Consider the following 243,793-nt stretch of genomic DNA (forward strand, 5'->3'; position numbering starts at 1 on the left):
ACATCAGCGCATCGCATCTGCACTAAAATCGAGGTGCTCAGTTGACACAGGATTTGCCACTTTGCACAATCGAGGCAGTGTCGCATTGTCACTAAAGTTTATCATTTGCATTTATTTTTAAGTCTTGCCAGTGTTCAAACCGCACTCGCGCGCACGGTCTGGACACACACACACACACACACACACACACACACACACACACACACAGGCCATCTCACAAAAAGCTTGCGAGTACAAAGTGCGCTGAAATGGTCAGATACACACATATGTATGTACTAAATGACCGTCTTGACGAGTATGCACGTAAACCCCGTCGTGACTCGCGAGTGAACATTTGTGCAACTGCATGTAACCGTAACCGTGTTCACTCTTAAAGTGACAGCTGTCGAATAAACTGCTGCTGTCTCTGAGTTTCTCTTTGTCTTGTGTTGAACCTTTATGACACCCACTGCTCTTGAATGACTAACTTTTGCAACCTTAAGTGTAAGGATGAATCTAATTTAATTTATTCAGGGAAGACCAATATTAATTTACATTTGATTTCTTATTAAATGTCTTTAGTATTTCTTACCTCAATACTAATGTTAGACCTACCTGAAAAATTGTTTTTAAAAACAAAAATGCACTGCATGATCAAATATTTAGGTGAGAATTATATACATTTATTATATACATTTATTTGGGAAAGATGGCCTACAATAGTCTTAAGTTATCTCATTTTCTAAAATAAACACTTGGTGGTTCTTCAAGATCTTGACTCAGTTAATTTAGAGTTAGTTTCATTTCTACAAATGGTGCAAACTCTGCAAGATTATAGATAAAAGATTGCCATTCTGTGATCGGCAGTGATCGGCAATCGGCAGATCATGATCTTGGTGATCGGTAATCGGTGATCGGCCCCAAAAATGCTGATCGGAGCATCTCTAGTTATGTTACATTTTTATGTTAATCAATTTGACAGCACTAGAAAATACATAAAACACAAAGCTATCAAAATATAGAATATGTACAGGTTGCATATCCTGTCAAAAGTCTTACATAATATAAGTAAAAAAACAAACAAAAAGATTGCCTTTTTTTATCCAGATGTCTCATCTGTGTTTAAGAGATGGGCTAGACGCTTTAGAAGGATCTCAGTGTCATCTACATTCAGCTCAGAAAAGCAAAGAATCAAGGATATGCATCAGTTTCCTCAGCCAATGGGCAAGAAAGATTTCAAACGAAAACATTCCTATATAACCACAATTATGATACATTCATAAACTTGCCATTTTAATTCAAAACATTGTACCTCCATAAATGTGAGTATTCAAGTTTAGAAATGTACAGTTATGATTGACGATTTTCACTCTGTGAAAACTTTTTATTAGGTTAACACACTTTATCATACAACAAAATATGTAGACAGTAATGAGCACCTTGTGACCAACACTGACTTGTTAGTATTACTAGTAATGGTGGAGAACTATCCACCGGTGTAATAAAAAAAAGAAGAAGAATGTACTGAAGCTAATTTTAAGCCAGAAAAGGTCTCTCGGCAGTTTGGAAGAAACTGGTTGTGCCCACGATATGAAGTCAAGACCAAAGCATGAGACAGTGGGACGGTCTGTGAATTGCACAGAGCCTGGGAAATAGCACCTACTCACTAGAAACGAGTACCAGTACTTGTACTGTGTGTAAATTTAACCAAGAACGGAATGACCCCTGAAGCGGTCGCCATATAGATATGATTAAACTGTAATGGTGAACTATTGTACAGACTTAAACACAGAAACAACATGAGAATCAGTGCTCCAAATTAAATCTAAAGTCAACCATCTTACCCTGTTTTCACATTTCCAAGCTTGTTCCACCCATTTAAATACAGCGTTGTTTATACAGATAGCACACACACTTCTTGAGGCTCTTAAGTGAAGTTATAATCGTTGTCTTAACCTCTGATGAACATTCATCAACTTTTCCCTTCAAATTTTGTTTGCTTATTATTTACATACTGTAAGTGATGCAAATGTTGAAGGATGGATATAAAGAAAGAAGACTAATAAATAATTAAAAAATAAAGTGCAAAGTCAACAAATGTATTCAACACAACTCCGAAGCCACAACATAGCACTGTTGCAATGAAAAAACAAATGAGTGCATTTAATCATGTAAACATAAACAAAGCAGCAAAATGGAACATTACCAAAGAAAACGTTGACAAAATGTTGCTCAACGTGTGAAAAAGCAACCACCTGTAGGGGGCAGTCTGTCTCTTTGCACCCGAATTTCACGATCTGAAGACATGCACGGCTCGAACCACGTACTGTCGGCAGATGGGACACTCGTTCATACGTTTCCCGCATTTGCTGCACGTGACCATGTGGCCGCACTCCAGCAGCACGCAGTCAATGGGGGAGTCCATGCAGATCTTACACATGTTCTCCTCCTGGCCGCTGGGCTCAGCAGGATCAGCTGGAAGAACGGTGAGAGATTTGACGTGTAAAAATAGTATTATCGCACACATGTTTGATATAGCATTTTAGGGCTATAATTGCCATGGTATCCATAAAACATACCTGCTTCTGTTTTTGTATTTGACACTGAAAGTAAAAAAAAGGTGCAAGGATGTCAATTTCAGTAAATTTGACGAACAACAATAAATAGACTACGTCTCACAAAGTCTGCATTTATTTGATCAATGACTCTTTTAAATCTTATAATAATAATAATTCATAATTATATAATAATTTGTTACATTTATAGAGCACTTTTCTAGGCACTCAAAGCACTTTACATAGAAGGGGAGATCTCCTCAACCACCACCAATGTGAAGCATCCACCTGGATGATGCGATGGCAGCCATATTGCGCCAGAACCACACACCAGTTGATTGGTGGAGAGGAGACAGAGTGATGAAGCCAATCGTATATATATATATGGGGATGATTAGGAGGCCATGATGGACAGGGGCCAATGGGCGAAATTGGCCAGGATGCCGGGGTTACACCCCTACTCTTTATCAAAGGACATCCAGGGATTTTTAATGACCACAGAGAGTCAGGACCTCGGTTTAACGTCTCACCCGAAGGACGGTGCTTGTTACAGTATAGTGTCCCCATCACTATACTAGGGTGTTAGGACCCACACAGGGTGAGCGCCCCCTGCTGGCCTCACTAACACCTCTACCAGCAGCAACCTAGTTTTCCCAGTTGTTCTCCCATCCAGGTACTGACCTGGCTCAGCCCTGCTTAGCTTCAGTGGGAAACCAGTCTAGGGCTACAGGGTGATATGGCTGCTTAAATTTTTAATTTAAGATGTAATTTATTCCTGTGATGGCAAAGCTGAATTTTCAGCATTATTACTCCAGTCTTCAGTGTCACATGATCCTTCAGAAATCATTCTAATATGCGGATTTGATCTCAAGAAACATTTCTTATTATTATCAATGTTGAAAACAGTTGGGCTGCTTAATATTTTTGTGGAAAGTATGATAAATATTTTCAGGATTCTTTAATGAATACAAAGTTCAAAAGAACAGCATGAAATCTTTTGTAACATTATACATGTCACTTTTGATCAATTTAATACATCCTTGCTGAATAAAAGTAATATCTTTAAAAAAAAAAAATCTTACTGACCCCAAACATCTGTATGGCAGTGTATATTATAAACTACAATGTTTTTCATTTAGTATAAATTTATTCCAATCTAAGTTATCGATTTAAATACAGAATATTTCTACTTGAATGTAAAAAAACTAAAAAATGTGGCTACATTAGGCTACACCTCCGCCATTATAGTTTCAGGGCGTTCATGCAGACAGACGTACCCAGGTTGTGAAGGTCTTTCTGATCATTAAAGAGGAGGGTGACCTTCTCCATGAGTTCCCATTTCTCACAGCAGCCCTGATAGTTCACAAAGTTGCGTGCCAGAATCTCTTTCAGCTGCCGCACGCTGAGGCCTTCGATGTCCTCCACCCTGCTCAGGTCAGACAGGGAAGCTCTTCTGCTGTGCACCAGCGTCTCCTCGCTGTCTGTGGACTAAGAACACATTCACACAGCAACAGAACACTGTGGTCAGCCCTGTATTTGAGTTACATTCACACACAGTTCCGTTATTTGCGGGAGTGACAACCACATTCTATAACTGAACTCACAACCACATTTTCAGAAAACACGTGCTGTGTGAACAGAATCAAACTGGAGAACTAGTCGTGCCATACAGTGCACTAGATCTGCTCTGCACAAACGCGTGTCTACTGTGTGTTGCGAGTTTTTTCATGTATAATTTCAGTAACTTACAGTGACAAAGATATGAGATGTGTCTGTGTGTTATCTGAAGGTTTTAGATCTAGTCACTGTTCTGCTCCTGTCAATTTTGTGTTTTTCACACGATTTAACGGTTTTCACCTCCAGCTCGTAATACATTGTGTTTCCTTCCGGAGCATCAATGAATGTTAGCACCTTTTTTAATAGTTGTGTTTGAGTCCCTAAATTGTCCTCATGGTGAAAAAAGTGGATCTCAAAATCATAGTCACTGCTAGAAAGGGTTCAAATATGGAAATGCAGGAAAACTGAAGAATTTTTGGGACCTGGAGGATTTTTCTGAAGAACATTGGGCAGTTGAACTGCTCAGGACAAAACATGGACTCATGAACAACCATCACAAAACAAAAACAAAAATGCTCTTATTTTGTTAAAATAATTAACTTTTTGCAGATTCCTCAAGGGTTATGTAAACGTTTGACCACCACTGCATTAAAGCTGCTGGTGATTAATGAAGACTTGACGGATGAACTCAATTGGACTGTTGTGAAAAGACGTTTTATGGACATTGCCATATTTGATATTACTTTGGTCACTGGTAAGAGAGTACTGGTAAGGTTTGACTCTTGTAGCACATTCACAATGCAGACAGTATTCGAGACGGTAGCTACTGTAAGTTTCTGTTTGAAAGGGACATTTCGAGACTCACACTTGTAAGTAAATGCGGTTGTCAATCCCAAAGATAAAACATGATTACATTGTGATGAGACGCTAATACATTCAGAAATACAGTGATGACATAACGGAAACTAGTTGTTTCATATACCTCTTCCTCATCATCTTCATCGTCTTCCTCACCCTCTTCTCCATCTCCTTCTTCTTCTTCTTCTTCCTCCTCCTCCTCCCCCTCTTCATCATCATCCTCTTCCTCCTCTGTGAGGGGTTCAGACTCTGCAAGTGGAAGGGAAGGCAGAGGAGGCGCAGGCGGCTGTGAACGGGATTCGGCGCTGCCGCTGGATCTGGGAGTCTGTTGAGCCAGCACCAGCTCCACCAGCTCCTCCTTCTCTCGGCACATCTGCGTGGGGGTTTGATGCAGGTGGAGATAGTCACGGAGGTCCTTCACCTTCAGCCTCATCAACTCTGCCCGCTCAAAGAAGGTGCAGTGGAGCCGCTGACAGGTGTGGCACATCCGCGGCTGGAGATCCATCTGCACCGAGCAGCGGCTGCAAAAGTTGTTTTTGCAGTCCACGCAGACATGCTAAGAAATGCAAAAATAACATATGTTATATATAATTCGATTTAAGCATTTTTGCTGATTTCAATCCATTGTTCTCAAATATTATCTGCGAGAACAATGGATTAAAATCAGCAAAAATGCTCAAATTTAATTAGAAATGATTTGCCCTTTTTTGTTTTCACAGCAGAATTTGAGAGATTTGAGTAGACCTAACCTGATTTACCGTTCTTGCGGCGTCATGGCCTCCGCAGGCCTTGCACAAGTGTTCGGGTGGTGCTGGAAGGGGGCTGGGGCCCGAGTTTGTGTAGGCCTGGTGCCATGAGCTGCTGTTTTCTTCCACGGTGGCGGTGATGTCCACACAGAGCAAGCTATAACATAAGGTCTGCACAACCCATCCTGCCCATACAACACAGGTATTACATAGAAAAACATAGACAAAAATAATCATACTTATTCTAAGAAGGGATTATTTATTCTGTGAGTCAATATGTTTGTATTTGCTATTCTTTAATATTTACCAATAGAAAAAAAATCTCTATTTGGCTCTATGATGAAGGACTAGGGGAAGTGACCCTATCAAACTCAAACACTTAAGTTTTATATGTTTAAAGAAACACTTCAATATCGATTAGCCAACTAATAAAAGAACTGCAGATTAATACTGGACAAATATAAATTACAGTTATAGTATCTAAAATATTTAATTATCCAAGAACCAAGTCAATGTAAAATCTTCTTCGTATTATGGTCACTCTAACCCATTCTTATATCTTATCTTAAGAAAGTCTGCAGTCTCTCTTTTACCTGCTGAGCATTTTAACACGGTTATCAATTCTTCACTATTACAAGTTTTTAATAATATTTTTAAATAGCGTTTATTTTTTTAAATATAAATATTATTCTATACATATACATTTTTGTATATCTTAATTTTGTTATGGGCTTTTGTCATTTTAATTTACTTTTTAAATATTTTTATTTATCATTAATTAATTTTTTATTTAAGTTTTAATAGTAGGCTACTTTAACTTTCGTGTCGGTTTTTAGATTACGTTTTTTAAAAGTAAAAATGTTCCTTCTAACATTTATATATTTTTTCTTTATTTCTTCTTTTTTTATAAAACAAGTGATATGTTCCACATTGACTTATTAAAAGCATTTAACATTATCAAGTATAAAAAAAATAAAAAGGACAGTTCACTTTGGCCCTGCTCGTTATCCAAGGAATAAGTCATGGTTAAGTGCAATATTACTGCGATTTTCTCTATTGAGCATTATTGTAATGAAACAAGACATTTGCAGGTATGCAATAACCTAGGGAGCTGCCTACCAAGACAACTTTGCTAGAATGGGCGCTTATGATGCCCCAAAATGCTGTCTTGGTAGGCAGCTCACTGGGTTTGGAGATACAGCCATAGACTGCATCTTGCAGAATATAATTAAGGTAACTGAATGCATTTGAAATCTTACCCAAAATATCCGGTGCAAAGTCCTATTACATACATAAAATATGTGTTTAATCAGGAACGCATAAACGATTAAATACTATATGAATGAATACGCTTTGTAGAGAAATATAGGTGAAATCGCTCTGCAGTTCTCTCGACTAACGCAAAGAAGCATGACGTCAGACGTGTAATCACGCGAGAAAAGCCGGCGCCTGCCTGAGTGAGGGGTTCTTCCAGTGTTGCCAGGTCCGCTTAATTTGATTATTATGCACTTTTTAAGAAGGCTTTATTAAACCTCTTCAAATAACAAACAGCATTATCGTTGTTAAACACACGACAGTAAATCCAAGCAGCATACAGTGTAAAAGAAAGTACATAAATATATAATAATATAACAAATAAAACAATTACTTATAATAAATTAAGCTTAATTAGGTTACTTGCTCAAAAAACTGAGCAATATTTTTCATGAACAACAATCTCAACTACAAGCACAATCTCGATTATGGAACCTTCTTCTATGTCTCTGTGTAATTGTCAGACCAGGGTGTTTATTTTACTAGCGATACCTGGCAACACAGTTGTTTTTTTCTTCTGCTTCTGCAACTGGGCTGATACTACAATTTATATATATATATACATATATATAATATAGCAAGACAAAGTATGTGAACCACTTGTAGAAAATGTGAATAATTTTAACAAAATAAGAGAGATCATACAAAATGCGTTATTTTTTATTCAGGCCTATTACTTTCCTGATATTTTACATACATTTTTTTATAGTCCACAAGACAAAAAAGTAGGTGAATTTATTAAAATGACCCCGTTGAACAGGATTCTTAATACTGTGTTGTTACCTGGATGATCCATGTTTTTGTGTTTTGTGATGGTTGTTCTTGAGTCCCTTGTTTGTTCAAACATTCACTGATGCTCCAGAAGGAAACAATGCATTAAAAGCCGGGGAGTGAAAACGTTTGAACAGGATGAAGATGGCCCTTTGGAATCAACAGAAGATACTTTTTGTTTACCGGAAGACAAATTAAGTACAATTTACCTTGAAAAATAATTTTCATTGCTTTCTGGAGCACCAGTGAATGCTTGAACCGTTTTTAATAGTTGTGTTTGAGAGTCCCTCAATTGTCTTCAGTGTGAAAAGTTGGATCTCAAAATCATACAGTCACTGCTGAAAAGGGTTCAAATATGAAAAGGCTGAAGAACTGAATACATTTTGGGGCCTGGAGAATTTTTCTTAAGAACATTGGGCAGTTTAACTGCTCAGGACAAGCAAAGGGGATGAAAATCCATCACAAAACTAAAAACAGCTGTGGATCATCCAGGGAATGACACACAGTAAGAATCAATGGATCACAAACAGCTATTTTTTTTTTTATATGTAAACCTTTTTTATGTAAAATATCTTATTCAGGACAGTACTAAATAAAAAATAACATGCATTTTTTTTTATGATCTCTCTTATTTTGTTAAAATTATTCACATTTTCACAGATTCTGCAAGGGGTTCACAAACTTTTATCCCTCTCTCATAATTTATACACGCACACACACACACACACACACACACACACACACACACACACACACACACACACACACACACACACACACACACACACACACACACACACACACACACACACACACACACACACACACACACACACACACACACACACATATATATATAGTAATATATATAGTAATATATATATATATATATATATATATATATATATATATATATATATATATATATATATATATATATATATATATATATATATTACTATGTCTATAATATTAAATGAGTAATAAATCATACAGAGAACACTAATCCTAAATATAGCTATCAGCAAATCTCATCAAGGCCAATGCAACCTACTTGCATTTACACACACGTAACTTCATAATGCACCATGGATCAAAGGATTTATGAATAATCTGAAGCAGCTATAGAACATATATACTGTAGTGTACACTGTCAAACAGCTCACTGGAAAATAAAATGCTCCTTTCTGCACCAGAAGAGTGCGCTGTTTACCAAACTTTCAGTAGCATATCATATACACTCACCTACAGGATTATTAGGAACACCATACTAATACTGTGTTTGACCCCCTTTCACCTTCAGAACTGCCTTAATTCTACGTGGCATTGATTCAACAAGGTGCTGAAAGCATTCTTTAGAAATGTTGGCCCATATTGATAGGATAGCATCTTGCAGTTGATGGAAATTTGTGGGATGCACATCCAGGGAACGAAGCTCCCGTTCCACCACATCCCAAAGATGCTCTATTGGGTTGAGATCTGGTGACTTTGGGGGCCATTTTAGTACAGTGAACTCATTGTCATGTTCAAAAAAACAATTTGAAATGATTCGAGCTTTGTGACATGGTGCATTATCCTGCTGGAAGTAGCCATCAGAGGATGGGTACATGGTGGTCATAAAGGGATGGACATGGTCAGAAACAATGCTCAGGTAGGCCGTGGCATTTAAACGATGCCCAATTGGCACTAAGGGGCCTAAAGTGTGCCAAGAAAACATCCCCCACACCATTACACCACCACCACCAGCCTGCACAGTGGTAACAAGGCATGATGGATCCATGTTCTCATTCTGTTTACGCCAAATTCTGACGTAACCATCTGAATGTCTCAACAGAATCGAGACTCATCAGACCAGGCAACATTTTTCTTCAACTGTCCAATTTTGGTGAGCTTGTGCAAATTGTAGCCTCTTTTTCCTATTTGTAGTGGAGATGAGTGGTACCTGGTGGGGTCTTCTGCTGTTGTAGCCCATCCGCCTCAAGGTTGTGCGTGTTGTGGCTTCACAAATGCTTTGCTGCATACCTCGGTTGTAACGAGTGGTTATTTCAGTCAAAGTTGCTCTTCTATCAGCTTGAATCAGTCGGCCCATTCTCCTCTGACCTCTAGCATCAACAAGGCATTTTTGCCCACAGGACTGCTGCATACTAGATGTTTTTCCCTTTTCACACCATTCTTTGTAAACCCTAGAAATGGTTGTGCGTGAAAATCCCAGTAACTGAGCAGATTGTGAAATACTCAGACCGACCCGTCTGGCACCAACAACCATGCCACGCTCAAAATTGCTTAAATCAACTTTCTTTCCCATTCTGACATTCAGTTTGGAGTTCAGGAGATTGTCTTGACCAGGACCACACCCCTAAATGCATTGAAGCAACTGCCATGTGATTGGTTGATTAGATAATTGCATTAATGAGAAATTGAACAGGTGTTCCTAATAACCCTTTAGGTGAGTGTAGTTTCCAGAGATCCAGAGCTGTTCACTGCACAAACAACCACTAGACTAATCCAGAGAGGTCAGTGGATCAGAGGTGAAGCCCTCAGTCATGGCTCTTCAGCAGAGCTGCTGGTTCGTTAATCAGGTTACCTCCAAATCCTATCTGAGGCGGCTGTTGGGTGTAACAAGTGGATTGTGTCCGACACATAGCCCATATAAGACTATGAAGTTTAAAGGGATAGTCCTCCCAAAAATGAAAATTACCCCATGATTTACTCACCCTCAAGTCATCCTAGGTGTATCTTCTTTCAGGTGAATACATTCTGAGTTATATTAAAAAATGTCCTGGCTAATCCAAGCATTATAATGGCAGAGAATGGCACATTGATTCGCTTCAGAGGGCCTTTAGTAACCCCCTGGAGCCGTGTGGATTACTCTTATAATGCAATTTTGGGCTTCAAATTGCCAGGAAATGTTTTAAATATATCTCTGATTGTATTCGGCTGAAAGGAGAAAGTCATATACACCTATATGGCTTGAGGGTGAGTAAATCATGGGGTAATTTTCATTTTTAAGTGAACTATCCCTTTAAGGGGAGTAAGTAACAACCTTAAAAATTCTAAATGGAAGCCATTTGTGGACAGGCGAAACCATTGTACTTTTGATCTGAAACCGGCAATATTAATACCAATATCTGTATCTCAAATAAATAGCAAAATTAATTAATTAGCTTCATGTTCCATTGACTGGTATAGCAGTTGCTTATATTGACGATGAATTTATTTGTGAACATAAGACGAAAAACAGGGTAATTATGTAGAGAATGTGAGACATTCTGCTGGTCATGTGATCTCGGCTTGATATGGCAGCTCCTATGAGGTGACCCCCTCCATGTAGAAAAAAAAAGTGGGGGCTTTTATTAGCCTGCTGATATATGGAGCCTTCATCTCATGGGAGTGTACATGATTTTGTAAACCATTGTTTTGTTTTTTTATGTATACAAAAACTTTTTGAAATGAGAAAAAAAAAACTGAGAACATCTTTTTTGTTTTCAATTTATATTCAACAATGAAACAACAGCAGCAGCAACAACAACAAAAACTATTTATCTATAATAAATGTCAAATTTAACTTGTCACTCCACATAATGCATGCTCTCTCTGTTACCCCTTACACAACCACCACTATCTATTTTAATAAATTATGAATTAATTTTAAAATGAAGACAACATACTGGATTTAAGAAGTGAGTTTTATTAATCACAAACATACTGTTCAAGAATTCACACAGGATTTGTACCAGTCCCAAACCAATGGAACATTACATGAATTCAGTGAATGAAATATGTTTCATTTAAAATTCCAGCTGTCTCCAAAACAACCACAAACTCCACAGAAACTAAAAAAAACCATCTGAACTCAGCCTCCAAAAAATCTTACTCAAAAGTTTCAAACAAAATTGTAAAAAAAGAAAGAGATCTGAGAGCAGAATACTGGAATTGGAGAAAATGCTCTTTTGGCAGTCAGTATTTGGTACAGCTCTCCCTGCTTTTTTTCCCCAAACCCACAAAATACCTTATTTTCTGTTCCCCTCACAGTACTCCATATGTAGGGATATAGGACTGAATTGGGCTGTGACTCAAAATGTACCTCGCTTTCTAACTTTCTATATAAAATCAATTATATATTGTGTGTCTAGTGAAACTATAAAACTCAGATTCCATCTGCTGAAATAACACTAGTGCTCTGTCCTCCTGAAACATTATTTCAATCTACATTTAGGCACTAATACATAATAGAATATCTACGTCAATGAAAAAAATAAATCGAAAAAAGAATTCCCCAAAATCAATTCACAACAACAGATCTATTTACAATTGTTTCTATAATATTAGATATGTGACCAAAACAGTGGGTGAGCGCAGAGCCGCAGAACTTTATCATTCCTCTCAAACACCTGTTCTTTTATAAATATTGACCTGGTTTAAGAGTGATGAATTAGAAGTATATTAGAAAAAATTTTCTGCATATTCAAATTATCTGCTACAGCATTTAGTGATTGAAAACTGCATTATTGTCATGGTCTACACAGGAAGGCACTTAAGAGGAATGATTTATGATTCTTTTCAGAAGTTAGCTGAAGATTTCTGAGCATGTGGCAAGATAAAAAACAACAACTTTATTTTACAGTGTCATTGTTACATTTGTTTATGTATTTACTTTAGCAATAGTTATAAATTATGCATAAACACATGCAAATAACCCTTAACCAAACTGAACCCTAATCCTAACACTATAGTAAGTACATGTAATTACAATGTAACAAAGACACCTTAAAATGAAGTGCAACCGCGTTCAGTATCAGCTGATTGTACTCTTTAACATAATTTAGATCACAAATATGTGTGAATACTGAATAGTCCAAATATATCTATACTCATTGCTACAGAAGAAAAGGGAAATTTACAAGGTTCCAGGCTTTTTTTAAGGCAGATCCCCTCTCTACCATAACCAATTAGTTTTTTTTTTTTCATGGAAAGAGTGTCATATTTGCCTCATTCAACGTTTGGTTAAACCAAAAACTTATGCACAGTGTAGCTCACAGTGGATCTATATACAACCAGTTAGTCAACATACAAACCCTGTTATGTTAAAAAGTAACATGGAGAGCATTTCTCACTCAAATAAGAAAAAGAAGAGACATAGTGTATGTGTGTGTGTGTGTGAGAGAGAGAGAGAGAGAGAGAGAGAGAGAGAGAGAAAATAATTGTAAAAAAAATAATAAAGCCTAGACTGTATATTCACTATATACAAAATAAACAGCTAGCATAGAAGGACACTTAAAATCAAGAATACGCAGCACTGGTCTTTCAAAATGTTCTCCAGCATTTTTGCTGGTGTTAATCCAAAGATACTCACTGTCTAAGACTATCTACAAACATGAACATGGAACGTCCTTTCACTATTAACATGAAATCCCAGCAGTATAGTAATAAGACCTTTGATTGAAGCCGATGTCGCTGGATATGCCGTTGAAAGGATTTGAAACAAAACAAAACATCCACACGCCAAGTGGTCTGGTACATTATTTGCATGTCCAATGACTAAAACCAAGGATGTGAAGTGGGTGGGAATGGTTTCTCTCACCACCCAAATTTTTCAAAAAAAACAAACTACTTCTAAGTTAGTATTTTACAAATATTTAAAAAAGTAAAACAATTTTTTCTATAGGCATTTTAAAATATATTCCATCAAAAATAGTCTGACAAATTTAGCTAGTACAAAACAAAAGTTTTTTTTTTTTTTTTTAAATGACAGAAGAGTTCGAGGAAAACGTTTTCTTGCTGTATATCGGGTTCTGCCAAAATCTTACAACAGGCAACATTTTTGTCAGCTGTAAAAAAAGGGGCTGTAAAAATTGAATTAAAGAAACAAGATACATCTAGTGTCTTTAAACAGTGATCAGACAGGATTATTTGTCACCTTTGGCAAATACAAATTGTGTCGTTGCAGACGTGCCAAACAGCAAGGCACGTGCCATGGCGGCTCCGACATCTGTGTCCACATATGGGGATTTGTGTCTGCGAGGTACAATAGTGCCAATAACTTGAAATGTAATTCTGAATCTCTTCCATCACCCGTCTTCCTCCTCTCAGATGACAAATGAGGATTTGTGTCGGAAATCCCCCTGAAAGAGAGAAGATTGAGCAAAGGAGGTTAAAATGAGTCCATGTCTTAAACTGTTAGGATTCCACAAAATGTCTTAAGCTCTCGAAAGCCTTGATAAAAAATAAAATCTCTTTATTTCCACCTACCTCATCCTCTGTTCTGACATAGTCCACTCCATCTCCTTTTGCTGGAGCTTTGTAACTGAAAAAACAAACAAAACATATTAAGCAGTCAGTCACCAATATATCATTAGCATTAAAACTACATTTGGTAACACTTTATGTTACAGTGTCCTTGTTACACATGTTACTTTCTATAGTAATAACAGTCAATTATGCATAATTACATGCAACTAACCCTCAACCAAGTACATGTAGTGATTCAATATTACTCAATGCTTAAACATAATTACACACCTTAAAATAAAGTGTAACCCAACATTTATTACATGCATCTGAATAAACTACATGTGATGTTAAGGGTGAGCAGGGAACATTCGGGAGCTCCTATGGTGACAAAATGGAAAAAAGCTTTGAAACGGTGAGTCAAAACTGCTCTGGGACAGAGTGTGACTCAGACGGACGTCGCTGTCAAAGTCGTGTGCTTACTTGTTTCCCGTCTGCTTCTGGCTGGTGAAGTAGCCTCGTTTATAGGCACAGAAGATGCCCACTGTTATACACAAAAGGACTGTCACCACAACCACTACTCCCAGGATGATTCCAGCAATGTTGATATCATCTAGAAAAAAAAGGCAGAGTATGAGATCATGTATTTGAGGGGTGTCCTCTTACATGTGAAAAGGCGAATCTAAATACGTACAAACTTCCATCAACTGCGGTCCACATTCAGAGAAGCCAGCCTCATTCTTGGCTCTGCAGTAGTACTCTCCCGCATCCTCCTTCCTGACCGCACTGAATTTCTGAAGACCATAAATTACAGTTATTTATGTTGACAAAACATTTCGCATAATGACCTACAGTGCTTAGGGTCAGTAAGATATTTTGGTAACATTTTACAATAAGGTTCATTAGTTAACATGAACTAATAATGAACTGCACTTATAAAGCATGTATTTATCTTTGTTAATGTTAATTTCAACATTTACTAATGCATAATTAAAATGGTAACATTAGTTAATGCACTGTGAACTAACATGAACAAACCATGAACAGCTGTATTTTTATTAACTAACGTTAACAAAGATGAACAAACATTTGCTCATGGTTAGTTCATGTTAGTTAGTACATTAACTAATGTTAACAAAATGAAACCTTATTGTAAAGTGTTACCGATATTTTTTTTCTAAAGAAATGTATTTTTTTATTCTGTAAGGACACACTGAATTGATCAAAAGATAACTTTATATTCAAAGAATCCTGAAAAAATATCGGTTTCCACAAGAAATATTAAACAGCACAGCTGTTTCAACATTGATAATAATAAGAAATATTTCCTGAGCACCAAATCTGATTTCTGAAGGATCATGTGACACTGAAGGCTGGTGAAAATTCAGCTTAGCCATCACAGAAATTACAATTCAAATATATTCAAATAGAAAATAGTTACAGTATTTTAAGTATTTAACATTTCACAATATTACTGTTTTTATATATCTATTATATATATTTTTATATGTTTTTTTTTTGTATTTTTGATAAAATAAATACAGGCTTGGTGAGCATAAGAGACTTCTTAAAAACATTTAAAAAATAGTATCGACCCTAAACTTTTGAACAGTGAATAACCTGTTAACCTGTCAACAAAATACTGAAGGGTTAACAAAGTTAAAGCATTGTAGCAATAAACACGTTTTTATTTAAAAAACACTGTTGAAAAAAATATCCTTAAAAATAAAGATATTAACAAATACCTGTTTAATATACTAAATGGTTTGAATATTTGGTTTAATTTTCAATCATCAATTAAAATGTTACTTTCGTTACCTAATATTAGATGCAAAAACTAAAATGAAAAAATATGACAATTACTACATTCATCTTCTCATCAAAAGACAAAAAAATAAATAGATCTGTGTGAAACCTGGAAGCATCTTTTTGATTGTGGTGTGAAGCAAGACAGAGGTGTCAAACGAGGTTCTGGCAGATCTTAAAGGACCCAGTCAGGCCTTCAGACATTATCTCCTTAGGGGGGAAAGGCTGTACTGCAGTGCAGGCCAAACTTTAAAAAGTGGTGTGAAGGTTGACGAGGGCACTGCGTACAAATGGTGGAGAATGGCACTCTGGAATGTGCAAATGAGGGCAGCAGATTCCCTTCATGGCTGAGCCCATCGCACATCAACTGGCTCCCCAAAAATATCCCTACGCCTACCCCATTGCCTCTTTTTCCGAACTCACCAGAGTGCCCATCTCTCCGTTGAGAGTGTAAGTGGAGTTTAAGAACTTTGGGCTGCTCTTGGGGTCCTCTGGGATTTCCTCCTTGTTACGGAACCACTGGTACTGGGACTTCGGGTAGCCCTCATCCTCCACACAATGCAGTTCTGCTGGTTTGCCCACCGGGACAGACTTGGGTACGGAGCATCTGGGCATGACGGGCTTCACTGCATGGCACACAAGAGAATCATTTTAGCGTAATTGCACAGACAATAGCATCCTCACAGACATGCACCATAGTGACTCTGACTGCAAGCATCCTGGCTAACTGAACATGCTGCTCTTTCCCCTTTTAGATCCCTGATTAAACTCAGATGCAGTTTCAGAGGTTTCCTCATATAGCACTGGACACGCCCTGTAGGGTTAGAGCAGCAAGCATCCTCAAATGTGCGCCAAGGGTGGGTGCGTTGGCTCGCCGCTCCGTCTCATGTTACATCGGAGCAGTTGGGAAGTACTTAAAATGCTACGTCTACAATAGATTCAAAATTCCTCTCAAAAGTATCTGCACAAAGTGTCCATTTCAGCACGAGGCATAATACTGTGGGGCTGTCAAACGACTATAATCAATAGATGGAGAATTATTTGTGTGGAACCACTCACCTCTTACAACGAGTGATATCAAAATCTCATCGAAGGATTTTTGGTCATTGGGGGCGGTGACTTCACAGCGGTAATTAGCAGTGTCAGATCTTGTTGCGTTGAGAATGACTAAGGTCGCAGGTTCTCGAATTTTCGCTCTCTTTTCCAGGTCACCTGGAGAAAATGAAAACGAGAGAAGGCACACAGTTGGAATAGGTGGACTGAAAGCTGATCCTGTGATGTAATATATACTCCAAGCCAAAATGCTTACTAAATACTGATGGAATGTGAGGAAATATGTTTCAACCCAATAACATTGGTTGATGTATTTTGTACTTTATAACTTTATAAAAGTTTTAATATGATAACATTTACAGTAACAGTTAAACATTTGGTACAATAGCTAACTTGAACTGTAAAAGCATTTATTTTTCTATTAAATTTAACTAATACATAATATATAATAATATAACTACTCTGTTATTCATTGTTTATTGATGTTTGTTCATAACATTTGACCTGATTTATTTAATTTGAAGTGGTAAAATGTAATATATGTAGAAATTACCTTATTTTAATAAATGCTGCATATTTCATTGTTTGTTCAATTAAGCTGTTTAGTTAACTGTTACTATAAAATGTTCAATAGTATTTTATTATCCAATTAATTTCCAAATTGTTACCATATGTTTTACAACATTAATCTGGGTTAATGTTAATGTATAAATAATGTATTGTTCATTCATATTTTTTTATAGTACTGGTAATTTATATATCATTGAAATGTTAAAAACTGTAATGGCATACACTTACGTTCAAAAGTTTGGGGGGACATTTAGATTTTTCTTTTTGGAAAGAAAGTAATGCATTTATTCTGCAAGCACAGATTGAATTGATCAAAAGTGACAGTAAAGATCTTAAATAAGACTTCACAGTATCACAGTTTCCACAAATATAATAAGCAGCACAACTGTTTTCAACATTGATAATAATATAAATAGTAATTCATAATAAATATTATTTTTTCTTGAGCACCAAATCAGCATATTAGAATGATTTCTGAAGGATCATGTGACACTGAAGACTGAAGTAATGATGCTGACAATTCAGCTTTGCCATCACAGGAATAAATTACATTTTAAAATGTGTTAAAATTTAAAATTGTCACAATATTGCTTTTTTACGGTTTTATTTTGATCATATAAATGTACCAGAGACTTCTTTCAGAAAAAAAAAAAAAAAAACGTACCGACCCCCAAACTTTTGAATGGTAGTATATGTAGAATTGACAAATTATTTGTTTACTGTTATTTCATGTTATCTGTTAGCTGAATGCTGGCAACAGTGTTCAAAAGAGTGTTGTATAGTTTACCTGCTATTTCTTTTTCAAAATAAACATAACTGGGCTCTCCATTCTTGATCTTCTTCCATTCTATTCTGGGATTAGAAGTGGTGATCGACTCTATCATGCAGGACAGCTCGATTGCTGCATGGGAAGACAAAACGAAAGAGCTTGTGAGCAGTTCAAATGGCACGTTTAATGTGAGAATCAGCGGCTAAAGACTGCTGGAGAGAAAATGACTCTGCCTTACATTCAAACTCATTGACCCATGGTTTAGCATTCGTCGTCTTGAGGATGACTGCCAAGGTGCTGATGTAGCCTGCAACGAGAAGACGGAGACAAACATCAGTTTTATGTTGAATTAACAACTTGAACATCGCCCACTGACATTTCAGGTCGTTAAGGCCTGAACTACATGTGGTATTGGTACCACTGAACTCTTCTTAAGATTCATGAAACTCAATTAACAGTCGAGCCCAGCGGCCAACCCCTCCAGCCTGACAGCACACATTCTTCGCATCTCTGTGAGGCATCTATGTGAGCTGTGAACAGATATGTTACCAGCCATTTTTAGTTTCACTCTCACAACAAACATCACTGATGTAAAAGCGTCCCACCACAGATAATTGTGTAGGCTGACAAGCAGTCTCCGTTCTGTGTTATGAATAACAGCTGACTGCTTTAAAGTGAAGGCCAAAGGGGCTCACTAAGTTCACGTTGTCGCTAATAAACATGCTAAATCAAAAAGGTCAACTTTGAAGTTCATACTATTTTTAGAAGTTTGTGTCTCATCGTTTTTGTCCAACATCAAGAAAATGTATATATACGAATCTAGTTATGTTCACAGAGGAAGATTCAATTTGCATAGAACGTGACCTATAAACCCTGACACTTTCTCTACTACTTTAAAAGGTTACAGGTTAACGCCCTATGAAAAGCTGGTTGGTTAAAAGCATTGGGTTCACCATGGATAAGCAATTGAACATTTTTTTCTGAAAGAGCATATATTCAGGGCACTGAAATTTTAATGGCCATCTGATTGCTAGGGATAATTTTTATGAATCTTTGATGATTGTATTTTGGGCCAAGGCTCTAGAGAATTCATCCATCTAACACAGAACAAGGCTAGTAATACAACAGACGTGGCAGCAAATCTGAGAGAGAGAAACCACAGCAGCGTGTTGCGGTAAAAAGCGAGAGGGACAGTATAACAAAGATTGTTACTGTCAGAAATATTGGTGTTAACAACCTCTTTTTGTTCCTGGATACCATTATTAATTTATACAACATAACTGTTGTGAATATGCATTTTTGTTAACTCTTTGCCATGCTAACAACCAGAGTAAATAGAACGATGTAATTTTTAACAAATCTAAAACATACATCTCTGTAATGATTCTCAGTTCATTTCGAATCGGACACAAGTGAAAAACGACTCACAGTTCAGTAATGGCTTTGGATGATTCACTGAGTGAGCAAGTTGAATCTTTCAAAAGAATCATTTCACAAGAGTGATTCGCAAAGCTAGACATCCCTACTGACATTGTGCAGAACATACTCATGCACACTCTAGTAGAATCCAGTGTCACTTTAATATTACATACTATAGTAGTATTCATATTTTAAATTATTTTATTTTTTATAATTTTCTTTTATACTTTTCATTTTAATAGTAGTCATTTTTACTAGGTGCTTTTGTCCTATTTATTATTTAATCTCTATTTAGCTCCAGTTTATTTTATTTCAGATTCAGTTTTGATTATATCATATACTTCATCTTCATTTTATTTATTGAAGTTAGTAGCCAAGGGAACCTTTATAATTTTCATAGTTTTTCATTCAATATTTATATTAATATATTATTTCATATTTATATATTAATGAAAATGATTTGTATTAGTTTCAGTTAACAATAACAACACTGTTAGGATCTGGTGAAACAGCACATACACACACACAAAGTGTGCAAATGGCAACAAGATTTTTGAATAGTGGACATATTTTTTGTCGCATTGTATACAGAAAAGAGCTGAAATACTGCTATACATAGACGTCAAATGTTAAAATATTACAAAAATGTCTTCACAATTTAATTTCATAGATCAATTAAGCATGATAGAATTAGTAAATAATTATTTTTAATGCAGAAGAAGAGGTGCCGATCAATGCAATGACTATGACATAGTGGGAAAGGATGCAGGATGTGCCCAAAAAAAACCCCCACACATACCACACACACAAACACATCCACAGGTTTACATCCTCTTTTACAATCACATTCAGCCAGATGGAGGACACAAAGGCCATTGTCCACTCCGTGACTAGACGGCCATTTTTCTCTCTGGCACATCCTGTCCTCTCATGTCATCAAATAGGTGCCTGGTGCTCTGCAGCACTAAAACCGTAGCTTGTGTCAGTAATGTTTGCCTCCGCACACCTCACCCGATGATGTAGGGTCTGTCCTGCCGGGTGAAGTCTCTGTGGTCTGATGCCATTTGAGGGATAATTGAGCCCTCAAACAAGGCAGGTGCTCTATGACCTACATATCCTGACCTCTCTCTTCCTGTTAGGAGAGCACAGCTGGATGAGATGTGACAATCCTAGCCGAGCTTTAATCTTCTACTTCTTCCTTTAGAGGCATAACTGTTGGTTCTCTTCAGTAATCTTAATGTAATGCCTGCAAAATCCTGGGCATTACAAAACTGAATAATATAATAGAGAAACAGAAACAGAGAGAGAGAGAGCTTTACTGACGTAGCCAAATTTCCATACATAACGCATCTGTGTGCTGTTAAACTCAAATCAACAGCATTTGTGGCGTAATGTTGATTATAACCATAGTTTTTTTTTTTAAAGGTTCTGATTTACAGTGAGGCACAGAGGAAGTGAACGGGTCCGATCAGTAAACACCAATAGGAAACAAGACATAAACAATATGTGTGTTAACATTATTTTAGTGTGAAAACTATTATTTTCTGTTTGAAGTTATATTCAGTTTTTAAACTTTGTTTAAACACTTCACAGTGACCATGTAACAACTTAACCCCTAAAACCCTAAAAAGATGATTTACAGAACACGTTTTAACAGACAAAATTAACATACACTACCGTTCAAAGGTTTAGGGGCGGAACTATTTTTTAAATGCTTTGGAAAGAAGTCTCTTATGCTCACCAACACTACATTTATTTGATTAAAATACAGTAAAAACAGCTAAATATTATTACAATAAAAAAATACAAACAAACAAACACACACACACATATATATATATATATACATATATACATATATATATATATATATATACATACATATATATATATATATATATATATATACACATATATATATATATATATATATATATATATATATATATATATATATATATATATATATATATATATATATATATATATATATATATATACATACATATATATATATATATATATATATATATATATACATACATATACATATACATATATATATATATATATACACACATATACATATACATATACATATATATATATATATATATATATATATATATATATATATATATATATATATATATATGTGTGTGTGTGTGTGTGTATGTGTGTGTGTGTGTTTGTTTGTATTTTTTTATTGTAATAATATTTTGCTGTTTTTACTGTATTTTAATCAAATAAATGTAGTGTTGGTGAGCATATATATATTCTAAAATATGATTTATTCCTGTGATGGTAAAGCTGAATTTTCAGCATCTTCAGTGTCTCACGTGATCCTTCAGAAATCCTTCTAATATGCTGATTTGAAACTTTTCTTATTATTAATGTTGAGAACAGTTGTGCTGCTTAATATTTTTGTGGAAACTGATAAAAAAAAAAAAATCATTGACGATTCACCTTTGAGGATGATTGTTTGATGAACAAATTTTTGTTTGTTTGTAATATTATAAATGTCTTCACTGTCACTTTTGATCAATTTAACACATTGCTGCTGAATAAAAGTATTACATTACTTCAGGAAAAAATATCTTACTGACCCAAACTTTTGAACGATATAAGTACTTTTATAAAATCACCCCCATTCACTTCTATTACAAGTATCTTTAAGAAAATAAGGGACAAGTCCCAAATTACTGTTTGAGGTAATCAACATTACGCTGTTTACTGAGATTAACTTGTATTGAACCCGGAATAGTTCTTTAAAACTGCAGGGATGGACCACCTTGGAATTGAACACAGAAAAGTGCACGACGGTGAGGTCGCCCTATTCGAGGAGGCCATTTTCTAATCCTGGCTTCAACACCTAACTCAGCATGACGGCTTATGGAGAAACATTACACCACAGAGAAATGAGTTATACAGCCAGAATCATGGGGCTGTTTGGACAGCCTCCACAGCGCAACGTTTAAAACCCACCACACCCTGCATCGTGATCTGCGACCAGTGCGCAGAAAAGCTGAAACATATTCTGCTCCGATGCAGCCTGTCAGAGAGCATTCAACACATTCGGTTCACTCAGCAATGCATGAAGTGGATAATATTCCTTGTTATTTTTAAACTGCAGCATTGATTCATTTCGCTAGGGGGGAGGAGGCTGGGAGGTTGTTCACTGGCTGAGAAAGAGATGCCCACAGAGCCATTCATTACACATCCCGGGTCTACTTCACTGGGATTTGATTGGATGTGTCCCATAGCTCCCTATAAGCTGATCGTATCCAACTGGAATAGATTCTGAAGCTCAGAGTGATATCACATAGACAGTCACACTCGGGCTCTGCCCCCGCAGCTTTAAAACGATCTGCATGTTTGTAGCCCTGAACAATTCATGATGTGCAAGAGGTCACAAATCCTCCTCCACTGATACATGGAGAACTGTACAGCAATATTCCCAGTGTGACTTCGCTGAGGAGTGTATTTCTTACACTACGCCCTTCGAGGCTGTACGAACACTTGTGTAGATTCACGAGAGCAAATGTTTTCTTGGTATAAATTCAAGTGTTGAATTTCTCAACCATTTAGAAATAACAAAGGAGACCACGTGTTTTAAATTAACATTTTGTCTCGTGGGCATTTTAGAATCTGTTCTTGTTCGATGCTGATGGGAGGAATGCAAGCTCTCTCGTGAAATATAGTGGGCTACCAACCGCCTAAATCTAAGGGAGCATCTTAACCTCATAGTGAGAGATGTGGAGCACTTTAATTAGGCAATAACTGGATTTTTACACAAATGTTGAGTTATTATCATCATCATTAACATTTCTCTCGCTTCATCTGCGATTTTGTTGTTCGCTGAGCCTGTTGCAGTGCATTATGGAATGGCATTTTCTATAAATGGAGACAAATGATGCCCAAATCAAGGTATCAAAATAGCACAATTAAGTAAGTAATTAAGCAAATGTGAATTAAAGCAGTCAGAACACAACTGCCACATCAGGGGAACTAAAATAATAATAATAATAATAATAATAATATCCAGCTAAAAATTACACATTTTGGACATTTTATTTTAAATTTCATCCAGATTTTTAAATGCAAACTCCCATAATATTAACCACTTGCTGTCAAAATGACATATTTCAGCTTTCAAAAGGTGCATTTAGCTCATTCGTTTTTGCTCAATATACAGCTCATAAACAGAGTTATGGATTAATAAATTGATCTCAAATAAATAAATGAATAAAAACAAAATAAAAGTTTGTTTAAACAAAGATGCAAGTCAAAGAACACCAGCCACTTCACTCCAGCCAAAAATAACAATGCCTATACTAATGGATGTATTCCAACATACTATATAGCATAAAAAGCAATAAAAAAAATCCCATGGGAAAATCCCATGTAAAAATGCATTTCTGTTGAGATGAGGCCAGTTCTTGTGAGGCCAGTCGCCTCTGTACTTGCCATGGCTGTGTTAAACCCCCCTCTACAAATAATCTCTGCATAGGACATCCCACCTGCTCCAGGGAAAAGTAGCTTAGCTGACCTCTCAGAACTCATGAAAACAACGGCATCAACAAAAGTGTGGAGGTTTAAGCTTTGAGTCAGTAATGGAGGTGTTTTTACAGCTGTGGACAGCTCTTACTCACTTGACGCTGCCCAAATGGATGACCTCAACGGACTACAGTTTTATCTCCTTTACACATATTTACACATTTAGGTCTGTCAGTTTTATGTGCATCAGTGTTAGAAGTCAGAAAGTTTCAGCAAAGACTCTTCTGCACAGAAGAAAAAAGAAGAAAAAAATGCTAATTTTTAGCGGTCTGAAGTTGAATATTCATTCGCGTACAGTCTAAAAAGTCCCAAGTGGCTGGAGAAATGACAGTAATGACCTTTTGTTGTGCCCTCAGACTCATCTGTTTCATCCAATCTCAAGTGAAGACGTGTAATAATGAAAGCTGAGAGGAAGCTACCTCAGGGAGCTAGACAGTCATTACATCAGCTGTATATTTTGTTCAATTACATGTAACCCTCATGTTGGATATATCTGTATGCTCTGATTCTTATTCAGCTGAGGAAAATGATTCAGTTATGTAACATATTCCCAAAGTCCCATTACTCTAAATGTTGTGAACTGCTAGATGAGTATGAATTTCTATCATGGAAGAAATGGGTTTCTTTCTTGTTCCACCAAGACTAAAAATAGTAGCATTCAGCAAAGGCAATCTCCACAAGATAAGGCAATCTCCACAACGAAAATACCTCTGATATTCCTTCAGCTGCTGAGCAAATGTCACTAGGCGTCACTTCAAAGTGCAAGTGTAGAACAAGCAGGCATTCCTCCTGAAGTGCACCTCTGACTAAAACACACCACTGACTTGCTATGGTCTACAGGAGGAGGAATGATCATCGTCTTTGTGAAGATGTGCTTTTAAAATATACAGCTAAGACGCATTCCTGTGTTAGAAACAAGCTGACAAGCAAAGGGAAGAAACAGAATGCAAGGAATTGAGACACCTTTTAAAAAGTTTGACTATTTATAATAACTTGACACATCGTCTTGAAAACGCGCCACCGCGGGACGCTCAGAAAACAGCAAGTGATAGACGGCATGCAACGGCTAAAGATGTCTGTCTACTGTATATCCTACATGTAATGTAGCCCAAAAATAATCTATCTATCTATCTATCTATCTATCTATCTATCTATCTATCTATCTATCTATCTATCTATCTATCTATCTATCTATCTATCTATCTATCTATCTATCTATCTATCTATCTATCTATCTATCTATCTATCTATCTATCTATCTATCTATCTATCTATCTATCTATAATAATAATTATTAAATTACACATTAAAATGATCCAAATGAAAGAATTTAAAGGTTTCTTTTAAGAAATAAACAATTTTCATTTTAGAAATTAAAGATGGATAGTATCCTGTAGCATTTTATTTATTTCCATAAGGTAAATCCAGGTAGACCAGATGCACTGGGATTCATTTGCATTATTCTATATTCAGTGTTCTGTGACAGTTCACTTTTAGCCAGAGGCTCTGCTCTCTTACTTGCATTTGTAATTTTTGCATTCACATGTGGACGCTACAGGCTCTCTTAAAGGCATTTGAGGGCTAGACTCCAGCCGAGCCTCTGATCTAGCCAGGTCAAAGACTAAGCTTGAGTCGAGCTAGCGAGAGAGGGGCAGCGGTGTCACAGAATGCCTGAGTACATGTCACTTTGCGTCAGCATTAGCTACTGCAGGAGGCCCCTTTTCCTTTTGTCCTCCAGCCGACTGGAGTTCACGGGACCGGTGGGCTCAGCGAGTATGCGTATCTCCCATTCCACATCTCTGTCCTGTATCCCTTTACGCCCCTTCCGCATAGAGACAGCTTTCAAACGAGGTGATATTTTGACAGTCAGCTCTGATTTAGTGATGGAATATGAACATAACTGATTAACTGAATACTGTATTTTGGCATCAAAAAGCAGTACAGGGAAATTCATTTTACAGATATCATGTTAGAAGTACTTTTCACCCCATATTTCAGTCACATGAAATAACTGGGCTTGATTAGATCGCCTTCTTTTTTTCCAATAAAAATAGACCTCTTGTTTAGTGTCACACATCACATGGTCGAAGTCCACATGAACGCCAATCGAAACCTTTGTTTTGTGACACAGTTTCAGGCAGTGGGAGTGAATGAATACTAAATTAAGCAGGACAGGGTCTGATGGCTACTGTGGCAAAACAAAAGCATTCCAGATAGCAACAGTACAAAGGCGGATCACTTTTTAGTCCCCCGATTTTAAGAAATTAATACAAATATTTGATAAAATATACATTTTAACCCTCAAGTTCTTCCTCAAGTGCTGTACATGTATAAAGTATTAATAATAAAATAAAATAATAAAATTGTATGGACTGCCATCTGTCTATTATATTTCCCTGCCTATGGTTCAAGGTTTGGAGAATGGATGGATGTAAAAAATTAAATAAAATATATATAGTGTACACCAGTCTAAACATTATCATGTAAACATTAATTGCATTTTTAAATATTTTATATATGTGATCTTTGAGATCCCAAACATAAGCAATTATTGCAACATATTTTTTTTATTTATTTATATCAACTTATTTTGTTTATAAAAAGTTTGCATACACTAAAAAAAAATCAGGTCTCCAATTGAACATTTTCTAGTGACCGATCACATCTACATTTTTTAGTTGGCCAAATTGAATTTCTGTGAATAAAATTGCATCAATTCACAGAAATTCAATTTGGCCAACTGAAAAATGTAGATGTGATCGGTCACTAGAAAATGTTCAATTGGAGACCTGATTTTTTTTTTTACAGTGTATGAAAAGCCTTGATATAATGTCAGTTCTACGACCCCTGCATAGAACATGAGATATAGGCTCAACATCATTGAACCGCTCCCAATGCAGGTTAGTGATTCTTCAGAGGGCAGTTGTACGTAGCAAGGCCATGAGTTATTTTCCACAGGGGTGAGAACAGAGGTTACTGTTGGAGAAGCCTTTGCTATTTATAGCAGCTGTCAACAGCAGGCAGAGACTGCGCGACATACTAATTGGTTGCATTTGCAGGTAAGTCAGAGCTGTGCATCTCCTCCTGTCCCATTTGTGGGCAGCTGGGAGCACTGACCACCCCCCCCCCCCCAGATAAGATTTACTGGAGGCTTAATTTTCAAGCTTGTGGCTGTGAGATGCCATTTCAACAACTGCTTCCCACTGAAACTGATAATCAGAGATCTGAAATGCATTTGCATACATGCACGTAATATTTAGGCTACGCTTATCTCCTCCGTCAGCGATAAAAGGAGCCAATTTAGATTACCAAATTGTTTTCAGCTCATCGGAGGATCACGTATTCGCCGTGAGGCGGCTCCAACCCAAAATCTGTAAATCGTGTCGCACTCAGTTCCAGAATTAGCCGCTCACTGCTTTCAGCACAGATGGCGTCATCGCTGCTCACTGCAAATGCCTCACATTCTAGTATAAGCACACTGACCTCTTCCATAATCCTAATTAGGGCTGTAATTTCTGCCAGAGCCTTCTTCAAGAGCAGTGGCAGTACAAGCGTGCACTTTGAAACACAAAAGAGAAACCTTCTCTTCTTGTGACATTAAACAACATGAGATGGTGACGTGTCTGGATTTCTGATGACGTCTCAACGATGATGGATTAGAGCATGAAATGCACACAAGCGTCATTGCAGCAGTGCTCCAGCCCGCGTGTTTCTCTAAATAATGGCCTGTGACAAATACATAGGAGAATTGGGCTAAATCCCTGAGCAGGCTTAATAAAATTGAGAGTGATCTGAAGTGTAAAGGACATTAACTCACATATTCCTGACTTAAAAGGTCCCAGTGCTGGAAACAGCATGTATTGTGTTGCGCGTGAACTGTGTAGCAAAGCAGTGAGGTACTGACAGCTGAATAATACCACCCCACAGTCGCTGGAGACTTGTTGATTTAGCAGGGATATGCTCATAATCCTTTTCACTTCCTGTTCAAAAGAAATGCCCCAGAATGCAGCGGGCCAGGTGAAAAGAGCACCCTGGGGGGGAGGCTTTTTGAGAGGGAATGTGTTGCGTTTTACAACTTCTCTGTAAAATGACACGTAATAAACATTTAGTGGAAAAAGTTTTTTTTTGTCTTCTTCTGTACATCCTGGTATTGAAAAAGTTTTTGGGAATGTGACATGCTTACGTACTTTTAACACACAAAATTATATCATACATACATCTAATCTAAATGTATCAAATAAAATAAAAGCAACACAATGGAGCAAAGTCTATATTGGAGAGAACCAAGCTTTCACTGAGCAGTGACTAAACCATCAGCAGGAAGCCCATAAACTGCATAATAGACCCGGTCGCAGCATTCATTCCTCTCTTCAAGATACAATCAGTGCTAAAACAGCAAGCCAAGCAAAAACCCCTGAACTCTCATTGTCTATTGTGCAGCGCTGGCCCCCCATAGCATCTCTCATTAATTGTCTTTTGTTTGCACTTTTGTACAAAAGCCATGTTGTGTAGCGCTACTCGCAGTTCTGAACAGTTGGACCTAAAGTTGTTGCTACTCTTTGGAATAGGGTTACAAACTTTACCTCTGCCTCATGCATGTGTTATAAAATAGGTTGCTTTTAAAAATCAAATCAATATGACGCTAGTAATTGGTGGATTGATTTCTTGTCATCAAATACTGTATTTACAATATAGAGAATTCTGGAAAAGTAAAAGTAAAATGAGGATCTTTAGCTATCTTATAAAATGTATGTAAAGTTCATATCATTTGTTAAAGGCACAATATGTAAAGATTTTTGGATTAAAATAACCACTAGAACAATGTTATATATTTTGTTGACTTGTGTACTTACATTATCCCAAATATTTCCAAGAATGTTTCATCCAGAGAAATAAGTCAATTTTAACCAGGACATGGACCGTGTCCGCACGTCGACTATCAATGACATCATACCCGCGTTATCCTTGATTTCCGTTTTGTTTTGTAGAAACCATGGAAACACCAAAGACGCTTTAATAGATTATGCGTTTTATTAGACAGGTGAGCAACCGTTTGGATACACTTATCGACAGAAACAAATCATTATTATATAGCTCAACACAGTTAGTCTTACTGTTTAAATCTCGTTTTCCTGATTTACCGCGAATACCATGTTTTACCATGCCTAATTTCGATCTAACTTACAGCAGTGTGAGTGTCTCGTAGTAGCCGCCGAGTGAACGCACAGAGTAGCATTATAATATAAATTTCAAAACACTCAAATGTATGTAATATGATAAAACAGCGCTGCGTTACCCCACACACGCATGACCGGAAGAAGTGGAAGTGGTTGTCTGCGGCATAATAAAAGCTCCGCAAAATCAAGGCATCATCAAGCTATGCCTTTGTTTTGAATAAGCGACCTCTAGCGGCGGAAAATATAGTAGTATTTTAATTTTTTTTATATTATTTTAATTTTATCTTTAAATCAAATTTGAATACAATTTGAAAATAAAAAAATTGTTATATGGTGTTATATAAGTAGTAGTACAATTTGCAAAAAGTACATGGCCAGTTATCTCTTTTCATTTGCAAATGTGCAAATACAGGCCACATTCACTTGTGGCTCTATAGCAACACCATAAAACATGCATTCCCTCTCCAGCACCTTCGCTTTCTCACGTACCAGTGATGTAGCACAGACAGTTTTAACTCAGCACCACAAACCCAATCAATCCATGAACACAGTTCTGCAAATACTATATATAGCTGGTTATGCAAGCCTTTCGTTTGGGAAAGGGCCAAACCCATAAACCTTCAGGTTTTCAGTAACACTAAAAAGCAGCAAAAACGAATTAATTGACCTTCATAACTGCATACTAAACTACGTAACAGCAGACACGAGTACTCAGGTCATCTTGTGACAGTCTTCCGGGCTTTTGTATCTCAAAAGTGCCTCTAATGTAAACAAGAGAGGGTCTACTCTTGGGATGATTTATACTGTGTTTAACAGACTAGCCTGTTTGAGAAAGGCTTTTGGACCTGTTTTGAGGAACCGTAATGCACTGCTAACTTTGATGTCAAATGAATGTGCTTCTTCATGCCAGATCCACAGAGGTAATGCAGGCCAGCCATGCACAAGGGTCACTGATAATGTGTGACGGTCTGAGACAACAGACAACAGGCGAGTCAGTGTTTGGACAGACACTGCAGGTGAGAGGTTAACCAGGAAAAGCTACTTTAAGGGCCGGATCAACTTTCTACTACTGTTGCAACTTTCCCTGTTTGCTGATTCCAAGAGATAGTTCAGCCAAAAATGTATCAAATGTTGTTTCAAACCTGTACGGCTATATACAGCAAATATAATAAGAAGAATGTGTTATTTTTATCAATGTTGAAAACAGTTGTGCTACTTAATAATATTAACATTGATACAGTTCCTTCAGGATTCTTGAATGAATAGAAAGTTCAAAAGAACAGCATTTATTTGAAATATTTTGTAACATTATAAATGTGTTAACTGACACTTTTGATCAATTTAATGCACCCTTGCTGAATAATTACAAAAATGCGTATAATGATATATATAAGGCCAAGATGTCAAGAATTTTAAGAATAACCTCACAATTCAGCTTATTTCTCACATAAAACACATAAAGGATTCAGAAGACTTATAAGTAACGTGAGATGTGTCATATGCACTACTTTTATGATACGTTTATGGTGTTTTTGTGGTCTTTTGATGTGTTCAATCTCGAATCCATTCATTGAACTGCGTGAAAAAATTAGCAGAAAAATCATATAAGAAACATATTCATATATAATCGAAATATTCAAATAAATTCCATTATAAAACAGTGAGAATTTCCCTGCCTGCACTGAGAATCTTTATGCATAAACATCTTCAATTTCATTTGCTAGACTGATCATTCCACAGAGACTCAGCAGTGTGTCAACACCACCACAAATTAAAACAGTGAGATTTTTTTGCATAAATCTACAAAGTATTATGCTTCGCCTAAAAAAAGGCTGAGGAATTTAAAGAGAGCAAGTTAGGCTGAAACAACAAATGTTCACAAAGGCATGCTTCAGGCTCAAATAGTTCGCATACGCCGTCTAAGTGGCCAGAGAGGGAATGTTGCAGTGAAACAGGTGGGGTGAGAGTGGGGGGTTCATGGCTCGGGACGCACACCATCTGAGCACCACGCAAACAGTGACCTCCCCAAAGGAACCACTTTATCACCTGCTCAGGAAGATCCCCTTCTTGTTTGGGAAACGCTTTGCTCCTGCTCACTCGGCGAAAATGTGGAGCATTCGATGCCCATCCGCTGCCCGGTCATGTAAAACAAATGTGGACATTCCAGTGGACCGTGGGAGGATGCAAAAGACTGACATCTTGATGCAAGTACAGGAAAGCACATGATATCATGTGGCTGTAGCAGCGAAGCGAGGGTGTGTACTTATATTCAACAGTCAGATTCTGCTGCTCTTTTCCCCATTTGCAGATTTGCCAGAAGCGTTAACACTTGCAAAAACAAAAAGCAGCATATTTCAAATCATAAAATGCTCTTGGTTAGCCGCAGAGGCAACATTAAAACTTGGACAGAACTCTCACAATCCTTCATGATTTACCAACAGTGACATTTCAACTGCTTTGGCGCGTCTTCAAGGCCCAGGAAGCCGCACTGATTAAGGTTGAAGGTTACAGACACATCTGATGTTCATGCTCGGTTTAAAAAAAACTGAATAAGGAATCATGCTCACAAGTGGAGCTTGAGCCAGAATTCTTCCAATAAAGAAAACCAGTTTGATCTCCATTCTTTTATGATTCTTTTATAAATGATCTGATTTACTGAAAAGTGGGGCTGGCCATTGATACACATTTCCTGATTCGATTTCCGATTCATTTGGGAATATATTTCAGTTACAACGTCCATTTAAAATGTAATGGTAATGTGAGTTAAAGGGATAGTTCACCCAAAAATGAAAATTAGCCCATAATTTACTCACCCTCAAGTCATCCTAGGTGTATTTGACATTTTTCTTTCAGACGAATAAAATCGGAGTTATATTACAAAAGTCCAGGCTAATCCAAGCATTAGAATTTATTTGAAGTCCATAAAAAGTGCATCTGCCCATCAAATAACGTGCTCCACGCAGCTCTGGGGTGTTAATAAAGGCCTTATGAAGCGAATCGACCCGTTTGTGTAAGAAAAATATTAATATTTAAAACTTTATCAAGTAAACTTACGGCCCACCGCAACAGAGCAACTATGAATCCAATTCTAATGCTTGGATTAGCCTGGACTTTTGTAATATAACTCCGATTTTATTCGTCTGAAAGAAGAATATCATATACACCTAGGATGACTTGAGGGTGAGTAAATTATGGGCTAATTTTCATTTTTGGGTGAACTATCCCTTTAATGGTAACTTGACATTAATCCACTCTGTCGGATTCAGTGAGTTCATTCAGTGAATGATTTGTCAGACGGATTCAAACTTCTAAGTTTGTGAGTTTTTAAATAATTCATTCAAATTACCTGCTCAAAAGAGTCGTGTTTGTGAATCAAACTACACTGGTTGTGCTGCATGTTTTTGATTCACTGAACCAGTTCGTATCATTAGTTCGTAGGGGTGTGATTTGATCTTGTGCCGCGAAATCTTGTGAGATTTGTCTGTTTGCACTTTGAATATTGAGAGAGTACTTTGATTATGGTTGCACTTATTGTTTGCAGTTAATAAGACTAAGAAAAAAAACTGTTATTTATTTGATTTCTATGTTCAATTTGTGGAAAGGAGTTCAATTCGTAGGTCGCACACAGCCTCCGTCAGTTCTGTTAGCTCATAATTCATGTATAGTAAGGTCTGAAGAGACTCGTGTGAAATCGTACAGGAGAGAAGCCAGTCAGTTGTGTTTGTGGTAAAACATTTTACAGTGCTTGAGTATTGTTGTGGCCAATTCATACTCAGAAAGTAGAAATTAAAGACATTCATTACAAGATGATTAGATACATTTCGAAATGCAACTGCAGACTATTTTTCCAGTCATGTATTTTGTCACTGAGGATTTCTTATAAATACTGTGCGAAAATCTTGTCTCGTTCTCGTGAACGGAATCTTGTGTCTTGTCTCGTCTTGTCTCACCCCTATTAGTTTGTGAATCGGACTATACCAGCCATGCTGGTGTTATTGCGTGTTATTATTTAGATATTTCAAGGAGCATGTCGTTTTTATCTCATCATATTTGATTTGGAGAGTGCAAACTGAGGTAAAATATGACTTTTTTGTTGTAGCGCTGCAGATTCAGCAAAAAAAAAAGTGAAGCAGGAAACATTGGTATAGAATAAAAGATTGATTTAAAGACTCAAAGTGTGAATTGAACTTCTTATCAAAATCATCATCAAATGCTAGTGCATTTAAGCTAATCCACAAATCTGGAGCAGAGAAAACTACACAAACACAACTCCACCTTCACTGTTAGGATTTATACGCGCTGCATACATTTTGCAACGGTTGATCCAGATGTGCGTGCCTGCCAATTCCTAATGTCCTGACTGACTGCATGATGCTTATCTGCTTTAAGCCTTTGCTGCCCAGAGAGAATACAATGTAAACTCACTAATGAGGGTAGTTTTTACAAGGGGAATAGTATTTCCTCAACCGCTGAAAATATCTCTCACTCTGTCAACTCTATTGCCGTCATTTTGGAATCTCCAATTTGGATAGCAGTGGATGTAATTAACCCCACCCATGATAAGTGTAACATATGTGATTTCTACTTATGATAGACAACTGCACTGCACTTTCCTGAAATGTGGCCAGCTCAAACATCCAGCATTAAGAGGAAACTGATATGAGAGTAAGTGCTTCACCCTACTATTTCGACCTCAGATTTGGAGTCTCCATCACACTGATGGTCTTCGACTAGTGCAAATATTCTCCCCCAACCATAGGATGTTGCCCACAGACATATGAGAAGTGATCTTGAGTGGTGCTGATAAGAAATAAAGCTGCATGGTTGCCCACTTCTGCATGAATGACTCTGTAGCAGAGAATTTATTTCACTGTACGTCTGCGGCGGTTTCATCCTCTCAAAAAGTGAAAATTCCACAAATGTGCACAGAACCATAAGATCACTTTGATTGTGCAGTGGAGAATAGGAAGAAAAAGAGTCTTCCAACTTTTTGGGAAAACTTTCACGTCGGAGAAGTGCAATGGCTATATGGGGCCCGTACTTTCAAGGGACCAAGCTAAAAGGCATTATTTGTGTGTCTCCTTGGGCCTTATTTTTGCCATAAATTATTTGTCTACTTTCTTTCTCTACTGTTTTATGTTTTTAATATTTCAAGAACCTACACATCAGTGTTCTCTTTGTTCTTCAATACACAGAACAACAAAGGGATGCAGTAATTGAAGGTACCACACAACACGTCCTCAGACAATGGTGGCTTCCAGCCTATTTCAGCGCAGTGTTCTGAATTTAAACACAATAAACTTGACTAATCCACAATTAGTGCATTGCATCATAGATCATTTCATTATATGTTAATTATACTATTATGTTATTTAAATGTTTAAATTAAAACATTTTAGGGAACTCCTTTATAAAATAAAATATTTTTTTAACTGAAACTGTGGTAAACAAGAGGAGAAAATGCAAAACAAATGAAAGAATAAAAAAAGAGTGTGTCCCTTGAGTTCAAAGGCAAATGGTTGAAACTAACATCAGTATAATTGTACACCAGAAATATTCAGTCCTCAAAAGAGACAATTTATGCAAATGCCAATCCAATTCAATACTTTTAGAAGGCAGAAATGATCAAGGGCATTAGGAAAAAATTGCTACAGCCAATCATTACGGTTTATGAGAGCATTCCCCAGGCCATGAACACTCTCAGAGCTTTGACAATGAACAGAACAATAACAACAGACAGACTATTATTGGAGTGCAATAATGCTAGCAAATACACTTCATACTTTTCAGTGTATATCGAATACTAAATCGATGTACAAACAAAATTATAATCCAGAGCCAAAAGGATCTTGCCAGACCACTGCTATTTTGAAATGGAACATCAAATACTTGACAAGTATGATCAAAACGAAATCTGCGGATACTAGGATAATAGTACTAGGATAAGGACTAGGATACTCGTTTATATTCTGGATATAAACACTGATGTCAATGGGAGCGATCAAAATAGAGCAAATCATGTTTTGAAAGTAACTTGACGCTTCAAATAAAGTATCATTACCTCATACACCAGTAGGTGGCGACACGTGGCTGTATAAAAAGGGATTTGTCATTGAATTGTTCATTCAAGAGATTGATTCAAAAACTCTGACTCACCCAGTGATAAAACATGTGAATTCTTTACGAGGGAGTCATTAATTCAAGATTCGTTCAGAAACGTTGATTCATCCAGAAATGAAACATGTGAAGTCTTTATGAACGAGTCATTGAATCTCTCATTCAAGAGATTCATTCAAAAACGCCAATTCATCCAGTAATTAAACAAGTCATTGAATCACTCATTCAAGCAGATTGAAAAAAATATATTCAAATTCATTATTTTAAATAGACTGCAGCAATTAACATTTTGTCAGAACCTCTAGTAAATGTTATTTTGTTTAGTTGTCTATGCAGAATCATGGGATAATCGTGCAGCTCTATTTTAAATCAAATCTTTACATTCCCTCTGCATTAGTCTTTGCACTCTGTTTTGCTGTGATGTTCTGGAAAACATCAATAACGGTGGCATCTTTTCCCCTCCGGTTAGTTACAGTAAGATCTTTTAATTACATCCAGCGTTCTGGCATTGTTTTCGTATCTCTGCACATTATTAGGACGTCTTAAGTCTCAGCAAATCTTCTTAAAGGCTACTGACTGATTAGTTTCCTGCAGGAAGCGTCTCATGCACCCTATCTTAGCGACTCCTTTTAAGGCCATCTTGGTAAGCGCTGATATGCAGCCGTGATGTAAACACATAGCCTGTATTGTCTGCTATTGGGCAAATCTCTGAGATAATGCGTTCGCCTTGGGACACCCCTAACAAATTGCTGTGTATAACCGTCATAAATCAGAAAAAAAAGTGATTCACTTTTTGCCATAATACTTATGCTAGAACAGTGGTTTTCAACTGGTTTGGCCATGGGACCCAAATTTTCCCATGGTCATTATGCCAATTTTTTTACAATTATTTAGGAATTTGACCTAATTCCAATATATGTATCACATACAAATCATTTTTAAGAACACAGAATACTAACATGAACTGTTAATAAAAGGAAACTGCTGCTGATGAATAGAAAGAGTGGACGCTACAAGCACAGTATAACGTCTGACAGGACAGGAAAGTTCGCATTTCTGAGGTGAGAAACATTTTATTTCGTAACAAGTTACGAAAAGAACATTAAAATAATGACACTGATATAGCCTGAAAACATCTGACCGCAGACACTGAATCAGGACAACAAGTTTATTTAAACTCTGGCTAGTCTGACAGAAGAGTCAACAGCTTTCATGCACGTTTTTCAAAATAAAAGTCTTGCATCAGAAAAACATTGGACTATGTTTGTTGTTGTTTGACTGCACACTCCGCGACCCACTCAAAGGCCCTGTCCCAAATGGCACCCTAAACCCTCACGGTCTTCCTCTGAGTCCGCACTTTCACGACGTAATGCCGCTTTGACTGCTGGGAAGAAGTCCGCTGCGTAGCTCGCACCAGTGCGGGCTCGGCAGAAGTGCGCATCGAGGGCGCATATCGACCTCAAAGGGGGCGCTCTCGAGCACCCTTCTGAGACCTAAAATGACAAATGGGACACCCTGCGGTCTACGCGCACGCAGCGGCCATTGTAAGTCCACAAGACCGAAAGTGCACATGAAGTGTGCCATTTGGGACAGGGCCATAATGGTCTTGCGACCCACCAGTTGAGAAACACTGCACGTTTTTTCAAAATAAAAGTCTTGTATCACAAAAATATGGGACTATGTTTGTTGTTGTTTGACTGCACACTCCGCGACCCAGTCAAAATGGTCTTGCGACCCACCAGTTGAGAAACACTGCACGTTTTTTTCAAAATAAAAGTCTTGCATCAGAAAAACATTGGACTATGTTTGTTGTTGTTTGACTGCACTGCGACCCACCAGTTGAGAAACACTGCTATAGAACCGTAGACGAAAGTGAATTGCAAAGTTTTCCATTAAATATCACTCAACACAAAATATATTTTGAAGAATGTTTCAAGCATTTTTTTCTCTCCATACAATGAAAGTCAATGGGGTCCAAAACAACAATCCATTGGACCCCATTAACATTCACTATATGGAGAAAAAAAAAACTTTTTTGTTCTTTACAGAAGATAGAAAATCACACAGGTTAGGAACAAATGTGAGTGAGTGATGACAATTTGTGAGTGATTTATCCCTTTAATTTACTCATTTGGAAACTTTGAAATCCTTAAGCCTTCTGGCCTATAAATTGACGCCATGACTGAACTGCATTATTGTCAGCAAAATGTTTAATGCTTAACATCCGTATATATACCTTGCCTCTTTCTGATTCTGGTTTGTGCAGGGATTCAAGATGGCTGCCGAGTACAGGGGTGGTTTGTTAGGCTCCACACCTGCCCCTTGTTTAACCTTTTTCTACAGTCATTTTTTATCTTTCTTCATATTTTTCAACAATTGCTCATCAACATTAAAGAAATCGTCAGCCAAAGATGGATTGTAAACGTTGGAAAGGGGGATCAGGAGTTTTGTTGCATATGGCTGCTTTGTCTGTGGTTTCTGATGAGTCCATGTGGCTTTGGTGTCAGTGCAACTGGAAACGAAACACAGAGTAGATCTGTTGGACCCATGCCCATGGTTGACAAACCAAAAGTGAACTTTTTCAGCCAAGGATACCACATTATTTACTCTACCTGCTGGCAAAACAATCATCATCATGATAAAGAACGTCGTCAGCATGTCAAGAGAAGCAAATGGTATGGTCCAAAGGTTCTACTGATTCTTCTCTTGCTCAGCGGTGACATACAGATGAATCCAGGACCATCAACAAACCAACATATAATGGAGCCAGTAAGTGGATTGAGTGAGTGTAATCCAGGCTGGAGTGTGAACTGTGGTGCAGAGATCAGTGGACCATCAGGGTGTAAGCTGGAAACTGTTGGGTGTTTGGCCAAACTCCCGCTGGAGAATGTGCCCATGCTTGAAACATCAGAGCTTTCTTCCGAGAACTTTGGTGAGTCTAAACCATCTCTTATCTGTGAACAATATAATGTGTTGTCTGGAGCAAAGCAAACAAACAAACAACAGGTACTTTATGAAAACCCAAAGACAAAAGGAGCCATTAACCATGCTGCACAGAAACAGTTTAAAATATTTCAGACTGTAAACCATGCCAGAGTGATTTTGGATTCAAGACTCAAACAAAAAGGTATTTTAGGGGGGCACCTGAATATCCGAAGTATATTATCAAAGAGGGATCAAGTTGAGCATCTGCTTATGAACTCAAACCTGGACTTTTTAGCATTGAGTGAAACTTGGTTGTCTACCAATACACCAACATGCATGATTGATGTCCCTGGATATATTTGTTACAGAAAGGATAGACCATCACAAAGAGGAGGGGGAGTTATGATTTATATTAAGGATATTTTCAAATGTGCTGAAGTGAAACTAGATATTGCTGGATTAGAATGTTTGCCGTTAAATGTCATAATGTCCCCAAAAATGAATTTCAATGTTGTGATTTTTTTATAATCCACCTTCACATGATTCTTCTTTTTATTATAAATTAGAGGAAGTGTTGAAGTTTTTAAATTGTCGTACTGAAACTATTTTCTTTGGAGATTTTAACATAAACTGGGCTGACAAACGTAGTAAGAAAAAATTGAAAGCAATTACAGCCAAACATAATTTTACCCAGGTAATAAAAGGCCCAACAAGGATAACAAAAACAAGTAAAACTCTTATTGATCTTGCATTTACAAATAAACCTGAACAGGTAATAAAAATATATAATCTGCTGACAGGTTTGTCCGATCATAACATGATCCTAGTTGTTAGGAAACTGACAAAGAAACGTTTGCAGAGTAATTTTCGTCAAACTTCTAAACCTGGAGCAGTAGGCATCCCCAAGAGTAAGATGATCAAATTTGAAAATGATATAAAAAATATTAATTGGAATGATGCATTACAAATTAGTGACCTGGACAGAAACTGTGAAAATGTGATGAGAACCATTGAAAAAATTATTCAAAAGTATACACAACCGTTAAAATGTAGACAAAATAGTGCATCCTTACTATGGCTAAATTCAGACATCCATCAATTAATGAGAAAGAGGGATTTTGCTTTGAAAAAGTCATTGCTTACAAAAACACAGACAGATATTCAAAGCTTTAAATCTTTAAGAAATAAAGTAGTTAGTGAAATGAGAGAGGCAAAAACGGCCTATTTTGAGCAATTAATTGCAGAATCAGGGGGAAATAGCTCATCTCTGTGGAAGTGCATTAACAAACTTTCTAAACGAGAAGGGATGTATAGAAAACCATTGTTGGAGTTGAATATAAATGGAAGGCTGAGCACTGATAGCACCGAAATTGCTAATGAATTTAATAGATATTTTGTCCAGTCTGTGGAAGAACTTGCTATATGTTTTGAACCAGTACAATTGCCTCAATGTGCAGTAAAAGACACACCCTCATCCTTTCATATCTCTGAGGTTGATGAAGATAAGATACTCCAAATAATTAATCAATTGAATAACTCAAGAGCTAAAGACATATTTGGAATGGATACAGAATTTGTCAAAAAAATATAGTGCTTGTTTGCTAAAGCCCTTGGTAAACTTGATAAATTCATCTATTAGAGAAAGTAAATTCCCCTCAGATTGGAAAACTTCAATTATAACCCCAATTTTCAAGGCAGGGTCGGTTGATGAGGTTCAGAATTATAGACCAATTTCTATACTCCCTGCAATTTCAAAAATTCTAGAAAAGTTGGTAGCTGAACAACTTATCAACTATCTAGAAAAAAAATGGTCTACTTCACTCTAATCAGTTTGGTTTTAGGCCTAAGTACTCAACAGAAATGGCAAACTGCTATCTTACAGAGTTTATTAAGGGAGCTCTAGATAACGGTAATGTGGTAGGCGCAGTATTTTTAGACCTTAAAAAGGCATTTGATACTGTGAATCATGAAATACTCCTGCATAAATTAAATATGTTTAATTTTTCTCAGCAGGCAATCAATTGGTTCAGATCATATTTAGAATCTCGAGATCAGTGTGTTAAGATAAATAATTCAAGATCATCTTTACAAAACAATGAGACGGGTCTCCCTCAAGGGTCAATCTTAGGTCCACTGTTGTTTTCCTTGTATGTCAATGATTTACCAAATTGTTGTACAGAAACGAAATGTCAGTTATATGCAGATGACACAGTGATTTATGTATCAGCAAAGACTCCACGCTTGGCTGCAGATATATTAACACATGAAATGACTGGTGTGTCACAGTGGCTGAAAAACAACAGTTTGACCTTGAATTGTTCAAAAACTTGTCTCAATGTGTTTTTCAATTAGAAGGAAGGAAATGAATGGTTTTATAATTCATATCAATCAAAAGGCAATAGAGACAGTTAATGATTTTAAATATTTAGGTGTTATTTTAGATTCTCAAATTAAAATTTGATCTGCATGTAAAAAGGTTGTGTAGGACCATCAGAACAAACTTGAATTGTTTTTATTTGATTAGGCCGTATATACCCCTAAAGGCAGCTAAGTTATACATGCATGCAATGATCTTCTCACATTTATCTTATTGTGTGACTGTCTGGAGTCAGGTTTCTCAGACGACTATCAAACCGGTTACATCTCTATATAAACAAACGCTAAAAATCTTGGACAAGAAACCAGTTCGATGGCATCATTGTAATATTTTACAAAAGTATAATCTGCTTAGCTTTGAAAATGTTATAAGTTTGTCTCTTATTAAAATGGTTTTTAAATGTATAAACAATCTTGCTCCAGATATCATATGCCAATTAGTAACAAAACAACATAGTAAGGGGATGACCACAAGAGGTGCATCCAATCGGAATTGCAAAGTACCAAAGAGGAAAACTAAACTAAATTTGCACAATCCACATTTTCGGTTCAAGGTACACTGCTTTGGAACAGCCTGCCAGCTGAACTAAAAATGCAAACTGAGTTAAACATCTTTCAAACAAATATAAAAAAGTGGTTCAAACAAAAGCAGGTTTGTGAACATTGATGGTTATACACAGTCTTTTATTTTATCATTGTTTTTTATACATACATTTTTTGTTGCTTGTGCGATTTGTTTTATTGTTGTTAAAAAAGCCTAACCAGGGACTGGGGCTGCAAATTAGCCTTTGGCTAGAAGCCTATTTGTGGAGCATCGGCTGCTTGAAATTGTAGCAATGTCTTTTCTGCATTGTCCCTGTCAAATAAACTAATAAATAAATAAATATAAAACAATCAGTCAAAACAAACCTATTTGCCTATTAAATATACTGTACATACATAGGCTTACACACTTCAGGGCCACTGGGCAGGACGATCTTGACAAATGTCTGGCATAATGACAAAAATCCCAGGCACTTGTTCGTGGCACGCTCACAAACCCACAGCAGTCTTAAGTTTTGAGGCCCCTGGAGAAATCAAACATCCGTTTCAAATAATAGGCAAGCCATTAAACTCGTATTTAATAGTATTTCAGGTAACTTGTTTTTTGTCAATTGGAGAACTACGACTATGGTAATCTGATTCGAATGAAGATAAAAAATAAAGAAGCTCGGATTGAATCGTGTTTCGTGAATCAGATGGCATCTTGAAATAGATCCATTACATCTATGGTTGATAAAAGGATCAAGCTCAGCTTTAAGGGTTGCTGGTTTTATTTTCAAATTCTTCCCTGTTAACTTAGCAAGTAAGTGAGAGAAGCGTTATGAGGTGGCCTTAACGCCGGCCCGCCAGATGGTCTGGAAGCAATCTGTCAGTGCAATCTGACCAGTCGGCTAAACGCACACAACAAATCTGGTGCTAATGGTGGATTTTAACCCAGAGAGGAGTCACACTCTAAATAAGATTCTCATTAAGGTTGCTCCGTTTCTGTTGCCTTAACTTACTGCTAATCATTCTTTGATAGGCAACAGCACATACGATAAAGCTCAGAGGCAGTGAAGGCACTGTTTTAAGCGAGGTATTTTGCAGCTCCTGCTCTAAAATATATAGGTTTAAAGGCACTACAAATTGAAATTTTAAAAAATTGATATGAAATAGACTAGGGTAATACATTTTCTCTTTTCTGGTGAACAGCCGTGCAAACCCAATGGGAAAAGTGGGCCGTCGAGCAGGTGATAAATTGTCTCTATGATTGATTGTTTGGGGGTTTGACTAGAGTCATAAAAATGACAAAGCATAATTCGATGGAGAGATAATAAATCCAAGTTTGTTGATGGAGCTTATCGTGTATCAGAGTTTCTTGTACAGCCACACATCATCTCCCACAGTCACAACGCTAACCTCAAAAAATGAGCTTCTGCTTGTGTGAAAAGCCTTCTCGGTATTTGGAAATGTGAAAATCTGTCACGCTCATCATCTTATTCCCTCAAAACCTCTGCTGGAACAGTCAAGAAATGCATTTACGGGTCTTTTTTTATCACCATGCCGGAGTCATCTGCTCTTCATAGCAGTCTCTTTAGAACTTGATATCTGTTGTGAGGGATTCAAATCATCATCGCCAAGGTGAATCATGGGAGTTCTATCTGTCAACATTTGTACTCGTGATAGGGAACATCAAATACTAGGTGTGCAAATGGCAGATGTTTCAACTCAGTGAATATGTCTCTCTGTTTAAAGGAGATGAAGCCATTAAATCCATTTGTTTCCTGTCCTTACACATCATTAGAGGACATTTAAAACTGTAAGATGCAGGGCAATGAAATGAAAAAGAGACAAGTCTAGAGACACGTTTTTTAAAAGTTGAACTTCTTTTAACTTGAGCGCTGCATTTTTAGAACATTATGTCATGCGATAGGCATAGCAAAAGACGTGAGCACAACGGTCAAAGACATCTGCATATTTACAAAACATGGAAAAAGCAGAGTAATGAAAAACGCATTCTGTGTGAAGCGCACCTAATATGTAAAATCGACAGAACATGTCGTAATTAGAATTTCAATACCATCTTAGTTCTGTTCATACTATTACTGTTGTATGTATTTCTGAGCTTATAAACAGGACACACTGGCATGGCTTGTTTCCATAGAGAGAAGCATTTGATTCCAGCGGCTGTCAGATGATCTGCTGCATTTCTATTTTTAGCAATAATAATTACCTTTGTGATTACATTATAAATCAAGGTTCAATTTTAATTTCGCTCCAAACAATTCTATTTGAAAATGAAAACTGAACGGGAAAGAAACATTATATCAGTCTCTGATATTGGCTAATAAGCAATTATTGCATTAAGCCGACAGTATCCAACTGATTCACTCAGCTATTCACCTACTCTTAAAGGGATAGTTCACCCAAAAATGAAAATTTGATGTTTATCTGCTTACCCCCAAGATATAGGTGACTATGTTTCTTTAGTAGAACACAAATAAAGATTTTTTTAACTCCAACCTTTGCATTCTGTTAGTCGTATATTGCATGTGAATGGTACACTCTAAAAAATGCTGGCTTAAAAACAACTCAAATTGGGTTGAAAATGGACTAACCCAGCAATTGGGATGTTTTAACCCAGTGAATGGGTCATTTTAACCCAGCGGTTGGGTTAAATATTTGCTTAAAAACAATTGCTGGGTTAGTCAATTTTCAACCCAGCATTTTTTAGAGTGTAGCAAAATCTATGAGAGTAAAAAAACCACAAAAAAAAGAAGACACGAATCGGTTTGAACGAGAACGACTGACAGACTGCAACGGTTGGAGTTAAAAATCATAATTTGTGTTCTACTGAAGAAACAAAGTCACCTATATCTTGGATTAAAGCTAAGCAGATAACATCAAATTTTCATTTTTTGGTGAACTATCCATTTAACAAGCAGCTGGCAAAGACAAAGTTGAGGAAGAAATTTGCACAGGCATAATCTTTTCCTTCGAAAGCATGTGGCGAGATAGAGATCAGTGACAGGAAATCATCTAGTCTTCTGTATTCAAAAATGATCAAAGAAGAATTGTATCTTGAGTAAGGAAGTGGTTAAAACGATGATAAATAAAACACTAATTATGTATTATGACAATTACATGAACATTGTTTTACAAATACTAGTGGATAATTTACTCAAATTATTTTCTTCCTTCTTTGGAAAAGAACATTTGGAAATTGTTTGGTTGTTTTGGTTTTTTGTCCATGCAATGTTGAAACATTCTTCAAAATATCTTCTTTTGTGCTCTATAGAAGAAAGAAAGTCATACAGGTTTTGAACGGCAAGAAATAAAAATAAAAAGTGGGGCCTGTCCTAATCCTGCTCCTTTGCTTGGGCTCCAGGATATCCATCCCTGCAGTCAGGAACTATTTTGATCAATCTTACACATGGAAGTCTTATTGACATTTAGGGAATGCGCATGCTTGCCATTCCTGAACTGTGAATCTGTTAGTTCTAGGCTTTCCCTTCCACATCTGTCACTGCTTACCAAAAAAAATACAAAGTAATAAAACCAGGATAAGCATGGAAAAAAACACTTTTCATGTTTCTTTCAGAGACTTCAGAGGGATTTCCATTTTCATGAGAAAACTCTCAGATTTCCTCCTAACACGTCTACTTAAATGGCTCGAAAATGCTAAATGTTTCTTACGGACACTTTTATTCGGTCTTCACCTCTGCGTCCCGTTATTACGCATATAAAGTGAATGAATTCTCAAGGCTTCTGTTTGTGGGAGAGCATTCCACATTTGTTCTCAATGCTGAGTATATGCAGTGGGCCGAGTGGGACATATTTCAGCTCCGTGTCAGGGGGGGTCCTCCATTCACTCGCACCCACAGCCGCTCAGCTGTTTCTTCACGTTACTCCGGGTTACTCCAGGCTGGTCGACCGGACATGTGCCGTTCGCCTGTTGCTCAAAGACTCAGCACGTTTCATCACGCAGCCTGCCTGTCATGGTACCCATGCGGATTACGCTGGGACCCCCCGAATGGAATTTTTCCCATCACTATACAGTTATGATAAATATACAAGATACGGTTTACAACATACTTTTCTCATGTGGTACCTTCCAGCTAAAACGAACCTAAGCACGTGCGGAAGGGCAACGTGTCTTTGTCTGCAACAGCCCTGGGTAAAGCACAGAGCGAACGGCTATCTTTTCCGTGCATATTTCTCTCTGTCGCTTACTGAACACATCAAAAATGTCAGCCTGTAACTGATGGACATGCCTAGAAGCTCCAGCATGCTTTTCATGAACCCCCAGAAAGCCATTTGCTGGGAAGCAGCGGGTGGAAGAGAAAGCACACTCAGCCTTCTAGGGACAAGCTATCTCTTTCACTGTTTTTCACTGTTTAAGCTGTATTCAAATCACATCTTTTTATCAGCAATTTTCATAAGCAAAATAACGGTGAACATTATCTCAGAATATCGTTCCACGAAACACGTTTCTTCAAAATGCAAAGCATTCGGTGTGGACTAAAATGGAAGGCTGCCACTCGTCCAAGTATTCATCTAAAATATGGGGTGTGATCTCAACCTTTGTACTATTCCTGAATCTATTTTATCCTATCCAGTAAAGCATAACTTGGCATCAAAAGTGCTGGCAAAAGACACCGGAGAGTTTCCACTGTACAAATGCACACCACGGCTTTCACAAACCAAAGAGAAACTGTTTTTGGTGTACATTTTCATCTTACAAGTGTAACTTTACTTTTAATAGAAATGTCAATATACTGATTAATACATTCTAGGAAACTCATACATTTAAGCTTAAAATATCACTTCACATTAGTAATGTTTTTAAATAAGTAAATATTGAAAATATATTTACAAGTAATATAAGGCCAGCCACCTTTTTAATTTATAGCCAGTAAAATATATATTTAAGTTTGCAAAATCTATTTGCAAACAGGTTTTAAATGCAGTTTTCCTATTTAAAAAACAAACAAAACAAAATGAATACATTTAATTTGACAAATGAGGGGATAAAAAGTCACAAGTTAAGAGAAATTGAGAAAGAGGTGGCACATTTTAGAGTATGTACAACAAAATACAGATTAACCAGCAGTATTTAGTGTTGTAGTCTGTAATTAAGCCAATCAGCACACTTGAATAATCACAGGAGATGGGCAGTTTCTACAAGAGCCTACGTGACTCCCTACAACTTATTACAGTTAACCTGTAAAAGGGTCATCAAATGTTCATTATTTTTAATCAAACAAAAGCTATACAGGGATAGATAAAAAAAAAAACATAACCTAAATAATTGAAAGAGTTTAGCTCATAAGGACTTCAACAAACTGCCAATATAATTTATAATAGCGAAGCTACTGGTTATTTCCAGTCCACAGAAACCAAACTTCATCTTCTGACTGAATAATTTAATTAAGCTATTGGTCTAGACTAGACGTAGCCAATTTAATTCAATTAAAAACGACTGCTCAAACGATCCAGGACAAAAACATGCCACTTTTTTAATGCTTTCCTTGAGCCCAAAACATAAGCATTGTGAATAGTGAATGTATTATGCTGTAAATGTTGATATCACAGCCTGTGCTAATGCTGGTGCCCGCGCCGCGCGCTACCTGATCCGCTCTCGTGAACACTTTAGGCAGAAAACCGTTATCTCGCAATAAACATGCCCCGTGTAGTATACACAGAAATAGTTTCCGACAGTTAAAACACACCAAAACTAACAAACACACGACCGCTTTAAACAAGCAAAATGAAAATCCAACAACAACACTAACCACTAAGTCCAAAATGTGTTTGCTTGTGCCATTTCAAAAACTTTTAAAGCGTGAACAAAGAACTGAGCCGAATGATCCAGCGGAGCAAACACGAACAAAAACAACTTTTTATGCGCGTTTTATGGCATAGTCTGAGTTTCAAAAACAAATATAATATTCCCGTGAACAACCGATGTGACCCGTAGAATAAGGGAACAATAAAGGCGCGCGGATTTATTTATGGTTAGTTGGACAAACACGCAGAGCGGGATGCGAGTGAGTCTCCAGCCCGCGATGACAAACAGTCCAGCGCGAGACAACTCAAATCTGAAGCTCGTGTCACCAAACACGGAACATCCACCTCAAAATGTTACTTTTATCTCAGTTTGGATTCAACATCCACATCTAACATCTCATCTAAAAGAGCTAACGGGTTAGCTCAATAGTTTAGTTGGCTTAAACAGACAAGCACTTTTGTGAAACGGGACGCTCGTTGAAACACATTTCAAGAACTTCCATAAATGATTCACCACAGTTTGTATCACTTTTGCTTCTTCTACAAAGAACGTATAAAAGTGTGGTGATGTGTACTCACATTGCATGGAAAGGAGAAGCAGAACGCAAGCCAGTGGTGTTAACGCCATCTTGGAGTCGGTGAAATGTTCGGTTTGGCTGTACATGCGCAAAGTAAAGGGCTTTAGGAGAGGATGGAGAGAGCTCGCGCTCACCGACCGAAGTGAGAGAGCAGCACGTCGAGCTATTGTGTGGAGTTTCCATGACTACAAACAGCATCATCGTCATGAATATTCAGTTATGTTTTAGGATTTTTTCCACCCATGCCACGCCAATTGCTTCAGTTCCAATAAAAACTGCATAATATTTACAATTTATCTAAGGATGGATGGATTATCGAAGTTTTTACGAACTTTGACATTTTATATCACACTATTTTGGTATTTCCATTGAACAAACAAAGACTTGGTTCATTTTAAATCATTATGTTTCAATAATCACTGTGCTTTATTTTGATGTGTTGACTGGCACATGTAAGTGACTGTAAAGTTTTGAATGTTCACTCCCAAAGTGTATGTATAGCCTATATGAGGGATTATAATTGGAGATACACTTGGCATTTCGAAAAGTTTCCTTCAAAAAAAAAAAAAAAAAAAAAAAAAAAACAGTACACTAACAGAAATTCTTTCCAGCATTCTTATTGAAAAACATGAAATTTGAATAATTCAGTGTTTGCCAAACACAACTTCCTTTATTCTTTATTACATTGTTTGTCAACTCAAAAAAAAAAGCTGTTGAAAGAACTTAATTAAATTAAAGGGAGCTAGTTCTCCCAAAAATGAAAATTCTGTCATCATTTAGTCACTCTTAAGTTATTCCAAACCTGTATAAATGTCTTTCTTCTGCTGAACGCAAAGGAAGATATTTAGAAGAATGTTTGTAACCAAGCAGATCTCGGCAGCCATTGACTGCATCGTGGGGGAAAAAATATGGTAGTCAATGGCTGCCGAGATCTGCTTGGTTACGAACATTCTTCCAAATATCTTCCTTTGCGTTCAGAAGAAGAAATAAATTCATACAGGTTTGGAATAACATGAGGGTGAGTAAATGATGACAGAATTTTCATTTTTGGGTGAACTATCCCTTTTAGGAAAATTTTTCCATGAAATTGGATTACATTTACAAACAAAATCTAATTGGTTTGAAATTATTTGTTGTAATCTTGTTGTATGAACTTTTATTTATTCAGTCAAGACTACTAAAAAAGTTGTCATTCCTACTATAGATAAAGTAGGATTAAGAGGGTTTGGTAGAACTGATGACCATGACTGTGGGAACTGAGTCAAACTAATTTATTTTATTTATTTCCATTATATATATTGTATTCTATATTGTATTTTATCTATAGTATTGGATTAATTAGAGAATGTGTTAGAGGGAATCAAGCATAGTAGTGGACTTTGAAAAGCACAGATAAACTTAAAGTGAATTTCAGGATTTCAATCTGCTGAAATGCCACAGCATTAGAGGTAATACTGTTTTCACACTCAGTTTATGTGAATTTGTCTGATGGCAAGGTTAGAGTGTGTGTGGGACCGTTTCAGCACAAAGACCATTCCAGTGTCTGACAACGGGAGATAAGCGCAAATCCCGAAGGCTTAGGGCACATTATGTTTTTCCAATTCCAGACATTATCGACAACAAGGACGTTCAAAGCAAGAGTCTCTCGCTTCGCCAACCACTCGCAGCACTTGAGCATGGACTAGGAGAAGTCTGTAATCAGTGCTCTGATTGTCTGCATGTCGTTCAGTATGAAACACACAGTGAGTGATTACAGTAGGGCTAAAGCATATCAAGTCAGTGTATTTATATCTTGATGTTCTATCTTTTATATGGAGGGTTCATCAGTCAAGGCCACTCGCATCCAATGTCTCTCTTGTTCGACAAGAAATATAAATAAATAATACAAATCAATAAATGAAAATACAGGCTGAAAAAGGACATGGACTAAGCATCCTGAATATATATTGTATTAAATATATATTGTTTCCACACATTCTCTATACTACTCCTTTTTGCATCTCAGAAACTGGATAAAACCTATATATAGAAAAAGCAAAAATTATACAATTATAATCAAATTATATCAGTATAGTCCAAAGTCAAATCACAGCACCCAATAGAGCTCTGTTAGGTACTGTGATGTTCAGCTATAATGTTTTAATTCAAAATGACAAACTATCTTAACCTTTAGACAATAGCGATGTAAAATAGCTTTTTAATAGTCTTTTAATAGTACTTTTTAATAGAGGGATAGTTCACCCAAAAATGAAAATTAGCCCATGATTTACTCACCCTAAAGTCATCCGAGGTGTATATGACATTCTTCTTTCAGACGAATAAAATCTGAGATATACAAAAAATGTTCTGGCTAATCCAAGCATTATAATGGCAGTAATAGTTGCTCGGTTTTTGAAGTCCATAAAAAATGCATCTGTCTGTCAAATAACGTGCTCCATGCGGCTCCGGGGTGTTAAATAAAGGCCTTCTGAAGCGAATCGATGCGTTTGTGTAAGATGGCTCTATGGCTCTGCATCAGCCGTCTCCGAGCCATCACTTCCGGTGAATAAGGTCAAAATACATGCAAAATGCCGGCGCGATCATAGATATACATAGATTCCTCAGTGCCTGCGCGGATCGGTCGAATGAGGCATCTACGTATATACATATCTTTGATCGCGCCAGTATTTTGACCTTATCTTATTTGACCTTAAGTTATGGCACAGGGGAATGCCAGATGACATTCGTCTGATAAGAGGTAAAAAAAAACAAATACTGTTCTGTTTCTCGCAGAAACCGATGGTTTCGTGTCTTAAGACATCAATGTGTCGCATGGTTTAATAAGGATTCATATGTCTGTGTTTTTACTCTCATTGCTCTCATACTCTAAAATATCCCCATTGACATGCATTATACGACTATCACACTGCAACGGTTGGAGTTAAAAATCTTCATTTGTGTTCTACTGAAGTAACAAAGACACCTACATCTTGGATGCCCTGGGGGTAAGCAGATAAACATAAACATGTTTGGTTTTTGATTTCATAAATAGTTTTTGGGTGAACTATCCCTTTAAAACTCCAATTAGCGATGTCAATGGAAATGGAAATAAAAATGTTTTCCATTTGTTTCAGTTTCACCTTTTGCACATAGGCCTTTAATGTGATTTGTTTTCGCACCACAAACAGAGAAAATGAACAGTGAAAGCTGTCTGTTGAGAGAAGAGAGCCAGATGGTGCTGTGTAAGGTGGACAGTGTGGTGAGCTCAGGGAAAATGATTTCCCCTTCGGCTTTTTTTGTGGCTTGTGAGCATTCAGGCAGACATCCCGGCATCTCCACATGCACACTCACAGCAACGCCTGGCCGCTGAACACAGGAGAGCAGTTTTGTGTGTGAAGTACATGATATTCTGGGAGGCAGGGATTTGATCTGTCAAAGGAATTTTGGAATTTTGCATGGACATTTCTGTAGAACTTCATGTGAATGCTACATCGGAAACTAAGCTTGAGTTGCTTAAGGGCCTTACACATGGTTTACTCGAAAACCGCAGGCACCTGACAGACTCCTTAGTCATGACTCATGTCTGATAAACAGGCCGATTAACTGAAAACTAAAGTATAAATTAAATACATCACCATACATTCTACATCAGAATAAACACAATCAAAATAATGCTTTATGTCACATATGCATGAGCAAGACTTGGCTCACACTGCACACCTATTGCCTTCATTTCAGTTACTGTATATAATAACACTAGACATTGTAAATACCAAGGCATTTGCAAACATGCCTGTGTAGTTACTCCTTTTCCTCTTGTACCAGTCATGCGGAATTCCTTTGACTTCCTGAGTTAACACATTTCCCGTCGTGCACTTAAATTAAACAATATTCCCAACTTCCCTATTGGCGTCGATCTGTGCTTTTCCTCATGTATACCATAACAACACATTTCCTCCTATTATGCTATAAGGAAGGATGTGTTCATAAACATCACAAAATATGAATGTGTTCTCTGTCCTTTACATTTTTAGATTACCATACAATTGTTGTTGTTAATAATGATGACTATTAGTATTATTATCAATAAATAATAATAATACATAAATGAATAATTTCTTGTGGCAAAGGCTTGCGACTGAAAAGGCAATTTCATGATGACACCTATATTATCATTGTTGTTGTTATTAATTATTTATTTTGATTTCTTGTGACAAAGTAAAAAAAGAGGATTTATTATTATTTTATTTCTTGTGACAAAGGTATGGAACCAAAAAGTTTGTGCGGTAACACTTTACAATACGGGTGCACTAATAATGCATTAAAGGTGCACTATGTAAAATTTTTGCAGTAAAATATCCAAAAACCAATAGGCCAGAGTTATATATTTTGTTCAGTTGAGTACTTACAATATCCCAATGTTTCCAACCATTTGTAAATCGTGAGAAAATTGCTAGGGGAGGAAGTCGCCTGTCAATTGGGTCATATTTGCGTTACCCTCGGTTTCCTCTGTTTTTTTTTTATTTTGCAGAAACGCTTTACTTATACTACAGTGTGCAACAAGTGTCATAGCAGCCGCCGAGCGAACGCACATAACATCATTATCAACACACTCAGATGTATCTAATGTGATAAATAGAGCTGCGTTACCTCATACTCATGACTGAGTATGAGGTAAAAAAGCCGAAGTGGCGCCAGTGACTGTGGGATAATAAAAATCCCGCCGGCGACTATGCCATAATAAAAGTCCCGCTGCTCGCGAGGCGTGTGTTCCGCTCTTCTTATTAACAATCGCTCCAGCGGCCTTGCTCAGCTCCACAACACACGCTGTGAGGTGAAGACCACATGTCCCAAGATTCTGCACTCAAACGTGGCGTCATCAAACTACACCTTTGTTTTGAATAGGCGACCTCTAGAGGACAGAAAAGTTACATAGTGCACCTTTAATTCATGCTTAACTAATGCACATACAATCATGAGTTAATGAAGTGAAGTGAAGTGACGTGTGGCCAAGTATGGTGACCCATACTTGGAATTTGTGCTCTGCATTTAACCCATCCAAGTGCACACACACAGTAGTGAAAACACACATAAAGTGAACACACAACCGGAGCAGTGGGCAGCCATATTGCTGCGGCGCCCGGGGAGCAGTTGGGGGTTCGGTGCCTTGCTCAAGGGTCTCACCTCAGTCGTGGTATTGAGGGTGGAGGAGGGCGCTGGTTATTCACTCCCCGCAGTTAATGTATGACTCGTGAAGAACTAAATCATTTATTATTGATTACTGCATCAGCAACAAATGAAGATTAATAGATTAAGTAAATTGTTATTAGCTAAATGTTTCATAATGTATTAATTCCTTACATAACATAAAGTATTATTTATAGTGTAAATGAATGTGTTAATTACCACAATGGGTCGAAGCCATGCATTTCAACTTCAAGTTGTCTGCTTTAATTAATCATTAGCTAATGATTTGCAAAGGTATCATTATGATATGACTTTACTTGTTGAGGCACATGACTATTAACAAATTCAAAGTTAATTCAAAACCCATAACCACAATGACATATTACTTAACAATTAGTTAATAGCATGTGCCTCAACAAGTAAAGTCATAATGAACCTTTGCAAGTTTTCATCATTAGCTAATGAATGATTAAAGCAGACAACTGGAAGTTGAAGTACATAACTTTGACCATTGTGGAAATTAACATATGAATTTACATTATTAGTTAACATGATATGTTATTAGGGAATTAATACATGATGACACATTTAATTAAACGCAATTCATATATTACTTAATCTATTAATCATATATATAGAATGTTCATTAGTTGCTGATGCAGTCATCATTAATAAATGGCTTAGTTCTTCATGAGTCTTACATTAGTTAAGCGTTATTTAATGCATTGCACCTGTATTGTAAAATGTTTGTTCTATTATAATCTTCTATTATGTTTTTGCCTGATTACAAAGCAATTTAATTTCAATTATAGAGAAAACACCTGCAGTTTATTTGAGGAATGGTGAAAAACAGTTCAGTTCAGGATTGTGTTGTTGTTGTTCTACTCGTTTGATGAGTCACACTGTGAGATGACACATTAAGTCAAGCTGCCAAAAAAACATTTCAGCCAAAAGTGATGAAAACTGATCCAGTCCTCATGCAGCTTAAATGGCCCATGGTTAAAGGCTTCAGTTTTTAAAGAACATTATAAAATCCTCTTGAAAATGTGCATTTCAACTCAAGTGGGCTGCATCCTGCAACACTGACAAACAAGTTCCTTTTGTTGGGGAGGAAATGTATTTTAGAGGATCAACAATCTCATAATATCAACCCACATACACTGATATTTAGTGCACATTAGATCCTTACACTAATTTGGGTGGAAATTTTGTTACCTGAACCAAATTAAAATATACCAGGTTTCTAAACAAGTGGTTCTTAACCTCTTTACTACAAAGCCCACCTTTTGCCAAGACAATATTCAAAGGCTCTCCTGTCTAAGCTTCTTTAGTAATATAATAAGCAAACTAAAAAATATATTATGTCAGTTTAATGTTGAAAATGTAAATAATACAAATACTTATTGGGGCCCCTCAAGAAGTTTGCTGAGGCCCCCTAGTGGGCTCCTGGTTGAGAACCACTTTTCTAAAGTAGTTTATAATCAAATCAACAGCAGGTCAGAGGTAAAGTCTTGCACTCCAAAAAAAAAGTCTCAATGTACTATGAAAGAAATTTCCATAATAATGTTTTATAGTATTGAAAAGTAGGTTTAGGGTATAGGAGTGTGATTAGTTGCTCCAAAATATAAAAGTATAAATATTTATAAAATCATTTCTACTTTTACAGATGCAAAGAATTAACCCTTAAATGCATTGCTGTTTTGCCAATCATTCTTACATATTCGGGTCTTTAGCGACCCGGATCTGTATCTAACATGGATGAATATTTACCTGCCGCGATAATATAAAACTCTCCTGATATAAGTACAGAAGAATAAAATAAGGCATATTTTGTAACCTTTTGGAGCTTGTAAGGGTTCAGTTTGAGCAGATGTTTTATACCATCATCACTGTCCTCGTCAGAGCTCATTTCCCAGTACATTCAGCATCCGGCTCATATTCGCAATATCAAAAATATTCTCAAAACTATCATTTTCAGCATCTTCAAAATCAATATTTTGAGAGCTTTGCAAATATATGTACAATCTTACACACCTTGGGTCGTTAGCGACCCTATACAATTTTTGCAAAAAATTTAAGGAAAACAGGGCTTCTTTTATAATTTTTTTCTTGTTATATTGTTTATAATGAATTGATTGAGGAATACTAAGAAGGCTGATGTCTAACTTTAAAAAATGAATGATAGTAGTGAATGACGTCCCGGGTCACTAAAGTTTAAGGGTTAAATGTGTCTTGATCTGATGCAATACTGAAAGCAATGGAGTACCCTGAACATCGAAAATTACTCTAAAGGGGCGTTAAAAAGTGACATAGAGGGGTCCCGACCAAGCGTCAATATGAGTTGGGAGTGAGAACGTGTTGGTTTCACTTGTATTTTGAATCATGCATTGCATTGTGTTGTGATTTAAGTTTGAAGGAACTGTCCGTAAATTTAACGGAAAAAGTACTGGTCATTTTCTGCCAGAACATTATTCGTTTTTCTACAGATCTTTTTTTTTTCTTACAGTGTGCGGTTTGTTACATACACAGGATGCGAACACTAATGGACATAATTTCTATAATTGTTCAGTAGGTGCTCTTGTAAGCTGTCCTATGGGAACTGCTTGAAACAGGAAGTCTGCTTATTAGGTTAGTAACTCCCTGCCCTACAGATGTTTAGCTTCAAATTGTATGGAATTGAACCCTTTTCACAAATGAAGTTCAGCTTTAACCTACAACAATGAGAAGTACTTCCATCAGAGAAGACAAGAAAACTGATCAATGTCTAAGCTCAAATGGACATTGATTACTTCTTTCTTGTAGTGAAGCTAAATAAGAGTCATTGTGGATGCCGCATGCTGAGAACAGACATTTTAGCAACATTTACAGTACAGTCATTCAAATTCCAACTACTGCTGTTTCTATTATGAACCAATGACACAACGAGTGGTTAATTGTGACACTTGTGGGGTGTGGTTGTTATTCTCCTCCACATATTTTGAAAGACAGCTGCATGATAAAGCACATTGTAACTCTTCGCTCGCATAAACATTTCATGTTGCATAAGAGAGCTTTGCACAGCTTCAGTGTCTACATTAAATGCTGTTGCCATACCCATCGGTATATTGTCAGTGGCCGATACTCGCAGAGAGATTGTCGGACGCCTTTAAAGTCTACAACACGCAGCATCTGTGTGAGGCTGAGTGAGGCACGCCATGCAGGCAGAAACACAGGACAGCTGCATTTCAACTCCAATTAGGTAATGGGAGCTGACAGTGTCTGTGCCCACAGCCTCGGTTCAAGGGGAGAGAGAGAAAGAGAGAGGGGCTGAATCTCTAACCATACACCCCTTGAATCCCTTTGGGCCAGGCTGGAGACAGGACGCAGGCGGACCCTGCCAGCAACAAAAAACAATCGTGGAGAACCTCGCTGGAAGTAACCGTAGGTCTGAAGGTGTCAGGATGAAATCATAGCATAGACTCAGAGCAGCACAGGGTGAGGGAATTAATTGCTTAATTCACTTGGGTGAAGTGTTAGCACTGCTGGTTTACACACCTAAATTAAGAGGGATTAAGAATCGCTGAATCCATTTGATGTAAAGCTCTCGATCGGAGTGGAGCTTCTTACAAGGACATTAGAGGAGCTTTCTAGAAGGTATTAAGTCCTAAACCTCTAACACCTTTCTTTTCAAATTGTAATATGAAGTTGGGTTGTGTCGATAAATGTCCATGAAATGTAATAAAAGGAAAAATCTCTACTTTTGTCCTCAAAAAGGGAGACTGATGAAGACACCAGCAACGTTTATTCCTTTTCACATACATTTTTTATTACAGAGGCAGATTATTGATGAATAAATATGTATTTTTGCACAATTCTTTGAACAATATTATGCTGTGATCTCAAACCACTTTAGTGCATGATTTGTAAACTCATACGTTTTGACTTTTGTGCTACATTACCAGCATGGCTTTTTTAATGCAATAAACTTGCTTGGTAGCTCACCTGGTTCAACATTTCCCTTGCGAATCAGTCCTGATAAAAGAGCTAAAAGACTTGAACAAGTTAGATAAAATATTGTGATTCTTTCAGAAAATGTGTTCTCATGTTTGCTTTTATTAACACTATTGGTTATTCATGATACACATACACGATAATCTGTAACTGAATGTGCTTTTAGCACCACTCACTTGACATTTCACTTTGAAACATGCAAAAAAGCCATTAATATATATTTTTGCAGAAATGTTGGCACATTCTTGCGATATAGTTGATTTAAATGATTCAGTGCTTACAATGCCAATTAAATAAATCCACACTTTGCAGAAAACATCGGGTTTTACTTTAAAAGAGCCCAAGGTTTCACAATGTGGAGCTTTTCACAGCTCCGTGTTTACTCTTTCCAGGTAGGCTATTAGTCACAAATAGATTAAGTCACTTGAACACTGATGCCTCACATTCCTGGCACGTGATATAGGTGTGCCCTTGGCCAACCCCACAGATGGGTCTGCTAGCGCTGGTCTCATCCACCTGTTCGTTTCGGCCTGCCAAGACTCAGGCACTGTCACTGTCTGGCCCTCCACAGTTACAGCTGTCACGAGCCTCTAGCATGTCAGGCGTGCATGTGGTCAGAGGAGCTAAAGAGGGCAGAGCCTGAGCTGGCCGAAAAAGAGAGACGGCTTCTCCCACTGATGGAACGCAGCCTGGCTGTAGTCACTGCTCTAATAGGACAGAAGGGAACATCTGCAAAGGACTAGACCAACGAGAAGAGCAGGGATGCGAATCATAAAGAATTCTCCTTAATGATGTTTGGGAGGAGCACGTTCAGATAATCTACCCAATCAGTGCGAGGAGGCCTACATATAAATAGCTGACTCATCTATGTCCCACAGCAGTTTTCTAGCAACTCCTCACTCTCAACTTTCCTATCCCATCCCAACTCTGGGTTCGGGCCACATTCCGAGCTTGAAGCCTTCCCCCCAGACAGCATGCCAAATATGAATATTTTACACCATTCGACTAGATGTAAGTGTGAACTTTTGAAAGGATTCAAGGAATGGTTCACCCAGGTTTGGATTGACATGAAAGTGAGTAAATAATTTTCCTTTTTTGTGTGAACTATTCCTTTAAAGACACCATATGTAAGTTTTGCGACTAGAGGTCGCTTATACAATAACAAAGGTGTAGACGTAAATGAGCGTGGAATCATGGGAGTTGTCGTTTTCACCTCCACTGCCGATGGAAAGCAACCTGATGGGACTCGTGAAAAATTGTGTTCACGGATGAGTTAATGCATTAAAGTTTTATTGAAGCAGTGCGGGGCTGTTTTCATTATGCCTATATGCAGCAGTTTATGCATATATTACAATTAAAGTTACATATTACATATTACATATTAACATTCACCTCCTTCTTCCCTGAACTTGAACTTTGTTACAGTTACGTTTAATCATTAAAATTCATATTATTCTATTTCATTCTAATAAAACAAGCAAAGTGCTGAATTACTCATAACGGTCATTTTATCTAACAAATTAAAATTGTGGGGTAATGCAGCGCTGTTTTACTTGGTCAAAACAATCATACTAAAAATACAGTTGAATGTTATGTTATAACGTTACTCTGTGCGTTCACTCGGTGGCTGCTATGAGACATTTGTTGCACATTGTAAGCTGGATGACTTGTGTTACTAAATATGCAATTAATTAAAAAAGAATTGTAGGGTGGAGAAAATGCTATATTACTGTTACAACAAATAAATCTCCGTCAGATTATTCTATGTTATCCACTTGACAAAATAGTGTTGTCTGCTTTACTTGTTACTCGCGGTAAATCAATAGGGGGAGACCGGGGATGGTTGTAACACGGGTCAGTTGTAACACTTCCGATTTCTCCAATCAGGAACTAGTTACAAATCACCTGATTCACTTCACGCATGCTCAGTTTAGTCCTTATTCCACATGTGATAAAGTAGATCCCTGTGGCAGACACAGCAGATGGAAGAGTGGAAAAACCAATTTCGAGGTAAGAAAGTAACTTTTTTTTACTTTGTTTATTTTTGCTATGGGAATTTCTGCTCTTTAGTTAAACTCATCAAAGCTGTAAGGTGAGCTAGTTCATGGCTACATGACTCTGGGTTAGTTGTAACAACAAGACTCGGGGTTAGTTGTAACAACAATTAAACGTTATAATCTACCCCAAGAAAAGGTTGTTGAATTTATATAAAGCGCCTTTGGTGTTTCCATGTGTAACGGAGGTCAGCTAGTAAGAGCTGTGCGTGTAACTTCACTTAGCTCGCCTGACTCCCATGCCTGAGACGTCGGTTCGAATACTGCTCAGAGCGGGTCAAGTAGGACCGGTTGCACATGGTTTCTACGGAAGTAAAATGGGGTAGCGAAGATATCACGTCACTGACATACACTCTCAAAAAAAAAGAGTACACAATTGTACCTTTTAAGGTACAAGTGGCCGTCACTGGGGTGGTACCCTTAAGGGTACATTTTTGTACCTCTAAGTCAGGAGTAGGCAAGTGCGGTACAAGAGAGCTAATGTCCTGCAGTGTTTAGCTCCAACCATACTAAGCCACCATAGTATAAAACTCATGGCTCCCAGCATGCATTGCAGCATTAATTATGTCACCATTGTTGAGATTCATATGCCTATTCTTGATATCTGTGTGCGTCTGTTTTATCCCTAGAATGTTTTTAAAAATTAAAATTCAGAATGTCTGATCTGTGGCAAGAAAGTATTGTTGGTGAATATTTTATTGATATTTTTAGTCTGTAATGAGTTTAGTCAAACAAAAAATAATTTTTCTTCATGATCATTTTTGTTTATGGCTTCTTTTGATGTGAACAGACTATATAAGATTATATAAACACTTTTTATATGTTTTATAGTTTATATATTACAATATTATATATTACACTGTAACAAAAACCACAAACTCACATAAATAGACACGAGTCAAACTCCACAACTAAATAAAACACTGATCACCATAATGGTATTTATTTTCAATATTTTCAATATTTTCAATAAAACGTCAGCATCTAAACCTCTGTTAATTCTCAATAAGAGCTTCTATAGATGTCTTTCAGGGTTGGAGCCAAACTCTGCAGGACAGCGACTCACTAGGACCGAACTTGCCTACCCCTGCTCTAAGTAGAGGAAAACAATGGTATAATTGTACCCAATTGTGTATCTTTAAAGGTACAGTTTAACATTTTGATCCCTAACAAAAGGAGAGTGTACGATGACATGTTGTTTCTGGTTCACTAAAAATAACAGTAGATTAATTCTACTTCAATGGTTGATCAGCATGTCTTTGATTCACTAAAAAGACCCAGTTTATCAGTTTCACTCGTTTGGGAGTCTGGTTGGATGTCTGGTTTGCGATGCTGATTCATTTTCAGTGTTGAATAAGCAGTGTGGTTGACGCTGCCAGGCTATTGGTACATTACAATACTCCCTTGGCAAAAGAATAGAAAAACGGAAGCAGCTCTAAACAAGACCGGATCTCCATTCCCAACCCTGAAGAAGAGACAGAAAAAGAGAGCATGGGGAGATAGATGGGGCTCTGGATGTCTGCCATTCGAGCAGATGCTGCACACAGGAGCACCTGGGTCTACAGCTTGTCTAACCTCCCTGAGCACAGATGAGCCAAAGAATCACACTTCTGAAAACCCACTGAACCAATGATAATTATCCTATATCGTATTTATAGCCCTTTTCGTTCATTGGCAGCTCCCAAGGTAGTTTTCATTGTGGGAGGAAATTTATACACCTGCGTTGCATGGCAACTGTGTTAAGCAAGAATGCAACTTAATGGGAGGCATTTAGACCGTTTATTACAGCTGGAGCGCTGAGTTGAAACAGGGAGTTTAACCAAATAGAAATTTGCCACAGGGATGAAATCTCTATTCAACATAACCACCATCCACCTGAGGTGAAAGTATGAAGTTAGTTTTTGTGTGGATATACAGAATTTTTTTTTTATAATAATATTAATAATTTAAAGAAATTAGGTAGTACAAAACACCTTACTCTTGAAATCAGGTTATTGAACAATATAACAATCATCTGATTCAACAAATTGTCTTGTTTGATCTGATTTGCTCAGATCGTTTAAAAAAACAGCAGCAAAAAGTCAGCTCAAGTCTCCCTTATATCGCAATTTCTACCATTTGCGCTTAATTACCATACTTTTATTCGCTATGATTCTGTCTAGTCACTGACATAATGTTTCATATACTGTACGATTCAAATTCACCACTGAGTGTGTGTGTGTAGATGCCCGAGATGTGTTTGCTGTAAAAGAGCCTCCCTGTAGTAGAAGGATTTTAGTGTTTCCCAAAGTTTGTTGAGATTCCAGGTCGGTTGTCCAGGTTTCCAGGCCTTTTAAGACGCTGCCAGCTCTCAAACCCTCAAATGCCCTCGGTAAAGTGAAATTCTCCGAGCAGAAAAAATAATACAGTTTGCAGATGATGAATTCGTAACACCTGTTTCACTGGTGTCTTTCAAAACAACCCCCGCCACGTTCGAGGCTAACAGGCTAACTTACTCAAGGTGTTCTTTTGAAAGAGAAACTGGTCACATCTGGAGCTGGTTAGCTTCTTAACGGATGAAGGCCTTAACTTATGAATCCTTTGAAAAAACACAGGCCTGCAGTAGTGATTCATACAGGAAGCATTATGTAACTTCATCTCATTATTATGTAACTTCAACTCATTATTATGTATACTTCATCTCATTGTATGTATTCGTACGCACATTAATGTTCAACAATTTAGATTCAAGATTTTTTTTTAAATAAATTGATACTTTTATTGTGCAAAGACATTTATTTGACCAAAATTATTCCATTGTTACAGAAAATTTTACAAAAGTCGAATAAATGCTGTTCTTTGGAACTAATCAAACAATCCTGAAAAAAGATTTCTGAAGTATCGTGTGACTGATGACTGCAGTAATGGCTGCTAAAAATTCAGCTTTATCATGCATAAATTACATTTCAAAATATATTCAAATATGAAAAAAAAAGTTATTAATACTGTAATCATTTTACAAAAATGTTTTTACTGTATTGTTAATCAAATAAATGCAGCCTTGGGGAGCATATACCCCTTACAGAACATGGAAATGTATTGCAAAATATAATGCGATATATTACATAATACATTTCCATATATGGGAAACTAGTGCTTATATTTTTCAATATACTGCAAGAAATGCATTGACCATGTATGGCTATATAATAATACTTAAAACTTTAAGTTGGCTGCAAAGTGGATACAACTTTATGAATATTACATGTAATGCTATTTTTGTCTTCATTTCTAAATATTTTATATCTTTTATTGTGCATATATATTGCACAAACATGTTCCCATATAAATGTGAATGTATTGTACACACGCACGCACGCACGCACGCACGCACGCACGCACGCACACACACACACACACACACACACACACACACACACACACACACACACACACACACACACACACACACACACACACACACACACACACACACACACACACACACACATTCACAAAGTGAGTTACAGCAGATTTCTAGTTCCCAGCATCCTTTGCTTCTGACTGTTAAAGGAGTGTAAATGTTAAAATTAAGTGTTATTTCACAGGTTTTGCTCAATATTAATATAGGGGCAGATTTGTTAGTGTTTTAAGTTGAATTGTTTTTTCTTTTAAAAAGTTTTCTGGTATGTCTGAGTTTTTTGGGGTAACCATTGTGCTGAAGAGTAGAGCCTGTTGTTAGGTTGACGACTGGCCAAACACTATTAAAGGGTTAGTTCACCCAAAAATGAAAATTCTGTCATTAATTACTTACTCTCATGTCGTTCGACACTCGTAAGACCTCCGTTCATTTTCAGAACACAAATGAAGATATTTTAGTTGAAATCTGATGGCTCTGAAAGGCCTCCAATGGCACAATGCACGGTTCACTCTCAAGACCCTTAAAAGGTACTAAAGACGTCGTTACAAAGTCAGTGAGTCGATTCAGCAGTTTGGATCGCCAAATTTCAGCAGTTTGGCGGTTTGACACGCGATCCAAATCATAATTCGACTCACTGATTCATAACGCTTCGAAGCTTCATGATGCCGTGTTTTGAAATCGTCATCACTATATAAGTCGTTATTTAGGGTTTTTTTCGCACAAAAACTATTCTCGTCACTCCATAAAGTTATTGTAGAACCACTGTAGTGAGATGGACTTTATAACGACGTCTTTAGTACCTTTTAAGGGTCTTGAGAGTGAACCGTGCATTGTGCCAATGGAGGCCTTTCAGAGCCATCAGATTTCAACTAAAATATCTTAATTTGTGTTCCGAAGATGAACGGAGGTCTTACGGGTGTCGAACGACATGAGGGTATTTAATTAATGACAGAATTTTCATTTTTGGGTGAACTAACCCTTTAAGACTTTTAAAAAAGTAGCAGCTGTGCTCTCTTCAGCACAGTGATAGTCTCTTTGTGAAAAACAATATAAAGCAGATGTGCTTTTACTGTTTCTTGGCTTAAATAAATGAAACATTTAGATAAATATAAGAAATATATTACATTGTATGTGTGTTTATACTGCAAGAGTAAATATATCACATGCGGTACCATATCTGATCACACACACACACACACACACACACACACACACACACACACACACACACACACACACACACACACACACACACACACACACACACACACACACACACACACACACACACACACACACACACACACACACACATATATATTATGAAGCGTATTACTAAATCTAAAATTACATATATTATGATATATTAGTAAATATATAGTCACATAATTTTCAATAGATGAACAGCTGCAATTTCTTATGTATTATTCAGTATATTTTCAAATATACCGTTATATCATTTAATAAATCGATCATTCATATATAGGGAAATGTATTAATTTTTTCATAAGTGAGGAAACTTCTTTCAAAAACAAAAGAAATCGTACTTTTATGTTTGTACAGACACTTAAACATTATTACCATATTGAGAGCAACTTAAATACTCAAGCAGTTTACTGTGAACAACTTTATAGAAGAACAAATATTCACAAATCTTTTTAGGTTAACAGAACACTGAAAATATTTAATGATTTTGGTTTTATTGCATTTAATCAATATTAGGCTACTTCAATATATTCAATGGCATGACATTTAGCTATTTATTGCATTTGCATTTAACTAATTTGACATGTCTGAAACCTAAAATAAAAATCTAAAAGTGAAATGCAACTAAACAAATCTAATTATAATATAAATATGATATAACAACTGTGCATACAGAGATAATTTTACACTTTACATACAGTATCAGTCCATCCAAAAGTTCCAACGTATAAATACACAAACAAAAATGTAGCCCTACATGTAAACGTTACATACAGAGTTTTATCTCATGATCCATGAATATACAAATATTAAATATACATATAGGCTATACTTTATGGGACCACAAGCCTCAGATCTACAAATCATTAGAGCGGTGCATCAAAAAGTGTCAAGAAGTGACATCAGAGAAACAGTCAATGTTTCATGAAGGAGTCTTCTGCATTATTCACTACTTTCATCTTTTATGGAAATATGTCATCATACGCTCAAAGATTTAAAAGAAGTTGTCAGTGAGGTTTGTGAGAAGCATCGGTCACACGAACGGCATCTTGTGACCTTCTGATAAAAGGAGCCCTTTATTCGTTTGGACTGGTCTGTAATGAGATTGTGAGGGGTTGTCACATTTGTCAGATTTAAGCGCAGATGTTTCATCAGGGCTCATGCTAAAAGCTTTCACGCAAACAAGCTTGTGTATATATTATTGAAAATCCTTTCTGTGACTTGCACGCTACTTTGTGGGTTACGTCATCAATTTGTTTAGAAAACAAGTTGCATGTTCCCTTGGTCTATGAACATTTTGGTGTTTCTTTGAGTAAGCAACGTGTTTGTGAAAAAATTAAAATGACCTCGCTAAAAATAACCCCAGAAAGACCCTTGTGATAGATTACACAAGGGGCAAGGCAAGCTATTTATACAGAACATTTCATGCATAACGGTAAAGTGAAGTACTTAACAGAGGCATAAGAAAAAGAGAAATAAATCATATAAATATAATATAAAGAATTAAATATTATTAATATAACTTTATATATAAATATAACTAATATATAGATATCATTTATGTTTAATCATTTAGCTTAAAAGAACTATAAAACTGAACAAAAATGTATAATATTTTATAAAATGAAAAGAACAAAAAAAGGACATACATTTAAATAAAATACTGCATTGAAATCAGTGAAGCGCAATGTTTACCCCATGAGCAAATACTGACACCAGAGGGATTTCAACTTCTATAGCTCTATCACACTGTATGAAAACAGACATTGCACACATAACTTCCATAGCAAGGACAATTGTTTAGCAGTGTGTCATAAAGGCTCCAGACTGTCAGTTGTTGTCATTTTGTGATCTGCCAAATGCTTTCTAATGTTGTAAATGAAACGCTGGAGAAAGAATGTCATCAGAATGTACAGTTGACATCAAAGTGTGTTAACATCATCCAGAGTCTAGCAGAGCTGTGATGACAGATGAGTGGGCCACTCCGCTATGGGATGTTCCTTCTGCCAAGTCACAAAAGCCTCTTGGCACAGGCACGACTAAAGATGCCCTAAAAGATGAAGAGATAGTCCTCTCATTCACTCTTTGTTGTCAGAGAAGCAAACTTTGTAAAGTAGGTTATGGTGGCAAGCCATGAGAAATTGTTTGCAATTATCAATCTGTCTGTCAATCTGTCTCTCTGTACGTCCATCCACAGCCTAATTTGACCCATGAATTGAATGAATGAAGCCATATGGAATATCTGACAGAATGGCAAATGCGCTAGACTGCAACATCCCAGGCCATTTCCATGCTAAATGTTTAAGTGGCAGGTCCGCCCGAGGCATCAGAGCACAGTGAGGAGGCCTTAAATGCCCTGTCAGATCCAAGGAATCTCATCGTGAACCTGCTAGTGGAAACACCTGCCCACAGCAAAGTCACTTCAAGTCTCTCCTCAACAAAAGGCCTGTTTCAAGACCGCCAGCAGGCACACTGAGGAAAAACGGCTCTGACAGCATAGGAATACAAGGAAAAGCACACTGAGATGCACTTTGACCTTTGTCCCATGCTTTGGAGCTCTATATGAATTCATTTTTAATTTCTTGTAGTAAGCATGTAACCTGTTTTTGGTTATGTGAATGTATGCTGTAAAAAAAATAATGACAACACAAGTAATGTTGTAAAATATTAATTGCAGGCTTAAGTAAGAAGTAAGTTTCCATACCCTTTTTACCGTATTCTCATGATGACTTTAAAATCAACTGCTGCAGTTTTGAAGAACCATTAATAGTACTGTTTCTCATATATTTTTTTTATACACCCCAGTTCATATTTTCCAAAATCCACAATGCTACTATATCTTGGCAAATTGGCAGAGAAAAACATTACAGCTGTTTGAAAATGAACCCTATTAACTTATATAAAAAAATGTATGACGAATGAATCACAAACATGACTGAATTACTGATTTCTAGATGTTAAGTCCTTGATAACATGAACGGCAAAACCATATTTGCAGCTTCAACACTTGAAAACAGAACTCTGGTTCATGACTGACATCTAGCGGTTGAGACCTGCAGTTATTTCTCAAAATAAAAGTATTTTTCCTTCTTCTGAATTTATGCTTTTGGCTAGGCTATGCCCAATAAAACATTGTTAAATGTGAATTACTACATTTTAATAATTATTTAATCATTTAATTTAATAAAGAATAACTATTAATTACATTATACAAGATCAACACCACACCATTCTATCAGTAGCTAATCAATTACTATAGGTGGCACCATTTCACAAGAATTAATCTGGACTAACAAGTGATCAATTAGGGAATTGGTTTTGATGGGTTTTTGTTGAGCACGGGCTCTCCAAATAGATATGACATGAAAATATGGTTGATTTCTTCAAGTTAACTTTTTTATACCTCCAAAAATAATTCAGTATTAATTCATACTTGACATAGAAGCCACTAAAGCCTCCTACCGGTATTTCTGTAGAGAGGGACTAATATTTCTAAAGATGTTAAAAGTTTTCAAAAGGTCCCAGATTAAGTAGATGATAGCCTGTTACAACACAAGACTCTGACTGAGGGAGACGTTGCAGGTGCCCAAATTGAGATTTCATCACAGGCTTCTGTTTCTATATGAGCCATTAACAATAGTCAGTGATAATGAAGTTATTCACATTTAATAATAATTTAAATCGCCTTCTGTCTGTATATTTAACAGCAGGGTGCAAATCTTTATATATATATCAGGCATAACATTATGACCTAATATTGTGTTGGTCCCCCTTTTGCTGCATGGACTCCACTAGACCCTGAAGGGGTGCTGTGGTATCTGGCACCAAGATATTAGCAGCAGATCCTTTAAGTCCTGTAAGTTGTGAGGTGGGGCCTCCATGGATCGGACTTGTTTGTTCAGCATATCTCACAGATGCTCGATTGGCTTGAGATCTGTGGAATTTAAAGGCCAAGTCAACACCTCAAACTCGTTGTTGTGCTCCTCAAACCATTCCTAACATCCACATGCATGGCAGGACCCAAGGTTTCCCAGCAGAGCATTGCCCAAAGCATCACACTGCCTCTGCCGGCTTGCCTTCTTCCCATAGTGCATCATGGTGCCATGTGTTCACCAGGTAAGTGACGCACACGCTCCCGGCCATCCACGTGATGTAAAAGAAAACATGATTCATCAGACCAGACCACCTTCTTCCAGTTCTGACTTCACATGCCCACTGTTGGCGCTTTCGACGGTGGACAGGGGTCAGCATGGGCCCTGACTGGTCTGCGGCTATGCAGCCCCATACGCAACAAACTGCGATGCACTGTGTATTCTGACACCTTTCTATCAGAACCAGCATTATCTTCTTGAGCTACACTACAGTAACTTGTCTGTTTGATCAGACCACATGGGTCAGTCTTTGCTCCCCACTTGCATCGATGAGCCTTGGGCGCCCATGACCCTGCGCTGGTTTGCCACTGTTCCTTCCTTGAACCACTTTTAATAGATACTGATCACTGCAAACCGGGAACACCCTGACCCAGTCGCCTAGCCATCACAATTTGGCCCTTGTCAAACTTGCTCAAATCCTTACGCTTGCCCATTTTTCCTGCTTCTTACCCATCAACTTTGAGGACAAAAGGTTCACTTGCTGCCTAATATATCCCACCCACTAACAGCTGCCGTGATGAAGAGATAACCAGTGTTATTCACTTCACCTGTCAGTGGTCATAATGTTATCTCTGATTAGTGTATATACACTATATTGCCAAAAGTATTAGGACACCCCTCCAAAGCATTGAATTCAGGTGTTCCTATCACTTCCATGGCCAAAGGTGTATAAAATCAAGCACCTAGGCATGCAGACACTTCTACAAACATTTGTGAAAGAATGGGTCGCTCTCAGGAGTGAATTCAAGCTTGGTACCGTGATAGGTTGTCACCTGAGCAATAAGTCCATTCGTGAAATTTCCTGACTACTAAATATTCTATGGTCAACTGTTAATGGTATTATAACAAAGTGGAAGCAATTGGGAACAACAGAAACTCAGCCACGAAGTGGTAGGCCGCGTAAAATCACAGAGAGGGGTCAGCGCATGCTGAGGCGCACAGTGTGCAGAAGTCACCAACTTTCTGCAGAGTCAATAGCTACAGACCTCCAAACTTTGTGTGGCCTTCAGATTAGCTCAAGAACATGTGCATAAAGAGCTTCAAGGAATGGGTTTCTATGGCCAAGCAGCTGCATAGCAAAGCGTGCAAAGCATCGGATGCAGTGGTGTAAAGCATGCCGCCACTGGACTCTAGAGCAGTGGAGAAGTGTTCTCTGGGGTGATGAATCACGCTTCTCTGTCTGAGTCTGGGTTTGGCGGTTGCCAGGAGAACGGTACTTGCCTGACTGCATTGTGCCAAGTGTAAAGTTTGGTGGAGGGGGGATTATTGTATGAGGTTGTTTTTTAGGGGTTGGGCTTGGCCCCTTAGATCCAGTGAAAGGAACTCTTAAAGGTATGGTAGGTAAGATTTGGTTAAAAAACTATTTTTTTATATATCAATACATAATTAAAATGTAAGTACTCTGAAAAAGAAAGTATAAAAATTGAGTGTCTGTAGACCTCTCATGACTGTTTAAAAGACAGCTCATTGTTTCCATTCACTCCACCTTCTCCCTTCTGGGCTCTTTCCAAAGCCACGCCCCCAAAACACATGAACGCGCCACGCCGACCGCGATCAGCTCAGCTGAAAGACGCATTATTTACCTGAGACGAGCGGAGAAGAAGTGCATGTAGTGACATCATGTCAGAATCACATGTAATAAAAAATCTAACTTTATCATTATGAATATAAACAAATAAGATGTCTTTTAGTACTCACTATCAAGCTAGGATAACGATACTGGTAAAGTTTAAAATACACACACAACACAGTGTCTACGACACACACAGATACAAGATAAAAACATCAGTAAACATAGGTAGAGAATATAAAAACAAACCAAAGGCGGAAATAAACGTGCAGGTAAAGTTCCCGGTGAACATGGTAAAAGAGTTTAGACAGAGGGTAGTAGCTAAAGCTATCTTAGTTCTAAAAAAAGTTCCTGGATGCGGTGTACTAGCTTTTACACATGCATTTTGTTATCTAAAGTTACATTTTGCGAAATTCAACAAGACAGCGATCAACTTGAGCTAAGCAAATTGAGTATTTATCATCTCTACTAATGGCTCGCTAAGTGTATAACATTGTAACTTTATGCTAAGTAATGTTATGTTAGCTATATTAGGCAGCTACGTGTGCTAGTGATACATGCTTCATGAAAACATAAACCAAAAAAATGTATAATCAAAATGAAAGATTACCTGTCCAGCAGAAATACAGCCTCTTGAACTCCTCTAATCAAACGGGTGTGCCAGGGTTGCCAGGTTTTCACAACAAAATCCGCCCAATTGCTACTCAAAACTAGCCCAATCGTGTTTCTCCGGTAAAAAACGCATTTGGGGGGTAAAATATGTGTCTTTTTGGTAGGACTGCCTGCTAAAATTCGCGAATCCCGGGGCAAAATATCACATAATTGGGGTCGCTTCAACCCGCGGCAACAGTGTTGAAGTAGCCCGACTTGGCAACACTGGGATACTCGCATGTGGGCAGATCCTGTAGCAAAAGGGGTGGTAGCCATGGTAGCGAGAGAGAGTGACAGTCACCCAAGCCAATCACTTGTTTCGTCCCGGACGAAAATAATGAGCGGTGTTTATTGCAGATTAAAAAGTCTAGAGTCACTCGATTTTTATACTCTCTTTTTCAGAGTACTTACATTTTAATTATGTATTGACATATAAAGAAAGTTTAAGCTGAGGTTTGGTGGAAAATGCTACCTACGTCTCCCAGTCTATTAGCTATTCCTCTTCTTTCAGCACCACTAATATTCCCACTGGCACAAATGTAATGGCAGGCTTACACGCCTGGTCAGACAGGACCTCAGACTCTTCCTCTGTGACGGACAAGGCTTCTGGCTCTAGCTCTGTGGCGGGCATTGGCTCAGGTACGAAGTCTGTGGTGGGCTTAAGTTAGGTCTCTCGGTCTGTGGTTGGCTCCTTATCCGCGGTGGGATAATATCATAATCAAACCTTTGGTCCAGTATTCTGTAACGTTTTTAGTCCAAAGATGATGAAGATAGCCAAAAGGGTTAAAAATAGAAGCATGGTTAATTAAACAAAGTAAACTCAGGTAATCCAATACGAAGAAACACAAACGAACAGCGTGCAATGCATAAAAGTAAACTGGCTGAATGTTACCTCCTCGAAAAAAAAATGTTTATCCAGAAACTATGTGACCGTCATCATGTGATGTAATTTGCTTCTGCGGTGGATATTTGGCATGCTAGATGTTACAACTACTACTGCATTTTTTCATGAGACTGTTCACTGTTGCCATGATTTCCACGGCAGTAAAAGCGGAAACCGAAGATAAGTCGGACATGACGCCATTGACAGGTGACGCAATGAGTAGGGATGTGAAGTTGAACAAGTTAACAAAATAGTTAACACTGCTAGTGGTTTTAGTATTTTAAAGCAAAAATCTTACATATTGTGCCTTTAATGAATGTATTTGGCATACAGTGTGTACGATCACTCGTAATTTTTGGCATTAAAATATACTAAAACCACAGTGTTAAATATTTTGTTTACTTGTTCTACTTCACATCCCTACTCATTGCGTCGCCTGTCAATGGCGTCATGTCCGACATTCCGCTTTTACTGCAGTGGAATGGAAAAAACACGTTCTGTGTGAACAAACCCTTACAAATCAAGCTTATAATGAATCCACCAGCCATGCACACATATGCAAACACACAGTGATGTAAATTATATCTCTTTGTCAGGGGTCCTGTGCTGTGGAGTGGTTGTGTCACAACTCAACCAGGAGAGGCCATAACCAACAAAAGTTGCTAAGCGATCCAGTCCCCATGGATAAGAGTATGAAGGCCTCTCCCTTGAGACGGCCATGTCTTACATGCAGCAGTGAACCCCACGTTACTGGAGAGAGGCTAAGAATGAAGGCTCCTGGATTGTTTTTCACATCATATGCTTTTCCTCATGGGACTCTTCCATCAGTGTATATAGCCATGTGCTCTGTTCTGTTTTTGTAACCTCCATTCACAGTCAAGAGTAAGAATTGTGTGAATGCTATAAATCATGTTTAATAACTTTTCTTGTTTTATGTACCCCGACAGTGTCAGAAACACTTAAAATACCTCTTTACTGATGCAAACTATATAGAAATGAGCTCCTATTAACTCGCATTATGATGGAGTTTTTTTTAAATGTTTTTGAAAGAAGTCTGTTATGCTCACCAAGGCTGCATTTATTTGGTCAAAAATACTGTAAAACCGTAATATTGTGAAATATTATTACAATATAAAAATAACTGTGTTCTGTTTGAATATATTTTTATGTAATTTATTCCTGTGATGGCAAAGCTGAATTTTCAGCATCATTACTCCAGTCTTTAGTGTCACATGATCCTTCAGAAATCATTCTAATATGCTGATTTGCTGCTCACGAAACATTTCTTATTATTATCAATGTTGAAAACAGTTGTGCTGCTTAATATTTCTGTGGTAACCATGATACATTTTTTGTCAGGATTCTTTGATTAATAGAAGGTTCAAACAACACTGAAATATAACTATTTAGAACTACTTTTGATCAGCTAAAAATTATTAATTTCTTTTAAAAAAATCATACTGACCTGACTGATACTCATTGTCTGATACTTAATAACCTATTGAACGGAAGTATCTGATTAAAGTGAATTTTATTAACTAGGAGGTACACTAGCATAGCCTTTAGCCTTAAAGCTAGCAGACATGAACTAAAAGCAACAAAACTCCACTTTCATGGGTGCATTTAACTTCTGAATTCATAATGTACAGCAAATATAGCCCATCTGGTCTCATTTCTGAGGTTGGGCCTACGTTGCTAGTATTTAGTAAGGCCTAATTTAGTCTGAGGGTTTGACTTGCAACTCTTCCCTCCCCTTCACTTTAACGCAGGGAGCCATACGCAATACACTGTGACGAATAAGCGGGAAACCATGGCAACAGCAGGGAGCAAGCGGGTTGCCATTCTTCAGCTGTACGATGAGAACGACAGTTTGGCTGACCAGCAGAGTGCTAACGTTGGGCCGGCAGCTTGATTCATTGTTGTGAATCATCTCTGTAGGCATAATAAGCGTGTTCATTTCAACACCTCCTTAGAACATGAGAAGGAGTCCGGTACAAGGAGGGGGGAGGGAGGGCTTTCTGTGACTCATGCTGGACACGAAGGAGCCGAAAAAGGTAGCTGAAGGTTTCTCTGTCATCCCCATCCCGTCACTATCAGACCGCTATGAGGAGATGCGTTCTGACTCATGGTGGAGTGTGAGTACTTAATGTTCCAAGGGCAGCATGTATCAGCGTAGGGACGCTTAAACAATGACGATACAGTGGGATAAGTTGTACGAGGCATCAGCATCAGGTGTGGGTTGTTTGTGGGCGGCAGCTAAGAGGAACATGTCATTCAAATAGTAACGTGAGGCCTTTATACTATATTACAATCGTGCTGATGCTTTAAAAGGTCATAGGTGATCATCCTACACACTGCACATTCACTCCTGACCATGAAATCATGTTTTCAACATTTTCTGTTACACGCTATGCCCTATTGTCAAAAAAAGTCGAATTAAATATATTTAGCTTTATTTTATTGTTTTTAATGTGATTTTCAATGGTGAAAAAGGCCACTGATTTTCACTTTCTACAACTTTTTAAAAAGACTATTGCAGTACATTTTTCAAGAAAATATTTGTTCTACTTCAAAATTTCACGTTTAATTCAATGTGTTACTTGCTGTTTCTTTGTAATTGTTTGAGAAATGTACAAGTTTGTTTTTTCAAAACAAAGTGAAAAATGTTTGTTAGACATTGCTACACTATTAAATTAGGGTCTCAAGATCTCAAGATCATTCTTTTCACTATATTAAGTAACGTTGCACCTACATGTCTACTAACTCTTATTAGAGTGTTAATAGAGTTTTAGTAGACTGGTAGAGTTGGGGTTAGAATAATTTGAAATGTACTTGCAAAGTTACTTATATAGTCAGTAGAATGTCTGTTGGAGGAACATCACAAAAAAGAGTTACTAGACTACTAAAGCCTCGTTTCCACCGCAGGAACTTTCCCCTGGAACTAGGAACTTTGGGGGGGAACTCTGTGTGTTTCGACCGTAGGAACCTGGGTCTAAATGAAGTTCCGGGTAAATATTTCCCCCTCCAAACGGCCCTGCTTGCGAGGTGGTACTTTTTAAAAGTTCGGGAACTTTCGGGGGTGGGACTTGGGCGCTGAACATGCTGATTGGTTGAGCTCTCGCAGCATTTTTTTTCCACCGCCATTTTTACAAGTCTTTTGCGAGGTGGGTTCTGCGTTCAGTAAATATTTTCTTTGCAACAATGGAGTTCAACAAAAAATTTGACAGATGGACCGACGACGAGGTTCAGGCTTTATTGAGCATATATGCGGAGGAGGACATCCAGCGGGAACTGGAAACAGCGACCCGCAATGAAAAGGTATACCTGAAGATATCGACTCGGTTCCAGTCACACTGGAAAACAGTGCAGAGAGAAGTTAAAGAAATTAAGATATTAAAGGATTATAAATCCTTAAAGGATCATAACAACCGGAGCGGTTCCGATCGGCGTATCAACAAGTGGTATGACCGCCTGGATGCGTTGTTGGGACACAGACCGTCCTTTTCTGGTGCAGCGGTAACGAAAGACTCGGCTAGTGCGTTGTTGGAAACCATTGAGGTATCCGAGTGGGTTGAAGGTAAATATCTCATCTTGGTATCATCTATTAAACTCGTTGCAGTGTTTAAACACGTTGCAGTAACTTCAACGTGCTTTTCCAGACGTAACGAGTGGCCCCAATGAATTGCATTGGTGACTGGGAGGAGCAGTCGCGCGCATTCCCACGTCACCGGACTAATTTGCCTAATCTTCCCGGTACTTTAGACCGCGGTGGAAACGCTGATTGAAGCAGGTCTGGGGGAGAAAAAGTTCCTGGGAAAAAAGTTCCTGGTACAAATAGTTCCGGGTAATTTCAGTGGAAACGCGGCTTAATACTCGATTTGGTTGACATGTAGTTGCAAAGTTACTTATAGCCAACAGAATGTTAAAAAAGGACCATCAAAATAAGGTCGAATTTGGTGTCAATTTGGAGTGAAAGCTCACTTTAAAGCAATATCCCCCACATTGGGATCCAAGTTTTCACAGACAAACTGAAATCTAATGTGACTGAGTTCATTCGGTGCTAATATAGAAAATTATATAGTGCCTAGAAAAGCGCTATATAAATGTAACAAATTATTATTATTATAAAATTCTTCTATAGACCTTATGAGCCAGAGAAACAAGCGTGCAGCAATCTTTTGAATTTTGTGTTTTAACTTTTTGCAGTAGCCCTGTATATTTCTAGGCATCGCTGTCGAAGGGTAATTAGCTGGTGAAGTGGTTTTACTTATTGCAGAGTTCACAAAAGTTATCATGAGCATTGTAATGTTTGAAGTGGATGTCATAACATTTATACATTTACATTTACATGTATGCATTTGGCAGACGCTTTTATCCAAAGCGACTTACATTGCATTCAAGGTACACATTTTACATTTTGCCATTTCTTGCATTCCCTGGGAATCGAACCCATGACCTTGGCGTTGCTAGAGCCATGCTCTACTTTTTTTTTGAGCTACAGGAAAGCCTATAACAAGCCATAACAAATGTCAGTAGACCGGGAAGATTTTAAAACAAGCGTTTCATTCATGAATTCATAAGATCTTACCTAGTTACCGTCATGCTGTGAAAATACAAACAGGAAAAGGGGCTGGCTACATAAGGTCTGTATAAAATGGTGCAGGTGTGATGTCACTTTGTAGGCCAACCGGCAGTTAGCACCACACTGGTTCACTCGACAAAAACCCAGGATTTTCCCATAGGCTTTTGGATTATTGCAAAAAACAAGCTCTGTGATCAACAAAAGTTTATGATACTTGAACGTTTTGTCCATCAAGATCATTTTCACAGACGAACACAACTTCACTTAGAATAGTTTAAAAGAGCACAATTATAAGCATAATGAGTCTGTAAAAGCAGGCTGAGTTTACCTCTTTGGCGCCATGCCTTTTTCAAGACATTACAGCTTAATAAAATTGAGGTAATACTGATGTATTTTAGGTCGTAGAATAAAACATGAAAGTGTGAGCTTGTGTTCACCACAGACCTTATTTCAGCCATTTAACCAAAAACCCATTCAAAAAACCCATTGACTTCGGGACGAAGGAACTGGAAGTGCTAAAATGTTAAAGGGATAGTTCACCCAAAAATGAAAATTCTGTCATTTACTCACCCTCAAGTTGTTCCAAACCTGTATGAGTTTCTCTGTTCTGCTGAACACAAAAGAAGATATTTGGAAGAATGTTTGTAACCAAGCAGAGAGAGCAACCATTGACTACCATAGTAGGGAAAAAATACTATGGTAGTCAATGGTTGCTCTATCTGCTTTGTTACAAACATTCTTCCAAATATCTTCTTTTGTGTTCAGCAGAACAAAGAAACTCGTACAGGTTTGGAACAACTTGAGGGTGAGTAAATGATGACAGAATTTTCATTTTTGGGTGAACTATCCCTTTAACTTGTTTCTGCTTTTTGACCTACAAAGTGATGTCATACCCGCACCACTCTATAGAGTTTTAATCTTTGAGCCAAACCAAACAAGCTCTGAAAAGAATCATCATTTTATATTCAAAGCAAAAGACTGTAAAAAAGGCTGCATATATTTAAACAGGGTCAATGGACACTTTAGGGGCATGAAAGGGGTACAGCATTAAGGCAATAGGCCTACTGAATATCAAAGGCACTCTTTTTTTTAGTGAACAGAATTAAACTAGCGTCTCACATCGGAGGTTTGTGTGCATAAAGAAGTCCTCTTATGGACCCCACTGTGAGAGGTCATGTCTGTGGGCAGAGAACTACATGGGCAGTACAGTCATTCAGTGAGTCACCCAGACCCCCTAATGTCCACTACGTCTTCCAACAGATTATAAAACACTCCCTAACTCCACCGCCCACAACAAAGAAAGACCACATTCAAGAACACTATGACAGATATGACAAGGGTGACATTTTAGAGCATAGTTTTGCCAAAACAGGTTTGTATGAGTAAAACTAATGCAACGTTATTGAAATATTATGGTTGTTACAAAAATATCAACATCACGGCACAACCAGCTATAGCTTGGATCTTTTACACCTCTCTGTAAGTGTTAATGTTTGCTTTGTATCATGTTGGTTTATTTTGCTATTATAATGGTTAACATTATATTACGTATAACATGGCAACTCATCAAGTAATTAAATAGGCTACACGGACATGAAAAACTGATTTGAATAGAAATAAATGTTCCATTTTGCAGAAAAAATAGTCTGTTACAATGTACAAAATAATTGACTGCAATAATATTACAGTAATAACATTATAATCCTCTTAGGTAATTTTCACTACAGTCGCAAAATGGTGGCAATTGCGTTCGTATGGTTTCGTATTCAGTTCAGATGAGCCATCTGATCATTGCCATGAACAAGAGCGAACATTAGGACATTTCTGACCACTAGATAGCTAATAAAAATGATTCCAGAGAGCTAGTAATAAGAGTCAAAAGGTGAATTCAATTCAACTGTAGGCCAAAGGCCCTGTGAAGTGGACTTCTCAGGGTTTTCCAGGTCACATTCAAATCTAAAGGGAACAAACGTGTTCAGTTCAAAGGGCATATGAAATAAGGGAACATCGATACATTATAAGTATTTACCCACGAGTCATTCAGCGTAACCCCAGTACTGCAAGAAGGTAAACCCAGTAAAAATGAGATTTTCGAGATTTTGTTTGTGGGTATAAAGTGTGCAAGATGTGACAGTTACAGTGCATCATGATAATGGTTAAATAAGATAAAGTTTCAAATATAACCAAATTATATTTTCAGATCAACCATCGCAACATTCATTTATCACTCCGTTTAGCACTTTAAAATATTAAGATAGATTAAACGAATAACTTAATTTTTATATAAATACACATCAATGTATTATATGCACATGTACTGTATATTAAATAAACGTATGGTCATTTATGCATTTACTGAAGTACATTATGCCATTATACCTCAAACTCCTTTTAATATGCCAACTCAAGGTTCGTTTAGTGTGATGACGTTTCATATTTTGTCAAGTGACGTGGACTTATCCTGTGATATCCCTTGCGCAGGGTCTAGGGAGCACTGAAGACTAGGGACCCTGTCGATAGGAACACAGTTCTTGTTTAAGCTATCAATTTGAATGGTGCATATAAATATAGTTCCCCCCCTTGACTTTGGCCACCTCTGATCTCCAGACATGCAATCATACATTCACTAATTTCTTTATTCAAGCAAGCACCTCGATAGCCTCATTTGCAGGAATGACAGGGCAATATTTGCTCACGCTTACTGAAGCACTTAGGCCCCGTGGAGAGATATGAGACAGCCTTGTTAATATTCCACTCAGTGGTCAGACTCTTGTGAGGGATCACAGTAGATGAAGCATGGTGTCGTGTAAAAGGGATACGCTGTGTCACTAACAGGGTTGCGGGATAATGAAGATGACTGCTCTCCTTGACAGTGTCCTCTCTTTTCTTCCCTCCTTTTTGGGAAACACTCTTCACGTTTTCCTCTCCTCAGCACTAATCCATGGAGCATCTGGAACCCCCACGCTCTCTCCACAGCCCGCAATTACAGTGGATATTATGCTGAACCTGCTGAGAACTAAACATGGACCCCGATGATTGCAAAAACCACCATGTTGCCCAATTAGAATTTAAACAATTGTTTCTTGCTACTCCTGTAAAAAAGCCTCTTAAGTCTTTCAAACAACCTTCAGCTGAGCATGTGAGCTCAATTTAAAAAAGGACAATTAGAAAGCACATTGCTTAGGCAATGAGACATGCACATGGGGGCAATTACAATGCATTAGACTTTTTTTTACTGTAAAAACATTCATTATCCCACGCCCCATTTACCCACAAAATACACATTTGATCTCACTAATAGGATGCCTCTGTTTTTAACTATAAAGAGAAATTTTCAGCTTAGAAGAATAAGCTGGCTAAATATTTCCCCATCTCGTGGAGGTCAAATGAATAAATGGTAACACTTTATTTCGGTGGTCCACTTTAAACATTCTAATAACTATAAGTAACTTTTTCAACTACATGTCAATTAACTTTCCTTAAAATATTAGTAGAGTGTCTGCTTGATATCAAACACTTTATTGTGATGCTCACCAAACAGACATTCTACTGACTATAAGACTATTACTTTGCAACTACATGTCAACTTATTCTTGAACTTAAACCCCAACACTTAACCACTTACCAGTCTACTAACAGAAATAATGTGTATCCAAATAGCCTAAATAAAACTAAACAAAATCAGTTTAATGTTGAAATCTTTATTTTTAATGTTTTTAATATGATTTTAATTATAATTATACATTAATAATTATGTTAATATAAGTCAATGCAAATAATCAGAATAATTTTTGAATAATTTTAAATCATTTGAAAATGACTTAATAACTTCCCTCCTGGAGGTTTGCCCACTGAAATACACGTTGTCAATTTTCCATAAACAAAGGGATATGCAAATGTGCTTGTTGAACTTGTTTAGCTTTCAATCTAACAGCAAATAATCTATAACTAGTTGAGGAGATTCAAAACTCCTGTTCAATACTGAGTAGATTCAGCAGAATGGAAGAGTTCCAGACTCCTTAAAGGGTTAGTTCACACAAAAATGAAAATTACAGCATGATTTACTCACCCTCAAGCCATTCTAGGTGTATATGACATTCTTCTTTCAGACAAATACAATCAGAGATATATTAAAACATTTCCAGGCTCTTCCAAGCTTGCTATAATTTAATATTTTGAAGCCTAAAAAAGTGCATCCTTCCATCAAAGTAGTCTACACGGCTCCCTCAGAGCCCTACGGCATCGCCCACGACGTCACACGGCACCTCCGATAAATATCTATATTACTTCATGAAACTTTTATCGATTTTCTTACCGTTTTTTCCAGCAGAAAGCTAACGAGCTAGCCATCACGGGGGTGTCTTTGGTGTCTTTGTAGCCTTTACAGAAGGTTTTCTATCCAGCCTGGAACATGTGCATCTTTTTGGAGTTGTTCAGCAATAAATCAAAACGCTTACATCCAAAATTTATCCACTTGATGTCCATAATTTATAAATGTTCCGTCATTTTTGCCGCTAGCGCGATGCTAGCTGCCATTTTGGATGAGGGTTTGACCAATGACAGGCTGATCCGTCATCCACGTTGGTGTGCGTCATTACGCATGAACCACAGCTCTATTATTGTGGAGAGAGAGAAACGCACGGCTAGTGTTGAGGAGAGAGAGAGAGAGAGAGACGTGCTGCAGTTTTTAGTAGTTTTGTGGAGAAAGTTTGAGGAGAAGTTCCTGATAGGAACTGTTTTGAGGCTTGGCACCAGTAAATATCCAAAATCCAAAGAGGCCAAAAGCGCCTGGACTTTTTTTGGAAAAATGTAAATAGTTTTGGTTCTGTATAAGTTATCATGTTTATTCCTGAGTTCCAGGACTCCAAAGACTTGAACAAACTGTTTTCCAGAGGAAATATGCTTAGCTTTTATTTATTTGTGTGTGTTTTCAATAAATATTTGAGTGATTCAATTTCCGTTTTATGTTTTCATTTGTCTTTATGGTCCCATAACTTATTTTACATTCAGGTGACATCAATGCAACACAAATATACTGACAGTGCAGCTTGTCTTGAAAAAAAAGATGTGTGTCAATTGTCTGTGCACAACAGGGTTGATGTTTTACAAGCTTTTTTAGTAAATAACACCAGGCGGAAAATTAATTGTAAAAATACCCTTAGGTCTTAAAGGGTTAATAAAGGCCTTCTGAAGCGAAGCGAAGCGTTTGTGTCAGAAAAATATACATATTTAGAACTTTATAAACTAAAATAACTAGCTAATCCTCTATTCTCCGCCATTATAAAGCTTGGATTTTATTTAATATACCTCCGATTGTATTTGTCTGAAAAATGTAGTAGAGTAGATTCCATTTACATTAAGTACAACTATATCGCCTTGTTTACTAAATATCTGTTTGGGCCAGACAAAATTACAAAAAACTGTCTTTTACAGCAACAATAGTGTAGTGGTAAGATGCACGGCATTAAGTTTTGTCGCAAATCGACCTGAGGTTCGAATCTGTCTTTTGCCGAACTCGCTCTACTCCCTTTTCCCATCACATATCAGATCGGAAAGGCATTTATTTTCGATAAAAATGAATAAAATATTATAAAAGTGGAAATAAAGCATCTCACGTGTTTTAATAGTGTTTTTCGGTTAGGGGTAGGTAAACAGGCATGTGCTGAATTAGAGATGATAAAAGTGAGTGGGTCCAATATCATTAGTCTTAAAAAGTGGGTGGGTCTTGTCCCACCCACATACAATGGTTCCGACGCCCATGCATATACACCTAGGATGGCTTGAGGGTAAGTAAATCATGGGGTAATTTTCATTTTTGGGTGAACTATAAAAAATAATAATAAATATAGCTGCAAGCAGCAATTATCAGGGCCAAGCACAACAGAAGCAAACAAGGAAGCTAGCAACAGAAAAAATGCAAAAATTAGTAAAGACATTTGGAGACAATTTTAAGCAAAAAGGTTGAAAATCCATAAATACATTAAGTTGTATAGAGTGGTGCAGTCCCACCACTTTTTTTGTGTGTCCTCAGAGTGTCCCCATACATAAGCGTGCCCCCATACATAAGTGTGAAAACACAGGATGTAACCTCAGGTCATGCTTGTGATAATCTGTACCAAGTTTGGTCAGAAAACGTCTCGGTTACGGATGTAACCCTCGTTCCCTGAGGAGGGAACGGAGACGTAACGTTAGTGACTAACGAATGGGGGTTTCGCTTAGAAGCCTATCAACTTCGAGTTTTGAGAAAACGCCCAATGGCGTGCCAATGCCATGGGGCATGCGGAATTTGCATACGTAGCTCCGCCTCACTGCGTGAGTATATAAGGAAGTACGAGGCAATATCGCATTATGTTACCTGCTTGAGGAGCCAAGACTGAACTCCTGCGTTCCAGGCAACACAGCTCGATGTGGCAAGGGGACGTTACGTCTCCGTTCCCTCCTCAGGGAACGAGGGTTACATCCGTAACCGAGACGTTCCCTTTCGTTCAGTCACTACTACGTAACGTTAGTGACTAACGAATGGGGGTCCCAATATAATCCCGCCACTCAGCTGTCTTCCAGTGCCCTGCGTAAGTGTGAGTACCCTGTCGTAAGACTAGTACGGACGAAGGACTCCCACTTAACACAGGAATACCAAGGTACACTGGGAAGCATATCCCAGTGAGGGAATGCCAAGATGCCTACCCGTGGGGAGGACTTAAGAGACACATATGACCCGGAGAGGGTTGCATATGGAAGATCTCTAGGGTACCAGCCGAAGGTGGATTTTTAACCCTAGGGGTGGCGGGGACACGCCAAGGGAAGAAACCCGCTCACTGCGGAGACTTACGGTGAAATACACATGTGGGGGTCGCCAGAGGGAACCATGCACATGGGGCACCTGGCCGGACATGAGGGTCTGGGCTCGAGAGGGCAGACTGAACTGATGTCGGCGTCGACAGTGCTGGAGGAGCTCAGGGCTCTCGGGGAGCTCACCTGAGGAAAATATCGCACGTATCCAGTCCGTGGAGTGGAGTGGCGAGCAAGCGAAGACACCTGAGCCTGGCCCATCACCGGCCCCTCGGGGGGGCGAGTACATAGTCGGACACTGGCTCCACTCGGAGATTGTAGAATCTGGCGAATGTGTTGGGTGTCGCCCAGCCTGCAGCTCTGCAGATGTCTGCTAGCGAGGCGCCATGCGCTAGAGCCCAAGAGGAAGCCACACTCCGGGTGGAGTGTGCCCTCACACCAAGGGGACATGGTCGGCCTTGCTGCTGGTAAGCCAAAGCAATGGTGTCCACTATCCAGTGAGACAGCCTTTGCTTTGAGAGAGCACTTCCCTTCCGCTCTCCACCATAACAGACAAAGAGCTGGTCTGAGGTCCTGAAACACTGCGTCATGTCTACGTAGGCGCGGAGAGCGCGTACTGGACAGAGCAATGCCAAGGCTGGGTCTGCCTCCTCCAAAGGCAGCGCTTGCAGGTTCACCACCTGGTCCTTGAACGGAGTGGTGGGAACCTTGGGCACATATCCAGGCCGGGGTCTCAGGATCACGTGAGAGTTAGCCGGCCCGAACTCCAGGCACGCTTCGTCAACCGAAAATGCCTGCAGGTCCCCGACCCTCTTGACTGAGGCCAATGCGGTCAGCAGAGCCGTCTTCATAGACAGAAACTTAATATCAACCGACCGCAAAGGCTCAAAGGGAGGTCTCAGCAGAGCAGTTAGCACTACTGCGAGGTCCCAAGAGGGTACGAGAGGAGAGCGAGGAGGATTCAGTCTCCTAGCTCCCCTCAGGAACCTGATGACCAGGTCGTGCTGACTTACCTTTTTGTTCTCCAAAAGATCGTGGTGGGCAGATATTGCGGCCACATATACCTTGAGGGTGGAGGGAGACAGCCTTCGCTCCAGCCCCTCTTGGAGAAACTCAAGCACGGACCCGATCGGACATTTCCAGGGGTCTTCTTGGCGGGAAGAGCACCAGGTGACGAAGAGGTTCCACTTCAACGCATAGGCATGCCGAGTGGACTCTGCCCTAGCGGAAGTGATGGTGGCGACCACCGTAGGTGGTAGGCCACTCAAACCTGCCGGGTCCCGTCTAGGAGCCACACGTGGAGGTTCCAAAGGTCGGGACGCGGGTGCCAATGGGTGCCCCGTCTCTGAGTAAGGAGGTCCGGTCTCAGAGGAATAGGCCAGGGAGGGGCTGTCGCAAGGAGAATGAGTTCGGGGAACCAGGTCCGGCCGTGCCAGTACGGGGCGACCAAAAGGACCTGCTCCTTGTCCTCCCTGATCTTGCACAGAAGCTGTGCGAGTAGGCTCACTGGGGGAAACGCATATTTGCGTAGGCCCCGCGGCCAGCTGTGCGCCAGTGCATCCGTGCCGAGCGTGCCCTCGGTCAGGGAATAATACAGGCTGCAGTGGGAAGAGTCGTGGGAGGCAAACAGGTCTACCTGTGCGTCGCCGAACTGTTCCCAAATCAGCTGAACCGTCCGGGGATGGAGTCTCCATTCTCCCGGGAGAGGCTGAAACCGCGAGAGCTCGTCGGCTGCGTGGTTCAGGACTCCCGGAATATGGACAGCACGAAGGGACCTCAGGCGCTTCTGACTCCATAAGACGAGATGGCGGGCGAGTTGAGACATGCGGCGGGAGCGTAGACCGTCCCTGGTGGTTGATGTACACTACTACGGCCGTGTTGTCTGTCCGGACAAGCACATGTTGACCCTTCAGCAACGCTCGGAAGCGGTGCAGGGCGAACCGTACTGCCAGCAACTCGAGGCAATTGACATGCAGGAGGCGCTGGGGTCCTGTCCAGGAGCCCGCGGCTGCTTGTCCATTGCACATGGCACCCCAACCCGTGGCAGAGGCATCCGTCGATACGACAACATGCCTGGAAACTCGTTCTAAGGGCACACCGGCCCGTAGAAAGCTGAGGTTCGACCACGGGGTGAGTGTCTGTAAGCAGGCCCGAGTCACTTGGACCCGGAGCGTGCCAGACTGCCATGCCCATCTCGGGACTCGATCGCGAAGCCAGTGCTGAAGCGGTCTCATATGAAGCAATCCGAGCGGCGTTACCGCGGCTGCAGATGCCATATGCCCCAGGAGCCTCTGAAAAAGTTTCAGTGGAACCGCATTCTTGCTCTCGATTTGTCGGAGGCAAGTCAGCAGAGACTGCGCGCGCTCGCTCGAAAGCTGCGCGTACATGGCGACCGAGTCGATCTCCATACCGAGAAAAGAGATCCTCTGCACTGGGCAGAGTTTGCTCTTCTCCCAGTTGACCCGAAGGCCCAGACGGGTTAAGTGGTGGAGAACCAGATCTCTGTGTCCGCAAACCTGCTCTCGAGAGTGGCCTAGTATGAGCCAGTCGTCGAGGTAGTTCAGGATGCGGACCCCGTGCTGCCAAAGGGGCGCAAGGGCTGCCTCGGCGATCTTCGTGAAGACGCGAGGGGACAGAGATAACCCGAATGGGAGAACTGCGTACTGGTATGCCCGCCCCTCGAAAGCAAACCGTAGGAACGGTCTGTGTCGAGGAAGGATGGAGACATGGAAGTAGGCGTCCTTCAGGTCAATCGCTGCAAACCAATCGTACGGACGAACGCATTCGAAAAGGCGTTTCGCAGTCAACATCTCGAACGGAAGCCGGTGAAGGGATCGGTTCAAGATGCGAAGGTCCAGGATTGGCCGTAACCCACCGGTTTTCTTGGGTACAATGAAGTAGGGGCTGTAGAACCCCGACCTCATTTCGGCTGGAGGGACAGGCTCGATCGCACCCTTCGCCAGTAGAGTGGCAATCTCCGCACGCATGACGGGGGCATGGGCCCCGGTCATGGTATAGCGGACTCCCCTGTAACGGGGAGGAGCCTGCGCGAACTGAATCGCGTAGCCGAGCCTGATGGTCCGGGCAGCCCAGCGGGACAGCCCCGGAAGCTGAAGCCAGGCTTCCAGAGACTGCACCAACGGGGTCATCCGGACGACAGACGTACTCTGGGTGGGGCAGCGAGGCAGCGTTACCGGCGCGGACAGGGGAGGCTGTTGGGCGTCCCCGGGTCGGAGCACGGTTAACGGCTGCGCCCTGACAGAGGAGACCAGGGAAGGACTCGCGTTCCACTGGGGTCTGCTCTGCCAGGGGGCTGGCGACAGAGAGGGATGCGAGTGGCGAGACCCGAGGGTGGCGCGCACTGTCATCACCGGTCTCTGGGTGCTCAGAGACAGGAACCTGAGTTCTTCCCAAGCGCTGCTAGCCCGGGGGCCAGCAGCGGAAGGATTTTCCCCTGGCCCTCCACCGGGGGAAGGAGAGGCCCTGCTACCATCCCCTGGGAAGAACTGGAACCCATCTCTGAGTTGTCCACCTCCATCCTGGCGTTTAACCAGTCTGGGGAGCGGACTGGGCGACATCCTCAACCACCTCCACGGCGCGGCCCAGGTGAAGGCTGCTGCTGGGGCCGGGCGGGAAGAGGGAGGGCGCCCTCGGCGGCGAGCGGACTGAGGCGACTGGGCCGGCGGCTGGTGCAGCAGCTGGCCGCCGGGGCAGTACGTGTTACAGCCTCAGTCTGCTCTGGGGCGGCCGAGAACTGTTGGGCGCAGTTCTCAGCCGCGCCGCCGAAGAGGCCAGCCTGGGATATGGGTGAGTTGAGGAGGCGGGCCCGCTCAACGTCCTCCACATCACCAGGTAAGGCCTGGTGTTCTCCCGGACCACAGCTGTGGACATCGCCCGACCCAGGGAGCGTGTGGCCACCTTCACCGCCCGGGGGCGGGGTCAGTTGCGGCACGCAGCTCAATGAAGAGCCCTGGGTCGGCTCCACCCTTGTGCATGTGCAAAGGGGCGGCGGCCTGCCCGTAGCACTGCGGGACCACGCCACCGAAGTAGACGAGCCCACAGGCTTTGGGGGGGGTGCTTAGGACAGCCACACCACGCCACGTCAAAGCCCTCTGTGGACACCGTAGTGCGCAACAGAGAGTTCAACAGTGGGGGGGGAGGGGGCCCCAGTGTACCCTAGGCCGCGGCCCCATCAAGGGCAGAGAAGGCGGAGGAGGCCACCAAACGGTCGCGAGAAGCACGGGGACTTCCGGGACCGCGTGATCTCCTCATGCACCCCGGGAGAGAAAGGCATTGGGGGCGGGGCCCAACAGCTGTCGGGTGCCGCCCCCAAAAACCAATCGCGCAACCACGAGCACCCGCGACTGGGCGGAGTTCCACACCAGCGCGAGACTCGCGGCTGCCCGAGATAACATGGCTGTCAACTTTAGGTCAGATCAGGCAGTGCTGACACACCCGGAGGCGGAGCACAACCTAATCGTCATCCCCAAAGGACTCCAGCCCACCTTGGGATGCGGCGATCGACATCTCACTGCTATCCGGAGCGTGAACTGAACGAACGGGGCGTCAGAGACGGGCCGTAGATTCAATCCAACACTAACGGAAGCGATGTATAAGAGGGGGGTGTGGCCCGAGGAATGAACGTCGGGGTTCTTAATACCACAGCACCGCCCTCAGGTCACCCTGGCCACCAGCCAAAGTACCATCTCACTCGGGGACGGTAGATTGGGGTGTGGCAGAGGGGACTCTCTCTCCTCACGGAGATCATTGAGTCTCGACCGTGACATCGCGATGGTCACGCCCCCGCAATGGAAACGTGACACATCCGCAAACACTGCCCGTGCGTGCTGAAGCCCAAACACGCTCGAGCAGTGAATGCGTCCACAGACAGCAGCGGAAAATCGATCGCACCCGGAAGTGCACGGGCGAGCCGTCTTGAAAAAGACGTGCCACGCGCAAGCTCTTTTTGTGAGAGGAAAACCTTGCAGTCGATGCCGAAGCGCCCAGGGAAACACACACCAGCTGTCAGGCGGACCACTGCACAGATCAGCAGGCAGGAAGTATGCGATCACTGGAACGCGCCGTCACACCAACACCGACTGGAAAGCTGCTCGTCTCGAAGAAGCTGACAGAGTCTCAGAAGGCTGTAGGAGTGAAGAGGTAGGTACTCTTGGCTCCGAAAGCAGAACATAATGCGATATTGCCTCGTACTTCCTTATATACTCACGCAGTGAGGCGGAGCTACGTATGCAAATTCCGCATGCCCCATGGCATTGGCACGCCATTGGGCGTTTTCTCAAAACTCGAAGTTGATAGGCTTCTAAGCGAAACCCCCATTCGTTAGTCACTAACGTTACGTCGTAGTGACTGAACGAAAGGGAACGATAAAGCGTTGCGGAGATGCAGCCTTATGTCTAGTTTCGCAAGTGCAACGTAAAATTTGTTTGCGTGCTATTCAAAAACACTTTGATGAATCAACTTTTTGTTGGCATTGTCTGAAGATGATCTGGTTCAATTTCCATACAAAGTGGATAAACCATCTAGGAAGAGTTCGAAAAAGTAGTTTTTTTAGCAAGAAAATTGGCACTACTGTCATAGGGTTCAATCGAATTGTCTTGAGCCACAGAATCAGGGGAAAAAAGAATTTTGTTTCTAGCCATTACTTTTCAAAAGTTATTAGCACAAACGTAAGTGCTAATTTGGACAGTTGGTGGCGCTAGAGGAATTGAGTTAGAGACTCCAAATTTGCAATGGTGACATTTCAGACTGTCCTCTATCTGTGTGCCAAATTTCTTTTCCGCGAGCGGTTCTATGGGCTGCCATAGACTCAATGGCGGAAGAGTGCTTGGCCCGTAAATAGGGTCGGTGGGCTCCCATTCTGTTTCATTAGATTTTTTTTTTAAAAATTCAAAAAGAAGAGGTAAGTAACTAAAACAGATTGAGACCCTGGTCCTGTTAAAACATCCAATGGCATAGAACTGAAATTTTAATAGATTTATTTAAAAGGATGAATTCATTTATTCCAGCATGGGAATTGAACCTGGATAATGACAAGCTCTAATTTTGCCCCAACTAGACACTGTAAAATTCCTATAGTGCATAAGAACATCCTAAAAAATTGATTAAGTGTGAGTTCCTTAAGTCTTCATTATTTAAAATCAGTCCAAAAAGTGTTCTTGTAGTTTTCATTTTATGATTTTTACCACATATGCAAAACTGAAAAACTTTTTTTTTTACATTTGATTTATGAGTCTATTTCCAGAAGCAGTTGACCCTCAAGAATAATGACACAATTTAAACACTCACTAATCAGAATCCAGCATTCTTCAATAAGACGGAAAACACAAACGATTCTTCCCCCTAGGAAGTTACACTCCAATGTCTGAGGCATCATTTCACTGCCATATAGTCTCAGAAACAATTAAGCGGTGTCTATGTCTCTTTCACAGAAAGTCCACATTGGCACATTACAGGGTGGCTTGTTTAGTGCATATGTGGGACAACTCGGCCACGCCGTGCCCTGCTGAGCCACATGGATGTGACTCAGAGTGTAATAAGCAGCGAATGAGGGCATTAAGACTGTGTGACAGTGTTCCAAAGGCCCACTTTACGTCTGACAGGGGAGTGTTAAAGGTCAAGGCCACATCCAGCGCTGTTATTCCTCTAATTTCACTCCCTGTCAGAATCGTTCTGCTCTCTGTTTGTGTGAACGGTTTAAGGCATTTTCTTCAGGCCCTTCAACCAACAATACGAATTGCATTATTAACAAAACATATAACTGTCGCATTGTGTACGACTACTTAAAGTGCTTACTCAAGTGCAAACATAACATTCATTAAGGTGAAATATGCTATTAGTGAAGGGATTAATCACAAATTGTGCTTACCCTTGAATTTATATTCTGCAAAGAACTGTGTCCTTAAACTGCATGCAAATTCAGTAGAGTGTCAGCCAACTTAAAATCAATTATTAAACTCCCAGTAGAGCGCTCTCTTCACAAAGCATTTGCATGCAGCTTCATAAGAGCCTTATCCTTATATACTGCATAAACTATTGGTTTTGGCAAACAAAGTGTATAAGAATGACATTATGTAAACTTGCACAAAATGACATGCAGCTGTAATGCATGAAGGCTGTGGAGATCGAGTGCTGTCAGAGATTTAGAAGTGTTGCCGGATTTGTTTGTTATGAGCTAAGCCATGAGATATCTGAACATATGGAAAAGACTGTGTAGCTTGACTTGTTAATAGAGGCCTGCTGTGTCTCAGGATAATCTTGTAAGCACTGTTTGTTTTCTGCGTAATTAAACAGAGTGAGTGCCTGCTATATTGTCCTCTCTAATGTGTGCTGCCCTCTCTGTTGCTCTCTCGCTTTATCTGTGCGCTCTTGCGAAAGCATCAGGATTGCAGCAGACAATTCCTTGGACTCCTTCCAGCCCAACCAAACATTTGGGAAGAAAAAGAAGAGAAGAAAATAAATAGTATAATATTTTGCCAGTAATAAGTATGGGATAAGGGTACATAAATGTATGAAGTGTATCAGAATATAGAAAATTAATAATAATAATAATACCAATAAGTTGAAAATTATTTTCATGGTTTAGCTAATAAGTAAAGGTAAAACAAAAAAGTAAATGGAGCAATAAATAAATTAAACAAGTATCAACTGTTTTATATGCCACGAGTGAATGTAGGTAACATCAAAGTATAATGTAATTCATTTTGCGATTTGCTAAAGATTATCTTTAGCAGTGTTATTAAATATGATTATGTTTTTAAATATTATTCTTAAGTGAGTATTAGATGATGGCAAAGGTAATCTAAATGAAAAAAAATAGGGGAAACAAGCATGCACAATTAAATGTCCAATACTGACCAATAACCAATATAGTATACAAATATATAAAAAATGACCACATTCACCACAATTGACCAATTAGAATCAAGTGTTTCAGAGAGTCATGTATTAAATCCCTTGTAACAGTCGCATTGTCTCACATATATAGATAAGACTGTGTTTCTGGACTTCCTACAGCTGTTGTGCCAATTATATACACTGGCAGCTCTTTGAAATATGGCGCCATTTAAATTTTTTTTTTTGACGTTTTGATGTATTTTTAAACACATCTGCTTTGTAATCTAAATTAAACACTTGACCTGCATTACACAAACAAACTCTAAGCAGGATGATTTCTCAAACATCGGAATGCCTCCACCGGAGACCCATCTGCAGCAGGAAGTGACTTGGCTGAACTGGAGGCCTGCAATATGCCAGCAATTAGGCCTGAGCACTGCTATAAAGCATTAACAGTGGGGTCGAAGCGCGCTGCGCTCTGATTTATCGGCCCCTCTCCATTGAGAAAATGAGAATGTATATGAGGTAGACGATCCTCCAAGCCATCTAATGAGGGCACTCCCGTTTCACACAGCTACTGCTGACCAAGGCTCAAGTTTTATTTCCATTATCTGGCTTTAGTAGGGCACAAGTAAAGCCAGATAGCTGACACATTACAAAACGAATGGACCGTCGTTTGTCGGACAAACACACTGCCAGGACCATCCGGATGCTGGAATGCAGCTTAACAGATGTGCATGCGGTAACCTTGACTCTGTGTGTAAATTATGGGCTGTTCGGTTATAATCAGCTTTGAGTGATTTGACTCAAGGGCACAAGCGCTACTGTTTTGATATTGTTCTCCTCAATAAAAGAACTGAACGATGATTTTTTAATGCACCTTGGCTCCTTATGGCATTAATGTGCTGTATTTTGTGTAATCTTGTCTGAAGGCAATGTTTTAATGAAACTTTAACTCGATTACATGCAGGCCACCCAGCATCCCGTTATAGATGAGGGTGACTCAGGTAGAAAATGTCAGTGAGGTAGTCACACGTTTTATTAAAAGAAGCTTAAGAATGGCTCTATTTCTGTGTTACACCTTAAGACATGCTGATAATCACCATAATAAAACAGATGATGGCCACATGATGACTCGAATTTTACCATGGCCAATATTATTATTATTAAATAAACATTACTGGCCACTTTATTTGGTACACCTTGCTAGTACTGGGTTCCGGGTTGGACCCCCTTTTGCCTACAGAACTGCCTTAATTCTTCATGGCATAGATTCAACAAGGTGCTGAAAACATTTCTCAGAGATTTTGGTCCATATTGACATGATAGCATCACGCAGTTGCTACAGATTTGTCGGCTGCACATCCATGATGCAATCTCCTGTTCCGCCACATCCCAAAGGTGCTCTGTTGGATTGAGATCTGGTGACTGTGGAGGACATTTGTGTATAGTGAACTCATTATCATGTTCAAGAAACCAGTTTGACTTGATTTGAGCTTTGTGACAAGGCGTGTTATCCTGCTGGAAGTAGCCATCAGAAAATGGGTACACGTTGATCATAAAGGATGGACATGGTCAGCAACTCAGGTAGGCTGTGGCATTAAACAATGCTCAATTGGTACTAAGGGGCCCAAAGTGTGCCAATAAAATATCTACCACAACATTACACCACCAACCTGAACTGTTGATACAAGGGAGGATGGATCCATACTTTAATGTTTACGCCAAAAACTGATCCTGAATGTACCAGCAGAAATCTAGACTCATCAGACCAGGTTTTTCCCCCCAATTTTCTCTTGTTCAATTTCGGTGAGTCTGTGTGAATTGTATCCTCAGTTTTCAGTTCTTAGCTGACAGGAGTGGCACCGGTGTGTCTTCTGCTGCTGTAGCCCATCTGCCAGCAGCCATATCACCCTGTAGACCAAGACTGGTTTCCCACTGAAGCTAAGCCGGGCTGAGCCTGGTCAGTACCTGGATGGGAGTCCTCCTGGGAAAACCAGGTTGCTGCTGGTAGAGGTGTTAGTGAGGCCAGCAGGGGGTGCTCATCCTGTGGTCTGTGTGGGTCCTAACACCCTAGTATAGTGATGGGGACACTATACTGTAACAAGCATGTCCTTTGGATGAGACGTTAAACCGAGGTCCTGACTCTCTGTGGTCATTAAAAATCCCAGGATGTCCTTCGATAAAGAGTAGGGGTGTAACCCCGGCATCCTGGCCAAATTTGCCCATTGGCCTCTGTCCATCATGGCCTCCTAATCATCCCCATATATATATATATATATGATTGGCTTCATCACTCTGTCTCCTCTCCACCAATCAGCTGGTGTGTGGTGGGCGTTCTGGCGCAATATGGCTGCCATCGCATCATCCAGGCGGATGCTGATATCCTCTGTGGCTGTAGCCTACATCACAGGGACTATTATGGGTATAACATGTATTGTTACTTTATGTACTAAATTATTAAATGTAGTATAATATTCTATGTATTAAATTATTAAATGTAATATTTTTAACTTTGTACAGTATGGTAAGGTAACTTAAATATTTTTTCTGTTAAAATGAAGAAATAAATAAATATATATATATATATATATATATATATATATATATATATATATATATATATATATATATATATTACAGTGAAGCCTCTTGCCTTATAAAATAATTAGGACACTTTTTTCCCCCAAGAAATCCATTAATAGACATAATATTTAATGTATGGTAAGATTCTGAGCATTTTTATACATTTTACAGTACTCAAACTCCTTCCTAAAGTGACTAGCATACTGCGTTTGTAATGATCACTTTAGCTAAGACTCACGTCATTTTGTCAAGCTTATATATATACAAATACATAATTCACGAAGCTACGTTTACACATCATACTGTCTCACATCGTTAATTGGTTTAAAATTCTAATTATGCTCTTTATTCATTCCAACACTTGCATTTTTATTCCAGTCTGGTTGGTCATGAACAATATATAGCACAATTAGCATATATTCCTCGGAGAAGGGTGTTATGATTAATTTTGTGTCATCAGAGATGACATCAATTCTACGCACTTTACAGTTGCACAGATAATAGTGCATACACAAGAGTTGTGAAGTATCAACATAGAAGCAGCTGCTGAGGAGGTGGCAATTTGATGTAACTTTCCTTCCCTGGTCATCGTGACTTAATTTAGATGAGTAATAAAGAGCGTGATTATGGAAGAGTTCAGATGGTCTTATTAATAAATGTCTTCCTACTCATTTATGGATGTTCATATTATACATTTTAACGAATCATCTTGACAAGAGAAAACAATGTCAATGTCAAAAAGACCCAACGAAAGATTGTGACTAGTGGCTAGTAATTGTATTGTATTAATATTAAAAAAGAAAAATCACCTTTTGCAACAACGTGGGCTTTGTGAGTTTACTCCAGTGGCCTTTTGAGTTTAAGTGAGGGTAAAAAGATCCACACTGCATCACTCTCTCTAACATGCTAATGATGGCAGATGTCATATTAAATAACTGTTGATGACTTTTGAAGTGTTATGACCAGTTTGACGCTTTCATAGGTCAATGACATTTTGGCAGTATAAGATGAGACACTGATCCTGGATCAGCTGTCAGGTGGCCAATAAAGTAAAAGTGTTCCGCGACAAGCAAAATATGAGCACAATCTCATTTGCTCAAAATGAAACAGTTTGTTGACAGCAATGATGATCTAAAACATGCCTTACTAGATTCATAACACAAATTGTGTTTTTGCGAAAAGAAAGAAATGGTTTCACCTTATCTAAAATGAGAATGGATCAGGAGGAATAAAGCTGAACTATTTATCCTACTGGATTACATGAATGAATGGAATTGTTCTTTAATTTTTTACAAGCAGAGAGCACAGGAATGCTGAAAAACATATTTTAATGCAATATTTTAAGAAGAAATAATCTCAAACAGTTCCCTTAATGCAATACACTTGGTTGTCGAGCAATATTAAAGACTTTAAAAACTGTCGGCAAGAGGACAGCTCAGTTCAATTACATAGTTCACTGGCCCAGAGCAGCCAAAACAAGTTCTACCTCAGTGACAGGGCTGGATTTAGATACAGCTTAAAATCTTGCTGTCGGATTCTTCGGTTTTAAAACTTCGCTTATCTTCATTCGGAAATTACCAACTTTCTTCAAATGTTCGCAGTCTGCTCATCCGACATGTTTGCAGTGACGTGACGTGTATGTATCTATCTGAGTTTGAGTGACAGTGAGCCACACTTTTGGCTGAGGCCTGGTGCAGACCCCTGTCCGGTAGGAGATAGAGTCAGTACGAATGTTCTAGCGTGTCACTCAGAGCCGGACTCCTGATATCTCTATGAGAGCTGCAAGCAGGGTTAACGTAGGCTCAACTGGCCATTCTTTGAAAGTATTTCCTAACTCATTCAGTCTGCCCATTCCAGCACAGGGGACGATTATATTTAGACCGTCTCACACATATCCCTTTGTGTAATCTCTCTAAGGTTCAAACTCAATGAACAGTTATTTAGAGCTCATTTTGCTGACTCACTCTAGAATATAAAGGGTACTTTATAAAGGGCAATTCACATTTTAATTAAACCAAAGATTAATTTTAGAACATAACGAATAGTATTTGAACAAAACACCAAAGGACACATTAAAAAAAAGAATAACTGTGTTAAAAGTGCTATTAGCATGTTCTGCTATTTTGTAATTGTCGCATTCACACACCATTTGGACATTCCTGAGTTGAGTTTGTCGTCATGGTTGTTAATTTGATTTTTCTTTCAGTTCAGGTGTGTGTTGTTAATTATCCTTGTTTGCCGGTGTACTTAAGTTCCTTTGCTTCTGTTTATTGCTGTCGGGTCTTATGGTTATGTTGTGTTGGACGCCTAGTCCCTCTTTCTCTGTGTGTGTGGATTAATCCTGTGAATTTTTATTAAAGACTGTCTGTTTATCTACATCTTTGTGTCCGTGTGCATTTACAACACACCAAGTTGTGGCGTAATTAAGTTAGTGAATAAGCCAGTAACCTAAGAATAATAAAAAAGTGACTTTTTAGCTCACATACTGTCAGAAAAGATTTGTAAAAATTGTACCTTTAGGGGTACAACAGCTTGTCATTGGGGCAGTACCCTTAAAAGGACATAATTGTACCTTTTGTTTTTACCCTTTAAAGGTTCATGACAGTACCTTAAGGTACATATTGCTGCTGTAAGGTACTAATATGCACATTTTAAGGTAAAAAGGGTAAAAATAAGGATAAGGGTAAAAAAAAAGGTACAAAGATGTCCTTTTAATGGTACTGCAGTGACAAGCTGTTGTACCCCTAAAGGTACAATTTCTAAAAAAAATTGTGTGTATCTCACAACTCTTTATCTCACAATTACAACTGTATTGCTTGCAATTTGGCCTTTATATCTCACAATGTGACTTTATCTCAAAATTGCAATTTAGTTTTCAGTAATTGTGACTTTTTCTAGCCACATTTTTTTAAAGCCACAATTGTGACTTTATATTTGATACCTCAACTTTATCTTATAATAATGACTTTATATCATGCAATTTGGTCTTTTGATCTAAAAAAAATTACTTAAGATTTATATCTCAAAATGGCAAATTTGTTTCTAGTAATTGAGACTTTATAACTTTATGGCCTGGTTTCACAAACAGGGCTTAGGCTAATGCAGAGTTCAGACTGCACGATTTTCAAACTCGTCGGATCACTGCTCTTTTCACACTGTATGACTATTTGGGCCAGCATTCAGTCGCTGCTGTGTTCACACTGCACGATGGATTGGCGACAGGGGATTTCACATTGCATGACTGTACAAGAGGAAGAATCGCAGACAACTCTGTCCCGTCCGCAAACTACGTTTCACAACAAAACACGCGAGAAGTGAGAAGGAAACAACGCAAGATCACACGAGTGCCAGACTGGAGTTCTCGCGCGAGACTGGAATTGTTATTAAAAATATAGACTGCAGTGCAGAAACTTGCGATCCAAATTGTCTGTGCACTGATTTGCAGCAAACAGGAGAAAAAGAAAAAAGATGATGGTGGAGGAAATGGTTGGGGAGACAAAGAGAGTTTGAGGCAAATAAATAATTTTGCAATGTGCTACTGTTGCGGCTGGTCAAGCAAATGTGTGTGCTTTGTTTCTGTTTGATATAATTGTAAATATATCTATTAAAATACTGATATTCTGGTCTATAACTCCTCCCTGAACCTCCAGCTGCCCTGTCTCTTGCTCTCTCATTGTCAGTCATCGCAGATGTCATTTTCAGTCAGAACACATTTCACACAGCAGGAGTTTGAATCGCCTACAGGTCCAGATTTTTAGCATGCCAAATATCTCACAGGCGTCGCGACTCATCTGCGATTCTCTCTGAACGCGTCTTTGATAATTCACACCGTGTGATTGCCACTCACGTGCCACTCACAAGCACCGATTTGCCTATGATTTTGGGCATTTGTTGCGCTTTCGCAAAACCTGTCGGCAAGTCAAAATCGGGGCTAAAATCGGGCAGTCTGAACTCAGCATAAGCTAGGATTAAGCATTAGTTCAATTAGGATAACTTTTATAAACGTGCCCTAGAAAGAAAAAAAATACATAAGTGGTGTGCATCTTAAGACAAAACAATGACACTGACATATTTTAAGATATATCAGTGCACGTTTCTGTAAAACCGGGGATATAGACTTTATCTCACAATTACAACTTTATATCTTACAATTTGGCCTTTATATCTCCCAATGTGACTTTATATCTAAAATTTTTATTTGTTTTAGTAATTGTGAATTTATCTCGCAATTACACATTTTTATCTCACAATTTGGCCTTTGAATCTCTCAAATTAGACTTTATAGAATTACTTTATTCCTTTTTTTAAAACTAGCTAATCAGAAACCCTCTAGTTAATTTTGTGCATTCAAGTTTGCAGCCCTTTCTTTGGAGGGCAGGGTATTGGTGAGGGGCGTAGTCTAATTCAGTACTTTTAAGTTTTTTTTCTAAAAGTCTTAAACGTTTGTGACCAGAGTACAAAAAACTTTAGCATAGTTTGGTGATGCATCGCTGAACAAGATGTTTCAGGAGGCTGTTCTGTTTCCAAGCTTTGGTTTCATCTCTCTGAGTGACTCTGAGTGACACATTCACAGCACAGTCTGTCAACAGTATGTCCATCACACATGCTGTGCCTGGCTCCAATAACCTTTAACTCTTAGTCAGAAGTGTGGGATCTCAACTCACACTTCAGACCTGACAGCAAAAACAAAGTTTGAAATATTTTAATTGATCTTTAACAGCATAAATTAACATGACTAAAAAGTTCATGTCACAACAGCAGCCTGAAAGTGTTGCATGGATAAACAGTTTTCGGAAGTTGCACTTTCTGAATGTTTCACCTGAGCAGTATCCGAGAGTCTCAAAGTTTTTAAGATTACATACACATAAAAGAACTACACACAAGTACAAAACATCATGCGGTTACTTAAAAAGCAATTCAAGAAGATTGACAATACTTCGACAAGTCTTAAACTATGCACACAATTGATTTCATTTTTTGAAAGTATAGAGAGTGAAGAAGTTGTAGCATCATTTTAAGCCCAGGACACAATGCACGATTTTCGACTGTCCCAGATGAAAGATTGCCATCGTGAGAAAACAATCATGACGATTTCTGTGATCGTGGCTCCTTATCTGTGGTCTTATGTCATACAATGAGAGAGGTTCAAAGACAGCCGTTGTCAGAGTCTTGAGACCAAAGACCGCACAGTGTGTTTGCTGCTACGGCCTATGTCTACTGACCAGCCAATAAAAATGCGACATGAAATCAACGCAATATGGCGGTAAAACTTAAAACTGCTTACCTCAAGCTCTTTTCCCTTCCTCTTTTGCTTTTTGCAAAAAAGTAGGTTTTGCTTTTTGCTTTTTGTTTACCACTAGCGCATGCGGATGCCGTTTTATTTGTCTATAGAAACTTGCATCGTAGCCTACGAGTCAATATGTGCCATCATCAAACAGTGTACATGCAAGTCGTACCCAAGTTTAATAGATCCATGTCGCACAGTGTGATTTCTAATGATCTTATAGGATTGCCAAAAACTGCCAGTGTATCCCGGGCTTTAAAGGGCACCTATTATGCAAAATTCACTTTTACTTGTTGTTTTAACATAAATGTGTGTTGGCAGTGTGTGTACACAATCACCCTATAATGGTAAAAATCCACCCACTCCTTTTTTTTAATCCCCATAAATCTTAAGCATTGGCTCTGAACAAGCCATTTCCAGATTCCTGGGAATGTGTCGTCACATTTCACAGGCCCCGCCCACGAGTGTTGATGGACACTGCCATATTAGCAAAGACCCCACCCTCAGAGAGCTGTACACAGTCCACCATGTTTATCTCCTCGCCTAAGAAACGTGTTCTTAATAAAGCTATACTAAAGTTCATTCAGTCAAGAGTCGTGAGTGATTTTCTGTTTATCTTTTGTTGTTTGATTCATATTAACAGCAGATATAGCAGTAGGTACTGTATATTACACTGCTTTCACTTTAGTAATGTTAACTTACACGGATCTAATATACACACACAATTTCTGTACTTGCTGCATAAGTGCACATACATAACCAACTGTTTTCATGTGAACTGTGTGTGTTTCTGGCATAACCTTGTGTGCATTTGACAGTTTAATCGCAATAACACATGAAAGAGAATTAGTCTAGTTTAATAGCCTACTCATGGACTCACCGACATCCAGCTCTCTGTGCGCATGCGTCGAGTGTGTGTGCTCAAGTTGAGAGTGATAAGGCTTTAAAACGCATGCGGATGATAATATTTCATGATGAAGAATTGCAATGTCATATGAGCGTGTCTGCGATAGAGATAATCATCAAAACAAACGGTTGTATCATGTTTCAGTTTTCTTTCCAGTGTTCACGAGCTGTGAAGGCTCCGCCCTCTGGGGAGCAGCAACTCATTTGCATTTAAAGGAGACACACAGAAAACAGCTCATTTTTCTCAAACCCAAAAATTGGCAATATTCAAAATGGTATATTAAATGATCTGTCAGGAATTTTGATCTGTAACTTCACAGACACACTCTGGGGACACCTGAGACTTATATTAAATCTTGTAAAAAGAGGCATATTAGGTGCCCTTTAAAGGGGTCATGAACTTAGAATTCAAATTTTCATTGATTTTTTGACAGTTAAGAGGTCATTATACTTTAAAAATGTCTGTACATTTCAAAACTCAAAACTTCTTTATTTATTGAAACCAAGGCCAGAAAATGACAGGTTCTGAGGGTATGTTTACATGACAACAAAGTACTAAAAACAGACGACAATGTTGTCAAAACGATCCCGTTCACACAAATCTGCAAAAATGACTGAAAAGGCTGTATTATGCATGCCAGGCCAGTAGTTGGAGATGTCGCTACGTCTGCATCACCAAGTTTTTGGCGCCGGCCACTGGCGCAATAGTGAATAGTGACATGAGAACGAGAAAAGATTGACACAGGATCAATAACATTACCTTCCAAATGATCCTAATGCTAGCCCAGACAGCAACAAGTGTTGCCCAGATCCGGCCCACATCTGGTACGGATGGAATCCACATGTACCAAATGTGGCCCGGATCTGGGCCGACACTATGGCTGAATCCCAAATGGCACACTTCTATGCACTTTCGGACTTGTGGACTTAAAATGGCTGCCTGGTGTCTGTTAAGTCTACGAGACCCATTCATCATTTTAGGTTTCAGAAGCTCACGAGCACCCCCTTTGCGGCCGTTATGCGCCCCCGATGCGCACTTCAGCTGAGCCTGCAAGTTCGCGAGCTACGCAGAGGCAGTCAAAGCGGCATCATGTCACGAAAGTGCAGACTCAGAGGAAGACCGTGAGGGTTTAGGGTGCCATTTGGGATCCAGCCGATGTTGCTGTCTGGGAGGAACGTTTTTCTTTTTTTTATATATATATATATATATATATATATATATATATATATATATATATATATATATATATATATATATATATATATATATATATATATATATATATATATATATATATATATATATATATATATATATATATATATATATATATATATATATATATATATATATATATATATATATATATAAATATATATGTGAAAGTCTCAGCAGTGCATTATTTGTTTGTATTTGGTACATTTCACTGTGGATTATTTGGTAATTCAGTCGCAATTTCTGCGCAGGTTATGCCACAAACATATAAGTAGCCATGTTTATTCTAATTCCTGATCTCTGTCTGAACTTGAATAATTCCACATCAGAAATAACTGATCACAGATAGATCTACGTAAATATGCTATAATCAACACTTTTTATGATTTGTTCATCTCGACAACAGTAATAGTAAATTTTGTAATAAAAGTTTGAGAGAGTTTCACATGTAATATTTATATCATATGCAAAGATGTCAGCCAATCACAGCATAAGTGCACCTCAGAGAACCTTATAAAATAATAAAACAAATCCAGTTCATGACCCCTTTAAATCTCAACATTTGCTTTCCCTGGGTCGTCATCCATTGAGCATTTACCCTTCATCTCATGAATTAATTGCATGTTTATAGATGCTGTTGTTGACATGTGTCAACAAGTAAACTAATTCTCATTCACTTTTTTGTCAATCCAACAAAACAGCAGCAATGCTCAAGGCCTGTTTGAATCTCAGAGCAGACTATCACTTTGAACACCGCAATTAAAAATTAATCTAGAAACTGTAAACTGCAGAAACAAGTGTGTTTGTGTTCTTCTGAGGATCAATGCGCTGAGAGACATGATTTCAATATTTAAAAAAACAACAACAACCGAAAGGGAGACAGACAGATTTGTGTGTGATGAGATGTCGGCTTTAGGAAACAAAGTTTGGGATGAAAGTGATAATACCAGAGAAAACACTTTTATAATAATTATAAATAATATGTTCTGGTGGTTGTAGTAATCGCACGATGCAGGATAATCCAAACAAACACTTTTTTATCAATCCATAAATATACACAAAGGAGATCGCAGGTGAAAACGAACAAACAACCACATAAGATAAAGGCCACATCCACACGGAGCCAAAGCTTTCCCTAACCAATCTTTTTCTTCCTTGTCTCAAGAAATATCTGCGTACACACAAAACCACTGAAACCAACTCAAAACGACGTAGTATACATGCCAGACCAGTATGTGGCGCTGTAATTCTGCCACAGAGATACACTGAAAACAGAGAAGAAGAGTTGGATGTGGGGCGATGACAAAATATACGGATTGGCTGTACACACGAAGACGCAAGGTGTCATTTTCAGATTTATCCACTCTGGGACCCGAGAAAAATAGTGGTTTCAGGCTTCCAAAACGGCAGATCTGTCTGGACGAAATGCCGATACGATACAACATTTTTACGTATACAGCTAAACGCGTCTCTGCGTGTACGTGGCCAAAGATGATAGGCTACTGATCAATGAACTGAGGGCTTAAATACAGATAGAAAACAGAACAGGTGCATAGATTAATTAATAACCAAGGAAACTGTAAAGATGACTGGGAACTAAGACAAAACAAGCAAAAACGAGGAGAAACCAAACCAAAAACGAATCCAAAACAGGCTATGCATGTGACAATAGTATCATTTTAATAATTATAAATATTTTCATTATGAATATTAAAATAGTATTATTGTTATATTAAATGTATTTATGACCAGTCAGTATACAATATATGATCACACAGAAGCAGTCCTAAAATAAATAAACAAATGTTGCCGATCTGTGGGTTTTATAATTAAACATTTAAGTAAACAGTTTTATGCACTTTTGAGTTAGACAATAATGCAAAATAGTGGCATTTTTACTAGTAGCCTTTTGAATCCCACTGAATCATTTGAGCATGTTTACCTGCAGTTTTTCAAGTGATTTTTCATATACACTTCCCAGAATCAATGTGCCTGTGGCAGGCCTGTCTGAGGATGTTTCTTGCTCTCTGTAATAAATCACACTTGCACCTTTGGCCTGTCAATAAGAATTATAGGCCTTTAATCCAGGCCCAGGGGCATTTACTGAGGAAGAATCCATATAGGCTGGCATTTGTGTCAGCATTATTAGGAATGAGCAGTGTGAAATTTACAATCATATTGAAGCATCGCCTTTTAGGGGAGATAGTAACTATGGCAATGCTAGAGATTGACACCGAGGACAGTCGTGGGATCTGTGCTTCTAACTGAATCACAACGAAATGACAAAGATTTAGTGGAGAACAGCGTGTACAGTTATTATCCTGGCAGCAAATTATGATGTAATCAAGTGTTTTATATGCAGAAAGAGAGCGTATCTTATTGTTGATGAGACAGGAGCGCTGCAGTATACTGTTATTAAATGCTGAAGAACAGGATGGTAAAAATAAACTGACAGTTCCTGCTGCAATTCTTCACATCATGTTTTATTGTGTTTATTGTTCTCTACGTAATGTCACTGACATGTAATTTCCCATTTTCTAAATATTACTTAATGGTATTCTTGGATGTCTTGCTCATCAACATTTGTGTAACTGAGTGTCCTTTGAAGGCATCAATAATTTTCATACATCCTCTGCTGGTAAAGCTCTGCAATTGCATCGACAAAAAGAGAAGGAATGGGAATAAAATATCCCCCACAAAACATAAAACAGCAACAGAAGAGAAAAGAGAAAAGTAGTGTTTTGGGGTCACAACGCCAGACGAACTAACGTGTGAAAGTTCATCAAACTATTCTTGGCATTTTATCATCAACTGCCGCTCTGTATACTTCTGAAGGATCTCATGTTAAAACAAGTTTATTTTTAAGGTCCCTGATCATTTCAGTCTGATCTTAAGAGCTTGTGTGTTGACACATTACAGCACAGACTGTTTTATGAACCTGTCACAATGTAATGCAGACTTTGACAAGGTTGTTATTGAAAGATGGGGCTGTTAAAAAATATAATGGACACAGCAACAAACCTGCAAGCTGGTGTGTGAGCAATACAGCACTCAGCTCTGCTACTGTTCACATGCAATGGGAACATTTACATAATATGAATCTTAAAGGTGCAGCTAAAAGCGTCCCATTTAATACTAAGAGGGTGGAAATTGGTCAAAAATATGACACGTTTTGACAATTACTTTACTAACAAATGGCCTCATAAAAAAATATATGCAAATAAATAAAAAGACACATAAATTATTAAATAATATTAATTAAACAAATAATACAAATAAAAGAGCCGATACATAAGATATAAAAATGTATATTTAATAATATAGTAATAATAATAATAAGACATAACGATGAGATAAATATCTGTAACCTTACAGAGACTCATTTTTTAATATTGATTAACTTGAAATTTCATCACTTGAGCATCACTGAGCCACACATTTCTAAACTAACACTATTCAAAACTGTAGCAATACACAACAATCACTATGTGGCTACATATTTGTCTGCATCAATTGATGATCTGAGGCGTCACATTTTCTAATTTGGCTTTGTCTCCAAATCATTCAAACTATGTCCCCAAAGGAAGGAAAATAGTTGTTTATCAGGCTTATATGATACCCAGTGTATGCCAAGCAATGGATCAAGCCTGTGGCTTAAACACGCAATGAGCCCTGCCACTGAGCTTTATCCGATTACAGTCCGCAGAGCTTCTCGCTGTATGTTTGCTGAATGGTGCTCCTTTACAATTACCTCTGATCATACACTCTCATTATATTTGACAGCAAGACAATTTAACGCGATGTTAATACTGCTGTCACATATACTTTTGTACATATTACATGAACAATGGAATAAAATCTGTTAACTATTCACAGGGGCATATTTGGCATATTTCATAATTCAATTGCACTGACCTATTTTTTGGATAGTTTATCATAAAGTAATTAATCTCATTGCTTCATAGATTCATGGCAATTATTCCAGGGCAGTTGATTTCCCTCCCTCCTTTTTTTAATTAGCGCATTGTAGGATTTTATGAATAAAAAATGCTAGCGCAATTCTCTATGTGCTCCCAGGGGACTCGTTTTGCCTTTTGGCCCAGATTCTTTGCTTTAAGCTCACTGAAGTATAGTATATTACCTATCCTCTCACTCACACACACACCCCACTTCTTTCTCAGACCTCTCTTGCCATCTTTCTGTGGCTCAGCAGTTTCTTCCTTCTAAATAAAAACCAATTAGTCTTGGCACCTATATTAAATATAGGCTAGAGGAGCCACCTATTCATTTTCAGAGGCTGACACCTCTGTTGAGGTTCTGGAAGACAACAGGAAGAAACGTTAGGGTGTCTGTAGATGCATTAGAGGAAACTCTTTTCTTAAAAAACAGTACACACAAGACACAATACACATAGTGGTGCTTCTGAATAAATCAGTGTGTTTTGAATGAATCAGTTGGGTGAATGATTCAATCATTCAATGCGTTTCGCTTTGCTTTTATAGCACCTGTCTCTAGCTAACTTCCGTCTGTCTCATTGATTCGGAGGTACTGTATGTCATTGCTGTACGTTACATGTAATTGGATCCTAGGCCCTTGATCGCTTGAAATCCACTATAAAAATTATTTATTATTTATTTTTTCCTCCTTATTATTAGTTTGATGTAGAATACATAAAACAATAAAATATCAATACAATACTGCGTAACAAACACAGAGAAGCAGAATGATACAAACAGTAAAAAGTTACAGGGCTGTTCGAAAAATGGTGCTGCCCTGAAGAAAATGTCTATTTTGATTTACTTTTGGTCTGATACAGTTTGAGGGGCTCTTTTTACACAAAGATGCCCTGGAAGATCAGGACACACACAAAGTACTCAAAATAACTGCACTCTACTTTTGAGAGAATTACGTCCAGAAGGCAACTGACAGGCCCTTCCTCAAGTCACGCTGTGGCCATTACAGCAATGCTTTAGAAACCAATGGGTACCACAAGATTTTCACCTCAATACTCATACTTACATACACAGAGTAGAGTGACATAAGCATCCAACATGTAAGTACACTATATCGTTTTTCTTACTCATAACCCTGCATCATGTGAAGCTCTTCATCTCTGCACAATCAAACTGTTACCATTAGGGATGCAGCGATATAACATTTTTGGCCGATACGATAACTCTTTATATTTGAAAGCCGATAACCGATATATTGGCCAATAAATCTGAATCTAAATGTTTAAATAATTTCGAGAGCCTGATTACAAAAACAAAAGTGTCACCATTAAAGCCATGTCCCAACAAACCAATTATAATGATGTTCCTATAATTATACAGTATGTATAATTATATTATAATGTTCATAGCCTATATGACATAATTGCATTGGACATGTTGCTCTATATATTTTCCTCTTTTGAAGTGATTACAATACTATTTCAAGCAATTCAAAACCATCATGGCGAACAGTGCACATCTTAAATATCTCAGCTGAAGGAAATAATCCATTATTTAAGCCAAATTTTCTTATCGGGCCGATAACGATAACATAAAAAATGAACATATATCGGCCGATACTGGTATGGTGGCCGATGCATCCCTAGTTACCATGCATCTTATTCCTTAAGGAAAATGGCATAGCCATACACCATCTGAGGCTAAAGTTTAATTGAAGAAAAGCCATGTGCAGTTCACCATTCTACAGCATACAGTATTTCATGGCTATCTATATATTTCATCTATCTATCCAAATTCAATTCTGTTCCAAATAGGCCAGAAATATCAGAAGGTAAGTTAAGACTAAATGCAAGTGTTATTTTGTATCACATAATTCCATTCCACCTTTCAGATCTTAAATTGAACTTAATCCAGCCTGCCATGTGCATGACAGATCATAATTCACTCAAAACTGTATTTTGTTAAAAAAACAATTACAGTGTTAAGATTTCAACATGGAACAGATGCCCGATTTTTTTTCCCATGCTAATCATTAGGAAAAGTCTGCTCACTGTAATAGTTGGACGTGAATTACACACTTTTGCTAGATGACATCTCTATATGCGATGTGACAGCACCACATAACCGCAGTGACCTTGAATTATGCACATATTTACAGTTTGTGTTTGCTGGAGTAAAATCTAACATGCTGGTGATAACTAGAGGACAGTTGACAGTGCCACTGACACACTAACAAGCCAACATATTGATCATTAGGGCTGATTCTGTGCTTTCCCCACAAGTACTCACAGTTATGGTTGTAGTCCAAACACAGTCCGACTAAACTGAGAGAGCTGATGCTTTTGGGTAGGGCTAATGAATTACTGGTAGGGGGTGTTGGTCACAAGCAGACTGTAGCTGACAGGAGTCCATATGACCTACTTTACACCCCCCCCACCCCACCCTTTCCGAAATCCAAAGTGCCACAGCCAGGCGTGTATGCCAGACTTCCCATGGGCACAGGGGTGGAGCAGTGCCAGCCAACAGCAATGCAATTATTTGCTCAACGCTGACCAGAATGAACGGAGATTACTTTGGCTAGTTCATATGAAAGGTGCATTTAAAGGTGCCCTTTATTGTACAGATGCCATGTTGAAAAATTAGTAAAGATTAAAAAGTTGACCACTAATCAACAGCTCTAAACAGCCCATACAGTACAGCAAACAAAAAGAGGTCATTTATAAATGAAAGAGCTTATTGTGGATGCAGTTTTTGGAAACATGTCATTCATGGCACTGTAAACAAAATGGGTAAACACAGATACAATTACAAATGTGCCACGGGTGAGTGTGCACTCTTCACATTCATGAAGACACATTCGTGCACACACATCCTCAGCACTCCTTTAAGTGTCCAAACATCTGCGATCTTTTTTATATTTTCATAGGCTATACACACACAAACACACAGAGAGAAAGAGGGGTTTACATTTACTTTACAAAGTAGGATATATTCCCAGATTTTCAATTTGGTCTTCGATTTTTTAACCCAATTACATTTTTATAAACATCATTAGGTGATCTATAGGAAGCTGTATGCAGAAAAGTGTACTAGCACACTAATCTGAGTACTACGAGACAGCATTCTAAAGAAGGAAGAGGAGGATCGATAGTCCCCTCCCCATATGTGGTGCATTTTGTCAATAAGGCCCTAATATGGTGCTAACGCATGCAACTCCTGTTCTGCATTACTATACCTTTTTCTGTGATAAGATCTTCCTGATTTGTTGGGTAATGAGATTCATCAGATAAAGAGCTTAACTTCATGTCATTTTACCAAGTTGCTTTCTTGTTTACTATTGTTTAGATACTTTTGTTGCTCATTTGCTGTCTGCACGTTTACTCTATTTGGAAGTGGACACAAAGGCTGAGAAAATAGCATCAGAGATTTAATTTCTAGCTACACTAAATTCTTTACTCAATTTACCTTCTATATAAACACCTAATGAGAAGATCTGTTTGTCTTTCTAATACAGGAATCAATGACATTGACCAAATGAGTTGCTCCTGATCAATTGCAATTACTTTTAAGGGAAACCAAAGAGATGGAGTTGCTAAATGGTAAACGATTAACATAAACTTTTTAAGAAAGAGGTATACTGCTTATTCCTTATTCTTTGGCATTGCTCACACAGTAGTGCAAACAAAGCCAAGTCGAAGTCAAATCCCTTCTGTTTATAGTGACGGATATATGTATCGTGACAGGCTCACTATGTTCACAAACCGATATATAAAATGATATCAAATTGAATTAAATTAACGTCACAAATAATAATCCAATAAACAAAAAGAACATCTGAAGTCATTAGTTTTCTGTGTTTTGCCTCTGTATGTATCAGAGAGTGAAAACATCCAGCCACTGCAGCATTAACATTATCCGGTACGCTGGTAAGCTGTTTATCTGTTGTCTTTGTATTTCTTACGGAACACAAGAGCCTGGTCATAGATGATTTGCATTCTTGTATTTGTCAAGTCGACAGTGGTTAACATTTCATGAAATGGCAAACTGTCCAAATATGCCCTGAGCACAGAGAACTGACAAACTATAGTGCAGAGCATCTGCTGTTCTTTTGATATATGCAAATCTTCTAATGGAGTGGAAAAACACAAAAGTCTTATTTATTGTCCCTTGTGGGTACATGTGAAAAGTTTAAGGCATTTCACGACTCAGAGCTACAACAGCCTCATGCCCCGGAGGACCTAATTTATGATGCATGCACATTTAATATGAATGCTTATTATACAGAGTGCTCCTGATTTTCTGGTCAGCATTTTAAATGTTACTTTAAAGAAGTAGTTATTTTCAGCAACTATCATTTTAAGTTTACCTACTGGACAGCTGGAAATAAAAAAAAAATTAAAAAAACCCGGGCCAAATTTGTATGCTAAATGTCCCAAATGATTCTTATGAAGCCAGTTCTTTTAATGAATTGTTCAAAATGACAAGTTATAAATGTGAATCACTGCCATGCACAATTTACAGCATTAGATCATTTATTTCATACAGAATGTGAGCAAAATTGACAATATACTCAAATTAATCAGCACTGAATCACATCGAAAGCTTGTAGTTTAACCCACACTCTCATATACTTTGGGGTGAAAAATCACAAACCAAGACCTTGCCCATACATTACGCATGTCACATCTGCACATTGACTACATTTACATGCACCATCCTAATGCAATTTAATGAGATTTAGGCAATACTGCGATTAAACTTGACTTCATTTTAACAAAAAATACTTTGATAAAATGAAATATGATTAAGCCCATAATCGTAGCAACCAATTGTAGTAAAATATGTGAAGTATACCGATTATGTATCTCACAGTTGTATTTAATTGAACCATAATATCTTCCTATTTATTTGTCCTTGCAGGCTGCATGCAAAAACACATAAACAAATTACACTTATGAGCCTTTTCTTTTTATGAATTGTTTAAAATGACAGTTACTGGTGAGTTACTGGTTTGGATCGGTTTGAATCAGTCATACTGTATGTGAGCAAAATTGACATAATTTTGAGGCCTGTGTGTTATTTTCAGTTCTGATGATTGCATGGCACTTTGCAGCTGGTGTCAAACCCTACAGATGTGCATTTCTTACCTGAGGGAAAATATATCTTCATCTTTTTACCTCAGGGAAAACAAACACATCTTACTGTTAAATAATGTATAGCTGTAGGTACATATATTAACTGCATGTTTAAGCAGGTTAATAACTCATAAGGGTGAGTGGGTGGAATAAAACTTGATAATAAATGTACATACTGAGACAAAGGAGTGAGAAGTTACAAGAAATCATGAAACCTTTTTTTTTTTTTACGTTGCCTCTGAACAATGTGTGTGTCATTGAATGTGGGTTTATACACAATGGACAAGGACAGTACACCGGAGGGAGAAGCCATGGTGGAGACGACTGATTGAGATGAGGCTGATGGCGATGGAGACCTAGGCGGAGCCGGAGAACCGAATACACCCGGCGTCACAGAATGTCCTGGAGACCAGACGGAGCCATGGGGACGAGCGGTCGAGGCAAAGTCAGGGTGCCGGAGGACTGAGGCAAAGCTGGTGCGACTGAGATCTGGAGGTGCAGCCGGAGGGAAGGAGGAGCGTGATGGAGCCAAAGGGGTGGATGGACGAGTGACAGGCAAAGGCCGTAACTCCATTGCTATGGCAGAGCAAAATCTGACCAAGGCGTAGCCAGAGGGATGAGGAAGCCCAGGTGGAGTTGTAGGGACGACGGTTTCAGGTGGAGCCGAGGGGGTGAGGAGCCACAGTGCGTGACGTGAAGTGATGGGCTTGAAGGTACTAGGCGGAAGAGCAAACAGGGTCGACAGCTTAGGGCTGGCGAAACATCAGCCCGAGGCGGATCCAAGAAACACCGAGCAGGTAACGTAGGAAGAGATGAAGGGCTGATCATGAAGGGGATTTCTACATTACTCCAGTGTTTTCAACCCTCGAAAACTGAGACTTTCGCAGACGCTGCAGACCTCGTTTGAGTTTGAAAATTCCGGGGTTGCGTTTCAGTGTAAGCGGACCAAAAAGGAGACTTTTGAAAACGATGGAGTCAAATCAGGAGCTCAGAGTACAGAGCATCCACATCAACCTTTGCTGACGGGACAGGGCTCCACTCGATCTCCACATATTCCACCATAATTTCCACCATAGTGTCCTGATCTTCCAGGGCATCTTTGTGTAAAAAGAGCCCCTCAAACTGTATCAGACCAAAAGTAAATCAAATAATATCCACTGGCGTGGACGCTATTACCAGCTTACGGACCTGGTCAGACGTTGCTTGGCTTGTGCTCCAGGGCGATAAATGGCTCAGACATCAACTCTGGCATTGCGGCAGACTTGGCACCTTAGTCTGTGGTGGGCTCTGGCTTTCTGTCTGCTGGGTTGGTGGAAGTGTAACGGAGGCCAGCTAGTAGTCGTTGTGTGAGTAAACCTCACTCCTCTGATCTCAAGAGACTTTCTAGCGACTGACGCTAGAGGTTGCAGCCTTTAGCCTCCTTGTTAGGGTGTCCGACTCTCATACCGGCGGACCCGGGTTCGAGTCCCGTTTGGAGCGGGCGGTTCAAATAGGAGGGGTTACATTGGTGCCGTGACCCGGATGGGAGTGAGTTCTAGGGGGGTGAGGGTAACGGAGGCCAGAGATGCTCTAGCGGCTGACGCTACACTGAAAAAAATGATTATGGCCCGATTAAATTAAGCATAATTAATTTGTGCTCGTTTAAATAATTTAAATTTAGTTTTTTGATTTTAATAAAAAAAAAAAAAAATTGGTTTTATGGGAATTGAATGTGTTTTTGTTTAAATTGAGATAAAATAAATTGATTGCGACCACTTACGATACAATTTTTTTGGTAAATTCAACGAATCATTTTTTTCAGTGTAGGGGTTGCAGCCTTTATCCTACTTGTTAGAGCGTCCGACTCTCATGCTGGCGGACCCGGGTTCGAGTCCCGCTTGGAGGGGGCAGTTTGAACAGGAGGGGTTACAGTAGCGTGTGGCACAAAGTGCGTGGCGTGGACTGTAGCATGGTGATCCTCCTCCATCTCACCGAAGGGGGATCCACAGTGATACAAGACCCAGTCCAAGTACTTCTGAAAGCTCTCTCGAGGTCAGTCTCTTGGCAGGCATGCTCTCATCTCTGTGTTGAGACCTGCCCTGAAGAGCACACACAAGCTTTTCTTCGTCACAGTGGACCAGATTGTATAAGTCCACGTGTGTGTCTCTTAAGGGAACTTTCGCCCAGAGAGAAGGAGGACGATTCGAACTGCCACTAGATCCATTAGTGGTCTGTTCTTCTGTCAACACAATTGCAAACAAGACTAGGAGATGAGCAGGATCTATTCGCACACTTGAAAACAGGAACATAACCTTTTAAACCAGGTGAGAACAGACAATGAACTGAAAGAAACACAGAGCTTAAATACAAAAAAAAACAATCATCGAAATGAATGACAGGTGCGCATGATAATCAAATCAATGAAAAACCATAGAATTTAAAAACACAGGAAACTGAACTAAAACACATGACAAACCAACCCAAAACAGAAACAATACATGAATACCCGTAACACAGTCTAAGTGGATGGAACTTTTAAAATCTATAAGCATTGGCAGATCACCAGAATTGCCATTAAAAACATTGCTCAAATGGACTGTATAGCAGATTCTACCCTTTAAATTGTAACGAAATGCTTTGTGAATTTCCAGCTGTCTCCTATTAGGCTGATTTGTGGATGTTCAAAAACCACCAATTTAGCAAAGAACACGACATGTATTAAACAGTATGCTGTTGTACACTGTAATTATTTGACATCTGTATTCCTAGAAATGAATTATTTAGACACTTTTTTTCTGAAAACAGTCTATAGCTCCATTGTAACATTATATGATAGATGCATCAGCTAAAATATGTTTATAAAATAAGTGTTTTAAGAGGAAATTCTGTTATTTGTACTCACCCTCATGATGTTCCAAAGCTGATATTTCTTTCTGTTGAACAAAAAAGTGAGTCATCAAATGATAAAATCAAGTCTGAGCTCTATTTTTTGAATGTGAACTTGGATGTCAATGATATTTCAGTAAATATTAAATGTCTGTTTCTTACATAAAGCTATTGCAAGAATTCACAAGTTTTGTGGGTAGATTTTTATTACCCATCACTTTGACAGAATGGGTTGGCTAAATTCTCAATCAATCCTAATTTTATCCATGGTTAAAGGGACATATTGTCAGTTCTTGGCCATTTCTTTTAATTTGTCATAATTCAAAAAAGGCGACTAACAGTGTTAGAATCTGGTCACCTGGCTAAATGAACAATATCTCATACATTCTTCTCTTCTTAAAGTTCCTTTAAAACTGTCTCCTTATAGCATCACATCTGATGCTTTTAACATTTTCTAAATTAGTGAAATGCAATAGACAAGATAACTTGTCAAAATGAAAACATCTTAAATTATCCATCAATATTTAAGGTTCGGGAAACAATGTAAAATGCATGGTTTACAAGTTCTGGACACCATGAGCTACCACTGTATGGGAAAGAGCTGTGTTAAGATTCTTTAAAAGTTCTCCTTTTTGCTTTTATAGTAAAATAAAATAAAAATAGCATGTGGATTTATTAAAGCTGTGTAAATGACAGATGGAAAGGTTTCCATCTTTTGGACTTGCTGTGGCTACTGATACATTTGAGTGATAGTAGCCCACCTGTCTCATATCACCACAGTGCTCTAGTTACTTGTCTCCTTCTAGAATTAGTTTAGAGCTAAAAAATTGGTTCAACCATGATGTCACTAACAAGTGACATCACTACTGCCGGAGAATTCAGTGTGGCTCCAGTTTCATGTCACCGCGCGCAATGCAATCGATGGGATGAAATGCGAATGACGCATACAGGTTGAGGATTTCCTTCCCACACGAAAGTCTGACGTCTGCCCCACCACACATTTAACTTTCACAACACGAAAAGCCTTATACTTATGGAGGGCATCCGACAGGCTGCTTACACGACTTCGCTTTTGCGCATGATACTGCGGTTCCGACGCCACTTCACGCTCCAACTCACCTTGAAACGCGGTGCTCTCAGTTTTTACATGGAGAGCGACAGAGAGGCGACCAATACCCGCCCGGACGCCTCCCCCACTGGCCAATGAAATTTGAGCGGGGGCGGAGCTAACAGCTAAATTGTCATGCTTGGTTTCACGCTGGCATTGCCATCAAGCCGCGTCTGGCTGCCGTGCGCTGGTGCAGGTGCTCTATTTCATCGAGAGAGGATGCGAAAGGAAAGAAGGGGAGGGAAAGAATGAAGGGAACCGTCGGAGAAAAGTATGCAGGGCATGAATAAAAGGGTATCAGCAGCTGACAGTGTGTCTAACGTCCAGGGACTCGGCTAAGAATGATTTATTGAAAGGGGCACTTTGAGATATGATGAGGTTTCTTTCTGGTTGGCAATAGTACTATGATTTGGTATGTGGCCACTTTGATAGCAAGTGTATTCAGCACCAGAGGAACAGCTGCTCAAGGTGAGTTGAAGTGCAATTTCTTATACAGCTTTAAGTTTGTTGTGAAATATTGCTGAGTTTTTTTAAATATTTTTTTTTTTACTGTGATTGGGTCATTTTGAGTTCTTTTTTAAATAATACATTTGGTCATGTAGAAATTATTTAAGTAAACACCAGGATAGCAGTTCTGGGTTATTTTGTTTTAATAATTATTTTGGATTATAGTTTTCTCTTTATTCATATTATTGCTAGTATGTCATTGGTTAGTGACATCTGTTTAAGTGCTAGTTTTTTTTAAAGCCATCTGAGCTTGCAAAATGAGGGTTTGAGCTGTTGCTGTCTATTCATCCATATTCACCTGTTCTTCAATACCATGAGCAACTTTAGGCTTGTATTTCTTATTTAGTGTGTTCTATCAAATTAAAGGGATTGATCACTCCAAAATGAACATTTACTGAATGTCTTTCTTTTGTGGAACTCAAAAGGATATGTTACCATTCACATTTAACTATGCATGGTATGGTGCTCTGTAGTATTTTAACATATCAGTCATTTTGTGCTGCTGTTTTATTCACTTTATGAATATTCTGCCTTTCTAGACCTTGTCTTTTTAGACTCTAAAGGAGCCATCATAATTGTAATTCAAGATGCGTTCTGTGAATCTGATCGACCTTCAGTTCAAACTAGTTTAAATAAGTGGTCTGCCTTTATTTCAAATGTTGGGTTCATGCACTTGCATAGCCCTGCAATTTCCAACTCGTCCACTAGAGGGCTGCTATCTGTATAGCAAGAAGCATCCAATCTTGGGTCACATTTTGAGAACTTTTTCATTGCATGCACTATGAATAATTATAAATGTCCTATGTCAAGAGAGACGTTATACATGGTTTGATATGCTGTTGTATGTAGGTGTTATTTAACCCTACCCTATTTGTATGTATAAAAAGCTGAATGTGATCATTTTACCTTTGAGCTGTGTCATCCCCTTAATCTGACAGTGAGACGTATTTCACCTTGCTGTTCTGACTGTGCACTTTGCTACATTCGCTCAGTGTCTCCCTCCTGTGTGTCAGAGCCAAGCTGCACTATCCCAGCGCTAGCCCCAATGCAGATCTCTCCCTGCCCTCACCCTCCCGTCTCAAACTGTTAGCTGGCAAACAGGCCCACAATCACCAGCTACAAAACTGGCCAGGTGCCAGATCTATGCTTTGTTGATCTGTCTAAACAGAGGACTGGGAGGCAGCAGACTGAGAGTCATGGGCTGATGCATTGCCCAGGTAGGCCCTCAAGGCGCAATGCTAGCCGACCGCACTGAACTTGTTGAGACCTCCAGCAGTCAGGAACAGACCATCTTCCCCCAAGAGAACTTTTTTAAACTGTCCTTTTTAAACTAGTATTGTGTCTGTTCAATATAATTTTGGCTGGGGCTCAAATTATTTTTTTTATCTAAATGTATCTAGATTGGCACAAAGGAGGTTTTTAATACCTGAAGAGAGGTATCAGATCTTGTTCTTCTCAAAATATTTGAGCTAATCACATGAGCCCTAAATGAAATGTGACTAATATAATATAATATAATATAATATAATATAATATAATATAATATAATATAATATAATATAATATAATATAATATAATATAATATAATATAATATAATATAATATCATATAATATCATATAATATCATATAATAGATTTGTTGTCTACTGTTCAAAATTTGGGATCAGTAAGATTTATAAAAAATATTTTTTAAATAATTATCTTGTGCTCACAAAGGTGGCATATATTTGATTAAACATTTTTGAATATTTTAAATATGTTAATAAATATTGCTGAATTTTCAGCTGTGATTACCAGTCTTCACTGTCACAGGAACCTTCAGAAATCAAATATGCTGACATTATTATTTTATATTTATTATATTATATTATATTATATTATATTATATTATATTATATTATATTATATTATATTATATTATATTATATTATATTATATTATATTATATTATATTATATTATATAACCCTTTATACCCTACAATGTCATAAAAACTGCATCTACTATCGAGGGATGACGGGCCATGCTAACCAGCCAAACTTTTGACTCCTTGGTTTGGGCAGATAGGATGTGATTTGAGCTGATGTGGGTACATGTGAAATGATGGTGATTTGTTTTAGCAGTTAGCACCTGCTAGCAGATTCTGCCGGGTTCTTAACCCTTAGGCATTGTTGATGTAGCTGCCAGCTGGAAATGGAGAATCTAAAGAAAGCTTGCTCTGGAGGTTTGTACCGCAGTCTATGTTTCATGGAAAGCCTGTTAGAGGAGGGCTAGCGGGGGACCTGACAGCTGCTCATTTTTAAGCGGTGTTGGATAACATTGGATGTGTTTTCCAACAGTCATCACTTCTCTTTCATCCTCAGGCTGTGATAGCTTGATCCTCATCCAGCGGAATGATAAGCGTGTAGGATTCTTCCCTGTGGAAAAATTAAAATAGTTTATATAACAAACAAGCAGCCTGTCATCACATTTGGCCGAATTTCTCACAACTCACTTTCATAGTTGTTTCTGTGTCTTGGTACTACAGAGAGCAAAGGAAGAACCCTCAAATTGCTTTATTTCAACTTGCTGGCTATCTTGACCAATACTTTAAATGTCTTGTAATTATGTTTTATAATGTCAGCTATAATCTATCCAAATCCATGACAGCCGTTCCAATCAAACAATGAAATACAGCGGATTTGTGTGTGTGTGTGTGTGTGTGTGTGTGTGTGTGAGGGCAGAGCTGAGGCAGCCAATTTCCAAATGCATTCTAAGTGAGGGGTAATGCTTTAGGCTATAAAGAACAAAGTGGAATTACAACTATTAGAACACATACATTTTTAGGCTTTATTATAGTTCCTTTTTATTTGTTTTTATGGGCTTTTGAATTTTTAGAACAAACAATAAGGGAAAAGTAAAAAAGCCAGACTCATGTTCATGTTCACTGGGGGAATTTCTTTTAATAATATGTAGAAACAAGGTAGAACATGTACTGGGGTTTATGCTTAACAAGACAAAACCTTTTTTTACACACACACACACACACACACACACACACACACACACACACACACACACACACACACACACACACACACACACACACACACACACACACACACACACACACACACACACACACACACACACACACACACACACACACACACACACACACACACACACACACACACACACACACACACACACACACACACGTTTGTTTTTGTGAAATGTGAGGACATTCCATAGGCGCAATGGTTTTTTAAACCGTATTTTCTATCCCCTTACACTGCCCCTGCCCCTAAACCTACCCATCACAGGAGACTGTGCAGTTCACTTTCTGTGAAAAAAAACTCATTCTGTATGATTTATAAGCATTTTGAAAAGTGAGGACATGGGGAACGTCCTCATATTTCACCCTCTTTTTGTAATACCTATGTCATACCCATGTCATTATAAACTTGTGTCCTGATATTTCACAAAAACATGCCCACACACACACACACACACACACACACACACACACACACACACACACACACACACACACACACACACACACACACACACACACACACACACACACACACACACACACACACACACACACACACACACACACACACACACACACACACACACACACACACACACGTTTGTTTTTGTGAAATGTGAGGACATTCCATAGGCGCAATGGTTTTTTAAACCGTATTTTCTATCCCCTTACACTGCCCCTGCCCCTAAACCTACCCATCACAGGAGACTGTGCAGTTCACTTTCTGTGAAAAAAAACTCATTCTGTATGATTTATAAGCATTTTGAAAAGTGAGGACATGGGGAACGTCCTCATATTTCACCCTCTTTTTGTAATACCTATGTCATACCCATGTCATTATAAACTTGTGTCCTGATATTTCACAAAAACATGCCCACACACACACACACACACACACACACACACACACACACACACACACACACACACACACACACACACACACACACACACACACACACACACACACACACACACACACACACACACACACACACACACACACACACACACACACACACACACACACACACACACACACACACACACACACACGAAGTGAAGTGAAGTGAACCACATTTGCATTCAGGAGATCTTGTTCAGATTTAAACAGGAAAAAACTGACAAAAATCTTCAAATAGCTCCCTTGCATTGTAGACTCTGATGTGAATGTCTTATCTATGTCTGTGGCTGGATTCCATTTCTACTTTCTCAGCACTTCAAAGGCAGTTTCCTGTCTCTGATACTCTCCCTCTTCTCAACACTCTCAATCTAGTCCGCCACCACAGCATTGCAAGCTCATGTGCCTGCGCAGACTTTGGTCTGAAGCAATGGAAAAGTTTGTCTCATTCAGAAATTTGTGGGTAGAGCCTTTCAGAACTGGATGTTTCTATAATTCACAGACTCGTTCAACTGTTAGGATGAGTTAATATCCCATTATCTGAGTTTCTGTCTTTTTGGGGAAAATAATACAATGATAAAAGAGTGATTTATTTTCTACATCCTTGCTATATAGCAAGGGACTGTAGTCTTGTTGTGAACACATCATTATTGTACGGATTACAGTGCCATCATATTGTGATATTTTTATGGTTATATAGTGTGTCTTCTTTAACAAGGATACTGTAACTTGTTTCGCTTAACTTGTTTCTGTATTGGACTTTTGTATTTTGGGCTGTTATCTATAATTTATAGTCTACAAACTATAAATATAGTTTGTGGACTATAAATTATAGATAACAGCCCAAAATACAAACTATTAATATAGTTTGTGTTGTAAAATATTGCATTTTATTGTATAAATGGCTTGGTCAGTTTCGTTGTGTGTTTTGGTTCTTTTGCTGTTGTCGGCTGTAAGGACCTTTGAAATAACTGACGTCATTTGGAAAAGTTAGATGGACATGGAACTACTTTAGCCGTGCGTTTCCCTGAAAATAATTGCACATCTTAGAACGTTCATCAGCCAAGCAGATTCAATCATTCAACAGCCCTGTAGTAAAAACTTATATATTTACATTTTTAATAATAACTTTGAACCCTGGTCTTCTAAGATTTTATCTTCCTCAATGAAATCACTCACATACTCTATATAGCCCATGAACCTTGAGTGCTCTAGCATCAATTTTTCACCAAAGGCAGGCCTGTGTCCCGATTGATGTGGATGGGAAGTAACAGGCCACCGCTGGCCCAGGGCAAAGGGCTTGTTCCATAAAAGTCACTAAGCCTTATATGTCAATCAGCTGGTATTTGGGCCAGCATTGACTCAGGTCCCCCTCCCCCAAATACTGTCTTCCTCTTCCTCTGTCTGATAGATGCATGCAAGACAACACTAGTGAAATGTTCCATATATAGATACCTTCAAAATAGCCCTGTGAAATTCAGTTAATTATGCATGACTTAACTCTGGCGTTAAAGTAAAGGAAGTATGTTTCTAATTCAAGCTCATCAACATATGAAAAACACCCCTCCCATGTTGGAGAACATGCCAGATGACTGTTTTATTAACGTCATGACACTCACTGACTCTATTAAAGATCTAGATTTTACATTTATGCATTTGGCAGATGCTATTATCAAAGTCACAAGTCATGTCATTTTTTAAACGCCTCTCGGGCAGCTATTTCAGTCATGCAAGTGCAGCTCCTTTTTCTTTGAATAGGGAAACATCAAATTCTCCAAAGCTATTCATCGAGCTTAGAATTAAATTTCATATTTGAAATCTCCAATGAAATCTAACAGCAACAACAACTACATTTTGTTTCTAAATGCTCAAATCATGACCAGAAAAATATTAGACTGGACCAACCAATACACACTTAGGTGTAGTCCTAAGTGTGTGCGAATACTTCTCTATTATAAAGTGTGCAAAAAACAGTATGCCAGTATGTCCGAATTCATAGTATTCGAAAAACAGTTTGTGAAAATTTCCTGGATGACCTACTACTTCAGGCGAGATTCTGAAGTGCGCATAGGATGGACACTTTACTATCCCATGAGGCCACGGAAGGGAATTTATGAATGCAAGTGAAGTCATGCAACTGACTCTGGTAGGTCACATGATAATGTCTGAATTTCTTTCATACCCATATTATATTATACTATATAGAGGTATGGTCACAAAATTCAAATTCAAATGTAGTACCTACGATTCTAGTACACGATTTTGAACGGAGTGCGAGTGTTTCTATAGTAACCAGAGCTTCTAATGGCAGCTGCAGTGACACAATTAGGCCCAATCCCATTTCTACCCCTTAGCCCTTCCCTTTCCCCTACCCCTTTATTTTGCGCGTTCACGTGAAGGGGTAGGGGTGTCTCGATTCTCTTTTGGCTGGAGTGGTAGGGGTAAGGGGAAGGGCCAGATTGCCCTTCAAACGAAGATTTTTCAGGACCACACTTCGAACGAAGGGGTATGAGGAGTTTCCCTCCACCGACCACCGTGTGTATGTTGCCACTCGAGATGGATCACTGCGTGTCACCTGGCTGACAGTTTCTCCGTAGCTTGCTAAACGCACTATTTGAGTGATTTGAACACATTAATAATAAAAAATAAATATATCTGGTCATCCTTCATAACGCAGTCGATATTTACATCACATATCAGCTGTAAACTCTTGAGTTACCAAGGCAACGACTGACTTGACGTATAACATATTAACATTATCGCAGCACCACAGTAGATAACGAAACCATATCTGTACTGGCTGGCTCGGATCAGCATGGAATGGAACGGTTAATAAACAAAGAGAGCAGTTTGGCCCGATGGAAAAGCGGCTTCGCTAGACTTGTATGTTCTGTATCATTCTGTATCATCTTTGGAAACTCTGGCTCATCCATTTTTGAACTGAAAACAAACGCTGTTTAATTAAGTCCAAATACAGCGCAAAACTCTGTTGGGAGTGAGTAATTTGTTAAACGTGCTCGCGCCTGATTTCTGTTAGATATAACGCACTTCATTGCTGTTCATACTGGTTAAATGTCACAGGACACTAATAAAAGAAACGGAGTATGATGAAGTGTATAGTAGTGGTGTCCCATTTCTTAGGGGAATATTTTCACCCCTACGCACTCTGTTTCAAGGGGCAAGGGGAACGGGTAGGGGTCGAGGAAGGCAAAGGGGTATAAAATAGAATTGGGATTGGGCATTACTTTACCAATTGGGCATGGGCATTGGCTCTTTTATTGAGAAGGCGGTACTTTCTCCCATTCATAACCGTCTTTGTGTAACTAAAGTCTTAGGCTATTATTATCTATTGTGACTTTGAGAACCACTTCACTTTTTTACCTTTTAACCTTTTCTTTAGTTTATTTTATGTATCATCCACACCAGGAATGAATGGACTCCATGTACTGTGTGTTTATTCAGTGGAAATCAGTGTCTTGGTCTAAGTACAGCTTAACATCTGGTTTATCACTTGAGCAGAAAGTATTTGATCTTTTAAGAATTGAGAGCATGGACCTATTGATCGATACACTCTTGTTGCTCTTGTTTAGATCTGCATCTGTGATGTAGCCACGGCCTAGCACACCTAAATGATTGAAGAACCTTGTTACTGTGTCGTTCCATTGCTTCGATAATGCAGTGATATCTTTAAACACTTCTTGATTTCAGAAAAAAAAAAATCCCTTTTGATTAACACAAATGAAAATGCTGACAATCAAGGTACGCTGGTACTCCAGCGGTGGTGGTTAGAGTGCTGACTAATGCAGGAGTGATGCTGGGTGGAGGTGTTTAGTCTGACTCAGCGTCAGAGGGAGCAGAGGAAGAATCATTATCCCACACGTGGTAGAGGAAAAATACATATCTTGTTCGGCGTTTGAGTCAGTGTCATAGGAAACATAAAGGTGAATTTGGGGTTTGTGCAGTTTGAAAATGTATAGGGTTTGGGACACTACAAAATTTGGGTTTAATAAGGTTTTTTTTTTGTTTGTTTTTTTGGAAGAACTAATAACAAAGAACTATAACACAGGCAAATAGAGACTAAAAACTAAACAAGACAATAGGTTAGGGCTGTGCAATTAATTGAATTTCGATTTCGATCTCGATTTTGGCTACCAACGATCACCAAAATAGTACAATCGAGAAAAAACGATTATTTTGCCATGTTCTGTTTTTCTAGAACTCTCTTATTTTGTCTTGCGTTCTGAATGAAACGTGCACGCGCACATCCGCCCCTCCCGAAGCCACAAATCTCTCTCAGGTCGTGACTCGTGTGCATATTATCCGCTGGAATTTAAAAACTCGGCGCGAGTAAAGATGGCAGAAGGAGGGCAGTTACAGCAGCGTTTGGTGAGCAAAAAAGGCAAAAACAACTCCGTTGTCTGGGAACAGTTTGGCCTCGAGGAATCAGATGACGAGCAGAAACATGCTACGTGCAAGATTTGCTACATGGTAGTGGCTGCAACGCAAGGGAACACCACGAATTCGTTTAACCACTTGAAAATTAAACACAGAGTGACCTGGCTATGACAATCTAATAAAGAAACAAAAACAGCAATCCACAACCATGAATCATTTTTATTTTGTCTTACATATTAGTTAACTTATTTGCTGTTAATTCTGGGGGCTGATGGTGAGCCAGCCTTTAATATTCTGATCGAGTTACTAGCTGGAATTTGTTGAATATATTTTGCCAAAATGTTGCCTACTTGTTTTTAAGAGATTGTGGAAGTGCACTTTATTGTTGATCTTATTTATTTGTGGTTATCATTTTTACTTGAATACTTTTATACTTTGATTTGAATATATGTTATATTATTTATTTTAATAGTTCAAAAAGTACAACAAATGTTACAATTTCAATTTAAGAATTGTTGAAAGGTGTCTTTTTAATAAATGCAACACATTCCCAAAGTCATGTGAAATAATCGTGTTACATAATCGTGATTTCAATATTGACCAAAATAATCGTGATTATGATTTTTTCCATAATCGAGCAGCCCTACAATAGGTGTGTACAACTTGAAGCGGTGCTGCGCAGACCGTTCAGTGCATGATATCAAAGTACCGCGAGAGCGATTAGAGAGCAGAGCAGATGGCTCCATATGTTTTGAATCGCTCTCGGGGCACTATGATGTCATACACCGATCTGTCTGCGAAGCGTCGCTTTAAAGGGTAACTTCAGTGATTTAGCATTAAGCTTTGTATCAGTAGAAACCCGGTAGTATATTAGAATTATGGTGATTAATCACCATTGATTAATCACTTTGACCACCATTGATTTTTTAAAAACACAAATAATTTAATAACAGTTAAATGCAATCTTTAGCAAATCTCAAAATATATATTTTTTAATTGTACATGATAATATTGTGATGCCTAAAATTTACTTGTAGCACTGGCATTTAAAAATACTTATTTTAGTAACAAGAGTAGTACAAATAGTACTGATATGTATTATTGCATCCCTAAAGACGAGTTGTACTTCTGTCCAATGAGATTTCAGTGTGGGCGGAACTACTCTGCTTGAGGCTGCAGAAATAGAAACCATGGGCTGATTTGGACAAAAACACTAACAGAAGAGATATCTTTATCATTAGTTGTGTTATCACTTCGCATGTGGTTAGGACAGCACACTATCATCAGCCATGACAACACTATCATCAGTCAGAGATGGAGACAGAGATGCCAGACTGCATGTACACTTTGAGATCCCGTTGTATCGTGTGTGTGTGTGTGTGTGTGTGTGTGTGTCAGGACAGGCTGCTGGACTTCACAATGAATTGACCGAGATGTAGAGAGCATGTGTGAGTATGCGACTCTGCTGACGCACGTGGGCCCGGCAGGCAGCCAGGCAGCATGCTGATCTCCTCTCTCCCCGCCCCCTGACTGGACCACTTCCCCTCGCGTCTCATTTTTCAGCTGTCCATTGATGCAGTGCACTCGGCTTCCTCCCGCCCGGCTCCACCACGTCCATTAAACATTCATACTCTGGCCATGAGACATTTCAGTACTGTAAAATTTGAATTGTAATTTTAACTGTAAAAGACTACAATTCTACGGTAAAAACATGTTAATTAGTTAACTGCAAGTTTCTTTACTATATACACAGGGGAAAAACTGTAATACATTACTGTTAAATGTACTATTTTTGGAAGTAAAAAAAGAACAAATCATCTTATAATTTACAGTGAAAAGCCATAAACTGACATTCCCAAAATTCCCCATGTGTGACACTTTACATTAATGTTTTTTTAATTTAATAATTATGTTTTGTAGTTTATTTTGTTTTATTTATGCAACATTTTATACTGTTAAATGAAAGTTTTTTGCACTATTATAAGGTCATGTGTTTTACCATGATGTTTTCTATTTGTCTGTATCACACCTATGTGTGTACCTTCAATATTTTAGTATTTACCTCAGCTTGCGGAAAATGCTAGTAACTTTGATTCACTGAGGTTTTATCTTTACCCCCGCTTTTAATGGTACAGTATATGGTAAAGGTACAAAACCGATTTTAGTGTAAGCATGGCCTTGCTAATTCGGCGGAAATGGCTTTTGGAATTACAGGTTAAAATGTAGTTTTTTGTAAATTACAGTTTTAGCCTACATTTTTCAATTTTACAGGTTGTACTGTAAATGTTTACATTTTTACTGTATTTTTCCAGAATTATTCTGGCAACCACAGCTGCCAGTAATCCTCGGTAAATACGACAGGATTTTTTTTTTTACAGTCCAGGCTCTCTGCCCAGAAAACTCTCCTTCTCGCTGTCTCCGCCCCTATCGCTTTTCTCCCTAGCCCTCTTTTTCCTATCCTCCGCCACCATCCTTCAGGAGGCAATCAATTTTGAGCGAGCTCTATCTGTGCATCCATCTCTCTCAATCTGTCTGGCTGCGCTATAGATCTGTTAAAATTAGATTCATCATTCGCCACGAGTCCACGTGTTTGCCCACTGTGCGTACTGCGGTGGACGCCTGGTATGGGACGTGACGCAGACGGGATGCTGACTTGCTGTGATGAGTCAGGCCCTCCCGAGCTGCCTCTTCTTCTCCTCCTTGTGGCATGGTGCCCAACTTCAATCAACGTTCTCCTTCAAATCAAAAATATCCACCCTTCCACTCCAATCATATGTGCCCAACCTATCAACCCTCAATTCAGAGGTCAGCCAGACCATAAATAAGGTTTAAAGGAGTATTCCGGGTTCAATACCAGTCAAGCTAATTAAGCTAAAGCCCAGAGCATAGCCTACAGTACATTCGATTTTTTTTCCTGAATGCTTTAGTGTAGGCATACATTCAAACACATAACCTTTCAAAGTATACTCCATTTGATAACGTACGCAAACACTAAAACTCAACACATATTCACTAAAGTTTCATTCTTGTCCAGTGTCTGCTTTGTTTCTCTCCAGAAGATATGAATGATCAAATGTATTTGTACTCATTTAAAATAGTGTTTCATGTATCTCATAAACCGCCTCACACATGCGCTCATAAATGTGTGCATCTATTATTGCCGCCTCCAGTAGTTTGGTTTTGTTCCATCTCTGTTTCTTTTTGGACTGAGAAACAACAGGCCAATCAGCGTATGCGGGTACTGTCACGCTGTGTAGTTCAGTCACTTGCAGGAAGCAGGAATCAAAATCCAAGGAAAGATTATTTTAATTCACCAACTGAATTACAGGAATTCATAGGAGAAAACACTATACAACAACTAAACACAACTAATACCAGAACAAAGGGAGAACCAAGACTGCAGCTCCGTCCAAAATCGCATACTCTCTTAAGTACTTATTTTGAAGTAATTACTTCACAACCTCTAAAAACTTATGTTCTATATACACACGTGTGTAGTATTCTATAATCTGGACATGCTACATTCGCCATGTTGTCATTATCATGTGATGTCGCTTTACTGCCGTTCATAAAACTTCTCCCGTGGCCTCTTGGGATAGTAAAGTGTCCATCGTATGCACACTTCACATCTCACTGGAAGAGTAGGTCATCCGGGTATTTTTTGCCTACTCTTTTGAATTTGGACATGCTACTCTTATCACATATGTTTTTTCTCCTACTATATGTAGGGAAGTATGCGATTTCGGATGTGTTTAAGTATAAATAGAGAGCAAACACAGGGGCAATCAAAACGAGGAACACCTGAACTGAATATTCAAATCAATCTGTTACTATGGGTACAAACAGGCAGGGAACGGAGGATAACAGAACTAATTAACTCAAAACATGGCATTTAGCCTATACATACTATGCTGATGACAAAATTCACGGCATGCACAGTGTAAGCATAAAAACAAAATATACTTTAGGCCTTGATATATGTACTTCAAGAGAAAAACAAACTGATCAGTCCAAAGCGAAGTTTCTCGTGTTTCAGGAGTTCGAAACAACTTGCCAAATCTAACTTTCTGTAAAATTTAGCTCCAGTCTGTAAACTACCATTGGTCCATGGCTATTACATAGTTGGTAGGTGTGCACTCTGCCTTCTTTGATGTGGAAATCTTCTCTGGTTATTTTTGTCTGTTTAGTCCGTCAAGGTCCAACGAGTAACAGCAAGAACACACTGGCGAGCTGCTTTTGTTGTTCTCATTGATAGCAACATTGAGATTGACCTGCTTCAAAGCATTATATAAAGTGGAATATATACTGTAAATAAGTGTGACATGACTGGAGTGCCAAATTGCAGAGCTTGTGCAAACATATCCACATCCCTATTATCAGATGCTTTCTTAACTGCCGATATTTGCTTTAATGTTTGTGGTAATTAAGATTATGCCACAAGTGCTGTCGATTCTAGCTTAAAAAATTTAGCTCAATATTAGACATTCAGTGTCTCATCTTGCCATGTGCAAAGTCTCAGAAAAGTGTAATCTTCATATTAACACCAAGTCATCTTTGAGCATCTATATGAGGGAGATGAAAGAGAGGTGTGTGTATGTGTGTGTGTGTGTGTGTGTGTGTGTGTGTGTGTGTGTGTGTGTGTGTGTGTGTGTGTGTGTGTGTGTGTGTGTGTGTGTGTGTGTGTGTGTGTGTGTGTGTGTGTGTGTGTGTGTGTGTGTGTGTGTGTGCGTGCGCATTTTAATTTTGGGCGGACTGGCAAATGTCTGTTGAACAATGCAAATAAGATCTCACAATGTGCCAGGTCTCACTAACCCATCATCCCACATCATGAGCCCACCAGATAGACCCTCACCCAACTAGCAACATGGAAATTTATGCTGGTCTTCCGTTGCTTCTACTCCATTAACAATTTTGGTGGGAAACAACTAGTTATTTACTGCTTAGCCACTTGCTATTACAAATGAAAATAGTACTACTACTGTTAGCGTGTTCTCTGGGCATGTTCTCCAGAGTGCAGTGGAATGAACTACAGCATACGAAAAGCATACTAGGTGCACACAGACAGTGAAAAGGTGAAGGGGAGGTAAACAGGGAATATCTGTCAGATATAAATAGAGAGATATATTGCCAGAGAAACCAATTGCTACTTATATAATGCTAGCCAGTGCAGAGAATCGTAGGCGTCTTCTGCCATTGCTAACACAAATGAGCATGTGTTTGGGAATATATTTAGACACAGATTCTGTTTTTGTCCCAGTTATTTTTATATTCGATAGGATTAATGATCTGATATTTTAAAAGACCTTCCCGGGAATTGCTGTAGCGACTAGCACTGCTTTCTTTGAGTGAAAATGAGCCAGAAAAAATTATTGTTCATTTTTAAATGAGTATCTGTATTGTTGTAATCCACATTTTCTGGTCAAAATCCAAATTTTACCACAGCAATACAACAATTATTGTAGTATAACATGATTTGGATGAGCTCCTGCTTTTTGAAGATTGTTCAAAACCAGTGAGAGGGTGTTAGCATGTGCAAGTTTTAGAGGACAATAGGTTTTAATCGTCAAATCCCAGAAGGACAGTTTTCCTTCTCTTTTTCTCAGTGCACACCATTGAGAAATCCAACTTGTGATTTGAATATTCTCCGTCTCTTTATTAAATCCACTCAAATATCATGCGAAACACAGATATTATGGTATTAAGACTTCAAAGTTCCTAATTGAACCCCCCCAGTTTCCCTAAAAAAGAGAAGCTAAGTGTAATCCGTTAGCCATTACAATTTGAGACATATTTTCCCTCTGGAAATTTAGGTAGACATATTATTTATGCTGTCATTTAAGATACCTCATTTTGGCTAATAGGTCTTTTATTGTGTTCCGAAGTAACCAGGACCTTTCTGCTTTTCTAAAAGAAACTATATATTGTTCGATTGTCATACAGCACCTCTGCTGTTTCATACACATTGGTATAAACAGGCAAATCACATGTGAATATCGGACCACATTTTTGTGCTAAACATTTGTGTTGATGTGCACAGGCCTTAAGTTGAGTATCCCGCCATGCAGAGTGCAATTCATGAGGCTTGCAAAGTTTCTGTCTATGTACTAAAACATTCAGAATCAGTCACAAGGTACTTATGAGGTACCATGGCAGTTAGGATGTTGCAAAAAGTAGCTGCCTATTAAGGTTTTGAAACAGAGCTAATGTTCCACATCCATCCTGTTTTCCAAGCATGTGTATTCAGTAATGTGCAGAGATTTTCCTGGGAATGATTTAGGATCTGCTGTTTCGGTTGCGGAAGTTATGCTGGAAGGCTGCAGATTAGTCTGACTATTCAGCCATGAAAAGTTACAGACTAAGAGGATTGAATACAGTCAAAATTTCCCCAACAATATAGGATTAACAGCCAGCCTCTGCCATAGGTGCCTGACTATGTTTACAATCTCATATTACAACTGTCAGATGTTCTGTCTTTGCTTGCAAATGAGCACAGTTTAGCTTAAAGGGGTGGTAAAGCACATTCTTTCGAAGTCTTGATTGTGTTTGTGGGGTGCACTGTAACATGTGTTCATGTTTCGTTTTTAAAAAATTGCATTATTTTTCATATATTTTACCTTTATTCTACACTGCTCTGTCCCTCCTTGTAAAAACGGTCTGATGGTTTCCGGGTTGTATGAAGCCGGTCCCTCAAAAATACGCAATGGGCACGGGTTGGTTAGCTGGCCCAGTGTGTTGTAATTCGCTAACCGCCTAGTGCACGTTTTTCAGAAATGTCACGCCCCTTACCTTTACCGGTAGACAGTGCTTTGGTAGTATTAGAAACAATGGCGTCAATAAAACCACACCAATTTGAGCCCAAATCGGACCCAGAACATTTTAGTGAAGATGATCAAGCAGAACCTGTTCAAGAACGGCTGTTAAATGACGTTTCAGAATGTTTTTTTTGTTGTTGTTGTTGTCTCATACTTTTTAGATACGTTGTAACGTTGTATGTAAGTTAAGTTTGTAACGTTAGGTGTTTGTCGGATAACGTTAAGTATGAATGAGCATTTAACAAACTGGTTTGCAGAGCCAAACAGCGTTGTCATTTGTTTACTTCCTTGCTACAACGTACAATTAACAATACGAACTATTACAGGAAAACACATTGACGAAAAATAAATCATACTTACAGGTTGTGGCCTGTAAACAGCTTCTGTTTTTAAAGTTGGAACTGCTCCATCTTTCAGGACAAGCCGTTGTGCGAATCTTGCATTGAACTTGCGAAGATTGTGGACGTAAAATGTGCAGCACAGAGAGCGAGATTTGGGTAATAATTATGAGGGGCCGAGTTAAAAATAAATTTTAACCATTGATCCCTAACTCCCCCGTCCCTAGGAAGGCTGAACAAAGTTGACCTGCAATCCGGATGAAAATAGCAGCGTTTCGTCGGCATTGCGGCAACAACACTCCAGCCTACTAACTATACCACAACAACTCTTCCCCACAGCAATACAAAATGGCCTCGTCCCCCTTATTTAATATTCTCGGAGGAGGGGTTTATGTAAATATTGAGGTTGGTGATGTCAGCAACCCTGGAGGAATGTCTGTAGTCCCTACCGCCCGTTTGCTGTAACCTTAGAAATTGATTTCTTTAAAAGCAAATATCTCCCTTTGCTTTAAACTTTGAACGTTGTAATTTTGCAGATGTTGTTTATGCTCAAACAGCAACATTACACGCTAGCTAAAGTTAGAATAGTGAAATCGTGTTTTACCATCCCTTTAATGGAATTTCACAATCTTCGATCAGGGCTTAAACATTTCTTTCTAAATTCTTTCCAAAGAAGTATACTTTCTTTCTATCCATCCATCTCAAAGTAAAGGTGCACGTTTATGAATCCTGTGTGCTCTCCGTTCTGCTATATGGAAGCGAAACATGGCCAACATACGGCGGCAGGGGCACAAGCTTAATGCTTTTCACTTCCGTTGTCTACGACAGATCCTTGGCCGGTCCCTTGGCCGATCAAGCACCACTGTGCTGAAGCTCACTAACAGCAGTGCAAACTCATGAATAATTATGAGACACTGATGAGTCATCGTCGTACTATAGTACGAAAAAATGACGTTGATACAAAGATGAATTTAAACCCGGAAGTTGTATATAGCGCAAAAATGTTTAAAATTAACTAGTTTTCTCCAACAATCAAAACGAATGGATGGTAACATTGACTTCTATGATGCTCAACACTCATAACTCAGAAAATTTGGTTTAGGGTTTCATGGCCCTTTAAGGATGTCATCAAGCGGGACATGAATATCTTTAATATCAACCCTGACCAATGGCATCACCTTGCGGAAGACCGGGCAGCTTGGCGGTCTGTGCTGACAGAGGGCACGATTCTGCCATGCCATGCTTACACCAGCATTTGCACAGAAAGGCGGCATGTTAGACACCGTTTAGACCGGCGCTTGCGCTGCAAAAGGCCTTGATTGGAATTGCTCTTAGATAAAAACATAATGATTTTAAATACATTTTAAAGTAAAACTTTTAATTTGACATAATTACAAAATTTAAAACTTTTAGTGTTCTAAATTGTCTTAAGCCCTGTGCATGTCCCTTGAATTAATTCATTCTTTTTCACAAGAATTTTCAGCTTTGTCTATAGACCAAGTGTGCAGCAGTAGCCCTGTATATTTCTATGGCATCGCTGTTGAAGAGTAATTAGCTGGTGAACGGGATTTACTTATTGTAGAGTTAACGAAAGTTATCATTAGCATTGTAATGTTTGAAGTGGATATCATAACAAATGTCTGTAGACCGGGAAGATTTAAAAAAAAACGAGCGGTTCGTTCATAAATCTGTAAGATCTTACCTTGATGCTGTAGAAATACAAACCAGACCACAGGACACACTGGGCAGGGCTACATAAGGTATATAGACGAGATCACTTCACACCAAGCATGATCATTCCCCACTTCCCTTGACAGTCACATCCAGTTATTAAAGGGGTCCTGAAATGGAGAGTCAAAGCGTCAGTCTGACTTTTGGTTACTTGCCAGCAAAATAAAGAAGAAGAAAAAAAGAAAGAAAAGGCAATTGTCACAGAAGCTTTAAAACCTCATTAGTGGAATCCAATATTTTGTTTCTGTTTCTGCCTAGCCTTATATTGACTCAGCCTCTAACATAATTTCTATACAGTCATTTACACCAGGGGTTCTCAAACCTACAAGACCTGAATTGGGTGTGTCAGATAAGGGATGTGCAATGCTAGGTGTCCTTCAAGGCAAATTTGAGAACCCCTGATTTACACACATGCCTAAAGGAGAAGTGAACACTGCCTGGGAGAGTTGGGGAGGAAATCAGACAGAATCCTCAGAGGAGTTTGTGGAGCTGAATCTTAATCATGTGGCCCCTATCTAGAGGATTGATTAACCTCTGCAGCCCTGACAACACAAGCTCACAAGAGCTGCGGGATATTGAAAAGAGAATCGGCTGCGAAATGAGAATCTAACAGATGACACATACAAAATTCAAGAGAATATGTTTTTACTTAACACATATCATTTACATGTTATTTTTCAGCTCAGAGCTTCTTATTCACAAATGTCAAAAAAGTATTTCTTTCAGAACATTAAGTGTTTAGCTTGATTGTCTTAAACCATATTTCCTCATTTCACCATATGGTATCTGCTGTACCATGTGATCACATATCTCTGATTTATTTTAGCCATATCAAGAGCGGTTTTGCTGTTTACTATACATTTTTAAGCTGATGAGACTTTTTCGGCCTTCTATAGCACATGCTGAGCTTTCTGAAGATCAGGTTTCTCAACCTCACAGCCAGCATTTCACCCTCAAGACACCCTTCACATACACAGTTTTGTGGAATGTGCTAAACTACATGTGTTTAGACTAAACTGACTAGTTGGTGGGTTGCTTGAACCACTAGTCGACTAATCTTTCGTAAGGAAATCCTGAATAATCATGTGAATCATGTGATCCCAAGCAGACTTGTTTTTAGGAAGTCTTGTGTTTCAATGGAAGTCTCAAGACGCTTTTTAAAAAAGGTTTTTAAAACAATGATGCAAAACAGCAAAGCACACTAAAGATTTTTGCAATAAGAGCTTGACATTAACTTTTTTGCTCACCAGCCACTGTGTCTAGTGGTTTTCCAAAGTTACTAGCCACTCAGCATTTTCACTGGCAACAATTTTGACATTGAAAAACTGTCGTATTGATGTTTTTAATATCTCATAATTTGGCAGCAGGTATATTAGGCTGCTGTCACTTTAAGACCTGATGCACAGATCCATTATACTGTTGCACATGCATATTCTTTCTCAAATGTTCACTTAGAACATAACTGACTGTTTACGTGAATACCTGAATTTTGACATTATTTTGTTTGTATTTGACTGTTTAAGCGCAATAATCCGCAAAATATAACTCAATTGTGTGGCGACTTTATGAGCGTGCACTTTGGATGTGAGCAAAATCTGAGGGAATGAGTAAAATTAGGTGTTGAAAGTTGAAAAATGCATATATATTATATATATTCAGCCACTGCTGAAATCCACCTGCATTTGGCAGGCAGTTAATGTCAAGCCCTCTTTGCAACACAATCTCGTGGCCATTTGTAACTGTTTAGTAATGTTTCTGTGGTGTTTTAAAGGGGATACATTTGAAGACAACTACTATGAGAGGGTTTTTAAACTGTACAGTAACTAAAGTTCTGCAGTTTCTCCTCCACTGTTGAAAAAGCGACCAGCCTGTCTGAAAAATACCTCAGTGATTTTGCCCCTGTAGAGAACATTGTACGAACACAATGTTAATTATATTCTCCATTTCCATCTCTTTGAGAGCACTGTGCTAGAGGGATGAAGGAACAGCCAATTAAGTGATTTCCTCTCATTGCATTTTAAGTGTTAGCTCTTTAGCATTGTTGTTTTTAATGGGTGGGAAAAGCATCCATTTAGCATTTCTGCAAGTGAAGGCAATATAATCTGGAGTTCTCATTGCAGGTCAAATGATGATGAGATTTGCCAAAGTAATTTCTAGGAATGATATGGTAATGTGCTTTGATTTACCTCATGTTTTTAAGGCATTAGAATCTGGATGACAATGCAAAGTATGGGTGTAGGTGTTGCTGTATATACAACATATAGTCATTTTGAATTGGTTTAACTTAAAAAGAAAAAGAAAATGTATTTGGGAGTATTATGCGCTATGTTCTGGTCTACCATGAAAAGTGCTGTGTCATTCAGTCTGAAAAGTGCATAAACCTAATGAAGGAAAATGGATTATACAATTTGTCTGGATTAAGTACTTTTTCTGATACTCTTGTGCCAATTGCCCTGTGGTGCCAAAGTTGATTTTCTGGTTCTCATATTTAGACGTACTTTACAGCTGATACGATCCTGAGTCTTGACCCATGTCAAATCATTCTGGAAATATTGGGCACTTTAACAGAATAGAATGAAAAGGGTTATTATTGGATCACAATGAAATAAAAATGTATCACCACTTGGATTGTCAGAAATGAAGGGGTCCCATATATATATATACACACACACATACAGTGGCAAGAAAAAGTATATGAACCCCTTGCAGAATCTGTGAAATGTCATGGTTGTTTATGTATTAAGAATCAAGGGTTCATAAACTTTTGAACGGGGTCATTTTTATAAATGCAGCTATTTTTTTGTCTTGTGGACTATATGTAAACATCTTTTATGTATCTTATTCAGGAGAGTACTAAATAAAACAATAACATGCGTTTTGTATGATCCCTCTTATTTTGTTAAAATTATTAAAATTTTCATAGATTCTGCAAGGGGTTCACATACTTTTTCTTGCCACTGTAAATGCGACAATGTTGTAGCAACTGTAGCTTTCCAAACTATAAGCTACTTATTTGCCGATTTTCAACCAGTTTTGTATTATTGCCGTTTCAGTAGTGTATGTACCTGCACCCAGATGTCCAAGTTTATTTGTCAGCAAAATTCTGCTGTAGGCTACTATGACAGTCGGATCGATAGAGTGGCAGCGCAAAAAAAATGCATTTTGTTTTTGACAAAAGTGAACATCACAGCCGTTTTTCTCTGCTTGCTCTAGTCATGTCGCACATAATATCTAGGCTATATTATGATATTATTGTAGTCTAATTATGGTGTAGATCTATGAGCACTTAGGAATTAAGTTACAGTAGATCTGTAGAAGTAAACTTGAAAACTTCTAACCGGAACTAAGAAAGTTCAATTAGGGATTATATTCGGTTTTAAGTCTTGGACTCCAGCTGACCCATTGATGTAACATGCACAGGGGTAAATCTCTAAAAGAGGTTGGCGTTCCATTACAGCCCTCTCAGTAGACCAATATATGCTGATCCACCCTTAGCCATCTGCCCTTAATACTGCCATTCAGCAGGGGGTAAGAAGCTTGCTTTGGGACTCACATCTGCAGCACCCTTTTAAACCTGAAGGCCAGATTGGTCTAACATTTGCATAATAACACACCTAACGTTTCTCACTTTAGAAAGATATGTGAGGTTATTAGTTAAGTAACTGTACAAGGTATATTGTCTCCTGACAGTTTTTACCCCCAAATGACCCCAGTCTGTCTTTGTAAAACATTTTTTACAAAGTTTTTTGTAAACTTTTACATTAAAAAACATTGCAATTGTTTTAGTTGGTGAACACATAAGCAAACTTGATTATCCAGACAACCATGAACAGACAATCATTTTAAGCTTCAGGTCTGCTCAAATTCCATCTTGCAACTTTTTTAAAAAATCCAAGACGAGGTAAACAGGGACACTGAAACAATAGTAGTAGGAGGGACACATTATAAACCTTATAAGTATGGCTCATGAATATTATAATATGTAATCATGATATTATAATATACTATAGAATATGACTCAAAAGTGTATGGAAATCTGTGATATTAACTATAGTAAGTGATCATATTAAGTACCAATCAATCATGTCAAATGATTTAAGGAGCTGTCAGATGTGATAGCCACCTTGAAATATAGCTGTGGCAGGTTTAACGATTAGCAATCAGTGCGTTCATTAAGGATTCTGCTCACTAGATGCGACTGGTTGAAGTTATGCACTGCCCCCAGTTCCTCCTTTGCAATTAGAGGTCCATCCACTCTAACATTTTACTCTGCGGTCATTACTTAGGAGTAATTTATAGTTATTTATAGATGCAGGCAGAAGTAGGTTCATCTGTTGAACAGCTACAGTAACTATTCAGAGGTGTTTTTTTGAGTTCATAGGAACAATAACTCAGGGTGAACTGGGTTGGAAAGTGTTGTTTACTAGCTGTTTATTCCCCCTTACTGGGCCCACATGCAATCCACAACAGAACACGGATGAAAATAGTGGGTTTCCACAGAATTCATGTGAAATTTCCCCTTGCACGTTAATTTCTTTTTTTCATGTTGATTGAGTTTTGGGGGGCAAAAATTGTATGTATAGGTAAATTGATAATGCTTTGAGATTAACGTTCAAAAGTTTGCAGTCAGACTTTTTTTAAAACTTTTATTTAAAGGAACACTCCACTTTGTTTGAAAATAGGCAAATTTTCCAAGTCCCTTAGAGTTAAACAGTTGAGTTTTACTGTTTTTGAATCCATTCATCAGATCTCCTGGCGGTAGCACTTTTAGCATAGCTTAACATAGATCATTGAATAGGATTAGACCATTAGCATCTTCCTATTTTTCCTATTTAAAACTCTTCTGTAATTACAGTACATCGTGTATTAAGACGATTTTCTAGACCGATAGGAACTATTTTCTCATTCTTGCGTAATAATCACGGAGCTTTGCTGCCGTACCATGGGTGCAGCGGCTTAATGATATTACGGAGCGCCTGAAAGTAGTCCCCAGCTGTGACCGGCACTACGTTTGTGTAGTTGCAGAGTTGTAGCCAGCAAATTAGGTAGTGGATTTACCTGTGCGATTAGCCATGGTTCTGTTTGTTGTAAAGGGCTGTGATAGTAAGTCGAAGGTGTATTCTACCATCATGTTTCACAGAATACCAAAGAAAAAAAAGGAACAAAAGAATCAATGGTTGGCTGCTCTGAACATAGATATCAAAACACTGGTTGATTCAATCATAAATACTAGATGTGTTGGGGAATTTAACATGTGACATTTTAATTGTATTCTGCTGAAATGAAGGAAATTACTTGAAAAAAAGATTTGTTCATTTTGTTGAACGAGTTTCAAAGATCAGAGTCCGTAAAATGATCCCAACTTCCCACTACTACTATGCATCACTCAACATACGTCACTCAACATACGTCACTTACTCCGTTGCTCTGATTGGTTGTAAGTCTATCCAATTGAGTGCAGAGGCATTTCGGTTGAGACACGCCCCATAATGGCAGCCCAATGGAGCAGTATCAGACTCAAATTCTGACTAGAATTGAGTATGACAACGAGTATGACAACGTCAGGCTTGTTCCTAGCCATATGGGTCTAGAAAATCGCAACTTTTCATTTTCTGTCGGTCTTAGTACACAATGTAACTACAGAAGAGTCAAGTTTTAAATAGGAAAAATATTGAAAGTCTTTGGTCATTTTTGAGCGCATTGCAAATGGTCTAATCCGATTCAATTATCTATGCTAAGCTATGCTAAAAGTGCTACCACCAGATGCTGAATGGATTCAAAAACGGTAAAACTCAAATGTTTAACTCTAAGGGACTAGAAAATGAGCCTATTTTAAAAAAAATAGTGTTCCTTTAAGCCCAAGTCACTTACACTCACCTGTAAAACCTGTAATATTTTAAAATATGGCAATTTGAAATAACAGTTTTCTATTGTAATATATTTTAAAATGTATTCCTGTGATGGCAAAGCTACATTTTCAACATCATTACTCCAGTCTTCAGTGTCACTATTGTTGGAAACTCTTTTCCTCGTTGAAGCAGACCAGGAGATGTTGTGATATCTTTCAAGCAGACGTTACTCTTTATTTGAGACACGTGCTGTGCTTCGGCTGTGGTCATCCAAGTCTAACTAAAACAGCGGTTGTTAAGTCTGACGTCACGCGGCAGCGCTTCCGGGTCCAAACGCTCTCTCATACCACAAGAAAAACAACAAACGCTGCTAATATACACACACATTGTGGTGTAATACTACAAAAAAATATATAATCATAACCTTTATCTCCATACCAAAATTCCAGATGGCCAGACGTTATTCATCTTTTATAAATCGTTAAAATATTAATGTTTGTGACGCTCTGAGCACCGAGACTGTTGTGTAGACTGTAAGCATTTAAAATATTTCACTTTTAAAAAAATGTTATGTTTAATTTGAATAAATAGCGCTCATAAACGGCCGTCTATGGCATTCTCAAGTGAAACGAGTTGAGGCTTGGACCCAGAAACGGCGTTCCTTACGTCACGACTTAAAGAGCACCTATCATGGAATTTTTAAATGTACCTTTCATGTAGTGTGTAACATAGATCTAAGTGAACAAAAACATCCTGCATAGTTTGAAATATGACAGTGCACCGTATATAGTTATTTTCTTTCAAAAGTAAGAGTCGACTCTGAGTCATTTTTAAGAATCGTTAGAAGACCAAAGTTTTTTCTCTGACTAGATGACGTCAACTTGTCAAGTTATTTGAATACGATACGCCCACTTATTGCGCTCCAAGACGCCAGTGAAAACTAGAAAACATCATGGCGACGAGACGCTGTGTTCCGAAGTGTGACTCAAAAGCAAACTTTTTTAATCTGCCCAAGGATGAGCATTTGAAGACTAAGTGGCTTGAAGACAAACCATACATCGTCGCGATTGAGTGTTTATTAGTCGTCAAATGTATGTTTCGCGATCTCAGGAAGCTTTTATTATGGACTTCTATTATGGCACATGGTTCTTCTTCGTCTGTCTGTACATGGACTACATGTGCACAGAGCGCCCTCCGGCTGCCAGTATGAATTGACATAAGAGACTCAATCGCTCGTGATTAGGCTATATCTGCGCATTTTGAGGAAGTATTGAATAAAAAATACTCCTCTGTTTAGAAATTTGACACAGACATATGAGAATCTATCAATATGTCTCCTCATCTGCACACTTTTGAACTAAAAGCCCTGAGGGATGTTGATTTGTCGCGAGTCTTCGTGAGGAGAATAGAGGAGTTTTTTAATGAATGAGATCAGCTGAGGCTCATATTACAATCAAACGGTACAGACGCGGTTTTCATATTCATAACTCCTGACACATATTAACAAATTACTGTCACTATAAGACTTTGATGGGCGTTCCGTTTCCGAAAATATCTGCACAGACTATACCACCAATCACAATTGACTGGGTCATCGGACCAATCACCGCAAATTAGCGTCACGTAAAGGCGGGGTTTTGAAAAGTGAATCACTAAAGGAATCATTTGAGAATCGCTGTCAAAACAGGTAAAAATAAATGCATATTATAAGAAAACTAAAGTCTTTTTTGTCATTGCATGCATGCAAAACTGTTGTTGGGGACTTCTAAAACAATATTTGGAACATTTTAAATGCCATGATAGGTGCTCTTTAACAAGCGGATAAAATTCCACATTTCAGGGGGAGGGATTCACACATTAGAGGAGGAGACAATCTAAACAAAAGAATGCAAATGTTGTATATGTAAAGAGACATGCCCCCAGACTCAAATCCTAATCCAATCAGCCTAACGATTACAGGGGCTCCGAGAGCCATTAAAGACAAAAGGTGAGGATCTCAGTAATCTGGCTCATTTGACTTACAAAAAAGAGAACAGGAACTGGCCTGGAAACTTTGCATAACAGATGTCATCATCTTTACCTTAAAGGAACACGCCGACTTTTTGGGACTTTAGCTTATTCACCGTATCCCCCAGAGTTAGATAAGTCTATACATACCGTTCTCATCTCCGTGCGTGCCATAACTCTGTCTGACACACCCACTGCTAGCCTAGCTTAGCACAAAGACTGGAGGTAAATGGCTCCAGCTAGCCTACTGCTCAATAAGTGACAAAATAACGCCAACATTTTCCTATTTGCATGTTGTGATGTGTATAGTTACATTGTGTACTAAGAACGACGTAAAATTAAAAGTTGTGATTTTCTAGACCGATATGACTAGGAACTATACTCTCATTCCTGCGTAATGATCAAGGAATTTTACTGCCGTACCATGGGAGCAGCGGCGCAATGATATTACACAGCGCCTGAAAATAGGCTAACTTCCGACAACATAACCAACGTGTAACAGACTTCATTGTGAATTATCTTATAATTCGTTTTTTTCTGTACATTTTTGACATTTCTGTGTGTTTAAATAGGTTTAAGGTCATTATGCATTATCTGTCTTAATAAGTAGGGACTTTTATGTTGACGTATGTTGTAGTCTACGGAAAGATAGTGAGAGCTTGCGGTTCATTGGAGTGGTTAGGCAGATTTAAAGTTTGCAGTTTGTTAAGCCCTGCAAAGGCATAATGTGCTTATGTGCTTGTTTACTGTCATTTGTAATGAGTATTTTTGTGTATTTCGCTGTATGTTAATGACAATGCTATGAAGAGAGAGAGTTTGTGTACGAGGTGTTAATGCGCACTTCTTTGCTTTATTTGTTCAGCTCTTACGGTGATTTTTTGGAGATCAAACGGTTTCATAAACTCCATGAAACATCAGTAAAGTCTGGCCATCATTCGGACAGGGTCAGCTACACAACGTGACAATCTGCTTGCACAGAGAGCATGCTGGGGACTATTTTCAGGTGCTGCATAATATCATTGTGCCACTGCAACCATGGTACGGCTCAAAGTTCCTTGATCATTACGCAGGAATGAGAGTATAGTTCCTAGCCATATCGGTCTAGAAAATCGCAACTTTTAATTTTCCGTCGGCCTTAGTGCACGATGTAATTATACGCATTACAACATGTAAATAGGAAAATGTTGGCGTTATTTTGTCAATTATTGAGCAGTAGGCTAGCTGGAGCCATTTACCTCCAGTCTTTGTGCTAAGCTAGGCTAGTGGTGTATGCGTCAGACAGAGTTATGAGACGCACAGAGATTAGAATGGTATGTATGGACTTATCTAACTCTGGGGGATATGGGGAATAAGCTAAAGTCCCAAAAAGTCAGTGTTCCTTTAAATGCTAAATACAATGTACTTCACTTAGTTTTGAACATATTCTTAAATTTGTAATCCCACACTATCGTTAGGAAATAACTCTAATATGATTATTATCAATGTTGAAAACAGTTGTGCTGCTTAATATTTTTGTGGAAACATTATTTTTCTTTTCAGGATATTTTTGATGTATAAAATTTGAAAATAACATAATTTAATACAAATAGAAATCTTTTGTAAATCTTTACAAAATCTTTTGTGACTTTTACTGTTATTTTTAATTTATTCAGTAAGAATGCGTTCAATTAATGTATAAAATAAAATAAAAATCTTACTGACCTCAAGCTGACGTCATTTAATAGCTTTATGTTTGAAACATAATCCATGCAGAACTGCCATATTAAATGTTCTAGTTTAATAATTGATCATCTTTACAATGGAACTGAATCAACACTAAACTGACTTCAGCTGAACAACAGCCGAAATGCACAATTTTTCCTGTTATTATTGTAAAGCTGCTTTGAAACAATATATATTGTATAAAGCGCTATATAAATAAAGGTGACTTGACTTGAAATTTAAATCATTTTTCAATTATAATTTTTCTGCTCCAGTAGGTTGTTAATCGCTGCAACCAAATCATTGAATCAGTGATTTGAACTTGAAAACTGAATCAGTCCTATTACTGAATTAATTATTCAGATCAAATTCATTTCAAGGATCTGCCCAAAAAAAATAAAAAATTTGCATAGAATGATTTAGAATGATACATTTTAAGGTAAACTATCAGTTCTGCAGAATTGAACCGATTTCCTTTAGAATAAGCGTAAATAACATGACAAAATATGTGTGGATTCTGTGTGGGTGTGCACATAGCATCCATTGTATGTGCACTTAATCTCTCGTCAATAAATATAGTTACAGTAAATGGTCATAAAGGAGAAAGGATTTCAGTTATCTATACATTTCAGTTATCCATTTGAATGAATCCTTAACATGAGCTAAAGAATCCTTAGTTATTAGCCTGTTCATTCTGCTCCAGCTATAATCATATGATTGTTTTAAGTCACCTGACATCAGAGAGCAGCTCTGCTATAGGAGACAGCTCGGGCTGTTTGAAAACAGAGAGCACATTTCACAGAGAACCTGAACCTCTGAGGGTTTCATGCGAGTGATCCATGGCAGGATTGGTGTGATCCAGCCGAACTAGGTCAAGTCCTTCCCTTCCATTAGATTGTCATTAGCCTTAAAAGGCACCATGATATTTTGGTTTTTATCAGCCTTGTCAGAATCGTCTGATGCAGATGAATGGGGAAGCTACAGTCTATTGTTCGCCAAGGGGAGGTAATGTCATTTAATTTGCACTGTATAGATGAGCTCTTTATTGTGTATGTATTTGCCCATTTGCAGTCTTTACACCTTTTCTTTTCTTGCCAAGTTATACACAAACTATTTTTTTTTAGCTTTTTGTCGGGTTGTTCTTTCAGGCGATGGGCTCTTCCAGCTGTAATTGCACAGTCCGGATCCATCCTGTTTATTTGCTGTGTTTTTTGCACACACAAAAAAAAGTTATGCAACAAGATTGCCTCTGAAAAATTTACAGATACTGACACAGATGCTTGATTCATTTTCTTGAGCAAAACAAACATTTTAAAATAGATTAATAAGATTGAGCAGGTGATACATCTTCGTTTAATTTCTTTTATGTATTGACTTCCTAAACTGTTGAGGCAGGACATTTTTTAATAGCAAATAGCCTTAAATTTGTGTATTTTTAGAACTGTCACAATGACGATACAGACACTTACTGGAGCATTTCCTGTATATGGATTTTTTCTTTAATTAAGATTTCTCATTTGTCCTGCCATATTGATTCTGGTGGAAATAGTTGGCAGTATTATGACCCTTGGGTGTTGATTCAGTGTTTTTAGAGGAAGCACACCGTCCTGGATCAAATCCTTCACAATCTCGGAGCACTTACGGGTTACTTTGACCTACTTTCCTAAGTGGGATTTTCAAAGGAAGTACTGTGCCTCCAGCCTTCCCGTTACATTTATAATGTTGAGCAAGATCTGTGAAGAACATGATGCTGTTAGATTGTTAATGTATGCCTAATATATTGATGCTTTCATCAGTATATTCATGCAAATCTTATGCTAAGATGGTTGTCTCTTTGCAAAACACTGAAAACCAGTTCATCTTCTACCAAAGGCATTATCTGTCTTTATTTGTAATTTTTTATTTTATTTTTAGGTTATACCTCTGGCAGTCCTGGCTCACTTGGTACCTGCAGCCAAATAACCTATGGCCAAAGTAGTAGTAACAATCAGGGCTCAACATTATTACCCGCTTCCCCACCAAATGCGGGTGGATTTCAGCTGTGGCGTGTAATGCAGTCACTCCTACTAGCCGCTTGATTTGTCAGGTTGCATTTATCTTTTTTTTTTATTGAAAAGTGCACTACTAAGTGCAATGTAGGTTCAGACACATTTAAGGTCTACATTATCTGTCTTACTAAGTAGGGACTCCTATTTTGATGGGTATTATAGTCTACGGAGCGATACGGGTAGTGAAAGGGTTCTCGCAGTTTATCAGAGTTGTTTTGCAGATACAAAGTTTACAGTTTATTAGCACCCCCGAAAAGGCACATGGTCTGTATGTGTTTGTTTACTGTTAGTTGTATGAGTTTTTTTTGTGTAATTTGCTGTGTATGTTAATGATAATGCAACGGAGAGAAAGGACGTTAATGCGCAATTGCTTTGTTCGTGCAGCTCTCACTGTAATTTTTTTGGAGTGAAAAGAAACATAATAAACTTCATAAACCATCAGTAAAGTTTGGCCATCATTCGGACGGGGTCCGCTACATTCTGTGTCCAAAACATCTTGGGATAAGTTTTTTTTTTCACTCTGACAGCTGTCATTGTAAGACAGTTAGCAACTCTGTTTGTTTGTTCAAGTTAGCAACAGTAGCTAAGGGGGGCTTACCGATAGGTCAATTGAATTATGTGTGCATCATTGATTATTGTTTTCCTGATATTTATCACCATAAAGCTGCTTTGAAACAATCTGTTTTCTATAAAGAGCTATATGAATAAAGATGACTTGACTACATTATAAGTTGTTTTGGATAAAAGTATCTGCTAAATGAATAAATATAAATGTATAGGTAAATAATTGGGCAGCTTAATTGCCAAAGATGATTTAATGCTCAAAGATTTATGAGCAATATTATTTATATTTTACTTGACCGAAGAAGAAGAAAAAAGTAACCGTTCACTTATCGAAAATAGTGCTTTGATAATGAATAAATATTAATGCAAATGTAAATAATTGGACAACTTAATTACTATTATAATTTTTTTTAATCTAATTATTTTTAAAAGGGCACATGCTTCTGTCTTCTACCAAACGAAATTATGAAAACAACAAATGATGCCTGGATTTTTAGCTCCAAGAATGCTCGAGTCCTCTCTGTTGTAAATGCACATCCTCTTTCTCTCAGGGCTCAAGTGGTTTGACTGGCTCAATCCCCTGTGTCTTTCATTGTAAACGGGAGTAAATCTGGAGGGGAGAGTAGAGAGAGCAGCTTGTTAACCGCTTGTTGCTCTCAGCCGTGCAAACAGTGAAGTCATACCTTCCAAGGCTTGTTTTGCTCACCGGTGATGTCACCAGCAGCCAATCAGCAGGCGCTGCTGCAGTAGGTAGTGGGTGCAGCGGGAGTCTTGGGTATATGCACAGGGATGCGCTGGCGGCGCTCCGGCTCTCATCATCACATCATTACAGGGCTAGAGAGGAGGAGGAGGGAAAGCAGCAGCTGAGAATATCACAGTCTTGATTAAGTCATCTGATTCCCCTGCTTTTTATGTGTGATGTGCCTCACAAAGGAAATTACATATTGAATAAATCAGTTTTAGTCCACCTAGGCTTAGATTAAGCCACACTGTTTTATCTGTCATGTTAGGCAGGCACCTCTTAAGGAAGCTCTCACACTCTTAGATGCGCTGATTATACCAGTTTTTATTGGCCAGTGACCTTAAGTCAAGGTCACTGTTTTATTATGCTGTCTAATGTAATTTTTTTTATCTGATTATTCATTTTTGATTACCTGTTTATTTACTGTCAGCAAGATAAGCTTGGATGACACGGTTACTGTAGAAAATGTTGATAGCAGTTTCACTATGGCTGTTTGATACTGCTTTATTGATTAATTTGCTTTATAGAAAATTGTGTGGGGTTAAAAAATCTGAGACTTCTTTTAAAATGTCAGATTTGCTTTATAAAACGATTGCTCAGAAGCTTGAAATATTGTTGTGATTAATGTGTATCTTCAATTACATGCTGTCATATGAACAACCAGTCAGTCAAAAGACTGACAAACCGAAGTACACATCACAATTAACAGGTTTCCTGTTCTTTTTGTTTTGGACATAACCGTAATGACAGTCAGGAAGTCAGTTGTGAACTCATTAACACCTCTGAATCTGATTCAGACTGCTAACTCACAAGTCGCTTCGAGACGGTTTTGTGAATCTTTTTGTCTCACTCATTAAAAAAAAACGGTTCAGAAGAGTCACTTGAATCGGGCATTCTGTTTGCACTGTGTTTGTTGTTGAGTGGAAACAATACTTGTTCTCACTCTAGCAAGACAAACCTTTCATGTCTTGCCGATTTTAATTGTTGTACAGTCTCAGCATGATTTTAGAAGGATACAAAGAGCATCTTATGCTTCAACGAATGCATATGATCATATGATCAGTGTCACAAATATGATTAGTGACCTAGAAATAATGCAGGATCTTAAAGGATTAGTTCACTTTTAAAGAAACTTTTGCTGATAATTTACTCACCCCCATGTCACCCAACATGTCCATGTCTTTCTTTCTGCAGTCGAAAAGAAATTAAGGATTTTGATGAAAACATTCCAGCCACATTTAAGCCCTTTGAAGCTGTACTGAAACTGTCATTTGGACCTTGAACCGTTTGAAGCCCATTGAAGTCCATGATATGGAGAAAAATCAGAGAATGTTTTCATCAAAAACCTTAATTTCTTTTCGACTGCAGAAAGAAAGGCATGGACATCTTGGATGACATCGGGGTGAGTAAATTATCAGCAAAAGTTTATTTAAAAGTGAACTAACCCTTTAAATATTTCTTTTTTTTTTTGTAATAACTTTTCTTTGTTTTACATTTTTCAAATCCTACACAAACTTGTTGACTTTCAGGTTTAAGTGCGGGACGAAAACCAATATCATTGCAATTATTTACATTTGGAGCCCATTGTTGTATTTGTATTTGAGAGTGTATATTGATTAGTAAAATAGTTTCCGGTTTTCAGAGTGATAAAATAGATTTCCGGATAATTTATGCTGAATTGAACTTCAGCACATAGCCTGCAGACTTGCTGATCCATGGTAGACCTACTAACCAAAATCTAATTTCAGCTTTTAGATGTATCATTGCTCACCACAGCAGCTTCGGTGTGTGGTTGGTACAGTCCTGTGTGTGATTGCTCATCAAAGTCCATATGTTCTCACAGGTGCCCACGGAGTCAGAGAGGAGCCCCAGTTTGTGACAGCCCGCGCTGGGGAGACCGTGATTCTGGGATGTGACGTGGCCCACCCACTCAACGGCCAGCCCTACGTGGTGGAGTGGTTCAAGTTTGGAGTGCCCATCCCCTTCTTCATCAACTTCCGCTTCTACCCTCCCCATGTGGACCCTGAGTATGCCGGTGAGCCCTGATTGTTTCTGTCTCACTGCATTATATCATTCACACAAATATAACCACTGTTTTACCATTTGTTATGAGTAATAAAGCTTTTAATTAATTCATTATTTGATTATTGCATTTATTAAAGGAGATTCACACATTTTGCTGAAGTTTTAGAACTGTTTTGCGTTGATAGTGATATTTTTATTTAATTTCACATGAATGAAGCTTTTTCATGCACGAAATGCACATTAAAAATGCATTGAAACAATTTGGCCTTATTTTGAGATAAATACTGTTGAAATATCTCATTCCCTTTTCCAGTTATTAAACTTCTAAACTTTTTTTTCTCATGTGGCTCTGATTTGTCACATGAAATTAGTGAGCAGTAAATGCCTGTTTGGTCCGAGGTCATTATCTGCAATCTTCATCAGATAAAACCATCTCCATTAATATATTCGAACAATGCACGGATTGTTTCATCACAAAAACTGTGATTCTCTTAAAATTACTCTTATGTGAACCCTGTTTTAAAAGATTGCCTCAATCTCTTTAGATAACAGCATTTGTTGATATTTCAGGTTGGGATGTACCAATTTGAAATCAAAATCAATTATACTGATTTTCTAAAAAAATATATACAGATTTTGACAAGAAACTATAGGCCGATACTGATATTACACGATAGTACATGATATTGAAGAAAATTTTGAAAAACGTATCAATATGTGATATGAATTTGATTGCAATACATTTAAAAAATGAAAATTATATAACCAATATATATGTTTCACATTCTTTCTGGGAATATAAAACATCACTACCACTTCTGAAAGTGAACAGGGTATCACAGCAGGCCATTCAGCCAAATGTTTGACCTACTGAAATGGAGACACTCACTGCTGGCTCTGACATCAGCCCAGTCCAGACCATAGAATATTATTTAATCTCACTCATAGGGGCTGAAAGCTTTATCACAGGGCAAGAGCCAGCCGTGTCAACAGATTATGAATCGAAACGTACAGGGTGGTTTGAAGAAAGCTCTTATCTTTTGGTCCAATGGATCTGGCGGTTCAGATCAGTGGACAGGTGGAAGAGGGGCTGATCTATAGAGCAGAGCATCAGCCGAACAGATGAAAGAGGTTATGGGGTGGGGTTGGAGTGGAGTGAGGCAGATCAGATATGATCCCCTTTTCCTAATTGAGATTGAATACTACATCATTGATAAGGAATGGAAACAGAAAGGGCATAATTTAAGAGCATGTCAGATTTATAAAAGCAAAGAAACTGTGATAGTTTATCAGACGTGGCTTGGGGCAGGATATGCATTTTTAATGGCTCTCACTCACAGTGAATGGCAATGAGATTAGATTTTTTTTAAACTTTCTCTCATCCTGAATTTCCAGCAGTGATTTTTAACACTGTGTAGTGCTGTGCCATAGATATATATACACTCACCTAAAGGATTATTAGGAACACCGTACTAATACTGTGTTTGACCCTTTTTCGCCTTCAGAACTGCCTTAATTCTACAAGGCATTGATTCAACAAGGTGCTGAAAGCATTCTTTAGAAATTTTGGCCCATATTGATAGGATAGCATCTTGCAGTTGATGGAGATTTGTGGGATGCACATCCTGGGCACGAAGCTCCCGTTCCACCACATCCCAAAGATGCTCTATTGGGTTGAGATCTGGTGACTTTGGGGGCCATTTTAGTACAGTGAACTCATTGTCATGTTCAAGAAACCAATTTGAAATTATTCAAGCTTTGTGACATGGTGCATTATCCTGCTGGAAGTAGCCATCAGAGGATGGTACATGGTGGTCATAAAGGGATGGACATGGTTAGAAACAATGCTCAGGTAGGCCGTGGCATTTAAACGATTCCCAATTGGCACTAAGGGGCCTAAAGTGTGCCAAGAAAACATCCCCCACACCATTACACCACCACCACCAGCCTGCACAGTGGTAACAAGGCATGATGGATCCATGTTCTCATTCTGTTTACGCCAAATTCTGACTCTACCATCTGAATGTCTCAACAGAAATCGAGACTCATCAGACCAGGCAACATTTTTCCAGTCTTCAACTGTCCAATTTTGGTGAGCTTGTGCAAATTGTAGCCTCTTTTTCCTATTTGTAGTGGAGATGAGTGGTACCCGGTGGGGTCTTCTGCTGTTGTAGCCCATCCGCCTCAAGGTTGTGCGTGTTGTGGCTTCACAAATGCTTTGCTGCATACCTCGGTTGTAACGAGTGGTTATTTCAGTCAAAGTTGCTCTTCTATCAGCTTGAATCAGTCGGCCCATTCTCCTCTGACCTCTAGCATCAACAAGGCATTTTCGCCCACAGGACTGCCGCATACTGGATGTTTTTCCCTTTTCACACCATTCTTTGTAAACCCTATAAATGGTTGTGTGTGAAAATCCCAGTAACTGAGCAGATTGTGAAATACTCAGACCGACCCGTCTGGCACCAACAACCATGCCACGCTCTAAATTGCTTAAATCACCTTTCTTTCCCATTCTGACATTCAGTTTGGAGTTCAGGAGATTGTCTTGACAATTATTCAATTACTTGACAATAGATAATTGCATTAATGAGAAATTGAACAGGTGTTCCTAATAATCCTTTAGGTGAGTGTATATAAAAAAACTCAAATGCTGTTGCTCTGCTGTTGCTGGAAACCTGAGATGTATGTGATTTGAAACCTTGAAGTTTTTGACTCAATCACCAATGTTGGATATTTAAATGAGCATCTAATTTCCCCTACTTTTACCTTTGGGTGATCTTTGACGTAATCTATATACAGTATATATACTGGTCATGTGCACAGTAAATACTGTGTTCTACTAAGACAATACCAGTGCTTGGCCGGGAATGATGAGAATCAATAAGTCAATGGAGACTGCATCCAAAAAACAATTTGAAATTTAAATGAAAAATTATTTTTTCACATCTTTTATCTATGTTCCACTGAGCAGGATCCATAATTGTGGCATTCAGTATATGGCCTGTGTGCTTCTGTGACCTGTATATAAATGAGGTTTTGCATGTGGTCTCATTCAGCAGCATATTTCCTTTGACCTCTGTCCTCATAGTGGACATCGCATCCTCCAGACTAATGGCTCAACTCAGCAAATCCACAGTAGCTCTGTGTCTTAGTGTGTGAGACCCAGGCACAACTCTCCCTGGTGTAATGGTAACTACTAGTGTGTCCAACATAGCACAGACATAGATATCCAATATCCACCACAAAAGCCTGCTTGTCACCATGTAATGGGCCTTTGTCTAAGCATGAGACTGAGAGATGATAAAGAGGCCACATATCTGAGAGTCCCTGTATTATTCATTACTGCTAAATTGAGATTAAAAAGCAATTCTTTAAAAGTTTTAGTCTCATTTACCCAGGAACTGCACAAAAAAGGCCTGCAGTGCTGAAGGTCATGTGAGTTACTGCTTTACTGCAGGAAACAAGAAAAAAGTTCCCCTTCGAGGGAACTCAAACTGCGTCATCGTGATGACACTTCGGGGAACGGCCCTCGCGTAAAGCGTCTGAAGAAACTGTAGAATCAGCCCAATCCGATTGGTGTTGCGTGATGACGTAGTATGTGACGGCATACCCGGAAGATACAAAGAGACGTCTGAACGTAACAGAGATAGCTTTTTTGCTCTTCAGCGTGAGCGCTCTGTTTGTTCAGTCTGAAGGTGTTGTGTGAAACAAGAAGTGTATTATGGCGAGCGAGCGTTTTAGGCTGTGTGTGCACCCGTGTCCGCGTTACATTACGGGCACGGACACACATCAGCTTTGTGTGCAGTGTCTCGGTGTGCAGCACGCCCAGGCCACCCTTGAGGGGGCGGCCTGCGGTGATTGTGAACTGCTGCCGCTGAGGGTGCTGCGCTCGCGGCTGGATGTCTTCGAGGAGACCGGTCAGCCTCGTGAGCCCCGCGGTTCTGGGCCTGCGTCTGTTGAGGCAGCGCGGCGCCGTAGATCGTGGGGCTCACAGCGGGATTTGTCAAGAGGATATGGGACTGCTGAGGCATCTTCCCTATCCTCCTCTGACGATCCTGATATCCTCCCGCCTCGTGTGGAAGCCCGCGATGCGGCTTCTTCCCGCGAGGCGGAGGATCCGGTTCTCAGGCTGTCTGACTCTGAGGAGTCAGACGCTTTGAGGATCAATGTGGACGATATGGGGCTTTCGCCACCCCATACGCCCGCTATGGAGGAGCTGGTGGAGGTTTTTAACCCACGTCGGCAGGGCTTTTAGTGTGGCAGGTCGTGCTGCTGGTTGTCTGCACACCATGGCGGTCCTGCAGGCATACCAAGCCGACCTCCTCAAAGAGCTGGATGAGGGCGAGGGACGGATGACGTCACCGAGCTCAGGAAGGCAACGGATTTGTCTCTCCGCATTACCAAAGAGACGGCTCGCGCTGTGGGCCGCTCTATGGCTGGAATGGTATGCGTTGAGAGGCATCTTTGGCTGACGCTGTCGGGAATCAAGGAGAGGGAGAAACATTTTCTCCTTGATGCCCCGATCTCGCCTTCTGGCCTCTTCGGCAGGGCAGTGGATACTGTCGTCGAGAGGTTTCAGGAGGCGAGGAAGCAGTCAGCCGCCTTCCAGAAGTTCTTCCCTCGCCGCTCGGACTCTGCAGTTAGAGCAGGCCCGGGTGGGCAGCCCGGACCCTCATCCAGCTCATCGCACCGCGATGTGCAGAGGCAGAGTGTCGCCTCCCGCGCCCCTCCTGAGGGAGCTTGGCAAAGGAGGCGGCGCTCTCGCAGGAAGCCTTCTCAGCCTAAGAGCGACCTGAGGGACGTCATCCAGGCTAAGAAGGCTCCCAAGCGGTCCTAGCTTCGGCAGGACCACTGAGAGTCGTCCCCCACAGGGTGGAGTGATCGAGGTCGTTCCCACTCTGGGACTCTCGGGGAATCGTTGCTGCGCTCCCGCCGTCCAAGACGCTTCGGGCCGCATCGATTCCCTGCGCGCGCGCACTGAACCAGTCGCCTCCATTAGGACTTGCGACAGTTCAGCAGTCGCGTGCACCCTGCGGACCTCTTCCCCAACGGCACCCTGCCGGTCAGCCGCTTCAGGGAGTTGGGGAAGAGGCTCGATTAACACCCGAGGCTAGCCTCGAGAGGCTAGTTCCCTTAGTAGATTATCTCGGCGCATGGTCATGCCTTCCGGGTATATCTGCGTGGGCCCTGCGTACTGTGGAACGGGGTTACAGACTGCAGTTCGGTTTCCCTCCCCCGAAATTCAACGGGGTGGTTCGGACTGCGGGTGATGGAGCAAGAAGTACGCTCTCTGCTGGTCAAGGAGGCTATAGAACGTATTCCTCCACCAGACAGGGAGTCCGGGTTCTACAGCCGGTACTTCATAGTTCCCAAGAAGGATGGGGGGTTGCGTCCAATTCTAGATCTCAGGCATCTAAACCGGTCTCTGAGGAGATACAGGTTCAGGATGCTCACAATTCCAGCCATCGTGACTCAGATCCAGTTCGAGGACTGGTTCGTCACGATAGATCTGAAGGACGCATACTTCCATATCTCCATCCTTCCAGCTCACAGGAAGTTCCTGCGGTTCGCTTTCGGGGGCGAAGCGTACCAGTATCGGATTCTTCCTTTCGGCCTAGCTCTCTCCCCTCGCACCTTCACGAAGTGTATGGATGCAGCACTGGCTCCGTTGAGACTCCAGGGCATCCGTATACTCAATTATATTGACGACTGGTTGATTTTGGCTCAGTCGTACGATATGGCGGTTCGACATCGAGATGTCGTTCTAGCCCACATAAGGTGCTTGGGTCTCAGACTCAACACGAAGAAGAGCGTGTTGACGCCCTCCCAGAGGACTACGTTCCTGGGGGTTGTATGGGATTCGACGCTGATGCGGGCACAGCTGTCCCCCGCACGCGTGGAGTCCATACTGGCGATGGTCTCGAGAGTGAAACTGGGCCGCAGCCTCACTGTGAAGCAGTTTCAGAGACTGCTGGGTCTCATGACAGCGGCAGCCAACGTAATTCCGTTCGGTCTGCTCTACATGAGACCCCTCCAGTGGTGGCTGAGAACCAAGGGGTTTTCCCCCAGGGGGAATCCTTTCCGTATGATCAGGGTAACGCGCAGATGCCTTCGTTCCCTCGTCATGTGGAAGAAACCTTGGTTCCTGTCCCAAGGGCCAGTGTTGGGAGCATCGTGTTGCCAACAGACGCTTCCCTCACTGGTTGGGGCGCGGTCATGGAAGGCCGCTTTTCCAGGGGTCTGTGGGGGACCCGGCATTCTTCCTGGCATATCAATTGCCTGGAAATGCTGGCGGTCTACAAGGCTCTGAGGAGCTTTCTCCCGGACCTCCGCGGCCACCATGTCCTGATACGATCCGACAACATGTCGGCAGTATCGTATCTAAACCACCAGGGGGGCCTGAGGTCGTGCCCTCTTTGCAGACTGGCGCATCAGGTCCTTCTGTGGTCCCAGGGGAAGTTATCATCCCTCAGGGCGATGTACATCCCCGGGGACCAAAATCAGGGAGCAGACATCCTGTCGAGGCAGTGGCTGAGGCCCGGGGAATGGCGACTCCACCCCGAGGTGGTGGAGGCTATGTGCGAGCGGTTGGGCCCGGTGGAAGTGGATCTATTTGCGTCTCAAGAGACGTCCCACTGCCCGCTGTGGTTCTCCCTCACTCATCCGGCCCCACTGGGGCTGGATGCCATGGCAGGGATGTGGCCCCGGCTGCGTCTGTACGCTTTTCCCCCGATTGCTCTGCTCCCGGGAGTTCTGGAACGTGTCCGCCGGGAGGGCGTCAGCCTTCTCTTAGTAGCACCCCGGTGGCCCACTCGAGTATGGTTCTCCGACATCATCGACCTGCTGGACGGTCCCCCATGGCAGGTCCCTCTGAGGAGGGACCTGCTGTCTCAGGCCAGGGGTACGATTTTCTACCCCCGGCCAGAGGTATGGGATCTCTGGGTCTGGCCCCTGAGGGGGCTCAGTTCCTAGCAGAGGGCCTGTCGGCGGGTGTTGTGGAGACCCTACTCAGTTCCAGAGCTCCATCCCCCAGGAGGTTGTACAGCCTAAAGTGGAATGTATTTTCCACTTGGTGTAGAGAGCGGGAGGTGAACCCAGTTAACTGCCCGGTGGCTTCAGTGCTGGAGTTCCTTCAAGACCGCTTCTCCGCCGGTCTTTCCCCATCCACACTTAAGGTGTATGTGGCTGCCATTGGGGCTTTCCACGCACCTTTAGGTGATGGGACATTGGGAAGGCACCATCTGGTTGTACGATTCCTCCGTGGGGCTCGGAGGATGAGGCCTGCGGCTCATTCCAGGGTCCCAACCTGGGACCTGGCAGTGGTGCTCGAGGGGTTGGCTGAGGCCCCCTTTGAGCCGCTGGAGTCGGCTGAGGCGAGAATACTGACCTTCAAGGTGGCTTTTCTCCTTGCCATCACTTCTCTGAGGAGAGTGGGGGACCTCCAGGCCTTGGCGGTCACGCCGACTTGCCTGGAGTTTGCCCCTGGCATGGTTAAAGCCATCTTGCATCCCAGCCAGGGCTACGTGCCCAAGGTGCCATCCAACAGGGCAAGGTCAGTGGTTCTCCAGGCATTCCATCCTCCACCTCACGTGACGGCGGAAGAGAGCCGACTTCACCTCCTCTGCCCCGTGCGGGCATTGAGGATCTATTTGGAGAAGTCTGCTCAGTGGAGAAGGTCAGACCAGTTGTTGGTGTGTTTTGGCTCACCCAAGAAGGGGCTGCCTGCGTCCAAGCAGACGATCAGTAATTGGATTGTCCAGGCTATAGCCATTGCTTATCGGGTGCGCAACTTGCCTTCACCTTTAGCCGTGAGGGCCCATTCTACTAGGAGCATGGCCTCCTCTGTGGCCCTCCTTTCTGGAGCCTCTATGCAGGAGATCTGCGAGGCGGCGGGGTGGGCCACCCCTCACACCTTCATTCGTTTTTATAGTCTGCATCTCCCTGAGACGCCTGGCGCGAGAGTGCTCGCCCCCTAGTTGTGCCTGGTTTCCAGCTTCACACTGGGGTGGGTATGATTGGTGCGGGATAGTTGGTACTCGTTCCCCGAAGTGTCATCACGATGACGCAGTTCGAGTTCCCTCGAAGGGGAACGTCTCGGGTTGTGACTATAACCCTTGTTCCCCTCGTTCCCCGTGTCCACCCAATCATCAGAGCGCTCGCTTCATCGCAAAGAACGCTATCTCTGTTACGTTCAGACGTCTCTTTGTATCTTCCGGGTATGCCGTCACATACTACGTCATCACGCAACACCAATCGGATTGGGCTGATTCTACAGTTTCTTCAGACACTTTACGCGAGGGGCGTTCCCCGAAGTGTCATCACGATGACGCAGTGTCTCGTTCCCTTCTCGGGGAACAAGGGTTATAGTCATAACCCGAGACGTTTTCTGTGTTACTTGCATTGACCCAATATTTCCTCTTTTTCATTTTTTAAGAGAGAGGACAAAAAAAAATCATCCTCACTACTTGAAGACGGCATTTTGTGTTGTTTTGCGTTTTTTTTCGTAACGCATTCATTTATATGCATCGGACTTCACTCAGTGTGCAAGGTGTCTGTGCGTGATGAATTTTTCGGATCACGAATACGAAAAAACGCATGCGAAAATTTCGGACTCCGTGTGCAAAGGCCTTAACTCTTTGGTAGATTATACATTTATAATACATTACTACTAGTACTGTTACTACTAATACAACCGATCTCTGGGGGCCCCAAAAGTGTGTGGGCCCTTAGAATCGTCCTAACTTTCCCCCCCTTAGCTACGCCCCTGCTGACACTGAATCATACTGTTAGTTGGCGCAGACAGAATGGAGCCCACTTCTTTCAAGGCCAAAGATTGTAAGTGTTACATTTTTATTTTGTGTGGAATTATGTTTGAATGAATCATCTGGAAGATTCATTTGTGTCTGGTGCGCCCTCAAACCCTACATTTATATAGTTTTCATTTAAATTTTAGTTTAGATCCTAGTCCTTTCTTGTAGTCATTTTTATATTTTATTTTAGCCTTATTTCAATTAACAAATTAATTACATTTTAGTTATAATGACAATAATAGCACTGCATCACTTTCATGTCATTCAAAACCTGTATGACTTTCGTCTGTGAAACACAAAAGGTCACTACACAAAATTATTTCTAAATTCTTCTTCTTATTATTCTTCAAAAAAAAAAAAAAAAAGTTCCACATACAGGTTTGAACCTTCAACTTAATGAGGGAGAGAGAGAGAGAGAGAGAGAGAGAGAGAGAGAGAGAGAGAGAGAGAGAGAAAGAAAATGAGGGAATATGTACTTCCGTACTGTATTGACCTCCAGCGTGTCACTTCCTGAGGACTATCTTTAACCTACATCACGTGTCAGCGTTGTTTCTCTTGCTCCCATCAACACTCTCTTACAGCTGTAAAAATAGGCCAGGCATTTGACCGCTCTCGTTTCGCTTCTGGTTCTCCTTCAGTGTTATTGATTTGCAGGGCCTTATAGAAGTTGCTGTGTGTGAGATTTATTTTTGAAGTTTTTTTGATTGTGCGACCTTGGTTAGGTCAGAGATGATCTCAGTGGACACAATTGTGTACTATTTCCAATCATGCCAATAGTGCTGCTATCTATTTACATGGAGAAAGACTGAAATATCTGAAACTGTTTGTTTACGTTACATTACTACATCATTATTTCAAAACAAGAACAACCTCTAACGACAATGATATAAGCCATGCTTCACACACACACACAAAACATATTTTTTGACTGTATAAGTAATGCGCATGCAATATTTTCTTTGTCTTATTTACATAGTGTTTTAATTTTGTACCCTGTGGGACCATCAATTCTTTTCAGACTGTGTATCGGCCATGGTAATGCCTTTTTTTATTGAAAAAAATGTTTTTTGAGGACAAACAGAGGCCCTTAATAGCCTTTAACACTGCTGTTTTGCAATCCCTCTGCCTTTGCTGATATTGTTTCCTGCCATCTGTCCAGCACTGCTGCCAGAATATAGAGAAAAAGGCATAAATCCCCCTCTCTGGTTGACCCTCGAAGTCAGCCAGCCAGCTATGTCATAGTGTCACGATGGATTTGCCCACGCCTGGCGTGGTTAGAGATGTGTGTTTCCCGAGGTGCTCACAGGAGTTTCAGAAATTACTTTGGGCCACTTCAGCTCTCACTTCAGCCTTCATGGCCCCTGGACCTGACACTGCTGTTGCCAAAACAACACTCATGAGTGATGCCGTTGTGGACCCGGGCTGTGTACATCATTTCAAGAGTGAAGATAAATAATTAGATTTAATTTGCTTGAATTAAATGTGTAAATGGCCATAGGCTTCTTTGTTTTTACGTACTAAAAAAAGAGAGAGAAGAAAAAAAAAGCTTAGAGTGAAATGAATTGAAAAAAATTATTGGGGGAAAAAAAAACAGTATAAAGTATATAAAAATAATTATTCATAAATAAAATGTATAGATTAATAAAAAATAAAATAAAAAATAAAAATATTTTCCATTTAATTATAAATCTGTTTGTTTTGTAATTGTAAATGCCATTTGGAATGAAAATTAAGTGATATTTGTTTAGTCTCAATCTGACTTAACTAATCGGTTTATGTAATGTTTTTTTTTAATAGATGAGTGTTTTGGACTCCATCAGAGCATCTCTCACATCTTTTGTGTGCCTCTGAACCCTACAGGTCGAGCCAGCCTGCATGGCAAGTCATCTCTACGTATTGAGAGGGTTCGCTCGGAAGACCAGGGCTGGTATGAGTGCAAGGTCCTGATGCTGGAGCAACAGTATCACACCTTTCACAACGGCAGCTGGGTGCACCTCACAGTCAACGGTGAGTCTCTGACCTAAGATCAGTTTTCTTCTTATGTCACTTATAGGGTTTAGTTTTGTTTTTAAGCTGAGGACGTTGAGCCTTGACACGGTCAAGTTAAATCCAAAGCTTTGTTGTCACATTGTGTCCTAACCAGATGTGTTGTGATAAAAAAGAAAGCTGCTATTCAAGTTATTTTCTGTTCTAACCAGCTGTAAGTCGTTTTTTGGCTGTCCATTTAGTCTGATTTCGTGGCATAGCCCCATCTACACCAAAAACATTTTGAATCAAAATTCAAAAGTATTTGGCCCCTTTTGGAAACTTACAGTCAGCCATACTTAAAATGTCTAAATATCAAAATATAAAACCGACTGACAAACAAATTATGCTTTTTTTGTTGTTCATTAGAAGCACACTATTGTTTTAAAAGTTTGGGATCGGTTAAATTTTTTTTTTAAGTTTCCGAAACTCTCTTAATCTCACCAAGGCTGCATTTATTTGATCAAACATAAGCAGTAATAGCAGTAAAACAGTACTATTGTGACATATTATTACAATTTATAATAACTGTTTTCTATTAATATCTTTTAAAATTTAATTTTTTCCTATGATGGCAAAGCTGAATTTTCAACATCATTACTCCAGTCTTCAGTGTCACACGATCCTTCAGAAATCATTCTTATACTAATATGCTGATTTGCTACTCAAGAAACATTTCTTATTATTATCATCAATGTTGAAAACAGTTGTGCTGCTTAATATTTTTGGGTAAACTGTAATACATTTTCAGGGTTCAAAAGAACAGCATTTATTTGATATAGAAATCTTTTGTAAAATGTCTTTACTGCATTTTTGATCAATTTAATGCATACATAAAAATGACTTCTTTCACATATTGTTGAATACAAGTATTAATTTCTTTCAAACAAATAAACAAACTTTTTAAAAGTATTGTAACTGAGCCATTTTAAGCTCCCAAAGTCATTTTAAATGGATAAATGAAATAAAGTTAGTTTTTGCTATCTTTCTTTAAAATACATGACACTTGGTTTAATCATTTGTTGCAAGTGTCCAAATGGGCAAGATTTGTGAGTGTGTGACATCGCTCAAACAAAGAAAACCCTTCCACACACTGCTCTGATTGGCATTTGAGGGGCCACAGAAAACCTTGCTGCGTCATGCCTGGTTACAACAGTGTCAGTCTTCCTGTGAACGCATCAGCCTTCTAGGTTGCGTTGCCTTGGCAGCAGACACCCAAATCCCCAAACCGGTTACAGTACATTAACTCTAGCTCATTACTATGTGATATACACTCAATCTCTTCAAATAGACAACAGCTGTAAATCAGATCACCCTTCCCAACTTCCCAGCTCTGCAGTTACAGAATGTGTTGAAATTGTATTGTTGAATTTGTCAGGGTGGCGCTGGTGTTGTACTGTGACATTGTGTTTGTGTGTGCATTCATTTGTGTTGTGGCTAGTCTTTAATCCAGTAGCTCAGCACACAAGTTGGAGTGTTGACAGGCCAGTTTATCAGCCGCATGTGGATGTGTGTGTGCCCGTGTGCCCTGCGGTCCTGTGTGAGTAACACACTAATATCAGCAGTGTTTCATCTTTGAGACCACTACATGTCTAGTTCTGCACTGGGCTAGGAAAAGCACAACGATATTCAAGAGCACCGCCAATCTCTTTTTTCACCAGTTTAATCTGAGACTAAACTGTACTTGAGGGTGGAATGTAATATGTTTGCGTCTAATCTGTGTGACGGGCAGGTCTTCACCCCTCATTAACAATTCCCGCTTTCTCAGAGGTGTTTCTGCAGGCTTTTGTGCAAAGAGAGAAAAACCCACAAGCATATAGATTTTGCATATCTTTATGAATATATGCATAGGACTAGCTGATGAAATGCTTTCTAAAGGGTATTGTGTGGAGTGCTGGCGTGTTTGGGGCCGTTTAAGGGGCGGTTAGCGCGGCGAGTGAGTGGCTCTCAGGAAAGAAATTAGCTCCATGTTAGCTGCTGTCGCTATGTGCCTCGGAGCTGTTGTTTTACAGTTCCCGATGTATTTTCGCTCTCTCGCGCGCACACACTCACACTTCTGTCGTTTGAGGTGTAAGGTACATGTCAAAAGTGCTAAGGAGAGGGAGAGGAAGTGATGTAATGGTTCATCAATGCAGCAAGTTTTAACACTCATGCAGGTGATTGTTGAGAGACACAATGGAGTGCACATCTTTGCGTTTAAAGCAATAATTCACACAAAAAAGCCTCCTGAAGCAATACAATTACACAACTAAAATTGTTTTACTGATGTTCACACCTTTCTGCTTAATCAAATATCTTTTTTAGCGGTCTGACTCTCTAATAGGTGGTCTGACTCTTTAAATAACTTCCTTTCCTCCTCTGCAGTGCTCAATATGTGTGGGGAGAATAAAACTCCAGCACAGAGCACCACTGGAGATCCTCTGCTTTTTCTCTGATCTTAGAGCAGATTTACACTCCACTGCTGGTTATCGCTAATCCTTTGGATTTCAGATTAAACTTCTTGCAAAGTTGGAGAGGGGAAGCAGAAAACTCTCATTGAAATCCAAAATAGCAAAGCCCAAACACTTAATGTTCAGTTTTATCATTTAATTTTTTCCCCATATACATGACTCTCAAGTAATTTAAAGGGGTCCAATAATGCCCCTTTTTTACAAGATGTAAAATAAGTGTGTATGTGAAGTTTTATCTTAAAATACCCCATAGATTATTTTTATAGCATGTTAAAATTGTCACAAATGCGCCATTTTTGTGTGTTCCTTTAAATGCAAATGAGCTGTTACTTCCGGCCCCCTTTCAAGAAGAGGGCGGAGCTTCAAGAGTTGGTATGCTCCGATTACCTCACTGAAAAGAAACTTTTCAGCCTTTTATGTTCAAAAAGTCAGACAATGATGGAGAGACTCAAGAAGTGACAACATGTAGAATGCAACAGGACGTTTCTGAATGGTTAGTGGATGAATTTATGGAGTTAGCTATATTCAAGTCATTGATTGATTACGGTTATAATTTATCTTACACTAACTCAAGTTAAAAAAAAGTGAAATCATAATCAATCACCCCTTTAAAAACTCAATTAATCTTTGATTTCTGATGTCGGCCCGTGTCGTCACCAAAGTCTAATTAGTGTGAGGCTAAAAATCTAGTTACTAAAAATGATTTCATTTTATGATTATCAGAAGTTAATGTGTAAATGGTTATTCCCCATGCAAAATATGATACTACAATGCATGTGAGGAACTGCTATATGGCTGTTAAGGCATTCTACGTTTTTAGAAAGTTATTATGTGGTTGGGAATTGCTGGGTGGTTTCTAATGTATTCGTTTTTAAGTTTTTCATCAAGTACAAGGCTTCTTGTCACCCCCGATCTAACAGCCCTCACATGCACAGCCTCTGTGTTTCGATTGGACATAATAAGTACAGGCTCTGCCCCCATCCATTTGACTGACAGCTGCTGTTCATCCTATTTTCTGGGGTGTGATGTAGACAGGGAGGATACACCATTTATCTGTGATTTATTTCAATTATCACCTTGTGATTGTTAATGCCGTTAACTAGACTCTAAGAAGCTAGGAGGTCACATCCTGGCGACAAGGTGAGAGTTGTTGTTTGGTTGTTGAGAGCATCTTGTCTGTTTAAATACTCAGATCCTTATGGCAGGGTTAGAGAGGAGAGCAGTACGGTTAAATCTATTCCAAATTGACAGTGAGCTAGCACTAATCCTGTGTGATTTAATGGGATACCCGCATCAGGAGAGAACGTCTGTTGCTTAGTCTCGGGGCAGTCCAAAAATTGTACTGCATTTCTGTTCTCATGCTTTGACATTGTATGATTGCTGTTGGCAGATGACTTGCTGTGAATGCAGTCAAGCCAAAAGGTCCACAGACTTACCTAAATATCTGAGGTTTGTACATTTGAACATTTTTAAGGATTAACCTATTTCTTAAAGGTCCCATGACATGAAAATGTCACTTTATGAGGTTTTTTAACATTAATATGAGTTCTCCTAGCCTGTATATGGTCCCCAAGTGGCTAGAAATTTCGATAGGTGTAAACCGAGTTCTGGGTGTCCTGCTCTGCCTTTGAGAAAATGAGAGCTCAGACGAGCCGGTCTGGAATCTTCCCTGTATGTCGTCATACGGGTAATGGTCACCTCCCCTTCCTCTGCTTTGCCCGCCCAGAGAATTTGGAGAAAATGAATTCCGTTTTTTTTAATCGCAATGTCAGCACAGGCTTTTACGATATGGATTCGACAGCACTGCCACAAACAGTGAGTAACAGTGTTCATTAAGGCCTGATCTGTGATCAGTGATTTCTGACGTGTAGCTAATCATTCAAGTTCACGCAGACTTTCTTTCTAAATCGTTTATACATCCGTGAATCAAGCCAGTGACTAAACGATCAACTTTGCATCGTTTCTCTTAGTAGCATGAAACAAATCTGTTATTTAAATTGTGATTAGATGCTAGATTAGCAATCAAAGAACACTCTCTTTTCGTAGCGAGTGTATCTGCACACTTGCCCAAACTCCCATTATAACGTATGACGCTGATATGCTGCACAACGAAGCTCTTACTGTATTCATATCGATATTGTGTCATGTGATGGGAAAAGATCTAAAAATAATGCTATAATCAACACTTTCACGATTCGTTCATCTCAACAGCTGTGATGGTAAAAAAACGTAGTGAAAATGTATTCGAGAGGGGTTCCACATGTTACAAAGTTCGTAGAATAAGGAGGAAGAAGACAGGGTCGTGTGACTGGGACTCGTGTTTATTCAGAACTCTCAGATACAAAGAAAATAAACTCGTGCTCACAGCGCTCTCAACAACTCAGTACAATATAACTTTCTCAGCAATCTTTTGCCAGCTCTCCGTCTCTCTGGTCCACGCGGTCTCTCTCTCTCTCTTCATGCAGACCTCGCTAAACCACGCCCCCTCCGCCACAAAATCTAATACTCATTTCAAATGCAAAGATGTCAGCCAATCACAACAGTGGGCGTTTTCACTAAAGTCTCACAGCAGACACGCCCCTTCAAACAGAGCATTCAAGCCAGAGGGCTAATATCAGAATAGAAAAACGCCTTTTATTTCTAAATTATGACATTTTATGATGTAAAAATCATACTAACAATATAAGTACACCTCAGGAAACATTATAAAATAATAAAAAAATCCACGCCATGGGACCTTTTTGAGTTTTTAAAAGTCACACCTTTAAAGTGGTGTGACTGTATTTTTTTATTTAGAATTTTAAATGTAGAATTATTGTCTCAATTAATATGAGGTCATAAAAAACAGCATGCATAATAATTATAAACAAATGTGCAAACTGCTGTTTAAAAAGTTTTTCATGGAATATAGCATGTTAAATTACCCACCTAAAGTTAGGCTAATAAACCATATTAATCAGCGATAGAAAAGTTTATTCAGATTAATATTTATATTACATAACATTTTTTAAGTGACTTAACTGCTTTATTGTAGTTACTTTATTCTAACAATGCTTGTTCGCATGGAGCCTGAAATGCAACGCAAAAGGATACAAGGATGCGGATGTTATTCTAACACTTATTTTCAGCCTAAAAGATGAAGTCATTGTCATTTCAAACAGGTGCTAATTGCCTGCTTGACATCATTGTGTTTAATTAAGAGTGTGCATTGTTGGTTTAGAGACTTGTGACATAAAAGGCTCGTACTTCTTCATGCAGGTGAATTCGTCCACAGCGTAGAAGTTATAGTTCAAAAAAGCACCATTACATATCAATCGGCTTATGTGTGCAGAACTGCAGTTTTGATAATTACAAATCTTCTTTTCCACAAAGCTTGTTAAGCAAATGAAGTTGCGACCTCTTCAGATAGAGCATGAATCCAGATAAAACCACAGAAACAAACAATCCTCTGGCTTATGTTGCCATTCTAATTGGCTCATTATCAGGTTTGTGAGTCATACTGACCCTGTAGCAGAGTCATTGCAGGGAGCTGTCCGTGGTGTTGATGCGTGTGGACAGGGAGCTGTCCATGGTGCTGGTGCTTGTGGACCGGGGAGCTGTCCGTGGTCCTGATGGCCTCACAATCTCATGTGGGTGCTGAAAACTCTGCTACGTGAGGCCATATGCTTCAGATACATTGCAGATGGCATCATGGCATGAGATGAAGACTTTTAAACGATAGCGCAACGGTAGGCACTGAATTCCAAAACTGGCACAAAAGATATTTGCAGCTCTGATTGTCACAATCTGTTGACCTGCAACATGTTTGTTGGTTTGTTAATGGGAATGGAAAGTGTGGGTTTAGCTACAGGAAGCAGACATGCCTGGTTGTTCGGTTTTCAATAGTTGAGGGATTGCCTTTGGTGTGTTGTCATTGGGTGTAAATGGTGCCGATAGCATGTCAGCCCCTTGGGTGCCATAGTGGTGAGAGTGGTGCAATAGTGCACTACTCTTACTAATAATGACTTACTGCTCTTATTCCAGTCTGTTCACTCATTGCATTGACACATGTGTTGCATGTGTGTGAGAGAATATTTGACGGTTGAACAACTTTTTATTGATTTTCTGACTTTTAAGCTATTGATAATTTCACTAATTAAAAGCAGCAGACAGCAGCAACTGCTGTAGGATTTACATGGAATGATAATTTTGCTTCAAGACCCAGATTTTACATTAGACATCAAGTACCAAATTGTTTGTTGGATCAATTTTGATGGTTTCATGCTTGTGGTAGATTTGTTACTGTTAACTAAAACAAACGCTATTAAAGTGTTTTCATTAATTGACATAAAGTTGAAATGAAATCAAATTTAAATATTAGATTAAAAAGATAAACAAAATATACAAAAGTTGTTCTAGCAAATAACTGAAATAACACAAGTATAAGACGAAGTACTTAAATTATGCAATTATAAAACTGAAATAAAAATTAATTAAATATAAATAAAAAATAGTAAAAAATGACAAAAGCCCAAACAAACTAAATTACTAAAACTTTATATATTTGTAATACCATATTATTTAATACCAAGAGCTAAAAATCACAACATTTTCTCGTCACAACATACAGTGTTATAAATGGACATTAATTTTGAGATTTGCTAAAGTTTAAATTTAACTGTATTACTAGTATTTTTTAAAAATCAACTGTAAGTGAGCGTTTGATGATGGCAAAGGTAATCTAAATGTAAAAAAAGGAAATGAGCATGCATAATTAAAAATCCAATATCACCCTGTAACAATGTTCAAGGCTCAGAGAAGGAGGCAGGAACCAACGAATGATCAACGTAAAGTTTAATCATAAAATAAACAAGCAACAAAACCAAAATGAAGCGGCAGCCCCTCCCGGATGACTCGCATATAAAAAATAATAAAACATAAATTTCCAGTCCATGCCTGGTCCTCGCTCATCTCGCACTGTCGTCACTCCTTCTTTTAACGAAACTATAGCGGCAGCCCCTCATGGACGACTGCCACATATAAACATAATAAAACACAACATAAAGTCCAGGTATGGTCCTCTCTCGTCTTGCACTGCCATTACTCCTTCTTTTACCCTTCCGGAGCTCCTCCGTGAGACTCGAAACTGCTGTGGCGTGCAGGTGACACTCATTAACACTTGTGCCACTGGCCTCGCTCCGTTCCCACAGCTCTCGTACCCAAAACAGATACATTAAAACACTAGTTGATAATTAATGTGGTACAGCGTGCTGTGCATGTTGAGTTAACCTGGAGTGCATTTGCACAATTAGCCATATGCTATACATCATGAACGATATACACACAAGATAACACAGAGGATTACAAAAACCAAGGATTACATGTGTAAGCAGATCAAAGTGTGTAAGGTGATTATATATGTCTGTAATATGAAAAAGGAGAATTAAAGCCTGAGTCATTCTCCCTTGCATGTGTGAAGTCGGTACAGGAGCTGGGGCCAGTAGATCCTTTTGAATCATCTTCCAGATCTCCATCATTGTGAGATAAAGGGGATTTTCACATTATGATTAGTGTTTCAGAATAGCGGTCTGGGGGCTGGTTTTGGCTTTTATGTTTGTGCTTAATTAGCTTTGGGTATCACTCCATCTCCCTTTAAACTCCTCAATGGCTCCATTTTGCTGATTTCTTTCATGTTGTAGCAGGTTTCACACTTGCACCATCACATAAACACAATCGGAACTGAGTGAAATTTTCCCCTGAAGTTTCATATTACGACTCACTACCTCAAGCTCACTTCTTTGTTTGCGTTCTACAATGTAAACAAGATTAGTTTTTTTTAACTAAATCGCTGTGCATCATATTATCCACTTGATGAATTTCACTGTACTTAAAGCCTGAATAAATAAAGATAAACCTGAATAAAGTTCATAGCTGGAGTGGTTTATGCAACCTTTTCTTATTAGCCATGTCTATATGAGAGTTTCTGCGATGCTACTTTGTGTAGCTTGCCACATTATTATAATTATGGGGGAAAGGACAAAAACTGGAGATGATTTTACAATATTCACAGCTATTAAAACTAATTTACTGTGCATACATACAGTAACTGAGTAAAACACTACTGATGAAGATCAGTATTTTACTATTTGTTTCACTTGACGTTGACGTTATTTGAACAACAATTCAGTTTGTTTTAATGAACAAACTGATTCACTAAAAGGAAACAGACTTCTCACAGCTATATGCAGTTGTGAAAACATAACACATACACTTGCTGTAGCAGTAAAGTGAGCTGCTCTCTACATTTGACATGGAAGGAAGTAACAGAGACAGAGAAAAAGGAAGTGGGCTAATTGAATCAGTGCTTGTTTTAGCGGGGACAGCAGGGCTGGTTTTAGTCTGTGATGCTCTTTATTTTGTTACAATTCTCTTTGGGTTCTGTTGAAATGCCCCCTCGTCTACCAGGCTTTCAGTTTGCTCTTTCAGCCTCCCCTCTTCTCAGTATGCATCGGCTTACATTTAATCTGTGTTTGACCAAGAGTGTCTGAGAGATAAGAAAATAGGTTTTGCTCACCGATGACCTCCATGTGTGACTGGACTTGAAATTTAGTTACATTCACATCAGCATAACCTCCCAAATATAAAAAGATATTTTCCTTTTGTGGAAAAGCACATGCTGCAGCTATAATTGGCTTTTTGAATTGCCTCTTATCTTCCATCATTAACAGAGACATTCATTTGAGCCATTACAATTGGATGCTTTTGTTCAAGTGTGTTTCTTTTGTTAAATATTATTATGTTATATTAAATATAGAAATGATTCATATAGAGGGATCTGAAAACACACTTTAGTTACCAGTGTTATAGAGCTGCACGATTAATCGTTAAAAGATTGCAATCTCGATTCAAACACCCGCGCAATCTTATTCCAAAATGACAATGATTCATGTCTGTCTATTAAAGCTTTGACAAGTACGCTCACAGTGTACGATCAACATTCAAATCTGCAATGGCACTGCCGCTAAACCAGAGAGAGCAGTTAAGATGTAGCATATATGAAACCGCTTCACAAACCGTATTTTCAACCACGCATATCATTATTTCTGTGTTAAAATAATTCAAATTATCACAGAGGTACTGGGATAAAAGTTTATAGTTTTGATATACACACTGATTTATATGGCAGTGATCAAAATAGAGGAAAATGTCTTTTGAAAGTAACTTTAACTTTATAAAGTACATTGTTACACCAGTAGGTGGAGACAATTGACTGTTAAAATTTGACAGCAGCAACATCCCCTGTATTAAAATGTAGCTTTCTGTCGCTTGTGTCACGTTCTGGCAGGTCGTTGTAGTAAGGCCAGAAGCAAGAGCAGTCTTTAATAACACTTTAGAACACTCAGAAAACACACAAAATAAAAATCAAACAACCACTTAAAATCAAATGACAAACAACACCTAACAAAGAACCATGAGAACTGAAGGCTTGAATACAAGGGAGATCAGCAGACACATTTGCGTGACAATCAGTAACCAAGGAAACTAACTAGTGGTGGGAAAATGGCAACAAAGGAAACAGGTACAGGCACTAGAACATACACGTGAAATTAGTTCCCACTCCCGGAAGGTATGTCCTTGCGCCGTAGAAAACAGTTCAACAGAGGAGGGAGACAGAGGGTTTAGGCGAAGAATGTGGAGCAGAGGAGGGATGTAACCAAGGAGGGGCAGGCAGAACAGTCCAAGGGGGAGTGGGGGAGAGAGGAGCCAGGGAGAAGGATTGATGAAGGAGACATGAGCTGAATACCCCAAGCACATCCAAGACAAAGGCCCACGGCGGAAGCGATGAGGGAAGGTTGATTGGAGTCAGATTTCCGACCACCAACGGTGGAGCCAGCGGAGTTGGAGACCCAGGCTGAGCAGAGGAGACACAGAGACCAGGCGACCCTTTAGGTCCTGGATACCAAGGTGGAGCCATGGTGACAAGTGACCGTGGTGGAACCAGGGTACCGGAGGACTGAGGTGAATGAAAGGCGGAGATGAGAGAGACGAAGAGATGGAGGGACGAAGCTGTTGTGCTCAGGTGTCGGCTCTAGCATCGAGCATGGTTTTTGCATGGGCTCTGGCAGAAGTGAAGTTATTAAACGTAATTTCGTGAGGAGTACGCCCATCTAATCTTCCAATTAATACCAAGGTATAAAACCAGCAGCTTACCTCTTCCCATTTTTAGTTCCTGCAGCCTCCCTCCTCCTCCCCTGCTCCTTATAGGGGGGCAATCAGAGCTCGGGTAGAATATCCTCTCCGAGCCCCTCTATAGCAGACAGCAAGCCAAATCTGTTTACCACCTTCACTAAGATTATATGGGCACACAAACTCGTGAATGTCCATGATAGGCGCGTTGGGTGGCTAGTAGGGCTCTGGGTCTGGATTGGGGCTTGTGACGTTTTCCTCTGCAGTGCAGACGATGTAGGGAGATCCACATCTCATCAGCACCCATTCATGTTATTCTGCAAAGCTCCCTAGAGAACCTTCCATGGGCAGGCGTGCCTTAGACCTCTCGTTGAGGCTGGTGTAATAAAAGAGGCAGAGCGACCGGTCAGGGTAGTAAGGAACACCAGATCTATGAAATCCCTCGTGTGGTCCTCAAGGGAATGCTCCATGTGTTTCAGGAGAGGGCAGACTGCAGGATTGTCCATCCTTTCTTTTCTTTTCTTTTGGTTCAGTGTTCAGTCATGTTCTGGAAGATGGTTATAGTAAATCACAAGATGTAGGTGATCCAGCAAGAACAGGCATTAATAACAACATTTCAGATCACTCAGGAAACAGGAAATAAACTAAACCCAAGTAAACTCAAACAATAATCAACACCAAACAAAGAACTTCTTCTGATTTGATTGGCGGTTGGCAACCAACTTTACCAGACTATAGTGTGCAGCAGTAGATTGCATGAAAATGAAATGGACAAAATGAAACGGGTGCGTGACAATCAGTAACCAGGGAGAATGGCAATAAAGGAAACAGGTACAGGAACTACAACTAAACCAAAACAGAACATGCATGTCTATAGCATGTATTTTAAACCCAGATCAATTCATGGTTCAGTGTTACAGTGGGCAGTTTGCTCAGATTTATTTATTTATTTATTAATTTATTCACATTGTGGCTTGTTCTGGGCAAGAACTGTGCAGCTGGTGTGGTTCACGCATATTTGCATGAGTGTAAACGGGCTGTGTGATCAGATGATGTGCAGAATTCACACAGATGCTCAGCTCAGTACAGGGTCCTGAGAGAAAGATGAGCAGGATGAAGATGTTCCTGTGGGACAAGCTCCACGCAGCCTCCCCTCTCCATGCTTCTCCTGCCAATTAGCTCTCACTGGTGCAATGCGTGTGTTGTTAGTGTGTGTGTGTGTGTGTGTGTGTGTGTGTGTGTGTGTGTGTGTGTGTGTGTGCTAAAACATCTGCCTGTGTGGCTGGTGTAACCACAGAGCCTTATTATAGCTGCATTCTTCTCACAATCTGTGCCTGTGATAAGAGCTTGTGATTTTATCACCGGCTGCCGGCTGACACGCGCGCTCACTGCAAACGAGATGATGTCATCTTGCCTCAAAGTCTTGGAAATATCGGAGGGATTATTATGCAGCGTCAAAGACAAAATGTGTGTGTGCGCCCAGAGGGTGAGCAGGTGATCGTTTGGCAAATTCAGCAGCTCTATTCCAGGACTCTCACTGTTTGCCTGTGTGTTAGCTGTAATACTAAAAGTAGATCAATCCTCTCAATGTACACTCAAAGGGGTTAATGCTAATACATAAATTGAACTGAATAATTATAAAGATACAGACTCCCACTGTAATGGGGTTCAGTTAATGGCCATGTGTACTTCTGTTATGGCGCACAGCTAAGCATAACCTTTTGAAGAGCTCTGTTATGTGTTTCTCAAGACCAGCAGGACTGTGAACCACCACATCCTGATTGTGTTACTATAGCTGGGCGACAAAGCAGCAAAACTACAGCTGAATTAATTTTTTTAGTGATGGTATTCAGTATATATCTTGATACTTACATGTTTTCTCAGAGACTGTTTAAAATGCTTTTTCAAACCACCATTTTGTACACTTTACAACAATAAAGCAATAAATTTTGTCGTCAAACAGATAATACCACATATATTTTTTTACAGATATGAAGTCTGGGGTCAGCAAGAATCTTATTTTTTTCAGCAAGGACATCTTAAATTGATCAAACAGTAAAAAAAATAAAAAATAAAAATGGGCTAATGAACCCACCATTCAAGCAACCCGCCCCCGAATTGGCGCTAATTTTAAACCGAAAGTAAAATGCGCATGGCCGCACTGTCATTCGTTCACGGCCGCACAGTGCACAAGCACTATGTGACGGTGAGGGAAAATTTTCTCACCGTCACATCCCTAATGGGTAAAAAGTAGGGCTGGGCAAAAAAATATATTTTTCGATTAATCGTTTTTTAAAATGTGGTCGGTTCAAAATCGATTCTCAAGGCCAAGAATCGATTTTTTCCCCCCGGGGGTTTCCAGTCGATCCTGCCCGGTATCGCATATATGCTTGTCGTTAAGATAAAATCGAATGGCAATTGCATCTAAGGAAGGCACACAAATAACAGAGATAGTGACGAAATATAATGCATCATCCGGGGCATGAATCAAAGCACAGACGCCCCTGGAGGAAAAAGCCTCAATTAAAACGGACAGAGTCTGAATGACGGTCGGCCAAATAAAGGCCTACCCAAGTGTACCTAAAATAAAAAGAGTTTAATATACAGGTTTGTGGCTCTTAATTTCTTTTTAATTACCCACTTGTAAACTCATGTTCACTGTTCTTTTTTATAAATATAGTAGGCTATTTGAATTAAATCTATATTCATTGAGTTGAATCGAAATTAAATCGAGAATCGAAAATCGAATCGATTTGAGAGCTTGCGAATCGAAATCGAATCGAATCGGAACATCTGAATCGATACCCAGCCCTAGTAAAAAGGCAAATACATTTTTAATCTATTATTCTATTTTCCACAATGTCAAGCCAACGCAACTTAACACAAAATACAAGCTCAGGCATACACTTCTTCCATATAAGCTCATGCAGTTGTGCGCTCTAGACAGAGAATACTCATTTGCAGCCTTACAGGGAAATATATTTATTAAGTATAATGAGGTTGGGTTCCTATTCAACTGTCCATCCTATTAAAAACGGCTAGGCGATAAGATAATTGTAAAGAGTATTGTTTTTTGCCAGATTTTATAGTAAACATGTTCAAGTGTGAATGAGAACCATTTTTAGGAGAATGCCAGGTGTGAGAGAATTTTTTTTAAAATAAATATTTGATTCCCAAAATTGAAAATCGAATACTAACCCACCGAATGAATATTCAAATATTCAAATATTCTGGTACAGCCCTCGGATATTCTGGTTCCGCCCTTTATGATGTCATACAGGGCCATACTCTGAAAAAATTAAATTCTAAAGGAGTGTATTTGGCACAGAAACACTCCATCATACGTCCAACTTGTTTTTTGTTGTTGTGACATTCTGGGCATGTTTAGCATGAGAATCCAACTCTTTAACAGTGTAAATAAGTCAGAATGCATGACCCCCCCCCCCCCCCCCTATTTTTTACTAAAATCCTAACCTCCTCCAAATTTTAACAGCCACATTTCATGATCCAATACTGTTCCAAAAACATAATGGACAAATAAAACAATCACAATATTCACTAGTTCATCTAATTTCATATCGGCAGAATAATAATCTTAAACATAATTGTGACTATTCACTAAATCACACAGTACTAGTTGGAGCAGGGCACTTCAATCTGGTGAGACATATTCTCTGTGATTTGTATACACAGCAGGTGTCGGGCAGTTGCTCTCCCTCCATTTGGCGTGCTGTGGCAGGCATTTAGCTAATGTCAAGTGGATTTGCCTGAATGTTTTGCCACTAATGGTAATGTAGATTGAAAAGCAAAGGCTAACTTAGACGTTATCAATTAGCTGCTTTCAATGACTTTGAAACATGAGACAATCACTGATGAGGGTGTTTTTTATATAAGACACACACATTCTCCTCATTAGCCTGTAGTGTGCCTGTGCCTTCAGCATTTCTTGAGTGTGTGTGTGTGTGTGTGTGTGTGTGTTTAATCAACATCACAGGTCAGCAGTGTGTCAGGGTGTGTACGGCAGTAAATGGAGACTAGCAGCAGATGGAGACATGTTTTGCACAGATGTCGTAGCGGCTGGCCTCAGATATGTTGCCTTCAGCACTATGGTTATGAGCAACCAGATTTTGGGGTTTCCTTCCATTCAAAATGACAAACGTTTAAGTTTTATTTAAGTAAAATTAAGCAGTGCTGAAAATGCGTACGACAAGTTGAAAAAAAATTATATGCAAATAAGTATTATAATCAGAATGCTGAATCAAATCCAGAATGCTGAATCAAGGTGTTTGTCCTGTAGTTTCACAGACTATCAGGTCTTACTGACATTTAGAGCTATATATAATAGATGCTCAGCTTGAGAAGGGTTCAGTCCAGGTCTCTGTTAAGTGCAGAGATATCACCAAACCCCATATCTTCTGTGTTCCTGGAAAGTGATATGTTCCTGTGATCTATGTGTTAAAATGTGACCCTCTTGTCACAGTGCTGTCTTAAATATTTGAACACATTTGAGACAAAACCTTTTCTCCCTAGTGCTCCTTTGTCATCCTCTGCGCCTAACTGTCTGTCATTGTGCCTAGAAATAATTGAGTAGCCACCAAATTAATTCCAAGAGATACAATAATCTTAATTTTGGACATGAATGTTTCTAATGAGATTTGTTTATATTTTATTTCATATTCATGTCTCCTGATAGCCCTGTTTTCTGCAGCAAATGCCCTTAAAGTTTACATAGGAGGCATTGAGCTTATATATACAGTGGGGAGAACAAGTATTTGATACACTGCCGATTTTGCAGGTTTTCCTACTTACAAAGCATGTAGAGGTCTGAAATTTTTATCTTAGGTACACTTCAACTGTGAGAGACGGAATCTAAAACAATAATCCAGAAAATCACATTATATGATTTTTAAATAATTAATTTGCATTTTATTGCATGACATAAGTATTTGATCACCTACCAACCAGTAAGAATTCCGACTCTCACAGACCTGTTAGTTTTTCTTTAAGAAGCCCTCCTGTTCTCCACTCATTACCTGTATTAACTGCACCTGTTTGAACTCGTTACCTGTATAAAAGACTCCTGTCCACACACTCAATCAAACAGACTCCAACCTCTCCACAATGGCCAAGACCAGAGAGCTGTGTAAGGACATCAGGGATAAAATTGTAGACATGCACAAGGCTGGGATGGGCTACAGGACAATAGGCAAGCAGCTTGGTGAGAAGGAAACAACTGTTGGCGCAGTTATTAGACAATGGAAGAAGTTCAAGATGACGGTCAATCTTCCTCAGTCTGGGGCACCATGCAAGATCTCACCTCGTGGGGCATCAATGATCATGAGGAAGGTGAGGGATCCGCCCAGAACTACACGGCAGGACCTGGTCAATGACCTGAAGAGAGCTGGGACCACAGTCTCAAAGAAAACCATTAGTAACACACTACGCCGTCATGGATTAAAATCCTGCAGCGCACGCAAGGTCCCCCTGCTCAAGCCAGTGCATGTCCAGGCCCGTCTGAAGTTTGCCAATGACCATTTGGATGATCCAGAGGAGGAATGGGAGAAAGTCATGTGGTCTGATGAGACAAAAATAGAGCTTTTTGGTCTGAACTCCACTCGCTGTGTTTGGAGGAAGAAGAAGGATGAGTACAACCCCAAGAACACCATCCCAACCGTGAAGCATGGAAGTGGAAACCTCATTCTTTGGGGATGCTTTTCTGCAAAGCGGACAGGACGAAACACACAGCCAGGGCAACTAAGGGTCGCTTCGTAAGAAGCATCTCAAGGTCTTGGAGTGGCCTAGCCAGTCTCCAGACCTGAACCCAATAGAAAATCTTTGGCGGGAGCTGAAAGTCCGTATTGCCCAGTGACAGCCCCAATACCTGAAGGATCTGGAGTAGGTCTGTATGGAGGAGTGGGCCAAAATCCCTGCTACAGTGTGTGCAAAAGAACTACAGGAAACGTTTGATCTCTGTAATTGCAAACAAAGGTTTCTGTACCAAATATTAAGTCCTGCTTTTCTGATGTATCAAATACTTGTGTCATGCAATAAAATGCTAATTAATTACTTAAAAATCATACAATGTCATTTTCTGAATTTTTTTTAGATTCCGTCACTCATAGTTGAAGAGTACCTATGATTAAAAATTACAGACTTCTACATGCTTTGTAAGTGGGCAAACTTGCAAAAACGGCATATCAAATACTTGTTCTCCCCACTGTATATATATATATATATATATATATATATATATATATATATATATATATATATATATATATATAATATATATATATATATATATATATATATATATATATATATATATATATATATATATATATATATATATATTTTTAGTTAGTTAGTTAGTTAGTTAGTTAGTTAGTTAGTTAGTTAGTTGTAATCTTAACTGGTCTCCATTGGCAGGCGTGGCAAAGAGTTAAGGTAACACTGTAGTTTAGGGTCCAATTCATATTGGCTGTTTATTAGTATTTATAAAGCACATATTAATGCCTTATTCTGCATGACTATATTCTACATCCCTTAATCCTACCCAATACCTAAACTTAAACTCTACAAAAACTACCTTTATACTAACTGTTAATAAGCAGTAATTAGGAGTTTATTATTAGGAAAAAGTCGTAGTTAATAGTTAGTTAACAGTGAGAATTGAACCCTAAACTAACGTGTGACCAGAGTTAATTTTGAACCTTTCATATTAAAGAGTTAGCTAAACTGTGAAGAACTGTCCCTGATCTGCCTTTTGGTTTTGTGCCCTGTCCTTCCCATTACTGATATTATTTATACATATACACTGCTGCCCATGTGATAACTGACGGCATGGCCAACCCTTCCCCAGCCTGATTTATAGATGATGAAAGTGAAATTTTAGCTACTACATCGAGGCTCGGGGAGAATTGGCCATGAAGCAGGAGTAGAATTATTAACAATGAGAGAGATGCCAGCCAGAGAGCTCATATACTGCATGCTAAGAGCTCATAAATGGCCGCATATGTATGCAGGCGGAAGATCCATGACCAGAAGTCCCTCTTATTCACAGGTATACGAGCTAACGGCTGCAATGACTTTCTGAACTCCTATGACTCCCATTAGCGAGTGATGAGGCATGAGTCATGCTTTAGCAGGGTCTGTAAAAGACACGTATATCATAGGATATAATATTGTTATGAAGGAACCTGCCTTGTTACTGTCAGGCTGATTTATTTCAGGCAATAATGGAGAACAGATAGGGAATTTTCACATCGTTTCTCTGTGTCACAGCTCCCCCAACTTTCACGGACACGCCACCGCAGTATGTGGAGGCCAAAGAGGGGGGCAGCATCACTCTGAGCTGCACGGCCTTCGGGAATCCCAAACCTTCAGTCAGCTGGCTCAGGGAGGGGGACCCCGTACAGGACAGCAGCAAATACAAGGTGAGCAAACACATCTCTTATAATGAATATTAACTTGAAATCTTGGGGATATTCTATAATGTGTACTTAAAATATTAGTATAGTTTCTTGAATCAAAACAGCACTTATTTGTTTATTTTTCGCCCTCTCTCTGACCCTTTGTTATGATTGGCAAATGTTGTCATTCATCTGGGAGGGCCAAGCTGCTTAATACTTAAATATGTGTCAGTGTTGTCATGTCTCCTTAGAATGTGTGGCAGTGTGAAAATCATGATATACTGTAGAACATTTTAGTATGTGGCAGCCCTTGTGTTGTGGTTACCTGAAGAGTGCCTGTGTAGTTTGATTGATATCCTTCTCTGCTACACAAATACAGGATTGCAGTTGCCACAGTGAGGGCTCAGGATATTTGATGACGGTGGCAATTACAGGTCATAGGCACTTTGTCATCTTTTTTTGCTCACTTTCCATCTTCAAACTACCATAGTCATGGCCCCAAATCCAGTTATCAGTGGCCTACCATCAGTTAAATTGCCTCTTCTGTGTCTTAAATGCAAACAAGTGACATGCAGTGAAAGTGCCATGACTCTCATTTGCAGTTTTAAGCCGCGTTTCCACCAAAATTACCTGGAACAATTTGTACCAGAAACTTTTTTTACAGGAACTTTTTTCCCCCCAGACCTGCTACTGTCTGCGTTTCCACTGCGGTCTAAAGTACCGTGAAGATTAGGCAAATTAGTCCGGTGATGTAGGACTGCGCGCGGCTGCTCCTCCCAGTCACCGACGGACAGTAACGTTAATCATTTTTGCGCGACACTGTCTGCAACAATAACAAGTGGAGGAGATGCAAGCAGCGCTGCTTTTGCTGGTTATGTATTGGTCTACTAAAGAGGTCATTAACAATACTGCGGAAAAGAGACAAGCACTGATACTAAAGTACATTCTGAAAGCTCGTAAAGCTAGATTTAAAATAAGACAACGTATGTTATTATCAGCTATTACGGACATTGACCATGCGATTGCTGAGACGAACATGCGCCATCGGACAGAAAGAGCAAGACTGTTATTTACTGAACGCAGAACGAACCTCGCAAAAGACTTTTAAAAATGCCGGTTGAAATAAAATGCTGCATGAGTTCAACCAATCGGCATGTTCAGCGCCCAAGTCCCACCCCCGAAAGTTCCCGAACTTTGAAAAAGTACTACCTCAGGAGCAGGGCCGTTTGGAGGGGGAAATATTTACCCGGAACTTCATTTAGACCCTGGTTCCTGCGGTCAAAACACACCGAGTACCACGCCAAAGTTCCTAGTTCCTGGGGAAAGTTCCTGCGGTGGAAACGCGGCTTTATAGATTTTTGTTGAATAAAATGAATTCGCAATTTATTATACATTTTAATGAACAGAATACGTTAATTTAAATTTTGTTTCAGAAACAATATTATTTTTCTTACCCCACTGGCAGATAATTTTACTTGTTTTAAGCAAAAACTCACTTCATTTAAAAAAAATTCCCCCAGAAAACAAGAAAAAATATCTTGTCATTTTACTTATCTACACTCTAAAAAAAAGGTTCTATATGGCACCAAAAAAGGTTCTTGGCTCGTAATCATAGGGGAACCTTTTTAAGTGCTATAGTATATAGCACCAAAAGTGGTTCCTCTATGATTACGACGAAGAACCATTTTTGGTGCCATATAGAACCTTTTTTTTTTTTTAGAGTGTAGTAAAAGCATCTTGATTTAAGAATTTTTAGATATTTGGACTGGAAACAAGTCAAAAATACTAAGTAAGAAAAGCAATTTTTGCAGTGTTGTAATAATTTTTTAATAATTTCTAATTATTAGCCTGTAGGATCCATAGACTGTAGAAAAATATGGACGTAGTGTCTGTGACGTCACCCGTAGGGTTCTGAAGAGCAGTTTTAAAGCCTCATAGTCGGCCGTTGCCATCTGGTCAGCGCGTCATCGTGCGTCACTCCCAGATAACAGAAAAGGGGCAGAGAGGCGGGACATGGCTGGAGCTAAGGTGACGTGATGATTAACAGACAGCAGACAAACGACAATCCACCTGTCACTCAAAGTGGCCACGCCCTTAATTATGCAGAACTTTAAGGCTTTATATAAACGAATGAGTTATAAAAATGTTTTTACCAGGCTGTAAACATGTTTATTTTCTGATGTAAAGTTGGCCATTTTAACATGGGGCTCAATGAGATTCAGCTCCCTTTTGGAGCCTCTCTCTAGCGGCCAGTCGATGAATTGCAGTTTAAGTCACTTCCGTATTGGCTTCAAGAGAAACTGGGGGAGGGTGCCGCTTGGTAGGATCAGCTAATTAATCCCCCTCAGCTCTGTCATATTCCCTAGTCATTTAGCACTAGGCCCCTGTCCATCTCAGTGCTCGTAACTGTGCTCGTTTTAACTATGTGTCGTGGAGGTGTCCCTTGGGCCTCTTATGTTCACAGTGCTGTGTAATTAGGAACCAAATAAATCGTTCTAGTATTTCAGCACTGATGGAATTTCTTGTCTTGATTGATGTCTTTTATATTTCATCAAATGAGCCGTCCTTGATATGAAACAGACTCTTAGATTCCCTTGTCGAAACCAACATCTAAATATGTGCTTTTTTCTTACAAGTGATCCATTGATTATGGCTCATCAAAACAAACATAGTGAACCAAACTGTCAAATACTTCCTGAGTATAAACCATCTGCTCACTGAAGACTAAGCAAAGATATTCCTAACGGATTCATTCGTTCTCTGCCTGAAAAAAAGTTTGATTTTCAAGAGCCCGTCGAGAGATCTCCATCTCTTCACACACAGCAGAGAAATAACAGTCTGTCAGTGACAAGCTTTTTTTTGTGATTGAACACTTTTGAAGTAAGGCGAGATGATATCTGGAACAACGGTGTTCGTTGCTTGTTAATTTGAGTGATGGCAAGCTCTTTGTCAAAATAGAGCGTTGTTTTGACTGATATATAATGTTATTTACAGAGTAAAGAGGACAACTTCTGGTTACAATTGCATATTTTTTTAAATACAATTTTTGCTGAAGGTGTTTAAAGCATAATTATGTGGTACAGGTTAGTATATACTTATGTAATAAGTATTTTCAATAGTCTTTGAAAAAGAGGACTATTATGCAAAATGTTTGTTATATGTACCTTATTAAGACCCTTTCACACCAAGAACGGTAACTATATTGTCCACACCAACCCACGATATTGCTCTGTTTATTTTAAGTGTGCACTGGAGTTTTGTTGTCTGCCGCTTTAAACGCTCAAGCGCTTTAAAGTAGGGTGAATACTGATTGGCTACCAATGTTTTTATCATTCCTCATCTAGAAAAACTCATTATGGCCCTGTCCCAAATGGCACACTTCATGTGCACTTTCGGTCTTGTGGACTTGGCCGCTATGTGCACGTGTCCATTAAGTCCACGAGACCGCAGTGTCCCACTTGTCATTTTAGGTCTCAGAAGGGTGCTCGTGAGCGTCCCCTTTGAGGTCGATATGCGCCCTTGATGCGCACTTCTGCCGAGCCCGCACTGGTGCGGGTTATGCAGCGGACTTCTTCCCGGCATTCAAAGCGGCATTACGTTGTGAAAGTGTGGACTCAGAGGTTTCTCTGTGCAGTTATAGTTGTGGACTCTGCTTTTATTTTGTATTTAGAATACTTTTTTAGAATCCTTGGTGTGAACAAGCCTTTAGAGTACAACAATGCCGGCCAACTTTTTCAGCGCTCTTGGTTCTGGAAGTATAAGAAATACAAACCCATGAATCATTGTGAATGGCATAAAATAAAAAGGATGGGTAAATGATGTTGATTATAAACTATATATTTTACGTTTTTTGCAAAATATGCTTTTATATAAAAATGATTAAGTGGTTTGAAAGTGTAGGGAGATGACTCTATTACTGATTTAAGTGCTGACAAGTGCTTAATAGTTGTTTTGGTGCAATCTGCTTGTTTAGATTTTCTGATTACACTATGTAAGTTTTCCATCCGCTAGAGGTCGCCTATTCAAAACAAAGGCGTAGTTTGATGACGCCAAGTTTGAGTGCAGAATCTTGGGACATGTGGTCTTCACCTCACAGCCGGTGGAAAAGAATCGGGATAGGACTCGGGCAGAAATCATGTTCATGGATGCGATTATTAACGTTACTGTAGTATGAAGCAGAGCAGGACCGTGTGTTGTGGAGCTGAGCAAGGCCGCTGGAGCGATTGTTAATGAGAGACGAACACGGCTCGCGAGCAGCGGGACTTTTATTATGCCGCAGTCGCCAGCACCACTTCCCCTTTTCCGGTCATGAGTATGTGCCGCAGCGCTGTTTATCATATTAGATACATCTGATTGTGTTGAAAATTATGTTATGACGTTACTCTGTGTGTTCGCTCGGCGGCTGCTATGAAACTTATTACACCCTGCAGTGAGTAAAGCTTTTCTGCAAAAAAAAAACAAAAAAACAAGGGTAACACAGATATGACGCAATCGACAGGCGACTCCCTCACGCGTCCCGGTTCCTTGGTTAAAATAGCAATTTCTCACGATTTACAAATAGTTGGAAACATTTGGGATATTGTAAGTACTCAACTGAACAAAATATATAACACTGGCCTAGTGGTTTTTGGATATTTTACTGCAAAAAAAAAGAGAGATCACCATGTAGCTTGATAGCCATTATTAATTTAGTCAACAACATCAGGGTTATTTATGAATGGAAGGTGTGATATGGTCTTTGATTTATGCTAAATAATACTACACAGTAATGATTTTTATATATATTATTATGATTTGATTGTTGTTGTTGGGTCTGCTGTAGCTTGGCCGTGCATCTCCATCTGTGTAATTAGAGTAATTATGGAGTCTGGGATCCACAGCGGTGTCTCAGACTGCTGGCGTTTGTTGAGTAAAATAGCCGATGTACTTACCCTCACACTGCCCATATGTAGACTCAAGGCATGCATGTTCAGTTTGTAAATGCGACGGAGTGTGTATGTTCACGCCAAGGGGTCAAGGTTTGATTGGTTAGCATGGTCTCTGCTGGATAGATGCTGTAACTACAAAAAGCATATTCTTCCATTGACGACCATTTAAATATAGCTGCCGATTCTGATTAATTTCTTTTTGTTGTAAGTCGCTCTTACCAGTGTTATTAATGTTTTATTAATATTTGTAATTCAATTAAATTTTTTCTATAGTTTTTATTTTAATTTTACTTAATATTTATCCTTTTTTATGTGCATTTTTTCATTTTTATAGTTTTTTTAAAATTCTCTATATAGCTTACATTTATTTTTTTTTACTTCAGTTTTAGTCATTTTAGTACTTCTTAATCTAATATTTATATTAGATTTTATTTCAGCTTTATTTCATTTAATGAAAACCACTTTTATTAGTTTTAATAATATCAACACTGCCCTAATGAAAAAAACTTATACCAAAATGTGTTTTAAATACATTTATTAAAATACATTTATTTCATACTAAGTATAGTACAAATTCATTAAAATATTTACTGACATATCGATTGAGACTTACTGATATAAATATTATAATGAAACTTTATTTGGAATGCTTCTTTATTGCACAATGTATATTTCTTAATATTAAGCCCAAAATGTTTTTTAATATCACTATTAGTAAGGATAGTATGATCATATTTAATTTACCTATTGTCACAATCACCAGTGAGAGTGCACCTGATTACCACCTGAGGGCACTCCACTCCAGACTGTCACTCCATCAAGGACTAGGGGTGCACCGATCCGACTTTTTCAGTCCCGATACCGATACCGATGCCTGGGCTTTGTGTATCTGTCGATACCCGATACCGATCCGATATATTGTTGAATTAATAATAAACTGTATATCTTCCACCTTATACCTTCCTTGAAGAGACTAAAGGCACCAGACTTTACTAACTAAACATAACTAAGACAAAATAACAGATGTATGTGAGGTGTTGAATTCTTATTTATTTAAAAAACAATTGTGCATTCAAATCTAAAATAGAATGTAATCTAACTTCTTTAAATAAATAAAATGTAGCAGTGGAAACAAAAAACAGTGTATTGGTCAAACATACAATAGTAATCTGACAGTTACCAAACATTTTAAACACTACAGATAATTGTTTTGGTATATAATCATATCAATATTAAAAAGTAGCATTACAAATTAACAAATAGTCTAATTTTCTACCATATGCAATTTAATAAAAATTTTCAGCTAGCTAATAACAACTTTGTTCTGGTTTCACCTCACTCCAGATTAAATGATTGTAGGCTAGGCCTATTTATTTTACTACACATTGTCAACAGAAATAAGATGAAATACTGTTGATAATTAAAAATAATTCTTACTACCCACTCTTGCTAAAATGGGTAAGCACACTTGTGTTCTCATTTCAGTTGCGTTCTGAGTAAATTAATAAACTGAGTTCATGAGTTCAGTGTTGGACAGATCAGTTGTTCTGGCCAGTCGTTAAAATGATTCGGTTCAAAGGAGTCATTAGGTCACGAATCGGACATTAGCAGACGCGTTGTGTGCGAATCCCGTCTGTTAGAACATCGCGAAAGATGTCAACACACAGAAAACACTTCATAACTGGATATAATTTGTCTCCCGCTTATTGAAAGTATGCTTTATGTCAGCTGGTCAGAGAAGAGTCAATGTTTTTTGAGCGCAATTCACACCCAGTGATAATTCAAGGACAAAATTGTCCGAATGTGTCACGTGCAACATGGTTTCGGTCTTCCGAGCTTTTGATTTGGATTAATATGTGAAATATGAGAGCGAACACTGATTATTTTGAAGACCCAGAGAGCGCGCGCGGGGGAGGAGCTCTCAGATCGGTCTCTCTGTCACTCAGTCACAAGCGCAGCATCTGTTCTACATCACTCGTAAATCACAATAACTCATCAAATTAGGCTTTGGCCGTCAAAAAAATGTCAATGCAGGAAAGACCCTGACTTTGCAGTAATACCCTCGAAACAGCGACGAACTAGTTGGCGTGGCAAGCGTGAAATATCTCCTCCACACAGCCGAATCTCTGGCTCGCTCCCTTCTAGCATGCGACACACGTGAAGCTGACGAATGACGTAGGTTCTGCTGCGACGGAAAAAAACACCTGGATCGGCTTGTGGATCTGTTAATTTTTCCGATCCCCGATCCAGCTATTTTGTCAGTATCGCGGCCGATATCCGATCCTAATATCGGATCGGTGCACCCCTATCAAGGACTACATCTCCCATAATCCTTTGCCCGGACTCATCAGCACTCATTGTTTGCAACTGTGTCTCATTTACCTCATTACCTCTGCATATATATACCATGTTCACGCTGTCATTCACTGCAAAGTCTAGTTTGTTGTATATACTGCATTTCTGAGCATTCTCCCTGGTTTCTTGTCTCTTGGTCTTGGATTATGTGCCTGTTCCGTGGATTACCCTTTTGCCTGTCTCTCGTGCCTTGTTTGCCTGTTGGGACTTCTTGCCTGTGTATGACCTTTTGCCTGTTTTGATTACGATTGTGGATTAGCCTTCATTAAAGCTGCATTTGGATTCTCAACCTTATGTCTCAGAGCAGTACGTTACACCTATGTACTTGCAATAGTTCCATTTTAGCACAACCAGATATACTAGTATATCTTTGGTTGGACCTCAGCACTACTTCTGGAAAAATAAAGTTCCAATTAAAGTATATCAATTTAGTATACCGCAAGTACAACTGTAGGGTATTTGTATTAAGGACATAAATATGTAAATGTAGTTGTTGTATACTTAGCATAAAATAAATGTATTTCAAATACATTTTGGTATATTTATTTTTCATTACGGTGGTTCTTACCAGATTACATTTTTATTTTATTTTGCCCATCGAAAACCAAAGTTTACCATCCAAGGTAGAAAAAAATATTTGCTTCAAGGTGTGTGAGTCTTCTAAGAGTAAAGTCACACATGCCTGATATCACATGAACTGTGATGATGATGCATGCTATTAGATCTTGCTATTACACCATCTGATGGAACGCTGAATAATTCATCAGAGAGCCCCCTCAGCGAAGACTTTACTTAAGCATGAATCTATGTCATCTGTCTCCACTCCTGCAACTGAAAGCACCACTTTTTTTCTCAAAGTACTCTTCACCTGCTCGGCCGGCAGCAGTAAAGTGACCCTCATGTATCGTTAACCATCCAGCTCTGACAGGGCAGGGAGAAAAGATGCTCTGGCAAGTCCCTTACCTGTCAGATCTGTCCGCAGAGAACGGCAGCTCTGTTATGCTGTTCTGAGACCAGTTGTACCCGGTCACATATTTCCCATGAGATTGTGATTGGCAGCGAATTGCATTTGAAAGCGAGTAAAGGTTTTTATGCTTTTTTCTCCCCTTTTTTCCCTTCCTTGCTGACTTGTAGTGAATACAGGGCTTGAGAAAAGATTCTAAGAAATGAGAACTGTTCCTTTCCTGAAAACCCCAGCATGCATTTTTGAGAAGGCTTTTTGACCTTTTGACCCTTAAGCCTAGTGACGTATGCTTATTTCTATAGTTATTTGATAGTATTGCCATAACCCATGTATTATACTTATTATTATTATTAATTGACTTTAAACTGCATTAAAATAATGCATTACCATTAGAGTTTAGAAAGGTTGCATTATTTTCAGTGGCCACGGTGCCTAGGTGATGTCAACTTAGAAGAAAATCGGTGGATGAAGTTATTACATTTTGTTGAAAAATTACAAAGACAAACTTTTTTTCCTTTGGAATAACATGTACTGATGAATCATGCATATCAGCATCTCTCGCCTTACCCTTACCCTCTCCTGCCCCTCTGCCACCAAACACACACACACTTGTACGGAGTAAATCCATTATTCAGCTGTGTGTCTGCTCACACTCTGAGAGCATGTGCACAATTCAATGCCAAAACAAGCAGAAACACTCTCCTCTTGTAAGTGTGGCGTTGTCTCGAGAAGATGATTGTGAAACCGAGCCAGCAAGCTAACCATCACAGCTTGAAAGAGCCTCTGAGTTCATACAGGAACCTATTAATGATTCATGACTTGCATGTTTTATATGCACTATCATTTCAGAATAAAGACAAGAGACAGAGCAGACTGGCCTAGTATTTTACTAAAAAACAAAAGCCTACATACAAGAATGAAAACGTCACAATAATATCCAAGTGTCACTTTGTAAAAATGTGGGGAAGATTCAAAGTGTTGCTCATAAGGCTTAGCTCATAAATAGAGGTTTATGCACAATTATTTTTAAATGACTTAAAAAGGACTATTATAAAAATAAAACATAAATGCATATATAAATAAATAGTAAGTGTTGTTTTGTATTGGTCTGTAACAGAGGATTTGCCCATGACATTGAAATCTTGGAACGATTATTATTATAATGACAAGTGGACATTCCAAGAGCTATATTTCAAATGTGGTAAACCATTCCACTCCAGCCTCCTCAAAAGTGCATGCCTTTTGACCTTTTGGCACTCAAAAGCATTGTGATGTATCTCAGTAGCATTAAGTACCGTTATGGAGTTTTGTAAGTCGGTGGTTAAATGTATGGATCAGTAATTGAGGGCCCGATACACCCGCCGGAATGCGGCGGCAGGCGTGACGTAAGTGTTTTTTGCTAGTTTCAGCTCCAAGCAGTTATCAGTTTCACGTCCAGCGCCACGTTGTTTAAATAGCAAATGCACTCGCGCCCATCTGTTCGCCTATGGGCGTGTTGGACTGAAAACGAGGTGTGTTCAGGCGCATTGTTGGCGTGTTGCTCTTTTAAGGCAATTGAAAACAACTGCGCCATTGACCAACAAAAACCTGGTCTAAAGTCAATAGCGCAGTATTTTGTGTTCTTTAAAAGGCGCATTAGTAATATGTGCCTATAGTCGAGTGCACAAAGCGCATACATGCTGCTTATTACACACACACAGGGATGCACAGCAGCACACAAACATTTTTTAAATAATAAAAATAAAATGATTCCTCTTTGGAGAAGTGTTCAGTCTTCAAATTCTACCATGTGAATAGCGAATCCACTATGGTGCAAGTGCAACTGGCTTTTATAGGGATTGGGAGATGAGACTCTGATTGGTTTATTGCACGTTACGCCCAAAACACACCCATGAGTCATTAAGAGACTATGTACAACCCTTGTGGACCATGAGCCTGTTTTTCCCGTCATTAAACTAGCAGAAGTGGATTTGGACGCCCTAAGTGCACCTGCGCCATGCGCTTCAAACCATGGTCGTTAAAATAGGGCCCTGAATATTATTTGTTAGTCCAGTGGATTTTCACTTTCGGTAGAAGAAATTCCAGTGGAAAGTGAACTGGTTTATTTATTTATGTATAAATAGTATATAATAGTATACATAATAATTTATATAATGATAATAAACAGATGCTAACAATTGTAGATGCTTCCTCTGTAGTAGATTCATCCCTGCTGTAAGCTATTTCATAAAGTGGTGGGGACAAAACTGGCCATGGCTAAAATTGGTAGGTATATCCCCACTGTAAATAATGCGTTTGCATCCTAATTTCTAAAATATTTAATACAAATGCCAAACCCTCCTTGGTCCACAACTCAGCCCATCTAACCTAGATAACCCAGGGTATATTAGATAAATGCGACAACTATTCTGCCATTGGTAAAATGGAAATAACTCTTGTGTGGGCACAGAAAGAGAGATGCACATTGATCTTTAAGTCTCCGTTGGAGTGGCCTGGTTTGTTTGATCTCTCCTACGCAGTCTCTACCTCTATTTCTCCGGCTCGCAGCGATTTCATTGCAAAGCAGTTTTATTTGTATTGTGTAAATGATTATTTTCCTCAAATGTTTTATGTTTTTTATGTTTTTATGTTTTATTTTTCACGAGTTATGTAAGCTTGTAAGAGTGGCCCTTCTCATGATACAGCAGGAAAAATGGATCTCATGGGATGCTGAGCAGGGTTCCCCGTACACATCATTTCTACTGATGTATGTGTTCATTTAAGAAAAATACACGCAAAGATTTGTCACTGAGATAAATTAGAAGTTGCGTAGCAAACACTTTGGGATTACCAAGATGCTCCTGTTGACTTAAAGCAAACAGACTTTTAAAAACCCTTGTGAACTGTTTAATAAGCAAAAAATGGATTTCATATTGATTAATGAAAGAATCTGATAAACAATTTACATTTGAATATTTCTATTGATATAATGCGTTACAATATTGTAATGGGTTAAGTAACTTTTGCCTCACTTTTTCTCACCTACGCTGGGCTAGGCTTGCTTACTTGTTTTTTAACTTAAAAAATAGTTGTGTTTTTTGGTAAATGTAAAGGCCCTTTCAAACCAAAAGTTAAATGAATAAGCCTCAGGCTGAAGGAAATGCTAATTCACACCTGTACAGTAGAGGGCGCAGCTCAAACAAACCTTTCAGCTGTGCTGCCATTCTGGATTCTGCTAGAATAGGACACAGGAGAAGAAAGTTCAGCACTCTTACTTCAGCAATAAAAACAAACAAATGAAGCACAAATGTGTTTATCTAAAGTATTTTTTGCTTATTGGTATGGTTGAATTAAATAATTAAAGGTCAGCAGCAAAGACACATAATAAAGTGAGATTCAATTCATAAAGTACATTTGTATTATTTAACATATTCAATTATTGCAGGTTTCTGCAATATTCTGAACTACAATAACTAACATGTTTACACAGGAGCGCTGTCAGTCAATAAAACTGTTACTTATTTGAAAAAGTAACAGATATTTTGTTGTAAATTTAAAAGTAATGCATTACTTGATACTGAAAAGTAATCTGATTACGTATTACTTATAATGTGTTACCCCAACACTGGTCAGCGAGATTGTGTTCTTTATGTTCATAAATTTGTACATTTATATCTCAGTAGGTGATGCTATGACCTCTCTCCACAGGTGAGTGATGGCAGCCTGAAGCTTGTTTCCATCAGCCGTGAGGACAGGGGAGCGTACACATGCCGAGCGTACAGCGAGCAGGGAGAGGCCGTCCATACCACACGCTTACTCGTCCAAGGTAGCACCATAACTCTGACTTGACTCCATGTCTTTATTGTTTGCTATTATTTGAATGACATGGCTATCATGTTGTCAGAGTGCTGTGCTGTGTGTTTGAACAGTCCTCTGTGTGTTTGTGTCTGTGTATGTGTGAACAGTCATGCTTGCAAAGCTGCATGCTGCATGGCACCCATGCTGCAGAGCTACAGAGATAATTGGACTCCATATGTTAGCTGTCTGGTACAGTATAAAGCAGTAATGGGTTCACTGTCAGAGAGATTTTTCACCATAGCGCCGCCAAAGAAGCTTTTTCCTGTTGGGATCACTAATCTGTTCTATGTCTGCTGCTTTTGGCATGCAATGTTAGCATGTAACCCAATAATGCAATGGATTGATTACTTTTATTATCTACTTGCTTTGATTTGTGGCCTTGTCTAAGCATAATCATAAATATACTTTACTTGAACAGATTTTTATACAAATATAAGGGCTATCAAAATATTAAAACTTTGGGAGATTTGGGGGGCAGATATCCCCCCAACATCAAATGCCAATCAGACCTGTATTGAATGTTTTTGGTTTAAAAGTGAATCACTGCCATTGTACAAATGGCTATTGAATACTGTTAATTATAATGTTAAGTGATATTCAGTGTAATAGTAACACTATCAACACTGATTTGGTGTTTATGAGGAGGTACATTAGTGTGTACACCTGTTTCCGCCACAGTTGAGTGAAAAATATAATTCTGTAAATCATAATAATGAGAAACTTCCTCATTATTACGGGACACTTTCTCTTTATTATGGCAAGTCATTAATACAAGAGGTAGCACTTTATTTGGCTGCACTTTATTTTACAGTATGTGTACTACTAATGTAAGTTAACTACATGGGTTAAGGTTAGGATTAGTAGGTTCAGGGTTAATAGTTATTATCCAGTTATTGTAATTACTATAAGTACACAGTATATACATGGGGAACATGACTGTAAAATAAAGTGCTACCCTTTATTTTACAGTCCTCTTTCCCATGTACAACTTATTACAGTAATTACAATAACTGGGTAATAACTAGGTACTAACCCTGAACCTACTCCTGAACCTAACCTTAACCCCTGTAGTTACCTTATATAGTATTTTCTTAAATAAGTACATTGTAAGTACACGTACTGTAAAATAAAGTGCAACCATATGCGAGTATCTCCTTATTATGAGATATTAAGTCATTTATTAGACTTTTTCTCAATTTTACAACATATTAAGTACATATTAAGAAAGTATTTCATTACTATGAGATACTATGCATTCATCATGAGAGTTTATTATTAGACACCATTAATCAAGAGAAAGTTTCTCATTGTTATGAGATGCTAAGCATTAATTATGAAAAGGTTTCTCCTTATTACGAGATATTATGTTAGTTATTAGATCTTTTCTAAATTGTATGACAAAGTACATATTAAGAAAGTTTCTCATTATAATGATAGTAAGCATTAATCATGAGTTTTTCATTATGAGATACTAACAGTTAGCAAGAGAAAGTTTCCCACTGTTATGAGATACTAAACATTAATTATGAGAAAGTTTTTCATTATGAGATACCAACAATCAAGTAAAATGTTCTCATTGTTATGAGATACTAAGCATTATTCATTAGAAAGTTTGTCATTTTGAGATTGAGAATGTGAAATGTATTTATTTGTGATAAATAATTATGATAAATTTGTAACTATTACAAGATATTAAGTCACTTTTTACGACATAGTACATATTATGTAAGCTTCTCATTATTATTAGATACTAAGCATTAATCATAAGAAAGTTTCTCAGTATGAGATACTAACAATTAATCAAGAAAAAGTTTCTCATTGTAATGCGATATTAAGCATTAATTATGGGAAAGTTTCTCATCATAAGCATTAATTATGAGAAAGTTTCTCGTTATTATGAAATGCCAAGTCATTATTATGTTAAATATGCTCCATCCCAGTTTGCCTACTTATACTATGACCTAAAAGTATGTACTCTTTTTGTGAAGAAAAAGTAGATACTTTTGAGTGTGCAGCAGAAGAGTATGCAAGCTTTGGGACATACTACTTCGTCATCTTTAATTGACAGCTCTGTCGCTTAGTTACATGCATCCTGTCATCATTTAAACTTCCCTGTCAATCATCTTGTAACAGTTAAAATCCTCCGCATTCAAATTAAATGAACTCTACCATATTGGAGAGAAATGTAGCACGTCGTTGATCTGTCATTCGTGGGTCTTTCTTGCGGAGACTCTCCTCATGTGTTTGCAATTTAAATATAATGATGCATTTAAATGTTAATGGCCAAATGTGTCACTACAAAAGTTCACAATGTTGTTGCAGATTAAATAAAATGTGGATAATATTAAATAAATATGTTTTCGTCAAGTTAGATACTGATAATTATTCACTCAAACCCCTTTATCTAAACCTCTCTACATAACCGTTGGACTCGAACATCCATCATGTTTTTTTTTAACAATTTGTATCCGCGTTTGTAGTTCTAATCAAATCCTTGTTCAAGTTGCAATGGGTTGTGGGCAATATTAGACATTAGAGTGTGCATCGATCTGCACTTCGAATTCTAACCGGAAATAGTAGACCATCCAAGTATCTTGGAATACTCATTTCAACATACTACGATATGGGATGTACTAATTCTATTTTCGAATACTATTTAAGGTGGATAGTATGCAAATTAGAACACAATGATATTTTCTGCTAAGTCATTATTATGAGAAAGTTTTTAATTTTTATTACTTACAGATTCGTCATATTTTTAAACTGAACTTCCATACTTAAAGGGTTAGTTCACCCAAAAATAATGTCATTTATTACTCACCCTCATGCCGTTCCACACCCGTAAGACCTTCGTTCATCTTCGGATATTTTTGTTGAAATCCGATGGCTCAGTGAGGCCTGCATAGCCAGCAATGACATTTCCTCTCTCAAGATCCATTAATGTACTAAAAACATATTTAAATCAGTTCATGTGAGTACAGTGGTTCAATATTAATATTATAAAGCAACGAGAATATTTTTGGTCCGCCAAAAAAAATGTAATTACGACTTATAGAGTGATGGCCGATTTCAAAACACTGCTTCATGAAGCTTCGGAGCGTTATGAATCAACATATCGAATCATGATTCGGATCGTGTGTCAAACCGCCAAACTGCTGAAATTACGTGACTTTGGCACTCTGAACCGCTGATTCATAGCACTCCGAAGCTTCATGAAGCATGTGTTTTGAAATCGGCCATCACTATATAAGTTATTTACTTTTGTTTTGGTGCACCAAAAATATTCTCGTCGCTTTATAATATTAATATTGAACCACTGTACTCACATGAACTGATTTAAATATGTTTTTAGCACTTTAATGGATCTTGAGATAGGAAATTTCATTGCTAGCTATGCAGGCCTCACTGAGCCATCGGATTTCAACAAAAATATCTTCATTTGTGTTCCAAAGATGAACGGAGGTCTTACGAATGTGGAACGGCAGGAGGGTGAGTAATGAATTACATTATTTTTATATTTAAACCCTACTGATGGAATTGTTAAAAAAAAACTTCAAAGGCTATTGATATCAAGTAAATTATTGTGTACAATTTGGCTATCAACATAGAAACGTTGGTCATTTTACATGGTGATCATATGGTCTGTTCATCTATTTATTATGTTGTTCTTTACCAGAATAAGCTCTAGTGTGGACACATTTGTGATGAATTTCTGTGTCATGAGTTTCTGTACTGGTCTAGACTAGTTTATTGCATATTTTAAGACTGAATGTCAAGGGTGAAACAATAAACATAAAACAATACATACAGTGAAAGTCATTTGAAGAGTATCAAAAATACATGAATGCAAAAATTAGCTAAATATTTTTTTTCAACTGCTGAGACATACTGCAAAAGCAGCTAAAACATGGTTTTGCAGACACGAAGTCTGCACTGTCTTGCCAATTTGTTTTTGTACTGTAAAGTGTGTGTGTGTGTGTGTGTGTGTGTGTGTGCTGAGCAGGACAGAGAGCATCTGTGGAGTCCATGCCTTCATGGGGAGCTCTCTGCTGGCTTTCTCCACAGAAGAGCCCTCTCTTTACACTGGCAATGCCAACTGAAGCGATGCCCACAGTGGGCGGTACAGTGAGATCTGTCGGTAGGCCGCAGCAAATTCTCACACTGGGTAGAATTCTTATCATCTTAGCTGATGATATTCAAATATAACTGCTGATCCAAATATGTACGGTACAGCTGTGGGTCCCTCTCATTTAAACCCACACTACACTCTAAAAAAAAAAGGTTCTATATGGCACCAAAAAAAGTTCTTGGCTCGTAATCATAGGGGAACCTTTTTTAGTGCTATATAGCACCATTTTTGGTGCTTCAGTGGTTCTTCAGCGGTTCTTCAGAGGTTCTTCACCGGTTCTTTGACTAAGGTGCTATATAGCACCTCTGAAGAACCACTGAAGCACCAAAATTGGTGCTATATAGCATTAAAAAAGGTTCCCTTATGATTACGAGACTTTTTTTTTAGAGTGTACCAGTCACAAGTTAGAGTTTTAATGTTTTTGTCTAGTGTTTTTAATGTTTTGTTTAAAGTGGTCATGACATGGATTTTTGTATTATTTGAATATGTTCCTTGAGGTTCACTAGTTTTTTGCACCATAGGAAACAGTATCAATTTCCACTCGCTATTTTACATAAATAAGTCTTCTGAAAAAGAGACACAAAAGAGCTGTTTAAACAGGACGCGTCAAAGCGAACGTTCTTTCACTCTTCCATTTGTCGTGCTGTCGGCAGACTCCTCTTTTCTCCAGTTCTATTTGTTTTTATCCTTGAAGAGGACTGAGATTGCTATATGATCCAATAGGATGTGACGTATCCTGATATGTAATGCTGATTTATTATGTGTCTCTTTTCTATTTCAGGACCCCCATTTATTGTCTCACCTCCAGAGAACATAACCGTAAACATATCCCAGGACGCATTCTTCACTTGTCAGGCTGAGGCATATCCTGGCAACCTAACGTACACCTGGTTCTGGGAGGAAGATAACGTCTTCTTCAAGAAGTAAAGTTATGATCGGGTTCATTACTGTACCATACCCCCACTGTCCTGTGTCCATGTGGAGTTTGTCACAGTCCATGTAGTTTCGTCATCGTCATTGAGGCATCAGTGAGTTTGCCATTAGGGACTATGGGCATTGTGATACTGTTTTAGACTTTGGTCAAACATTTTGTAAGCCCTTGTGTTAAGAAATGTTCGTAGAAAACAGAAATGTAATCGTAGGTTAAACTGTATTTAGAGGGCTTCAACTCATTCGAACACACAGTTCAAAAGTTTGGGGGTCAGTTAGATTAAATAAAAATAAATTTAAAAAAGAAAGAAATGTATACTTTCATCAAATTTCATCAAATGTGACCGTAAATACATTATGATAATACAAAATATTTCTGTTTCAAATAAATGCTGTTCTTTTGAACTCTTTTAAACTTTATTTCCATAAAAATCTTGAGGAGCACAACTGTTTTCAACATTGATTATAATAGATAATAAATTACATTTCAAAATATAAAACAGTTATTTATAAATACAAATAGAAAACAGTTCTTTATAATAAGTTGTTATTTATTTTAAATTATATTTTTGATAATAAATTTAAAAAAAGATAGTTTTTCACAATATTAATGAGTTTTTACTGTATTTTTGATCATATAAATGCCGCCTTGTTGAGCAAAACACTGTTTCTACACTGGAAACGACCATTGACAGCTAGAAGCTGTCTACACTGGATGCGACAAAGCGACCGTTGCAAATCCATTTGTCCTTCCTATGTGTAGTATCACGAGTGCTTGGAGTACAATTGTCAATTGTCTTTTGTCACTTGCGACCGGTGTAGTCACAGTGTTATAAATTCTTTCAAAAACATTCCCCAAACTTTTGAACCTTTGTGTACATCTATTGATAAACAGATGCATTTTAATTTACATTTATTTTTAAAGACTTGTCAGTCAAAAATGTTTAAACTTAATGTGAAACCCCCCAGCTCTGAGCCCCCTACAAATGAAATCATATGCTATGTCCACACTAGTGCGTTTTTGTTTTTGATTTAGTTTAAAATTAAAACAACGCAATGATCCAGAAGACCCAATCAGAGAGCGAATGTGGGCAGCCATGCCTTCGTTTTCAAAAGTCTCCACTTTGGTCCGTCTACATTGAAACGCAACCCCAGAGTTTTCAAACTAAAACAGGGTCTACTCTGCAGCATTTCCAAAAGCCTCCATTTTAGAGGGTCGATAACTCTGGAGTAGTGTGGACGCCAGGCGTAACCATAGCAAAAGTTATGCGTTTAAAACGAAAACGCACTAGTGTAAGCCTATCCATAGAATCGCTGCTGAAAGTTTTGCAATAAAAGCTGAAATTTTACAAGGGATATTTGGTTTTGGGAGGTTTTAGCATTCTGAGTTGCTGCAATGAACGTTTAGTATGACAGTATGCTATGTGTTTTCCACTTGTATTTATGTGTGCATGCATCCGTGTGTCATTATACTTGTTTGGAGGTCTCACACACCTCAGATCGTCTCATTTGTGTCTCTTTTGCCCTGTGTGCGTCTGTGAGAGTTTTCTGAACGACTGAAAGTGAAGTGCTGGACCAGATGTTTAAAGTAATACATTTATATTAGTAAAATAACAATTTCATTCTCAATGTCCCTAATCACACTTGTGAGATTACACATACACATAATTGGCACCCTTAGTAAGTAATAGGGGGATTATTTCATAATCTCTTTATGAAATAAATGTTTTTCTCCAAAACACGTTAATGGCACCCTTTTATCTAATACGTTTTGCCAAGATAACAGCTCTGAGTCTTCTCCTATAATGTCTGATGAGTTTGGAGAAAACCTGACATGAGATCAGAGACTATTGTTCCATACATAACCTCTCCAGAGCCTTCAGATTCCCAGCTCCATGTTGGTGCTTCTTCTCTTCAGTTCACCCCACTCATTTTTTATAGGGTTCAGGTCAGGGGATTGGAAGGGCCATGGCAGAAGAACAATTATGTTGATTTTGATGTTTGTTTTGGATCATTGTCCTGATGGAAGATCCAACCACATCCCATTATAAGATTTTCTACACTCTGAAAAAAAAGGTTCTATATGGCACCATAAATGGTTCTTGGCTCGTAATCATAGGGGAATTTTTTTTTAGTGCTATATAGCACCCATTTTGGTGCTTCAGTGGTTCTTCAGAGGTTCTTCGCCGGTTATTTGACTAAGGTGCTATATAGCACCTCTGAAGAACCACTGAAGCACCAAAATTGGTGCTATATAGCACTAAAAAAGGTTTCTCTAAAAAAGAACCATTTTTGGAGTGTAGCAGAAGCGGTTGTCACATTTTGTATCTGTTTATCTGTTCTGTTCATGTCTGCTTCTAGGTTGGTTTTCAGTTTGTTTGTTAATTAGTCCAGTTCTTTCACTTTTCCAGCTTGTTTGTCACCATGGTCACTGATTGTTTTAGTTCTGTTCTGTTCAGGTGTTTAGTTAATTAGCCCCTCTTGTTTGCTGTCCTGTGTCATGGCCAGTTCCTATGTTGTGTTATGTTGGTTCCTAGTCACCCTGGTGTGCTAATAGAATATACTTCAGAGATATTTTACTCGATTGTCTAGGGGTACCAATTATTGTGTCCAACATTTTTTCTAGTAAATACTTTAAAGGCCATCAATTCTAACTGAAGTAGAAACTTATAAGTGATTAATTAGGAACGCCATTAGCATGTTGTTAAGGTAAAAGCTTGAATGACTATGAGGGCTGCCAACTCTCACAGTGAAAAAACATTGCGAATAAAAGAAGACACGGACAATGTGCTGACAGACAAGACAAGAGCATGTTATTTGATATCATTTTTTATAAATTGATATATTTTGATATAAAACAATCTTAGCTTTCGAATTTTTTAACGTTTTATTATGAAATTGCAAACAATAAATACCGTTTTAGCACTCTTACAGTGGTCTGTCAGATTGCTGTATTGCTTCAGGCTAAGGCACAGTCTAATCAGCATCTTGATATGCCACACCTGTGAGGTGGATGGATTATCTTAGCAAAGGAGAAGTGCTCATTAACACAGATTTAGACAGATTTGGGAACAATATTTGAGAGAAATAGGCCTTTTGTGTACATAGAAAAAGTCTTAGATCTTTGACTTCAGCTCATGAAAAATGGGGGCAAAAACAAAACGTTATAATTTTGTTCAGTGTATATACAAATCAGTTGTTAATTAACCTTTAATAATAACGAACCATGCCGACAGGGTTCCCTTGATAGTTTACATTAGTTGAGAAATTATTAATGAACATGTACTGTATATCCGTGTAGATCGAAATCTAATCGCAAGCTCATGAATGAATCGAATAACGACATTTGTTTCAAGCTAAACTCAAAAGTTGGCGGCCCTGATGACTAGTAAGCATAAAAAAACATAGCACACAAAAATATTACATAAAATTGTGTGTCCTCTGTGTTAACCTTGAATAGAAAATGGCACAAAGTGAAGGTCAACTATCAAATATGCTAAATGATAACCGTAGATCGTCTCAGGTTCTCATGGCTCGCTGTTCTCCTTCTCTCCCCCATGACAAGAATATCTAGTGACATGGCGCTTGTGTCATCATACGCTCCACTAGCACTGATTATAAGTAGCGGTGCCCTTAGCCATTCAAGATGCCCTCATGCATGGCCTGTACACTCTATAGAAAAAGGATATTATGTTTTTTTTTCTTTTTCTAAAAGAGGCTCTGTGCAGCAGGACAGGTGGAAGCACAGGCAAGATTAGAGGCCACGCAGGCATTTTGTCCACTGAAGTGGGGTTTTTTTTTCTCCCTCTGATCTCTGCCCCGGATACTCCATCTGTTCTTGTTGAAAGAGTGGACCGTAATTCACCAGGCTTTGTGCTTTATTTTCTGGCTTAAAATTAATTCACATAGGCATATATATTTTTAGGGATAGTTTACAAAATCATTATTTACTCGCTTTCACGTCGTTCTAGTCTCTGGACACTACCTAGTACACTACCGTTCAAAAGTTTGAGGTCGGTAAGATTTCTTTGTTTTTGAAAGAAGTCTCTTATACTCACCAGGGCTGCATTTATTTGATCAAAAATACTGTTGAACAGTAATATTGAGAAATATAAATACAATTTAAAAAATAAAATGCGTTTTTAACTTTAAATATTTTAAGTGATGGCAAAGCTGTATTGTCAACGGCATAATTTCTCCAGTCTCAGAAATCATTCTAGTATGCTGATTTAGTGCTCAAGAAACATTTCTTATTAAAAATACTGAAAACAGTTGTGCTGCTTTTTTTCTTTCTTTCTTGAAACCTTTTTTCCTGGATTCTTTGATGGAGAACAGCATTTATTTGAAATGGAAATAATTTGTAACATTATAAAGGTCTTTACTGACACTTTTGATCAATTTAACGTATCCTTGCTGAATAAAAGTATTACTTTTTTTTCATAATCTTACTGACCCAAACTTGTGAACAATAGTGTACGTAGAATAAATAGTGATTTTTTTGTGCCATACTTTATGGCAATAATGATTTGTAAGGAATGTAAATTGTGGGAATCATCATTATTGATACAACTTGTGCTAATTCAGCTCTGTCTCTTTTGATTCTTCTTTGATTTCTCTTTCTTTCTCTCTCTCTCTCTCTCTCCAGTGATCTAAAGCGCAGAGTGAGTATTCTGATCGACGGTTCGCTCATCATCTCCCAGGTGAAACCTGATGATGCTGGGAAATACACCTGCAGTCCGAGTAACAGCCTTGGCCGCCCACCTTCTGCATCAGCATACCTGACAGTGCATTGTGAGTCATTTTGCAGAGCAATCTGCTGATACACCTCTAGATCTTACAGACATTAGATTTTTGTCTTTCGTCTGAAAACATGTATCCTTTGCTGGTGCCCCTAAAAAACTCTCCGTATTGCACTATGCAGATGCTCAAATATACTGTCGGAGTGAAACCGTCAGAATAAAATCGATTTGGTATTTTTACTTCCTGTCAATATATCCTGCTGATTATACCCCTCAAAAATCTGAGAGCAAAAGTGAAAGTGGTTTTGTTGAACATGAGGACCGGCTTCAGATGATCCAAAGCATCTCGATTAGATTAGTGTCCTAGTAATCATAATCATTCCTCTTTGTAGGAAATGAATTATTCCCCTATTTTCAGTATGGTCTCAAATGTTAGAGCCCCAATGTACTGTAGATATACAGTAGGTCATTATGTATGACATTACATAATACAATAGGCAACTGGGAATTACCTAAAAGGAATTTGGTATAGTGAAAGGTTTTTATCGGATCTTCATTCAGTATAAGTTTACAAAATCACTTAAATCAGGAGGTCTATATATATCATTTTAGATGAAGCAGTAATTCCCAGTTGCCTATTGTATTACGTAATGTCATACATGATGTAATAGAGGAGGAATTCTCCTTCATCCTCTGTGACATTGGCCTCACTGGATTGAGCGTGAAAATAAAGTAACAACCTTCACCAGCAGATTACGTCTTTTCATCATGGGCCTGATCATTTTTAAGTTTTCACACTGTGACCATGCATTCAGAATTACAGAGATTTTTCTTGCATGGTGATCTTTTGTAATTGATGAAAGGGTTACTTTAGTCTCCCGGCATATTCCATCTCAATACATGGGCACGAGGGCGCATTAACATTATCAACTGCCGCTGTTGGGTAGGCTGACGCTTTCTATTTGCAGCCGAGAAATTGGAATGGCCTTCTGTCCCCGGAGTCTGGAGCAGAATTGAAACAGTGACCTTGAGTCAGTAAGCTAGCAGATCACTCAGTCATGGCTCACGTCCTCCACGCCGATAGACTGATGCAAAGAACCCGCGTGTAGAGGCTTTTCTAGATGTTGTTGAGAAAAAGCAGTAGGAAAAAAACTCAAACATGTTGCATTTGCAGTAAGTAGTGACGGGAATGAGCACTGCAAAACTGGCTGTGGTATCCAAGGCAACAGACATTTTCAAATTCCCTCGCTCTGAGGAAGCAGATCAGCCTGTGTCGGACCGGCTTGGCTCGGTTGAAGTGGCGGAAAGGAATTACATCATAGCAGAATTCCCAGAGAGGGACAGACTGCAGGAATTTTCAGAAACCGTCTCATTCACCGGCACATAGTCTGGCCACCCATGTGTGTAGCGAGCACAGGCGCCGAGAAAGTGTATTTGACAGTAAGTGAAAAAAAAGGGAGGGGGGGGGGTGTAAAGGGATGACATCATCCTGTGTGGAAACCCTCTTCTCTGCAGTTACGTCACCTGCAGACACTCCGGCAGGCTGTTAGCGTGGGTGCTGGCGGCCCCGTTAGACATCTGACGGCATTGCAGGTCTGCTCCAATTTTTTTCCCCCTCCTTCTCCGATTCTTTTCTTATCTTCAGCAAACCAGTCCTTACGTCCTCACGACTCCCTTTTCTTGTGTTCTCTTCTCAACTTTACACTTCTTTCTGGTCCACTCCTCCCATCATCCTCTCCCGCAGCTCCACTTGTGCTAAAAATAGACCCGGGTACTTTGCTAAGCATTAGGATGGAGCAGTGAATTTCTTCAAAGTGTTGGTTTCGGAGCGCCGCTCCCTCTCGCTCTCCAGCATGCTGCGGTTGGCTGGTGTCTTCACTAATGAGAGACAGTGATTTATGAGTCACACGCGACTGAATCTCTTTTACAGCATTATTGATACTCTTCGCTTTAGATGTGGTTTATACAGTATAAAGAAGGAAGAAGTTTTCAGAAATCCTCCTCTTGTTCATTTTTCAAGCTTTGCAGCTCAAAGGAACTAGTGAGAACACTTTATTAATAGTGTTTTTTCACAACATCTGGTTGGTTTTTAAAGGGGTGGTAAAACACATTCTTTTGAAGGCTTGATTGTGTTTGTGGGGTGCATTGTAACGTGTTCATGCTTCGTTTTAAAAAAATTGCATTCTTTTTCAAATATTTGACCTTTATTCTACACTGCTCTGTCCCTCCTTGTAAAAACGGTCTGATGGTTTCCGGGTTGTATGAAGCCGGTCCCTCAAAAATACGCAATGGGCTCAGATTGGTTAGCTGGCCCAGTGTGTGATGATTCGCTAACCGCCCAGTGCACGTTTGTCGGAAACGTCACGCCCCTTACCTTTACCGGTAGACTGTGCTTTGGTCAGTATTAGAAACAATGGCGTCAATAAAACCATACCAATCTGAGCCTCTTTGATCTGAAGATGAAGATGATCGAGCAGAACCTGTTCATTCCTCAAGAGTAAAGACTGCGGATCTATAGTGATCGCTACTGAATGGAACGATTATTGCTAAATATCTGTCGCAAGAACTATTAACCCAAAACGAACACTAAACATTGGCTTTGCTATAGTAGCCAAATCAAACACAGAAGCATGTTTAGCATGCCTGTAGATAAACAATACATAAAAGCTCTAATCAAAGAATAATTTACACTAATGCCAAGTTCGCTGTTGAGATTTTAACGTTAGGTGTTTGTAACGTTAGGTGTTCGTCGGATAACGTTAAGACACTGGGTGAGAAATCCACACTGGCAGTGTTCGTCTCACGCAGCTGAACCGCGGCTCGTGTATTGCAAATACAGACGAATATTGTCCATTATGTCACATTTTCCAGTCTTCTCCTCCGACCCCTGTCTGTCTCGTGCTTTGATTTATGATGGGCAGCATATATCTGCTGCAAATGCGACTTGTTCCATACACACATGCATATAACATGTTCGCACTGCAACGCACCCCGTCCCTAGGAAGGCTGAACAAAGCAAGTACCCCAGACCTGCAATCCAGATGAAAATAACAGCGTTTCGTCGGCATTGCGGCAACAACACTCCAGCCTACTAACCACAACGACGCAACGATACAAAATGCCCCCCCCCCCCCCCCCCCCAATTTAATATTCTCGGAGGAGGGGTTTATGTTAGTCCTTGATAGAAATGTATTTCTTTAAAAGCAAATACCTCCCTTTGCTTTAAACTTTGAACGTTGCAACTTTGCTGATGTTGTTTATGCTCAAGCAACAACATTACACGCTAGCTAAAGTTAGAATGGTGAAATCGTGGTTTACCACCCCTTTAAAGGCAGCACATTTCACACAATTCTATGTATGCAGTTGATTAGAAGAATAAAGAATAAAACAGTGTCTGATGGAGTGTTTATGTATTTACACTACCATTCAAAAGTTTGGAGATGGTTAGATTTTTTTTTTAATCTCTTATTTGATAAAAAAAAATACAGTTAAATTGTAAAATCTTATTACAATTTAAAATTGTTCTAAAGTGTTCTATTTTAATATATTTAAAAAATGTAATTTATTCCCATGATGACCCAAGTCATTACTCCAGTCTTCAGTGTCACATGATTTTTCCAAAATTATACTAATATGCTGATTTGGTGCTCAAGAAACATTTCTTATTGTTATCAATTTTGAAAACAGTTGTGCTGCTTAATTTATTTATTTTTTTTCAGGATTCTTTGAGTATAACATTTTTGTAACATTAAAGGGCACCTATTATGCAAAATCCACTTTTACATAATGTTTGAACATAAATGTGTGTTGACAGTGTATGTAAACAACCACCCTATAACGATACAAATCCACCCAGTATTTTTTTTTAACCCCCAAAAATCATAAGCTGTGTTTCAGAACAAGCTGTTCTCAGATTCTCTGCAGTATGACATCACACTGCAAAGGCCCGCCCGCAAGGTTTGGCTGACACTGCCATTTTGACATAGACCCGCCCTGTGAGACCTGTATGCAATCTGCCATGCAAAGGAGAGATGTATATGCTATGCCCTCTTCTAAAGATGGGGCGGGGATATGCAGCTCATTTACATTTAAAACGGTACACACCAAAACAGCGCTTTTTATAGACAGGCCTCAAAATGACATTTTTAACACGTTATAATAAATTATATGTGGGGTATTTTGTGCTGAAACTTCACAGACACATTTTGGGGACACCCAAGACTAATATGACATCTTGTAAAAATGGGCATAATAGGTGCCCTTTAAAGGTTTTACTATAACTTTGGATTAATTTAATGGATCCTTGTTGAATACAAATGTTAATTTATTTAAGAAAAAAAATACTAACCCAAAACTTTTGAACAGTAGTGTGCCTTTATTTTATTTTATTATTTTATTTTATTCCACTCCAGTTCTGCAGTGAAATTGACATTGAAGTCACTAATATTTAGTTATCACATTGTTTCACATTGTTAAAGCTTACTTGAAATGGCATTAGCCATGATTTTAAACCAATTTCCTTAGAAAGTGCTTTCTTATACTAAATGCTGCCAGTTTAGTCATCAGGAAAGGCAAGCCATATCTAGTGTTTCATAGGCATTTTAATTTTTTTGTTGGCTCTTTCAATAAAACAAATGGCACAGAACACCCTATCCATGTCTTTTCAGCTGTCTATATTTTGGTGTTTAACATAGGTATTTTCTTTCGAAAATATAAAAATGTTGTTTGTATTTCAGTTATAGGTTGTAGCTATTTTTTTCCCATCTGTTCCGAATGCACTTACTGTGCTCTGCTGTACTCCGATTAGCTCAGTAATAGTCTTTTCATCTCATCTCACACTCTGATTTCAAGCAGTTCTTTATTATCTCTCCATCAATAGTTGACTCATTCAAAGGATTTGTGCTAAATGTTCCAGACTAATGGCTCAGCGAGTCATCCAGTACAAACTCCTCTCATCTGTCAGACAGTTTAACAATGCGCAAAACCCTACATGTCTAATTTTATAACAGCTCAGCGTTTATGCTGTGTTTTATGTGTCATTTCTTTGTGTCTTGTAGACCCTGCCCGTGTGGTAAACATGCCGCCTGTTATTTACGTGGCCATCGGACTGCCGGGGTACATCCGCTGCCCGGTGGATGCCAACCCGCCTGTCACTTCAGTGAAGTGGAAAAAAGATGGCCTGCCTCTGCGGATAGAGAAGGTGAGTCCAGCTGGACAATGATCTCAGTGTTTTCACAGATGCTGTCACATGGGCCTCAGCGATCTCTCGCAGCTGTGCGAGACGAGTTTCATTCACAAGTTACATTGATCTCATAGTCTCACACAGACAAAGATCACTGGCTCTTCTTCAATGAAGCCAAATGGGGAATAACTGACCTTAATGAAGGAACAGGATATCACTTCCATTCTCAATGCATGAATGCAATTGGCTTTAAAGGAGAGTGTCCATGCTGCTGAAAATGTGTAGGCTTATCATTTTACATCCCAAGAGCACTGAGAGCAAATACACTAGTTGTATTGCTTGTCAGGGGCGTAGCAACCATTATAACAATGGGGTTTTAGTACATTTAAAAGCTTGTTCCCCCACTTTTTGGTGGTGTTTAGGATGCAGTATGAAGAAAAAACTGTACTCAGCCATGTAAAATGGAGGCTTTTGATGGTTTATACTAGTCAGTCTGGTTGGTTATGGTTAACACCACACTGTACCAAGGACTAGGCAATTGTTACATCACCTAATTCATATTAATGATCTAAGCTGATAAGTTAACAATATGTCCCCTCCACTTTTTTAGTACATTCATACATAAGTGATATTATTCGGTGTCCATTACACTCAAATTAATTGCAGGTGATTTCATAGGGTGTTTGATTTTTCATACTATGATTATAGTGTGATTTATTGAATTTGCAATTTTTACCATTGTACATGCCATTATGCATGATATGAATTTACATTATATTCAAAATAAACTACAGTTCAGAAGTCATTAAGTGGGTCATTAAGTTATTTGTTTTCATTAAGTTATTTTATTTTACTTATTTATTTTTTAATAAGAAGGTAATACTTTAATTCAGCAAGGACACATTAAATTGATCAATGGTAAAGACATTCATAATGATAAGATTTATTTTTTTAAATAACTGCTGATCTTTTCAACTTTATATGTATAAAAGAATCCTCAAAAAGATATCTGGTTTTCGACAAAAATAAAATATGTTAAAAATAAATGCAGGCTTAGTGAGCGTAAGAGACTTCTTTTAAAAACAAGTAAAAATCTTACTGACCACAACATTTTGAAATGTAGTGCACAAAATCTATCAGTTTGTGCATTCCCTGGGAATCAAATTTGGGAATCAAAACCTTGGCGTTGCAAACGTCATGCTGTACTGTTTGAGCTTCAGGAAAGGATTTGCTCTGATTGTGAATGCTGGGTGTGATGGGACTTTTCTATCTGTTGCAGTACCCTGGCTGGAGCCAAATGGAAGATGGGAGCATTCGAGTGTCTGAGGTGACAGAGGACTCTCTCGGCACCTACACCTGTGTGCCTTACAATAGCCTCGGTACAATGGGACAGTCCCCTCCCGCCCCCCTGGTGCTAAAGGTAAAAAATAACATGTCGTTTTTATTAAAGCTGTACTTTCCTTTTTGTTTTGTTTTTTACATCTTGTTTATTATATCATCCATTTGCATCAATATAACATGGTGTTTGATGATGGATAGGATCCACCCAAATTCCTGGTGGTTCCTGGAGGGGAGTACAGGCAGGAGGCTGGTCGGGAGCTGGTCATCCCCTGTGAGGCAGAAGGAGACCCATTCCCCAACATTACATGGAGAAAGGTATGCCACATCCTGGAGGATCCTTAAGTAGGATTCTGTATCATTGTCAACCCAACTGAACCGCTTGCTAGAACTGTTTTCTTTTATTGGAAAAGGTAGGGAAGCCCAGCAGAAGCAAGCACAACGTCCTACCAAGAGGCAGCTTACAGTTCAAATCTCTCAGCAAGGAGGACCATGGGGAGTGGGAGTGTGTCGCCTCCAATGTCGCCACGAGCATCACTGCCAGCACGCACCTCCTAATAATCGGTAAGAGGCATTGAGACAAATGGTGCATATTATTCACAAACATTACTTGCAATAAAGTAATTCTTCCATACAGCAATGTTTTTTGATCATACGTATTACATCATACTGACTCAACCCTATTACTTTTTTAAAGGTGCATAATGTATTTTTTGTTTAAATTTGGCTGGATGACAGTGGTTTTTGATTCGGGTTCCCACAGTCATGAAAAGGGAATTTTTAAGTAATTGATATATATATATATATATATATATATATATATATATATATATATATATATATATATATATATATATATATATTTATATATATTAGGGCTGTCAAAAGATTAATCGCGATTAATCGCATCCAAAATAAAAGTTTGTGTTTACATAATATATGTGTGTGTACTCTGTTAATTATTATTTATATATAAATACACACACATTCATGTATATATTTAAGAAATATTTGCATGTATATACTGTATATACATTTATATAATATATATAAATATAAATGTTTTATATAAAAAAATAATATTTTTTTCTTAAATATATACATGCTTGTGTGTGTATTTATATATAAATAATAATTAACAGAGTACACACACATATATTATGTAAACACAAACTTTTATTTTGGATGCGATTAATCGCGATTAATCTTTTGACAGCCCTAATATATATATATAGTTCTGTTCTGATATGAATCTTTTTAACTAAATATAGATTCTGTGTCCCAGTGTTATTTTAGTATTATTTATAAACTATTAAACTATTTATTGTTAGTCAAATTTAGCTTTTATTTTTTTATATTTTCAGTTTTAATTTTAATTTAGTCATTTTTATTATTTTGTTTTAATATTTCTGTTTATTTCAGTTTTAGTTTTTTTATTTAAATAATTTTAGCTAAATAATAAATCATTTCTTTATTTTAGAATATTTTATTTTTAATTACTGAAACAATTTGATCATTTTGAACTATAACTGCTATTCACTAAAACTTTGTTGAGCAAATTGTTGTTCTTTCAAAGCTTCGGTCCATCAGGTTCATGAATCAGTCTGAATGACTCATTTGCAAATTGTCTGAATCAAAATAATTATTTCAAAAAAACGTACACAGTATCTCAAGCAAAAAGGATAATTGGTTGAAAACTATGGGACACCTGTTTATACTAATATCTGTTGGTTAATGTTTACCCTATTCACAGGCGTATTTCTCACCCATGTTTAATGTATTTTGTAAAAAGAGGCAGGTTAGTGAGTAAAAGTGAATTGTATTCTGCTGGTCATATGAGTCTTCATTTCGTGTGGAGCATATCACTATAAACATACATATTTTTTGGTGCAAAGATTACTGGTATTGCTATTAACAGTAGCTGCTGCAGTGTCTCTAATCTTATAAATTTAATTGAGGGGAGTAGCACAAATGCTAATGTTATCATAGTCACTTTTTATTAGTGACCTGTGCAGCTGTAAAACACTGCCAGCTCAGTCCTTATATTGCTGCACACTGCCCTGGCATATCCACTGTACTATTGGACACTGTTTGGATTTGTATAGCTTCAGTGAAGCTGTCAGTTAAAGAAACTTTGTTGAGTGACGTCCTTGATCAGCAGCTGCTAGGTTAAACAGTAGGTTTTATCTTTTAGCTATTCAGTGAGTTCCTCTCAAAAACATGTCTGTATAAAAGTAGGTAGGTCGGTTCTCTGAGGGATATTGTATGCTGTGAGCAAAATGTTTCAGTGTCTTGTTATAGAGGGATTTTACTCAAAAGTGTCCCTATGGGCTATAACGTTAAATAAGAAATGAATGATAAATGATGCACACTTTGTCTGTTTGTTTGTGCTAGCGCAAGTGTTTGTGTTAAGACAAGTGAGCTAATCGATCTGACCGAGGGCTTTCTACAGACAACGCTTTAGGAAATGAAATATGTGTGGCCTTGCTTTAGGTTTTGTGCACAAGTGTGTGTTTATATCGAGTGTGACACAAGCTGTCCTCCTCCCACAGGCACAAGCCCACACGCCCCCGCCAAAGTCCACGTTTCAGTCTCGACGACCTCGGCCAACGTCTCGTGGGAATCTGGTTACGATGGCGGCTTTGAGCAGACATTCTCAGTCTGGTACGGCCATGTGTGAGTCATCCCAGCATGCTTTGCTTTCTGCTTCTTTTCCTAACTGTTGACCTGAGCTCTGCTGCTGCTGTGAGGCTGCTACATCTGGGGGCACGGTGTGGGACGGGGCAAAACATTTCCCCCTAGAGGTGAGGTGACCAGCAGGGCCCTCCGTACTTTTACTGTCAATGGCAGTGCAGCTAAATGTTTAAGGTGATCATTTGGCTAGGACTTTTTGTAGTGCATATAATTAATAAAATACAGTCTAGTTTGATGCAACGTCCTGTTCATGACTTCCAAATAATTTCTTGAACAAAGATAATCATTCCATGACTAATCTAGATCCACTGTTTTCTTTATTACCGAGTTTTTTCGGTTCCCTAACATGCTGGCCATGTTAATCTGGCTCATAACAATAGAATTGGAATGGAATGATCAGGCAGTAAAATCCCTCCACTGAGTCATTATGAGTCGAGCTGCATGCAAAGTACCTTATTAAGATGGCAAGGCCATTTTGGTTTTGTGTGCAGTTCGACTGCTTTTTAAACACTTTAATACACTAAAAATAATGTTCATGTGATGCAGAAGGAACAATCGGCTGCTGAGTTTGGCATGCCATAGTTGTAACATTGTTATAGAAGCCATATTTACAGTACGTTAGGGTAAGGCTTATTATTATCATTATTGTTTATTTAATGACAGTGCCCCCCCCCCTTCCTAAAATATAAAGGCAGCTATTTTAATGTATACATTCATATATGTATACAGACCCATTCATACTGTGAAGAAAAATTAAGTATAGTTCACTCAAAAAAAAAAATTTTTTTCTTTCTGACGTTCTCACTGTCATGTCTTTCCAAACATGTACACTCTCAGAAATTTTTTTTACAAAATGTTATCTTTAGGGGTACAATAGCTTGTCACTGCACTTTAAAAAATGCTGGATTAAAAATAACCCAAGTTGGGTTGAAAATGGACTAACCCAGCAATTGGGTTGTTTTAACTCAGTAATTTGGTTGTTTTAAGCAAACATTTAACCCAACCGGTGTGCCTCTTTTTTTAGAGTGGGGGGCAGTACCCTTAAAAGGACATATTTGTACCTTTTTCACCCTTAAAGGGATAGTTCACCCAAAAAGGAAAATTCTGTCATGAATTACTCACCCTCATGTCATTCCAAACCCTTAAGACCTTTGTTTATCTTCGGAACACAAATTAATATATTTTTTATGAAATCGACAGCTATTTAATTAACACTTTCAAGGTTCAGAAAGGTAGTAAAGCCATCGTTAAAATAGTCCATGCGACTTCAGTGGTTCAGTCTTAATTTAATGAAGTGACGAGAATACTTTTTGTGTGTGCAAATACAAAGAAAAATAAAGACTTTATTCAACAGTTTGGTTCTGGCCTGTGCCATTCTCCTACGCTGTTTACGTTGTATCCCGCGCATGCGTCGTGGTGCTCACGTGAACCACATCGGCTGCCGTAGACCTCGAGAGTGTTGCACTATTTACAACGGAAACTGCGTAGGAGATTGACACAAAATTGTTGAATAAAGTTTTTTTGTTTCGTTTTTTTGCGCACAAAAAGTATTCTCGTTGCTTCATAAAATTAAGGTTGAACCACTGTAGTCACATGGACTATTTTAACTATGTTTTTACTACCTTTCTGGTCCTTGAAAGTGTTAATTAAATAGCTGTCTATGGAGGGGCCTAAGAGCTCTCGGATTTCATCAAAACATATCTTCATTTGGGTTCCGAAGATGAACGAAGGTCTTATGGGTTTGGAATGACATGAGGGTGAGTAATTCATGACAGAATTTTCATTTTTGGGTGAACTATCCCTTTATAAGGTGCATATTAGTACCTTAGAGCAGTGGTTCTCAAACTTTTTATACCGAGTACCACTTCAGAAAATATTTGGCTCTCCAATTACCACCATAATGACCAACATTAAAATACAGTAGCGTGGTAGGCCTAACTATTCAGCTACAGCTCTGCACATTTCAAAAACTAGGCAGTTTATTCCTAATAAGAATATTTATTGTTGTCAGCCACTTTAACATTGAACATTAACACTGCACTGTGCTTACATACAGGTAAATGAAAAATGTAGTTAAATGTAGATTAATAAATAATTATTAAATTAAAATGTGTTGTTGCTAAAAGTTAAATAAAAACTGTACTATACCTAAATGTACAAAAAAAAAACATTTTTTTTAATTGTTTTAACATTAATTTATATTTAATTTAGTGATCCACTGCGTACCACTAAAGGGATCCTGAGTACCACTAGTGGTACTCGTACCACACTTTGAGAACCACTGCCTTAGAGTATCAATATGTACCTTAAGGTACTACTATGAACCTTTTAGGGATCAAAAATATACAAATATGTCCTTTTAAGGGTACTGCCCCAATAACAAGCTCTTGTACCACTAAAGGTTTTTTTTCTGAGGGTGTATGACTTTCTTTTTTCTATGAAACACAAAAAAGATATTCTGAGAAATGTCTCAGTGTTTGTTTTTTTCTCCCCATACAATGGAACGTCATGAGGGTGAGTACATGATGACAGAATTTTCATTTTTTTGTGAACTATCCTTGTAATTTGCAGGAAGCAACATGCATACTAATCCCGATAAATGATAAAACATCAAATTAAGTTATAAACAATGATGTTTAAGAATATTAGAACTTTTCAGATGCTAATTAATGAACTACAGGTCCAGCTGCAAATGTTTGGCAGGTGGTTTGAACCTCTAGTTTGTTCATGCAGTATTTATTAAGCCCTGATAGATTCTGAACTATGATTCTGAGATATTTGATGTATGAAAAGTATTTATTAATATAAAGACTTTGTCTTGTGCCTTCTCGCAGTTCAGTGCTAAACAGTTTTTGATATTTTAACCGTATGCAGAGAGCCAACAATTACAAGTAAGTATTCACTGTACCATTATTTTATACGTTTCTATTACTTGCTTTGGTAAGGTGGCATTCAGGTTTTAAAGAGGTTACAGGTTGCGGAGGTATTTTTTTTAATGACTTGATCCATAACAGCAAACTCTCGCTTCTGGCTCAGCACGTTTGTCTCCTTCGGCTCTCTTCATCTCTCTCCATGCCAGCGCTTCTGCATCCCTATGATTCTGCTCCTCCTTTGGCGCTGTTCTCTGTGATATTCGCCCGGAATATCAGCATTCTATAGCTTTCTGTGCTTCTGCCCTTATAGAATGACACATGCTTCGCAATAACCATTGTTTGTTTGCTTCGATGGGTACGAGCAAGAACATCTCAATCGTTTGTCTCTAAAGCTCCTTCAAATGGCATCTTTGCTATTTACTCATTTTAGAATATATTTCTGTGATATCACACCAGGTGACAGATGGCAGCCATGTGTAATGGGAATGTAGCATGAACAGGTTTAGACCGTTACAAGCCCTGGAGACTTTTTCGAGCTATAAATAGTCAGGAAATTTAGTCTCAGAGTTTAGAGACACATATGGAGAAAAAGAGGGGAAATAGAGATTATATGAAATGGAAGGGGAAATTTATATAATAGGCCTATATATTCGTATATACTAGCATTCAAAAGTTTGGGGTCGGAAAGATTTTCGAATGTTTTTTTTTAAAGGAGTCTTATATGCTCACCAAGGCTGCATTTATCAAAATATAGTAAAAACAGTAATATTGTAAAATATAATTACAATTTTAAAACAACTGTTTTCTATTTTATTATATAATACAATATAAATTATCCCTGCAATGGCAAAGCTGAATTTTCAGCAGCCATTACTCTTCAGTGTCACATGATCCTTGAAAAATGTATTATAAAATTATAAAATTATAAAACATTTTTAGGATTCCTTAATGAATATAAGATTTAAATGAACAGCATTTATGTGAAATATACATTTTTTGTAACAATGTAAAACTCTTTACTCTCGCTTTTAATGAATACTTGCTAAATAAAAGTATTAATTAAAAAAATCATCCCCAAATTTTTGATTGGTAGTATTTATACATAAAACTGGTGGTAATCCAATTTCTGATTTTCTGCTCAAATCTGACTTATTATTAAAGTGTTGAGGCTTTTTTGAATAAATCATATTGTACGAGTGCTTGTGGTGAATGGAGAGGTAGCAATATACATTGTCTAACTTTAATAGAATAATCACACCATATATTAATATATTTTTTTTTCAGTCTTCTTTATCCAGAGGTTGAATAAAACATGTGATTATAAAAAATGTGGCTTTATATTGAAAAAACTGACATGAACTTTCATCTGACACTCATCAAGAATATTTATTTCCACATACGTTGCCAAGATCAGAATTAAATTTAGTTTCAATGTTATGTTTGCTATTGTTATGTATGTCATCCAAGACAGATTAATGTCATATTTGAGGAAACTGGGCTTGTATGCTCTTAGCCTTTCTTCATAGTCTGCTATACCGAGTACCTAGCCTGGCTCCGGCCTCCTATGTACTTCCGCTCAATTTTCATTTTCCTTCAGTACTCCGTCTGGCATTGCGGTATATTCTCTGGTTTTCTCTGGTCAAATTTTAACCAGTCCAATCAGCGAACAGAGGGAGTGGCTGAAAACGATGACGTTGATGTCGTGCGCTAGTTTGAGATGACATATGTCATGACCAAACGTTAGCGATTGGTTATGGCAGATCCAGAGTGGCTATGGGCGGGTCCAATAGTTTTAAACTTCAACAGAGTACCCGCCTTCAAGGAAGTTAACGCTTGTCAATGGAGAGTGGCCAGACTCTCTGTACAAATGAAATGTACAAGAGTCTGGTAGGACCAGGCTACCGAGTACCAACTTCCACTTCCAACATCCTTCCACTAATGCAGCACTCCACACAGGCATAAGCTAAAGAAGAATAGAAGGCCAGCCAAAGGATAAAAGAAAGCATGTTAATCCTCACCCAAGGGCCTCCCTCCCCGCTCTGCATCCAACTTTTTCTTAGATCATCATTATCCTCTGGCCTGATGTGTCCACCACAGGTACCCGAACGATCGGAGGCCTGCGTCAAGAGCGAACTAAAGGTGTCATTTGAAACATTGGGCAGTGTGACTCATGCTTTAAAGGTTGCGTGTGAATGGCCTTTAAAGGTGACCCACGTGAGATTAAACAACAGCTCCCGTCAACCTCGTTGACGCAGATAGTTGACGTGTTCCTGCTACTTCCTGTGCATTGCAGGAGAGGGGCTGAGCGACCGCTGAGATGCTGTGAATAACACACATCCCAAGAGCCTGTGAAGCCATAAGGGCATGGAGGAAATGATCAATTGTACTTCAGTGGAATATTATGACTCACCAATAGGAACAATAGGACATCCGTCAGGCGTCATTCCATGCATGCCAAGAGCAGTAGTTTATCAGCAGACTGATTGTAGATGCAGTCACACTTGGAACGGATATGCGCCATAGGGCATGATGTCACTGGCTTCTGTAGCTAAAGATATAAATAAAAAAATATACATGTTAAAATATACTCACAATTAACTAGTTGCTTATTAGCATGCATATTACTAGGATTCCTACCCAATACCTAAACTTAACAGCTAACTTACTAAAGGCCCGTTCACACCAAGGGCAATAACTTTATAGATAACGATAAATATATAGTTCAAAAAATCGTTCTCAGTATTAAAAAATTGCACCGTTCACACCACAGCTATAATGATAACGGCACAGAGAAACAATATTATTGGAATCACTTTCAGAATGATATTTTCCAGCTGATAAACAATAAAAACATTGACAGCCAATCAGAATACATTCTGCCGCAATGAGCGTTTAAGCGTTTAAAGCATTTACAGTGACAGACAAGCACGCACTTAGAATAAACAGAGCGCTATCGTCTGCTGTGGATGCTAATATAGTTATCTTTATAGTTATCGTTCTTGGTGTGAACGGTCCTTAAATATTAACAAGCAGTAATTTGGAGTTTATTGAAGCAAAAGTCATGGTTAATTGTTAGAATTAGACCCTATACTTTCTATCCCACTTCTATCCACATCATTGCAGCCATCTTTAGAGATGTATTGTCCTTAAGACACATTTCAAGCCATACGTCATTCCCAAGAGAGCCAGAGAAAAGGGCTTTGGGGTGTACAAGGCACACTGAAGTTTTTGAAAACGCGGTTGCATTCTTCAGGATTTTCTCTGGGAAATAGTGAGACAGTTTTGTATTATTGGAGATCACTGAGCACTCACACTGAGCTAAACAAGCTGTCTTTTTACGCCAATCTGCAGGCAGTGCTCTCATCAGTGTTGTGAGCAACGTGATAATCATTATCCGAGCGTATGAGTGCTGAACTTTTACCATCTGTGCATGTGACTCCTCCTGCAGGGTGAAGAGGGAGCAGTTAGGACCGCATGACTGGCTGTCCATGCCTGTGCCCAGCGGGCAGCACTGGCTCCTGGTGCAAGGCCTGGAGCCCGAGACGGCCTACCAATTCAGCGTCCTGGCCCAGAACAAGCTGGGGACGGGCCCCTTCAGCGAGGTCGTCACTGTGAACACACTAGGTTGGCCACCCGTGCGATCCAACATTCAATGACAAGTTCATCTCTGCCTGACAAAAGTCTATTTTATAGTAGGGATAGAAACAATACGAATTTAACAATTACAGTTGAAATTCTGACTCTTAACAATTCTAAATCCTTTACTTACAGTTAAGAGAAATCTTAGACACTTTGGACAATGCTATGCTTGTGGGAACAGTTTGGGGAAGGCCCTTTTCTATTCCAGCATGGCTGTGCCCATTGCACAAAGCAAGATCCATTTAGACCGTTTTGCCATTTCATCCATGCTCTATTGCATGAACGGGCAAAAATTCCCACAGAAAACTCCAAATTCTTATGGAAAGCCTTCCCAGAAGCTGTTATAGCTGCAAAGGTCGGACCAACTCCATATTAATGTCTTTGTATTTAGAATGCAATGTCATTAACGTCCCTGTTGGTGTAATGGTCAGATGCCCCAATACTTTTGTCCATAAAGTGTATTTTGTTTATTCTAGAGATGCACGTATATTCAAATTCTGGCTGATACAGATAAGCTGATAATGTTTAATGTTAATGTCAACAATGGATAAATGATATTTTGTCTAAATTGGAAAGAAAAAAAACACTAAAAACTGAAAGTTAGTCATTTTAAATGCTACAAGTGAATTTCTTTAATCTTTATTGTCTCCCTTAGGAGAAATTTGTCTTGGGCCATCGAGAGAGCAAGACAACACACATACCATCAATTTACAACACAGTTACAGTCCACCATATAGTTACACTTATGCCCATACCACCCAAAACAAAACATTGCATAACATTTCTAAATGTCACACTTTAGTCACAATTTCAATATTTCACTATATACCTACAATTAAAACATTACATTTCCCCCCACCTTCTCCCACACACACCTATCATTGCTTATTGTTCTATAATTTAATTGATAGAAGAACTAAAGAGAATGTATACCTATTCAACTTACAGGTTGGTACCCTCTACCTCCTGCCAGAGGGCATCAGCTCATTCTCTTTGTGAAGAATATGGCTTAAATCACCAATGACTTTAAGGCCCTGCTTCTTTACAGTCCTCTATAGGCATCATAACTTTGTAATGTAAATATTTATTAATGTATGTATTTATTTTGATATTTGCTAAAGATTACATTTAACATTTAAATTATTAGCGTTTTTAAAGATGAACTTGAACTGGTAATTTGGGCAGATCAAATCCTATATATATAATGCATTATAAAAGTATTTTTATGCATTAATTATGTCTTGTAATGCACCTTATAATGCATTGTATGGTCTTATGAATAATTGTAACCAACGTTATAATACATTATAATAATTATGTTACGCCTTTATGGTACAAAGTATAATGCATTAAAGCACATCATGATTTCAGATGTAACATGGAATATTATAATGCTTTTTAACTTTGGTTACAGTTATTTATGAAAACATATACTGCAAAAGACATGAAGTAAAGTGTTACCAAAAATTCTACTAGAAAAAAATACTAATACTAGCTGCTACTAATACGAAAAATACTAGCAAATGTATTGCTTATGTATTCAATATCGTTCAGACGGTTAGGGTCAGCAGATTGAGCAATGATGCATTAAATTGACCAAAAGTGACATTAAATACATTTATAATGTTACAAAATATTTATTTTCAAAATTAATGCTGGGGTTTTTTCTATTCGTCATAGAATCCTGAAAAAAGTATCATTGTTTCCACAAAAATATTAAGCAGCACAACAGTTTTCAACTTGAATAATAATAAGAAATATTTCTTGAGCATCATATCTGCATATTATGATGATACAGTGTTTTGCTTTCTTCCCTCTAGTATTTCCTATAAGTACCCCAGAACCACTGGTGCTGCTTACCCCACCACGGTGCCTCACAGCCAACCGGACACAGCAGGGAGTCCTACTCTCATGGATCCCTCCAGCCAATCACACGTCGCCAATTGATCACTACATCATGGAGTTCCGCCTCGGGGAAAGGTGGGATGTTCTTGATGATGCAATCCCTGCTGGAGAGACAGAGCTCTTGGCTAGAGACCTGCTTCAGGTATGTCTGTGATCACTATTTCAAAAGTTTGACAGAAAGCTTGGCTTTTCTGCAGTATTTGAGAATAAAATATAACTATAAACTAACTTTTTTTTAGTGCTTTAACCCTAAAATGATAATTCACACAACAATATCTCACTCAAGATTTTCTCACAGTAATGAAAAGGTCAGAAATGTTGTCTTATTTTTGCATATTTGTCACATTTGGATGCAAATTTATTCCAATTATTTCACACTCTTTACAACATTTTAATCTACTGAACCTTCAGTGGACTGATTTTTCTAGCAATCTCAGGTAATACATCTATTCAAAGGAAACATGCTGTAAATGTTTCTGCATTGTTTTGCAGGAGGCCTGGTATGAGTTCAGAGTGATAGCGGTTATGGAGGACCTTGTCAGTGAGCCCAGTAATGTAGTAGGAGTCTCTAGCACAGGTCAGTACCCTTACTGAGGATTTTTGGAATCCATATGTATTTTGAATCTGTACTGTGAGATTTTACTGCGCATGATGTCATGTTGTACTCATTTTTGTGTAGGCCCACACAAACATTAATGGAGCGAGTTGACTCTGAATTAGTGGTGATCTGATGAGACTCTGCTGCCATCTGATGGATGTAAAGTGAATTAATTTTTCTTCACTAAAAGGTCACATTCAGAAATAGTGAATGCATCGTGTTCTTTTTGTTTGAATATAGTCAGACAACTGCACAACATTTTTGTTTCAATCTCTCAAACCACAGTTCACTGAAAATACAAATACAAAAATAAATATTTAACAAAGGCTATGGCCATGGCAGTTTGTTTAGTATTTAGTAGGTGTTTGTATCTTGTAAAATATGTATTAGTATCACTTCAAGCCATTTAAACGGGGATTGGAGAAAATATTTAAACTTTTTTTTTTTATGTATATATTCACATAGCAGCTTCACTTTTGAGATCTGTCATCATATATACTACCGTTCAAAAGTTTGCGGTCAGTAAAGTTATGCTCACCAATACAGTAAAACTTTATTATTACTATTTAAAGCTGCAGTCTGTAACTTTGCGCTCTCGCGGTTAATAAACAGAACTGCATGCGTCTTGCGGAAGAACATTGCAGCCGGAGCTACTTCTCTCTGTTTATGTCTATGGCGTGACACGCAGGGACTGTGCTCCTCCGCAGCGGTTCCTCCCAGTCCGGTCTGAAATAGTCCCAATATAAACACTTATTATAAGTACCATAATGATTCAGGGTAAGACAAAAACACGGTTTGGAAAATGGATTCATGTTGTACATTCTCATTATATCATTTTTGTAAATCTTGAACACAAAAAAAGTTGCGGACAGCAGTTTATAGCAGAATAACTGTTTACTTTTTTTATGTATATTTTAAAATGTAATTTATGTGTCATATGATCCTTCAGAAATCTGCTGATTTGGTGCTCAAGAAACATTTCTTATTATTATAATCATTGTTGAAAACGGTTGTGCATTTACTGTTCAGTTTAATGAATAAAAGATTAATTTTGAACAATAGTGTAAGCCGTTTTTTTTTTTACATGATTGGTGTATTTTATTATATTTTGTTCTGTTGACAGTCCTTGCTCTGTAACCACATTCTAGTTTGATTTCACTAAATGGATCGTTTAATGCACTGCAGTCAGAATTCAATCACTACTTGAAGTCAAAATAAGTGTGAGGCTGCTCAGTCTTTGTTTTCATTTCTCAAAGCATCCCACTGTGATTTGAAATGTATTTTGAATGTCTTTATGAATTAAGGTAGCTGGCTACTGTATTTCATTCTGTCTCAATCTTTCTAATCTTCTCTCCTATTGACTAAATTATTCAAAATGAGCGGCATGGTTTTATTTTTAAAGCAGCCCGTCTTAGGCAACTAAGAATGAAAGAGCTTGTGTGTGTGTGTGTTCTGAAGGCAAGCTTGTTTGTATTTTTCAGACTACTTCCCGCCGCCTGAGGTGCCAGACGAGGGGCTGGCGCGGCCGGTGGTGGCAGGCATTGTGGCCACCATCTGTTTCCTGGCAGCAGCCATCCTCTTCAGCACGCTAGCAGCCTGCTTCGTCAACAAACAGAGACGGCGTAAGCTCAAGAGGAGACGAGGTCAGTGGTACCCTTACGGCCAGAATGTCTCTTTCTCATCCAACCCCCATGCACTTCACATCTTACCCTACTGACAGACTTAAGAGGTAACACTTTAGAATAATGGTCAGTCATTAATAAGTAACTATGCAGGAAGTAATGCAGGACTAATGAGTAGTATTACATTAACACTTCAGCTACTACTATTAACTAATATAGAAACAAGCTTAACTAATCAGTGAGTAATATCGAATTTAGTTCATTATTACAGTAGGTAATCAATAATTACTGAAGGATATATAAATGCCTCATTTATTCATTCAAGGAGATTGGCATCACTAAGAACTAATCGGTAACTATGACAAATTATAAAGAATTACTAATTAATTACTAAGCACAACATTAACGTGTCTGAGATGTGAGCAATTGTCTTTTTTTACTCTCAGCGTGGTCACTATATATATACACTCACCTAAAGGATTATTAGGAACACCTGTTCAATTTCTCATTAATGCAATTATCTAATCAACCAATCACATGGCAGTTGCTTCAATGCATTTAGGGCTGTGGTCCTGGTCAAGACAATCTCCTGAACTCCAAACTGAATGTCAGAATGGGAAAGAAAGGTGATTTAAGCAATTTTGAGTGTGGCATGGTTGTTGGTGCCAGACGGGCCGGTCTGAGTATTTCACAATCTGCTCAGTTACTGGGATTTTCACGCACAACCATTTCTAGGGTTTACAAAGAATGGTGTGAAAAGGGAAAAACATCTAGTATGCAGCAGTCCTGTGGGCGAAAATGCCTTGTTGATGCTAGAGGTCAGAGGAGAATGGGCCGACTGATTCAAGCTGATAGAAGAGCAACTTTGACTGAAATAACCACTCGTTACAACCGAGGTATGCAGCAAAGCATTTGTGAAGCCACAACACGCACAACCTTGAGGCGGATGGGCTACAACAGCAGAAGACCCTACCGGGTACCACTCATCTCCACTACAAATAGGAAAAAGAGGCTACAATTTGCACGAGCTCACCAAAATTGGACATTTGAAGACTGGAAAAATGTTGCCTGGTCTGATGAGTCTCGATTTCTGTTGAGACATTCAGATGGTAGAGTCAGAATTTGGCGTAAACAGAATGAAAACATGGATCCATCATGCCTTGTTACCACTGTGCAGGCTGGTGGTGGTGGTGTAATGGTGTGGGGGATGTTTTCTTGGCACACTTTAGGCCCCTTAGTGCCAATTGGGCATCATTTAAATGCCACAGCCTACCTGAGCATTGTTTCTGCTCATTGTACCCATCTTCTGATGGCTACTTCCAGCAGGATAATGCACCATGTCACAAAGCTTGAATCATTTCAAATTGGTTTCTTGAACATGACAATGAGTTCACTGTACTAAAATGGCCCCCACAGTCACCAGATCTCAACCCAATAGAGCATCTTTGGGATGTGGTGGAACGGGAGCTTCGTGCCCTGGATGTGCATCCCACGAATCTCCATCAACTGCAAGATGCTATCCTATCAATATGGGCCAACATTTCTAAAGAATGCTTTCAGCACCTTGTTGAATCAATGCCACGTAGAATTAAGGCAGTTCTGAAGGCGAAAGGGGGTCAAACACAGTATTAGTATGGTGTTCCTAATAATCCTTTAGGTGAGGGTAGAATGCATCACTAATTACTCAAGTGTTACCTAGGCTGCATCCCAATTTGCCTACTTATACTACGACCTAAAAGTATGTACTCTTTTTGTGAAGAAAAAGTACATACTTTTGAGTGTGTAGCAAAAGAGTATGCAAGCTTTGGGACATACAACTTCGTCATCTCTGTTGCTTAGTTACGTGCATCCTGTCACCGTTTAAACTGCCCTGTCAATCATCGTCACAGTTAAAGTCCTCCACATTCAATTTAATGTCCTACCGTATCGGAGAGAAATGTAGTAGCACGTTGATCTACCATTCGTGGGTCTTTAATGCAGAGACTCTCCTCATGTGTTTGCTGTTTAAATATAATGATGCATTTAAAAGTTAATAGCCAAACGTATCATTACAAAAGCTCTCAATGCTGCTGCAGGTGAACTATAAAGTGGATAATATTGAATAAATATCTTTTCATCAGGTTAAATACTGATAATTGATCACTCAAGCCCCTTAATCTAAACCTCTCTACTTAACCGTCGGACTCGCACATCCATCATGTTTGTAGTTGTTTAACCCTTTTTATCCGCGGTTGTAGTTCTAATAGAATCCTCGTCCATCTCACAATCAGCCGTTAGAGTGCGCATCGATCTGCACTTCGAATTCTGACCGGAAATAGTAGACCATCCGGGAATCTTTGGAATACTCTTTTCAACATACTACAATTTGGGACATACTAATTCTTTTTTCGAATACTATTTAGTACGTATAGTATGCGAATTGGGACGCAGCACTAGTCCTGTTGAGATTGGTCGATACAATCGACTGCGTCGACACTGTTAATTAGTTAATTAGTGCTCGCACGCGCTGCCGGACTCTGACCTGAAGCACGCGCAGCCGCGCACACACCTTTCACAGACAGATCGCAACGTCAGTTTCGCGGATTATTGGGTTAGAATGGTAAAAGATATGTAAAAATGCACGTCCTGACAAGTATTCGGGTAAACGCAGCCGAATATGTCTTTAGTGAACATATACAGAGTTGAATGAGAAATCAGGTGTAACAATGAATTTGGTCCGTGCAGCTCTTAAAGGGCCGGACCTAATATTCTGAATAGTGTGAAGCAGGACAGGGCAGGAACATGCTGGCCAAGTGAGTTTTTAGGGTTTTTTAACCCTAAAACAATGATAAAACAATGAATAGTAAGTTCTGTCATATTATTCAATTACTTTTAATGTTTTTTGCCATGGTATCGATTCAGCATCGGTATTGAGGTATTTTAGTCTGGTATCGTATCAAAGTCATAATTTTGGTTTCATGATAACACTATTCTATATAAAAAGTATTTGCTGATATTCTCTTTTTTTGTTATGTTGGTTTACAAATTTGTACCCTGGGCTTGTTTACATTTATACTTTTTTATAGTACACTACTAAAGGCCAACGTTGCAAGTTAAATTAAATGTTTTTAAGTAAAATTGTTGAAAATTATTGTGATAAATTAGTTGATAGATTAATCGATAAATTAGTCAATAGATTAATCGATATAAAAATAGCCGTTAGTGGCAGCCCTAGTCACTATGCAGGAACTACTAGTGACCTGGCCGATTATTTTAAAGTGAAAAAATATGTTTTTCACTTTAAAATAATGGTCCAGATCACTAGTAGTTCTTGAAGATTGTCCTTCTTTACTCTGAATAAAGTCATAAAATGCATCACTAATTACTCTAGTACATAGTCACTCTTCAAGGACTACTAGAGATCTGGACCATTATTTTATAGTGAAAAACATATTTTTCACTTTAAAATAATGGTCCAGATAACTAGTAGTTCCTGCATAGTGACTAGGAAACACTTGAGTAATTAGTGAAGCATTTTATGACTTTATTCAGAGTAAAAAAGATGATTGATTACGTCTCAGACACACAAACATGTTCTTTATAATTTGTCAGTTAGTAAATAGTTATTAATGAGGCTAATCTCATTCAGTAATTATTGATTACTTAACAAGGAACTATCTCCTAAATATTACTTACTGATTAGTTAAGCTTGTTTCTATATTAGTTAATAGTAGTAGCTGTAGTGTTAATGTAGTACTACTCATTAGTCCTGCATAGTTACCTATTAATGACAGACTATTCTAAAGTGTCACCACTTAAGACTTTAATGCAATAAGACTGGGAAATTTTTTTGTCTAAAGCAATTTTGGATAAAAACTGAAAAACATTCCATTTATTTAACATTCAAGACATCCCCACTATCTTGTTCTCTTACAGTATGAAGAGGTTTAAATAACAGGTAATTGCCACTATCGCACAAATGATGCAGCAGAACTCCCAACAAGCTCTCAGGATGCTTTTCATCAGGAAATGAGTCTTTTTATGCGTGTGAAATCTCTAATCGCTTTCTTTCTTTCTGGTTTTCTCTTTGACAGATCCCCCTCTGTCTATAACACACTGCAGAAAGAGCGTGGAGACTCCGTAAGTAACTTCCTCCTTCTCCACTCGTACCACAGTTCATTCAGAATGAGAGTGGTGTGTGCTTCATAAATCAAGGCATCCAAAAGGCACGCCCTCTCGCTTAAAGATCCTATTAGAAGACCCATTAATTTCCCCTCAGTGATAGGCCGGTAATTCATGGATGTAGTGTGTTCATAGACTGGACGGCCTAAGTTCATTTCTTCATTTTTCCATTAGTCTGGAATGCTAAATAGTTCTCTCATGCGTTTGCCTTAATTTGCACTTTAGATCAGTGGTTCTCAACCTTTTAGAATCCATTGTCCACCAAAAAATTTAGTCGTTTGTGATTCACTGGATAATGATTAAAAATAAGGATTTCTACCCTATATATATATATATATATATATATATATATATATATATATATATATATATATATATATATATATATATATATATATATATATATATATATATATATATATATATATATATATATATATATATATATATATATATATAATTTTTTTTTGGTCTTGGCAAAACTTGTAAAAACTATATTCATTATAAAATGCCCATGGAGTTTTAAAGGTGCAGTGTGTAGTATTTATGAGGATATATTAACAGAAATGCAATATAATATACAACTATGTTTTCAGTGGTCTATAAAACCTTACATAATGAACCGTTATGTAATTATCTTAGAATGAGCCATTTCTATCTACATACACCGTGGGTCCCCCTTACAGTGAAGTACAGACATTTTGCCCTGTCATGTTTCTATAGTAGCCCTATAGTAGACAAACTTCTCTACAGAGTGCTAGTCACTCTCTGCTCTCTCCGACGAAGACATTTTTGTCCTGTGTCGGCCACCGTAGCCGTAGGGAGGGGTGAGCGGTGGACGATTGCAATTCACAACCTCACCACTAGATGCCAGTAAAATTTACACACTGCACCTTAAAGATTTTATTCATTTACATGACTTTTCCAGCTCTTGAAATCACACTTTAAAAATTAGGCTAGCTCATTTACCTCATACAAAAAGTCGCTAGCTATATTGAATCTACTTTTTTTTTTACAATGACATTGTATATTACAAATAACGGTAACACTTTACATTAAGGTTCCCTTTGTAAAGGGTTTATAAAGGTGTTTGTTAATGACTAATGCAACACAAATGCGTTAATAAGCAGTTATAACTGCATGAATAAAAAGGGTGACTTTAACACAATACCTGCCAAATAGTGAGCCATTTTTAACTTGCATGTTACAAATACTTAATAAATGTATTTATTAACACTTATTTAACTCAAAACCAGATTCCTGAAGTGAACAGGTTCACAGGTTACCACTTTACATTAAGGTTCACTTTCACAGGTTATACATGTTTGTAACTCATTGATACATGGTTCGCAAGTGTCCACACTACGTTATGGTTCACAATTAACTCATATTGGAATTAAAATGTTCATTATTAATATTAATAAGTTATCGTTGTGCTCTTGTGTTTTTTTTTTTTTCCAAAATAAAGTTTGATAATTTCATCTTGATAAACAAAAAAATCAGTTTTATACACTGCTGTGTATAGGTATCATGAGCTTTTTGTGGGATATCATGGGTAAGACAGTAACCTCTGGTAAGCAACATTTTAAGAAAAGTGGCAGTCATGAGATATTAATGAGATAACCACAAATACAACACTCTTCAGTCTCACTATGATAGTCTATTTTTGCTGCATCATGAAATAAATCGGGAATCTGGTATTGAGGTAAATATGTGTGAATAAGGCCTAATAATTACTAAATCTGGCAAAGTCACTCTTTTTATTCATGCCGTTATAACTGATTATCAATGATTTATAATACATTTGTAAATGAGTTATTAGTCATTAACAAACACCTTTATAAAGCCTTTACAAAGGGAACCATAATGTAAAGTGTTACCCAAATAACTGTTAATGAAGAATGTTTTAAGCAAACTTTTTAAGGTTTAAAATAACGTAATGAATACAGTGATTACTAAGAATAGCCTATATTGTTTTATTTTGTAAACTATGTAAGTTAGCCTACACTCAATGCTCAAATATATATCACAAACTAGCTGTTTGTCAAAGTCAAAGCTCTGAGATTCGCTCTGAAGTCTTCAACGCAGACAGCGTTTTATCTTTGGTTTGCATAGATTACATACTTTAACCTTTGCTAGTTGATTCTTGTGAAATATAAACCCACCCGCTTTTTACATAATTATCAGACAATCTTTTAGGCTGTGTCCGAAATCGCCTCCTATACCCTTAAATAGGACACTATTTAAGGGGACAGCCATTTGTAGTGGTGTCCAAAACCATAGTGGACATTATTGAGTGCACTCATTCAATCCCACAATGCACCGCAATAATGAGTACAACTGGTGTATGCTTAACATCCATCAATTTTCCAAACCACATGGTCCAATGTGGCTACAGCGTAATATTATACAGGTGTAAATTGATTATTATCTTGTTTAGTTATATAGTTTCCATGACAGAGTTCAAGATAAATATTTGTATATCACTACTGGAGCTGCCAGTTTGCTAAGTTTTAAATAATTACTAAAAAGCAAGTACATACTATTCAAAAGCTCGACTTGTCGAATTCACTCACTCGTTTTCTCAAGTGAACTATATTAGTGGACTAATGTAGGGAATAGTGAATGTGGGCAAATTCAAACACAGCCTTAGAGAACCGTAAATCTGCAAGAGGCGTGATTAAAGCAATTTTATTTTGTGATCTAGTAAGAATACACTGCGTTTCTTTAATACATTGCAGATTTGTCCAAACACAAAACGGAATGTAGCTTTCTTGCTGGAAAAAGTAGTTGGCTACTGGAAAAGCTACACTGTTTGAAAAAAGAAACTGAATAAACTTGGCAAAGCCGTGTTTGACAGCTTATGGCTGCCACAGTCTAATAGATTCCCCTTTTAGATTTAATATGAAATTGTTACTAAAGCAAAACAGTGAACATAATCATCCTGAGGATGTGTAGTTTGAAAAGTGTGTAAGTTATGTTGGTGCATGACGCCACCGGGGTTATCTCTTCTACTCGTCAGTGCTCTGTTTCTAATGCCAAGTCTGTCTAACCGTTTTTCCGCCTGATCTCCTCCATATCTCTTTAAAATGGCATTCTGTGCAGAATTCAAATGGGTCGATCCGCTCTGTGCTATCGTGTCTCTGGACTGGAGCAGACTGTGTTTGCAGCACCGGTTTGCATGACACTATAACGTAAAACCAGACTTCATTTGCCCCAATAGAAAGCATATTTACACTGTCTGCACAGTTCCCTATCCCCTATATAAGGGACTATGAGCCATTCACCATATAAAAAAATAGTAAATGTGTGAACAAGTGACCGATTTCAGCCACAGCTTCAGCGTCTGTTTATAATGTAGGGGCGGGACTCTTTAGATTCTAGAGAGCATGTGATTGGACAGAAAAGCTGATGAGAAGCTAAAGTGCAGAGTGATGTCATCAAAATCATTGATCCATATTGGATGAAAGTGAGAGACTGTACGTTTTGAGTCTTCTAAATGTGATTTTTGTCATTGTTTTGCAGCACACTAGCTTATAGATAACCCAATAGATGATATATTCATACTATAAGCCAAAAAAACGTACATTTAGATTTTTTATGGGGACTTAAAAAATCACTACTTGTAGTTAGCTATTCCCCAAAACAGTTTTTAGTTTTTTATAATGCTTGTTTTTTCTTATTTTAAATCCTTTTAAGTCATCTTAAGGCCCTCTTGGAACCTATTGTTGCCTTATATGGAGTTTATAATCCATTATATTGCCTTATATTGATCATTAACTTAATATTTAATAGGCTACAAAATTCAAAATATGTGGGACGTGTTGCGTGCAAAGGGAATACACATGTATCACAAAACCTAAAAAAACAAACAAATAAATACTGATACAAATATGTTCTGTAATTAATCAATTTTTTTCTCATGGGTGAAATGAATGAAAATAGTCATTCATGTAGCCATTTTCAGTTTTTTTTAATTGATTATGAAATGAGCAGTAGCAGGAAAAAAATTGGGAGAAAAATGGGGGTGGAATCAGGAAACGGCCTGAACTGAATTCAACATAAATGCCACTGTCTCTGAAACTTTACTCGTTTTCTTTGGTGCCTTGCATGCGTTCATTAATGCCATTTGATGTTTTTTTTTTTCTGTTGCTGATTTTGTGTTTTATGGCTTTTAATGAGCCATTTGAGACAAATGCTTTGCAGTGAGATTGAGACAATGCTCTGTTTATATATTTCTGCTTGATGTTTGTGTTGTTGTTCATGGTTTTGATGACACTTACTACACCAGTAAAGGAAGTAGGATTGGTTTCAGGTTTATCCTCATAGCAGTTGGTTTCTAAACAAACACTGAGTAAGAGGGATTCAAAGTGATCCTGCTGCTTTTGAGTTCCCATGGCAACAATCAGCCACTGAAAAGAGACAGAAAAACATGCTCCAGTAAGCTCTGTAAACGATATACATCTGTGCAACATGTGATTTGAATTATAGGTGTGTTAAAAGGGATTTAAAAAAAAAAAGTGTGTTTACTATAATCCAAACACACAGACTATCAATTTATTGTGTGAAGATTGTGTGAAGAAGTGTCCTCTCTTATCAAAAGCCTTCAAGGGATAGTTCACCCAAAACTGGTTCCAAAATGGATACTGTATGTGCATATATAAATTGCTCAAATAGGATCTGAGAGCTATGGCAGAGGAGAAATATTTCAGTGAAAATAAACATAAAAGGGCTTATAAGCACATAAATATTTAATGAGGTAAGCATTGAGGCTTGTTTGATTAGTTAAACATCAAGCAGGGTTTCATAAGCCACCATTGAAAATGGCGCTAATCGCTTTTCAAAATTACAAGTGCGTCACGTAGCTTAACCCAAGTGTCAAACCCTGCCTTTAAAACCACGATAATCCAGAGTTAGTATGAAAAGCCCAGATAGCAGAATTTCCATTTTTGGGTGAACTCTTTTATATCTTTGGCTAACAACAATACCTCTGGACCTATTACCATGGTAAATGTGCATGCTGTGTTGTCTCTGCTTTTATATGCCTCTTCCCATGCTTTCATATTTTTATTTAGCATTTACCATGGTATATTAACAAGCTGCTGAAGAACAGGGAGTTCCATCTCTCCGGAATTTTTATTTCACTGCAACATACTTATCTTTTCTTAGCTTCCATTTTACATTAACTCTGTTGTTTGTTTCTTTCTTCCCAGTGCTAATAACATTGGACATCGGTGACTAGGATTTTCTTATTTATACTTTCAATAGTTACATAGTATTTGTTCATATTATTTTTTCATAATCTGTTTTACTTGATACATTCTCTGATGTCCTCTAATGCTTCAGAAACGCAAACAATGAGTTTTAAATGAATAGAGAGCATGTAACAGTGGTCCTCTGTGATCATACATTTATAGTAGCGATATCTCAGATTTTACATTTATAGTAGCTATATGATCCTCCTACATACATATTTCAATATGCTAAAGCTAAGTGGATTAGCTCTGATATGATGTCAGTCATAACCTCCATAGTGGTGCCATTTGAAAACATGCTGCTATTGCTGTTCACTTTATTTCATGTCATGCTGGGATATAATTATATCTGTTTGTGGTAGTGCTTAAGTATAGCACTGCATTTATTTTTTAAATATGATTTTAGTTACGTAACACACCTGTGTATCTACAGTATTGTTATGGCATCAAGTATGAATTAATTTTTCACTAAATATATTTTGAGTTATTGTACCTCTTTTGAAATAGGCTTGTGCTTTGCAAAATTATACAGTGGGGGCAAAGATTTCGCATTACATTAAACATGTGAAAGATATAAATATATATGTGTAGTATATACATGCAAATATTTCTTGAATATATACATCCATGTGTGTGTATACAAATATACATAATAATAATTATACACATATATCATTGTATGTATATGTGCACACACAAACTTAAATTTTGGATGCAATTAATCGATTTGACAGAACAAATATACTATAGTATAGTATATTCTATTCTATTCTATGAATTATATTATATTAGTGCTCACATCCAAATGTATATACTGTATATACATTTATATAATTTATCTTATATAAAATTGAACATATTTTTCTTAAATATATACATGCATGTGTGTGTGTATTTATATATACATAATAATTATACACAGTACACACACATATATTATGTAAGCACAAACTTTTTTTTTGGATGCGATTAATCGCAATTAATCGATTGCCCAGCACTAATATATATATATATTTATTATTCTTTCTTTTTTTTATGCAAACTGAGGCAGTTAGTCTCATATCTTTGCACTCCACTGTATATCAGCTGCTTTTGCCAGGAATCTCAAAAAAAACAAAACAACTTCTGAATGTCAAAACAAGGAGACTGCATGGATCTAAGCTGGCCTTAACATCCCTGCATGCATATGCCTCTTAAAATGTGTGAAAGATGATTAACAGTGTCATTTAATAAATGAACAGTCGAGTGCCCGCGGTCATTATCATTGTCCTCAAGCTCTGCCTTCCTCTTTCCTTCACTTCTATCTCTCCATGTCACTGTTTCTTTTCTCCTGTTATGTTGGTTGTATGGAAAGCAGCTTCGTTGATGGTCAACATGACCCCTCCCCTCCCCGTCCCTCCCGTCTCTATTGTGTTTCCTGCCACAGGAGTCCTCTTACCCCTCTACCTGGCATAGAACCCTTCTGGGAAGGCCAGGAAAGGAGCAGCTACAGGCCTCCGCCTTCCAGTCCTCTGTGAGTGCCTGCACCTTGTTCAGCAGTGTGCACTGCCTAATGTCGCATGCGTCCCATGTGCGCTGCTGGGCACGGCAGGCTGTGAACCCATGCGCTATACACATAGGAGACCCACAAAACTTGCCTTCTGACACCCTGCCCGACTTACACGTTTACGCTTAGCCCTGTGAAATTAAAGGCGCTTTCTGTTTTTTAGTTTTTTTTTTACTTAATTTATGTTTTAGTGTGTATAATGTTTGTATAAACACATTTACATTAATACACTTATAATGGGAGCCAAGCAGCCAGGTGTGCCAGAGAGTTTCAAATCAGAAATGTAAAGCTTGTGTTATTTTAAACATGAAAATGCTCAAGAAAATGTTTGTTGTTAACATTTAAAATCATTATTTTGAGGTGGAACTTGTTCTCTAGGTGGAGTAAGTGGTTATGAAATACATAGCATAGCTCAACTAATGTAAAAATACTAGGTAGGCTAGTTACATTACATCACTCCCATTACAATTCTATCACACAGTCACATACTGTATTATTATTTGTGTATATATTATGTATAGCAAATCTGGCTGTGCAATTGTTTATATCATCGTAAAATGTAACACTTAGCTCTTAAAAAAAAAGTTGGATATAGAATGATATAGTATCCGCATGTACAGTATACTTGTGTAGGGCGATACTATAGCATATCTCAACTGCTTGATTGCTTGTATAGTGGCAAAATGTAAACTATATTATTTCATTCATTCATTACCGCCCAGCTTTAATCTGCTAAATGCAACTAGGCCTTGTTTACACCTGGTATTAAGATGCATTTTGGTCAATTTAATCCAAAGTCCCATCCGCTAAATTCTTGCATTTGAGTGATTATTGTCAAGTAGGGGTCAATCAATGCGTGAATTTATTATTCTCCTTTCCAACAAAAAAAGTATTTTGTGTCCCTTATGTAGCCTCGCCACTGAGTTTGAACGCATTCGACCAAATGAGCGTCTACACCAGGGGTCTCCAAACTCGGCCACATATAAATTTGCTTATTTAGTTGAATTGAAAAGATCGCTATCATTGATAATAATACAATGAAGTGTGAAAAACTATTCTGACATTTGAATTTTTTTTTTTAGATAACCAGTTGACCCCGTGTAACTTTCTGCTTTTTGGTGTTAGCAGTGGCCCTCCAGGACCGAGTTTGGAGACCCCTGGTCTACACCATGAAAGCAATCCGGTCTAATTCTTTTTCGACTACCTCTGGAAGTTGTCGAAAGTGGACAAGCTCTTAGACCTCATTTAAAAAAAAATGGTGCTATATGGCACTAAAAGTAATCATGGAACCACTTCTGGTGCTATGTAGCACCATATCTTAACAGGTTCTGTATATGGTAGCGGTGCTATACAGCACCTCAGTCATCCCAAAGAACCGGTGAAAAACCACTGAAGAACCACTGAAGCACCAAGATTTGGTGCTATACAGCACTTAAAGTGGTTCCCCTATGACTACGAGGCAAAGAACCACTTTTAGCACCTACATAGCACCAATTTCTTTTAGAATGTACTAGGCTTCCATTGTGTATATTAACCTGTTCAATTTATAAATTGAGGGATTCAAAATTGTTTGATAGTACCAAACATGCAGTCCTTATAGATTTTAGGTTCAAAATAACCTGGAGTGCACCTTTAATTTGATTAAAGCATCGATTTTAATGTGTCCTGCAGAGGGCGACATGGCACCTTTAATTTGATAATGAGCCAGTGCATTAAGAGCTGTGGAATCCTCTTCACAGAACTCGGTCAAGTTGGTCATGAAAGCTTTTTAGAACACTCTCTTTTATACATAATTAAGCAAGCAAGCGGATTATTTAGCTTTTTATCAAAATTTCTCACAAAAATTGTATACACTGAATCAAATCTAATAATCATCTATCTATCCATCTATCTGTCTGTCTGTCTGTCTGTCTGTCTGTCTGTCAGTCATCGTCTATCTATCTATCTGTATGTCAGTCATCATCTGTCTGTCTATCTATCTATCTATCTATCTGTCTGTCTGTCTGTCTGTCAGTCATCGTCTATCTGTCTGTCTGTCAGTCATCATCTGTCTGTCTGTCTGTCTATCTATCTATATCTGTCTGTCAGTCATCGTCCGTCCATCTATCTGTCTGTCTGTCTGTCAGTCATCGTCTATCTATCTGTCTGTCAGTCATCGTCTGTCTGTCTGTCTGTCTGTCTGTCTGTCTGTCTGTCTGTCTGTCTGTCTGTCTGTCTATCTATCTATCTCTATCTGTCTGTCTATCAGTCATCGTCCATCTATCTATCTGTCTGTCTATCAGTCATCGTCTATCTATCTATCTATCTATCTATCTATCTATCTATCTATCTATCTATCTATCTATCTATCTATCTATCTATCTATCTATCTATCTATCTATCTATCTATCTATCTATCTATCTATCTATCTATCTATCTATCTATCTATCTATCTATCTATCTATCTATCTATCTATCTATCTATCTATCTATCTATCATCATCTGTCTGTCTATCATTGTCTGTCTGTCTATCATTGTCTGTCTGTCTTTCTATCTGTTTGTTTGTCTGTCTGTCTGTCTGTCTGTCTGTCAAGCAACTTTTATGATTCCACACATACAAAATTGACAGTGTAGTTTAAATAATGGTGCACACATAAGCCCACAGGCTGCCAAGGGTGGCTTGAACTCTATTTCATGTGTCTTATTCACCCCAATAATGTTTGTTTCAGATTTCTCCCTCCCAAGCATCTGAACCACTGCCTGTATGTCACCAACACACCCTTGCACACCAGAGGTTAACGTGCAGCAGCTGGTGTTCCTGTGTTCAAATAGCTTTTTGTGTGTTATTTATTGTTTTGTTAGCGGATTTAACTTATATAAATGGTAAACATTGCACAATCTTGGTATATTGTGAAGCTTATGCACTTTGTGTAGTTATTTGGAAAAGCTTTTACAGTGAATGGTAGAAGTAGAATGAGCTTTTAATGAGATCTTCTGTGCCAACACAGTATGAACCGTGGTATTATAATGCCTGACAATCATTGTTGAATGCTCAGTTTAATTAGTCCATAAAGATTGTGAATGGTGTGATAAAAATAGCAACTATATGTTTGTATGAATTTTCCTATATTGATTCTCAGTTTGAAGATTGTTTTAACTCATTATGAAGTTCCAGGAGACATTTGTGTGTAAGGCAAAGTAAAGAAAGAGACGGTTTCTTTTGTTTGTCTCTCTACAAGCCAAGGTTTCATACCATCTTTCTAGCAGCGATATGAGGTCATTATCTTTCATCACAACATTTAGCAGGACAACAACTTGAAATGATCAGCTGATTAGTTAGAACACTCTGAATCTTGATGTTTATTAATGTTTTTATCCAAAACATATTTACTCTTGCAAAATCAAAAGCACATTCTTGTTGATAAGCAAGCAAGTCTCTATCTGATCAGATCTGTCTGTGTTTAGTTTTCTTTTCATTCTCTTAACAAACATATTGTATATTATGCCTTTAAACATTTGTGAGAACAATTGTGAAAAGTTTGGACTTTCGTTTACTGAAAAGTGTGCATTGTGTGTTCCCTCTTTCTTGGCTCGGGAAAGCCTGCTTAATAGTGCACTGTATTGTTGCTTGGAGCAGGCATAACGTCATTGCACCTGAATGGTGATCATCAATAGGCAGTTGCCATGGAAACCAAGCTCCGTCACCGCAGCCATTACAAGCGAAAGTGTATGCTGTAATGATTCAGCAAAAACAAAGCTTCAGCCATTACATGTACATTTGTTACTGAATAAAGTATTATGGCTCTAACATCTCCTGATTTTCTCTCTTTTTTCCTGGACTATGCTTGTTATTTCTCGTTGTTTGGTCACACGAATACTCTCAGTTGAATGTCTTTGAAAATGTCACCTTCTATGATTAATAAGACTCAAATATTTATTTTGATATGTTGTCTACAATACTCACACAAACAAACACTATATTAATTTTTTTAGGAAACAATAGTGTTAAAACTGAATTAATCATGATATTCAAACAGTGGTGACTGGAGAGTATAAGGCCTTAACAAGGATGAGTTATGACAAGATATATCCAGAAAAAAAAGTGAAGATTATAACAACAACAATCAAACTCAAATGGAGCACAAAATGGCGTTATTTTTCATTTAACTTTATTTCTCTTATAGGTTTCAGGGTGAAACTTTCTGGGGCCTAAAATTACAGTGTAAATGTTTTCAAGACCATTGTCCTAAATATCATTTTTTAATCTGATTTGAAAATAACTAATTGTTTCTAATATGTAAGGTAACATAAAGATGCCTCGAAAAGATAAACTTGTAAATAGTCTAAACCATAGGTTACATTTAGCTCCCATGATTGTGACCTTAAAGTAAACAACCCACTTCACTGATAATTCTGATTAATGCTGGCATTCCAACACCGAAGAGCAGAAAGTTACACAGGGGTTAACTGGCTGTCAAAAAAAAAAAAATGTCAGAATAGTTTTTCACACTTCATTGTATTATTATCAATATAGCGATCATTTCAATTCAAGTAAATAGGCAAATTTATGTGTGCATGTATATATGCACTGTTGGATTTTATTGTTCACTTCATGCTACCTGTTATCAATTTGGGAGTCGCAGGCGTGATGAATCGTAATGCTGGACCATGTCCTAGAAATCACAAGGTTGGACCCCAAGGGTCCACATTATGACCTTGAGCAACACATCTTAGGTCACTCTAGTGCAGGAATGGGCACTTCCAGTCCTGGAGGGCCACTGTCCTGCAGAGTTTAACTCCAACCCTGATAAAACTCACCTGCCTGTAGCCTTTTAGTAATCCTGAAGACATTGATTAGCTGGTTCAGATGTGCTTGATTAGGGTTGGAGCTAAACTCTGCAGGACAGTGGCCCTCCAGGACTGGAAGTGCCCACCCCTGCTCTAGTGTGTCCCTAAAAAAGTTTACTGTAATTTGTATCTAACTAGCAAATGTATAATTGAACTAATAAACTAGGTTTTTGCTTTTTATTTTCACCCTTTTTTCATGTGCTATGCATACGTTTGGTATATGAGGTACCTTGGGTGCATTTGAGAAGAATCTTTCACACTGTGTGTTGGTCTAATTTGGTGTATTGTAAGTATGTTTGAATCGCAGGTATTTATCCCCATCAGATAACAGATGAGGCCTTTTGGATGAGTGATGAAGCATCATCAAATTTATAACAAAGTCCAGTTGTCTATGACGTATTTATACCTGAAACTACTATGACCATGACTCATCATTTATTCTTCTTTCTTTTTCTTTCCCATTGTTATAGGTCATCTTCTGGAAAGATAAGTCCAGAAAGCATCCACTCCATAGGACCTCCTTCAGAGTCTTCAGAGGATGGTTTACGAGCTAAGAAGTTTCCTCAAAGTCCTGCCAAGGAGAAGGAGCTGTCCTTATACAAGAAGACCAAGAGAGCAATAATTAGCAAGAAATACAGCGTCTCTAAGCATGAGGCGGAGGCTACCACACCCATCGAATTGATCAGTCGTGGCCCAGATGGGCGTTTTGTCATGGATCCTACAGATATGGAAACGCCAGTTAAGGCACGGCGCATTGAGGGCTTCCCCTTTGTGGAGGAGTCTGACCTGTACCCTGAATTTCGACAGTCAGATGAGGAGAATGACGATCCGGGGCCCATGCCACCTATGATGGCTACACTCAGACCCCATCAGATCTCCCCCATTTCTTCTAGCCAGGAGTCTTACTTGCAGCCCCCAGCCTACAGTCCCCGCTTCCAGAGGCCCTTGGAAGGCATGACTATCATGGAGAGCAGTCGACTCCAGGCTACAGGGCAGATCCGTGGTGCTCCTCACTTCCGAGCCTTTTCTCATGGCCAGTTCTACAGCTATTTGGGAAGTCCAGGGGAACCTGAGCCTCCACCCCCCTTCTACATGCCGGACACCAGCCCTCTCAGCTCAGTAATGTCTTCTCCTCCTTACCACCTGGAGGGACCTTTCGGCCATCCCACCATCCCCGAGGAAATCGGTGAGGGAGAGATTCAGCATTATGCAGTCTCTGGCTACACCCTTCCCTTGGTGCATCCCTCCACTTCGCGCTCTCCAGATATCTGGCAACGACCTGATTTCACCTTTGCCACCATTGAGGGACCTCACTTTATTTTTCCACCTCCACACCCTTTGCATCTTCATCCGGAACCTCCCCTTCCTCCCCCTCTTGTTCTTCCTCCTAGTTCCCGCCAGCCCTCCGCCCTTCAAGTGTCTCCTTACCCTGGTATCCTGCAGCTGGAGGCTCCAAAGAGCCGCCCCGGCAAGTCTCCCATCAAGGTCAAGCCTCAGGGCCTTCCAGCCAAGCGTTTACCTATGCAAGAGGCACAGAGTCTAGGGCAGCTAAGACACACAAGCCACGGTATGGGTGTACCGGTATTGCCTTACCCTGACCCAGTGTCTCACATGGTTGGCCCAAGCTCATTCGGAAGCCTGGACACCCGATGGTATGAGCTTACACCCAGGCTTAGCCCCAGGCAGCCCCGTAGGATGGAACCCAGCATGGTTGTTCTCCAACCATCCCGCCTCTCACCTCTAACTCAGAGCCCTATTAGCTCTCACGAAGGCTCACCGGAGATTGTAGTGCGCCCCAGGCCACGTCCCAGTGTCATCCAACCTCCAATCCCTCCTGAGATGTCTGAGATCACTCTTCAACCTCCGTCTTCAGCTAGCTTCTCTAGGAGGTCCTCCCCCTCCTCCTCTCCTGCTCAAGGCCAAGGTAGCCGAAGGGCAAGTCCCAGCTATCGATCCCACATGGCATTTGCCACCTCAGCAAGCTATCCGTCACAGTCCCCTTCACCTCCTGTAGAAAGCAGCAACTTTTTTGGGCAGATGCCAACCCAGAGGAGGACTGAGGAGGAGATCCTTCCATCAGAACCCTCTCCACCCCAGTTGTCAGCTTCAGGGTAGGTGCACTAGGCCTGTAGCGTGTGGATTGATAAATCATGTACCATCTGGCCTAAGTGTAACATCTAGGACCTTTCAGGGGTCTCAGTGCAGAAATAACCACACTTTTGATTTTAGACTAAAGCTACAGTTTGCTCACATGGGCAAAATTATTTTTTCTGCTTGCCTTAAGCTTGTTTTAGTAATGTTAGAACTCATGCTTTCATGGATACACTGCCCCAGATGCCTTGCATTATTCAAAACCATTTTCTACATAGGCAAGTTGTGCTATAGTTTTCTATGTCACTAATTCTGCTTTTCATGTCAGACATCCAGTTTCATTCATAAGGTCTGTGAAGCACTTTAAAGCACTTGTCTTAAAACCAAAGTGAGCGACTAACCAAAAGTGGCTGTGGGGTAACAGATTCCAAGTCAAGACTTGATGAATTATTTGCTTCACAGACATGGTGACAGACCTTTTAGGGCTACGTGTCTGGAGAGGTTCTATTTTAAGTCTATTTTAAATGCAATAACGAAGCCCCTAAAAAGCCTGGAATCAGAGGGACACCACTACAGGATCTCAGCCTTTCCATTCACTGTCATGCTTTACCCTGCCTTTCACCCAACAGGAGGAACCCCACATGTGCAATAAAATTGACCAATCCCAGTCCAAATGAAGCCCACTGTTTTGACTAACTCCAGGCTTTTTAGGACGACTCTCAGACAGAATGTATGATGTGGAGGCTGAGGTTGGTGCGTCCAGCACAACAGGCACAGGGCTCCTCTCTTGTTCCAAAGTAACCTGACCGCATGGTTGCCTTTTCCACACTCCCCCCTCTCTCCCACCTCCTGTCACCCAGGTCACCCCAGCTCTAACTGCCAGGGGGAGGCTTGTTGGGCGAATCGTGTTGCAGGGACTGTCTGCTCTCATCTGTTGCAATGTCGTCATCATCTTAAATAGGGCATTTGGTCATTCTTGATGACTCCTCGAGTCTTACCTGCTTTGTTTTTGATTGATCTCAGCTATCTGGGCAGCGTTGTTGTGACCAGGTCCTCTACACCGCAATAGGTAAGGGTTGGATCCATGTCTGAAAGGGGGGGGCAGCAGGTGGGGCTTTTATTCACCTCGTCCTTTAAAGGGGAATACAAGTCTTTGGGTCTTGCTTTCCTTTTGTTTATTACCTAGTTTAAGTTTTGTTTTGTTTTTTATATTTATTTTCAGATAGCCACACATTTTAGTTCTGCAGTCTTGAAGCCTATATGCATTCTGGTCTTAGTATGCATATGTATGTTTCCCAGTTATTGATAAGGAAACCCAGCACATACCATTTGGTCAACACAACCTCATGCTTGAGATGCAACAAAAATTAAATGTCAACACACAAGCTTGAATATTGATTTTGTGAGAAGCTGCCTTTTAAAAAGTCCTCATGTTTGAGATTCATGGTTATGCTTTCTGTTTATAAAATAATTCTGTTTAAAAAAAATAATAATAATTAAGGTTTATAGTAAATGACAACAAACACTACTTGCAGTGGCTGGGAATTTTAGCTCGACCTGGATAAAGTTGACCATTCGTTAGGGACCGTCTCAAGCAAGAGTTGCATGTTATACTTCATTTCAGGTAGGTGCTTTTTATTGCTTGAAACAAATTCAAGTGATTTAAAACCCATTAGCCTTGTACAAACACCTTGTATGATTAAACACAAAATTGTTTGCATAATCATGATTGATCTAGTGTACACGCAGTGTATGCGTAAAACTGCACTTGTTTGGACTGCAGAACACATTTCACAATCATGTGAAGCAAGTTTTCTTCCAAAACAGTTCCTGCACTTCCTTCACAATGGGGAAAGAACTATTGGCACCAGAAAATGCTCCTTTTTAAGTTGTGGCTTTCACCCAATGAAGTGCTTTTCCAGAGTATTCCCCTTTAAAGTTCTGTTCCATGTGCAAAATGCCATGCATGCCATTGCTAAATATTGCTCTTCAGTTGAAAAACCAACAAATATCTGATTCAATTCTTGTTACATTTGTTGTCCAAGTGCTTTGTTTTATTTTTCATTATGTGACTGTTCCCAAGTAGCCATTTTCCCCTCCCGCCATCTCTCCCCCTGTCAGCATGGTGAAGCCCATTGTAGACAGTATTCATGTCTATGAGCACATTTCTGACAATGCTTTGTCGCTGAGCTGTGATTTTCCCCCTCTACTAATGGCCTTTAATTTCTCTCGGCAGCCTCAGCAGAAGGACGGCCCCTCTATAATGCTATTTCTGTTATTTTATTGTGCCTCGTGAGAGCTGTGTGTGCGAGCGTGTGTGTGGGGCAGAGTATGCGGGCTGCCGGTTTAAGTGCCTCCATACTGTATTTGGATGGGAAGACTGTACAAACTTAACTGTCTGAGAATGGATTTGTAAAGCTTTTTGTATAGAAATGTTTTTTTTGTACATTTTTTAAAGTACTTTACCTCTTTAGTATTATTCTAATATGTATTTAAGTATGTTAATCCATTGGAATTACCCCAATCTATGTCATGATTTCTCTAAATTTCTCTTTAAACAGATACATACATAATGTTGCCATATTGAGGTACTGTATACATTTTAAAACAAATTTCATTTCCTAATAATATAAGATAAAATATTTACATTTTGCCTTCCTGTTGTATAAATTTGACACTTTTTTTTCTGTTTAAATGTTGATTGGATCTCTAGTTGATGAAAACTTGCCGTTCAAAAGAGTTACAAATGTAATTTTGGGCAGGAAATAGGCCTACCTAAAAAAAAAAACTCTTAAGTATACCTCTCTTTCCACTCAAATAAACGTTTTGCATCAAACTTATCATGCTAAATGGACCATGCCTGGACCAGATCATTTGAGTGCAAGAGATTCATGGGTAATCTGAGTTGCTTGTAGGCCTGCACTAACAACATCAACTTGAGCAAGGCCATGTGGTCACTATTATGACCAGTTTAATATAAATGGCGAGCCACCGCATTACCAGTCCCCCGTGTGACGGCTTTGCCTCTCTTTGCTCTCTGTACAGAAAACGTCGAGGTGCACCAAGTGGCTCTGCAGGGTCTGAGAGGATAGAAGCACTGAGATATCAACGAGTGAAAAAAGTCAAGAAAGTTGGCATCAACAACAACAATTCCAAGACCAGACGAAAGACAGGTGAGGAACAAGTCAAAAGCTCCTGTAATTCACAAGCCTAATATACAAAATATCATGTGCATTTTCTCACAAACATAATATCTGTTACAAAACTTAGTTCGTTTTTTGTTGCATACAGCCTTCTATGAAAATAACTAAAATGGAACATCGTACGTGACTGATTTAGGTCGCTTGGGTCCTTTTGGTACAGCCATCATGTCAGTGGCATGCATTTAAGGCATCAATGGCATATGATGCCTTAAAATGATGTCAACTGGTTCCGCTTCAGGACCCAGATTTCACATTATCTTCAAGTAGCGACATCAAACAATTATATTTCCCGCAGCCAACAAATACATGTTTATCGTAATAGCAAGCAAATCAAATTTGAGCTGTATTTTCTTCAACTTTGCGTAATGTTGTTCATGAATAATGGAATTTGATGCAGCCTGTCCATGTAGGCATCTGCCTGTTTTTGCCTCTACTAAGTGACAGATGAATTTGCCTCAAAATATTATAGATTAGACGCATATCCTTTAATCATTGATATTTTTTGATACTGTTCAAAAGTTTGGGGTCAGTACGATTTTTTTTTATTTATTATTAATACTATTCAACAAGGATCAATTAAATTGATTAAAGGTGACAGTAAAGACATTTATAATGTTACAAAAATTCTATTTCAAATAAATGTTCTTTTGAACTTTATATTTATCAAAGAATCCTGAAATAAATTGAATCACATTTCCACAAAAATATTTGTAACTGTTTTCAACATATTTCTTGAGCATCAAATCAGCCTTTTAGAATGATATCAGAAGGATCATGTGACACTGAAGACTGGAGTAATGATGCTGACAATTCAGCTTTGCCATCACAGAAGTAATTATTATTTTAAAATAAATTAAAATAGAAAACAAGTATTTTAAATTGCAATAATATGTCACAATATTAATGTTTAACTAAATTTCTGATCAAATAAATGCAGCTTTGGTGAGCGTAAGAGACTTCTTTCAAAAATCGTACTGACCACGACATTTTAAACACTACATTTTGAACATTATCTTAAATCTTCTTAAAGATTAAAATAGTCCTAAAAATTAAATAAAAAAAAATAGTTTTATTACTATGTATAACACAACTGGCCTAGCAACAAGACAAACTCTAAACTCTAAAACTTAAATCTTCTTGTCATTTTAACCATGATGCAATATGGCACCAGTTGCATTTGTATAAAACAGAAGTGAGAAAGTCCGTGGTGTTAAATGAGAGACATGAAAGTAGCACAGGTTTCAGTTATGAATTGAGAGATGAACTACAACGGTGCGATGAGACACATTTTAGGGCATATGACATCTAGATGGCGCTATGACCAGTCAGAGAGACCTGATATTTTGATATCTGTGATCTGTGCTCATCTGTCTTGCTCTCAATACAGGTGTGACCCCCTCTCAGACCCAGCAGCCCCACACCTCTCAGGTCCTCCAGCCAGAAGAAGCTCTCTACCTCCGCAAGAAGAAGAAAAAGTTGACTCGCCAGGACCCGTACGCCCGCTTCTCCGCTCTGCTGTACCGTCGCCCGCCCCGAGAAGACCAGAAAGCCATTTTGGCTAGCATGGACACAGCAGACCCAGACCACGCCACTCTCCTCTGAAGTCCCAGAGATTACAGGCCACACTGTCCCCAAACTCTGAGCTCCTTCCACCTTCGCTCAGCCAGCCAACGTCTTCACGTCCACACCGACTCCAATGGTTTACTCCTCTTCTCTGTTCCGTTACACTTAATGTATCACAAGAGAATGCTTGTGTTCCAAGGTTTTGCTCCAGTTCATTTATCTCAAATTCAGAAAGATCGATCAAAAATATCTTCTCTTTGGGATTTAGTGACTCTTATCAGACAGTGAGTCAGACAAGAGGACAGCTGTCAAGCTTCTATTTTTCTCTGCCAATAGTCTCAACCATATCTTGCAATACACCGCAGGGTTCTCACAGGTATAGCTCAAAACCACAAACCAAACCTCAGTACTGCTATACTGACAAACACAGTAGTAGTTAGCCATCAGAATATGCTTGTATTTTCAGAATATCAGAGTATTCGTGTGGTGCAAATTTAGAACATATTAGCAAACCGTTCATGTAAAGTGAAATGTACACTACTGTTCAAAAGTTTGGGGTTTTTGAAAAAAGTCTCATGCTCACCAAGGCTGCATTTATTTGATCACAATATAGTAAAAACAGCAATATTGTGAAATATTATTACATTTAAAAATTATTTGAATTATCATCGTTGTAGAATATTTGATATATATAATTTATTCCTGTGATGGCAAAGCGGAATTTTCAGCATCATTACTCCAGTCTTCAGTGTCACGTGACGTGATCCTTCAGAAATCATTCTGATATGCTGATTTGCTGCTCAAGAAACATTTCTTAATATTATCTATGTTAAAAACAGTTGTGCTGTGTAATATCTTTGTGGACACCGTGATACATTTTTTCAGGATTCTTTTATAAATGGAAAGTTCAAAAGAACAGCATTTTGTAACTTTATAAATGTCTTTACTGTCACTTTTGATCAATGTAATGCATCCTTAATAAAAGCTTTACTTTCTTTTCTTTTTTTTTAAGTCTTACTGACCCTAAACTTTTGAACTATAGCATATGAATTTGTAACGTATATTAGCAAAGTAATGTTTCAAATTTTTAAAGGCACTATGGCGATGTTATTAGACATATTATGTGTGCATTTAAGGTCTTGTTAGTGTCTCTACTCACTCACATACTAACACTAATACTCCATATTTGAGGAGAAAAATGGAAACACTTTTTTACAAAGCACAACATCTGTTAAAGAGACAGTACAGGCAGAGACGCAGGCTTGGATTGCAAGGGCAACCACTTGAATAAGGGAACATTTTATTCCAATGCAATTTTTGATAAACATACGAGTACTTACAGAAGCTGCTACATCAAGTTTGAACACAAACTTGAAGCACTGAAGCAAAACCTTGGCGACTACTGTGAGTGACATTTTTAGTTTACACCAACCTCACTTCTCTTGGTTATCAAGCTATATTTGGAAAGTACTATAGTAATGCCAAAAATACTACAGCTTCCTTAACCAATAAGACTATAAAGTGTACTGTACTGTGAGGAGGATAGGATTTTGTGCCATAATATACTATAGTATTTTTTGTCATCAACATGCGATGCCCCCTTACATTAAAAAAGGCATACGTCAGCCTTAATAGGGCTCCTAAATGCTTGTTCCTTTTGTGTTTGCTAGGGTTTTTCTGTTTAAATGACAAAAAAAGAGAATCTACTGCCTTTGTAGGCCGTTATCGAGCCTTTTTTTTGTTTTGTTTGTTTGATTCTTTGGTTAAACCAGAAACCCAGCGCCTGTCTCTCTCCTCTGAGAAGACCCTTTGGGGGAAAATCTCTTTGAGATGAGTGGGCTATTCCCAGCGGCCAAAGGTTTTTATTGTGTTTTTATCATCCAACGGTGCTTCTTTTCTACAGAAAGACGTGTATTTTCACTGTCTGAACAGACATACCTGGGCAAATGTATATTTTAGCGTGCTAGCCATTGTCAAAGGGGGATATAATGGCCGTCAGACGAGAGGTGGCATATTCTGTGTCTTATCACTTGTACAGATGTGCAGTCAGCTTGTACATTTGAAAAATGTCTACAAATGCAACAAACGGCTGAACATTGTACTGTTTATTCAGCCTGGGAAATGATTTTAAATCGAAAAGCAAGTGAAGGCTAACCCTTGACCTCCAAATCGCAGGCTAAAGGGGTTATGGGGGCGTGGTTCATGGCTAAGCCCCTCCCAATGGCCAATCACCACATTATAGGCATTTTCTCAGCCTAGGTAAGGTGCTATCAAAAGTCTTCAGACTGAACTCTGTTAATATTATATCATTAATGTGATCTTCCATCAGACAATGGCTGCTGCTTTTAAGGGTGGTCGCATTAACAAAGTTTCGACACAATTTCATGAGCAAAAAGGGACCATTATCAACAGTGTAGCGATTATGCATTGCTCACACAGTAGTCACTTTTAATCACACTCATATTTAGTGTTATTCTAGTTTGTGCAGGGCAAAACGCAGTCATTTCAATGGGAATCTGTGCGATTGGGAATTTCACTTAATGGTCCCATGGCATGAAATGTTCATTTTATGAGGTTTTTCAACATTAATATGAGTTCCCCTAGCCTGAATATTGTCCCCAAGTGGCTAGAAATTTTGATTGGTGTAAACCGAGTTCTGGCTGTCTTTCTCTGCCTTTGAGAAAATGACAGTCCAAACGAGCTGATCTTGAATTTTCCTGTTATGACGTCATAACAGGAACGGTTACCTCCCTTTCTTCCGCCCAGAGAATCGAACCAGTTCACCAAATCGGACTGAATCGTTCTAAACGGTTTGTGTCTTGAGTCGGCGCTGATCCATCATTTACTAAAGTTACTAACTTTCTGACATGAGTGACAGTCCCTCCGACTAGAAATAAACTAATAACCTAAAGTATATGCTAATAACTACAACAGTTCACTGAACTTAGATGTGCTGAGAGAACAGATGAGAAGTGACATCCGTCTCTCTGGCACAGCCTTGTGCCTCGTAGACCTCATTAAACCAGGCCCCCTCTGCTCATTTCAAATGCAAAGATGTCAGCCAATCACAAAAGTGGGCGTTTATACTGAAGTCTCACAGCAGACACGCCCCTTTAAACAGGGCATTCAGCCAGAGGGGCAAACATCAGTGTAGAAAAAATGCCTTTTATTTCTAAATTATGACATTTTATGATGTAAAAATCATACTAACAATATAAGTACACCTCAGAATACATTATAAAATAAATAAAAAAATCCATGCCATGGGACCTTTAACGGGTTCAAATGAGTCACTCGGATTTGGCATTCGGCCCAAAAGAAAGCTGCTGGCTTTGAAAGTTACTTCTGTGTGAGATGTGCTTCATTCATCACCACACTATAGACAATGGAACTTTTTTGTGCGCGAAATTTCGCTCATATCACCACACCTTATCTCCTGAACACCTCAGTATTTGATGTTTAAGGATTTTAACACCATCCTGCATCTGTCTGATAAGCCTTCAAGTGCGGTCACATTTACTGTTTTTTGTAGAATTCTCGCCTTCGAAATAGGAATCCATGCAATCTTAAGTTTCAAAGCGATGACGAATGATTTCCCCATGGAAATTACACAGCGTTGATCACCGGACAATGGCCCCGTTTTCCTTGTGAAATTTTGCCCAAATTTTGCTAATGTGACCGTACCTTTGCTGTCTGCTGTGGCGTTTTGAGGGTCATCAATGATATCGACATTCATACTTGACTACCGGCGGAGCGTTGAGTGTGGAGCGTACATGTTGATTGGTAAAGGGAAGCAATGTTGTAGCTGCAGCTGCCATGTGGTGAAGATTATTTCATTTGAAACGTTAGCTTACACATGACAGACCCACACATCAAGTGCTCCTTTGCACCTTTTAGCGGTCAAATAGGTCGACCTTTGTGGACGATGCAGATTTGGATCAGGGGATTGAATGTCGAAGAGGACACCATTTTAAGCTTTTAGGGATTCGGAGCTTGACACGTTTTACTTAACGTCGTACCGTGAGACCTGCTCAGATTGCCGAAACCGTGATTGAGCCGTCTCATTTGTGCGTTGTGTGAATGGCTTTACATTTTGAGCATTCATACCTGTAATTGTTGTTTTATTTGTAAATCAAGTAACCAGACTAGATGAGACCTACTTGCTAAAGTTAGGTATTCTATTCTAAAGTTAGATGTGTGTCACGAGACACTGTTATAGGTAGAGGCGACTGATCATCTCGTTCAGTTGGGAGATGTGCTTATCTAAGTATTTTTGATCCATTTCACTGGGCAATTGTCAAATATGGTGCTTTCTAAAAGATATACAAATATTTAATTATCTAAATATTGTGTTCCTTTTTATTTAAAGCCTTCATACAAGAGAATAATATCAAAATGAATATCCAAAATGCTAGGAATGTACTGTAATATGTCAACAACAAAAAAACTGTATATAATATAATAGCATATATTGCACAATGTATTATAAAATTTTAGTAATTTTGAATAAATTGGCCAATATATGCACGCAACATAATATATTGATATAAAACATATTGTCATATTTTGGATTCAGTTTCTAATTTTACTTTTTCATGAGGGTTGGAATGCATGAGAGCATTTTTGATCCAAAATAGCTATTTACGTGGTGTAAATGTTTCAGTCCACTTGCATTCACTCTCACATTGGATTTGCAACTTATTTTGTCGGTTTCTAATAATGAAAGTTTTCTATGTCCAAACCCGAAAGGATACTGGTCTAGCTCAATTTCTGCTTTGCAGGAGACTTCTGCTACTGTAGCATCAATCGTTGAACAGATTGAGCAGAGCTAACTCTAGTGTGGCCAGATAAATTAGCTGTTTGGGGATTTTG

At 38.7% G+C, this 243,793-nt stretch overlaps 3 protein-coding genes across 4 annotated transcripts; 1 reads left to right on the forward strand and 2 right to left on the reverse strand.

The window, feature by feature from the left end:
* Nucleotides 1-644: 644 nt before the first annotated feature.
* On the reverse strand, nucleotides 645-7,125 carry LOC307137007 (E3 ubiquitin-protein ligase rififylin). Of its 2 annotated transcripts, none has more exons than XM_079834433.1 (6): nucleotides 6,955-7,125; nucleotides 5,699-5,880; nucleotides 5,074-5,505; nucleotides 3,812-4,022; nucleotides 2,559-2,582; nucleotides 645-2,454 (listed from the first exon to the last, which is right to left on the reverse strand). In XM_079834433.1, the coding sequence occupies exons 3-6, from the start codon at nucleotides 5,452-5,454 to the stop codon at nucleotides 2,270-2,272; spliced, it is 801 nt and encodes a 266-aa protein (XP_079690559.1). In that variant the 5' UTR covers nucleotides 5,455-5,505; nucleotides 5,699-5,880; nucleotides 6,955-7,125; the 3' UTR covers nucleotides 645-2,269. The 2 variants fall into 2 exon arrangements, with proteins under 2 accessions (XP_079690559.1, XP_079690560.1); XM_079834434.1 differs by having other exon boundaries at nucleotides 1,347-2,454; nucleotides 5,708-5,880; nucleotides 6,955-7,107.
* Nucleotides 7,126-11,452: 4,327 nt separating this feature from the next.
* On the reverse strand, nucleotides 11,453-47,865 carry jam3b (junctional adhesion molecule 3b; the record flags this gene model as incomplete). The annotated part of the gene is given in 10 exon segments (XM_079834851.1): nucleotides 11,453-13,902; nucleotides 14,030-14,084; nucleotides 14,492-14,621; nucleotides 14,703-14,802; nucleotides 16,238-16,440; nucleotides 16,874-17,026; nucleotides 18,225-18,338; nucleotides 18,445-18,513; nucleotides 47,669-47,775; nucleotides 47,777-47,865. Coding segments are annotated over 10 exon segments (1,056 nt in total). The 3' UTR covers nucleotides 11,453-13,866.
* A 65,340-nt stretch (nucleotides 47,866-113,205) lies between these two features.
* On the forward strand, nucleotides 113,206-240,563 carry igsf9bb (immunoglobulin superfamily, member 9Bb). The gene is made up of 21 exons (XM_079835525.1): nucleotides 113,206-113,484; nucleotides 145,496-145,687; nucleotides 156,348-156,494; nucleotides 174,413-174,564; nucleotides 186,475-186,592; nucleotides 191,535-191,676; nucleotides 196,329-196,474; nucleotides 201,480-201,622; nucleotides 202,884-203,024; nucleotides 203,144-203,260; nucleotides 203,356-203,506; nucleotides 205,495-205,618; nucleotides 211,958-212,133; nucleotides 213,969-214,195; nucleotides 214,546-214,630; nucleotides 216,133-216,294; nucleotides 220,347-220,392; nucleotides 227,116-227,202; nucleotides 232,535-234,175; nucleotides 237,201-237,328; nucleotides 238,746-240,563. Exons 1-21 carry the CDS (start codon nucleotides 113,421-113,423, stop codon nucleotides 238,958-238,960), a joined length of 4,404 nt encoding a protein of 1,467 aa, XP_079691651.1. The 5' UTR covers nucleotides 113,206-113,420; the 3' UTR covers nucleotides 238,961-240,563.
* Nucleotides 240,564-243,793: the final 3,230 nt, after the last annotated feature.

Source organism: Gobio gobio (genome assembly GCF_949357685.1).
Source record: "Gobio gobio genome assembly, chromosome: 14".
In the NCBI taxonomy this organism is placed as follows: domain Eukaryota; kingdom Metazoa; phylum Chordata; class Actinopteri; order Cypriniformes; family Gobionidae; genus Gobio; species Gobio gobio.

Coding starts and splice junctions, on each gene's coding strand:
- LOC307137007 (XM_079834433.1), bottom strand. CDS start 5,454: ATGGATCTCCAGCCGCGGATGTGCCACACCTGTCAGCGGCTCCACTGC. Junction 4,023..5,073: donor ATGAAGATGATGAGGAAGAG/GTATATGAAACA, acceptor ATGTGTTCTTAG/TCCACAGACAGCGAGGAGAC. Junction 2,455..2,558: donor AAATACAAAAACAGAAGCAG/GTATGTTTTATG, acceptor CCGTTCTTCCAG/CTGATCCTGCTGAGCCCAGC.
- igsf9bb (XM_079835525.1), top strand. CDS start 113,421: ATGATTTGGTATGTGGCCACTTTGATAGCAAGTGTATTCAGCACCAGA. Junction 174,565..186,474: donor AGGACAGCAGCAAATACAAG/GTGAGCAAACAC, acceptor CTCTCTCCACAG/GTGAGTGATGGCAGCCTGAA. Junction 203,025..203,143: donor CCGCCCCCCTGGTGCTAAAG/GTAAAAAATAAC, acceptor GATGATGGATAG/GATCCACCCAAATTCCTGGT.